Consider the following 288,358-nt stretch of genomic DNA (forward strand, 5'->3'; position numbering starts at 1 on the left):
ATTACAATTAATTAGAATCACTGAAAAGTAGTAATGAATTCACAGTATTAAGAATTAATTTGAGAGCAAAAAAGAAAGTGGGAAGTTTAAAAGAATGTAACTTTATTAGGCAAATGAAAATTCGCTATCAGCAGAAAAAAGATTATTTTATCTACATGTCATTATCTGTAAATCTCACAGTGACTACAAAGCAAAAATTTACAGCAGAGACACGAAACATAAAAAGAGAGATGAGTAAACAAATGAGTTTATCTTTTTTGATTGCTGAGTAATATTCCATGGTGTCTATGTACCACATCTTCTTGATCCAGTCATCTATTTTTGGGCATTTGGGTTGTTTCCATAGCTTAGCTATTGTAAATAGTGATGCAATAAACATAGGGGTGCAGGTGCTCTTTGGAATTGATGTTTCTGTGTCCTTTGGGTAAATACCTAGGAGTGGAATTGCTGCATATGGAAGCTCTACGTTTAGTAGGTCAAGAAATCACACAGCTCTCCATAGGTTGGACCAGTTTGCACTCCCACCAGCAGTGCAGGAGAGTTCCTTTTTCTCCACATCCTCGCCAACATTTGTTGTTACTAGTTATTTTAATATGTGCCATTCTCACTGGTGTAAGATGGTATCTCACTGTAGTTTTGATTTGCATTTTCCCTATGGATGGAGCTAGAAGGGATCATGCTCAGCGAAATAAGTCAGAAAGAAAAAGAAAAATACTGGATGGTCTCACTCATAGTAGGAATTTAGAAAACCTAAATGAGACCAAGAAAAAGACTAATCAATACAAAGTAAAAATAAAAATCAACAAGCAACTATAAACCAGAGACACACTATGGGGGTGGGGGGGGGGGTTGGTGAAAGGAAGGACTAGAGTCAAAATAAGGGGAGAAGGGGGTGCAATTGTATGGGGACTATAATCAAAATGAAAATGCATACATTTTGCAAAGATGAAAAAAGATTTAAGAATTATATAAAATAAAATATTTAAATAAAAAAAGATAGACCAAAAAAAAAAAAAGAATGAGTAAATTCCCATAGAAAACCACCAACTAACAGAGGCAGACAGCAACAGAAAGAAAATGAAGCAATGGAGAAACAAATAACCAGAAGCAAAAGAAAAAATATCAGTAGTAAATCCTTACATATTATTAATGACCCAACACGAAAATGGATTAAACTCATCAATCAAAAGGCACAGAGTAATTTGACAAATTACAAAGAAAAAAAACTAAACTGAACCCCTTTATATTCTGCTTATAGAAGACATGTTTCAGTTCTAAAAACAGAAATTCAAACTGAAATGATGGAACATGATATTCTAAGCCAACAGAAGCCAAAAGAAGATGGAATTAGTCACAGTTTTATCAGATGAAATGGACTGGAAGCCTGAAAAGAGCCAAAGAAAGTAATTATTAACTATAAAGAAGACAATATATCAAGAAGATATAGCAATCATATATGCTCCAAACACCAAACTATATTAAGAAATAATAACAGATCTTACGGGAGAAATAGACAATACACTAACAGTAGAGGACTTTAAAGTTTTACTATCAGCAATACATAGATCATCTAGACAGAAAAATCAACAGGAAACATGAAATTGAACCACATTTTAGAGCAAATGCACTTAACAGATAAACAGAATATTTCATCCAACAGTAGCAAAATATATGCCGTTAAAATGTATATGGAATATTCTCAAGGCTAAATCACAGGATAGTCACAAAACAAATTTTAGCAAATTTAAAATTAAAATCATACCAACTAACTACTCTGATCACAAAGGTATGAAATTAGAAATCAACCAGAGGAAAGTGAATATATCTATAAATATGTGGAAACTAAACAACAAACTTCTCAAGTATCAAAAACAATAAACTTCAGTGTCAAAAAATACAACAGAGGACACATTATCTTGAAACAAATAAAAATGAAAAACTTTAGCAGTCCTAAAATTTGTGTTGCACCCCAAAAGACACCAAGTAACCAAAGCAATTCTGATAAAAGAGACCAAAGCCACGGGTATCATGCTTCCTAATTTCAAACTAAACTACAAGCTATAGTAATAAAAACTGTATGGTACTGGCACAAAATATACACACAGACCAGTGAAATAGATAGAGAGCCCAGAATTAAATACTGGCATAAATGGTTAACTAATATTCGAATAAGGGAACCAAGAAGCACCCAATGGGGAAAGGATAGTTTCTTCAATGAATGGTGCTAGGAAACTGACAAACACATGAAAAACAATGAATCTGGACCCCATTCATTCAATATTCACAAAAATTAATTAAAAATTAATCAAAGAATTAAATACAGGTCCTGATATCACAAAACTCCAGAAGAAAATATGTGGAAGTAGTTCATTAGTATTGAACTTGGCAAAGATTTATTGGACATGATGCCAAATGCAGCAAAAATCAACAATAGACTACATCAAATGCAAAAGTTTCTGCACAAGAAAAGAAAATTAAAAAAATGAAGTGTCAGTCCACAGAGTGGGATAAAATTTTTGCAAATGTCACATGAGTGGTTAATATCTAAAATATATAAATAACTTATATAACTTAATAACTAAATAAACAATCTGATTTAACAATGGGAAGAAATAAACATTTTTTCCAATGACAATATAAAAAAGGTAATAGACACATGAGAAAATGCTCAATATCACCATCACTGGGGACATGCAAATAAAAACTACTATGAGAAAATATAGCCTCACATGTGTTAGAATGGCTATCATCAAAAAGACAAGAGACAGGGCAACAGGTGCTTTCAAGGATGGAGCATAAAGAGAATGCTTCTATCATGGTGGAAATGTAAATTAGTCCAACTACTATGAAAAACAGTTTACAGCTCATCAAAACATTAAAAACAGAACTTCAGTGATATCCTGGACTTGAGTTGGGGAGGGTGCCAGAGTGAGCAGTGGCCTCAAAACCTTTTGTGAAATGCTGCCAGAACCCTCCCAGACCAATGAGACCCCAAACCTATGTCAAGGAGAGTACCAGAGCAGCCAGAGGTCTTGCAATCTTCTGCAAGACAATGCCAGTGTCCGCTTGAACTGGCAGAGGCCTTGTGACTTTCAGCAAGACCCTGCCAGTTCCTGCCCAGACCAGTGAGGCCCCAGACCTGAGGGTGCCAGAGCAAGCAGAGATCTTGCAACCTTTCAAGAGACCCCAGCAGTGCCTGTGCAGATCAGCAGAGCTGTTGGAACTTTCTACAATTCTCCACCAGTGCCCACTCCAGACCCACCTGTACAAGGATGGAAGAGCAGCCAGAGGCCTGTGATCTTCTGCAAGATGCTGCCAGCACCAGCACACCTCTGGCCTCCTGACCTCTGGCGAAATTCTGCCAGTGCCAACCCACACAGGTACAGGGCTTATGACCTTCCCCAGAACCATGCCAGCTCCCGCCCGCCCTAAATAGGCTTAGTGATCTCCAACGAGATGCCCCCAGTACACAAACTGACTGGTGAGACACTGGATACACATCAGGGAGAAAGCCAGAGTTGGCAGAGGCCTTATGAGCTCCCATGAGACCCTGCCAGCTGCTCCCCCAGGTAACTGGGACTGACCTCACTGCATGCCCAGATTTGCATTGGGGTGGGGGTACCCCACCAGAAGTCCTACTCACGGGTCCTAGCCAGGACCACCAATATGCTGTACACCCATCGCACACCAGAAGGAACCCTGCCTGAAGGGCTGATCTCTGATCCCAGCTATCCCAGTCAGGTCTGCTACCATACTGTACAACCCAGATCTGCTCTAAGGAAACACCGAGCTATTGTATCCACCTCCTGGTAAAAGCCCACAACAGAAGGAAAGGAAGACTCATACCCATTAGAAGCTCCATTCACAGCAGAGCAAACCCAAGAACAAACAATGGAGTAAAGAGAAAAAATGGACAAAAATTCTGGGGGCAACAATACTCTACAGAAAGAAAACCTATCTCCATAATCTAATAACACAGACATGGGAGAGTTTTCCTTCAAATCAGATGAAGAGTTCAAATTTGTCATAATCAAGAAAATCAAAGAAAGAAAATTCATTGAAAAAGAACAGAGATAGGGGCCTCCCCTGGTGGCGCAGCGGTTGAGCGCTGGGCTGAGAAGCTGCCCGCAGCCTCTGCAGCGCCAGTTCAATCCCCAGCCACTGGCAAAGGTCCCACATGGCCCACAGACCTCTCCTGCCATGCCCGCTGCTCCCCTCAGCAGCGTACTTCAGTCAGTCTGCCTGTTCTGTTCCCCGCTCTGTCTGTGGTGAGTCCTCTCACCACCCCCTCCCCCTGCATCTCTGGCCTGTACCCTAGCCCCTGTATGCATACATAAATAAACCTTTAAAAAAATTTATTTTAAACTCCCCCCCCCAATGGCGCAGCAGTTGAGCGCTGGGCTGCAAAGCTGCCCTCAGCCTCTGCAGCACCGGTTTGATCCCCGGCCACCGGGCAAGGGTTCCACATGGTGCGCAGACCTCTCCTGTCCTGCCTGCTGCTCCCTTCAGCAGTGTACTTCGTCAGTCTGCCTGTTCTGCTCTCTGCTCTGGCTCTGGTGAATTCTCTCACCCTGCCGTGCTTCTGATTGTACCCAGTGCTTGTATAAATTAAAAAAAAAAAAAAAAGAAAGAAAAAAGAACAGATATAAATGAGAAAATGCAGAAAAGGAAAAGCTATAAGAAACAAAACCAAAGAAAAGAATATCTACATTGAAACTTAAAATACCAGCAGAACAGCAGGATATTGAAAGATCAACAGAATAAAAATTTCTGGCAAAAAGTCATGAAATTAGAATGGACCAAATAGAAGAATGAATCAATCATCTCAAAGATGAAGATATGGAGGGGGAAAAAAAAGATAGAAAATGAGAGATACAAAACAACAAATAAATACTTTGAGAATGATTTGGCACCATGAGGAAAGGAAATATGTGAGTCATGGGAATCCCAGGAGGAGAAGAGAAAGAGAAGGAAGCTGAAAAATTATTTAAGGTAATAATTGAGGAAAACTTCCCAAACTTGAAGAAGGAAATGGACATAAACATACAGGAAGCTAAGAGGACATCCAACTGCATAAATAAAAGGAACTTGACAGCAAGACACATAGTAGTAAAGCTCCCAAGAGTCCGAACAAAGAAAAAAATAATGAAGCTGCCAAGGGGATAGAAACAAATAATCCATAAAGGAACAGTGATTAGGCTAATATCAGTTGTCTCTGAAGAAACACTAAGAGTAAGAAGAGAATGGAGTGACATTCAAATATCTAAGAAAAAAAAAAAAAAAGCCAGCCAAGAATACTTTATCCTGCAACATTCTCCTTCTTATATAAGGGAAAAATAAGGACCTTCTGAGACAAACAAAATCTTTGCAAATTAACAACCATTAAGCCCCCCTCCCAAGGACTATCACAGGCAGCTTCAAGACTTGAAGCAAAGGGAGGAATGAACACAAAGAACTGAACAAGGAATTGAACAGAAACAATAAATGATGACAAATGGCATTAATAGGCTTCCAGATATCAGTGACCACTCTAACACCAATGGACTGAACTCACCAACAAAACGACAAGAGTATCATGTTGGATTAGGAAAGAAAATCCAACTTCTGCTGCCTCCAAGAAATGCACCTAAGTTCTAAATAGAAAACATGGGTTGGAAAACAAATTTACTAGCAAATGGCACCCAAAAGAAGGCAAGAACAGCCATACTTATTTCAGACAAAATAGTCTTACAGCTACAAAAAAGTGACAAGAGAAAGGGAGAAATACCATATAATGATTAAGGGGAAAATATATCAGGAAGACATAACGCTCATCAATATTGAATCACTAAAGGAAGGAGCACCAAAATACATTACTCAATTACTTTTGAATCTGAAAATAATTATTGGAGAAAATACGTACATGGTAGGAGACCTAAACACTCCACTCTCACCAATGGACATATTGAGAAGACAATAAAAAATAACAAACCAAAAACAGGGACATAATAGCCCTAAATAAAGATCTAGACTACATGGGCATAACAGATGTCTACGTGACACTGCACCTTCAAAACCAAAATACACATTTTCTTAAGTGCCTATGGATCATTCTCTAGTATCAACCACAGACTGGATCACAAGACAAACATCAACAAGTACATGAAGAAGGTTGAAATCATACCAAGTATCTTTTCTGACCATAACTGGGAGAGTAGATACCCCAGGCAGAGAATGGGCTGAGGGTTAGCCACTCAAGGCACAATGGGGCATTCTACGGTATTATGAATTTCCCTGAAGGAGCTTTTCCCACATAAGGGCATGTGCCCAGCCTGGGATGAAGGGAACTCCATAAATGGCATGAGCAAGAGAACCCTACCCCAGATGAGTTAAGAGACACAAGACTGAGCCAGGCCAGGATTCATCATAGGTCCACCAGCAGAGAGAATAACTGGGGAGAGAACTCACTGATACCCTGGAAAGAATCAAGCAGAAACCTGCAGCTCTAGTCCTCTGGAAGCAGTGACACAGTGGCAGGGGGAGAGTGGGTGGAAGGCGGTGACAGCCATAGCCAAATAATAGGGCCTACACCCCTCCTGGGTGTCGCCTGCCTTGAGTGTCATGCTGAGGGGGCCTAGCTGTGATCCACAAGTTTCACAGATCATGATACAAGGCAGAAGAAAGCTTTTATACCTCAAAAGAAACCATTGCAAAAACAAAAAGGCAACTACAGAATGGGAAAAAATATTTGTATATCACACATCTGAAAAGGGGCTATGTTTCAAAATATAGAGTACTTACACAATCCAACACAAACAAGAAAAGACATCCAATCAAAAAATGGGCAAAAGACCTAGACAGACACTTTTCTAAAGACATTCCAATAGACAATCAATATATGAAAAATTGATTAACCTCACTTAGTATACGGGAAATGCAAATCAAAACCACGAGATATCACCTCATTCCTGTGATAAAGGCCCACATCAAAAATAATGGAAACAACAAATGTTGGCAAGGATGTGGTGGAAAAGGAACTCTCACCCACTGCTGGTAGGAATGCAAGTTGGTGTTGTCTCTATAGAAAATGGTAAAGAGATTTCTTAAGAGAATAAAAATGGAAATTCTATATGATACCATAATACCTCTATTAGGTATTTATCCTAAAAACATGAAAACTCTAATACAAAAAATTTATGTACACCTATGTTCATAGCGGCACTGTTCCACAACTGCCAAATCATGGCAAAAACTTGTGTCCTTCAAGAGACAAGTGGGTAAAGTATGGAATACCACCAGCTGTTATATGATACTCAGTGTATCTGTATAAAGCTGTATAAAAACATGAAATAATGTCTTCTGAGACAAAACGGATGGACTTCAAGGTGATCATGTTAACTGAAATTAATCAGAAAGTAAATGATAGGTGTCAAAGGATCAGATGGTTTTACTCATCTGTGGAATAGAAATAACCAGATGATAACACCCGCAAAATACAACAGAAATAATCTTAGACTTAGTAAAGAATTTAATGGTTACCAGAGGAAACAGGGAGGCAGGAAGTAAGGGGCAGGGGAAGTAGGAGATGGGGTATGAGTACAGGTGGCTTGGTGGAGGGTGAGTGGAAAATGTACATGTATAGAAGAGCAAAAATAGAACTTTAAAATTAAAAAAAAATACTGAATGGTCAAAAAAAGCACATGGAAAGATGTTTAATATATATCATTCATCAATAAGGAAATGCAAATCAGAACCTCAAAGAGTTACCCCACTATGCTCCCAACAGAATTAGGCTAAAGTTTTAAAAACTAACAATAACAAGTAATGGCAAGATTGTGGAGCAAACTGTATGAAACAAATTTCTGTTGTTAAAGTAAAAAGAAAAAAAAAAAAAGACTGGAGGAACTTTAACTTTCCCAGATTGCTGAAGAAAGTGCAGAATAGTATAATTACTATGCAAAACAGCATGGCAATTCCACTTTTGCTCCTTATCCAAGTGAAACGAAAAGCATGTATACATCAAAGACTTGACAGGAGCTTTCTTTCTAAATGACACAATTAGGAAACTCAAATGTATAACAAAAGAGATTAATGAATAAAAAATTGTGGGATATGCACACAATGGGTATGTTCCCCAATAAAAGGAACTACATATATGAAACAACACAAATAAATCTCAAAAACAATATACTTATTAAAAGAGGCCAGCCATAAAGGAATTTTATTTCATTTGTATGCATTTCTAAACAAGAAAAGATAGCCTATAATGACAGAAAGCAGATCAGTAGTCACCAAGGTCCAGGATGGTGGGAGTGATTAAAAGAGGCACAGAGAAATACTGAAGGGTAATGAAAATGTTCCAAATTTTGACAGGGGTGCCAATTAAATGAGTATCTACAAAATCAAATCAAAATTTGACAAACTATACATTAAAGGTCTCCCCATTTCACTAAAGTAAATCATACCACAAAAAAGTCAATATATAGGTATGTATGCATAGAAAGGATATGTATGTATTCCCTGAGAAGGTTCTCACTGACAACTGACGTTTAAGCAAAGACCTGAAGGAGCTAAGGGAACCAGTTATATGGACACATGTGGGAAAATTTGTCCAGGAAGAAGAAACCTGTAGAACAAAAACCATGAAGTTTGGAGAAGTGACATGATAAGACTTAATATCTTAATAAAGGTCACTCTTACAGAGTGTTTAGAAGACTGCAAATAGGAAAGGGTAGAAACAAGACTATTTGTAAGGTACTCCACAATCCAGAGTGAGATTGTGAAGATAATGAAGATTGGTCTGGGGGAAGCAGGTAGTTTAAATTCTACAGTTTAAATTCTGAGTGTATTTTAAAGCAGAGCTAACAAATGCAGTTGGACTGGATGTAAGGTATGGAAGAAAGAGAGACTCAAGGATGATCAAGGGTTTTGGCATATACAAGAAGAAAGATATCTATTTACTGAGACAGAGATGATCACGGGACAAGCAGGGTGGGAGCGACGGGAGAGAGAGCAGTTGATGATTTTGGACATACTAAGTTAAACAAAATAGAAGACAGAAAATTGGTAGTCATTGGCAAACAGAGGATCACTGAAGTCCCAGAACTGTTGAGCCCCCCAAGAGAATGTGCACATACAGAAAAAAAGAGGTTCAAAGAAGGGGCTATATATAGCTTTTCAGTCTCAGGTCAGCAAGTTCTTAACATAAACTTGAAATAAAGGTCAGTAGTAACCTGAACTTCACTGTGAAATTATTTTTAGAAACTTGGAGGGACTTCAAAAAATAAAATTAAAAAAGCCTTTCCTATTCTTTACTTGAATGAGAACTCTGAAATTTTTTATGATTCTCTAAGATGAAATGGACACCTTCTTTGATTACATTCTAAACTTGGAAATTATAGAGATAACCACATCATTTATCATTATTCTAGACCTGTATTTCTGTAATCTCTTGGGGAAAGCTCACCACCTTTCAGACATTTAAGACTCAAAGCACAGTAGGTTCACACTAACTTCCCACAAACAGCGAAGGCCCGTCTCCCAGGGAGGAACAACTGCATCCTCATGCCAGACTCATCAGTCATTAATGCTGCTCTGAGCCTGTGAGGTGATGAGACACGACAGAGCTCTCTGACGCTCAGGTGTCACTTTGGAAGCTAATGATAAACTACAGGTCTCACAACTCACTTTCCATTATAAGGTATTTCTTGAACTTCTTTTGGTTGTGACAGGCAACCAAAATGATTAAATCGAGTCGTGGTATTTGACACGATAGCCAGGAGACTTCTATTTGTTGATTGCTATTGATTTTTTTTGATACTTCATTTAAAAATCAATAGTTGGAAAGAAAAATAGGCTTGGTTTACACATATTTAAACATACTATTGTATGCTGAAGGAGGCACAAGTTTGGCAGGGCTTTAGCATCCAATTATAAGAAGAGCTCTTAACAGGTGAAAGCAAGGGCTTTAGATCGATATGTCGTTTTCATCTCAATCAAAGAAAGTGGCTATAAATTAGGCTCATCAGTGTTATTTTCAAGGCTTTCTTGATGCAACAGCTTTAAACTTTGGTTGGGGATCTTCCTTGGATTTACATTAAAGATGGATACATCACTAAGAGTTTCTGTTTTGTTTTAAAGTATATTTGTTGTACCTGGAATTCATCCGGGCTTTTATCTTTTTGACTTTTTTTTTACTTTTTTGCCGCTCTTCTCCATCTTTCATAGGTTCTTGTGATGCTGCACTTTCAACGACAATGTCAATGATATACTTCTTTAAGGAAAGATGCTCCTGAAAGATAAATAAATGAAATAATAATGATGATATTTGAAAAATAACACAGTATTGCCACAGACTATAGTGAGTATAAAAGATTACACTGATCAAACTAAAAGTCATCTCTTGGAAGTACTGGTTTCCACAACTGCCTTGGAAAACATTGAAGAAATGGTTTTATTTTCATTGACTCGTCAAATCTTTGCTGCATATCAATATAGCAAATGCTAAGGAGATAATAACATAACCCCTCTTCCTTGCAGGCATGGTATAGGAGAGTTAAAATATACGCACAAATATTTAATACCAAACAGTAAGTGCTAATTACAGAGTTAGACTGCTATATAAGCTCTATAAAAGAGGGAACTAGACACAGAGCAATGCGGGTGGGAGGAGGAAAGATTTCAAGAGGGAAGCACTATGTCTGCATGGCCTGAGGGATGGATTGCATTTGAACACGTGGACATCGGGTATATATGTATTTGTTTGGACTGGCAGTGGGAAAAGGTGAAAGGAAGAAGAAAGGAAAAGAACATTTCAGAAAACACAGGCAGAGAGGAGAGAGTAGTATTGTTACTGACAACTGAGAATTAGTTTGGCCGGATCACAAATGAGAGTCTGGTCCCATTTCCTTATGGCTCATCACCGTACTCACCCCTTGCCCTCTCTCTTCACACCTCCAAGACAAAACCCCAACCTTAAGTCAAACTCCCTCACTACTTTGTGTCCATACCTAAGTTTATTTGTAACTACAAATCTCACTTTTAATGTATGACATTTCACCTCAAAAGGGATCTAGTATTGCCAGGCAGTCAAGCAACCTCAGACTAAACTATTTTGGACTCTCCTCTCAAATGTCCTGCATCCTTAAGCCATTGCTCATTTTCTCTCCCTAACATTCTTTCCTCATATTCCACACCTTGTTCACTTTGCTTCACCCACAGCAGACTGAGGAGTTGTGTCCCTCATAGCATGTAGCAGGGATGCTGCTGAATCAAGCTTATATGAGCTGTTCCTTTAGCCAAGAAAATCTGAAAGGGACATTCAGTTATCTGCCGTCTCCTAGACTGCCTACTTCGTGGGGCTTGCCTAACATTATCTGTTAGTATCAAATATCCATTTTCAGTCCTATAACAGAATAAAAATTGTATAAGAGCAAAAAATTTGTCTGTTTTGCTCACTGATGTTTCTGTGTCTGGTACTATGCCTGGCATGTGGCAGGTATTTGATAAGTATGTATAAAATGGATAAGTGGAGGGTAAAGTAATGCAAGCTAATATTAGTATTGATAGTAAAATGGTAAAAGTCATCAAAATTTCCAGTTGTAAGATAAATAAATTCTGTGGATATAAGGTCTACCATGTACAGTCAACATTTGAACAGCATTTGAACATCTGAAAGTTGCTAAAAGAGTAGATCTTAAAAGTTCTCATCACAAGAAATAAGTCTGTAATGTATGATGATGGATGTTAACTAAACTTATTTTGGCAATTAATTCATAATACATTATGATATACATGTAAAACTTACACAATGGTATATGTCAACATACCTTAATAAAAAGGGCAAAAAGTAGTATTTATTAGGGTTTCCTGCATAACATAAATTGATCTAAGTACTCTACATTTTATCACTCATTAAGTCTTTCAAACTATACTAACAAGACACTTACGAGATAGTTTTTATTGTTCCCATTTTAACTGTGAAAAAACAGACAGTTATAGAACCTTCCCAAAATCAGAAGGTTAAAGTCATTATTGAACAACATTGCAGGAGAGAGCCCAAATTTAAACACAAATAGTATGATTAGGGAGTCCACACTCTGATTTCTTTCTTTAAAAAAAAAAAAATGTTTACTGAAGTAATATTGACTTAAACCATACAGTTTCCAGAGGAACAATATTATAATTTGACATCTGAATATACACTAAGATTGTCACCAAAAGCCTAGGTTCCATCCACCACTGTACAACTGATGCCCCTGACCCGATTCATCCATCATTCCCTGTTCTTCCTTCCCCTCTTGTAACCATCATTTTATCCTTAAAATGTGAGAGTTTGCTTTTGCTTTGTTTATTTGCTTTGTTTCTTCATCTTCCACATGAATAAAATCATGCAAGACTTGTCTTTCTCTGACTTACTTAGCATAATACCTTCTAGGTCAATCTATGTTGTTCAAATGGTAAAGTTTCATCATTATTTAGCTGAGAAGTAGTGTACTGTGTGTATAACACATCTCATTATGCGTTCATCTACTGACATGTACTTCAGGTTATTTTCACATTTTGACTACTGAACTTACTGGCATGAACATAGGAGTGCATATATCTTTTCCAATTAGTGGTTTTCTACTCAATTAGTGTTGTTCTACCTAGAAGTGGAAGAAGTGGAAGTGGATATATTGCTATCCTTGACATCTTGTGGGCTCTCAATCCTCTCTGACATGACAGTGTCAGTTTACATTCCTATCAGAAGCGCGTGAGTGTTATGTCTTCTTCATATCCTCATCAACACCTGTTTCTTGTCTTTTGTTATATAAACCATTCTTACAGGTGTGAGGCATCTCATTGTGATTTTTGCTTTGCTTTTCCCAAATGATAAGGAATGATAAACATAGTTCCACATTCATGTTCCTGTGGCCATCTTTTTTTGAGAGGTGACTACTCAGATATTCTTGACTATTCTTAAAAAATGATTATTTTTATTATTGTACGGTATGGGTTGTGAGTTTTTACGTATTTTGCATATTAATCCCTGTCAGATGTATGATTGCAAACATCTTCTCCCATTGTGTTGCTTTTTCATTTTGGCGATGGTTTATTTCACCTGGCAGAAGCTATTCATTCTGATATGGCCCTGTTTATTTTTACTTTTGTTTCCTGTTCCACTGGAGTTGGATCCTCAAAAAATTTCCAAGGTATGGGGAACATTGCCAAATGAAAATGCATACACTGTGCAAAAATGAAAAATGATGTAAGAATTTTATAAAATAAAATATTAAAAAAATTTCTAAGGTTCAATTATAAGTTTATCATCTAGCTTTCTGCCCATGCATACAGCCAAGTAAGCACTGTAAAAGTCTCTGCTTCCATTCGCATCATGTCTAAATCAGACTTTTCCAAGGAGCCGGAAGAGCTGTGGAAGATCTTCACTGCAGTTTTAAGATTTGAAACAATTGATGAGAGTCTGAGAAGTCATTTTGATCAGTGGGTAATGGTCATATTGTGTGATGATGAGAGATCCAAACACCAAGCAATCCAGAGGCTTTGGGTTTGTCATTTAGGCCACAGTGGGAGAGGTGGATGGAGCATGAATGCAAGGCATACAAAGTGGATGGAAGAGTTGTGGAACTTAAGAGAGTTGTGTCAAGAGAATATTCTCAAAAACCTCCTGCCTTCTTAAGTGTAAAAAAGAAGCCTGGTGGTGGAATTAAAGCAGACACTGAAGAAAATCACCTAACAGATGATTTTGAGTAGTACAGGAAAACTGAAGTGATTGAAATAATGTCTGAATGAGGCAGTGGCAAGAAGACTTTGCCTTTATAACCTCTGATGACTGTGATTCATAGACAAGATTCTTATTCAGAAATGTCATTGTTGTGAATGGCTACAACTGTGAAGTAAGGAAAGCCCTATCTGAGTAAGAGATGGCCAGTGTTTCATCCAGAAAAAGGTTGAAGTAATTTTGGAAATTTTGGTGGTGGTCATTGATGTGGTTTTGGCAGGAATGACAAGTTTTGTCAAGGAGGAAGCTTCAGTGGTTGAGGTACCTTTGATGGCAGCCAAAGTGATGGCAGATATGGTGGCAGCTGGGTTGCTATAATGGATTTGATAATGATGTAGGCAATTATGGAGGTGGTGGAAGCTATAATAATTTTGGCAATTACAACAAACAATCTTCAAATTTTCATCCATGGGAGACCACACAAATGCCGACCTAGATCTGTGAGACCCCAGAGAAGGAGCCAGAGCAGTCAGAGGGCTTGTTACCTCTTGTGAGACCCAGCCACTGACCACCATGACTAGATGAGGCCTCCAAGCCTCCCATGAGACCATGCCAGGGCCTGTGGACACAAGTTACAGGCCTGGTGAGACACCTGACTCACATCAGGGAAAGCTCAGAAAGGCCTGAGACTTCCTGACCTCTCAAGAGACATCCTACTGGGGCCTCCCCGGTGGCGCAGCGGTTGAGCGCTGGGTTGCGAAGCTGCCCGCGGCCTCTGCGGCACCAGTTCGATCCCCGGCTGCTCCCCGGCCACCGGAGGAGGGTCCCACATGGCGCGCAGACCTCTCCTGCAGCCCGCTGCTCCCCTCAGCAGTGTACTTCGTCATTCTGCCTGCTCTGCTCCCCGCTCTGGCTCTGGTGAATTCTCTCACCCTCCCGTGCTTCTGACTGTACCCAGTGCATGTATAAAGAAAACAAGCAAACAAACAAACAAATAAATAAATAAAACATGCCTCTATTTAAAAAAAAAAAAAAAAGAGACATCCTACTGACTGGGGAATATTTGCACACCCTACATCTGACTGATATCAGGGATCGACGAAGAGCTCATACAACTCAGCACAAAGGAAACAGCCCAATCAAAAATGGACAGAATAGCTAAGTAGGCACTTCCCCAAAGACGACACACAGATGACCAAAGGTATGTGAAAAAAAATGTTCATCATCATTATCATGGAAATGCAAATGAGGATCACAATAAGATATCACCTCACACCTGTGAGAATGGCCCATATGTCAAAAACCTACTAACAAGTGCTGGCAAAGGTGTGAAGAAAAAGGAACTTTCTTACCCTATTGGTGGGAATGTAGACTGATCTGCCCCCTGAGGGAAGAAGTGTGGGGGTTCCTTAAAAGACTAAAAACAGGTTTACCTTATGACCCAGCAGTTTCACTCCCAGGGATCTATCTAAAGCACACACAAAATTAATTCAAAAGGAAATCTGTACTCCTATGCTTATTAGCAGCACTATTACAATAGCCAAGATACAGAAACAACCTAAATGCCCCAGAACAGATGAGTGGATCAAGACGATGTTGTATATAGATACACACAATGAACTCAATGATCAAAAAAGATAAACTCATGCCATTTCTTGCAACATTGGTGGAACTGGAAGGGATTATTCTAAGACTCGTGAGCTAGACGGAGAGAGAAATATTTGATGATTTCACTTATAGGTGGAATCTATAGAAACCAAACAAAGGATCAGATGGAAGACAGACCACTGAAAGCAGAAAACAGACTTGAGACGTTCAGTGGGAAGTGGGAAACAAAACAGTGGGGAAGGAGAGCACAGTGGATTAGGCAGCAGAGGATAAAGGGCTCCACTCCGGTGGTGGGAAAACTTTGGTGACTGCACCTGAGGGGAGAAATTCCATATTGTGAAGAAATAAACAAATGTGTTTAGAAAAATAAAAACTCAATAAAATAAACTCATGCCATTTGCAGGAACATGAATGGAGCTAGAAGGGATTATGTGAAGTAAAAAAGGTCTGAAGGAGAAAGATAAATACTGGACTGTGTCACTAATATGTGGAATATAAAGCAACCAACCTAAGAGTCAGATGAAGAGAACTTCAACACTAGCACTTGACAGTTGACTACAGAACTGAAACACCCAGGTTGGGGAGAAGCAGAGAGAGGGAAGGAAGTACCATGGACTGTGGTGGTGGATCTATGGGTAACTTGGTGGTGGGAGCACTACAGTTGAAGTACTTGAAGGAGACCCAAATATTATCTCAATTAAAAATCAATGAATTTTTTTAAAAGATTTTTTTAAAAACAAAAGAAAAAAATTTTGGTCCTGCAAAAGGAGTGCATTTTGGAAGCAGAAGTTCTGGCCACTATGGTGATGGAAGTCAATACTTGACCAAACCACAAAACCAGAGTGGTTATCACGGTTTCAGTAGCAGCATTGCCATGGCAGTGGCAGAATGTTTTAACAACTGCTAAGGAAGAAAGCTTAGCAGAGAGGTGAGCCAGAGAAGTGACAGGGAAGCACAGGTTACAACAGATTTGTAAAGTCAGCAAAAGAGTGGTGGCAGGGCCCGGCTGCTACAAAGAAGACATGTTTTAGACAATACTCACGTGTATGGGCAAAAACTAAAGGACTGTATTTGTGACTAACTGTATAACAGGTTATTTTAGTTTTTGTTATGTGGAAGTGTAAAACATCCCAACAATGAGGTTTTAATGTAGATTTTTTTTTATATTCATGTTGTTGATTGCTAAATGTAATGGTCTGATCATGAAACTGAATGTTTCTTTTAAAAAAACAAATCAGAGTTTATTAGCTCTATTTTTTTTGTATATATATTTCATGGGTTCAGGTCTCACAGCCAAGTCTTTAATTCAATTTGAATTACATTTGTCTATGGTGTAAGACAGTGGTTTTGTTTTAATGTTTTGCATACGGCTGTCAGGTTTCCCTAGAGGTAATGAGTGGAAAATGAGTTTGAGCTGTACAACTGTGCTCATTATAAAACTTTTGAAATCATAAACCAAGCAAATATACCCCAAAGCCAAAAGGAGAAAATATTTTCTCACAAGTAGAAGCAATTACTTTCTTTGGTAAATTTGACTGTTGGAGAGCAGGTCACCTTTATGCTTCGATATTCATCAAAAGCAAGATTTCAGTGAAAAGTTTAAATATATATGAATGCAACTTAAAAAATTAACCCAAGTCTCAAATCAAATAAAAGTACACAAGCAAAGAAAGAAAACCCTCTTTCCATATCCATTAAGATACTTGGTACAGGGCCTCCCTGGTGGCGCAAGGGGTTAAGACGCAACCTGTGAAGCTATCCGCAGCTTCTGCAGCACAAGTTTGATCCCCAGCCAGGGAGAAACCCACATGGCGTGGCAGATCTCTCCTGTCTCGTCCGCTGCTCCCCTCAGCAGTGTATTTCAGTCAGTCTGCCTGTTCTTGTTCCCCACTCTGTCTCTGGTGAATCCTCTCACTCCCCCACACCTCTGGCTTGTACCCCAGCAATTAGATACATAAATATATAAATCTTAAAAAAAAATACTTGGTACAAAGTAAATAATGTGAATTTACAATTCAGGTTACCATTTCTTGAATATCTCCTACTGATCATCAAAGGGCTTAAATCATTGCATACATTATTTTCTATAATCTTCATGACCCTATAGAATACATGGCAATATTTTTACATTTTGTAGATGGTAAACAAAGGATCAAAGGGTCACAAAGTTCAAGGTCAAAAGCACAACTGGATATTATATAATATCAAATTTTTCAGTACTCCTCACTTATTCCCACACTTTCACTAACACTGCTCAAAGAGGCTGAGTCTCTGGCACATAATTTCTGTCACTGGACTAAGAAAAAAAAGTATTCTAAATGACATCTTCAATTTTGTGAATGGCCCAATTATACTATTTCAACTAGTATGCAAATGTCATTTACATATTTAATAAAATCCATTAAGGATCTTTATACACAAATTTCCATACTCTATACTGAAAATTCTGATTCTACCTAAAACTATCAAGAATCTTATCTCCTTAAAATATATTTACATTTATAAACACCCCAATATACATAATCATGCAGTAAACATTAATGTTAACTTTTTATAACTCTCAAAACTAAAAATAAATTATCGCATATTTTTATTTTTGTTTGACTTATTTGTAGCTCTTTTCTTAATATAAAAGAAAAATTAATGTGAATAGAAAACAAAAATAAAATAGAAAACAAAAATAAAAAAAATAAGTCTACTATAGTTCTAATACCTAAAACTAATTGAATAAATCCTTCCAGGCATCTTCTGCATGTTTTATGAAAATGTGACATACCATAAACAATATTTTAAAATCTGATCTCTCATTTAATTTTGCAAATAAATTCATATTTACTAAGTAATATTCTACTACATAATCTACTACAAATAATAATAGCAACAAATAATCTAAGAGTTAAATATTTAAAGACTCCATCTATTATTCCTGGAGATCATGTCAAGGAATTGAAGTTACTGGGTCACAGATTACATGTTTTTTAGGCTTTCCAGAAGTATCCCCAAATTGAACAATCAAAATGGGAATTAAATTATATCCCTACCAGTTACTTACCAGTACCTAATATTTGTGTTTGGTTTGCTAATCTGCCAACTGGTTAGCTGAGAAACGAGCAATGATGGTGGCTAGGGAGAAAGGGAGGGCACCAGAGCTAGACCAGGGACCTGCGTGTACACACAGCCTGCGCTGCATATAAACACTGTGTGATTAATAACCTGTTTCCTTTGAAATGAAACTCAAGTTTTGAACTAAGAATGCTCCCCTTTGATACCTGAAATGTCAGACATCGACACCATCAAGAGAACAAAGGTGTTTTCCCAGGACCAGGAAAACAGGGTCTACCTGGATCAAGATGACCAAGGAGGTGAAAAAGTGTGGGGACAACATGATGAAACCAGGGCACCAACCATGATGGGCTGCTGTGGTGGCAGATTTGCTTATGACTAACTGTCTTTGTTCAGCTCACTAGAAAAAGGCCAGCTTGAGACGAGATGTTAGAATGGGTCTTTAGGGTTCTCTCAGATTGCTGGCTTTCTCCAGACATTGAAGTTTACGTTATAGACTCAATTCCCGTCTGTTTATTGGCTTCTGGCAGAGACAGGTAACCTGACCCTGGCATTTTCCAGTTACATTTCTGATGAGTCCACAGGGTCAACAGCGGGACTCTCTGGCTGAATTACTGCCGCTAGCCTGGGGGGCTCACTAGTGCTGCCTGGGCCAGGGGACCCCCAGGCCCCAGGTAAAAAGAAAACTCTCAAGAGCACTACCAAGTGATTTCACCTGGGGACTTTTCTTGGCCTTGTTCCCAGCACCCTCTGTCATAATAGCTTAAAAAACCAAATTGTCCCTCTCCCTGGTTTCTCTAGTTTTTCTGGTCCTGTATCCCAGGTTATGTGGGCAGTTTGGTCTCAGGTCTGAAGGTACCTTCCTGTTCTGTTGTCTGAACTGCAAGAGCTCTTGTCTGTTAGAATGAGTGGCAGGTTACACAGCTGCTGGTCTGTGTGAATACCTTCTCAGGCTGGGGTCAAACATTCTGCACCCAAACTGAGAAAGGCACAGAAATAGTGAAAAATTAGCTAAAACATCGCATCTCTTGTTAAGGAATTGCATGAGAGTACAAAGAGTGACAATGGACAATGCCTTTGCCTCTGAAGTGACAGGGGGGCAAGCAAACAACTAGGATTGAGTAAAGACTGCATACAGTCTGGAGATCTGGTCAGCAGGTAAAATGAAAAAGAAACGAAAAAAGAAAGGATTATGATTTGGTTATGTCAGATTGGAATTCCATCCTTAGGAAAACTAAAACTGCAATATTTTTTTGTACTGAATCCTGATAAATTATTCTTTCAGTACACTTCAGTAGCTTTCCAAATCTATTGAAAAGTGGGGTTTTAATAATGGAGTTACAATCATCTTAAAATCTAGAAAATAAAGAGGTAGGGTGTATTCTGTTATATAATTACCAGTCAATTATGGTTATTCTGAAATACCCTATAACACAAAATCAAACAAACAGCCTTGTGAATTGCTTGGCAATCAGATTTGAATTGTGGTTATTTTTAAGTTTTTTGCTACTCAGAGAACTTACCAAACTTTGTATTCAAGAATTTTAGAGATGAGAAACGGATAGTACTCTGAATATACAGGTTTGTCACGGAACTGAGGAAAATTAAAAAGCCATGAAAACTGGACTCATGAAAACTGCGTTCTTTTATGAGCAATCTGGAATATCTGTTCTTCTGTCTCTCACCCCAATATGTAAAAGTCTCACTAACTATTCTAATTCCACATGTCAAATGCCTCCTTCCATAAATCCAGTAAAATTCTTTTTTTCCTCTTTAATAGACAATCGGAAATACGGGCGTTTGGAATGCTATGTTTTCAAAAATCACACTGATCTCAGAATCAACAAGAAAACAAATAGCCTAGCACCTGTTTAAGGGGTATAGCCAGTCCTTCATGAGGATAAACAAGGTAATCCCTTGACAAGCCCAGGAACCCCAGGATGTCTTGGGAATCTTGAAAGGTGAGGAATTTACCCAAAAATTGGCAGGCAAAGTATGATGGTAAGAACTTAGTATCATCCCAAGCCCCAACAGACTGGCTGTTGAAGAGCTCTCAATTTGAGATTTTTTTTTTAGTATGTTTTTCTCTCTTTTTTATTTCTATATTCCCCATACAATACAATTGCACCCCCTTATTTTGGCCCCAATCCCTCCTTTCCCCACCCCCTCCCCATAGTTTGTCTCTGGTTTATAGTTGTTTGTTGATTTTGATTTTTTCTTTCTTATAGTTATTCTTTTTCCTGGTCCCTTATTTAGGTTTTCTAGATTCCTGCTATGAGTGAGACCATCCGGTATTTTTCTTTTTCTTTCCGGCTTATTTTGCTGAGCATGATCCCTTCCTGCTCCATCCATGTTGCTGCAAATTACATACAGGAATACATATAGGCAAGGATAGTGATAGTCAAACTATCACTATTCGCGGACGATATAATATACAGAGAACCCCAAAACCTCCACAGAAAAACTAATTAAACTCATCAATCAGTTCAGTAAAGTGGCAGGATACAAAATCAACACACAAAAATCAGTAGCCTTCCTATACACAAACAATAAATCTGAAGAAGAAGAAATCAAGAAAACCATCCCTTTTCTTATTGAAACAAAAAAATCAAATACGGGCCTTCTGGGTGGTGCAGCGGTTGAGCTCTGGGTTGCAAAGCTGCCTGCAGCCTCTGCAACAGCGGTTTGATCCCTGGCTGCTCCCCGGCCACGGAGGAGGGTCCCACATGGCGCGCAGACCTCTCCTGCCGCCCGCTGCTCCCCTCAGCAGTGTACTTCGGTCCTTCTGCCTGCTCTGCTCCCCACTCTGGCTCTGGTGAATTCTCTCACCCTCCCGCGCTTCTGACTGTACCCAGTGCTTGTATAAATAAATAAATAAATCTTTAAAAAAAAAATCAAATACTTGGAAATAAACCTAACAAAAGAAGTAAATGACCTATACAAAGAAAACTATAAAACACTGTTAAAAGAAATAAAAGAAGACACAAAGAAATGGAAAGACATCCCCTGCTCATGGATCAGAAGAATTAACATCAAAATTTGAGACTTCTTATAAGGAGTTCCAACCAAGCAAATTAAAAAGTCTGTAAAGTACTTTCTGTTCCGGCTGAATTTATGCAAGTTCGTTGAAATTAGACTTCATTTACAAATAAATTACTATAATTATTTGATAAAATTCAAATAATTTGATAAAATTGGTGTAAAGGTGGAAAATAAATTGTTTCAGTACTGTTTCGTTTTGTGGAATCAAGTTCTTGTCCTCTGGAATGTTTTGAAGATCTTTTATTTTGCTTGTTGTGTGTTTGTTTTAACCTGTAACCTAGACTATATCCCAAATTTCTGTATGACTCTGAAAACTCAGAATTTTACATTTAGCCTGGTGGGGGTAAAATAATATCTTCTTTCTGGGCAATCTTATATTGCACCTCTTATTTCTGTCACATGACCACAATAGCCTTAAAAAATCCCATCAACAGCTGTGGTGCCAACAGGTACAGGCCTTCCATGACAAGAAAACCCCCAATGACGACCTGATTCAACTGAAAGTAGTCAGATGACAACGCTTAATCTCCCCACAGAAATGAACGGCTCAACCTGATGGTGGGGAAAATCACAGAGCACTCTCTCTTGCTTTGGAGAAAGACACTCTCTTCCCCCCTCCAAGTTTCTTCAATCTTAAACAAACCTTGTAGATATAAGGGTCATAACTAACAGCGGGGAATGGCAGGGACTAGGGCGGAATATACCACAGCTAGTATAGGAATCTGCACATGCACACAGCAGAGCCTAAGTGCAAACACTGTGTGATTAATAATTTGTTTTCTTTGAACTAAAATTGTATTGAATTGAGGTGTCCTGCCCCAGTGACACCTCCGAAATGTCAGACATTGACACCTTCAGAAAAACGGGATGTTTGCCCAGGCCAGGAAAATAGGATGTACCTGGATCAATGTCCGGAGCCGCCTGGAGCATGCGCCGTGTTGCGCAACACACGTGCCATTAATTAAGTTTTGCTTTACCGTTTTGCCTGCTGAGAAACCACAGGTGTTTCCTATTAATCAAATGAGACTGGGAGGTACGATGGGAGGAGCTACCAGGATATAAGAAGAGAACCACGAGAAGGTCGAGAGGTTATTGCGAGAGAGGTTATTGCGAGAGGAGCAGAGAGAAGGTCAGGGAAGGTAGAAAGACAGGGAAAAGTAAAAGAAAGGAAAAGGAAAAATAAAGAAGTAAACGCTAGCGTCAAGTTGTCTCAAGCCCCTCATTTCAATCCTCAGCCCTTCTCTTTTCGTGCCTACGAATCCCGCGGGTCGGGACAGATCAAGATGACCAAGGAGGTGAAAACAATGTGGGGACAAGATGAAGACCCGGGCACCAACCATGATGGGCTGGTGTGGTGGGAGGTTTGCTTATGATTAACTATCTTTGTTTAACTCACCAGAAAAAAGCCCAGTTTCAGATGAGATGTATCAGTGTAATCCCCATAGAAAGAGAAGACTACTCCAGGTTCCCTGTATCACCCAACGAAGAGTAGAGCTGAGAAGGTAGAAAAGACCAGAAGGCTATGGGAGAGGAAGGAAGACGACTTGAAGGAGGTGCACGGAACAGAGAGACAAGTGAAGAAGAAGCTATACTTGCTTCTCAGCCTTGGACTTGTACCAGGGACTTGGGGAACATGGAAGGAGACACTTGAAACGGATGTGGGTGAGACACCCATAGGGAGGCTGACAATAGCAGCCTTTATCTTGACTTAGATTTTGATTGTGTTCTTTTCCTTCCAGATTTGCTTGGCTCCTTCTGCCCCTTTCCTATGGGTGCCCGCCAAAAGGCACCTGTGTGGTCCTGCTTTAGGACAAACCTGTTTGGCTGGGTATTTACCCATACCCTGGGTAATTCTGGGTGTGTAATTGGAAAATATTTTAACTATATTCTTTCTCTTCTCTGTATTGCACACTAATTCTATTAAAGTTCTTTTCTATTGAAAGTCTCATGCACTGAGTATGTTTTGTCTTTATGCAGCAGATGGCAGAATCCTTTAGAACAGGCAGGTTTAGGGGTGTTAGGGTGCTCCTCATTCTGCATGCTAACAATGTCAGAACAGGATTTTGATAAAATACCCCCGTTTTCTCTGATTGCTGAATTTCTGACAATAAAGTGCTCATTATAAATTCAATTCCTGTTTCTGTTCCATTGATTTCTGGCAGCAATAGGCAGCCCAACCCCAGCATTTTCCAGTTACAGTATTAGTACACTTGACCAGTTGTTAGCATTTTTTTCCTGTGACTTAAAATGTGTCTATTGTCTCAGTTTTTTTTTATAAATACATTTCAAGTTTTCATACATTTGCTTCTACAGTTTACACTGTTTTTCCTTTTTATAAGAAAACGATCACATTTTGGTGATTAAAAAGACACAGTGTTAGATGTGACACAGTATAATTAAAATTGGGGTACAATTTAATACGGTTAATAAAAGGCCCTCACTCCTGGCCTAGTAAATGGGTTTGGGAGGCTGGAATAGATAAGGGAATTGATAAGTATGCCTTAGGGACAAGGCCATAAGAATGACTACCATGACCAGAAAAAAACATCCCAGCTCCAGGAATGCAGAAGCAGAGGCCAGGACATGTTTCTATGTCAAAGGCCAGCACTGGGGAATAGACATTTCAGCAGATAAACTGTGCAGCTGGTACCCCAAGTTACAAAGCCCATGAAAACAGAGTATAAAAAGAGAGCCTCCAATTCTCCTTCATGTGCAGACCTCTCCTGTCTTGCCCACTGCTTCTCTTAGCAGTGTATTTCAATAAACTCGCCTTTTCTGTTCTCCACTCTGTCTCTGGTAAATCCTCTCATTCCAATGCCACTGGCCTCAACCTGGTATTTCTCCCCACTACAGAACCTAACACCTCTCCAAAACAACATCAGTATCAGTGATGAAAAGACTTATATTATGGAGAGTCTGAGAAGATGAAGGTAGTGGCAGCTAAGTTCTGTTCTTTCTGAATCATCACGTAAAACATAAAGAACAATTAGTAAGCCAAAGCAAAACCCATAGAAAACATTTACAACAAAACAAACTGACAACATATTTTCATAACCCTCCAAAAGAAGTATGTGAGGACAAACCACCAAGAGATCAGCTGGGTTTCAGTGTCTTTGAAGGAGAAATAAGAAAGTTAACAGCAAAATGAGTAATTAATTTGAGAACAGTAAAAAGGAACCATTTTTTCACTGGAAGGTTCCATAAGCAACTCTGAGAAAACCATTTAAAACTGAGAAGGGTTTGTCTACCTTAATGGCAGGTGCCTGCATTAAGGTGTGAACAGCCTGGTGACAGACAGCCCCTATGAACTTGAAACTGAGCCACAGGGACAACAAATTGATAACAGAGATAAAGGGAAAAAATGCCTAGATCAAAGCAGGAGACAGAACCAGAAAGTTTCAGAGTAAACAAATCTCCAATAATTTCACTTACAGGTGGAATAAAAGAAACAGATGAAACTCAAACCAAACAAACCACTGAATTCTGACTGAAGGACTGAGGTTCCCAGAGGAGAAAATGGGTGAAAAAAGGGGTGAAGGGAGCCCAATGAGCTGTGGGTGGAGGATTATTAGTGTTTTGGTGGTAGGCATGGCATGATAACATACATTTGAAGAGGTATGAACCTGTACTCCTAAAATACATACTGTGTTGGAAACCAATGTTACCTCAATTTAAAAAAAAAAGATAAACAGAACTATATTTAAACCTATTTCAAAAAACAGACAAAAGAAAAGTATCAAGGTCAAATACTAAATTACAAATTGAAAAAGAAAATAAATCTAATAGCCCCACTAAGAAAAATGCACACCAAAAAACCCTAGACAGAATAAATCAAAATGTCACTAACCGTTTTTTACATTAAACTAAGCTCAAACAAATACAGAAAATAGTGCAATACATGAGAAAATAACATGAACCACCATCTTAAAAACTCAGAATTTAGAGTCTCCCCTGTTAGCGCAGCAGTTGAGCGCTGGGCTGTGAAGCTGCCCATAGCCTCAGTGGCACCGGCTCGATCCCTGGCCACTGGCCGGGGTCCCACGTGGCTTGCAGACCTCTCCTGCTGCGCCCACTGCTCCCCTCAGCAGTGTACTTCATCAGTCTGCCTGTTCTGCTCCCCACTCTGGCTCTGGTGAATTTTCTCACCCTCCCGCGCTGCTGACCATACCCAGTGCTTATATAAATAAATAAATAAATCTTTAAAAAAAAAACAAAAAAACTCAGAATATAGGTTATAAAACTCAAATAAGATTGAAAATGAAAAAAAGCATTCAAAAATGAGATAAAGTAGAACATAAGTGTGAATAAAGACAATAAATAATGCCTCAGACAAAAGGTGGAAAGAAAAAAATTTAAATAAAAATAATTTGAGAATAAGTGAAATATGAGGATAGTAAGGGTGCTTTTGAAAAAAGACTAAAGCAAAGGAAAAGATCAAATATTAAAAGCTCTAATATAGGAAAAGCTTCCTGAAAATAGCATAATTAAATAATGAAAGAGTACATCACATGCCTGAAAATACTAATGTGGCTAGTACCAATATATCCTAATAAATCTCTGGTATTTAAAGAAAAAAGCAAATGAAAAAATTTAGATAGTATCAGTCATTAGAAAATGAATTAATGTATTTAGAACTTTCAAAGAAAAAAATATACTTATATCTAGTATAACCTTCAAGTATAAAGAACACAGACAAGCTATCAACATTTAGATACTCAAAGGATATTATTCTCTTTAGTCCTTCCTGAGGAATCTACTGAAAAACAAACCTTACAAAGACAAGCTGTAAACATTTAGACACTTAGAGGACATTATTCTAATTAGCCCTTCCTGAGGAATCTACTAAAAAAACAAACCTTAGAAACACAAAATGACTCAAGAGAAATAGATATAAAGACTACTGGTGATTATTACACGTGCACTTAGAAAGACTAAAATGGTGGTTAAAAGCTAGGAATGTAGTATGTAAGGCTGTTATGTCAGATTATTCATAATATTACCATAAAAGTTGATGAGTTGAATGGGGAAAATATGAAATAAAACTATTCTCAGTAATTACATCAATGGTGGAAGTACTAGCCATGTTTTTCTGAGTACTGTAGTGTGTACTTTGTGATCAAGTAAAAGAGATTTGTGGACATTATAATTCTATCATTCCCGGTGTCCTTGAGAAGAATGCTTGGTATGGAGAAACAAGAGATACAGTACACAAAAGGTGAAGTAATATCCCCATAGTGTTGAATCTGAAGTGTAAAAATTCATGAACACTTTATCTATAAATAATGCATACAAAATATATATATGTAAGTATGTACACACACTCACACGTATCACGTACATTTAAGATCTTTTTTCCTAAATCCCTTCACAATGACCAACCCAGTACCAATGAATATTCTTGGCTGTGCTCTTGAAATACCATTTCTCAGAAGAACCAGGATTCTCTTAGCAAAATAGTGGCTCAAAAGTCTAAATATCATGCCATGCCAAGTAGGAGGTAACTACCAATTCAATGAGACAAATATCCAAAGAACTTGAGAGCAAATTTTAAGAGGTTTTCACTGAGTAAAGATGACATAATTTGGGCTACAAAAAGGAAAATTTCAAATGACTGAAACCCAGCAAAAGTGTTTAAAGCATGCTGGTCCGCGGCATAATATAAATCATGAGTTTATACACAAAAGTGTATAAATCAAACAGCATAAATATATAATATATGCTATATACATTATATATATTTGAAACTATTTGTATTTTATATATATATATATATATAAAATTTAAAACCAAATTGAACAGCTTTGGAGTTTTAGAGGAGAATACAGAATCAATTTCATTATCCTGGAAATGGTAAATAATAAAAAATTTATCCTGTCACTCAGAAACCAGCTAAGGGACAGGCTCTCTTTACAATATATTCCAAATAATAAATAAAGGTGAAAAGCAGAATTGGAATATCCTGATATCCATAAATTAATGAATGTAGGGATCCATTAATCCAGAGCTAATAACATCAATAGCTAATAACATCAACACAGAAAGACAATCATACATTATGCTCATCCTGATGAAAGAGTTCAATACCAATTTCAATTTTTCCAAAAGGGTTAAACCTTAGTCTGATCAAGTCTTTAGATCCACCAGCCAACAGGCAGGAGATGGGACAGAGAACACTACTACACTGCAGCAGACTGTACATTAACAGAGCTATAGCAAGTCGCATAATTCCCTTGCTAGAGACTGAATCTCTCAACCCCTCTTAGAATTAGAGGGAGCCAGGTAACTGAACTCTTTTCAACAGAATATAAATATAAGTTCTGTTTGAGGGTTTATTCACTTTCTTCCCATCTTTTGCACAGTGGAACACAAAAGAGGTTGTAACACAGCTTTAATCTCCAAGGGAAGGAAATATCTTAGGGGATGACAGAGAACAGAGATGAGTCCCTAAAAAATCCACATGGGATAAAGCCATCTTGAGAACTTGACATACATCAGGACTACACTACAAGAAATAAAGTTCTATATTTTTAAAATCACTGTGTTTTTAGCATCTTTTTTAAAAGATTTATTTATTTATGCATACAAGAACTGGGGTATAGGCCAGAGGTGTGGGGGGTGAGAGGATTCACCAGAGACAGAGTGGGGAACAGAACAGGCAGACTGACTGAAATACATTGCTGAGGGGAGCAGCAGGCGAGTTAGAAGAGGTCTGCTGCACCATGTGGGTAGCTCCATGGTCGGGGATCAAACTTGTGCTGCAGAGGCTGCTGACAGCTTCATAGGTTGCGCTTAACCACTTGCGCCACCAGGGAAGCCCTGTTTTTAGTGTATTTACTATAATGATTAGTCTTTTCCTTATCTAATTAGGCAAAAAGTTAAATATATAATTACTATATACATATATATGTTTGCCTACTTATATGTGTACAATGCCTATGCAGAAATTGGCTATATGAAAATAAAGGCAAGAATTGAGGCTACCTGAGGAGAAAAATGGGGATGAGCAAAGAAGGGAGGCCCAATAGTCCAGGATAAAGGGATGTGGATCCTCTGGTGGTGGGTAGAGTAAGGGCGGGGTGTGTATCTGTGGAGGTGTGAACTGACTCCCTGGACCATACACTGTGTTTAAACCAATGTTACCTCGTGTTAAAAAATTTTTTTAAGAAAATAAAGACAAAACAGTACAATATTTCACAAGATGACTGTGACAGATTTTAATTTCCTCTTTTATAATACGAATGTATAACAAGCACAAAAAAAATCTTTTTACATAGCTATCTTTAAATGGGATGTAGAACTGACTTCGAAATAGTATTTGAGGGAGTGGATAGAGCAACAAGGCAGGATTCACCATGAATTTACCTAACAAATGTTCCAATAGTGAGTACATCGACTTTCATCATTCTATTCTGCCTACTATCTGTTTTACATTTTCCTACTAATAAGAAAACAGTCATCTTGGATATAAGGAAAAATAATTTGTACGCATGAATCTTAACATTTAAGTGTGGTTCCAAGCTAAAATAAGTACATGATATCACAATATTTGCTGTACCTTTCAAACATCTAAGAGCCCTGTTTGAAACTGCATTAATACATTTAAGCAATTTTCAAGAACTGAGTTAGTATTTCAGGTTTAATAGGGGCAAACCCCTGCATAAAAGCAGACAATGAGTAGCTTTACTGAAACTAATGATTTTATTGATCCAATATGGGACAGGACAAACATTCACTCATAGTTATGGAATGATGAGTAACCTGAGTCCCAAGAAACAGTGCTGACTAAAAAGAACCAGAATCTGCTTTCTGAAGCCAGTGAAGAGAAGGCAGTTCTCACGCTTTTCACCTAATACTCCAGTCAAATCTGTGATGACAGGATAGGAAGTACACTAGCAGGATTGGTCCACCAGCTAGCAGGAATCTCGCTGTTCAGTATGCTCAGGCAATCCTTGCACATCTGTGTACAGAGCATGCAGCAACTTGTCTGACCTAATCTATTCTCAGCAATAGTCCATTCCTTAAAAAAAAAGTTTCTTTTTTCTCCCTATCCATTGTGTTCTAGATTCTTGCTATGATATGAATCCTGCCTTGAATTCCAGAACTCAATGTATAGTCTCTGATCTTTGATGCCATTCCTTCTTAAAATCCTTTGATGGCATTCCTTCTTAATATATCAAAACTTATTGATAGCATTCACATCCCAATACGGAGCTTTTCAGATACTGGTATCCCTGCTTCTGTTATATAAAAACAAAAACTAATCTCACAACTCAGTCTACTTGCTATGTGAAAAAATACTTGGTTAAAAAAAATAGAGAGACTTTAAAAGAATTTGCTCACTGGCATGGAGTGAAATGAGGATGTTGGTAGCTGCACGGAAACTCTGCATTAATTTAAGAATCCATGGAAAACACTGAGCACCCAGTGGATTAAAAATCCATTAAAATTCAGAAATAAAAATCTTTATTTCAATGAAATCTGGACTATCCTTGGGCAATAGTTAACAAAATGGATTATCCTGACGTGGTTTTATGTATAACAATTAAGTGCTTTCTTTCAGACAGTACTGGGATGGCACATAAATCTGGCACAGTTGTAGGTACAACAGTCACGAAGTTGAAATATGAAGTCAGGAACAAAAACAATCTTACACGTGAATAAAGTGTAGAATTGATGCATATTTCTAAAGATCATAGTTCTGCGTACTTCTAACCCATGGTGAGGAAGAAAGAATTTTTGGAACAACTGGACTTATTGACCTGAAAAATTAGTAAGTTTCATCAGAGGGGATTACTGTAGAAGTCTACAGGCAAAACCAAACTTTTCAGCATTTGGGCCTAGTGAGGTACAAAAGTGGACGCTGGTATTGAGACCAAAAGGGGTGCTGAAGCTGCAAGACTTGTCACAGAGCAGCGACAGAGGCAGACCTCTTGAATGTGCATGAAACAGCAACTGGTTACAGTTTCTGCAAAACTCAAAGGAAGGACACTGGTCCATCCAGTCACTTTGCGCTATGATAAAACTGCATACTCACGAACTTGAACTCAGGGACATTCTTGCCTGGTTTAACCAAAAGGTAGCAATGAAATTTGGGTCCTTTTCCTTTGACTCTAGTTTTCATGCAAAAGAAGCAGAGTTATTGTGCCCATGCTCACAAAAGAAATGTATTTTTGTAACTAAAGAAATGGACGACCTTTTTTTTTTAAAATTGTATGCAAAGTGAGGAAATGGTATAACTGATACTGTATTTAAATCTAAATTGACCACCGTCACTTTTCATAACAACAGAACTACTATGAAGCTACCTCAAACTCAAACTCGTGTAGGATGAGTACCTCTCTCCCAAGGCTGCCCGCCTGTGATGATGCAGGCATATCTTTTAAGAAACCTGTACCTCTAAGGGACAGCTCTTTCTGCTCGCTTGTGTCTGTGCAAGTATCTTCTCCTTTCTTTCTTCTAATAAACTTGTCATGTTTAAAATTAAAAAAAAATCCAGTAGTTGAATTTAATGAGGAATAAAAAAAACTGGATAATGGTACAGACATTATAAGAGGAAACGACTGTAAGTTAATAGATTTCATAATTAGCAGTTTCAGTGATATTATACCATGAATTTTAAATCATAATGAAAAAGGTAAATAACACAGTAATCATTTTAATGATATTGATACTGATAGAGCATTTAAGAGCATGCATTTTACTTTTTGAAAAACTGTAGTCATGATGATGTGGATATAGTCCTGATGATCCTGGAACTTGGGGATCCAGGTATGTGATTAAAGGTTTAAAGGTCTTGATTTTAGAAATTATATCTGCCGATCAGTTAAATGTGTTTTTAGGTCATCTCCCTGAGCTTGTGGTTTTGTGATGTTTGATATTGAAAAAGAAAAAAATTACTTATTTGAGAGAACATGTGAGCAAACTAAGTTGACTGTTTTCAGGCTAAATGCAACATTAATAGAAGGCTGGTTTTAAAAACAATTAAGGTGCTGAAAGGCCAGCAAAGGAAACTGCGTTTGTCCTTGTGCCAATTTGTTATGTGTCATATATCAGCAAAATGTTTGAAGATGCAGTAAGGTTAAAAACATCAAACTGCTGGTCAAACTGAGAGCTAGAAGAATTGAAATTCTAAAAAACAACTTAGATAGACCAAAACAGTGAGGTGTAAGGAAGAAATTATGGCTTAATTAGTTGGATACTACATAATTTGAAAATGGCTTGAACCAAAGGAGACTCAGCATAGCCCATTGTGATGAAGGCCAAGTCATAAACAACAGCCTCTGAAAAAGGACTGCTAGCTAGTGTCTGCTAGTGTCTGCTAGAGGCTGCCCCAAGGCAAGAACCTCCAAGAAAATGAAACAAATCAGAGCCTTCAGAAGTGGAATTGTTCTGAAGATGGTGGGAGTCACAACAGAAACCACAGTACACTGTAGTAAAATTACTGAGACTGATATTTTCTGTTGAAGTTCACAATCAAAGGGAAATGATCCAGGTATAATTACATACTCTTCTCTGTAATAAAAGGACCTTGATACACAGGATTTCAGAAATCATGGAATCCTCCCCTGCTTTGGAGCACAGAGAAGCAGCAGGCCAGAAAGGAAGGGAGCAGGCCAGCAGTAAAGGAGGCTCAGCTCTTAGGTGTTCGGTTGTCACAGAGAGCACCCTTGTAGCTCACTGGTTCACATGCTGAGGTCTCAAATATAGTAACTCATATTTATAAATGACAGTGATTTTTTTTATTAGATTGTTAATTTTCATTAATAAATGAAGCAGATGGTATTTTAACACATGTTCCTATGTGACGATTTTGTAAAAATGAGTTACAAGTTTTAGATTTCCAATACTAAATAGAAAATTACCAATAAATAAACAAATTTGCTTCTATATAATTACAATAAGGAAATAAGGGGGTACAAAGAGATATCTCTATAATCACTGCAGTGAGATTTACAACAAAATTTAGGAGAAGGGAACTGATTAAATGAATTATGACAACATACTGAGATGATACTATATAAATTTGATTAATTTTAAACAATAGTAATGATTAAAAACATACATTGTACAATGATAAACAAAAATGTGGATTCACGTGTATATAACAGAGTTTACATCTATGTAGCAGAGTAAATAAGTGCATGAGATTGAGATATTCATATATAAAGAACAGAAAATAGTAAATCAAAATGATTACAGAAGGCCTTTACTTTTCTCAAATTTTCCACAGTGCATATTAATGTTTTAATAATTATAAAACAAATGCTAACAAAGAAAAGTGGATTGAATTGTATAAGATCATAGCTGCCGCAGTTTACTAATTCTGTAGAAGAATGAATATAACTGTAAAAATATACTCAGATTTTTTATCTACTCACAATTTTAACTATTATACTCCAGGCACAAGGAAAAGCAAATTATCATCTCTGATGATATAATTAATTTAATTATTTTTTTCAAAATATTAATAAGAACCAAAAATTGTCCCAAATGTTCCTGGATCTACTTCCTACATAACATAATTTTAAAAATGCAGGCCCTAGTCTCACAGAATCCTGTTCATTGTAAATCCTAATATCCTACTAAGAACTGACAGTTTCCTCACTACTTAATACATTAAAGGATCAGACAACAAATTCTAAAGACCCTTTTCTTTAACATTCTAAAAATCAATGTGACAAATCCCAAAACTAACCAGTTTTGGATAATCCCATAGAAACACACACACACACAAAATTCAGTCTAGTATGTATGCCACAATTGTGAATTCTCATTGTTATAACATGAAATCCTAATCGAATATACAAGTAAACTAATACTTCTACAGACATGATCTCATCAACATTTATATGCTTCTTATTCTTTTAATAACCTTTTATGGCATATAGACCAAAGCTCTGGACTTTCTAACAGAATTTACTACAGTAAATGAAATAATTCACACTGAGGTTTCTGACTTTGATATTGTATCCAACTCTTCCTAAGGGTTCTCATAGTTTCTTAGTTTTTAAAAGAGACAAGAAAAAATTAAGATCTGGGTAGATTCATGTTCTTTGGGAATGAATGTAAAAGTACTAACAATTGGATAAGCAAGAAAATATAAGTGACACAATATAGGGTTTTATTAGACTGATATTTTTAGAGCTGTCAAGTGTGGTCTCAGAATAAACATATTTCATAAATAGCTATAAATCAAAGAAAATAACCTGCTTCCTATTATTTAAAAATATTCTAAAACAGAACTGAGAATATAAAGACATAATTCTTCATAAATCCAAAGGATCTAAAGGGGAGAGAGAGAAGATGGAGGATAGACAGGTCCTTGAATCGGTACTCCCCTCGGAATACTGAGAACAAGCACCACGAGCGCGTGGTCACATCTGGAATGGGGCTGGGAAAGTAAGATCAGCATGCAAGCAAGGAGGAGAGCCAGAAATCTGTAGCAAGGGAAGGAGAGACTCAGAATCAGTTAAGTCAGGAATGGTGCCAGCACACAGAAAGGGCTATCAGCCTTCCACCAAGAGACCTCCTGGGCTCTCCTACTGACCTAGGAAGGAAAGAACAGTGAAAGACTAGGTTGTCCCACAGTTCACTGAAGGACGCCCAGGTGAGCAGTGACTGGGTTCAGCAGTGGAGAGAGCCACATGGTTCTCTCTGGCATGGCTTCTGGGCTCCCGAGAGTATCTGTGACCAAAGTAAATGTTTTGAAAAACAATTCTATAAGGAAATGGTAACCTCAAAAGGGCAGGGGTAGTCATATTAATCCAGCTAATAAACTAACAAGGGACAGGGGTGGGCATTACATAGCAACAAATGATTAACCCATCACAAGTAAATAATACTCATTAATATATATGAAAACCAAATTAAGGAGCATCAAGATGTATAAACAATTAACAGACCTAGAGAAAGAAATGAACACAAAGTAATAGGGGGCTTCAACATCTCTCTTAAAAATTGACAAAAGTAGGCAGAAAATAAATTAGGGTAGGGCAAACAAAAAACTTCTTGAGGTGATGAGTGTGTTCACTAACTTCATCATGTTGAATGGTTTCATGGGCAATTACTGAATTATAAATATGAAAATAAATGTACTTTAGTGAAGCTTATACCAGTTTTATATAAGATATGCGGTTATACCTCAAAGCATTTTAATAACAACAAATTTTGAATTTGGATGAATCTACGCACTGTGATATTGAGTGGAAAAGAGTTAAATCCAAAATAAATTACATATAGCATGGTACTGTTTTATAGAGCAGAAAACAACTAAAATAAATGTGTACTTTTTTTAGAAACAGACCTAGATACATAAATAAAAAGTATGAATAAGAGAGGAGGGATTGGGGTGGGAGGAAGAAATTATGAAAGAATATGTAAGACAACACTAACCAAAGCTAGGTTTGCAATATTAATGCCATACAGAAATAATATTCAAGGAAGGAGGCATTAAATAGCAATGATGCAGGTTTCATATTGTTAAAAGTTAAAATTTATCAGTAAGATAAAAGGCATGTAAAGTTATGACCATGATGGTAAAACTATAATATATATGGCAAAAACTGTTTTTAAAAATACAAGCGGATACAAATTGCATAGTGGGAGTACATACATTTTTTTAGAGAGAAGTGTATTTAATGATCCAAAGTGTAAGAAGATTTACATCAAAAATTTGATCTAATTATACAAATATAAAACAAAGAGATTACTTACTCTTCTTAAAATAATAAGGGTTAAGCTATAAAGAAAATCAATAAACTCCCCTAAGTAAAACCTACAGAAGTCATAACCTCTGACCATAATGCATTCCAACTGGAAACTAGAAAACAAAGGCTAGTGCTCATATTGACAGCACATACTCCAAAACTGAGCAACATTCAGAAGACAAACCTGGCTGCCACGCAAAGATGGCAGTTCAATTTATGAACCACTGTACACTTATAAACACACACACTCATGATTATTAAATAAAACAAAGTCAGCAAACCACCCTCTAATCCATAGCCTTGGGAATACTTCCTTGTCTAAAGGGAAATAAAAACTGAAATTCAAAATACTTTTAAAAACCATAAATTATTGGGCCTCCCCTGGTGGCACAGTGGTTGAGCGCTGGGCTGTGAAGTTGTCCATAGCCTCTGCAGTGCCAGTTCGATTCCCAGCCGCCCCGCGAGGTAACCACATGGTGCAACAGACCTCTCTTGCCATGCCTGCTGCTCCACTCAGCAGTGTATTTCATCAGTCTGCCTGTTCTGTTCCCCGCTCTGGTGAATTCTCTCACCCTCGCGTGCTTCTGACTGTACCCAGTGCTTGTATAAATAAATAAATAAATATTTAAAAAAAACATAAATTATTTAAAAATAACTAAGCCTATAAGAACGTATAAGACTTAGGGCCTCCCCTGGTGGCGCAGCGGTTGAGCACTGGGCCGCAAAGCTGCCTGCAGCCTCTGCAGCGCCGGTTCGATCCCCGGCCGCCGGCGAGGGTCCCACATGGCATGACAGACCTCTCCTGCCATGCCCGCTGCTCCCCTCAGCAGTGTACTTCATCAGTCTGCCTGTGGTGAATTCCCTCACCCTCCCGCTCTTCTGACTGTACCCAGTGCTTGTATAAATAAATGAACAAAATCTAAAAAAAAAAAAAAAAAGTTAAAAAACAGAATGTATAAGACTTAAATGAAGAAAACTATACACTTTCTCAAATGACTCACACAAAAATACAGAACATGAGTCGGAAAACTAATGGATGCGAAGAAGAGATGAGGAAACAAAGAAAGAGGGAGGGAAGGGAGAAGAAAGGGAAATCGTTTAAGAAACACCGGTGTGGTTGCTCCCCAGTTTCCACACGATCCTGAGCAGAATTCAAACAGGATTAATTCATCTTAAATAAACCGTACAGGTTATATAGAAATGGAGAGGCAAAGGGGTAGCCTCAATGGTTCTGAAAAGGAAAACAGGAATAAACCTGCCTCAAGACACTAACCTGCAAGGAAACTGCTATTCCCACGTCACAGCCTCGCAATCATCACAGCCTCAGAGTGGAAATGATGCAAGTGTCCCAGAAAAGGTGAGTGAGTCAAGAAGATATGGCATGTGTACGTACACACACACACGCATGCGCACATGCAGGAATACTACTCAGCAATCAAAAAAGACAAACTCACTCCATTTGCACAGCACAGGTAGAACTGGAAAGGATTATCTGAAGTGAAGTGAGCCAGAAGGAGAAAAAGAAATACTGAATAATTTCACTTGCAGGTGGAATACAGGAAACCAAACAATGGACCAGAGAAAGACAAACTTTACAATCAACCTTGGAAAGCTGACCACGGACCTCAGGTGTTCATGAAGATGGAGGCATCGAGGGATGGGTGGAGGGAGGACAGGAGAACGCAATGGAATGGTTATGGTAGGTGAGAAGACATTTCTTCCTGAGGGAAGAATCCTATATTGGGGGGGGGGGGGAGAGACCAATGATAGCGCATTAGTAAAAATTTTAAGAGTAATAAACTTATTCTATCAGTAATGGGAACAAGAAGATAGCAAATATCTACAAATCTGTAAAGCTACAAATCTACACCTAGTGAAAATATCCCTCACAAACAAAACAAAACCAGAAATTCCCATCAGGATTCTCACTGAGTAGCAGGTATGCAGATATTCATTTTATATTGTTTTACAAATAGCATATATACATCTTATGGATGCATCAATACATATAACAAATTTCGCCAAAACATTTAAAAAGTAGGAAAAGATACACCATGCAAACAATAAATGAAACCTAATATGACTATATTACCACCAACCAAAACAGACTTTAAGGAAAATTTTCAGAATTAGAAAAATAGCCTCATATGTTTTGTGAATCTACTAGAACATTGATGTTAAAACTAGAAAATGGTAATAGAAAAATGGAGAACGATTCACCTACAGCATTATTTATGCTAAAAAGTTGTTTCACATAAGTAAAAAGGTTCAATGTTTTTGTTTTTATCAAAGGCACCCATGTACATAATTGAAGCAACTAACTTATTATCTTAAACAGTCCAGGGTTCAAAGAAAATACTGATAACTTCTTTCCAGAATCCAGAGGTAAAGATTTTACCTGACATTTTTCAATATATTCCTTAATGTATATTTGTATGGCTAGGATTCAGGTTTAGGATTGTCTACTGACTTCTCACCACAGAACACAAAGATTTCACTCTAATCCTCAAACCTGGTCCCACTACCCACCTTTTATATCCCTCTATCCTTCCACTATGGAGGTAGGAGAAAAGGTTATCACCATCTAGTTACTTAGGTGGCAGGAATGTAGGGCTTACTATATTTACTTGTGAGGCTGAAATACTTGGTAATCTTAAAAAAAAAAAAAAAAAGCAAGACCAAATTATTGGATTTCAAAAATTTTGTTTTTTAGCTTTGTGATAAGCCTACTCTGCAAATAGTAAGAGGAACAAAATTGACAAAACTATTACTTAAACTTAGTAACTCTTATCAGAAATGGACATTCCATGCTCCTCAAAATGTCTATTTTGGAACTAAAAAACATACCACTAAATTTTCAGATAAAGAACCTAATAAAGTCTTAATGAAAATAAAGGCATTTACAATCAATAACTTATTGAGAATTATCTGAATAGGGCAAAACAAGAGTGTCTCCACTAGTAAATTCCTATGCAAAAAAAAAAAAAAAAATGTTTCCTTTATTCCTTCCACATGAAACTGCCTTACTGTGAATTCCAAGATAATGCATACATAAAATTTCTACATAAAAGAAGTATACATATTACAAAACTTTGAGAGCACAGTTAAACATAGGAGTTTCAGGTATAAATATGTATCACCAAAACCCTGTTTCTGATGGTCCATGATCCAACTGAAACACAGCAGCTGTGAAATAATCATCACAATTGCTCCAGTCTGTTTATACCACCAAAGGCCACCACTGTGTAACACCTAACAGCTGACAGAAAAGAGACAGATGAGAAAGTACTCTGGGAGTATAAAGGTAGCCACAGTTCTAGTCATCCCAAGCTACCATTATCTGGAGTTTAAGGGTTTCTATCTTTTATAAAGCAATAGTTTAAGATATGTAAGTAATAGAGGCATTTATTTATTTATGTTTATATGCACTGGGTACAGTCAGAAGCTGAGAGAATTCAAGAGCCAGAGGAGCAGAGCAGGCAGAAGGACCGAAGTACACTGCTGAAGCAGCAGGAGAGGTTGCGCGCCATGTACCTCCTAGCAGCCGGGGATCGAACCGGCGCTGCAGAACAGCTTCGCAACCCAGCGCTCAACTAACCCTGTAAGTAACTTCTTAAAAGCAGTATGTACCAGTTACAAATAACATCCAAGCCATATAACAATTAACACTTAAAATATCAACTAGAAACACTTCATTCTAATCCCCAAATAAACAGATGCCAAGAGAAAAAAAAGTGGCCTTAATTATTACAACTGTAAAATTGGGGAATCATCGTAATGCACACAAAAATTAACATCTGTTACAATATATAGGCTTTAAGGACTCATGCAGAAACATGGCTTAAATGGATTTTATATTTTTATTAGCTTAAACAGCATTATGAGAGAAGTCTAGGAGTTACAGGATAAAGTATTATCAAAACCCAAATAGCTTAAGTTTCTAAAGTGCAGGTATTTGCTACCTTTTTATAATAGTATTTTACAATAAAGCAACTGTTCAAAAGAAAAGATTCATGGAGAATTTTATATAGGTTTAATATATTGTTCCAAAGACATTAAAGTCTACAAAGACCCTAAAAAAATTGTAGTTCTTTAAGTTCTTGCCCTGAATCATTGACTAATGATAAATATCTCCAAAACAGTATTCAGTAAATGAAAGCCAATATAAAAGAGAATGTAATTATTAGTACTGAAAGTGGAATAGACATGTAACATCAGAAATACAAGAATGAAAAAGAGGAATATCAGGAGTAATATTTCAAAATTATTAATGTGATTATCTATTTTACCTTTCTTAATATATAGCCTCAATCCAGCTAGTCAGGCAACTAGAATTTGTTCTAAAGTAAATGTAAGAAAAAACACTCTAAAATAATGAAGTTTAGATATATGTTCCAAAACAACAGGAAGCCATAGGCCATTAATATTTCAAGCCAATAGGTTACTAATATGGCCAAGCTATGTCGTCAGTAAAAAGCTTGTTATTTACTTCTCCCCAAAGAACCTTCTTATGAATTTTATGTGACTCCTCTGGTAAATACAGTGGGCCAAACAGGGGTCAGAATGGAGATGATGGCAAAGACTCCAAGATATTTAGGCAAAGAAGACTGAGGTGTGGTGTACTCAAGAAGAGATAAATGGCTGGAGCTGTAGTGGAGAACAGAATTAAGGGTTCACTAGCCATTCTTCAGTAATGGCAGCTCAGAGAACACTAAGGAAACAGGTAAAGAAGGGATCACATTGGAAATCAGAGAACCCATAAGACATTCTGAAAAGAGATTCAACTTTTCCTTCTAACAGGGAGCCGTGTTAGTTATACACACTCTTCTTCCAACACACACAGATGCCATCTTCAGGAGATAAGCAAGTGTATGGGGACCAAAGGCTGTCAATTAAAAGAGATTGGGTTCTAACCAGATAAACTAAATCCAATAATTTAACATTGGATCAAACTCAGGTTCAAAACAAACTAGTTACCTAGTTTAAATTTAATCCTTGAATCAGTTATAGATAGATATTCCCTGTACATCCTAGTTAGAATGTAAGTGAAATTTACTACCATAAGAACTCCAAACGTTAGAAGAAAGAAATTACCATTCAGCTTGTGTGTGCTACAATACACTGAATACACACACATTCTCTCTCACTAAAATTTCCTATTGAAGGCATTGGAAGCTATGTCCTATAATATAGGGCAAGATTATTTCTCTAAACATACTCCATGGCGGGGTATGGGGAGATTTATACTAAGTGAGTTCTAGTTTGTTCATGTGGCTTCATTTTCTGCTGAAAGACAAACAACATGTTTTCCTAACATGAATATAAAAGACAGTAAATACTTCTGCTTATAAAAACAAAGATGAGCAAGATAAAGAAACAAATATACATGTTAGAAATTATCTATTATTTTCTGGACTGTCATCAATTTGGGGAGATAGCTACCTCTTCTTCTACCTCAATGACAGGCAGACTCTGACCAAAGAGAGTGGCTTATATTTTGATAAGTATTTTGATGTATTTACATTTTTACTAATTTAAAATCTTATTTTTCTTCAATCACCTAATTAGCATAATTTTTCCAAGTTGAAACACTAATTTGAGAAGTGAAATATCACACTTGGTTGTAAACATCCAAGAAACTGTAGTTAATTTAAGTTCCTCCATGAATATTTTTTTCATACTTTCATGTATCAAATGAAAAGAAATGATTATTTCCTATATATTTTCTATTCAGGTTACAAATAGTTTCTATAATTCACATGACTTGAAAGCCAAAGAGTCTCGCAAACACATAAATACATGGATTCAAATTAAAAAATAAACACACTTTTTAACTTCATACTCTACACAGGATTAAATATACTTCATGCAGCTTCCACAAAAATCACTATCAGCTCCTTTTGATAGTGTGAAAACAGGACCAGAAAAAGATCAAAGTTTTAATTAAAACTATTTTATTATTTCTCTAGCAATGCTTAAAAAATAAAAATTTGGAATGCATTTAAACTATCACTTTTTTCTACTTTCAAAACTATAATTTTTATCATCTGGATTCTAAGAAGATAAAAGAGAAGAATATAACAATATAAACATAAAGCATTGAACCTTTTTTGCTGGGTGGCTACTTATTATGTTTAACAGGCTTAACACAAAATGAGTCAAAGATCAAGAGTAAGTTATCTGATATGTCAAGTACATAAGGTCAAAGGTACAATTTTACTAGGTCAGAGGTGATATAAATAAAATCTTATATGTCAAAGAAGAAGGGTCGCCGACTAGGTGTATATAATACAAGACATCACAAATGACAAGTAATAAGTTTAAGTAGAACAAGTATGTTTACTATAGCTACTGTCACTGATTAAAAATGAAACTTCCTTATGAGTAAATACAAAATTGTCTTTCTATATCACATAACTCACATGCTACATTGCACACTTGTTATCAGGAAGAAGGGGCTATAATCAAGGACAACTACGTGTATTAAGTGAGAACTTAAAGAAGATTTAATTTTTTAAAACAGATAAAGTATTTAAAATGAACATACCAATCAAAACTCAAACCACAACATCAGACTATGCTATAATATCTACAAAAACTAGCACTGCACATTTTCTTTCCAAAGAGCATGAATTATATATCCTTTCGCGTCAACTTCTCATTGAAATAAAAACACAAAATAATTAGATTTTAGTTTACATACTAGCAGTGCTGCAGAAAAAATTAATGTTTTATTGTAAATTAAGTAATATACTTAAGTTTTTTATTCAAAATTTAACTATAAATTTTTATAAATGGAAGAATTTCCTTCATAACGGAGATAAATTCTAACTAATGAAGCAATTCAGAATATTTTTCAAAGTTGAATACACACACGTGACTCTAGATCTGAACAAGAAGTTTAAGTAAAGGGTGAAGGTAATTATATAAAGGATTCAAATCTTAAAAATTCCGTAATATTTTCTGTTAAAATACCTGCATGATTTGTGTAAAAAAGCAAAATCTACGTGAGGTTAACTAAACAGATTTTTATTAATAGTACCTAAAGCCATTCTGTATAACCTTTCAGTTCATTTCAGTTCAATTCAATAAGCTTTTCTAAATGCTTTACTATGTGTCAAGCATTATGTCAAAAAAATAAATATACAGGAGTTAAACATAAAGAGACTTCAAATTCCAATCACAGTGAAGTGGTGTGTTGTAATAATCTTCCAACTCCAAAGTATGTGCAAAATATACAAAATATCTATTTAAATACATTATTAAAGAACAGTCAACAGAGTTAGGGCTTCAAAGACAATGATCTCTAAGAGACAGAAGCACTTGTGTTATGTTCTATCCTCATTCTAGATTTTTCCTTAAGGATGTAAGTCTATTTTTGGCATGGAAGATTAGTAGTACAAGCTGAAAGTCGCAGTCACACTTTGCTAAGGAGACAGAATTTGGTTCAGGGCATTCAAAGTGGTATAACTTAAGGGGCAAAAATTCTCAAAAGGAAGAAACCACTAAAAGTGAGTCAAAATGACAGTGCTGGGCCTCCCCTGGTGGCGCAGCAGTTGAGCGCTGTGCTGCGAAGTTGCCCGCAGCCTCTGCAGCACCGGTAATATCCAGAAACTCCGGAGAAAACAACAGCTTTGTTCCTTCTACCTAGGTTAATATTAAGAACCAGCCACAGCTTCTTTCTGACAGCATCCGGTCCAGAGCAAAGTCCCATTTCCTGGATCACCCTCTCCCTTCCAAACCACCCAGCTCAAATCCAAATCCTTGAGACCACCTTTATGTGAAGCTGCTTTCTTTTAGCAAATCAGTAACTCCAGTTTTATCCAGATATGTTTCCTGATAGTCTGCCTGGAAAGCACTGACAGAAAGTTAAGAAAAATAGGGAACTATAGCTTCATATAAACATGGCTATAAATCTCAGATTTCAGGATGAGTAAAAGAAGTCAGACACAAATGTACATATACTGTATGATACCATCTGTATGAAGCTCAAAAACAAGCAAGACTAACTGATGGTATTAGTAGCTAACTTTGGGAGGGATGACTGGGACTGAGCATGAGGAGCCTTAGAAAGTGCCAGAAATGATCTCCATCTTGATCTGAGTGGTATATATGCAGAATTCATTAAGGCATATACTTGAGATTCGTGTTCTCTACCAAAATGTCGTACTTGTTGAACACATACAAGCACCTACACACAAGTTGAGCACCTCTAAGAGATGCTGACACACATGAACTTCTCATCCTTTAAAAATCTGTACTTGCAAACAGAACCAACAAACACATAGATTAAAAAAAAGTGATGCCTTCCATGTTTCAATAACATTTGAATGAGACATATATATAAAATACTGATACAAATCTAAACTGCATGTAAATAATAATTATGAGTAAATTAACAATTCATTTCCAAAATTTTCTACATATTTTTAAAGATACAAAATCAGCAATTTATATTGTTTACCATTTTCAAGACATGCAGCCATCATTAATATATTATTGAAAATCAAAATACCATAGCCTTTTTACCAAAATTGTATAAATAAAAATATTAAATTCCTGTTTCTATATCTCTTGCTAAACTATAATAATTATTTGCTGTTTAGTATTATATAAATACTGAATTACATCCTATACTAAAAATACTAAAGCATACTAAAATAATGACAATTGTATACAATATATTGTAATAGCTATTAAAAGCTAATATTTTTTTTTAAAGATTTATTTATTTATATATACAAGAACCAGGGTACAGGTCAGATTCGCGGAAGGATGAGAGGATTCACCAGAGACAGAATGGGGAACAGAACAGGCAGACTGATGAAATACACTGCTGAGGGGAGCAGCGGGTGAGACAGGAGACGTCTGCTGCGCTGTGTGGGACCCTCACCAGCCAGCCGGGATCAAACCCATGCTGCAGAGGCTGCGGACAGCTTCACAGTGCTGAGCTCAACCGCCTGCGCCACCAGGGGAGGCCCAAAAGCTCGTATAATTTTAAATAGTGACAGAGAACATAGGAATTGGAATTCTTTATAATAAAACAGCCGATTCTAGTTGTTCAAAGAACATGTGTAAATGAATGAAAGTAAAACTTACCACTTCTTCATCTGATAGCTCACGTCCTTGAATGCTGGTATTCTCTCTCACAGCTTGCTGGTGTTTTTTCCCTTTAATGTGGCTAAAAAGATATACCTCTGAAGAAATCTAAAAACATAAAATGAAAGCAATATGATCAACATGTAATTATATCTAATTTTAAATATTATACATTCTACACAATATTACATGTTCTACACAATATTACACTATATGTAAGTTGAGATCACTTTAGCACTGGGATTAAAAATATTTTCTTTAAAACAAAATTCTGATACTCTTATAAAATGGTCAAAAAAGGCCTGTCATTGTAACCTACCATAACAGTAATCATTTTCTCTAACTATCACAGTTAATGTTTCAGTATTGGGCATGTGCCTTTACTTTTTTGGTCCCAATACCCAAAATTATAGACTTTGACTATCATTAAGCACTCAGCAATTCCATGCTTTGGCAGTTTGCACTGCTACTCCAAAACGCTGATGCTACTTTTGTATTATTTACTTGGCACTAAAAACCATGAAAGAAATCCACAATGTGCAGCAGGTGCTTTAGGATGAGTTTTTAAAAATTGGGAGAAGATATTTTCATAGTTTAATAAACTTAATAAATTCTAATATATCACCATAATACTGATAATGAGAACCTACTAGGACATTGCAAAGAGAACACTGTTTCTTTCTTTCATACGGGGTCAGTTTGGGGGCATAATCAGTATTTGCATGTCGTCCACTGCTTAACTCAGCCGCTTTTTCCTTTCGTTGTTCAATCTGTTCCATGTGTCTTCGAATACTTTCATCATGCTGTAGGATGAAGTCAAAGTACAAGTACATTAAAAATATATATATTTAAGTTATAACGAGAAGTTGAAAAGTCAACATTTATATTAAACCTTCTAAAATAAGAGAATGTCTTAATTCAACAGTAACATGAACAATGAATATCATAATTTATATAAAGTCCTTTAATATCCCCCACATGCACTGTACTGTTTCAAGTGTGACCCATGGAACAATACCGTGGGATATTAATAAGTGTTTTGTGGAAAAGATTTATGGTCAAATAAATTTAGAAAACAGTAAGTTAAAGCTAACCAGGTTTTTGACATGGGAACTTTACAAAGCATCCAGTATGCCACCATTAACTATGATTCAGTAAACCCAGCCTGTACTAAGTGACATGTAAAATTTTCTATTCTTTCATACAACACACTTTTGGGAAACACTTCCTGGAATAGACTAAAGGACACGCTAACCCATATTCCAAGTTTAACCTCATTGAAGACCACACCAACTTAATTTCCAGTTGTTTTACACCTCCAGTGGTCTTCCCAGGAAACAACACACAAACAAACCAAAATTATTATTTCAGACTACTCACTCTGTGCCCATACTATTTCATGAGGCTGGAATGTCATTCCATCCACCTATCCGTTCTATCCCTGAACTTATCTTTCTTTCAAGATTCATCTCATGAATTATTTTCTAATGGTATTTCCCAGAAATCTGTGACCATTCATGGTAAACTAAATGAATTCTTCCACACTTCCACAGTGCTCCTGTGTGGAAATTATCTGCTTAGTATTTGAATGTCACATTTGATTACAAATTTCATAAAAGTTAGAATTATGCCTTACTCATGTCTGTATTCCCCACTACTATCACAAGACTCAATATATACATGTGGCATTAAATTCAAATGGGTGATAAAGTTCTAGAACTATGCATAGAGTAAAATATGGTCTCCACCTTATGGAATTTACTATGTGAAGAGCCAGTATGTAAATAATTGATATGCAATTTGAAATACTCCTAAATGCTAGAAACTGTAGTATCTACCATTGGTAAAGGTTTTTTAGCAAATATCAATTTATAATAATCTCTTAAGCTACAACTGTACAATTAATAAGCACTGTAATTAAATAAACAAATTGGAATGACATTTTAATTTATTTCTAAATAGTTAAAAGACTGAATATCAGAAGCTAAAGCTATTAATAAATTGCTTGGTAAAAACAAGAAAGGCTAAGATTCCTTTAATCCTTTGCTTTTATTGCTCTGTTATGAAAATGTTTTCACATATTGAGTTTCAAATTATTGTAGCCATATCATTCAAGTATTAATATCCAAAAATTAAGAATGTAAGTTCAAGTTTTCTACAAATAATTCAACAGCTAAAATTTTAATCTCAAGTACCATTTAAAGCCCTAACATTTCTAATTAAAAATATATATAGTATCTCTACCTTCAGCTGAATTTTTTTCTGTAGCTCTTCCATAGCTTCCTGTTGAGCAGCTGTCAGTGCCGCCAAACGTTCCTCCCTGTCTCTATAAAAAAAAAACAACAAAAAAAAAACAGTAAAAACTACATATTTAATAGTTTATATTTTCTAAAAAGTTATTCTTTGTTAAAACTTTTTTTCTGAGTGCCAATTAAGTACCAGATTTATTGTTCAATAAATGTTTGGGAAGCAACAGAGGTTATTAGTTGTGAAAACAGATTTCTGGACCAAGTGTGGGCTTAAATTATAGTCCTGGGACTGTCACTTTAATATGGTATGCTTTAAACATACATTCATCTCCATTCCCTTCAAAAAAGTGATTATAACCACAAGAAAGAGTAGAAAAGACATAAACTGTAAAAACAGGGAATGGGAAAGTAACAGTCACAAAGAAATTTTGATACAAAAGTAGTGTAACCAGGCTTAGGAAAAATGCAGCCATTGAAACTATGTCTGAATGAAAACATAAGTTGTGTGTAATAGACAAAGACTACAAAACAGATATTATAAAATTACTCAAATAATTAAAAGTACAACAAAATAAAGAAAAATATGAAAATGACTGCACAAATAGGAACTCTCAAAAATAAAAACAAATAGTTAAAGAAAATATTTCCAATAAAGGAATTAGGATTCCGAACACAAATGGCTGATACTAGGGGTGAAGCAAGAAAAACACAGGATAGGTCTGGAGCATCTTGCAGTGCTAGAAAGTAAGAAAGTGCTCCAAAAATAAAAAGATGTCAAAGGGCTCAGGGGCCAAATAAATGAGCTCTCAATGTCCAAGTTGGAAGAATTTGAGCCACAAAATAAATAAAATAACATAGGTTTATAAACCAAAGTATAAAATAAATATACATGAATATACACTAAACTATAGGAATTTAATAAATGGGAGAGAAGAGACAAATGTTGTATACAGAATAACTTAAAGTAATTTATGCAGTAATTCTCTTAAGTTGGTGGCCCCAACTCTTTAGAGTGATCTATACTTAATGGCTAGATTTGAAGGAGAACAGCATGAAGAAATTTGACCAACGCTATCTCAGCCCAGTGATCAAAGTTAACAAAATCAGGAATAAGCCAAGTTGATAGCATGAACTTTTGACATGCTAACAATAGTAGTTGACATTTACTTTTGTATCTTCCTCCCCAAAACTCAAAACATCTGTCTAGTCATACGAAAAAAAAAAATCCGACAAATCCCAATTGAGGAACACTCTAGAAAAAAACCTGAGGACAAATCAAAACTGTCTAGGTCATCAAAATCATGAAAAAATATTAGAAAATATTACAAATCAGAAGTGCATGAAAAGAACAGACAAATATCCGAAGAAACAAAGGTCAAAAACACTCCCCAAATATGAAAAACTTTAAATAGTATCAATACAATCATGAAGAGAACCAACCTAGACAAATCACAGCCAAACTGATGAAAGATAAAGTCATACAGAAAAGCTTAAAACAATTCACCATACAAAGAAAAGCAGTACGACTAAAGGCACATTTTTATCAGAAACAACAGAATCAGAAGATTAAAAATAATGAAAAAGGAAAAATCAAAAACTCTGAATCCAGCAAAATTATCACTCAGAATGAAGATAAACTAAAAATGGTAGCTGATATATAAAGATCAAGACAAATCATTAAAAGTAAAAATCCCTTACAAGAAATATTGAAGGAAGTCTACCTGATGAAAAAGAAATGATGCCAAAGAATAATTCAAATCCAGCATTGGAGGAGGTAGGGGTAGGGAGATAAGTAGACCCAAAATGGTAAATATATGGGTAAATATAAAGAAATGTAGAAATATATTTCTTCTTCTATTGTCCTGATTACTTTGAGAAATATAGGCTTACATAAGAAAATAATTATAACACTGTTACTGGGTCTATGACAGGTAGATAGACCATATGCCAAAAAAAAAAAAATTGAAGGAAAGGATTCAGAGTTACATTAGAACAAAGTTGCTCTATTTTACTACAATAAGTTAGTTTTAACCTTAAGTAGCTTGTGACTTTAATAAAGATGAACATTATAATAAAGAACAACCAAAATATATTAAAATCAAGAGAAAAATTCAATGATACACCAAAAAGTATTGGTTTAACAAAAAAGGTGTCAATAGTAAAAAGACATATAGTAAACAAACATCAAAATGGCAGACGTAAATCCAATCATATCAATGATTGTATTAAATGGGAAAGGACTACACACTTCAATCAAGCAGCTTAAACAGGCAGACTGTATAAACATAGAAATCTCATCTCTATGTATAGCCTATAAAAATATACTTTGAATTAAAAGACCCAAAAGAATAAAAGGGAAGGATAGAAAAAGACATGGCTCAGGCCTCCCTGGCGGTGCAGGGGCTAAAGTCTCAGTGCTATCAAGCTATCACCAGGTACTGCAACATGAATTCAATCCCCAGGCAGGGAGCTAAACCCCATGGCGCAGCAAACCTCCCCTGCCTCGCCTGCTGCTCCCCTCAGCAGTGTATTTCAGTAGATGTGCCTGTTCTGTTCCTCACTCTTGTCTCTGGTGAATCCTCTCACTCCCCCACACCCACACACACTTCTGGCTTACACCTCAGTTCCTGTATGCATAAACAGATAAAATAAATCTTAAAAAAAAGAAAAAGAAAAAGATATGGCTCTATTTTAAGCAGAAAAATATTAAAGCATGAAATATTTTTTAATTTTTTTTATTTATACAAGAACCGGGGTACAGGCCAGAAGCGCAGGAGGATAAGAGTATTCACCAGAGACAGAGCGGGGAACAGAACAGGCAGACTGATGAAATACACTGCTGAGGGGAGCGTAGGCGAGACAGGAGAGGTCTGCTAGCCATGTGGGTTGCTCTGAGGCCAGCGGGGTTCAAACCGGCACAGCAGAGGTGGCAGACAGCTTCACAGTGCTGCGCTCAACCACCTGCGCCACCAGGGAGGCCCCGAAATATCTTTTAAAGACTAAAGAGGGTCATTTCATAAAGATGCAGGGGTCAATAACCCAGAAATACATTATAATCATGCTCCTAATACTGAGGCAACAACATATATAAAGCAAAAACTGTTGAAACTAAAGAAGAGAAATAGACAATTAGCAATTAGTTTTCAAAGAGTACAATAATCCTTTCTCAAGAATACAACTAAATAGAAAATCAGTTAAGTTTATCAGAAGACTAGATTACACTATCAATTTTTCCTCTCTCATTTAAAGAACACTCCATCCAACAGCTGAATACACACACTTCCCAAGAGCACAGAACATTCTCTAATACAATCTACATACAAGGGGATAAATTTGAATACATTCAAAAGGCTTGAGAACATACAAAGTATCTTCTTCAATCCAAAGCTTAGAATTTAACAACAGAATATTTGGAAACTAAACACATCTAAATACTCATAGATCAAATAAAACATTACAGTAAGTATTAGGAAATATTACAAGAACTAATACAAATCCTACAAAAAAGTTTCTATAAACAGAACAGGAAAAAAATAATAAATTCTAGGAGGTTTTTACTGCCTTGACATATGATCACATCCATAAGAAAATTAAACAACGTTAAAAATGATTACAGGGCCTCCCCTGGTGGCACAGCGGTTGAGCGCTGGGCTGCAAGGCTGCCCACAGCCTGTGTAGCGCAGGTTCGTTTCCCAGCCGCCGGCGAGGGTCCCACAAAAAAAAAAAAAAAAAGACTACAGACCATCTACAGTAGACATAACCAAGAACACACAATAACCAGGAAAGCAAGGTTGGTTTCATACCAAATATGAATGAATGTAAAATACCTCATTAATAAATAAAACCACACGATCATCTCAATAAACGACAAAAAGCAGCAGTTCACCAAATTCAAAGCCCACTCACAACTAGAAAGTCTCAACAAACTGATACTTGCTACAACATGGATAATCTTGAAGACAATATGATAAGTGAAACAAGCCAATCACAAAACACAAATACCTATAAGCAGCTAGAGAAGTCAAATTCAAAAATAGATTATAGAATGAACTTTGATAAGGGCTGGGTACTGAGAAGAGTGAATGTGGAATTACCACTTCATGGCTATAAAGTTACAGTTTTGCAAGGTGAAGAGAGTTTTGGAGATGGATGATGGTGATGGGAGCATAGCAATGTGAATACTTAATACTTAATGCTGATGAACTGCAAATTTAAATGACTGAAATTGGTAAATTTTATGTTAGGCATATTTTACCACATTAAAAAAAGTACAAAATGTTTTTACAAAACAGTTATAAACCTTACAAAAACACATCTTAAGCACCTAAAGAGTAGAAAAGTAATTTAGAAGTATGTTCACAAATTCTAAGATTCATTATCAAAAATAATAATCTCTGTATTAACTTACAGATTCAATTCCATACCAAACTTTTGACATTTTTTTTAATATAGAACTGAGCAAGCTGATTCTAAAACTAACATAAAAATGCTAAAGAGCCAAGACAATCCTGATAAAAAAAATAAAAGGAGCAACAGTAATAGACACTAAGAGTTACTATAAAGCTCTGATAATTGAATAGGTAGAAAAAGTCACCACTGAAGCCAAAAGATAGAACCTACAAACAGATCCATACGTAGAAATTTGACTTATGTTCGAAAGCTTTGTCAATCAGCAGGAGGAAAATGGTTTTAACAATAGAGTATCCTACCTCAAACCATACAATAAAATCAATTTTAGGTAAAGACTTCACTTATAATGCAAAACTACATTTTGAAGAGTATCATATGACTTAGGACAGAAAAGGATTTCATAAACAAGATTCACACAGCACAAATCACAGTCTGTTTAGTTCTACTACACTGCTATCAAGAATTGTGTTAATCAAAAGAAATCAGAATGACAGCCTTTGCAGCATGAATTCGATTCCCTGCCAGCCAGGGAGCAACCTACATGGTGAAGCAGACCTCTCCTGACTCGCCCACTGCTCCCCTCAGCAATGTACTTCAGTCAGTCTGCCTGTTCTATTCCCCACTCTGTCTCTGATGAATCCTCTCACCACCCCCTCCCCCCGCGTCTCTGGCCTGTACCCCAGTTCTTGTATGCATAAATAAATAAATCTTTTAAAAAAATAAAAATAGTCAGGCAGTGGATAAAAAAAAAAAAAAAAAAAGAAATCAAAATGAAAAGGCAAACCACACCTACAAAAATATTTGCAGGGGGCCTCCCTGGTGGTATATGGAGTTAAGCACAGCATTGTGAAGCTATCAGCAACCTCTACAGCATGAGTTCTACCCCATGCCCAGCCAGGGCGCTACCTACATGGTACCGCAGACCTCTCTTGTCTTGCCCGCTGCTCCCCTCAGCAGTGCATTTCAGTCAGTCTGTCTGTTCTGCTCCCCACTCTGTCTCTGGTGAATCCTTTCACCCCCCACACCTCTGGCCTTTCCTCCAGTTCTTGTATGCATAAATAAATAAATCTTTTAAAAACATATTTGTAATATATGCACCTGGCAAAGAATTAATATCTACTAAAAATAATCCCTAAATATCAAGAAAACAGGATCCCAAAAGAGAAATGGACCAAAAACTAGAATTAGCACTTTATAAGAAAAAAAACCTGAAAGTTCAAAGGATTTCCATTTTGAGTTCAAGTTATAATTTCTGTATAATTTCTGTATTTGTGACTGTTTCTAAAAAAATCTATAAAACTTGACTTGAATATTCCAACACTACAAAAAGTTCATTAGGATCAAAATCAAAAGAGGCAGCACCTTGCTCTTTCCCGGGCTGCATCCTCACGGGCTTTTTCCTTTTCTTGCCTCTGCTGCTCAATTCGGGCTTCTTGCTCTTTCCTCTTCATTAATAATTCTTCTACACGGGCCTGCCGTTCTGCTTCTAAGGCTCTTTTGCGTTCCTAATGTCAGAAATGTTTGAAAAGATAATTTAGTTGATGTGCAAAATTAAAACAATTAAAGGTGACATGTCTTTAACATAGACATATACAAGTTAAATAGATCTCTGGCTAGGTGTACTTCCCAAATTTTAAATAAAAATTATGTATCTGATTTTCATGTCATTTACCAGTGCTGCACATAATTATAAGAAAAAGTACTATTTTACACAAATAGTATGTAATACATATTCTGTGGGAAACTAGTATGTGAGAAACTAATATGTATTTTATGATTAATCACTTCTAAAGGTTTATGTTTAAAAATAGTTCTAGAAATACCAGAGAGTGGTGAAGAAATCATAATTAACAGATTTTCTTTAAGAACTAAGCTTTCATAAAGGAATTAAATGAAGAAACTCTCTGGCAAAGAGAATTGGGGCAATATAACATGGTGGGTTTAAGAAGCAGCACTGGGTCAGATTCTGATGGTGTCTCCTCACTTCATGATTCACTGGCTAGGTAACTCTGGTCTGGTTATAATTGTGCCTTAATTTTGCAGAAAACAAAAACAGTAGTTCTTTCTGAGGACAGTTTGAAGAGCAGACAAGATAATACATGGAAAGCACTAACCACAAATACCTGGCATACAGCACATCCTCAATAATTATCATTATCATCAAGGCAGAAGATACGTCATCAAAACAGGGTAACCTTCTATGTGAAATAATGTGTCCCATGTTATTTTTGCCTAATAAGATTACTTTTCACCAGTAATTTCCACCAAATTATTAGCTGAATGGACACCTTTCTTTCAATTCAATCCCAGTCCCTGGGCAGTTAACAAAACTTCTCCCCAGACCTTGCTTTTTTTCATATTAGTAGATATGCTGACTGAGGACCCAGTAACCACATATATAGCTCTGGGTGAGTCATCTCACTTTAAAAAGTCACAGTTTGTTGTGAGATATAGGTAATTAATAAAGGAAAACACTCAACAAAGTTTTTAGCACAGAGTAAATATTCAGCAAATGAAAATGACAGCAAAAATAGAAATAAAGGCACTTTTAGAGAACACTGAGGAGGGATGCAAATATTTCTAGTAATTAAGCTTACATGGTAACTAACTACCTACAAAACCAATCTACTCCCGAGGGGAATAAACATTTTAAATTAGTAGGCCAAAAGAAAACACTGTACCCTACAAAGGCATCTTGCAAAAGGAAGGAGTTCCACAAAAATCTGTTAAATAAATGAAGCCTGAGTAAATGTTGTAATGCATTATGACATGCATTATAAATCTATAAACCTATAAATAAAAAACATAAGCCTACAGAAAGAAATTAGAAAAATATCTAGCTCTTAAGCCATCGCAAGAATCTCTCAGGCTCTTAAATGCTTTATAGTCAGGGATGTGTTTATGGCAGCTTAAAAAGGTATTTTACTAGGAATCTCTCCAACCACTCAACCCTCCCCCCACCGCAACCCTGACAATTATTCAAATAATTAGGACCAGAGGCCAAAGCAGAAAATCTAAGAAAACTGAACTTAAAACCAATCAAAAGTATAGAAAACAATAATGGCACCTTGCTCAGAGCTTTGGATTGGCATATGCTCAATAAACGCTTATCAAACAGAACTCTACCTGAACAGCTTCATCACGTGCTTGCTTTTCTTCCTGTCTGCGCTGACGTTCTTCCTGTAACTCATTAAGCCTCTGCTCATATTCCTTCAATTTTGATAAAACGTCATGGCGTTTATTCTGGGCTTCAAGGGTATTAATAAAAGCAATTTCGTTTACCTTCAATAAGAAACAAAGAAAGTGAGTTTCAAATCAAATTAATTCTAGGGCATAAATAAGAAATAACTGTGTGTAATAACAGGCTAGGGATAAGGCAGAGAAGAAAAAATTCAATGACTTACACAGGTCTTTTCTTGCAATATTTACCTCAAAACTGAATAATAATACAGTGTGCATAATAAAGCCTTAGAAACAACTGATTTCGAGTAAATAATAGTCTGATGTTGATAAGAAAAAAATTAAGATTCTTTCAGAGATCATTTTATACCGTTCCATTTAATATCATTGTAATTTGCAACTATACAAATTATATTAAGATTTAAATAGGTATATATTTATTCTAATGAGTCTGAGATAACAAAATTTAAACAAGAAGTCATTTTTCTTCAGTATATATTTAAATTGTGACAGGTATAACATGTAGAAAATGTACACTACATCCTCAATTTCCTATATATATTGCATTTTAACAGCCAAGTTTTGCTAGAGAGTGCAGTTTTTGAGTAAAGTGTAGCTAATGATGAACTGGAGAAAGTTAGTTTTGGTTCAGTTTCTCATTCTGAAGCTGGATTTTAGATTAAATATTGTCAGTACACACCCAAATGGTAACTAAGTAGAAGTGATACATAATTAGCAGCAATGTAGTCATTGTCCCACCATATAGATATATATCAAAACATCAAATAGTATACCTTAATATATATCACTTTGATGTCAACAATATCTCAATAAAAAATAAATAAGAATAAATATATAAGGAACTAAATGACAATTCTGGAAGAAACAGCAGAATATTCCTAAGGCAAATTCTTTAATACAGTCATGTTTTGCATAACAATATTTCAGACAGCAATGGAAACTTGTATCATAGAGAAAATTAATTAAATAAAATTCTCTATATAAATGTGAGCCCATTTATATATAAAAAGAAAACTGAGGAATTTGTAATTATAGAGCAAAATGTAAATGTAATAAACCAATAAACTATGAAAACTTGGGGGAGATTGGGAAAATGAAAAGAAATAAGTGCTAATTTCCTCTTTTTTTTTTTTTTTAGCAAGAACTGTGTCAAAATTGTCAGAAATTAAAATGGAGTTTATTTATTTATTTTTTTTAAAAGATTTTATTTATTCATTTATACAAGCACTGGGTACAATCAGAAGCATGGGAGGGTGAGAGAATTCACCAGAGCCAGAGCGGGGAACAGAGCAGGCAGACTGATGAAATACACTGCTAAGGGGAGCAGCAGGTTGCAGGAGAGGTCTGCGCCCCATGTGGGACCCTCGCCAGGGGCTGGGAATCGAACCGGTGCTGCAAAGTCTGAGGGCAGCTTCGCAGCCCAGCGCTCAACCGCTGCGCCACCAGGGAAGGCCCTTAAAATGGAGTTTAATAGATATATAATAACTTAAAACTCTTGCTATTTTTATAATCATAGAAGAAATTTATGCAAAGTAATGTCTTTTATGATACAGTAACATTTATTACAAATTCAATAATTACCTCAATTTTACTAAAATTTTACTTCCCTCTCTTAAAATGAAACTAAAAGAAAGATTAAAACTCATTAAGAAGTATCTAGTATAATTCTGCTTCATGAAATTTTTTATTGTGTAGGCTAAACATTATTTTGAAGAGATGTCTGAGAGTAACCTAAATGGCAGCTATACTTGAGGGTGAAATTTTGAGTTTTGTCTGGTGTATTGTTTAATTCTTTCCAATGAGAATGAGAAAATTTAATTATAATAATTAATTATAATACAATTTAATTATAATATTTAAACTGTAAAATAATATTAAAGAAAACTAGAGCAATGAAGACAATGGAAAGTCCCTGAAACTTTTAAGCTGAATAAACACACAAATGGTAACTAAGTAGAAGTGATATATAATAAGCAACAATGTAGTCATTGTCCCACAATGTAGATATATATCAAAACATCAAATAGTATACCTTCATAAATACTATTTTTTAACATATAAACCATACTTATATATACCAACTTATAAACACCAACTTTAACAACTTTTATTTAAAAAAATAAACTGGTGACAACTGCAACTGAAAGGTAAACACACAGAAAAACAGTATCACAGAATCTGTTTTATATGAATAGATGCATGGAAATCAATTTGGGAAACTGGCAGGGTATAAAATCAAAACACAAAAATCAGTTTCCTTCCTATATGTAAACAATGGGATAGAAGAGGAAGACATTTAAAAAGCAATCCCCGTTATATTTTCAACAAAAAATTAAAACCTAAAAGTGAACTTAACAGAAAATATGAAAGATCTAAACAAAGAAAATGGTAAATCACTGAAAGAAACAGAAGACACAAGAAAAGGAAAAATATTTCCTGCTTGTGGAATAGAATTAACACTGTAGAAATTACCATCATACCCAATGTAATAGACAAATTCAATATAATCCTAATAAAAAATATCAATGGCAAGTTTCAAAGAACTGGATCAAACTCTGTATGAAATTCATATGGACTCACAAAACACCCCCAGTGTCTAAGGATATAATGTACACATGGGCATGTATTAAATAACTGTGTTATTGAACTGAAATTTGCTTAGAGAGTAAAACTCAACAACACCCTATACACCAAAATGATAAATATGAGAGATTACAGATGTGTAAACTTTTTCAGGCAGAAATTCTTCCACAATGTATAAACTATCAAACCATCCTGTTGTACACTTTACATAACTTAAAATTTATGTCAGTATACCTCAATTAAGATGAAAAAACTCAGTAAGACAAACAATCCCACTTTAAAAATTTACACAATATTTTAACAAACATTTCACCAAATAAGACATACAGAAAGGAAATAAGCCCATGAAAAACTGCTCAAAAAAATAATTAAAACCACGAAACACTATACACACATATTAAAATAGAATGGCTAAAATTACAACATCTAACCATATCAAACTGCTGAGAATGTGGCTAACTAGAACTCTCATCCACTGCTGTAAGAATGTGTAATAGTTTAACAACACAGGAAAACTGTTTCCGTAAAAATTAAACAAGAAACCTATCATAAGACTCTGACAAAGACTCCTTGGTATTTACCCAACAAAATGAAAGCACACATCTGCACAAAGACTTGTACATGAATTTTCAAGACAGTTACATTAGTAATAGCCAAAAAATAGAAGGAAAACAAATGTCCATCAACAAGTGACTGGATTAACAAATTACGGTATTTGTATCCAATGGTATAATACTCAGCAATGAAAAGGAACTGATATACATATCAGCACAGAAGAAATTAAAAATAACTATGCTGAGTGAAACCAGAGTTAGGGACCCATACTGTATGATTCTACTCCTACAAAATTTTTAGCAAATGCAAACATCTGTAATGACAAAAAGCAGATCAGCAACACATAACAGAGTAGGAGAAATGTTACAAAGAGGCATGAAGAAAATTTTGAGGGTAATAGAACTGTTTATTATCTTCATGGTATGTATAGTTTCAGAAAGACAATAATTTGTCAAACTGATGCCTACATATGTGTTGCTCACTATGAATTGTATGTCAATAAAGCCACAAAAGTTTTATCTACCTAGGTAGATGCAAAGATAGGTAGGTAGGTAGATAGATGATTGACAACATAGGATTACTGTAAGGATAAGATATTGCACCAAGTAATTTTAAAATAACCTTTTAAAATTGATCTGTCAATTCTGGCACAGAATAAAAACTTGATAAACATTAGCTTCCATTACTATTCTGTAACAACTGAAAAGTAGCTGGACAATAAATTCAGTGTTCAAAGAATCTAAGATATACCTTAGCTTCTTCCTCTTGTGCTTTTTTCACAATTGCTTGTAACTGTACCTCCCGTTTAAATTCGGCATGAAGTAATTTCTCTTCCATCATCCTTCGCCGCTGATCTAGTAGTTCTTCCTTCCACTTTCGAACATCCTTCTCCTATATACAGTGAATTATCACAACATTAATTTTAGCACACACAATCATTAAAGAAGCACAATTAGGGAAACAACTTATGAAGTAAATAAAATCTAGAATGAGGGGCCCCAGGTGGCACAGTGGGTTGAGCAGAGCACTGTGAAGCTGTCCGCAGCTTCTGCAGCATGGGATCAATTCCCAGCCAGCCAGGGAGAAACCCACATGGCGCGGCAGACCTCTCCTGTCTTGCCCGCTGCTCCCCTCAGCAGTATTTTCTTTGGACCATCATACTGTTCTGCTCCCCGCTCTGTCTCTGGTGAATTTTCTCTCTCTCCCATGCCTCTGACCTGTACCCCAATTCTTGTACAAATAAATAAATCTTTAAAACTAAAATCTAGAATCAGGAAAGACCTAAAAAGTGTGAATAATGATTAAGAATCAGATTGCAGCCAGACTGCTTGAGTTCTTAAACTACCTTTGTCATTTGCTGGCTGTGTAAAATGGGCAACTTTTTAGCCTATGTTTCAAATTCCTAATCTATCAAAAGACAATAATAATACTATGAACAACCTAACACTGGGTTGTTTCAAGACTGGGTTAATAAATGTAAAATTCTTACAATAATGTACTAAACACGCCTCAATAAAATTATCAATATTTGCTGTTTTTATTATACAGCACTATAGAGTACACTTAAAATATAAAGCATGTAATATTAATCCTCATAAATCTCAACATCTCCATAACCCAAATTCATGAAAAATGAATAATTTTATCACAGAAGTTGAAAAGTGATGAGAAGCCTGAAAAATCACATTTATCTACATAAGAAAAATACTAAGGTATATTATAAGGTATATTATAAGGTCAGCTGATGAACATGGCAGTGAAAAAATGCTACAAGTAAGTTCTCCCACAAAAACAATTAATAGGAGAAAAAGCAGCAGGTCCCTGTGAGAACCGGGACATGGAAGATAAACTGGAGAAGCTGCCAAACTGCCCAAACAGGAATTCTGCAGTAACAGAGGACAAAAAGGAAACCATCATAACACTGCTACCCTCCCACACCCACAAGGCCTGCACACTTTGACTAACAGAAAGGTGGGGAAAAAAAGAACAAACTAGAGATCAAGCAGGATAATGAGCAAAAAGGCAGGCACCATGCCCCATCACCAGGAACTGGGAACCCTGTGGGAACCTCCACAGAGGTGAGCCAAAGGCACCAGGTAATCACAAACTCAGCACCATTAGAGGAAGACAGAGACTCCACGGAGAGACCTGCAAATAGCCAAAGGCCAACTAGTAAACTGGCATGGAAAAGTGCACGCACTCGAAAAGCATACATGAATCACCACTACCCAGGTTCCCAGCCCACGACCTAGGACTGTGGGGACATGCATGGGAGCCATCATTAAGGTGAATGACCCTCACTGGGTAATCAAAAACCAGGCACCCAGGCATGGGGTCAGGGTGTAAAAGGCACCATATCTGTGGGCACTGAACTGGGCTACTGCCAATGGTCCAGATCTGAGAGCTTTAGAACTGAGAACTGGGGTACAACATTTGGGGTGTGGGATCCCCACAACAGCAGGGCACTGGGCAGGCACAACCCCATTCAGTTGAGGCAATCCCCTCCATCCCCCACTCTGTTCCCCAGAGACCAAGGGGGGTGTGTGTGGGGGGGAAGCATAGTTCTGGAAGGATACTAGGAAAGGTCTCTGGTGCCACCTAGTGATCAGAACAAAATCATCAAATACCTGACAGTTGGAGGCCAGGAATTCCAAAGACACCCTCAGGCTCTGAGAGGTAGTGGGCCATGCAAACGGGGGTAAGAAGGGAAAAGAGGTGTTAAGCAAGACTATTGAAGACCCCATGCAATAGCCCACATTCTGGAACTGGAACTGAGAGTCAGGCATGGGATCCAGGGTGTAGGACACGCCATACACAGTGGGCACCACACAGGGTGACAGGCAGCATTTTGGATATGAGAGCCCTAGAACTAAGAGCTAGAGTGCAGAATCCAGGGCGTGGGAGCTGTACAACTGCAGGCACAGTACCAGGTGAACACGGGGCAGACACAGCACCCAGCATGAGCAACAGACCCTGAATTAAGTTACTCTTTTCCCACACTCCATTTTCCAGAGAACTACTGGGAAAAAGCACAGGTTGGAAGTACAGGTCTCTGGCGCCAATTAGTGACCAGAAAAAAATCACCAATTTGCTGATAGTTGGAAGGCAGGGACTCCAAGACTCCCTTCTGGAAGTGAGTAAACACAGATGGAGGGAACCAAAAGGGACAGTGGCCAGCAACACAGCCACAGCATCAATACCCTGGAGGAGTTTTGGCCTAACAGTACTGAACTTGGTCTTGGAAACAGTTTCCCACACCACCGAAGGAGCACCACAAAGAGAGGCCCACCAACGCCAGTGGCACAATGTCCCAACACATAGAACTAATTAGAAAGCAAACAGCAGGGAGAAGGAAAAATATAAATAACCAAGCAATCCCACATGGGAAGGACACACGACAAAAAGGAAATCAGTCAACAGAACTCAACAACAACAACATGGAAGAATTCTGTGCCTGTCAAATAGAGAATTCAGAATCATCATGATTAAAAAGCATAAAGAAAATGAAAAGGAAAAAAATGATATGAGGCAAATAATCAATGAACTGAAGAACAAAAATGAGACATTAAGAAAGGAAATAGAAGAAATGCAGGAAATTAAAAGATTACTGGAGGAGATAAAGAACTCTCGGAAAAGCAATGAAAACAAAATCGATGAAATGGAAGAACGGATCAGTACTCTAGAAGATACAGAAATAAAAAGAAAAAGAAAAAAGGAGAAGTACAAAGGAAAAAGAATTAGGAAACTCTTCAACAATTACTAGACTCCATGAAGAAAGGATATATAAGAGTTATAGGCATTCCAGAAGGTGAGGAGAGAGACAAAGGAACTGAGAAAATATTTAAGATTATTGAAGAGAACTTCCTAAGCATGAAAAAGAAGATGAATATAGACATACAAGAAGTGAGAACACCCAATTACCACATTGAAAAGAAAACTACAGCAAGACATATAAAAGTAAAGCTTGCAAGAGTCCAAGACAAGGGGGGAAAAAATGAAACTTGCAAAGGGGGAGAAACAGATAACTTAAGGGAAAACCAATCAGGCGGACATCAGACCTCTCCAAAGAAACATCACAGGGAAGAAGAAAATGGAGTAACATATTCAACAAACTTCAAGACAGCAAATGCCAACCAAGAATACTTTACCCTGAAAAGCTCTCCTTCCTCTATGAAGAAAAAATAAGGACCTTCTCAGACAAACAGAAACTTCTGAAATTCATTACAACTAAACCCTCACTCCAAAAATTCTACAGAAGTCCTAAAGCCAAAACCAACAGAGGAATGAATAAGAAGAACAGAATAAAGCAAGGAATAAAAGCACAAAAAGAAAAACAAAATGGCAAATACAGATACCAATGTATCGATATTAACTCTACATGTAAAAGGACTAAACTCATCAATAAAAAGACACAGAGTAGCAGACTGGATTAAAAAACAAAATCCAACCTTCTGCTGTCTCCACTTAACTACAAAAGGTAAACACAGACTGAAAGTAAAAGGTTAGAAAATGATCCTACAAGCAAACAGACCCAAAAAGAAAGCAAGAACAGCTATACTTGTATCAGATGAAATAGACTTCAAAATAAAAAAGGTAAAAAGAGACATAGACAGGGCCTCCCAGGTGGTGCAGCAGGCTGAGCAGAGCGTTGTGAAGCTGTCCACAGCCTCTGTATTGAGGGTTCGATCCCAGTCTCCCGGTTGGCAGAAGAGAATCCCACATGGTGCAGTAGACCTCTCCTGTCCCACCCGCTGCTCCCCTCAGCAGTGTATTTCGGTCTTCTGCCTGTCTGCTCCCCACTCTGTCTCTGGTGAATCCTCTAACCCTCCCGCGCCTCTGGCCTGTACCCCAGCTCTTGTATAAAAATAAATAAATCTTTAAAAAAAAAAGAGAGAGATAGACAGGAACACTACATTATGATAAAGGGGACAACACATCAGGAAGATATAACACTCATCAACATATACTCACCAAATGAAGGAGCACCAAAATACATTAGAAAATTACTATCAGCCCTGAAAAAAGATATTCAAGAAAATGCATATACAGTGGGTGACTTCAATACCCAACTCTCACAAATCAACGAGACAAAAAATAAACAGACAGTAGAGGCCTAAATAAAGACATAGAATTCATGGGCTTCATGGACATTTATAGGACACTGCACCCAAAAATATCCAAGTACACATTTTTCTCAAGCAGGCACAGTTCATTCTCTAGAATTGATCACATACTGGCCCACAAGATACATTAACAGATATATTAAGATTAAAATTATCCCAAATATCTTCTCTGATCATAAAGGCATAATATTAGAAAGAAATCATTCAAAGAAAATAAAGAATATTTCCACTTCATGGAGATTGAAATTCACACTAGTGGAAGACCACTGGACTAAAGAGGAGATCAAAGAAGAACTTAAAAAATATTTAGAGTCAGCAAACATTGTTTAAAAATGAACAACGATGTAAATACTATATATAAATAAAAAGGAGAAAAATACTTTGAGTTTGAATGACAATGAGCACACCAATTTCCAGAATGTATGGGATGCAGCAAAAGTAGTAATAATAGGAAAATACATAGCAATACAGGCTCACAACAAGAAACAAGAAAGAAATCAAAGAAACAAACTAATCTCACATCTCAAAGAACTAGGGGGAGAAAAACAACAACAAAAAACCCTAAAACTAGTAGAAGGAAATAATAAAAAGTCAAAGGAGAAATAAAAGAAATAGAAATTTAAAAAACAATCCAAAAGATCAATGAAACCAAAAGTTGATTCTTAAAAAAAATAAATAAATAATAGACAAACCCATAGCCAGGCTCACAAAGAAAAACTGGGAAAAAACACATGTAAATAGGATCATAAACGAAAAGAGGAGAAATCACAACAGACTCCGTTAAAATCAAAGGAATAATCAGAAATTACTATGAACACTTATATACAAACAAATTCAACAATCTAGAAGAGATGGACAAATTCTTAGAACGATATAATCATTCAAAGGTAGATAAAGAAGGGTCTCCCCAGTGATGCAGTGGTTGAGCACTGGGTGGGAAGCTGCCCACAGCCTCTGCAGCGCCGGTTTGATCCATAGCCGCTGGGCGAGTATCCCACATGGCATGTAGATCTCTCCTGCCGCCGGCTGCTCCCCTCAGCAGTGTATTTCGTCAGTTTGCCTGTTCTGTTCTCCGCTTTGGCTCTGGAGAATTCTCTCACCCTCCCATGCTTCTGACTGTACCCAGTGCTTGTATAAATAAATAATCTTAAAAAAATCTAGATAAAGAAGAAACAGAATAACTAAACAGACCAATTACAAACAGTGGGATTGAAGCAGTAATCAAAACCCTCCCCAAAAACATAAACAAAAAGTTTCACAAATAAATTCTACCAAATGTTTAGAAATGAATTAGAGCCTATCCTATACAAACTCTTTCAAAAATTAAAAAAGAGATACCACCAAATATATTCTACGAAGCCAACATTACACTAATACCAAAACCAAACAAAGACAACACAAAAAAAGAAAATTTCAGGCCAATCTCGCTAATGAACACCAATGCAAAAATCCTCAACAAAATCCCTGCCAACAATGCGTAAAAGGGAATCAAATGGATTTTATCCCAGGACTGCAAGGATGGTTCCACATATGAAAATTGATGCGTGTAATGCAACACATCAACAAAAAGGGGATAAAAACCTACGATCATATCAATAGATACTAAGAAAGCATTTGACAAAGTTCAACATCCATTTTATGATGAAGGCCCTTGAAATTCTCGGAATAGAAGGAACATACCTTAACATGATAAAAGCCATATATGACACACCCACAGCCAATATTATTCTCAATGGCAAAAAGCTGAAGGCCTTTCCTTTAAGATCAGGAAAAAGACAAGGATGTCCCCTCTCACCACTGCTCTTCAATGTAATACTGGAGGTCCTAGCTAGAGTAATAAGACAAGACAAAGACATACAAGGAATACAAATAGGGAAAGAAGTAGCAAAACTATCATTATTTTCAGATGATATGATAATATACATAGAGAACCCTAAAACTCCACAGAAAAACTACTCAAAATAATCAACCAGTTTAGTGAAGTGGCAGGATACAAAATCAACACTCAAAAATCAGTGCCTTCCTATACACAATCAAACTGAAGAAGAAATCAAGAAAACCATCCCTTTTACAAAAATTAAATACTTGGGAATAAACCTAACAAAAGAGGTGAAGGAGGGCCTCCCCGGTGGCACAGCAGTTGAGCGAAGCTGCCCGCAGCTTCTGCAGTGCCAGTTCGATCCCCGGCTGCTCCCCGCCACCGGAGGAGGGTCCCATATGGCACGCAGACCTCTCCTGCCGCCCACTGCTCTCCTCAGCAGTGTACTTTGGTCCTAATGCCTGCTCTGCTCCCCGCTCTGGCTCTGGTGAATTCTCTCATCCTCCCGTGCTTCTGACTGTACCCAGTGCTTGTATAAATTAATAAATAAACCTTTAAAAAAAAATCTAACGATTAGAGAAATTAAAAAAAAAAGAGGTGAAGGACCTATGTAAGGAAAATTATAAAATACTGTTAAAAGAATAGAAGAAGACAAAAAGAAACGGAAAGACATCCCCTGCTCATGGACTGGAAGAATTAACATTATTAAAATGGTTGTCCTAACAAAAGCAATTTACAGAGGCAATGCTAGTCCAATAAAAATCTTAATGACATTTCTACAAAGAAATAGAACAAATAAGATGAAATTCATGTGATGAAATTCATATCGAACCACAGAAAACCACAAATAGCCAAAGCCCTACTGACAAAAACAGAGACTGGCAGTATCACACTTCCAAACTTCAAACTATACTACCAAACCATAATAATTAAAACAGTATGGTAGTGGAACAAAAACAGACACACAGACCAATGGAACCAAATAGAAAGCCCAGAAATAAAGCCCCACATATATGGACAACAAATTTTTGACAAATGAGCAAAAATATGCAATGGAACAAGGACAGTTATTCAATAAATGGTGCTAGGAAACCTGGACCACCACATTCAAAAAAATGAAACTAGACCACTACCTTTCATCGTGCACAAAAAATCAACTCAAAATGGATAAAAGATCTGGACATAAGACTTGAAACCATAAAATATATAGAAGAAAATATAGGTAAAACACTACAAGACAAACATCTCAGTAACATCTTTAAAGACTCATCACCCAAAGCAAAGAAAGTCAAGGAAAAGATAAAACACCTGGGATTACATCAAACTGAAAAGCTTCTGTACAGCAGAAGAGACATTACCCAAAACAAAGAGACACCCTAGAGATTGGGAAAAAATCTTTGCACTCCATCTAACCGATAAGGGACTGATCACAAGGCTAATCAAAGAACTCACATGACTCAATAAGAACAAAGTAAACAATCCAGTCAAGCAATGGGCAGAAGAACTTAAGACACCTCTCCAAAGCGGAAATGCAAATGGTCAACAAGCATATGAAAAAATGCTCAACATCACTTATAATCAGGGAATTGCAAATCAAAACCACACTGAGATACCACCTTACACCAGTAAGAATGGCACATAGCAAAAAAACTAGCAACAACAAATGTTGGTGAGGATGAGGTGAAAAAGGAACTCTCCTACATTGCTGGTGGGAGTGCAAACTGGTCCAACCACTACCTACTAAAGTTTCTCAATCTACTGAAAATGGTGTTACCATATGACCCAGCAATTCCATTCCTAGGAATCTACCCAAAGGACACAAAAACACTGATTCAAAAGAACACCTGTACTGCTATGTTTACTGCAGTAGTATTTGCAACAAGTGAAACCTGGAAACAACCTAAATGCCCAAAAATAGATAACTGCATCAAGAAGATGTGGTATATACACACAGTGGAATACTATTCAGCAATCAAAAAAATAAAATCATGCCATTCACAGAAATGTGGATGGAGCTAGAAGGAATCATGCTCAGTGAAATAAGTCTGAAGGAAAAAGAAAAATATCAGATGGTTTCACTTATAGGAGGAATATAGGGGAATCAAGTAAGACATCAGTGAAAAAATAATAACAATACAAAACACAACACAACACAACAAAAACAAACAGACAATTACAAATCAGACACATCCTGGAGGGGAAGAGGAGGGAGAGGGATCCGAGAAAGGGAGGGAGGAACACAGGGGACTGTGGTGATGGTGCGCAGGTGCACTGGTGAAGGAAATTTTGTGAGAACTACCTCTGGGGGCAGGGGTAGCAAACATTGTTTAAAAATAAATGATGACATAAAATATATATAAATAAAAATTAACCACAGTAAATAAAATGAAATAATCAAATAATCATGCCATTAAAAAAGAAATATTCTATGAAGACACATGACTTTTGCATGCAGTAGATATAAAATAAATATAATAACCACCTTTATTCCTTAAAGCAATAATAAATAAAATAAGTGACAGACTTTTCTGTGCTCCTGCTGGAGCACATCAGATCCAGCACCAATAAGAATGAAGTAGAGAAAACCATATGCTGGCTCATCATGAGTGGGAAAAAAACTGACATTTTACAGTTGAATTTTAGCTACATGTTTATGTGTTTAACCATCTAATAGGGCATGATGTAGAAGCAGCATTGACTTATGAGATAAAGAACAGATCCATAAAGCCCAAGCTCTGAAAATTATCATTCATGTGATCCAGAAAGAGAACCCAACATTTCTTATAGTTATCACGTGTAAAATGGGGTTCAGTATCTGTTTGTGTATCTCATAGAATTATTGTGGTTATCAGATAAAACCATACTGTAGAACAGTGTTGAAATAATAATCCATTATACAAAGAGAAGGTGGGATTTGTCATTAAAATTCATTGAAGAGAGACTTACATTAACAGGAATATCAAACCAGAAAACTGCTGTTTTGCAAAATTTCAAGAATTTATGATTTTGTTTGCATGAATACTAAGGTATTATTATACAATGAAAAAATGTAATTTTATTTGTATGATGAGACACAAGAGGAGAAATTGTGGTTCTGTTAGACCACTACTATAAAGATGAAAATTAAGTTATATCTTTACTGTTGCAGAAACCCATAACATGGACACTGCTTTTCATATTTCATCTTTTCATTCTAAATAATTAAGATAAAACAACAAATCTTGAGATTCAGATCAAGAGAAATATCACAGATTATCTCCCTTTCCAATTTTACTACTGCACTAGAGACTCTTATGCTACTTCAATTTTATGAGTATTCAAATTATTTGGCTCAATTTATCTCCCAATTTTAAAATATACAGTGTAAGTAATGCAAATAATGTTTAGCCTATGCATTATAGTACTCCTTTCAATACCAAAAGGTTACAAAGGAGTTCACCTGTGATTTTGTCATACAGCCAAATGACCAAGCTACCTGGTATTACTACAGTCTACTTATCCATTCTCCCTCAGTCTTTTCCTCCCATCCTCTCTACCTTTCATGGATTACCTTGTGTGTCAAAGCCAGTTACTGTATCGTAAGAACACCTGACCGACCTATGCCCATGAGCCAAAAAAGGGAGGTCTACAGCCAACTGCCCAAGAGGAACTGAGAACTGACAATAACCGCATGAGTAAACCTGAAAGTAGATCCTCCTGCTCCAAATGACTGTCTGCCCCAGCTGACAATTTGACTGCAAATTCAGACGACTGAACAAGGTTCACAAGTCAAGTCACAACACTAGTTCCCATGGTCACAGAAATTGTACCTGAATAAATGTCTTTCATATTTAGCTGGTAAGTTGTGAGGTCATCTGTTACATAGCATACATAACAATAATACAATACTTACCTGTATCAGCCATGTTTTACAATAAGGATATACACTAGGCAAAAGCCATTCTAGTACTATGCTATTGTTCTATATACTTGCCACATATAACAGTCATAAGAGGTTAATAACTGTGATATGTCATTTTACAAAAAACCAAACAGAATTGCACTATTATTAATTTGTCCAGGGAATATGTTATATGATTAAAACAAGGATCTGGCCAAGTTGGCCATCTCCAGAGACCATATATATTCCTTTCATTGTATCACAATAATCAGAAACTACAATCCTCTGAACACTCTAAGAATCTCCTCTACAACTTAACTTAACAGTTATACTACCAAATCACTGCACAAGATTCTCCAGGAAATTCCTCAATTAAAACAGCTAAAGCAAAGTGCAGTTTCAGTAACACATTTCAGAAGAAACCCTGCAAGCAAGAAGAGGATGTAATGATGTATAACCTATACTCAAAAATGACAACTTGCAAGGTTTTTTCAGAAAGAGAGTGAAATATACACCATCCAGAAAATCAAGCTGAAGGAGTTTGCCAAAATTAGACCTCCCCAAGAAATAAGTATTAAAAGGTGTGCTCCTATTGAACTCAAGGAGAAAAAAGTATACAAAATAATGTATAAGTAAATAGTCATTAAAATAAAGACAGACTGGCAGTAGCAAATCCCCATGTATTAATAATAAGCCTAAATAAAAATGTACTAAACTCACCAATCAAAAGGCAGAGTAGTTGTTTAGATAAATATAGGCTCAAAGTAAATGGCTGGAAAATAATCACGCAAGCTAATAGGCAGAGAAACCATATTTACATAAGACAAAATACACTGCTAATTAAAACAGGTAACAACATTAACATTATATGAAAGAAAATATATTATTCATCAATGTATATGCACCAAAATGAGCATCAAAACATAAAAGGGAACTATTAACAAATTTAAAAGCAAATACTGGCAGTAACGCAATAGTAGTAGGGGAAATCAACACCCCACTTATATCAATGATCAGATCAACTAAGCAGAAAAACAACAAGACGACAATAGCCTTAAATGAGGAACTAGACCATTTGAGTTTAATGGCTATTTATAGGACACTGCACCCAATAAAAGATGACTACACATTTTTTAAAGCGCAGATGGAATATTATCCAGGATAGAATACATGTTGGGTCACAAAACAACTGTCAATAAATTTATGTAGACTGAAATAATATCAAGTGTCTTATCTGATCACAATATCATTTAGAAATAAACCACAGACCTGGTCCCTCCTAGTGACGTGCAGTCCTTACTCTCTGACCATCTTTGAGACCTGAAGGTTTCCTCTATTCTGTACTGAAAACACAGTGAGCAGCCTGGTTTCCAAAGCAAGATGGATTTTTAACAGTGGATTTGTAGATGTCACATCCTCCTCCCCACTAACTTTCAGGTGGTCCCTTGGAAAGACCAAAGAAACCTGAGCATCCTCGGCTTAAGGACAGAGGGATCAAAGTGCCCGGCAGACATGCCATATTTAGATAGGGAATTCTGTGTCCAGACCTCACCAAAGCTGTTGTGTGGAACTGAGAAAGGGCTGTCCCCACAGTCAGAGGTGTGCTGAAGGCACCCACAAGCCAGGCCCTGCCTAGCAGCGAGTCAGAGCCCAGAGAGGGACCCAGTCACCACCTGCGTAGACCCAGGGCACAGAGAAGCGCCCAGCAGATAAGCCATATTTAAGACAGGGAATTCTGAGTGCCTCTGGAGCTCTCCAAAGCTGTTGTGTGGAACTGAGAAAGTCCCAACAGTCAGGAGGTGAGCTGAAGGCCCCACAAACCAGGTCCCGCCTGGCAACGAGTCAGAGCCCAGAGATTTAGAGCATAGTGGGTGATCCAACCACCCCACCTCCAGGGCAGTCTGTGGGACCTCAAGAGACACCTCTGGAATTAAACAAATACAGAAAGAGGAGATTTTCAGGGACAGCAACCATTAACATATCACAATACCACTGCCTTATTGGACTTCTGGCATAACAGTGTTGGACTCCATTGGACCACCAGTTCCCAACATCCCAGAAAGAGCACACCAAAGAGATGCTGGCCAGTACCAGTGACAGTGTCCCAATGCATAGGACAAATTAGAAACAAGCAGCAGGGAGAAGAAAAATAACAAGCAGCCAAGCACGTCCACAGGGAAAAGAATATCACAATAAGACAATCAAACACCAGACTGCAACACCAGTGACGTGGAAGAACTTATGAGTCTTCCCAATAGAGAATTTAAAATTACCATGTTTAAAAAACTGAAAGAAGTCAAAAATGATATGGAAAAAATAAGCAACGATCAGAAGAATGAAACTGAGTCCCTAAAGAGGGAAGTGAAAGAAATCAGGAGATCAAAGGATTAATGGAGGAGCTAAAGAACTCTGGAAAAACAGTGAAAGCAAAATAGATGAAATGGAAGAACGAATAAGTACTCTCAAAGACACAGAAATAAAAAGAACCAAAACAGAAAAGAAAAGAGAAGTACAAAGGAAAAAGAATGAAGAAAGACTTCAGAAACTGACTCCATGAGGAAAGGAAATATCAGAGTTATAAGAATACCAGCAGGAAAGGAGAGAGATGTAGGAACAGAGAAAATATTCCAGGAAATAATTGAAGAGAACGTCCCAAGCATGAAGAAGGAGCTGAAAATAGACATACAAGAAGCAAGATGAACACCAAACTTCCATGATGAAAGGAAAAATATAGCAAGACACATAACAGTAAAGCTCCCAAGAATCCAAGACAAGGAAAAAATAATGAAGCTGACAAGAGGGAAGAAATAGAAAGCATACAAAGGAAAACCAATCAGGCTGACATCAGACTTCTCAAGAAACACTACGGGCAAGGAAAGAGTGGAGGGACATAGTCAATAAACTCCAAGACAACAAATGCCAACCAAGAATACTCTATCCCTCAAAGCTTTCCTTCCTCTAGGAAGAAAGAATAAGGACCTTCCCAGACAAACAGAAACTCCAGAATTTCATTACAACTAAACCCCCACTCCAAAAATACTACAAGGAGTCCTAAAGCCAGAACCAACAGAGGGATGAAGAAGAACGCAAAAAGACAAAAAAAAAATTTTTTTTAAATAAATAGATAAAAGCAGAGGAAAAAAAATGGCCAATACAGACGCTAACATATCAATATTAACTCTAAATGTAAACGGACTAAATTCTTCAATAAAAAGACAGAGTCGCAGGCTGGATTAAGAAACAAAACCCAACCTTTAGCTGTCTCCAGGAAACACATTTAACTACAAAAGATAAAAATAGACTGAAAGTAAAAGGATGGTAAACAATCCTACAAGCAAATGGACAAAAAAAGAAGGCAGGAACAGCTATACTTAGATAAAACAGATTTCAAACTCAAAAAGGTAAAAAATGACCCAGACGGTCACTATATTATGATAAAGGGGACAATACTTCAAGAAGAAATAACACTCATTAACATATACTCACCAAATGAAGACACACCAAAATATATCAGACAACTATTATGATCTCTGAAAACAGACATCAGAGAAAACACATATGTAAGTAGGAGACTTCAACATAGCACTATCAACAATGGATAGATCAACTAGACAAAAAATAAGTAAGGACACTAAAGCTCTAAATAAGGATCTAGAACTCATGGGCATAACACCTATCTACAGAACACTAAATCCAAAAAAATCTTTCTCAAGCACATTTTTCTCAAGCACACACGGATCATTCTCCAGGATCGATCACATACTGGGACCCAAGACAAACATCAACGGATACACCAAGATTGAAATCATACCAACCATCTTCTCTGACCATGAAGGCATCTAACTAGAAATAAACCATTAAAAAAAGGCAAGGAACCCTCCTATCTCATGGAGATTGAAACCCACACTACTGGAAGACCACCAGACTAATGAGATCAAAGAAGAAATTAAAAAAATACTTTGAGCTGAATGACAAGGAGGACACCAATTTCCTAAATGTATGGGATGCAGCAAAAGCAGTAATAAGAGGAAAATATATAGCAATAGAGGCTCACATCAAGAAATAAGAAAGAACTTAAAGAAACAACCTAATCTCACAGCTCAAAGAACTAGAAAAAGAACAACCAAAAAAACCCTAAAACCAGCAGAAGAAAAGAAATAATAAAAATCAAAGCATAAATGAATGAAATCAAAACTAAAAAAGAAATCCAAAAGATCAATGAAACCAAAAGTTGGTTTTTCGAAAAAATAAATAAAATACACAAACCCCTAGTCAGGCTCACAAAGGAAAAACGGGAGATAGCACAAATAAATAGGATCACAAATGAAAGAGGAGAAATCACAAAAGACATAGCAGAAATCAAAAGAATAATCAGAAACTACTTTGAACTGTTATATGCAAACAAGTTCAACAATCTAGAAGAGATGGACAAATTCCTACAACTTTACAATCACCCAAAGCTAGATAAAGAAGAAGTAAAGGGCCTCCCAGGTGGTGCAGTGGGTTGAGCGCAGCGCTGTGAAGCTTTCTGCAGCCTCTGCAGCCCAGATTCAGTCCCCGCCTGGCCAGGGATATTCCCACAAGGTGTGACAGACCTCTCCTGCCTCGCCCGCTGCTCCCCTCAGCAGTGCTTTTGGTCCATCTGCCTGTTCTGCTCCCCGCTCTTTGGTGAATCCTCTCACCCTCCCATGCCTCTGACCTATACCCCGGCTCTTATTGCATAAACAAATAAATCTTAAAAAAAAAAAAAAAAAGTAAAAAAAAAGAAATGGGGCAGAAGAGCTAAACAGAAACTTCTCCAGGGAGGAAATGTGAATGGCCAATAGGCATATGAAAAAATGTTCAGCATCACTTGTAATCAGGGAAATGCAAATCAAAACTACAATGAGATACCATCTTACACTAGTGGGAATGGGACATATTAAAAAAACCAGCAACAAGAAATGTTGGCAAAGATGTGGAGAAAAAGGAACTCTCCTGCACTGCTGGTGGGAGTGCAAGCTGGTCCAGGCACTGTGGAGAGCTGTGTGGAGATTCCTCAACCTGCTAAAGATGGAGCTTCCATATGATCCAGCAATTCCACTCCTAGGTATTTACCCAAAGGACACAGAAACATTAATGCCAAAGAGCACCTGCAGCCCTATGTTTATAGCAGCACTATTTACAATAGCTAAGCTATGGAAGCAACCCAAACGCCCAAAAATAGATGACTGGATCAAGAAGATGTGGTATATACACACAATGGAATATTACTCAGCAATCAAAAAAGAAAAACTCATGCCATTTGCAGCAACATGAATGGAGCTGGAAGGGATCATGCTCAGCAAAATAAGCCAGAAAGAAAAAGGAAAATACCAGATGGTCTCACTCATAGCAGGAATTTAGAAAACCTAAATAAGGGACCTGGAAAAAACCTAATTAAAGTAAAAATCAAAATCAACAAGCAACTATAAACTGGAGACATACTAGGGGGGGTGGAGGAAGTAGGATCAAAACAAGGGGGTTGGAATTGTATGGCGACTATAACCAAGATGAAAATGCATACATTGTGCAAAAATGAAAAATGAGGTAAAAAAATGTATAAAAGAAAAAATAAATAAACCAAAAAAAAAAGTGAATCTCAAGATTGAATGGCACACTACTGAATGCTATTGGGTTAACAGAGAATTTTTTAAGACCTGGAGACTAAGACATAACCTACCAGAACCTACACAACACAGCAAGTACTCAGAGCAAAGGATCATCAAGAAACAGAAGTTCTCAATAACTTTACATCTAAAAAATGAGAACATTAACAAAACCAAAACCCAGTCAAAGGAAGGAAATAATAAAAATAAGGGCAGAAATAAATGAAACAATTTAAAAGAAAATTCAAAAGATCAATAAAACCAAACACTGGTTCTTTAAAAAAATGAACAAAAAGAAAAATAAGGGGAAACTCTAATAAACAGAATCAGAAATGAAAGAGGAGCATTAACAATAGCTATCTCAGAAAAAAAAGGTTCATAGGAGATTACTATAACCTAGAAGAAATGGACAACCTCTTGGAGGTATACAACCTTCCAAAACTAACTCAGGAAGAAGCGAAAAACCAGAACAGACCAATTACAAGCATGGAAACTGAAGCAGTAATCAAGAGTCCACAAAAGTCCAGGAGCAGAAGGTTTCATTAGTGAGTTACACAAAATCATCAAAGACTTACCCTACATTACTCAAACTCTTCCAAAATCTTCAAGAAGAAATGCTTCCAAACAGACTCATTGAGATAAACATTTCTTTGATAACAAAAGCAGATAAAGACATGACCCAAAAAAGAAAATTAAAGACCAACAGTTTAAATATAATTCATTACAGTAAGAAAATTTTTTTTAAATTATTATAATTTCGATGGAAAAATCTTCGATAAAAATCTTAGCAAACCAAATTCAACAATGCATTTAAAGTATCATACATCATAACCAAATGGTATTCCAGGAATGCAAGGATGGCTGAATTTATGCAAATTAATATAATTCACCACATCAACAGAAGATAAAAATCATATGGTCATTAACAACAGATGCAGAGAAAGCATTATTTAAAAATACATCTCAATATAATAAAGGGCTTATATTACACACCCACAGTTAACATACTGATACTCAATGGTGAGGAACTGAAAGTTCTTCCTTTAATATCAGATACAAGTCAAGGCTGTCCACTCTCACCGCAATTATTCAACATAATATTAGTAGTCCTAGCTAAAATAATTAGGTATGAGAAATATAAAAGAAATCCATGGAAAAGAAGTAAAACAATCACTATTTGTAGAAGACATAATGATATACGTAGAAAATCCCAAACACTCCACTAAGTAACTATTAAAAACAAATCAGAACAGTAAAGTGGCAGACTATACAATCAATATAAATAAATCGGTTGTATTCCTGTACAGAAACAACTGGAAGAGAAAGACATTTACACTTATACCATTTATGATTGCATTTAAAAAGGTAGCTAGCACAAGGGACTATGGCGATGTTTCACGGGTGAATTGGTAGTAGGAATTTTATGGGGACTATACCTGAGAGGAGAAATCAAACACTATACAAAATTGAACAATGATGTAAAATAAATATATAAATATTAAAAAAATAGAACAAGTACTACTGATATTTATACGGAAGCAAAAAGACCCTGAATAGCCAAAGCAATCTTGACAAAAAAAGAGATATTATGCTCCCAGATTTCAAACTATATTACAAATTTATTGTAATCAAAATACGGCATTGGGAGGGGAAGGGAGACACACACAGACGAATGAAATAGAATTGAGAGCCCACAAATAAATCACAGTTGTATAGTCAGTTAACATGACAAAGTAGCCAAAGTTGTACAATTAAGTAAAAGAAATTCTCTTTAACAAATCGTATTGGGAAACTGGACAGTCACAAACAAAAGAAAGAAACTAGACCAAACATCACAGAATGCACAAAGATTAACTAAAAATGGATTAAAGACTTGCATGTAACACCTAATATCTTCAAATACATCGAAGAAAACATAGACAAAACATTATAAGTCACTGGTGGTCAGGGATGCCTCTAGGTCAAAAGCAGGAAAAACAGCAAAATAAATAGTACTGTATATAACTAAAAAGCTTTTGTTCAGGAAAAAAAAAAAACACAAAAACTATCATAAAAAAAAAAAAACATACAGGTAATGGGAAAAAATATTTGTACATCATGCATCTGACAAGGGACTAATATCCAAGATCTACAAAGAACTCATGCTCAACAGAAAAATGAGCAGAAGAGCCAAAAGGGAATGATTTGGAGAAAAAGAAACCTTTTTCTCCAGGGTTGGTGGGAATGGATACAGGTTGGCCCAGATGGGAAACAGTATGTAGGTTTCTCAAATTATTTTATAAAAAGATCTACAATAAGATCCTGCAATTCTACTACTAGCTATTCACATGAAGATGACAAGATTACAGAAATACTAATTTCAAAAGGATATATGCAATCCTATGTTCATGAAGCACTATTTACAATAGCCAGGTGATGGAAACAACCTAAGTATCTTTCCAGTAACCTGGATGGAACTGGAGAGGATTATGTTAAGCAAAATAAATTAGGAGAAAGACAAATACCAGATCATTTCCCTCTTGTGTGGAATATTAAAAAACAAAACAAACGAATAAACAACAGCAAACCCTTGAAATCACACTGAACTGTGGCTACCAGGAAAGGGAGGTGGAGGACAACAGCAAAGGGAGATGGGGGACTCAATGGACAATGTTGGAAGATTATTGGTGTGTGTGGTTTGGTAACACAGTTACAGAGGTGTGAGCCTAACCTCTAAAACATATAGTATCACAAATCATGTTAAGTGAATAACTAAACATAGCTTAAAAAGAAAAAAGAAAAAGAAGTCTATTAATTTACAGTTATCATAATATCCTATCAATTAAAAACTCACCCGTTCTAACAATTTTTGAAGCTTTAATGCTTTTTCTTCCCGTAACTTTTCCCTCAGCTGCTGTGCTTTCATTTGCTTTTCCTCAAGTTTCTTCTTAGATTCTGCGATTGTTCTATTAATACAAACAAATGGACAGGAGGCACAAATGTTTACATAATAAAGTCAAAAATATTCTCCTTAGTCGCCAAAGTTTATAAAATAAATATACAATATATACAAAACTAATTTGGGGCTAACATTTCAGGAAAACATCATCACTTTTCAATGGTTCTGGAACTGTCCTAAAGTAAAGTGTCTTAAAATGTTATGCAGCAGCGCTACATGTTGAGAAAGTAGCTGGCTTCCTTTCTGTGAATATTCCAAATCGATTCCAAACGTCAGACCTTTTACGAGATGGTGAGGAGAGTTTCTCATGCATGTGAATTCCATGTCCTGGAGGTCTGGCAGGTTCCTCCTCTACAATATCTCCCCAGGATGTATTTTGACGCCAGGATTCACGGGCTGTTCAGAAAAAACAAAACCACTGTTACTGTTTAATAACAGAGTTCTATAAAAATATGTTTTGCAAACAGATTTTTAAAAGGCATCAGCAGTTCCTCTCCCTATTATTTTTATTTTTGCAAAGAAACTACACATAATAAAATAATCTATTTTTTTACAAACATACACACAATACCTTCATAGTCTGCAAGGACATCATTCCAGTCCATAGACATACCACAGAAAGATACACTCCCACTGCCCACGCTGGCCTAAAAGGTAATAAGGAAAATTGAAAAACAAATACTTGGATACAATCATAACCTTAAAAATTAAACTACATATGGCATTCTCAAATCTTTGCTCATACATTTCACTTAATAAGATGATTCAAAATCATAAAACAGCCATATGCCTGTTATAGTCACAATAATCACCAAGATAAAAATACACCATAGCCTATGTATTTTAAGAGGAAGACAAGACTACTTGCCATTAACAGCAGATACAAATGAAATAATTTTAAGACATGTATATGCCTATTAATATCACTACATAAACTGGCATATTCAGAGCACATATCAAAAGAGCAAGATTACTTGTTAGGCATTACAATTTAATGGAAAAATATCTGAAACTCAAGTTATTTTTATTCCTTAAGAAATCCCTCTTATCAAGATATATATTCTCATTGTATAGTGACAGCAAGGCAGTGTGTTTGCTTATTGTTAGAGTAAAATAAGGAAAATTTCTTGAATTCTTTTTCAGTCTCTACAATTATAATCTGAGTAATGTTGAGTTCTAATTTTCCTTAATTTCAAGTTATTGATTTGTAAAATGAAAATAACTTTTAACTTGTCAACTGAAGTATATATATAAAACACAAAGTAAAGATAAAATGCTAAAAAAAAAAATGATGTGCTATTGATTATTGTACAAATCTCAATTACACTCAAAATAATAATGATTTTTTTAATGATTTAAAATAGAACTAGATGAATGCTAAGTCCTTTTGGCCTAAAAATTTTATTTATGAATATAACTTTTGAACAATTATGTTAAAATATCTAAAAGCTCACAGAAAAATCACTGTCGTTGTCAGTTTCAATGTTAATATCATTGTTTTCTTCAGCTTCAATTTCTCTAGTTAACTGTTCCTCTTCAGCAATAGCACTAGCAATGGCTTCTTCATTGGCCTTTTCTAGACGATCAGCTAACTCTTCTTTTTTAGCAAGAACTTCTGCCATGGACTACAAAGTTAAAAACAAACAACAAAGAAAAATCATCACTTGACCCAAAATTTAAGTAATCATCTCGTTTTTTATGTTCAAATGATATTCAAGAGGATGCCTAAAATAGCAGGGATCTAGAATTACAAAACCTGGGGTAGTATAGATTCAACCACCGCCTCGCTATGTGATGTAGAAGTTTCCTAAAACTAGTATCTATTTTATATTCCATAAAATGTTACAATAACCATGACTTACCTTCTTAGACTGCTGTGTATGAGAAACTGTGAAGTTATATAAATAACAGGTATTATTATTAATTAAAAATGTAAATTTCATTTAAGTGCAGAAATTCAAACAATTATTGATCAAATATCTTAAAATGGGAACAAAAAGGAATAAATGCTATAATCATGATGATACTTTCTGAACATATACACTTTATTTTAAAACATTAGAAATAACACAAACAATATCATTAATAAATGTGACATCATTAATTAATAAACACCTACAATAAACTAAATATGTATACTATATCCTTTAAGGGAACACTAGAAAAAAAAGAATTATGGCTAATAAGCTAACACAGGATACAAATTGGAAATATGAAAGAGGAGAGGAAATAAAAGGTGTAACAAAAAAAGGGGGTACCAAAAACCAATAATGAAATTCCATGGAAATAATCTAAACACCTTAATAGATATTGTTACATTGGATAAAAAAAGAAAACACAACAATAAGCTCCCCATAAGAAAACTGCATAAAATATGAGAATACAGATTATAAATAAGAGTTACCTCACTAACACTAATCAAAAGAAACTAGTGGCTGAGTTTATAGCCAAAATAATGATTTCATTACTCATATACAACTTTACTATTTTCAAAATGAAAAATCAAGTATCTCCATATGTCATTATTTCTTAATTTAGAATTTTGTATTACAAGTTAAAATTTCAGTATAAACTTTAATGGAAAAAAGAAAAAACAGATCAACAGATCCACAGTAGGTAGGCTTCATATTAGCACATTTTTACAATATTGTCAGAAGTTGACCATAAACAGAAAGGTTTTCAGCCGCTTTTTGCTAAATTTCTGTTAAATAAGAAGAATATAAGTTTTGGTTTTTTTTTTAACTTTACCCAGCTATTTGTTTTTTTTTTTTTTTTACTTTACCCAGTGACAATACTGTATTATGGGAAAACAACAACAAATAACCATTCTCTCTCCACTGCAGCAATTCTCCATGAGCCCTCACTGAGAATCCAAAACAAAGAGTGGTTTCTGTAGAGTGACCCATAGAAGGACCTCTGATGTACAAACCAAATTAAGAAATTGTTTTTAAGCCATGATTTAATTAAAATTCTCTAAGACCTTTAAGGACATATTAATGTTCGCCTTAAAAGCAAAACTTTTTTTCAAGTACATAAATGTGACCCGCAAAATAACCAATGGTTATAATACACAGAAGCTTATTTCCACATGTGATCAAAATTTAAATGTTTAAGGAAGAATTTTTAAAGTATTTTTATGGGATTTTTTTTTTTTAAGTATGGGATCTTTTTCCTATTTTGATATTTGATTCCTACAGGATCAATTTGCAAAATAAGTTTAATATGGTAGAGCTATGACAACAAAAAATATAAATGTAACTAATTTCTATCCCATACTAAACACACTACTTATAAGACCATAATTATATTTCACCACTTAAAGCTTACCTCACTTAAAGGCCTACATTAAAAAAACAAATTGCTTGTAACTCCTTATTAAAGGAATCTAAGTATTTGTCTTTCTTTTTTTAAATGTTTATTTATACATATATAATTTTTACATTATTGTCTTTCTTATTAATGTAAAGCTTATTTTTCCCTTAAACCAGAAGTTATTTCTCTCTATAGAATGTATAATCTGGTCTAATACCATCTGCTGATAGCATCTTTCAGCATAACAAGGCATTAAGTTTTCAAAAAAAAAATGGGTTACAGAGATCATTTACAAAATAAAATTTGAATAGTTTTTTTCAAAAACTTTTTATATGGTATTATTTCTTCTTAAAGTTACTAAGTAACTTCAACATTCCTCCACAAAACAAAAAGTTTAAAGTTACTAAGTAACTTTAAAAAGAAATAATTCCAGGGCCTCCCCTGGTGGCGCAGCAGTTGAGTGCTGGTTCGATCCCTGACCAAAGGCGAGGGTCCCACATGGCACGCAGACCTCTACTGCCGCCTGCTGCTCCCCTCAGCAGTGTATTTCGTCAGTCTGCCTGTTCTGTTCCCTGCTCTGGCTCTGGTGAATTCTCTCACCCTCCTGCACTTCTGTACCCAGTGCTTGTATAAATAAATAAATAAATCTTAAAAAAAAAAAAATCCATATAAAAAGTTTTCAAAAAAAAAAAAAACTATTCAAATTTTATTTTGTAAATGGTCTCTATAATCCATATTTTTTTCAAAACTTAATGCCTTGTTATGCTGAAAGATGGTATCAGCAGATGGTATTAGACCAGATTATACATTCATAAAGTTACTTTTAAACAAAACTAGACTGACCTATTCTAGATTATCTTTAGGTTAAATATTTTAATAATAAAGCAGGAAATAGGAAGAGATAAGCATAAATGAGTAGTCATCCCAAACCATAAACCAATACATTCTAAACCAATGCACATAAATTCTGCAATAGGGATGGTAAATGAATCTTATCCTAAAGATCAACTCCAGGCAAATGGTAGTAGCTATCTAAAGAAAATTATCTAAAGATAATTTTCAAAGGCACCTTCTCCCAACCTCAGAGTGCTAGAGGTTACAGACAACTTTATTTATTTATTTATTTTACTTATTTATGCATACAAGAACAGGGGTGTAGGCCAGAGGTACGGGGAGTGAGAGGATTCACCAGACATACAATGGGGAGCAGAACAGGGAGATCTACTGAAATACACTGCTGAGGGGATCAGCGGGTGAGACAGGAGAGGTCTGCTGTGCCATGTGGGTTAGCTCCCTGGCCGGGGATCAAACTCATGTCATCCTGGCAATAGCTTGATAGCACTGAGACTTTAACCCTTGCGTCACCAGTCAGGTCCCGACAACTTTATTTTTGTTGGTTTAGTTTCTTAATCCTAAAGAACATCTGATCAAATCGCATACAAGCTCAATGATTTTGAACAAGTTACTTAAATCACAGTCTTATTTTCTTCCTCCATAAAACAAGAATCTTAGCTATATCAAAAAACTACCTTAAGAATAAAATATTACTACGGAATCACATATATAAAATGCATTGTTTAAAAAAGGGCTTTTACTATTATCGAGGTTTATATCTCTTTAGTATATTTACTCAGAATTCTGATAAGTTGTTCTTACCAGGTTAGCAGCACTCACATTTGAAATATCTGAAGGGTCCATTTCACTTTCTATCGGTGCTTTCTCTGCTGAAAGTTTATCCTCAGTGATTTGCAAAGATGTGTCCACTTGCTGAGTAACTGAAACATACTCTGAATCAATGTGAACAGCAGGTATTTCCGAAGTTCGCATAGAATTGTCTTGTAAGAAACTACTGCCAGTGGTCTTGATATCATCCAATGTACTCACTGTGAACTAACAAAATATATTTGAAGAATGAATGAAAGATAATAAAAACTCTAGAAAGTTGATTATATTTACAAAAGGTATTTAACATGGCTTTTACAAAGACTGTCTATATCAAAAGAAGGCATTTTTCATCAAAATATATATTTTAAGGGTGCTTTACTAAAAAAAGAAACTTTCTCTTTAGATAATCTTAACATAGTATGTAAAAGTATCAACTGAAGACATAACACCAACCTCAGCTCTAAAAGAGAAATACACCATACAGAAGTACAGATTATCTGATCATGCAGTCTCATGCAATTCATAGTATTTAGGTTTCAACATCCTGCACACCTCCCTTTAGGAATATTTAACACAAACCAACAGAAATGTGAAAACAATCTAAAATAAATACAACATTGGCACTGGCCAAATACCTATCCATTTCTGCAAAATTTTCTGGTGTAGTTACTAGGAACAGGCCTTTAATTTCAGTTTCTACCAGATTACAGAAAGGTAGGTGTGATATTTTTCAACTATACTCAAAATAATGAGCTCCAAGTACAAGAAATAAAATGTATATTGGTGAATTTAAAAGTCACTCACATCACTACTTAAATAAATATTATATAAACACTGCAGTAGCCATAAAACCCCCAATTTGATTATTTATATAAATATTAAACGTGGCCAAATGGTATAAACTACTTTAAAAATACTATTATTACTCAGAACTTAAAGTGTCCCAAAGTGTTGATTTTAGCAAAAACATTATTTAAATTGTATCACATTGTTTATGTTGTCATCAACATTATATATACATCAGTCACCATGGTTTATAATCTCCTTGGCAATATTTATATTAGCATTACTGAAGTTTACAATATAGTCAACCCTGTTTGTTAAAAAATCAATACCATTTATATAACAATATCAAAGCTAAACTGTAGAGTTGAGAAAAGATATAAATATACTAATTCCATTTTTAGAGTAACAGTGGAGAAAACAAGTATTATTAGTTTGGCCACCATAACAAGTGAACTTTTATACTGAAATATTTTAGCAATAGTTTAATTTCTCAAAAAGTTCTATGCATGCATTGCTCCTGCAAAACATGTAAGTTTATTCATTACATAAAACAGCATAACTTTAATACTGTTCATTTAATACAGCTAAAACACACTTTGTAAAACTACCAGATGTTAAATGATTTTTCAGTGATTTTCCTACATTAGAAAGTTTTTTAAAGTTTACACTAAAACAAAATGTACTGATATCAAGGACTCTGCTCCATATTATGGGAAATTAAAAGGCAACACAAGATATTGCTCACAAGGAGCCTCCAATCTCATGTAGGCATAAAACACACATACATTAAAGAATTAGGGAACATGAGGCATAATGTAGGATTAAGAGCCATCATCATTACTAAGGAAAACATGGAAGTGGAGTTACAGTTTCTAATAAAAATAAATATCCTAGAGTTAGAGAATTTTTAAAAACAGATTTTATTCTACACTATTAAATATTACAACTATTTTATGATTTAGTTACTTAAACTATGTAGCAAATCAAAAAATATATTAGTCATTTACATAAAATCATACTAGTTGAACATGAATCTTTACATGAACAAATATCTTTAAAATGTATTCCTTCATCAACTAAGTAACGAAAATCTCAGAGACTAAAAAAAGTAACAGGATATTAACTTTAAGAATTGCATTAAATATTAGCAAATTATATCTGAATAGCAACAAGTAAAAGCAGAACAAGTACAAAATGATCCTTATTTTCACCATTTTAAATAAACTAAATGAAGAACACCAGTTCAGTTAAGTAATCAAAGGTAACAAATTTGATTGAGTTGATAATCATGATACCACATGTGACACTAAAGACAAAACACTTATTCCATCAAAAATACATAAGGTAAATTGAATAATGAACAAAAAACTGAAGGACATCCCACCAAAAAAATCCTGAAACATAGTCTTCAAAATATTAATATGAAAGACAAAGATATGCTGAATAACTGTTCCTGGTGAGCAATATTAAATAAACAAAACAACAAACCACATGTGACTCTAGATTGGATCTTGGAATAGAGGTTTAAAAGTTCTATGAAGAAATTATTGGGACAATTGGAAAATTCTGAATATGGATGATAAATCAGATATATTAGTTAATGTAAATTTATCTAAATTTATCATTACAGTGTAGTTATGTAAGAATTCCTTTATTTTATGAGATACATGCTATAGTATTTGAAGGTGAATGGTGATGCTTATCCATGTATAGGACACAATATATGTATTTGACTCATAAATAGAGAAAGAAAAGGCAAAAATAAGACATGTGTATCTAGGTAAGGAGTGCAGGAGAGTTCACTGTTCTATTGTTGCAACTCTTCTGTAGATCTGAAATTTTTCACAATAAAAAGTTTAAAATGATGTAGAATAATGAGACATTCCAGCATAAAAAGGCATTAAAGAATTTTCAGATTGTACTACCTGGGTTCTTTCAGCAAGAGGATGGTCACAAGAGTGTAATGAGTCTTTGGGCCGAGATTCTATGGTATTAGAAGGTTCATCTCCAACAAATTCATCTTTTTGTGTGCTTTCATCAGGTAAAAGATGTACATTTTCTTTATCACTGTCATCCTTTGACCTTAATGCATCTCTTGCTAAGGAAACTTTTGGCATCATTACTGTTGATCGTGAACGAACAGGCCTTCCTCTCTGAACAGTCTCCCATCCTTCAGCATCCTTCCGTTCTATGCAATTCAGGGAAGAATATTAATCAAGATTTTTTTTATGATAAAAATTTCCAAATAACTAGAAAATAGAAACATTTAGAACCTAATTCCCATTAAATCTAATTAATAAACATAACACAAATTATTGTGCAATGTGTGTTTTGTGTAGGGTATGTGTGTATAATCACTAATCCCTACAACTAAACTATAGGGTAGTTATAATTATCCCTATTATTCAAAAGATAATACTGAAGTTCAGATTAAGATTGGCTCAAAGCTACACAGTCAGATAGAAATAATAAACATTTATATAGTATATACTATGTGACAGCACTTTCTAAGTGCTTTACATACAATAACATATAATCTTCATGAAAACCCATAAGATGAATACTATCATCTCCATTTTATCAGAGGAAACAGAGAGGTTAAATTTTTTCCCAAGGTCACACACCTAGTAAAGGTAAAGCCAAGATGCAAGTCCAGTGAAATTGGTTCTGGGGTCCATGCCCCCACTGGTTATGAATCCCCCTCTTTCAGAATTCAAATATAGGCCAGCTTCAAAGCCTAAATTCCTTCCTCTATCACAATACTATACCAAACCTTAACTTTCAAAAAGGCACTTCAATGATTGTAAGTCTACTGAATGTTAGTTGAAGGAGGCCTGGGGAATCTAATCCAATATTTCAACACTTATACAAGGAAATCAAGGGTCTGTGTCCAAAGTCACATAGTAAAATGGCCTAAATTAAGTAAGACTCTCTCACTAAAACGTCTGAAAACGTCACAGCTTGAGGTGTATCTGTACATAAGCACAATTTAAGTTTTATAGGCTAGCTATAGTCTTTCAAATTTAATACAAAGATTCCAGTTTTGGTCAAGATGGAGTAGCCATACCTGAACAAAACACACATCAGCACTGAAGATTTTGAGAAATAGGAAAAAGTAGGTACACTTCTGTGATACCTTACAATTTGAAAAGCAGCACAACAGTGAGTTCTGAGTTTCCTTATTGTTTTCAAATATATTCCAAGCAACACTACAAAAGCCTACAACTCAGAAGCACCACCAGAAATACACAAAATAGGTATCAGCAAAACCTGTCAATAATCTCTAAAACTGTCAATACACTGAACTCACTAATAAAAAGACACAGAGTATCTAGCTGCATTAGACTACTGCCAGAATGTCCCTAAATACACCTAAGTAACAAGGATAAACATAGACTGAAAGTAAAAGAATGGAAAACAATTCTGCACGCAAATGGCACCCAAAGGAAGGCAGGAACAGTCATACTTGTACTAGGACAAAACAGACTTCTAGCTTTAAAAAGTAACAAGAAGCAGAGATAAAAGGAAGGTGGAAACAGCCATACTTGTAATTCAGACAAAATAAATTTCTAGCTTAAAAAAGTAACAGAGACAGGGATAAACACTACATAATGATCAAGAGAACAACACATAAAGAAAATGTAACACACATCAATATATACTCACCAAACAATGTGGCACCAAATTACATCAAACCACTACTATCAAATCTAAAATCAGACACTGGAAAAAATACATAGGTGGTTGAACACTTCAACAGCCCACTCTCACCAATGGACACCAATGAAACAAAATATATAAGGTTGTAATTGCTCGAAAGAAAGAACATAACATTTGGATCTAGTTGACTAGACTCAAATAAAGCCAAATAAATATTTCTGTCAATTGCACATAAATCTTTGACCTGGACTGACACATACTGCATCACAAGACTATATCAAAAAAGTTTGTAAGACAGAAAACATACCAAGTATATTCTATGGCCATAAAGGTACTGAACTACAAGTCAACTACTAAAAGAAAACCAAGAAAATACTTTCATACATGAAGACTGAACAATACACTACTAAATGAGTGCTGGGTTAATGAGAAAAACAAGGCGAGATTAAAAAATAAATAAATAAACCAAACCTCAGGACAAATGATAAGGACACAACCTTTCCAAATGGATGAGACACAGCAAATGCAGCAGTAAGAGGGAAGCAGTAATAAGAGGGAAGTAAATAGCAATGTAGGACCACATTAAAAAACCAGAGAGACCCCAAACAACCAACCTTGTTGTTCATCTCAGGGAACTGGAAAAAGAACAACAAAAAAATCCAGAAGTCAGCAGAATGAAGTAATAAAAATTAGAAAAGAAATAAATGGAATAGAAATCAAAAGACAATGCAAAAGATCAATGAAATAAAAATCTGGTTCTTTGAAAAAAATAAACAAAATAGACAAATCTCTAGCTAGGTTCATTATGAAAAATTGGGAGAAAACTCAAGTAAATAGGATCAAAAATTTAAGAGACATTACAACAAACACTGCAGAAATTCAGAGAATGATAAGACATTACTATAAACATTTATATGAAAACAAATTCAACAAACTAGATGAAATAGACAGATTCATAGAATTAATACAATCATCCAAGCCTGAACATGGAAGAAATAGAAAACCTAAACAAAACAATCACAAGCAAGGAAATTGAAAGAGTATTCAAATCTCTCCCAAAAAACAAAAGTCCAGGACTGCACGGCTTCAAAAATGTGTTGTACCAAACCTTCAGAGATGCTAATACCTATCATGCTCAAGCTCAAAAAAGAGAGAAAGAATTATTCCAAATACATTTTTAAGAGGGCAACAATACACAACTATCAAAACCAAACAAAGAACACAAAAAAGGAAAACTACATAACTATCTAATGAGCACAGATGCAAAAATACTCAATATAATTGTAGCAAACTGAATCCAACGATGCATTAAAAAGATAATACATCATTACCAAGTGGGATTTACACCAGGGACACAAAAGTCAATGTAATTCACCACATCAACAAAACAAAAAGCACATAATCATATCAACAGATGCTGAGAAAGGATAAGGATATGGTTAAGATTCAGCATTCATTTATAATGAAAACCCTAGAAAAATGGGATAAATGGAAACTATCTTAACATAATAAAAGCTAGATATGACAAATCCACAGCTAGTATCATTCTCAATGGAGTAAAACTGAAAACTTTCTCACTAAGATCTGGAACAGACAAGTATGTACACTCTTACTACTACTATTCCACACAGTATTTAGAAGTCCTAGCTAGGGCAATTAAGCAAGAGAATGCACTGAAAGGAATTTAAATTGGAAAAGAAGTAAAGCTATAATTATTTGTAGATGATATGGTAATATACAGACAACCCCCAAAATTCTATGAAAAACCTAACTGAAACAATAAACAAGCTCAGAAATGTGGCAGGATACAAAGTCAGCACATAAAAATCAGTTGCCTTCTTAAGAAAACTATCCCATTTATAATTTCAGAAAAAAAAAAAAAAAAAAAATATCCTGGACACACACCTAACAAGGGAGGTAAAGGACCTATACAAGAAAAACTATAAAACATTGTTAAAAGAAATAGAAGAAGATACAAAGAATTGTAAAGTTATTCCCTGCTCATGGACAGGGAGAATCAATATTGTCAAAATGATACTATATTCCATATTATCTCTGTGAATAATGGAATCAGATAAGAAATGAGTAACAGAAAGAAAACATGAAAATTTCAAAACACTTAAAAATTAAACACATTTCTAAATAATTTATGGGTCAAAGATGAATTATCAAAAAACTTTTAAAATACACAGGTATGAATGAAGCTCAATCAAGATGAATAGTCTTACATTTTTAAAAACACTATTTTTAATTTTTTTAAAGGATTAACACCATTTTACACAAACTATTTAAGAAAACAGAAGAGGAAGGAATACTTCCAAGTTATACAGCAATTATTAACCTAGTACAGAAATACACAAAGACCACACATAGAAACTACATACCAGTACTTCCCATAAATTCAGATGCAAAAATCTTCAACAAGGTATCAGTGCATCATATGCAGCAACGCATAAAATGAATAAACCATCAACAAGCAGAATTAATTTCAAGTATGCAAACATGGTTCAACATTCAAAAATCAATCACTAAAATCTACCTCTGTCAATAGGCTAAATCAGAAAAGTCATAAAGCCCTATCAATTGCTACAAAAAAAGTATTTCACAAAATCCACAATCAATTCATTAAAAAAACTCTTGTTAAACTTTAATAATTGAAGGAACTAACTCAACTGAATGGAAAGTCTCTACAAAAAAAGCCCTACAACTAATACATAGTAAATAATTTACAACCAGTGCATTATTTCCCCCAAGATCTAGAACAAAGAAATGATGTCTCTTTGTTGAACCAAGCTCCTTCAACACAGCATGGAAAGGAAGAGATTATTAAAAAGACAGAAAAATTTCAGTGGCATTTTCAAAGGAATAGAACCAAGGTTATTGAAATTCATATGGAACCACAGAAAATGCCAAAATAGCTAAAGCTCTCCTGAAAAATGAAGGTATTGTACTTCTGGACTTCAACTATACTTAAAAACCATAATAATTAAAACAACATGGTACTAGAACAAAAATATACAAACCAATAGAATTGTCAGCCCAGAAATAAAATCACACATTTATGGAAAACTAATATATAACAAAGGAAAGTGGAACAAGAAAAGCTTCAATGCTAAGAGAATCTGACAGCCACATGCAAAAGAATGAAACTAGACCATTATCTCATGCCATACACAAAAGTCAACTCAAAATGGATGTAGACCTGGATGTAAAACCTGAAACTATAAAATACATAGGCTAAAACACAGGCAGAACATTCCATAGCATAAACTTCTGGAACATCTTTGCACATTCATCTCCAGCAGCAAGGAAAATAAAGGAGAAAATAAACAACTGAAACTGTATCAAACAAAATGCTTCTGTATGTGAAAGAGACATCCTACTAAATGTGAGAGTATTTACACACCACATTTGATGTCATTGAGGCCAAGCAGAGAACTAAGATTCCACCCACCCTAAAACAACAAGACAATTTGAGTCAGTTTTCCCTTCACTTTGCCCCTCCTTTGTGTCATTAGTGCCTAGTAGCAGCATCTATTCTGATGGTCAAAGTGATGCCCCGATGTTGCCGGATAGGTGTCACAAGGCTCAATTAACAGGAAACTGTATCAGAGTCCCAGAAAAGGAGAGAGGGTATAAGACTGAATAAGTATCTGAAAGAACAGCTGAAAACACCCCAAATTTACCAAAAGACATGAAACTCAAGAAACAAGCAATAAATACAAAAGATATTTGTGCTAAAACACAAATACAAAGATGTATGTGCTAAAACACATCATAAAAAAAACACTGAAAAGTGGAAACAGAGAAATTCTGAAAGCAGCCATACAGAAAAAATACATTATCAATAGAGAAACATCAATTCAAATGACAGCAGATTTCTCATCTGAAGTATCTGAGGTGACGAGGAGTAGCACATTTTTCAGGACTGAAAAAAATCAATCACAAATTCCATATACAGGAAATTATACTTTACGAATGAATTGTAAATAAAGGCATTCTCAGATGAAGGGAAAACTAAGACAATGTATCTCTAGCAAACTTGCCCTTAAAGAATGACTAAACAAAGTCCCAAAGGAAAATGAATGTATTAACATAAGAACATTTAAAAGGTCAAAAAGAAAAGAACAATGGGATGCTACAAATAAGTTGGATATAAGAAATTATTCCAATTTTCATGAGTTGTTTTTTTTTTTTTTAAAGATTTATTTATTTATTTATTATTATTTATACATACAAGCACTGGGTACAGTCAGAAGCACGGGAAGGTGAGAGAATTCACCAGAGCCAGAGCAGGGAGCAGAACAGGCAGACTGACCAAGTACACTGCTGAGGGAGCAGCAAGTGGCAGGAGAGGTCTGCGCGCCATGTGGGCCCCGCACAGGTGGCTGGGGATCGAACCAGCGCTGCAAAAGCTGCGGGCAGTTTCGCAGCCCAGCGCTCAACCGCTGCGCCACTGGGGGAGGCCCTTCATGAGTTTTTTTAACTATACTTGACAGAGAAAAAAATATTACAACACTCTCTGATGTACTCATTATAATTAAGAAAATTTTAGCAGTGAAGACAATAAAAGAACCAATTACAAGGTTTCTATATTTCACTCGGTGTTGTAATACCAAAAACAGTAGGAAATAACTTGCGTATGTTAATGTAATACCTCAGACAACAACTACAAAAACTACACAAGCCAACACACTCCAAAACGCTATAAAATAAATCAAAGTGGAATTAGAAAAAAATGTTCATTACCCACAAGAAGGCAACAAAACAGAAACAATGGAAAGACAAACAGCGAAAAAGTAAATCAAATGTCAGACTTAGGCCCTAACTATGAAAATCCATCATACAAACTAATGGTCTAATATATCAATTAAAGGTACATTATATTCATATATGGAAAGATTCAGCAAAATAAAGATGTAAATTCTTCATAAGCTGATGAACTGTAATGTTATTTCTATCAAAATCTCAGCAACATTTTTTAGACCTAGGGAAGCTTATTCTAAAATTTACATAGAAAGACAACAGGACCTAAAACAGCTAAAAACAATTTCTTTTTTTTTTTTTTTAAGATTTATTTATTTATTTATATAAGCATTGGGTACAGTTAGAAGCACGGGAGGGTCAGAGGATTCACCAGAGCCAGAGCAGGGAACAGAACAGGCAGACTGACCAACTACACTGTTGAGGGGAGCAGCAGGTGGCAGGAGAGGTCTGCGCGCCATGTGGGACCCTCGCTGGCAGCCGGGGATCGAACGGGCGCTGCAGAGGCTGCGGCCTGCTTCGCAGTCCGGGGCTCAACTGCCGCGCCACCAGGGGAGGCCCTAAAAACAATTTCTAAAAAGAGAAGGTGGAAGTAATCTTTCTACATGATGCTGATGCTTACCACAAGGGTAAAGTAATCGAGAACATGTAGTATGTGCAATAGACACGGAAAAAAAAGATGAAGCACAAACCCACCCACAAAGAGACCTACACAAATATAGTCAACTGATTTTTAACAAAATTTCAAAACAGAATTTCCAACAAAAGGTGGTAAAACAATTGAATGTCCATAAGCAAAAAAGTGAATCTCCATCTCTAAAACTCAGAGAAAAATCATCTGAATCAATAGCTAGTCACTGAGTTCTTTGACACCAAAATCATACTCCATAAAGAAAAGACCTCATGGACCTCACCAAATTGAAAATTTTGCTCTGCAAAAAGACTTTTGGAGATAATGGGAAGAAACAACACTCTGGCAGGAAAAATTCAGCAAAGAACCAATGTTGAGTACATATAATGACCTCTCATAACTCAGTAGCAATAATACAAAAAAAAAAAATTCTAAGTAGAAAATGAGCAGAAGACATGAACAAACATACTAAAGAGTATATACAAAGGGAAAATAAATGCATAAAAGGTATTCAACTTTATTAGTCACTAGAGAAATGAAAATTAAAATCACAATTGAGATGACACTATATACTTAACAGAATGGCTAAGATTAGACTACTACTGCTAATAGAGAATGAATTTGGAGTTAGAGGAATGCTAAATAAAGGTATGAGATTTCTTCTTTAAGTTTTATTGAGATATAATTGGCATCTAACACTATTAGTTTAAGGTGTACAACATAATTTTTGATAGAGAAATTATTGCTATAACAAGCTTAGTTAATACTATCACTCACCATTTATTTTTTTGTAGTAAGGACTTTTAAGATCTAACTCTTAAATTATTATATAAGATACAATATATTGATAGTATTGTTAACAATAAGCACCATGCTGTATATTACATCCTCATTATTTATAACTCAATGTTTATACCTATTAACCACCTTCACCACCCCCCTCCACCACTGGCAATCATCTATCTTCTCTGTTTTGATGAGTGTGGATTTTTTAGATTCCACACGTAAATAAGATCATACAATATTTGTTTTTCTGTCTGAATTATTTTACTTAGAAACTAACATCCCCTCTTTGGCACCCTACTGAATGGGAAAAAATTTTTGCACACAATACTAATGATAAGGTACTGATAACAAAGATCTACAAAGAGCTCACACAACTCAACAAAAACAAAGTAAACAATCCAGTTGAGAAAATGGGCAGAAGAGCTAAAAAGACACGTATCCAAAGAGAAAATGCAAATGGCCAAGAGATATATGAAAAAATGTTCAACATCACTTGTAATTAGGAAAATGCAAATGAAAACCACAATGAGATACCACCTTACACCAGCGAGAATGGCACATATATATTAAAAAAAAAAAAAAAAAAACACAGGAAACAACAAATGTTGGTATGGATGTGGAGAAAAAGGAACTCTGCTACACTGCTGGTGGGAGTGTAAACTGGTCCAACCACTATGGAAAGCTGTGTAGAGATTCCACAAGCTACCAAAAATGGAGCTTCCATATGACCCAGCAATTTCACTCCTTGGAATCTACCCAAAGGACACAAATATATTAATTCAAAAAATTACCTGTAATCCCATGTTTACTGCAGCACTATTTACAATAGGTAAGATAGGGAAACAACCCAAATGCTCAAAAATAGATGACTGGATCAAGAAGATGTGGTATATATACTCAACGGAATACTATTTAGCAATCAAAAAAAGATAAATTCATGCCATTTGCAACAGCATGGATAGAGCTGGAAGGGATTATGCTCAGTGAAATAACCCAGAAGGAATAAGAAAAATATCGGATGGTTTCACTTATAGGAGGAATGTAGGGGAACCAAATAAGGGACCTGGAAAAAAAATATTATTATAATAAGTAAAAAACAAAATTAACAGGCAACTCTTAATTAGAGATACTCTGGGGGGGGGAAGGGATCAAAACAGGAGGGAATGTGTCCTTACACAAGGGACTATGATGTTAGTAAAAGGTTAACTAGTGGTAGAAATTTTGTGGAGACTATACCTGAGAGGAGAAAGCATGCATTGTACAAAAAGGAGGCATTATTTAAAATACATATAACATAAAATAAAAACAAAAAAAGCATCTCTTCTTTGAAAGTTTCCTGATAGAATAAAATACTGTTTAAAACTTGGATCTAACCATAAACCAGTAAATGGCCAAAAGTATCAGTAAAAATTTTTAAATTTTGTCCCACTGAAGCAAGTCAAGAGGAATATATCAGAATTAAAACAATAACACAGGTCTCTTGAACATTTTAGTATTAGTGATGGAAAAATTAAATTTTTAATGAAACTTCAGGAAAAATTACATTAAAAATCTATTCCCATATTGAAGAATGTTTGCTGAAAACAGAAAATCATGAAATTTAACTATCCAAAAGCTTCTAAATACTTACAATAATCTTAGGATAGAAGTACACAAAATTCAAAATTATGTGTTATAATTTTTATACTCTAGAGTTGTATGATTTTTAATATTTTACAATATTATTTATAAATGTCTTTAATATAAAGAGGCATTAAATTCAAGTTAGTACAACCAACAACTGAAAAATTAAAATAATCCCAACCTGATCATGATTTGCTATCATTTTTATTGTACTTAATTCATTAATATTCTGTTTAGGGCCCTTACATCAGTATTCAAGAAAAAAATGAGATATTCTAATGAGGTTTTGATATTAAGGTTATGCTGGTATCATAAAATAAGCTCTACTTTTTTATTTTTTAGAGAATTTCTGTAAGATTGGTATTTTTACCTTAAACGTATGTAGAATTCACAGTCAAAGCGATCTTGATTTAAATTTTCTTCGTGGAAAATTTTTGTGGACTCATTTTTTTAATACATGTTTTTAAGTTTTTCTAATTCTTGCTATGCAAATTTTATGATTTTGTATTTTGGGGGAATTTGTTAATTTTATCTAAGTTTCTAAATCTAGTATATAATATTATTCCTAATATCCTCCCACTGCCATTTTAACATCTGTGGGATGTCTACCCACATCTCTATTTCATCCCCCCTACTGCACTTCGCCACTTCTCTTTCTTCATCAGTGTTACTAGATATCTGTACCTTTGGCTTTGTTGATTTTCTCTGTTCTCAACTATGTATTTTTTTCCTTCTATGGTCCTAGGGTTTACTTTGTTCTTTTCTAACTTCTTGAAGTAGACAAAAAGTGTGGGTTTTAGGTTTTCTACATGCAATTAAGCTTAATAGAAATTTTCCCCAAAGCATAGCTTTACCTTAAAAGTTCATTTTCACTCAATTCACATTTTCTACTATTCATTGTGATTTGTTCTCTGACTCATGGTTACTGTAGGGTAAATGATTTTCAGGCTTTTCCGCCATCACCATTAGGATTTGCCTGATGGGGGGTGGGGGGGACCTGCATTTTGTTACATTGTTATATTCAGTTGCATTATTTACTTCTGTGGGCCAAGGTTGCAGTATTGATATATTCACCCAGAGAAGCAGAGGCAGAGAGAGAGAGAACATGAAAAAGGGAGAAAGAAGCCAGAGAAGCCCAGAGTGAAGATTTTCCAGGGACCTGGGGGCCTCCCGGCCTCCTGGCCCCCGGGCACCCCTGCCTGCTGTGTACCTGGTTGTTACACTACATGTAAAAGCTCAATAAACACCTGAGAAAGGCACCAATGGCTCTAGGACTCTCCTTTACTGCGTCTGCTCCAATCATAGAAAACCTGCTCTGTGCCCTTCCTGGCGCTACAGTTACTCAGATATATATTCCAAAATTCCAAAAATATGGGAAATTTATAACTTTTTTTTTGATTGATTTCTAATTTAATTTTACTGTATTCAAAGAGATAGCATGTTACCAACCTGAAACTTGTTTAATGGTTGTGCATGTGTCAATTTTAGTAAATGTTCCACATGTGCTTAAATATGTATTGGAACTTAGCGGCATGACAATGTATCCTGTATCAAAACTAATCCTCTTCCTGCCAAACACAACTATAAAAGTTTGACAAAAATATATAAACTGTTAAGCCATTAAAAAACATCCAGTATAGGCAAGATTTGAGGGACTACAACTCTTGAGAAAAAAGGATACACATTCACCCTAGAATTTTCTATAAAGACATTTGGAATCCACTGTTCCAAGGAAGTGAGTTCTAGCAGAAACCAGAAGTCCCTTCTGACTAAAAAAAAAAAAAAAAGATATTGGAGTTCAAAGAATCCAAAGTAAAAACTGGACACGGGGAAATTGCAAGCATGATATTCAAAAAAAATCTGCATTCAATCTTTCCTTAAGAAGTTTGACAACTGTTAAGCTTTGCATATACAGGGCAAAACTCCAAGACACCCAGCAGAAAGCAGCAGCTGGGATGCTAATGAGCTAAGCAGATATTGTAGCAACTATACAGTACTCAGGAAACAAAAGCTGAAATTCAGGAATGTAGTGGCCTTGGCAAACACCTGAAGTCTTCAGTTGAGACCCCCAAAGGAATGAAGATATAACTAAAATACATCAACTTTAATAAAACCTCAAACCAAATGTTGAAAGAATTAAGGTGATCTGCTTGTTCTTTATCTACTTTCCAGAGGAAAAGTAATCCTTTTAGAAGGAATCCCTTCAATTTTTAATAAACTATGTTAAACGTACAATTAAATATTATGAGGCATGCTAAAAAGCACAAAACAACAACAGGATCAAAAAACTAAGAACTCCCCGAAGTATTAAGTATTAAGAAGTCACAAGTAGTTCAGATAGTTACACTTTACATAGACTTTAAAAATAAAATAGGCATTATTATGGATTAAAAACAAGAGAACAGAAGATTATAGACTAGAAGACATAACAGTAAGAAGTTTCTGGACTGAAGCATAAAAAAAAATCTCATAGACAAATCCATTATGCCACATTCATTCAGGTATTTTATGTCTTTATTGACTCTTTGTCTACATAGACTCTCAGTTGTTGAGACAGTTACTTTAAAATATAGTATGACTACAGATTTTTCAATTATTTCAAATTATTGCTTTATTGTGTTTTAAAGATATGTACATATAAATTTAGAATTACTTTATCTGTTAAAAATAACCCTTCAATAAATAAAAAGTATCTAGTATTAAACACTTTCTTTTCAATATTGTACTTCCCACCTTCCAATGTACATGTTTCTCTCAGGTTTGATACCATCTTTTTTTTTACTTTTTCCAGAGAATATACCTCCAATATTCTGCTGAGTGAGAGAGACAGAGTTATCATACTGTTAAGAGTTGCAGAGAAGAAAAAGAACCTAAGATGTTTCTTAACATACAAATACTACCTTGACCTTCACCTCAAGATACCTGCTCCTACCAATTTCCAACTCCCAAAAGTTCCATGGGGCAAACTGGATTGGTTTAAAGTTTTATCCATTCTGAGGTAGGTTTCAGCTCAGGTTACTCAAATGTCACCTGGGTCTTTCTATTTTCTACTACCCAAAATATGTTCATATTATCTTTCTTCTGCAATTTTTCCTTTAAGTCCTATTTCTAAATCCTTTAATATCATTTTCATAAAATTCAGAGAAAGAGTAGTAAATGTATATCTTCAATCTGTCATCTTTAACAAAAATAATTTTTATAGTCTATCACAAATGTCAATATAGAGCTACTGCTTTATAAATGGCTTAATACACCAAAATTAACCTGCATAACAGTGCACTAAAGCCTCAAAACTGAAGAACAAAGTGGTCAAAAACAAAACCTCCTGATATACTAACAAGGGTATTTTTAAACCTACTTGTAATCAAGATGTTTCATCTCAATTAAATGGGTCATAATCATGAATAATAATCTGAGGGTACTGCTTTAAATAAAACCATATGTGCTAGTACCACGACATCTTTAAGATTCAAAATTTTGATTTTTAACACATTTCTTTTAGGCTCTCAACATATAGAAAGGAAAAAGGAAACTGTAGAAAGAGAAAGAACTCATGCCTTCATTCTCAATTTTCTACACCTCTATATAAAAAAATCAAGAGGTACAGAAAGTAGATTAAATAAGAAATATTATATGAAATAAGTCAACAGAACTTACTATGACCAAAATGGACAAAAATCTACTTATAATGTAAAAGCGGAAATACCTGTTATGTTCAAAAAAAAATTCTGAATCTAAAAGCCCCCAAATGATTTTTCATTGAAGGAAAAAGCAGTATTCTCATGCTGCTCCTACAAATTCACTATTACTATTATTCTAGAGTTCAAAGTATCTATAGATGTAAATATATAAAATTCTCTCTAGATTTCTATATAAAAAGATTTTATGAAGGAAATTCTCATGGAACAAGTCCAAGATAGACTCTCAGAATAACAGCCCTTCTATTTACTTATGCACCTTAGTAATTCTGGTGATATCGAACACAGATGTGTAAGCAAAGACATACAAAGACATTATATTATGGTACCAAAATAATCCTCAAATACTAATGAAATGAAGTAATGACTTCATGGCTTCCTAGAGGATAGTCTAACTTACCATAAGTCAAAAAGAGCTACAAAAGACATACTAAATGAACTGACAAAAGACGGGCCTCTCCTGGTGGCACAGAGGTGGAGCACTGGACTGTGAAGCTGCCCGCAGCCTCTGCAGCGCCAGTTCGATCCCCAGCTACCTGTGAGGGGCCCACATGGCGTGCAGACCTTTCCTGCCATGCCCGCTGCTCCCCTCAGCAGTATATTTCATCAGTCTGCCTGATCTGTTCCCCGCTCTGGCTCTGGTGAATTCTCTCACCCTCCCGTGCTTCTGACTGTACCCAGTGCTTGTATAAATAAACTAATTAATTAAAAATAAATAAATAACTGAACTGACAAAAGAAATCACTCTCTTAAAATTTATACAGTACAAACCTGAGACAAGCATGATTCCCATAAAGTTTTATAGAGTGCTGAAAAGTAGTTATCTTCACTTTTTAAGATTACTTTATCAATTTTAACTAAGGCAAATTAATATCACACAGATGATCCAAATAATAAAATACATAATGCTATTATCAACCATTTCAAGTAAAATAAGTATTTGCTTACATATCCACCTGTCTGCTACATAAAAAGATTGATTCAAAATCACTTGCCATTTTTGCGAGAAGACTTCTGCACTGTTAATGGTGGGCAAGACTGAGGTGTTACATCTGAAGGTGCAATTGAGCCTGTATGATGAGCCTTTACCTTGTCAGCCCAACTGACACCTGTGGGAGCCAATCGGGGAGCAGCCACTGTGCCAGGTGAACCCCTACAGAGAAAATGACTACATTAATAAGAAGCCAAATATAAAAGTCAAAATTTAAATATAGTATCTACTACATTTTAAAACTAAATAAATTATGTGTTTATTTACAGACCAACATACTAAAATGCAATTTAAGGCAAGTATATTCATAAATTTATCATGGTCTAATATTTCACTGAATTAATATATATTGCTGGGAACAAGGATAATACAGAAGCTCTCATTCATATGCTTTAAAGGAAAATTAAATAGGGAATCTTAGAAAATATGCATATATACCTTAGACTTTCTATTTTCATTTAAAACTGTGTATTAATTACATATTAAAGTGTGCATTAAGTTGCCAATCTAGTAATAGAGGTACTATTAAAACAAGTTTATTCTTTGTATACATTTGCTACATAAACTGCAACATAATGCCTCACAGACAATGTCTAATTTTGGTTTCTTTAAAATGGACTGCGAATTGGGCCTCCCCTGGTGGCGCAGTGGTTGAGCGCTGGGCTGCGAGGCTGCCCACAGCCTCTGCAGCGCCAGTTTGTTCCCCAGCCACCGGCAAGGATTAGGGTCCCACAAAAAAAAAATAATAAAAAAGTAAAATGGACTGAGAATTTAGAGACACCTATTAAACAATACAAGTATGTAATCCTACTCAATTAGTAATACTTTCCCCAATCTTTCATAGTTTTCATAACCACTCCTCATTCAACAACTTTAAAAGTTCACCATCAAAGCTTTCCAAATGCTTATCTTTATCAATTGCCTAGAAACTTGTTCAAAACAGAATCAATAAATTCTTTTTGTACTCATAATTCATAGTTTAAGATTTAAATTATGAGTTAAAATAATGGAGATGACTTCAATAAAAAAAATTGGTAACTAAATATCTTGAGTAAGGATATAACAAATAAAAACAAAAATGAATAGACATACTAAAGGTAGCCTATGAGCTATAGTCTCAGCAGACTAAAAGAAAGAGTATGTTTTATCTTCACAATATTGTCAATTAATCATAGTGACATGATAATATGCAGATCAGTAAATGCTTCCAAAATAAAAATAAACCATGCACTGTACCATACTCAAATCCTCAGACCGAAGGAACATACTATAAGGGAACTTCCCTTAAAATGGTGCTTGAATATACAAACACTTAGCTTTGTTTTCTTATATATACTTCCCCCTCCTATAGCGTTCAATTATTATAAGGATCCAAAGTCAATCAACCTTCCCCAAAGTAGGGCACTTTATTGTGGGAACAATACATCAAGACGGGAACAATCAGGGAACAATACATCAAGAAAGGAACAATCAGGAAACAATACATCAAGAAGACATAGCACTCATGAACATATACCTGGCTAGCAAATACTATCAGAATACAGAAGGCAATTGCTATCATATCTAAAAACAGACATTGGGGAAAACATATTCACCAATGGACAGGTCAGCCAGACAGAAAATAAATAAGGACATAATAGCATTAAAGAAAGCATTAGATGACATCAGCTTAATATTTTTATAGGGCACTGTACCCAAAAAGTGCTGAACATATGCTTCTCAAGTGCACATGGGAGATCCATGAGGATCAATTACACACTGTGTCACAAGACAAGTATTAACCAATTCATGAAGATCTTCTCTGATCATAATGATATCAAACAAGATATTAACCACAAAAAGGAATCAGGAAAAACCTCTAATACGTGAAGTCTGAACAACACAATACTTAAAAACCACTGGGTTAATAAGGAAATCAAAGAGATCAAAAAATACCTGGAGACAAATGACAGTAAAGACACAACTTTACAGAATTTATAGGATACAGCAATAGCGATACTAAGAAGGAGGGTCACAGCAATACAGGTCCACATCAAAAAAACAAGAGTACATATAATCTTATCTCTCACCTCAGGAACGAGAAAAAGAACAAACAAAACCAAAATCCAGCAGTAGAAAGGAAATACTAAAAATCAGAACAGAAATAAATTTTTTAAATTAAAAAGATCAATAAACCAAAAGTTAGTTCTTAGAAAAACATTAACAAAATAAACAAATCTTTAGGTAGGCTCATCGAAAGAAAAGGGAGAAACAAATAAATAGAATTAGAAATGAAAAATGAGAAATTATAATGGAAATTGCAGAACCTGAGAGGATAAGAGATTACTTTGAACATCTGTATGCTAATAAGAGAAGAGGAGCAAATCCTTGGAATGATAAAACCATCTGAGACTGAATAAGGAAGAAATACAAAACTTGAAGAAAGCACTCACAAGCAACAAAACTGTGAAACAGTGATAAAAACTCCACCAAAAAACAAAAGCCCAGGACCAGCTGGCATCACAAAAGAAATTAAGAAAACAATCACATTCTACCAAACTTTTTTTCTTAAAGATTTACTTATTTATGCATACAAAAACTGGGGTACAGAACAGAGGTGCGGGAGGGTGAGAGGATTCACCAGAGACAGAGTGGGGAACTGAAATGCATTGCTGAGGGGAGCAGCAGGTGAGTCAGGAGAAGTCTGCTGTGCCATGTGGGTAGCTCCCTGGCCAGCTAGGGATCAAACTCAATGGCTGGCAATAGCTTGACAGCGCTGTGTCTTTAACTCCTGAGCCACTGGGGAGCCTGCATTCTACCAAACTTTCAAAGAGGAGTTAAAACCTATCCTGCTCAATCTCTTTCAAACAATGGAGAATGAGGGGACATGCCTAGACATATTTTATCAGGCCAATATAATGCTAATACTGAAAGATAATCAACACAACACAGAAAAAAGAAAACTACAGAACAACTTGTCTCATAAACACAGGTGAGAAATTCCTCAAAAAATCCTAGCAAATTGAATCCAACAATGCAATAAAAGGTTAATACATTATGACCAAGTGGGATTCATACCAGGAGCACAAGGATGGTTCAGTATCCGAAAAATCAATGTAATTCACCACATCTATGATGGAAAACCTAAAAACCATATGATCACATCAACAGGTGCTGAGAAAGAAGTTGGCAAGCTTTAACATTCATTTATGAAGAAAAAAAAAAACCTGTGGGTAATAGAACATTTCTCAACTTAATAAGGGTCATATGTGGCAAACCCAGCAAAAATCATTCTCACTGGTGAAAAACTTGAGTTTTTCCACTAAGACAAATATGTCCACTTCCACCACCATCACCTAGCTAGAGAAACTAGGGGGGAAAAAAGAAAGATACAAATCAGTAATCCAAATAGGAAAAAGAAGTAAAACTATCAATATTTTCAGAAGACGCAGTAATCCTAAAGATGCCACTGAAAAACTAATTGAAACAAAAAATCAATTCACAAAAGTGGCAATTTACAAAATTGACACACAAAAATCACATTTCTTCCAACATGTAAACAATGCACTAGAAGAGAAAAAAATTAAGAAATCACATTTACAATTACACCAAAATAAACACCTAGGGGGAAAAAAAGAAACTACAGAAAAAATAATTACGAGATATTGTTTAAAGAAATGAAGGACACAAATGGATAGATATCCTCTGCTCATGGATTGGAAGAGCCAATACTGGTAAAATGACCACCCTATCCAAATTCAATCCAATACCATTTTGGCATTCTTCCAAAAAATGGAATAAACAATACTGAAATTCACATGGTGGCAGAGGCAGTTGAGTGCCGCACTGTGAAGCTGTCCACAGCCTCTGCAGCATGGATTCAATCCCAGCGAGAATTCCACATGGCAAAGCAGAACTCTCTTGTCTCACCCGCTGCTCCCCTCAGCAGTGTATTTCATCAGTCTGCCTGTTCTGTTCCCTGTTCTGTCTCCGGTGAATCCTCTCACCCTCCCACACATCTGCTCTGTACCCTGGTTCTTGTGTAAAAATAAATAAATCTTAAAAAAAAAAAGACCCCAAATAGCCAAAATAATCCTGACCAAAAAAAAGAGGAAGAATGGCACACTTCCAGACTTCACACTCTACTACAAAGCTATAATAATCAAAAGAGAATGGTACTGGAAGAAAAGCAGAAGCACAAACCAATGAAATAGAATTGAGAACCCAGAAATAAACCCACACTTATGATAGTTAATCTACAGCAAAGCAGCCAAGAATGTATACTAGAGCAAAGAAAGCCTCTTCAATGAGTGGTGTTGGGAAAACTGGACAGCGGAATGCACAGGAATGAAACAAGATGACTATTTTATAGCACACACAAAAATCAATTTAAAATAGATTAAAGATTTGGATGTAAGACTGCAAACCATTAAATACATAGGAAAAAAGCATAGGCAAAACACTCCATGATATAAGTTTCAGAGGTATCTTTGTGGATTCACCTCTAATAACAAAGAAAACAAAAGAGAATATAAATAATTTGGACTGCATCTAACTAAAAAGTTTCTGCACAATGAATGAAACTATCCCTAAAATAAAGATGCCCTACTCAATGGGAGAAAGTACTTTGCACACCATACACCTGAAAAGGGGCTGATAGCAAAGATCTACAAATAACTCAATACAACTTAACAAAAAGAAAACAAATAACCCAATCAAAAATGGCCAGAAGAACTACATAGGCACTGCTCCAAAGAAAACATATGGATAGCCAAATGGAGTATGAAAAAAAAGTTCAACATCACTTATTGTCAGGGAAATGCAAAATAAAACCACAATGAGGCACCACCTTGGCTATGAGAATGGTTCATATGAAAAAGGCCAGAAACAACAATATGTTGGGGAAGATGTGTAGAACTGGTGTACACTTTTGGTAGGAAAGATGGCTGAGTCAGCCCCTGTGGAAAACAGTATGGAGATTTCTCAGTATATTAAAAATAGTTCTGGGGGCCTCCCCAGTAGCGCAGCAGTTGAGCTCTGGGTTGCGAAGCTGCCCGCAGCCTCTGCAGCGCCAGTTCAATCCCCGGCCCCCGGGAGAGGGTCTCACACGGCGCGCAGACCTCTCCTGCCGCCCGCTGCTCCCCTCCGCAGTGTACTTCGTCAGTCTGCCTGTTCTGCTCTCCGCTCTGACTCTGGTGAATTCTCTCACTCCCCCCCACCCCCCGCGCTTCTGACTGTACCCAGTGCATGTATAAATAAATAAATAAATCTTTAAAAAAAAAAATAGTTCTGCTATAATCCAGCAATTTCACTCAAAAGAATACAAACATACTAATTTGAAGGGAAATATCCACTCTCACATTCACTGCAGCACTATTTATAATAGCCAGGATATGAAAAAACCTAAGCATTCAAATAATGAGTGGATCAAGAAGACTTGGTGTACGCACACAATGAAATACTTCTTAGCAATCAAAAAACATAAACTCACACCATATGCAGCAACATGGATGGAACTGAAAGGGAGTGCACTAAACAAAATAAGCCAGAGGAGAGAAACACTGGATGGTGCAGCTTATATGTGGAATACAGAAAGACTAAACAAAGGGTCAGATAAAGCTGCACTTAGAACTACCCCTAGAAACCTACAAAACTGAGAATCCCAGAGAAGGAAGGAGAGGGGCAAAAGCATGAGGGGGAGGGAGCACCATGGACCATGGTGGTGGACTCTGTGTGTCTTGGGAGTGTGTACAGCGTGGTGAGGGAGAGGAGGGAGGGGAGGATCCTATATTTCTAATACAAGAACAAACATGGGGGAAAAAAGATACTGCAAGTCTTATAAACTATTAACTGAAAAAATAAATGAAGTAATTCTTCACCACTAAACTGGCTCACCAAAAATTCTAAAGGGACTCAAATACACAATAATCTGTTGCATTCCTATATGTAACCCTAGTAACAGCCACATCAAGAAGAATATTTTGGAATGCATTTACAAAGGAGTGAATGATCTATGCAATAAAAATAAGTCACTATTTCAAAATATAGAACAAGACATAAAGATATGGAAAGATATCCCAAGTTCACAGTGGAGGAGAATAAATATCATCCAAATGACCATCCTACCAAAAGATTCAAAGCACTCACTATCAAAATTACAGTGATATTTGGCTCTAGCAGGTTAAGCTGTGAACGGAAGGCTTTAGAGTCTGGACTCTTTCTCTACAGCACACTGCCTCCCTGTGAATCTAACAACAAGTTAGGAAGAAGTGTCTGAGAAAATATTCCCCTCTCTCCTTGGCTAAGGAGGGAGCTGAAGCACAAGAGAAAACAAAATAGTGACTGAAAACTGAAACAAGAGACAAGTGTAGGTCTTTTAACTTAACTTACAAGGTGTCATGCTTATCTATGACTTCTTTTTGCACAGGTGTTTAGTTAGTTTCTTGACACATACAAAATACTGACTGGTTTTACTACCACTGGGCAGTTACTCTATGACCTATTGTTTAATGCTGGAACACAGGAATGCTGCCTATCCTGTATTAATAGTCAGGATATAAATAAATATGACTTCTTTAATCACAAAAGAGAAATGATAGTCATTTTTAGACTCGGAATCTGTACCTCAAAAAAATAAAGTACAACGTTTGCCTTTTTTTACAACGTCAAAAAAAAAGAAAAAAGAAAAAAATTCTAATGACATTTTTCAAGAAATAGAACCAAAAAAGCCTAAAATTTATATGGAATCACAAAAGACCCTGAATAGGTAAAATAATCTTGAAAGAGGGAAGAAAAAGATGCATCATATTATCCAATTTTAAAATATAAAGTAACAACAATTAAGACAGTAATAGTATTGGAATAAAAATAGACATAACGATCAATGAAACAGACTGGAGTCCAAAAATAAATCCATACTTTTAAATTCACATTTAATTTATGATTAAGAAAGCAGGAGCATACAAATGAGAACAGATTCTTCACAAATGATATTGGGAAAACTGAACAGTCACATGTAAAATAATGAAACTGGATCACTTTCTACCTCCATACAGAAAAATAAATTCAAAAGGGATTAAAGACTTAGATGCAAGCCATGAAAACATAAAACACATAGTTAATATGTTCTGTGGCATCAGTGATAGAGACTGTCTCTGAGGACTCAACCCTGATTGGAAAGGAAATAAAACAAACAATTGGGACTACACAAAATTAAAAAGTTTCAGCACAGCAAAAGAAAATATCAGAAGATTAAAAAGAGCTTACTGAATGGGAAAGGATAAATGATTAATATTCAATAAGGGCTTAATATCAAAGGTTTATAAAGAACACGTCTAATTGACCAACAAAATAATAAACAGCCCAATAAAGAAATGGGCAGAAGATCTAGCAGAAAATTTTCAAAAGAGGATATATAGATGCCCAACAAAGATAGGGGAAAATGTTCATGATTATTTCTAATTTAAACAAATGCAAATCAAAACCACAATGATACCTCATCTCACACTTCTGTGAATGACTTATATCAAAAAGACTGCAAACAACAAGTTCTAGCAAGGATGTGGATAAAGAGGAACCATTACAAACTGTTAGTGGGAAAGTAAATTGGTGGGGACAATTTGGAAAGCTGTGTGAATTGTTATCAAAAAGTTGAAAATAAAACTATCACTTCCAGTTATCTATGCAAAGAATATGAAATTATCAACTCAAAGAGTTATATGCATCACAGTGTTTGCTGCAGCATTATTTACAATAACCTACAATATTGTAGGTTACAATAATTTAACTGCCCACTGACAAACAGCTGGATAAAATTTGGTCACACACACAATAGATTGTTATTCAACTCTAAGATATTTTGCCATTTACAGAAAAATGTGAGAGGATTATGCAAAGCAAATACAGAGAAAGCTTTGATAATTTCACCAATTTGTGTAAGACAAGAAAAGTAAGCAGATAAACAGACAAATACAACAAAAATAAACTAGTGGACACTGAAAACTATGAGTCTACCAGAGGTGAAAAAGGGTGGAAGCTAAAGTGAAAGGGGGTAATGGATGATGGATGCTTTGTTTTGTTTGCTTGTTCTTTAAAAAATAAAAATTTTAAACTTTAAAAATAAAATGTTTATGGGTTGAAAAATTTTCAAATAAAAATATGAAAACACTATTTCAACAAATACAGACTGTTGATAAAGAGAAAGTAAATGCAGAAAAGGACTACAAAGATGAAAAAGTTTCAAACACCTATGGAACATTATTGTGAACACCAGCATAGGTACAGTTAAATTTCCTAGAAAAGAACAGAGAAAGGGACCAAAAGAATATCTGCAGAAATAATGGATAAGAAATTCCCAAATTTGATGAAAAGAGCTGATTTGTCACCAAAAAACATTGAAGTGAGGAGCTAGAATGAGGACATATTCAAAATGCTCAAATAAAAAGATTTTTAAACAAGAATTCTTTTGCACAAGAAAACTGTCCTTCAAAAACGAATATTCTCAGGTAAATAAAAACTAAGAAAAAATATCACTAATAGACCTTACCAACAAAACATACTAAAGTGAGCCCTTTAGACCAAAATGATAGAACATCGGACTGTGACCTGAATCTATGAGGAAATAACAGAACCAGGTAAATAAATACAACATAAATGTATATTATTCTTTATAACACATTTCTTCTGATTTAAAAGACAACTGCATAAGGGCCTCCCTGGTGGCACAAGGGGTTAAAACGCAACCTATAAAGCTATCCGCAGCCACTGCAGCACCCAGTTCTACCCCTGGCCAGGGAGCAACCTACATGGCTCAGCAGACCTCTCCTGTCTCACCCACTGCTCCCCTCAGCAGAGTATTTCAGCCAGTCTGCCTGTTCTGTTCCCCATTCTGTCTCTGGTGAATCCTCTCACCCCCTGCACCTCTGGCCTGTACCCCAGTTCTTGTATGTATAAATAAATATCTTAAAAAGAATTTTTTTAAAAAGACAACTGCATAAAACATTATAAAACAATATTGATAGGATCATAATGTAAAAGGGTATAATTTACATGACAATTTCGTTTATTGTGTGTGTACATACATTTAGATCTTTTGTTGTAAAAGAAATTGCCAGTTCACATTATGATTTAGTAAGCAACAGGTTTATGGGCTTTATTCTCTGGAACACTAATTATATGTAATACATTCCACTGCCCAAACTTTACTCTTCTGGATTTTTTTCCTTACTTTTTGTTCAAACAATTTCAAATATATACACAACATATACATGGATTTTTTAAAATGAAACATCAGTTTGAAAATACTATAGAATATTACTTAGTAGTGATTTCATCTCACCCAAAATTTAAGCTTCTTCGAGCATTTGATGACACACTTATTCTGTCTGTGGATGGACTTGGAATCACATGACGTCCTGGAGACATCTTCTTTACTTCCCATGCCAATGACGTTGGTCTGCCAATTCAAGACATAAAGTAAATTAAAATTGAAATGGAGTATGGGAAAACTTAATCATTTCTCCAAGTTATTGGTAGATAAAAACGTAATAATCAGGGCCTCCCCTGGTGGCGCAGCGGTTGAGCGCTGGGCTGAGAAGCTGCCCACAGCCTCTGAAGCACTGATTAGATCCCCGGCCGCTGGCGAGGGTCCCACATGGCGCGCAGACCTCTCCTGCAACCCGCTGCTCCCCTCAGCAGTGTACTTCACTGGTCTGCCTGTTTTGTTCCCCGCTCTGGCTCTGGTGAATTCTCTCACCCTCCTGACTGTACCCAGTGCTTGTATAAATAAATAAATAAATCTTTAAAAAAACAAAAACAAAAATGTAATGATCAGGTCACAATTTTTCCCTAGATATTAAGAAGAAATACTGTATCTTTCCTGCATTACTGTCACATTCCACATGCTCTGCACTTCCATGGATGTCTTAATTTACTCCCTTCATCTAAAAGGCAAACCTTACTAGCTAAAATCCATTACATTCATACATTTTGTATCCTCCATGAAATACTTCCTGATGTAACACCCAAAAGAGATAAGAACCTATCCTTCTCTCAACATCTATAATAGTTTTTTTTGTAGTATAAAATTTGACTTTATCCTACCCTTAGACTAAAACTTCTTGAGTAGTGAAGTGTCATATTTAGAAAAAAAATTTTAATAGCAGAAAAAAATGCCCAATACTGAACAGCAAGTATTTGCTATTAATAGCAAGTATTTGTAAATCTAAAGTAGCAAATTTTAGATTTTTACAAAAATTCAAGTTAAACTAAGATAAAGTTCATGGCTGGTTTCAATGACTACTTTTTAAACAGCTGGCTGCTGTAAATATAAAGACAAGAGTTTATTACCTGCTTTGAGCATCTGTCTTCTCTAGCTTTTCCTGAAGTTGAATCCAGTCAATCAGTGCTTTGAAATCTCTTACATAGTTATCCAGCATCATTAGCACCTCCTAATTCAAAACAAACCACAAACATTAAATTCTAATTCTAAGACTAAAAAGTTTCAGGGGTGAAGTTGAGCTTGAAGAGTATAGAAATTAATTTTTACATTATACCCCCCTCATGCGGGAAGCAGCAAAACCTACTACTTTTTTATTCTCACTGTTTGGCAAGATAAAAAGAAAGTAGTGAAGCTGAGAAAAAAAGACCAAAAAATGGTATTGGTATTCCCTCCCAAATTATCCCCAAATGCCCTTGATTTTAACCTTTTTTATTGTGAAGTTTAACACAACACAGCATAAAACAAGAATGTACAGAAAACTTATTACAGACACTTTTCAGTTTGATGGAGTACCAGCTGTTTATATTTTCCTTCACTTTCTTTGATTCTGGAGATAAGTCCTCAAAGATGTTTCTGAGATGCTTGTCATAGAGTGTTCTGCCTGTATTTAATTCTATATATTTTATGGTTCAGGTCTTATTACAATTCTTTTATCCATTTTGGTTGTTTTTTGTGCATGGTGTGAGGTAGTAGCCTAATTTCATTCCTTTGCATGTAGCAGTCCAGTTTTCCCAGCATCATTTATTGAAGACACTATCCTAGTTCAATGCATATTCTTTCTTCCTTTGTCATAGATTAGTTGACCATATATGTGTGGCTTTATTTCTGGGTTTTCAATTCAATTCCCTTGGTCTGTGTGTCTCCTTTTGTTCTAATACCATGCTGTTTTTATTATTATGGCATTGTGGTATAGCTTGAAGTCTGGAAGTGTAATATTTCATTCTTCCTTTTTTAAGTTAGGAGAGTTTTGGCTATTCAAAGTTTTTGTGACTCCAAATGAGTTTCAGCAATATTTGGTCCATTTCTTTCAAGAATCCCATTGAGCCAGAGACACTCTATGGGGGGTGGGAGGTGGGGAGGGGAGGGATTGGGGTCAAAATAAGGGGGTTGCAATTGCATGGGGAATATAAAAATAAAAAATAAATAAAAGTGCTAATTCTAAAAAAAAAAAATTAGAAAAAAATAAAACTCTGTTCACAGCAAAAAAAATAAATAAATAAATAAAAAGAATCCCGTTGAGATTTTTCTTGAAATTGCATTCGATCCATAGATTGCTTTTGTTAGAATGGCCATTTTGATAATGTTAATTCTTCCAATCCATGAGCATGGATGTCTTTCCATTTCTTGTATCACTTCTATTTCTTTAACTATATTTTATAATTTTCTTTTTGTAGATCTTTCACCTCCTTTGTTAGGTTTATTCCTAGGTATTTAATTTTACTTGGTGCAGCTGTAAATGGAAGAGTTTTCTTGATTTTTTCTTTTTCAGACTGATTGTATATAAGAAGGCTACCGATTTTTGCATGTTGATTTTGTAACCTGCCACTTTACTAAATTGGTTTATTGTTTTAATAAGTTTTTCTGTGGAGTTATTAGGGTTCTCTCTATCTATGTTACTATATTATCTGCAAATAGTGAGTTTTACTTCTTCTTTCCCTATTTGGATTCCTTGTATGTCTTTCTCTTGTCTAACTGCTCTAGCAAGGAATTTCAGTACTATAGTTAAGAGCAGTGGTGAGAGTGGACATCCTTGACTTGAGCTAGATCTTAAAGGGAAGGCTTTCAGATTTTTAGCATTAGAAATATTACCTGTGGGTTTGTTGTATATGGTTTTTATTATGTTATGGTATGTTCCTTCTCTCCCAAGAATTTTGAGGGCCTTCATCATAAATGGATGCTGAAATTTATCAAATGCTTTCTCATCATCTATTGATATGATCATATGGTTTTCATTTTTCTTTTTGTTGATGTGGTGAATTACATTTATTGTTTTTCAGATGTTGAACCATCCTTCTGCCTCTGGAATAAATCCTATTGGTCATGGTGTATTAACCTTTTGATGCATTGTTAGATTCAGTTTTTAGGATTATGTTGAGGATTTTTGCATCTGTGTTCATTAGGGAGAATGGTCTGTAGTTTACATTTTTTGTGTTGTCTTTGTTTGGTTATGGTATTAGTGTAATGTTGGATTTGTAAAATGTATTTGGTATTATTCCTTCTTCCTCAGTTTTTTTGAAAGAGCTTTTGTAGGATATTGTCTGTGTTTTTCTTTTAAGTATTTTATGATTTCAAGTTTTAAGTCTTTATCCATCTTGAACTAATTTTTGTGGATTTAAGTAAGGATGTTCATTATCTTATTATTGTTGTTGCTGCTGCAGTTCCTGTTTCCCAGTGCCACTTACTGGAGAGGTATTCACTCCTCCATTATATGATCATGGCTTCTTTGTGAAGATTAACTGTCATTATTTATGTAGGTTTAGTTGTGGGATCTCTATATTCTATTTCATTGGTTTGTGTTTCTGTTTTAGTTCCAGTACTATTCATTTCCAATTACTACTGTTTTATAGTATAGTCTGCAGTCATGAAATGTGATTCCTCCATTTTCCTTCTTTTCTCTCTGGATTCAGGGCCATGTGTCAAGCCATATAAATTTTATAATTATCTTTTTTCTTTGAAATGAGCCATGGGGATTTTGATAGGTATTGCATTGCATCTGAAAATTGTTTTAGGTAACGGCCAACAAGCTTATTAAAAAATGTTCAACATCCCTTATAATCAGGGAACTGCAAATCAAAACCACAGTGAGATACCACTTTACACCACTGAGAATGGCACATACCAAAAAAAAACAAGCAACAACAAATGTTGGCAAGGATGAGGTGAAAAAGGAACTTTCCTACATTGCTGGTGGGGGTGCAAACTGGTCCAACCACTTTGGAAAACTGTGTGGAGGTTCCTCAATCTACTAAAAATGGCGGTACCATATGACCCGGCAATTCCACTACTCAGAATCTACCCAAAGGACACAAGAACACTGATTCAAAAGAACATTTGTACACCTATGTTTATTGCAGCACTATTTACAATATATAAAACCTGGAAACAACCCAAATGTCCAAAAAGAGGTGACTGGATCAAGAAGATATGGTATATATACATAATGGAATACTATTCAGCAATCAAAAAAGATAAACTCATGCCATTCGCTGCAACATGGAGGGAGCTAGAAGGAGTGATGCTCAGTGAAATTAAGTCAGAAGGAAAAAGAAAAATATCGGAATGTTTCACTTATATCAGGAATATAGGGGAGCCAAACAAGACATCAGTGTAAAAAAAATAGTAACAGTACAAAACACAACAAAGCCAAAAACAGACAATTATAAATCAGACATACTTCAGGGGAGGAGGAGGGAGAGGAATCAGGGTGATGGAGGGAGGAGTACAAGGGACTGAGGCGATGGTGCACGGGTGCATTGGTGAGGGAAACTCTATGGGGACTACACCTGAGGGCGTGGGAGGAAGTAAATATTGTTTAAAAATGAACAATGATGTAAAAAATAAAAATAATTAATTATAAATAAATAAATAAAAGTGTCACAATTTTCAATGTATAGTTCCATTACCTCCTTTGTTAAGTTTACTCCCAGGTATACAATATTTTCTGGTATAATTGCAAATGTTTTTTTTTTTTTTTATAATTTCACTTTCTTTAATTCACTTTTTGCATACAGAAATGCAATTGAGTTTTATGTATTGATTTTTATATCCTGCCACTTTATTCACTTATTATTTCTTTGCAAATAGTGATAGTTTCATGCCTTCTTTTCCAATTTGGGTTCCTTTCAAGTGTTCTTCTTATAGAACTACTCCAAGTTGGACTTCTGATACCATGTTGAATAGTAGTGGTATCTTGTTCTTGATTAGAAGAAATGCTTTCAGATTTTCACCATTGAATATGATGTTGGCTGTGGGTTTAGCATATATATGTTTAGATAAGTTCCATTATTCCCATGTTATGAAGAGTTCTTATAAATGGGTGTTGAATTAAGTGGAATACTTTTTTCAGCATCTATTGAAAAGATTGTGTAGTTCTGCCTTTCTTTTTGTTGATTAGTGATTGACACTGATTGATTTGTATGTACTGAACCAAACATATATATCATATGAAAATTACCTGATCATGAAGAATGATTCTCTTATCTTAATATATGCTGGATTCAATTTGCTAAGATTTTGTTGAGGATTTGGTCATATATATTCATCAGAGTGATTTTCTTTTTTTGCTCTGTCCTTGGTTGGTCTTGGGGTCAATGTAATGCTGGACTCATAAATATACTAGGGAACTTTCCAAACACTTCAATTTTTTTTTTTTGAAGAGTTTGAGTAGAGCCAATTAAGCACTATTTGAGGGTTTGATAGAATACGCTAGAGAAACCATCTAGTCTTGGACTTCAGTATTTAGGGAGGTTTTTGACTACTCTTTTAACTTCTCTGTGATGTCTGTTTAAGTTCTCTGTATCAACCTGGTTCAGTTTTGGAAACCTGTACAATTCTATAAATTAGTTCCTTTCTTCTAGATTGTCCAGTTGGACTCATGAAGTAGAGATGTTCATAGTAAGTTCTTATAATATGTTGTATTTCTCTTGTAATTTTGCCTCTTTCATTTCTGATTCTTTTATTCGGGTTTTCTCTCTTCTTTGCATAGTGAGCCTTGCTAAGAGTCTGTCAATTTTTTGTTTAAATCTTTTTTTTTTTAATAATAAATTTTATTTTTATATTCCCCATACAATTGCAACCCCCCCATTCTGACCCCAATCCCTCCCCTCCCGCCCCTCACCCCCAAAAAGTGTCTCTGGTTCATAGTTTTTTGTTGATTTTGATTTTCACTTTCTTATAGTTATTCATTTTCCTGGTCCCTTATTTAAGTTTTCTAGATTCCTGCTATGAGTGAGACCATCCGGTATTTTTTTTTTCTTTTTGGCTTATTTCGCTGAGCATGATCCCTTCCAGCGCCATCCATGTTGCTGCAAATTGCATGTGTTTATCTTTTTTGAATGCTGAGTAATATTCCATGGTATATATGTACCACATCTTCTTGATCCAGTCATCTATTTTTGGGCATTTGGGCTGTTTCCAAAGCTTAGCTATTGTAAACAGTGCTGCTATAAACATAGGGGTGCAGGTGCTCTTTGGAATTGATGTTTCTGTGTCCTTTGGGTAAATACCTAGGAGTGGAATTGCTGGATCATATGGAAGCTCTATGTTTAGTAGGTCCAGAAATCTCCACACAGCTCTCCACAGTGGTTGGACCAGTTTGCACTCCCACCAACAGTGCAGAAGAGTTCCTTTTTCTCCACACCCTCGTCAACACTTGTTGTTGCTAGTTTTTTTAATATGTGCCATTCTCACTGGTGTAAGACGGTATCTCATGGTAGTTTTGATTTGCATTTCCCTGATTACAAGTGATGTTGAACATTTTTTCATATGCCTGTTGGCCATTTGCATTTCCTCTTCAGAGAAGTTTCTTTTTAGCTCTTCTGACCATTTTTTGACGGGATTATTTTCTTTGTTGTTGTTGAGTCTCATCAGCTCTTTGCAGATTTTTGTGATCAGTCCTTTATCATTAGTGTTGTGTACAAAAATGTTCTCCCAGTGGGTGGGGTTTCTCTTTGTTTTTGTTATTGTCTCTTTTGCTGTACAGAAGCTCTTTAATTTGATGTAGTCCCAGCTGTTTATCTTTGCCTTCACTATCACTGCTTTGGGTGATGTGTCTGTAAAGATGTCTTTGATGTGCAAATCACGTAGTGTTTCGCCTATATTTCCTTCTATATATTTTATGGTTTCAGGTCTTATGTCTAGTTCTTTAATCCATTTTGAGTTGATTTTTGTGTATGGTGTGAGGTAGTGGTCAAGCTTCATTCTTTTGCATGTAGCGACCCAATTTTCCCAGCACCATTTATTGAACAAACTTTCTTTGCTCCAATGCATAGTCTTTGCTCCTTTGTCAAAGAGTAGTTGACCATAGATCTGTGGGTTTAATTCTGGATTTTCTATTCCATTCCATTGGTCTGTGTGTCTGTTCTTGTTCCAATACCATGCAGTTTTGATGATTATGGCTTTGTAGTAGAGTTTGAAGTCTGGGAGTGTGATGCCTCCATTCCCTTCTTTTTTTTTTCAGGAGAGCTTTGGCTATTCGGGGTTTTTTGTGATTCCATATGAATTTCATCAATAATTGTTCTATTTCTTTGAAGAATGACATTGAAATTTTGATTGGAATAGCATTGAATCTGTAGAACCAGCTCTTGGTTTCCCTATGTTTTGTTTTCAATAGCATTTATTTCTACTCTAATTTTTATTGTTTCCTTCCTTATCTTGATATTTGGGCCAACTGTTCTTTTTCTAGTTTTGTCAGTTGTAAACTTGAGAATTTTCTTGTTAATTGATGTGGTTCTAAAGTACTAAATACTTCCCTCATATTACCTCTTTTAAAACACTCCATAGGCTCTACTAGTTTGTCTCTCCATTTTTGTTACTCTCCAGATAGTTTTTAGTTTCTTGTTTGATTTCTTCTCTGACCCAGAAGTTACTCAGAAGCATTCTGTTTACCATCCATATTTTTTTGTTTGTTCCAGGATTCTTTTTGTGGTTAATTTCTATCTTATATCATTGTGATCAGAGAATATGTTGGTATAATTTCTATTTTTTTTTTTTTGAGACATGTTTGGTGTCCCAGCATGTGATCTATCCTTGAGAATGTCTCATGTGCATTTGAGAAAAATGTGTATTCACTTGTTCTAGGACAAAAGGCTCTGCAAATATCTATTAAGCCCATTTGTTTCAGTACTTCATTTGAGGTTTACTTGATTATGATGAATTGTCAAATTTTCGACTTGGTTTAGAATTTGTATATCTAATCCTTAAGTGATTTATGTTTTTACCTTCTTGTGAAAGTTTTGTTATTAAAATCATGGTGGAGCATTCTCTCCTTATGTTCTCAAAGTTTGTCTAATACTTGCTTTTTCTGCAATTTTTTAAATTAAGATAAAATTCATACACTATAAAATTCACTATCTTAAATTACACAATTCAGCCATTCTTAGCATACGTATAAAGTTTGTGTAATTATCTAATTCCATCACCTTTTCACCGCCCCCAAAATAAAACCCCAGTACACGTTAGCACTCAATTCTTACTCTTTCTCTTCCACAGCCCTTGTAAACTCTTAATCTTTCAGTCACCATAGACTGGCCTATTGCTGACAATGCATTTAATGGTCATGTGGATATTTTCTTTTACTTAGCATAGTCCCCTCAAGGTCCATCCATGTTTTTATAAATGACAAGATTTCATCATTTTTATGGCTGAGTAGTATTCCACGGTGTGTATATTCTATGTGTTCTTTACCCAATCATCCACAGTCAGGTACATTTGTTGTTTTCATATCTTCACTTTTGTGAATACTGCTGCAAAGTTGTCAAGGTTCATCTACCTTATAGTATGTATTAGTACTTCATTGATTTTTATGAATAAATAATTATTTGAAAAAACACATTCTGTTAATTCATATATCTACTGATGGATATTGGGTTGTTTTTCAATTTGGGGGTTTGTAAACTTTTGGTGTACAAGTTTCCTGTGATTATTTCTAATTCTCCTGTATGTACACCTAACAAGGAAATTCACTGGGTGATATGGAGACTTTAAATTTAACATTTAAGGGCCTCCCGGTGGTGCAGCGTTTGAGTGCTGGGTTAGGAAGCTGCCCGCAGCCTCTGCAGCGCCGGTTCGATTCCCGGCTGCTCCCCGGCCACCTGAGGAGGGTCCCACATGGTGCGCAGACCTCTCCTGCCACCCACTGCTCCCCTCAGCATTGTACTTCGGTCCTTCTGCCTGCTCTGCTCCCTGCTCTGACTGTGGTGAATTCTCTCACCCTCCCGTGCTTCTGACTGTACCCAGTGTGTGTACAAATAAATAAATAAATAAATAAATAAATTTTTTTTAAAAGTCTTTAAAAAATAAATAAATAAATTTAACATTTAATACTAACTACCAAACTTTTCTCACAGCAGCTGCATCATTTTATTATATTCCTATCAGCAATATGATAGATTCCATACCTTCATATTCTCACCAACACTCGCTATTTTCTGTCTTCTTGATTCTAGTCATCCTAATAAATGTTAAATGGTACTTTTTTTTTTTGCTATTTATCACTTTTTGAAAATTGGGATAACAGTCTATAATTGTATAGGTTGGAGGCACATGGTTTCTCACCTCAGCAAGAGTACATATCACACCATCCTTGCCATCAAATGTCTAGTCAACATCTACCACCAACCAATCAACTACTCTACTTATTCCCCACATACCTTTTCGCCTCTGGTAATTCACCATATTTTGATGTCAGAGTTAGAATTTCTGTTTTGTCTGTTTGCCTTTTTCTTTATAGTCCATAAATGAGTGAAATCACATGGCAAATATTTGTCTTTCTCCTGCTGACTTATTTCACTTAGCATAGTCCCATCCAGGTCCATCCTTGTTTTCATAAATTACAAGATTTCGTCATTTTTAAGGCTGAGTAGTATTCCACTCTGTATATATTCTATGCGTTCTTTATTCAGTCATCCACTGTAGGGTATATTTATGGTTTCCTTATCTTCACTATTCTGAATACTGCTGCAGTGAACATAAGGGTGTACGTATCTTTTTGAATGAGCAGTGAAGTGATTTTATTATTGTGGTTTCTACTTGCATTTCCCTGAAAACTAAAAATAGGAACACATGTGCATGTTTTCATGTGCTGATATATCTTCAAAGAAGATATACAAATCCTTTGTCCATGGTTTAATTGGATTATCTGTACTCTTTATTTTTGAGATGTTATTTACATATTCTGGATATTAGACTATTATTAGATATATGGTATGAAAATATTTTCTCTCATTCTTAATTGTCTCTTCACTTGATAGTCTCCTAATATAGTCTCCAATATATATAATAAAACACAGCTTTCTTATTTTAAGGAAGTTCAATTTATCTATTTTTTCCCTTTGATTATCAGGACTTTGGGTATCATATGTAAGAAACCTGATTTATTAGTTCAAGGTCACAAAGATTTACATCTCTGTTTTCTTGGAAGGGTTTTATAGTTTTGTTCTTACATTTAGGTATTTGATCCATTTTCAGCATTTTTATATATGTGAGGTAGGGAACCACATTCTTTCTTTGTGGATATGTAATTGCTAAAGTACCATTTGTTGAAAAATGCTCTTAGCATCATGTCACAGATGTATGATTTATATTATAGTTCAATGACTGTAACTTTATCCTTTTTCCAGTACCAGTAGCTTTACAGTAAGTTTTGAATTCAGGGAGTGGGGGTCTACCAACTTTGTTCTTTTTTTGAGATTATCTTGGTTATTCTGTCCTGTGCATTTCCACATGAATTTTAAGCTTAGCTTGTCCATTTCTCAAAAAATTAGCTAAGTATTTTAATAGAAAGTGTAATGAATCTGTCATACCACACTGGGGTATACTACCATCTTAAAAGTGCCCTCCAATCCATGAGTTTGTGTTTCCTTTTATATAGGGCTTTAATTTACCTTGTACTTTTTTAAAAGTGTGCATGTCTTGCACTTCTTTGGTAAACTTACTTCTAAATACTTTATTATTTTTTAATGCCTTTATAATGGCACCATTATCTTAATTTTATTTTGGAACAGCTCATTGAAAATGTATAGAAATACTGATTTTTTTATTGCTCTTAGATCCTCCAATCTTGCTGAATTTGTTATTTCCCCTAATCAATTTGAATTTATATGCATAGATTTTTTTGGATTCTCTACAGAAAGAACTGTGTCATCTGCAAATAAAGTTTTACTTCCTCCTTTCCATTCCTATTTCTTTTTCTTTTTTTTTTGTTTCTCACTTTGATACTTTGATATTTATTTTTTAATAAATTTTATTTTTATATTCCCCATACAACTGCAATCCCCTTATTTTGACCCAAATCCCTCCCCTCCCCGCACCCCACCCCCCACAGAGTGTCTCTGGTTCATCGTTTTTTGTTGATTTTGATTTTCACTTTCTTATAGTTATTCATTTTCCTGGTCCCTTATTTAAGTTTTCTAGATTCCTGCTATGAGTGAGACCATCTGGTATTTTTCTTTTTCTTTCTGGCTTATTTTGCTGAGCATGATCCCTTCCAACTCCATCCATGTTGCTGCAAATTGCATGTGTTTATCTTTTTTGAATGCTGAGTAATATTCCATGGTGTATATGTACCACATCTTCTTGATCCAGTCATCTATTTTTGGACATTTGGGTTGTTTCCAAAGCTTAGCTATTGTAAATAGTGCTGCTATAAACATAGGGGTGCAGGTACTCTTTGGAATTGATGTTTCTGTGTCCTTTGGGTAAATACCTAGGAGTGGAATTGCTGGGTCACATGGAAGCTCTATGTTTAGTAGGTCCGGAAATCTCCACACAGCTCTCCATAGTGGTTGGACCAGTTTGCACTCCCACCAACAGTGCAGGAGAGTTCCTTTTTCTCCACATCCTCACCAACATTTATTTTTGCTAGTTTTTTTAATATGTGCCATCAGTTAGAACCATCAGTACAATACTGAACAAAAGTGAAAGCAGACATTGCTGATTTGTTCCTTATTTAGAAGTAGGATTGGGATGAAGGGGTGGGAGCTTTCATTTTTCACCATTAAGTCTGATGTTACCAGTGGATTTTTCATAGGTTCCCCTTTATCAAACTGAAGAAGTTTCAGCAACAGGAAAAATAACTCCCTATACCCATCAGTCACATTCCTCAATAGTTAATATTTTAACACATTTTCCTTGTCATTCTCTTAATACATATTTTTTTCTGAACTATATGACATTAAGTTGCAGACATGACGCCAAACATTACTCCTAAACATATAGATCATATGTATTTAGCCCACCACAAGTCACTGTAACCACAAAATACCATCAAAACCACAGAGTAACATAGACATATTATCAATTAATCCATAGACTCCACTCCAATTTCACCCACTGTTCCACTGTTATTCTTTAGAGAAAAAAGACTCTAACACAGGATCCAATCCAGAATCCTACATATTTAATATTTATATTTATATTTAATCATCACATATTCTTCATTCAGATCAGAAATTTTTAAAGAGTACAGGACAGTAATTGTGTAATATTTAAATCAATTTAAGTTTGAATGAAAATTTAAGTTTGAGCTAAATTATTAAGTTTTGGGTATGGCTGAAATACCATATAAGTGATACTATATTCTTATTGGTTAATTATATATGAAGTAGCTGATAGCTATATGTCTTATGGAGTTGTTAAGTTTGATCATTTGGTTGAGGTGGTATCAACCTTAAACACCCCACTTAAAGTTCCTGTTTCTCCTTTGTCATTGGGTGGCGCAGCAGTTGAGCGCTGGGATGCAAAGCTGCCCGCAGCCTCTGCAGCGCCAGTTCAATCCCTGGCCGCCGGAGAGGGTCCCACATGGTGCACAGATCTCTCCTGCCACGCCTGCTGATCCCCTCAGCAGTGTACTTCGTCAGTCTGCCTGTTCTGCTCCCCACTCTGGCTCTGGTGAATTCTCTCACCTTGCTGTGCTTCTGACTGTACCCCATGCTTGTATAAATAAATTAATTAATTAAAAATAAATAAATAAAAAGAACAAATTTTTTGTAGGGCAATAATTTTTAACTATGTAAATACTCTGTTCATCAAAACTTCACCCACTAACTTAATGAATGATTCTTGTCTGACTCAAGTATTATTATATATTACTTATATCAATATGGATTCATCTATTCCTATATTATTGAATGATCCATTTAACATGTGTACATGCATACACACAGAGACACATAAATAGACACACACACAAATACCATTCATGCTTCCAAACTCTATTCAATCATCTGGAGTTCATTCAAACTGCCCTCTTCCATATTTTTAAATCCTTTCTCTGAAAATGAGAAATCTTGCTCCCTTTATCTTCAACGTATTAACTTATTTTCAACTCAGGTGGAGTAAATGTTTGCTGAGCAGTCTCACATTGCAACAAGTATAACAACATGTATGAAAAGTCTGGAGAGTTGATCAGGACAGGGTAAAATGAGACCACTTCCTCTGAGGGTATTTCATTTGCATTAAACATATTTTTCTAATTCTTTAAAATTGTTAACCAGCATATCTGGAAGACTGAATCCTTGTACAGATGTACTACCTGGCAGTAAAGTATAGAAATATGATTGGGATTTAACCAATGAGACTCACTGCCTGAGACTCTTCTCAAGCAAGTAAGCCTAAGGCAAAGTGTCAATGATGCTACTTAAAGAAACAAATACACCATAGCCAGATTTCCGTTGTCCTTAGTTTTAAACTAAAATGTCCTTAGTTTTTATTTAATTTCTAACTCTGATTTATTGGCCTTATTGCCAATTCTGTGAACTATCTAATATCCCTCTGATTAATTATTGATTCTACTTAAGCCAGTCAATCTATTTCTGTTGCTACCTACCAAAATCCTGACTGACAAGCCATTTTGAGTACTATAAGGAGACTAGATAAATAAAAAACAATAAATAAATAGAACACAATAGAATAAGTAAAATAGAATACAATAAAAGCCTGACCATAAAGGAGACCTTAAAATCATATCATAATAGAAACTATAGTAAAAACTGTATGGGTCGATTTGCAAAGACTAAACAGATGGCATGATTGCCACTTTTACATATAAAGGGCTTATCATAAAGGGATCATACTGTATCTTTATAAAAAATAACCTATAGAAAAAGAATGCTGGATAGAAATGGTAGGTTTTCACCTGGTAAAGCTGTATCAAGAGAGAATTAGTTACCGAAGGAAAAATGGTGATAGGTAATTATGTAAGGGATGGTGGATTAGACAACATTACTTATAGTTCTGAGATTCTATGGTTTACTTACCAAAATGCTTGTTAGGATCTCACTATGTGCCAAAATGTTAAATATACTAAAACTAAAACCGGTGCCATGACATGAGGGCACAACGTCAGCAAATGATGCTCTTTTACCCAAGCGAATTAAGCAGAAAATTCTTCTCTTAAATGCCCAATGTAACACTTATCAGTAGTCCTTTCTGGCCTAATAAATTATCATTTACAATCCCTCATAAAGAAAATTTCTATACTCTCTAGTCTGATTTAGAAAATTCATTCTGAAGAATGGGCTATGTAAATAAAACTATGAGCTCAAAAGAGAGCTTCAAATATCAGGATATTATTTAATGAGCAATTGAGTCACACTGTCAGAGCCAACTGCTCTGTCTGCAGAGTCATACATACAAGAATTCTTAAACCAGCAGTAAGAAAAATAAAAGATATTAGCCAATCCACTATCAAAGTTACTGTTTCCTCAACATTTTTTTTCATTTTAAACATTTACTTTCAAACTGAAAGTATCTAGAAGTATCTAAAAGCCACTGAGCTCTACTCCTTTGCTCAGAAAGGGAAGCTGATCTCAAACATAACTATAAATACAGATATGGGTTAATTCATTAAAGTTTCCATTTAAATATATAAAACAAAGAACTCTAAATTACATTCACTTTACCAATTGCATGCCATTCTCACCTTTCTATAAACACATAGTCTCATTTTACTACAAAAGTTAACTTTTAAATACTCCCAGAAAATGACAATCATCATATGCTATCTAGCTATAAAAATTATCATGTTTTATAATTACATCAGTTTCCTATAACTAAATCTTAGATTGACTTTCAGATATCAGTGGCATTCAGAGATCTCAAAAACAATTTTCACTTATGTTTTAAAAGATGTAGAGATACTCTGAAATTGTTCAGAAACTAAATACACTACACCATCCTAACTTCAGCTATAAAAGTTACATTCTACTTTAAAAAGTCCTCCTAAACAAAGAAGTATTGTTGATTTTCTTTCAAAATTAATCCCTGGTGCCAAATGACTGGTAATAAAAGTCTTCTACAATCAGGAAAAGGAAAAACTTAAAAAATTAGTTGGCTTCCTTTTCTCAATTCTACTAATATAATTCAAATTCTTTAATTAAATTCATTCAACTTAAGCCACCTACATTAGAGCACAGAAAGATTTAATTCAAGACAATTTATTTCAGAAGTTTTCTACTGATTTCCTTTCTTTGTTAAAATAGAAAAAACCCTCTAAAGGGCAAGACTATGAGCAGCTATATTTCTGATACTAGCTGGCACAGAGAAAGTACATTTGGTGGCTTAACCTATTTTAAGGAATGTTTAGTTCAACTTATCAGAAATGATCAGAGTGGTCCCATGCAGCTGTAATCTGAGTCATGTTTTATGAACAAGGGAATACAAACAAGACAAGCAGCTGGAGCAGCCTCACAGTCACTGATGCACATCTTTCTCCCTACAGCTATGAAGGCCATTTTGTCAAGCAGAATGAAACAGAACAAAAGTGGCTCTGAAGGTAATGTTATAGGCATTCAGATAACTACATATAGATGTACAGCTAAAATTACCAATTAGTTTACCAATTGGCTGCAACGGATTCGATTGGTTTGTAATTAATTCTAGTTACTGGCGCACAGAGCAGGATGGTTGGCGCCATCCCTTTGTCCTCCTGACACACAATACTAGTGCACAGGCCCAGGGGCCCAGGACATTAATACATCCTCCAATTCAGCTACAGGAAGGAGCACAGTGCTGTACCCCTGTGGTATGAAGTGGTAGAAACATGCATCATATAAGAAGGCAGTAATAAAAATGAACTTTAAGAAAGTCCTTTCCCAAGATTAAAATAAGTTTTACAAGCATTATTTTTTAAGAAGATCTTATTCCTTTTTTTGATTCAAGCTAACTAGTGGAATAAAAAGTTCAAAAGAAAAAACACCTGAAAGCAAAATGGCAAGTAAACCACTTTCAAAATTATCTACTATCATTCATGGTCATCCTTACTCCTCAGTCACTCATTGTTTTCAAATATCTCCCCCCTAAATTTTAATATCAGAAACTAGAAAAAAACAACAAGGACAATCAGGGCAGTCACTCTTGTGCTCTGTCCAGGTGGCATAGGGGCGCAGAGGACACCGCTCCATGATATATAGTCCTTTTGCACAATTTTGGAGAGAAAGCCAGGTTTTGAGTCTGTCCCTGTATATTCCCACAGCTTCTCAGAGTCTTGCAGACAATGACTGAGGAGACAAACTATGCAGAAAATAACTTCAACACTATTTAGATCTAGGTTGAGGCCAAATGAAATTTTGATTTAATAAGTTTTTTATTGCTTGGTTAAGCCCTTAACCTACCATGCTAAAAAAATGAACTAGAAAAAGAATACATAAAATATTCACCAAATAAAAGCCTATAAAAAAATCTGCCAATGAAACAATTCTCCTATAGTTTAACCTTACCAGAGTCTTTGCGGATAAAATTTGTAATTGTCTGAGTAGTGATAAAAATATATCACTCCACTGGCCAATTTTTATCTCAACTCATTTGGAAATTGGCTTAATTAGATGTTTTTCTCTATGGGTATTTCCCACTAAGATAACTCAGAGGCTGAGTTTCTTATGGCTAAGAATAAGTAAATGATGATGCTAAAATTTTTAAAAGGATTCAAAATCAACATACTCAAATTCAAATTCCCCATTGATAGCTATATGGTAACCTCCAGACACTTGCCTAAGACATTTATTTGCCTGAAATACTATTTGAGTAAGTGTTTCATACTCTCCTAACTTGTAGAGGCACATCTGAGAAATCTGATGACAGTCTGAAAAGATGACCTTTACATGTTATATGCTCTCTCTCTTAGAAATTACAAATAACAATTCCTTCTTTAATAACAGTAAATTCTAACAAGAAGAGTTTTTTCAGGAAACTGAAGTGGCAGTTTCCTCAAATGCACAGTTAGCTAAGCCCAAAATAGAGAAAATCTGATTGACAAAATTTCCCACACACTTCTGGCATTCATAGAGAATTCATTTAAAAACAAAATAGGTAGAAATACAAACCCATAGAGGCCCCTAAGTACAATATGTGCAAAAATGAGCACAACACAAAGAAATTAGATGACAGTGAATTTCACCATCCAGGAACTATGTGCCAAACTGATTTAAACAACATCCCCCAAATTCACATCCATCTTCCCACCTTCATCTAAAATCTATAAATGGTGACAACAGAGATAGGAAAAAATTGATTTCTATTCAAAATCTCAGGGACTAGGTTATTTCATTCTATTACATTATCTCAGTTTTTAAATGAGAAACACTTAATTGTTTACTTAATAAACAACCTTCAGTTAGAACATCAAACCCTCCCAGATTCTAAGGCAATGCTAGAATCTGGATTGGATCTGAGGATTCTGCTTTCCTAAATGCCTCTGTAATTCTAAGCCCTTAATATAACAGCACATATAGGCAACTTAGCACTAACTATAAGAAGCCTGGAAATGTCATTAAGACTTCATAGTAAGAGGTTTTAAAAACCAAGATAAGTCTATTTTGGACTCAGAAGGGTATGGCGATAGTAGGCCTCCACAGATATTGGCACAGACCTCAGTGAGCTCTGGGACAGGTCCTGGAAGCAGATGTCAAAGTTAAGCCTCCACACACATTGGCACAGACAGCAGTGCCTTCAGGGTAGGTCATGGAAGCAGCCCCACAGATAGAAACCAGCAGCCATCTTCAGCCAGTCCTAGGATGGGATTTGGAAGCACCAAAGCATGCCACCACAGATCTCAGCAAACATCTCCATATGCTCCAGGGCAGCTTCTGGAAGCAGTCTCACCAGCAGCATTCCTTCGCAGACCTCAGAGCATACAGGAAAGGACCTAGAAGTAGACCTGCCAACACAGACCCCCATGAAAATCCCAGCAAACACCAGAAAGGAGCCCAGAAACAGACCTACCATAGAAGACCTCAGTAAGACCAGATCTCAGTAAAACCAGGGACAGGTCCTAGAATCATCAACACTGATGGCAGGTGCCCCCACAGAAATCAGAGAGCTCGAGGAGTATTCTGCTAGCTGTCTTCACCACAGAAGGCTACAGCAGATCTCAGTGAGCCCTGACAAGGGTCCTAGAAGCAACCCAAAGTTGGTATCTCTTGGAAAACAATTGAGCAATCCCTACAATTGAGAACAGATGTTGCAGGCCTTGGCAGAGGAAACTAGAGGGTCTGGTTCCCATGAATTGCAGCTCATGCAGCAGTGAACCACAGGGACAATGGTTCGACACATAGTCTCTCAGAAAGGAGTAGGATTTATTATCCCTTATGCAATATAGACTATAAATAAATATATCAATAAGAGAAAAGGGAGGAAACTCTAATAAGTAGAATCAGAAATGATTGAGAAGTTACTGCAGACAGTTCTGAAATACAAAGAAGCTTACAAAATTCCCCAAATGAATAAGAAACAGTAAACTTCCATAGACAAATCACAACTAGGAAAGCAGAAATAGTAATACACATTCTCACAAAAAGCAAATGCCCAGGACCAGATGGTTTTACTAGTAAGTTCTATCAAACCTTCAAAGATGCACTAACACCTATTCTTCTCATGCACTTCAAAAAAAAAACAAAAAAAAAAAAAAACAAAACAGAAAGAGCTAATACTCCCAAATACATTTTATGAGACAACATTACTCTGATATCAAAAGCAGACAAGGACATCACAAAAAAAGAAAACTACAGACCAATAACATTGATGAACACAAAGGCAAATATCCTCAGCAAATATTAGCAAATCCAATTCAACAATACAATAATAAGTTTCAGAGAGAGTTACTCCAGGGAGGCAAGGATGGATTAACATAAAAAAATCAATCAATGTAATTTGCCATATCTACAAAAGACAAAAATCATATGATCACATCAAGACATGCAAAGAAGCCATTGGACAAGATTCAGCATGCATTTATGACAAAAACTTTAATAAATAGGGGTAAAGGGGCGTATCTCAACATAATGTTGGCAAGGATGTGGAGAAAAAGGAACCCTTTAGCAGTTGTTGGAAATATACACTAGCCCGACCCCTACTGTGGGCATGACAGTACCTCCAAATATAAAAAACAGATCTATCATATAATCCAGCAATTCTACTCATAGTTATCTGCTGAAAAATACAATAATATATAACTCAAAGGGTTATATGTACCCCTATGTGCATGCTCCACTGTTTACAATAGCCAAGTTACTGAAACAACCTAAATGCCTACAACAAAGCAGTGGATTATGAAGATGTCATCAGTCATCTAGGCCATCCCAGGCTTAGAGTCACCACTGTGGGGTGGGGTGAGGACCTAGTGACCTGCCCCTCAACCCAGCACCCTCCCAGCAGACCAGGCCACTGGACCCAAGCCTGGAACCACTGCTTCAGGGTGGAGTGGGGTGGGGTCCCAGCAACACATCTTTCAATTTAGCACCCCTTCCCATACATCCTGACCACTGGAACTAAGCCTGGAAATGCTTTGTGAGAAGGCATTGCACCACCTCAGATTCCACAAAGCCCCAACCACTATGCACACCACCCAGTAAACATAAAGAACATCAAAAAGGACTCATGAAGAACAAAAACCCCAACAACGGCTGAACAAACTAAAAGAAAATATAGAGAGAAGGAAAAATACAAATGGACAAGTTCTCAAGGGAGCCATACACCAAGAGAGAAAAAACAAATCTTAAACCCAACCACAAAGATACTGAAGACCTTTTATTCTTATTGGATACGGAACTAAAAATGTCCATAATCAAGAAAATCAAAGAAGATGATCAATACAAAGTAAACTCAGAAAAAGTTCAGATATATGCAAGAAAATGCAAATGCAAATGAATGCTATGAGAAATCAAGGAACAGAAAATTGTAACTGAAGTTATAAATAAAAGAAAGTAGTGGAATTATAGGATGTAGAAAGATCAGTGGAGATAAAAAGTTCTGGAGAAAGTCAAGGAACCAGAATAACCCCAATGGAATATTGAATCAGTGAGCCCAAAGAATCATATGTGGAAAGAATTAAAGTAGAAAATAAAAGAAGGAAAAAAGGAAAAAAAGAAGAAACAAGGCCTCCCTGGTGGCACAGGAGGTTGAGCGCCTCACTGTGAAGCTGTCCGCAGCCTCTGCAGCACCACCTCGACCCCGGCCAGCCGGCAAGAATCCCAAATGGCGCGCAGACACCGCCGCACCAACTGCTCCCCTCAGCAGTGTGTTTTGTCCGTCTGCCTGTTCTGTTCCCCACTCTGTCTCTGGTGAATCCTCTCACCCTCCTGCGCATCTGGCCTGTACCCCGGGTCTTGTATAAAAAATAAATAAATAAATCTTTTAAAAAAAGAAGAAGAAGAATCACTTCAACAATTATCTGACACTGTGAGGATAGAAAATATAAGAATCACAGGCATCTCTGAAAGAGAAAAGAGAGAAAGGAACTAAAAGACTATTTAAAGTAGTAATACATTGTGCAAAGATGAAAAATGATGTAAGAATTATATAAAATAAATAATCCATGAAATCTCAAAATGTTTTACGAAATATCGCCAACTCTAGCTGAAACTCATATAATGTTATAATGCAATGTTACCTCAATTAAAAAATTTTTTAAAAAGGTAGTAATAGAAGAAAACCTCCAAAACTTGGAAGGAATCAAACATGCAAATGCAGAAGTTAAAAGAATATCTAGGTGCATAAACAAAAGGAAATCTACAGCAAGACATGTAGTAGTAGTAACCTTCCATAAATCCAAGACAAAGGAAAAATAATGAAGGTAATGAGGAGGGGGGAAATGGAGAGCCTATAAATGGACCCCGATTAGGCTAACATCAGATATCCCTGAAGAAACATTACCTATCTCCAGAAACACCACATATCTTCAGGACAAAAATACCAAACAAGAATATTCTATCCTGGGCCTCCCCTGGTGGAACAGGTGGTTGAGCGCTGCCCTGTGAAGCTGTCAAGCAGCCTCTGCAGCGCCAGTTCAATCCCGGCCGGCCGGCGCTGAGGGTCCCACATGGCGTGGCAGACCTCTCCTGTCTTGCCTGCTGCTCCCCTCAGCAGTGTATTTCTCAGTCTGCCTGTTCTGTTCACCGTTCTGTCTCTGGTGAATCCTCTCACCCTCCCACACATCTGGCCTGTACCCCGGTTCTCGTATAAAATAAATATATCTTTTTTAAAAAAGTGTTTATTTAGAAAAAAATATTCTATCCTGAAAAAACACTTCTTCAGAAGAATCAACATTGTCAAAATGGCCATTCCACCCAAAGCAATGTACAGATTCAATGCAATCCCAGTAAAAATCTCAATGTCATGCTTCAAAGAAATATCAGTGAAATTCACATGGAACCACAAAAGACTCTGAGTAGCCAAATCACTCCCGACTAAAAGGGGGAAAATGGTTTTATTATACTTCTAGACTTCAAACTGTAGTAAGAAATCCATGCTAATTTAAAAAGCATAGTTCTGACAACCTAATCTCGAAGCTCAAAGATCTAGAAAAACAACAACAAAAAAAACCCCAAAACCAGTAGAAGAAAAGAAATAATAAAAACCAAAGCAGAAATAAATGAAATTGAAACTAAAAAAAACAATCCAAAAGATTAAGGAAACCAAGAGCTGGTTCTTCGAAAAAAATCAATAAAATAGACAAACCCCTATCCAGGCTCACAAAGGAAAAAAGGGAGAAAGCACAAATAAACAGGATCACAAATGAAAGAGGAGAAATCACAACGGACACAGCAGAAATCAAAAGAATAATCAGTAACTACTATGAAGAGTTATATGGAAACAAGTTCAACAATCTAGAGGAGATGGACAAATTCCTACAACTCTACAATCACCCAAAGCTAGATAAAGAAGAAATAGAACACCTAAACAGACCAATTACAAGCAGCGAAATTGAAATGGTAATCAAAAACCTCCCCCCAAAAAAAAGCCCAGGACCTGATGGATTTACAAATGAATTCTACCAAACATTCAGAGATGAATTAGTGCCTATCCTTCACAAACTCTTCCAAAAAATTGAGAAGGAAGGGACAATACCAAACAGGTTCTATGAAGCCAACATTACACTAATACCAAAACCGAACAAGGACAACACAAAAAAAGAAAACTACAGGCCAATCTCCCTAATGAACACTGATGCAAAAATCCTCAACAAAATTTTAGTTATCAGAATCCAACAATGTATCCATAAGATAATTCACCACGACCAAGTAGGATTCATTCCAGGGACACAAGGATGGTTTAACATCCGAAAATCAATTAACGTTATCCAACACATCAACAAAAAGAAATATAAAAACCATATGATAATATCAAGATGCTGAGAAAGCTTTCGACAAAGTGCAACACCCATTCATGATAAAAGCCCTTGAAATTCTTGGGATACAAGGAACATACCTCAACATCATAAAGGCCATCTATGACAAGCCAACAGCCAGTATCATTCTCAATGGTGAAAAGCTGAAAGCAATTCCATTAAGATCTGGAACAAGACAAGGATGTCCACTCTCACCACTGCTTTTCAATGTAATACTGGAAGTCCTAGCCAGAGCAATAAGACAAGAGAAAGACATACAAGAAATCCAAATAGGAAAAGAAGAAGTCAAACTATCACTATTTGCAGATGATATGATAATATACATAGGGAACGCCAAAAACTCCACAGATAAACTAATTCAACTCATCAATCACTTCAGTAAAGTGGCAGGATACAAAATCAACACGCAAAAGTCAGTAGCCTTCCTATACACAACAATAAATCTGAAGAAGAAGAAATCAAAAAAACCATCCCTTTTATTATTGAAACAAAAAAAATCAAATATTTGGGCATAAATCTAACAAAAGCCGTAAAGGACCTATACAAAGAAAACTATAAAACACTGTTAAAAGAAATAGAAGAAGACACAAAGAAATGGAAAGACATCCCCTGCTCATGGATTGGAAGAATAAACATTATTAATATGGCCATCCTACCAAAAGCAATACACAGATTCAATGCTATTCCAATCAAAATTTCAATGTCATTCTTCAAAGAAATAGAACAATTATTGATGAAATTCATATGGAATCACAAAAAACCCCGAATAGCCAAAGCTCTCCTGAAACAAAAAGAAGGAAATGGAGGCATCACATCCCAGACTTCAAACTATACTACAAAGCCATAATCATCAAAACTGCATGGTATTGGAACAAGAACAGACACACAGACCAATGGAATCGAATAGAAAATCCAGAAATAAACCCACAGATTTATGATCAACTACTCTTTGACAAAGGAGCAAAGACTATGCATTGGAGCAAAGAAAGTTTGTTCAATAAATGGCGCTGGGAAAACTGGGTCGTTACATGCAAAAGAATGAAGCTTGACCACTACCTCACACCATACACAAAAGTCAACTCAAAATGGATTAAAGAACTAGACTTAAGACCTGAAACCATAAAATACATAGAAGGAAATATAGGCGAAACACTACATGATTTGCACATCAAAGATATCTTTACAGACACATCACCCAAAGCAGTGATAGTGAAGGCAAAGATAAACAGCTGGGACTACATCAAATTAAAGAGCTTCTGCACAGCAAAAGAGACAATAACAAAAACAAAGAGAAACCCCACCAACTGGGAGAACATTTTTGTACACAACACTAATGATAAACGACTGATCACAAAAATCTGCAAAGAGCTGATGAGACTCAACAACAACAAAGGAAATAATCCAGTCAAAAAATGGGCAGAAGAGCTAAAAAGAAACTTCTCTGAAGAGGAAATGCAAATGGCCAACAGGCATATGAAAAAATGTTCAACATCATTTGTAATCAGGGAAATGCAAATCAAAACTACCATGAGATACCATCTTACACCAGTGAGAATGGCACATATTAAAAAAACTAGCAACAACAAATGCTGGCGAGGGCGTGGAGAAAAAGGAACTCTTCTGCACTGTTGGTGGGAGTGCAAACTGGTCCAACCACTATGGAGAGCTGTGTGGAGATTTCTGGACCTACTAAACATAGAGCTTCCATATGATCCAGCAATTCCACTCCTAGGTATTTACCCAAAGGACACAGAAACATCAATTCCAAAGAGCACCTGCACCCCTATGTTTATAGCAGCACTATTTACAATAGCTAAGCTTTGGAAACAGCCCAGATGCCCAAAAATAGATGACTGGATCAAGAAGATGTGGTACATATACACCATGGAATATTACTCAGCATTTAAAAAAGATAAACACATGCAATTTGCAGCAACATGGATGGCGCTGGAAGGGATCATGCTCAGCGAAATAAGCCAGAAAGAAAAAGAAAAATACCGGATGGTCTCACTCATAGCAGAAATCTAGAAAACTTAAATAAGGGACCAGGAAAATGAATAACTGTAAGAAAGTGAAAATCAAAATCAACAAAAAACTATGAACCAGAGACACTTTTTGGGGGTGGGGGCAGGAGGGGAGGGACTGGGGTCAAAATGGGGGGGTTGAAATTGTATGGGGAATATAAAAATAAAATTTATTATTAAAAAAATAAAAAGCATAGTTCTGGAACAACAACAGACACACACAGAATTGATTCCAGAAATAAAACCATACATATATGGACAACTAACCTATACAACTAACCTACAACAAAGGAATGAAGAATATACACTCAAACAAGGAAAGTCTCTTCAATAAATGATGGGAAAATTGGACTGTCACCTGCAAAAGAATGAAACTAGACCACTACCTCACACCATACACAAAAATAAACTCAAAATGGACAAAGACATGGATATAAAACCTGAAATCATAAAATACATAGAAGAAAACAGAGGCAAAACACTCTATGAAATATACTTCACAAATATCTTTGTAAAATTACACCAGCATCAAGAAAAACGAAGTGGTATAAAATGCAGGTAGATCAACTCACTCAAGATTTAAAGTTTAGACTAAAGGTTTTCAGCTTAGCACAAAGAGGAACTTGAAGATCTGTAATCAAAGCAATGAGGAACCTAATTCGTGGCTTTTAAGTATCATTATGCCTATATATGGAGAATAGATTGGCAACCTGTTACAAAGTTTCAATTGCAGTTTAGGTTTTTAAAATTGCAGGTTAGATGGAAACAATGTAAATACAGATGTGTGCGGGCGCACATGAGCGCGCACACGCGCACACGCGCGTGCACACACACACACACACACACACACAGGAATACTGCTCAGTGATGAAAAAAGATAAAATTGTAACATTTGTGGCAATACTGATGGAGCTGGAAGGGATTATGCTTGACAAAGCAAGCCAAAGGAGAAAGACTAAAACTGAACGTCACTTATATCTGAAATATAGGGAAATCAAACTTGAAAACCAACCCCTGAAAGCTGATCATAGATCTGAGGCATCCAAGAGGGCAGGGGAGAGAGGGGAAGGGGCTGGGTGGATAGGCAGAGGAAAAGCACAACAGGCTATGGTGAGGACTGTGGGTATTTTGGTGGTAGGACAGCTACAGTGACCAGACCTGAGGGGCAAAATCCTATACTGTCAAAATATTAACAAGTATGTAAAACAATGGTACTTCATTAATTAAAAAAATGAATAAAAACAAAAACTGCAGCTTGGACTAAAATGATAGTGGATGACAAAACGAAAAGATCAGGAGGTAATTCTGAAAGGGGCTGATTCACTGAGTTTAGTTGAAGGACGGTGGAGGAAGTATCTGCCTATTCAGGAAAGAGGATATATCTCAGGGTCTGGTGTAAAGAGAAACAGAAATAGAGGAGCATATACAGAAATTTCTTACAAGAAACTTAGCTAAGAAAGAGGAGAAAATGAGGGGTAGGAGAGCAGATGAAAAGAGAAAGAGCGGGAAGATTTCCTTCCCTTTGCCTTTCTTGTTTAGGGTGAAAGACAGATGTCAAATACTGATGGGAGAGGACACCAGTGAGGAAAATTGAAAATACAGAAAAGGGAAGAATTTCCAGCCTCAACTGTGAGTTTCAAGGCTGCTGGACAACACTGTGGTTTTTCTAAATCAGCCCTCCCATTTTCTATGATAGCTATTTCAGATATTTCCTACTCTCCACCCACCCAACCCTACACACCACATACTTTTTAAAAATATAAAGGGCAAAGAATCCATCAGGGGAATTTAAAGTTCTTACCACAAATTTCCACCCTGATCTGAATGCCAACTTGAAAAAGTTTTCTCTCAATTATAATCATTCTTGACCCCTCAGCACTCCTCTCCTTGCATGGCTTTTGAGATAATACTATTATTCTCCTACCTTTTTTCTATATTATTATTCATTCTGTCCCAGACCCTTTATACATCCTGAGCAATCTTCTCCTTTCAACCAGTAATAAAGTTTATTTTCTTTTTAGTGCATTTCACAGCCTTTGAAGCATTTTCTCACATCTCATTTTGATCCTTACTTAAAAAGTCTCCACTCACTGAGACAAAAACATAAAAGAGGCCGTGTTCACGTTCACTGTGACTCCCTCTGCCCAAGCAGCATCTGCCCAACTCCATCAGACTCTTACATATCCTCTCCTAACCAAGAGTCCCCATAAAAGGCCACTAAGACATCTTCATGTATATCTTCACTAATGTCCACATGTCTTCCCTCACATAAATCATGAGATTCATTGTCATCCTCTTTACTCAATCACTTAATAACGCCCATCCTGTCTCCTTCTTAAGTAAAATAACCTCTAGTCCCATCAAGCACAGCTGACAAGAACTGCTCTAGCAAGCCTAGTATGCTATGAAATCTGCAAGACAAACAGGCACTAGAGCTACATCCAAGGGTAGCCCCAGTATTAGAGTCTCACCTTCAATTCCCCCAAGGCAGAAATGGGAAACATGGAAAAAGTACATTGTATCCCTACACGTTTCCTCCCTAAATTCCCTCAACACATTCCAGAGGCAATGAAGTCAGCAAGCACAGCAAAGGTCTAGGCTCCCCTTCCCGCAGCCACATGCAAAAACCTTATAGACAACTCAAGTCCCATCTCAAACTTCTGTAAGAAAAAGTTAAAAGCTGCCATTTCATTAACTGCACACTCAAAAAGGTACTCTCCCTAGTGCACCCTCTAACTCATGTTATAAAGGAAATATAGTGATGAAGTTAGCAAAATTTTGCTGGAACTTCAGTTCTTAGTCATGCAGTTAAGTAGCTGATGACATAATATGATGGCATATTTTCAAACTTCAAAAAAATGAATAATTTAACCTTTTTTGATTATAGAGGAGGACTTGGTTAGCTAAAGGAAAGGATATTCTAACTCAAATAGGAAATATACTTTTCACTATAATTATATACTTATGTGAATAAGATATTATAGGTGTTATTAACTATTTTACAGGTGAGACAGAGTGAACAGCAGTTAACTAAAACTGAAACACAAAAATCACAAATAGGGATAAATCTTGAATCCACCTGGAAAACGAAAAAAGAAAACAAACTCTAAGTATATATCTCACAAATGGAGTAATCAAATGTAATAACGGAAGTACTTTTATAATGAGAATAGAGGGGAAAAAAAAACATAAGAGGATATATACTCCCAAAATACTTAAGCCAAATGATAAACTATCTTTTTTTAATTTTATTTTATATATTTTACATCATTTTTCATTTTTGCACAATGTATGCTTTTTCATCTTGGTTATATTCCCCATACAATTCCCACCCCCCTTATTTTGACCCTAATCCCTCCTCCCCCCCACCCCCCATTGTTTATCTCTGGCTTATAGTTGCTTCTTGATTTTGACTTTTCTTTATTATATATTAGTCTTTCTCCTGATCCCTTATTTAGGTTTTCTAAATTCCTGCTATGAGTGAGAACATCCAGTAGTTTTCTTTTTTCTTTCTGGCTTATTTTGCTGAGCATGATCCCTTCTAGCTCCATCCATGTTGCTGCAAATTGCATGAGTTTTATCTTTTTTGACTGCTGAGTAATATTCCACTGTATATATGTACCACATCTTCTTGATCCAGTCATCTATTTTGGGGCATTTGGGTTGTTTCCATAGCTTAGCTATGGTAAATAGTGCTGCTATAAACATAGGGATGCAGGTGCCCTTTCGTTTATCTTTCCTTTCACTATCGCTGCTTTGGGTAATGAGTCTTTAAAGATGTTACTGAGGTGCATGCCATGTAGTGTTTCGCCTATATTTCCTTTTATATATTTCATGGTTTCAAGTCTTATGTCTAGTTCTTTAATCCATTTTGAGTTGGTTTTTTTGCATGGCGCGAGGTAGTAGTCAAGCTTCATTCTTTTGCATGTAGCGACCCAGTTTTCCCAGCACCATTTATTGAACAAACTTTCTTTTCCATTGCATAGACTTTGCTCCTTTGTCAAAAAAGATTAGTTGACTGTAAATCTGTGGGTTTATTTCTGGGTTTTCTATTTGGTTCCATTGACTGGTATGCCTGGTCTTGTTCCAATACCATGCAGTTTTGATTATTAGGGCTTTGTAGTATGGTTTGAAGTCTGGGAGTGTGATACCTCCAATCCCTTTTTTTTTTTTTTTTTTTCAGGAGAGCTTTGGCTATTTGGGGGTTTTGGTGGCTCCATATGAATTTCATCAATATTTGTTCTATTTCTTTGAAGAATGTCATTGAAATTTTTATTGGAATAGCACTGAATCTGTAAATTGCTTTTAGTAGGATGGCCATTTTGATAATGTTAATTCTTCCAACCTACGAGCAGGGGATGTCTTTCCATTTCTTTGTGTCTACTTCTATTTCTTTTAACAGTGTTTTATAGTTTTCTTTGTATAGATCCTTTACCTCTTTTGTTAGGTTTATTCCCAAGTATTTGATTTTTTTTGTTTCAATAATAAAAGGAATGTTTTTATTGATTTCTTCTTCTTCAGTTGATTGTTTGTGTCTAGGAAGGCTACTGATTTTTGTGTGTTGATTTTGCATCCTGCTACTTTACAAAACTGACTGATTAGTTTGATTAGTTTTCTTGTGGAGTTTTTGGGGTTCTCTATGTATATTATCATATCATCTGCAAATAGTGATAGTTTGACTTCTTCCTTGCCTATCTGGATTCCTTGTATATCTTTCTCTTGTCTTATTGCTCTGGCTAAGACTTCCAGTATTATATTGAAAAGCAGTGGCGAGAGTGGACATCCTTGTCTTGTTCCAGATCTTAATGGAAATGCTTTCAACTTTTCACCATTAAGAATGATATTGGCTATGGGCTTGTCATATATGGCCTTTACATGCTGAGGTATGATCCTTGTATCCAGAGAATTTCAAGGGCCTTTTTCATAAATGGGCACTGTACTTTATCAAAAGCTTTCTCAGCATCTACTGATATCATCATATGGTTTTTATATTTCTTTTTGTTGATGTGTTGGATTATATTGATTGTCTCTGGAATAAATTCTACTTGGTCATGGTGAATTATGGATACATTGTTGGATTCTGATAGCTAAAATTTTATTGAGTATTTTTGCATCAGTGTTCATAAGAGAGATTGGCCTGTATAAACTGTATCTTTTTACATCACCATTTTTAAGTATTAGATGAGGAGCTTAATGGAGTTGGGTATGAATATAAATTTTAAGCTCACAGATTTCATTTTTTCAGCATAAGTTTTTTACCACCTTGATGCAGTACAAACAATGTAGAACACATCCCAATTCTCATCAAAATCTACTCCATTCTTACAATCTACAACTTATGCAACAAATTTCTACTACTGTTCAACTTTCACAAAACTGTGTGTGGATGAGTAGCAGAGCCAGAAATTAAAAACTGTCTTATGGCCAAGTCTAGTTTCTGAAATAGTATCAGAGACAGAGGCAAGAGTTTCTGCATTACACAGAGATATGATTGCAATAAGTCAAACTCATTTCTATAAAGAAGTACACAAATTTTTAAAATTTTATTTCTTCAATCTTTTACTTTTAATCAAAACTAAAGACTTTGCTGAGCTGACTGTTTTCTCAGGTAAACTGAGAGATTACCTAGACCCCATACTCATTTTATAGAAGAAATAACCCAAAATTAAGTCCAACAGTGTATTTTCCCACAACATGCTGATTCATTATACTCCAAGCATGATTTGCTTGAAACAGAAAAACTTTCACATGCTGATAGTATAGTATTAATTATGACAAGCAAACTGTAAGAATAGATGATTTCAGTATATGTTGCTATTCAATATAGATTCATTCTGAAACCACTTTTGATGAGTAATATTCTTAAGCTATTTGGCTATTTCAAGTTTTAGAGGAAATACAGCTGCTGTCTCAATGTGTAACTTTGACATTTCATCTATTTCAAAAGGTAAATAATGAATTCTAGGGTTTACAGCCATGTTCATGGTAGAAACAGAGGCTATGCCTGTAATATTTCTATGAGATATATCTCTCTAGTTTTCTCAAAATAATTTTATTTACTATAAAATAATATAGTATATAGTTTGTATTTACTAATAGGCCAAGCTTTTTATTAAACTTTTAGAGACTAATTAATTTGCATGTCTATTTAATATCCTATTATAAATACAGGTTATCTAACATTAGAAAACACACCGTGCAATGATAACCCAGTCTCAACCATGATTGTTTATGGTTAGCCAGCAACCTCACTTTTCTCAGACCAGAGTGAAATAGGAGACTGATAAGTATCTCAGTGGAAAGGAGCAATGTCCCATTAAAGACATCAAACATGAAACAAAAGTAAAAAACTCACTAGTGCCACCTACGGTATCAGTAGAGAACGCAGATAAAATTATGTGTGTTTTATCATTAACTAAAGCTTTGTTTCTTGCCCTGGATTATATATCAACACCATTTTCAATTAACTCTTGCACAGAATATGAAAGTACATTGTCAGGTAGCACTAAAGGGAAAAAAGAAAAACCAACCAACAAGAGAACTCCCGGGAAAACCAAGGAAAACCTGAAGACTCCCGCATCCAAAGAGCAGAGAGCAGTGGCTCCCGGGGTGGGGGAGACAGGAATATTGGTCAAAGGGCACACAATTTCACTTAGGAGATGAATATGTTCTGGAAATCTAACGTGAGCCATGGATAGTTAGTATAGTGTTGTATACTTGAAATTTGCTCAAAAAGCCCATCTTGGGCCTCCCCTGGTGGCACAGGTGGTTGAACGCAGCACTGTGAAGCTGTCCGCAGCCTCTGCAGTGCCAGTTCAATCCCAGCCAGCCAGCAAGGATCCCACATGGCGCAGCAGACCTCTCCTGTCTCGCCCACTGCTCCCCTCAGCCGTGTATTTCGTCAGTCGGCCTGTTCTGTTCCCCTCTCTGTCTCTGGTGAATCCTGTCACCCTCCCGCACATCTGGCCTTTACCCCAGCTCTTGTATAAATAAATAAATAAATCTTTAAAAAAAAAAAGTCCATCTTAATTGTTCTCATTACACACAAAAACAATGGTGACTGTGTGAATGGTGTATGTGATCATTAGTTTGATTGTGCCAATCATTTTACAATGTAAATGTATAATAAATATCACATTTATACCTTAAACATAATTTTTGTCAATTATATCTCAATAAAGCTGGTAAAAATCTGAGGCAAAAATGCTAAATTTTAGTATGGGGAGCTAAAGAACAATTTCTCACATGAGGTAATAAAAAAGTATACAGAATTTAGCAACACCAGAATAAAGTCATGTTTAGCAAAAATCGGAAAATCTGATTTCAAATATATTAGAAAGCCTGAAAGTAAACCTTACCTTACATTCCACCACACTCTGATCTGATTCACAGGTTACATAGATTTCATCTACTGCCCTGCGAAGATTGTCAAAAAGAAATGCCCAGTATCGAGCTCTCAAATCAATTTTCCGAGGGTGCCTTGTTTTAGTGGGACTCTTATCAAAGTGTTTCTCTCTAGTTGTAGATGGTGTAATTTTACAGTCTACTGCAGCATTCTGTGAAATAAAATAAAACATAAAAAATGTAAGTAAAATTTCCTCCAGGGATTGGACTTATATATAAGGCACATTTTTCAATATAAATACTTAAAAGCAAGACAGTCTTTTTTCAGTTTTTTAATCACATAACACTTATTAATTCATCTAAATAAAGCTTCTCATCTGAAAAAAATAAATTAATTGACCACTGGTTCCTGTGGTCAATTTTTATTTGTACATATCTGATTGAAGATTAGGATGATTTCAATATTAAACACTGCCTTAGTCAAACAGAAAGTAATAAAGTGACTCCTTATATACTGAACACATGTATGACACATTTACATATTTAACAAAAAATAAATAGCATCATACATTCATTTAGAAGTGAACATTCATTTAGAAGTGGCTGTATTTACTGTCACTTAATTTATCTTAAACCATTTTTTCACTAAAAGTAAAAATTAAAATATAAATGCAGTTTACTAGAAAAGAATGATAAATTAATAAAATCAAGCACCAGCAACAGAGCACTCACAACCTCAGCTGCATAGGCAGACATTGAAAATACAAGTTTATATTCTATAGCTTTAGACTAGTTTACAAAATCATTCCACCAAAAACATAATTATGTACTTACTGGCATGCAAACCTAAATTAAAATGCATACCTGAAGCTTATCACTAGAAGTACAAAGGAGTTGCATATCTCTCGGTGGCTACTTAACCTGAAAATTACTAACCTATTACTAAGTTATAACAACAAAAAATTAGTTATAGCAACCAGTTTTCTTTAGGTTGTTTTATGTGTCATTGTTGTTGCTTGTTTAACATTTCATTTTCAAATAAGAACCCCAGAGAGGACAATATCCAAAATAGCAGTCAACAGTGTCCTGTTTTGTTTCAAAGATTTGGCCTACAACATAACAGCGATTCCCGTACTTCATAAATCTTTTATACCCAATCTGATGTAAATATAGAATCTCCACCACCAAAAAGCAAGCAAAACACACACACACACAAAGAGGGAAGGGGAGAGGGAGACTGAAGAGTTTAAAATGGAGCCACCCTTCCTTCTAGTTCCCCATCCAGAGTAGGGTTGCCAGATTTAGCAAACGAAAATTAGCAATTGTATCTCACAGTCCTTAGTCCAGATACAAATTCTTAACATTCAAAAGATAAAATTTAAAGTAATCAACAACAACCAATAAAACCTTGGCCTACATTGCTCTCCAAGATCTTTCTAGCTTTAGTAGTAAATGATTTGAGTGTTATAGCAAATATCTCCTCCTTGAACTAAACCAAACTCAAAATCCCATTCAACTAGCACCCATCCCAGAGCAAAGTTTATTCTATTCATTGCTTTACTGATAACTGTAATTTATAGACTTACAGATCCTAAGCCTCATGTAATCTTCTAAACCCTTTCACACAATTTTTAATGTATTATTAAGCTCTACTTCACAGCTCAGAAAAAGAAGGTTCAAAGGCTGGTTTGTCCAAGGTCATCTATCCACAGGAGACCATCTCCAGTCAGAGCTCTGCATTTCACTGCTGACTTCACATTACCCTGCTGCCCAAGGTTCTGGGCAAGCCCTTTACTAGTATTCCAGAACACCTCATTTATCTTCCTATACACAATCCCAAGTTAAAATTAACTCCTTCACAGGACGTTTCCTCCTTCACAAAGTTTTTCAACAGTGGTGAGCAAAGGACTAGTGGCTTCAAGTGAACTGAGACTCTGTTATGGAATTCTCAAAAGTAATTACATTCCTCTTTACCCTTTTATATATTTACCATGTCAGATATCTTGTGTGTATGTAAGTTAAATACTACACTACTCTTTCTTATATTATCAAATATGCAATAGAGTTTTCAGGTTAAAATGCTTTCCTTTGTGATTCTGTTATATTAGAGTTCTGAGAAAAAAGGTACAAATTACACCTAGGTAACACCATCTGAAAGGCAAGGTACCACACAAATCTGATATTTAACTCTGACAAAAATAGCTATACTTTATATTAGCATGCTTATTTGTATTTTATCAAGGGTTTGTGAAGATATATCATTAAGTCACAACAAACTGGAGGAAAAAACAGGAAAAATATTATTCCTATTTTATAGATACTAAAACTGCAGTTTAGAAAGATTTAATTTGTTGACAAAGCCAAAAGACTGTAACAGAGAGGGGGCCAGAACCTAGTCTTCCAACTTTTGCTCCAATGTCCATAAAGCATTTCATATTGCATCAAGCACTCAAAAAGTACCCAAGTGTTAGATATGACCAATATAAAAGAGAGGAAATACGTTCACAGAAAAAAATGTAAATAAACTAGATAAAATATAGTATTTGTGAAGAAAGTACAAGAGCTACATCAAATTGCAGAGACCTATAAATCAGTATAGAGTTTCAGAGTATAGGCTGTTACCTACCCTGGTGAAATAGAAGCATCCACATGGCATGTTCACTCTGTGCCAGGCTAAGTGCTTTCCACACATTACATATGCATCACTTAGTCTTTAAAGTGATTCTATGTCATAGGTACCATTATTATAATTTTTACAATGTTATAGGTACTATTACTACAGAGGAGAAAACTGTTTTAGCAAAATTAAATGATGAACCTAATGCATCACAAGAAGTGACCGAGTCAAGATTGAATATGACGTAAGCAGATCATTGCCATGGCTTACTGTGCATACCTACTTTCCAAGACAATCAACAGAAGACAAAGTAATCTAAACTCTTAGGGTAAGTTAGAAGATACAACTGAAATCCATGAAGTTATATTGTTTTAATCAATGATTTCTGAGAGAAAGTCTCTAGTGCTAACCACTTCTTTTCTGATGTGGATTCCCTGTAGATTCCGTTTTTGTCTGTTAGGTCTGGACAAAAACTCTAACATTAAGATAAACAGAAGTGATGATAATAAACATCCTTGTCTTGTTCCTAATCTTAAAGGGAAATGTTTCAGTCTTTCACCATTCAGTATCATATTAGAGGTGGGTTTATGTTAATGGTCTTTATTATATTGAGGTAGGTTCCTTCTATTATAATCTCGTTTACAGTTCTAAATCAATGAGTGTTGAATCTTATCAAATACTTTCTCTGCATCTATTGATATTATATGATTTTTACTTTTGTCGGTGTATTACATTGTGATTTACATATATTAAACCACATCCTTGCATCCTTGGGGTAAATCCTATTTGATCATGATATATAAGTCTTAAAACATATTGAACTCAACTTGCTAGCATTTTGTTAAATATTTTTTGCATTATTTTCATGAAATGTATTGCTCTATAATTTTCTTGTACTGTCTTTGGCTTCGGTATTAGGGCAATACTGGCATAATATATTAGAAAACATTCCTTCTTTTATTTTTAAAAACTGGCACAAGATAGGCGTTAGTTCTTTAAAGTGTTAATAAAAATTCATTTGTAAAGTATGTAGTCATGGGCTATTGTTGGAAAAATTTTTATTATGGTTTCAATTTCAATTATTATTAATCAATTTGTTCAATTCATCTGCTTCTTCCTGGGTTAGTCTTGGTAGAACATATTGACCTCAAATTTGTCATCTCTTCAATGTTATCATATTTATTGCCATGTAGTTGTTCACAGTAATCTCTTATGACCCATTGTATTTCTGTGCTATCATTCTGTGGTCATTTCTCCTCTTTCATTTGTGATCTCTTTATTAATTATTTCTTCTCTCTCTCTCTCTCTCTCTCTCTCTCTTTTTGTTTTTGCTAGCCTAGCCAGAGGCTTGTCTATTTTATTTATCTTCATGAAGAATCAACTGTTTCACTGATTTTTTATACCTTCTTTTAGATGGCTATTTCATTTATGTCACTCTAATTTTTACTATTTCCTTCCTTCTACTGACTTTGGGTCTTGTTTCTCTCTTTCAACTTCCTTTAGGTGTAATATCAGATTGATTGTTTGGGATTTTTCTTAATATGGGCCTGTATTGAAATTATCTTCCCCCTTAAGACTGTTTTTATTGCATGTCGCAGATTCTCACTCTTGTTTCATGGTATTTTTCAATTTCTACTTTGATTTTCTTTTTTATATAGCAGCTATTAAGCAGCATGTTGTTTAGTCTCCATGTATTCACACTTTTTCCTCTATTTTTTTCCCTTATATCTGATTTCTAACTTCACAGCATCATAGTCAGAGAAAATATGACGTATAATTTCATTCTCTGTAGTTATGACAAATGATTTGCATATATTCTTAAAAATATCCCATGTACACTTTAAAAAATGTGCACATAGAGGTTTTTGTGTGGAGTATCCTACAGATGTCTGTTAGACCTGTTTGGTCTAGCTCCTTATTTAAGGTTGTTTATTTATTCTTTTTCTTGTTGATCTGTCCATTGTAAGTGGGGTACTAATGTACTCTACTATTACTGCATTGTTATTAACATATCTCTTAAGAACTGTAAATTGTCTTATTTATCTCCCCAGGCATGCATCCAAGAACAGAATGAACTGGGAGTTTCTGGTTTACACTGTTTAAAGGCAACTGAACTGTCTCAGCTCTAAACATAGGAGAATGAGGAGTGTGCTTCTCAAAGTTTTTATGTCCCTTCTACAACTTCACTCGATAACTGTAGCATGGAGACAAAGCTATGGTCAGGACAGAGTTGAGGGGGAATGCCTCCTATATTTCAAGTACAGAACCTTGCCCTGGGGGCTCACACCAGTTGCCAAGGCCCAGGTGCACTGAACTCTGGTTAACTGCAGTATTTACCACTCCAGTTATCTCGGTTTTGTCCTGGGGTTAGGGTGAGGCAGGTGTTTTCCACAATACCATCACCAGCTGCAGAGAAGACCCTCGTTTATATAGAGGCACAGGTGATCCAAACTAGCTTTCTCCACCATTTTGGGTTCCAGCTACTCACATGTAGGTGCCCTAGCATCAAGATAGCAAATATCACCTTATATAGACTTCATGTTAGCAGTGGCTAAGACTGTCTATGGTCTCAAGCTCCCCCAATTAGAGAAATAGGGTATTACTCACTGTATGCCTACTTGCTATCCAGCAGTATATCATCTGATTTTGCAGACATCAATCTACTACTCTGGCATTCTGTCATGTTTCTCTGCTTCCCTACTTCTGTAGGGACACAAGACATACATCAACAAATTCATGAATATTATAGCCATACCAAGTAACTTCTCATACCATAAAGGTGTCAAACTAGAAATCCACTACAGAAGGAAAGCAGGATAATCTCTAACACATGGAGACTGTACAATACACTACTGAAAGACCACGTGGCCAATGAATAAATCAAAAACGTTATCAAAAAACACCTCAGGACAAATGACAATGAGAAGTGTAGGGTAAGGAAAAATGTCAGGCTTTTCTGCCCTCCCGCCATCAGGATAGATGATGGAACCCTGCGGTCCTGAATGCATGCCTGATGGCGGGCACCTGGAGTAGGGTGTGGGCATAGGTAGATGGGATTCACCTGGGCCGAGACTGTGCTTTTTTTTTAAGGGCGGAGTCACGGGGACGCCAGCAGAAGCCGAAAGAGAAGCCAAGAGAGAAGCAGAGCCATGAAAAGAAGAGCAGAGAGAATGTGAGAGAAGGTCAGAGAGCCCAGAGTGAAGATTTGCCCCTGCCTGCCGTGTACCTGGTAATCTAAATAAAAAACCTGCAAAAGCCACTGAGGACTCTGACTCCTCCTTTACCCAGTCTGTTGGATCAGAAAACCTGCACCGTGTCCATTCCTGCCACTACAGGACACAACCTTCAACAACATAAGGAAATAAAAAAGAAGTACTAAGAAGGAAGTACATATGGGCCCAATCAAGAACCATGAAAGCGCTAAAATAAACTTATCTCTCATCTCAAAGACATTAAGCAAAAAAGTCAAAAGCTAGTAGATGGAAGGAAATAATAAAAATTAAAGCAGAAATAAATGAAATGGAAATAAAAATGATAGTACAACATATCAATGAAACCAAAAGCTGGTTCTTTGAATAAGAAAAATAGACAAACATCTAGCTTTGAGAGAATCACTAAGAAAAGTAAGTCACTGAGAAAAATAAGGAGAAAACTCAAATAAATACAATTAAAAATGAAAGAGTAAAAATTACAACACACACTGCAGAAATTCAAAGAATAAGAGATTACTATGAATACATGCAAACAAGTTTTTCAACCTAGATGAGAGGGAAAAATTCTTAGAATTACACAATCATCCAAGACTAAATAGGAAAGAAATAGAAAACCTTAAAAAAAAAAAAAAAAAAAAGCCAGGAAATTGAAACAATGACCAAAACTCTTCCCCTCTCCCCTCACCCTGCCCCCTACCCCAAAGTAAGTCCTGGATCAAATGGCTTCACAAACAAGTTTAACCAAACTTTAAAGGATGAAATAATACCTAAACCTGCTGAAACTCTTTCTAAAGATTAAGAAGAAATATTTCCAAACATACTTTATGAGACCAACATTTCACTAATACCAAAATTAAACAAAGACAACACATACCAAAAAAAAACTAAAGGATTTTCTCAGGAACTTGCCAGACCCTGACCGGACCAGCAGAAGTCTCACAACTTTGCAAGAATCTGCCAGTGCCCATGTGGACCAGAGAGGCCCTAGACCCATATTGGAGAGGGTGGCAGAGCAGTCACCGCCCCTAGGCAGACAAGCAGAGGCCATCAGAACAACCAAAGGACAGAGCCAGTGTCTGCCCAGATGTGCAGAAGCCTCACACCTTTTATGCTACTCCACAAAAGGAGTAGACCCAGACCCCCAAAAGGAGTGGGGCAGAGTGTTCAGGGGCCTCACAACCTCTTAGGAGACATTGGAAAAAACACATCTGTGGTAGGAGACTTCAATACCCCACTCTCACCAATGGACAGATCATTAGACAGAAAATAAACAAGGATAGAGAACTAGAACTCTTGGACCTCATAGACATATACAGGGCACTGAACCCCAAAAAGACAAAATACATGTTTTTCTCAAGCACACATGGGACATTCTCCAGAACACACTACATTCTGAGTCACAAAACAAGTATCAGTAATTTCACGAAGACTGAAATCATATGCAGTATCTTCTCAGACCATAAAGACATCAAACTACAAATCAACTATGGAAAAAAAGCAGGGAAATGTCTTAATACATAAACAACACACTACTGAAAGACCACTGGGTCAATGAGAAAATCAAAGAAGAAATTTAAAAACACCTCAAGACAAATAAAAACAAGCACACAACCACACAAAACTAATGGGATGTACCAAAAGCAGTAATAAGAGGGGATACACAGCAATATAGACTGATATCAAGAAGCAAGAAAGAACTCAAATAAACAACCTTCTCTCTCAACTTGAGGAATTAGAAAAACAAGAAAAAACAAACCCAAAACAAGTAGAACAGATAATGTAGTCAATGCAGAAGTAAGTGAAACAGAAATTTAAAGGACAGCCCAAAAGATCACTGAAACCAAAAACTCATCCTCTAAAAACATAAACAAAATAGATAAACTTCTAGCAAGGCTCATCAAGGAAAGAAGGGAGAAAACTCAAATAAATGGAATAAAAAATGAAAGCAGAGAAATCACAACAGATGCTGCAGGAACTCAGAGGATGAGGATAGAGACTATATGAAGAGCCATATGCCAACAAAATCAACAACCTACAAGAGATGGACAAATTCTTAGAATTACAGTCATGAGACTGAATAGGGAAGAAATAAAAACCCTGAACAAACCAATCAAAACCAAAGAAATTGAAACAATAAATCGAACCTCTCCCAAAAAACAGGAGTCCAAAAGCGATGGTTTCCAAGTGAATTCTACCAAAACATCAAAGAGGAACTAATGCCTATCTTGCTCAAACTCTTCCAAAAAATTGAAAATGAATGAATACTTTCAAACAACATTTATGAGGCCAAATTGCTCTAATATCAAAACCAAACAAAGACAACACAAAAAAAGAGAATTACAGACCAGTCTCCTTAATGAACACAGATGCAAAAATCCTCAATAACCATGACCAAGAGAGATTCATACCAGGAACAGAGATTGTTCAACAACATATGAAAATCAGTCAATGTAATTCACCACACCAACAAAAAAAATTTTTTTTAAATATGATCATATCAATAGATGCTGAGAAAGCATTTGCTAAGACTCAACATCCATTTATGTTAAATCTTAAAAAAACTGGGGATAAATGGAACATACCTTAATATAACAAGAGCTACCTACAACAAAGTCATAACTGTATTTTCAATGGTGAAAAACTGAAAGTTTTCCCACTAAGATCTGGTACAAGACAAAGATGTCCATTCTCACCATAGCCACTCAAAACAGTACAAAAAGGAAAGATATAAAAGGAATGCAAATTGGGAAAGAAAAAGTTACCATTATTTGCAGATGACATGACAGAACCCTCAAGAATCCATGTAAAAACTAACAATTAAACAGCTTAGCAAAGTGGCAGGGTATAAAATCAATATACATAAATCAGTTGCCTTCCTATATGCAAACAATAACATATAAGAGGAAGAAATTAAGAAAGCAATCCCATTTAAAGTTACACCCCCAAAAATTAAATACCCAGGGATGTATCTAACAAAGAAGTTGGAAGATCTATATAATGAAAACTACAAGGCATTATTTAAATGGAAGACACAAAGACATCAAAAAATATTGCCTGCTCATGGACTGGAAGAATTAACACTGTCAAAATGGCCATTGTACCCAAACCAATATTTAGATTCAATATATTCCCAATAAAAAATATCAATGGTATTTTTCAAAGAACTGAACAGATGCGACCGAAATTCATACAGAATGAAAATGACCCTGAATAGCAAAAGCAATACTGACAAAAAAGAAAGAACATGGAGGAATCACATTTCCAGAGCTCAAGCTATATTATAAAGCCACAATAATTAAAACAGCTTGGTACTTAACAAAACAGACACAAAGACCAATGGACTAGAATTGGGAGCCCAGAAATAAACCTACATACATATGGACAATTATTTTTTAACAAAGGAGCCATAACATACCTTTGAATAAAGATAGCCTCTTCCCTAAACGGTGTTGGGAAAACTCGATAGCTGATTGCAAAAGAATGAAACTAAACCATGATCCCACACCACATAGCAAAATCAACTCAAAATGGATCAAAGAGTTGGATGAAAAACCTGAAACCATAAAATACACAGAAGAAAGCACTGGCAAAATATTTCACTACCTAATTTTCAGTGATTCTTTTCAGGATTCATCCCCAACAGTAAGGAAAACAAAAAAGAATATAAAAAGCTAGGTCTATATGAAACTAAATAGTTCCTGAAGAGCCAAAGAAACCATAACTAAAACAAAAAGATACCTGACTAAACAGGAGAAAACATTTGCATACCATACACTGAAAAAGGATTGATATTAAAGATATACAAAGGACTCATAAAACTCTACAAAAACAAAACAACCCAATCAAACAAGGGGGGAAAGAAAGAAAAAAGACACCACTCTAAGAGACATTAATATGAGCAGCAGGCAAATGAAAAAATGATCACAATGACTTATCATTAGAGAAATGCAAATGAAATACCATCTCACACCTGTGAGAATGGCCCATATCAAAAAAATGAGAAACAACACGTGCTGGAGAGGATGTAGAGAAAATGTACTGGGAAGGTAAACTGGTCCAGCTCTTACGGAAAGTAATATGGAGGTGTTTGAAAACATTAAGCATGGATCTACCATTCAATCCAACAATTCTACTCCTATGCCTCTATGGCAAAAATTCAAAAACACTAATTCAAAAGGAAACTTGCACTCCCAAGTTTACTGCAGCAGTAATTACTATAGCTAAAATATGGAAACAACCTATGTGCCCCAGAACAGATGAGTGGATCAAGAAGACATGGTGTATATACACTATGAAGTATTACACAGCAATCCAAAAAGATAAACTCATGCCATTTGTGACAAGTGAAGTCAGTCAGAAGAACGATAAATTTCAGATGGTGTCACTAATATTTAGAATAAAAAGCAACTAAATTAATAGTCAGATAAAGGTAAACTTAAAAAATAACTCTTGAATGCTGACGACAGACAGGAAACACCACAGGGGAAAAGGGGCAGGGAGAGGAAAGTCAGAAAGGGAGGGAAGGACAGTGGTCACTAGCGGCAGAATATGGGTGAGATGGTGATGGGCACACTATGGTTGGAAACCTAATGGGGATACCCCGGTATTACCTATTAAAAATAAATAAATTTTTAATGTATTTTTAAAAATGTGAAAAAAATTATTTTCCTAAAAAAAAAAAACTACAGACCTAATGACGGCATAGGGCACAGGCAGCAACCCTCACTAAAATCTTAGCAAGCCAAATTCAACAATAATACACTGAATGGATTACACATCATCACCAACTGGGGTTCATACCAGGAACACAATGATTCAACATCTGAAAATCAACCAAAGTAATTCACCACAACAACAGAAAAGGAAATAAAAACATAAGATCATAGCAATGGATGCTGAGAAGGCATCTGGTAAGATTCAGGATGTAAGAATTATGAAAACCCTTGAAAAACTGGGGTTAAATAGAACACATCTCAACATAATAAAAACCATATATGATAAAATCACAGCAAGTGTCATTCTCAGTAGCAAAAAATTGAAAGTCTTTCCACTAAAATCCAGTATAAAACAAGGATGTTCACTGTCGCAAGAAAAAGTCATAAATGGAAAGCAAACTAGGAAAGAAGTAAAGCTATCACTATTTGCATGTTATATAAGACATAGAGACTCCTGGGCCTCCCCGGTGGCGCAGCGGTTGAGCGCTGGGTTACAAAGCTGCCCGCGGCCTCTGCGGTGCCGGTTCGATCCTCGGCTGCTCCCCGGCCACCGGAGGAGGGTCCCACATGGCGCGCAGACCTCTCCTGCCGCCCGCTGCTCCCCTCAGCAGTGTACTTCGGTCCTTCTGCCTGCTCTGCTCCCCGCTCTGGCTCTGGTGAATTCTCTCACCCTCCTGCGCTTCTGACTGTACCCAGTGCATGTGTAAACAGAACAAACAAACAAAACAAATAAATAAAGAAATAAACATGCCTCTGTAAAATAAATAAATAAATAAAAATAAAAAATCTTGAAAAAAAAAAAAAAAGACATAGAGACTCCCAAAGACTCCATGGAAAAACTAATTAAAATAATAAACTAGTTTAACTAAGTGTCAGACTATAAATGTCGCAAACACAAAAATCAGTTGCTGCCTTATCTGCAAACAGTGATCTATAAAAGAAGAAATTAAGAAAGCCATCCCATTTCATATCTCACCCCCACCCCAAAAAAAGTTAAACCACCTGGGAATAAATGTAACAAAGGGGGTGAAAAGTTGAAAAACACTTGAAAAAGACAGAAGATGACCCAAAGAAATGGAAAGCTATTCCCTGCTCAAGGACTGGAAGAATCAAATTGTCAAATATGCCATCCTATCCAAAGCAATTTACAGATTCAATGGAATCCCAATAAAAATCTCATTGACATTCTTCAAAGAAATGGAACAAATGTTACTGAAACATTTGTTAGTGATATGTTAATATCATGCTATTAAAATAGCATGATATGTAAACAAAAACAGACACAAAGTTCCATGGAATAGAATTGAGAGGCCCAATGACAAACTGTTGACAACTAATCTATGACAAACAAGTGAAGAATATATACCAGAACAAAGATAGCCTTTAAATGGTGCTGGGTAACTGGACTGCCAATGCAAAAGAATGAAACTAGGCTACTCTGCCACACCATACATGAAAATCAACTCAAAATGGATAAAAGATTTCGATGTGAGACATAAAACCACAAAATACATAGAAGAAAGCATAGGCAAACACTCCAAGACATACACTTTAGAAATATCTTAGCAGATTTGTTCCTAGCAGCAAGGAAAACAAAGGAAAATGTAAATATTTGGAATAAATTGAATTAAAAAGCTTCTGTACAGCATAACAGACAGTAACCAAAACAAAGATACCTCACTAAATGAGAGAAAATATTTGCACAACATACATCTGACAAGGAACTGATACATAGAGCTCATACAACTCAACAAAAGGACAAAGGAAAACTTACCATGCAATCAAAAAATTGGCAAAAGAGCTAAACAGACAGTTCTGCAAAGAAAACATGCCAATGGTCAACAGACACATGAAAAAAATCTTTATCATCACTCATCAGGGAAATGCAAACCAAAACCACATGAGATACCACCTCACACCAGTGAGAATAGCCCATATTAAAAAAAAAAAAAAAAAAAAGACAGAAACAAGAGCTAGCAAAGGTGTGGACAAAAATGAAAAGCCAGGCCTCCCCCATGGCACAGAGGGTTGAGCACAGTGCTGTGAAGCTGTCTGCAGCCTTTGCAGCACCAGTTCGATACCCAACAGGCCAGGGAGATACCCAGACGGTGCAGTGGACCTCTCCTGTCTCGCCCACTGCTCCCCTCCGCAGTGTATTTCGGTCAGTCTGCCTGTTCTGCTCCCCACTCTGTCTCTGGTGGATCCTCTCACCCCCCACACCTCTGGCCTGTACCCCAGCCTGCAGCTCTCGTATAAATAAATAAAATCTTTAAAAAAAAAAAAAAGGAAAGAAAGGAAAAGCCTCTTACACTGTTGCTGGGAATGTAGACCAGTCTAGCCTCTATGGAAAGCAGTGTGGAGGTTCCTCAAAGACTAAAAATGGATCTGCCATATGACACAATAATTCCATTCCTACATAATCTACCCAGCACTCCTATATTTATTGCAGCACTCCTATGTTTACTGCAACACTATTTACAATAGCCAAGATATGGAAGGAACCTAAAATGCCCAAAATCAGATCAATGGATAATGGATAAACAAGCTATTATACACACACAGAGAGAGAGAGAGAGAGAGAAATACTCAGCGATCAAAAAAAATAAATTTATGCCATTCACAGCAACATGGATGGAGCTAGACGTGATTGTACTCAATGAAATATGCCAAAGGAAAAAGAAATATACTGCATGGTGTCACTTACATGGGGAATATAGAGAAACCAAACGAAGGGTCAGACAAAGACAAACTTTTAAACCAACACTTAAAAGCTGATCATGGTTCTGAGGCATTGGGGGTGGAGGAGAGAAGTTCAGAGGGGATAGTGTGGAGAGCACAATGGACTATGGTGGAAGAATACGGGTGCCTTTGTGGTAGGAGAGCTACAGTGACCACACATGAAGGAGAAAACCTACACTGCCAAAATATTAATAAGGATGTAAAACAAGAGAAAGAAAGGAGGGAAGGGGGGGGAGAGTGGGAGAGCAGGCAAAAAATAAATGCTATGTTGCCTTCTAATTTTGAAAATATGGCTCTATTGTTTTTTTAGTTCACAAGGTTATTAATCTGAAATTCATGTCTGGTTTTGTTTACTTCCTGGTATTTTTCCTTAACATTCTGAAATTCTCTAAAATGTATCCTGGTATTAATCTATTTTTATTTATCCTTATGAGTTCCACAGTTATACACTGATACTCTTTAATTTTTTTTTTTGATGGGAAAAGAAATGCAGGTTTAACATGGCATAATACAAATAAAAAACACCTATAAATTATGACTACGAGTAACTATATTATTTTGTTATCTATTAATAGTGGACTAAATCTTACAACTTTGTTCTTCAAGATTGTTTTGGATATCTATAGATCTTCATATCCCCTTATAAATTTTGGCTTTTCAATTTCCACAAAGAAAAAAAACCTGCTAGGATTTTGCCTGAATATACAGGAAAGTTGGCTGGGAAAAGAACTCACATCTTATAAACCTATATAATATTTATGTTTTCACTCCATGAACACAGTACAATTCCATTTATTTAAGTCTTCTCTAATTTATTTTAATGATCTTTTATTGTTTTCTGCCTAATAGTGTCAATCATCTCATATACCTAAATACCTAGATATAACTCTAGGTATACATTCTAGGAAAAAGACTAATCAGTACAAAGTAAAAATCAAAATCAATAAGCAACTATAAACCAGAGACACACTACGGGGGGGGGGGCGGGAAGAGGAGGGGGTCGGATCAAAACAAGAGGTGTGGGAATTGTATGGGTACTATAAAACCAAGATGAAAATGCATAGTTGTGCAAAAATGAAAAATGATGTAAAAATATAAAAAATAAAAAAATTTAAAGTGGGGAAATTTTAAGAGGAACAATGAGGAGCAACATGCCAGTCAGTGGGTGGTGCTCATAGCCAACTCAATAGTTGGGGCGGGTGGGACAGGGAAAGGAAGGACTAGAGTCAAAATAAGGGGGGGAGTGCAATTGTGTGGGGAATATAACCAAAGCGAAAATGCATACATTGTGCAAAGATGAAAAAAGATGTAAGAATTATATAAAATAAAATATTTAAATAAAAAAAATACACTAGGGCTCTTTAAAACTCAGAAAGTGGGTCTCCCTGACAGTGCAAAGGGTTAAAATGCAACTTATGAAGCTATCAGCAGCCACTGAGGCATGGGAACGAGCCCCAGCCAGGGAGCTGCCCACATGGCACAGCAGACCTCTCCTGCCGCGCCTGCTGCTCCTCAGCAGTGTATTTCAGTCAGTCTACCTGTTCTGTTCCCCGCTGTCTCTGATGAGTCCTCTCACCCCTCCACACCTCTGGCCTGTACCCCAGTTGATTGCATAAATAAATATATCTTTAAAAAATAAATAAATCTCAGAAAGTAAGGAAATTTTTCAAAATTATTTCTTTAAATATTTATGCCAACTATTCTCTACTTTTAGAAGTCCAAGAAGGCTTGTATTAGAATTTATCAATCTTAAAATTCTTCCATTTTTTCCTACTTTTTAGTTCTCTGAGCTATGTTCTAAATTCCCTCAGTAGTATTTTAAATTTTAAATTTCTAGCATTTCTCAATAGTTTATTTTTATCTATGAATGTTTAAAAGTGATATCCATTTACATTTGATTTTATAATTTCTCTTTTTGCTTTATAGTCTGTCCTTTGAGGAATTAAGCTCATTTATTTGAAAGTCCTCCCTCTTTAGAAAAATGCCTTTTATTTCATTACCTCAGGAATAAATGCCCTCATTTGCCTCATTTGTGGAACAGGTTGTTTATATTTTATGACACTGTTTCTTTGTGTGCTCTGATACTTCAAGGGTTTATTTTGAGTCTGATTTTCTTCTATTTTTTTCACTTTACTAACCCTCACCCCATATGTACTAGTTTAGGGTTACCATCATCTGGCCCCCTTACAGTCCCACTTCCAAAGGTCTTTTATTGTGGCTTTAAAACTCCCACCCTACAATCCTAAATCAGAGGGTCATTCCCTTTTACTGCAGGATACAACCCCAGACTGACTGTTGCTATTTTTGTCTCCTAGGGCAGAATCCTGCACAAGCCTAAAGTTTTATAATTGATCTATTTTCTCAACACAATCAGGTCATTTTAGCCTCCCCTCCACAGAACTTGACATTTAAAAAATGTGTGTCCTCAAATCCACTTAGCTGTCAATGTATGTGTTTGTTTTATTTCTGTTCCACAGAGATGTTCAACTTATTACTGAAAATTCTCTGTCATTTTTAATTACAACAAAGATATCATTGATGGTTCTGTGTATGAGGAGTTAAAGAGTATTTTTTTGAGAACTCACAATGACATCTTGATTATAACCCATGTTTTGCCTTCTGTGTTTGGGGTTATATATAATCATTTGGTATATTTAATAACATCAAATTATAATAATATAAATTAAAAAAACTCAGAGAAAGTAATTATGGATTAAATCCCTGACTATAACTAGACAAAAAAAATTTTTTTAAATAAGGTACATTTGTGTTCTCTAAAATGTTAGTAGGGCAATTTGAAAATGTATAGAGTCAATGTATCTTTACTATAGTACACCTAAAGGCATCATGAAACAAAGGAAGTCACAGAAGAACTCACAAATATGGGATGTGCCGCAGAGGAGTTAAGAGCATAAACTGGAAATTGATGGTCTGTGTTCAAATCTCACCTGTGTTAACTTACTAGCAAGTTATCATTCGACTATTTTCTCATTTGTAAACAAAGATAATAATGCCTACATCAAAGGACACTATAAGAATTAAATAAGTTAAAGGGGGCGGAGCAAAATGGCGGCGAGGAGATGCTGTGAGTAAGATCTCCCATTAAAAAAAGAAGTTAATAGGGAGGAAAAGCGGCAGGTCCCAGTGAGAACTGGGACACGGAAGATAAAAGGACAACTCCAGCAAACTACCCAAAAAAGAAAGTTGCCATAAGAGAGGACTAGAAGTTGCCATAAGGGAGGAAAGCGCAGAACCCTGCAACCCTCCCCCACCCACAAAGTCGGCACTCTCTGACCAACAGAAAGGAGGAAAAAAACAAACTAAAACGACCAACAAGAACAAACTATGCATCAAGCGGGACTGTGAGTGGAAAGGAACTATTTCAGCCACCACAACCCATGAACTGGGCTGTGGAGAACCCTGCAGGATTCGCCGCGGAGGTGAGCAAACGGCTCCGGGCGCCATTAGAGAACAACAGAGACGCCCGGAGACTACACAGCCCCGGGCCAGCCGGTAAGCTTGCGCGGAAAAGCTGCACACTTGAAAAGCAAATGCGGATCGCGGCTGCCCAGGTACCCACGACTGCGACCTAGGCTTGCGGGGAGACTCGCAGGGGCCCTCACTGAGGTGAAAGTCCCTCACTGAGTAATCAGAAACCAGGCACCCGGACACGGGAGCGGGGTGCAAAAGGCGCCATTCCTGCGGCCAATAAACTGGGCTACAGCCCGCGTCCTGGACCTGGGGCTTTGGAACTGAGACCCTGGGCACGAAATTCGGGGCGAGGGTCCTCCACGTTGGTGGGGCACAAGGCAGACACAGCACCCCAAAGCCGTTGAGGTTTTCCCTACCATTCCCACTCTGTTCCCTGTCCACGGGGTGAAAAAAAACAGCTCGCAAGAACAATAGGAGAGATCTCTGGCGCCACCTAGCGACCAGAAAAAAAGTCACTAACACCCCATAGAACAGGGACCTTTCTTCAGAAAAGACTGCTTGACACCGGCAGAAGGCTCCTGGAGGAGCCTGTGGTCAGCTGGGAAGTTAGCTCACCCCAGGCACCTTCAGACCAGCAGTCTGAGCCCACAGCGGGAGCGGGCACCCGCGGCCCGGGCAGACCATGCGCGCAGAAGAGTGTGCCTGAGACTGAACGCGCAGGGAGTGTGTCCCGCATCGCCATTTTAGAACAGGGACATTTCTTCAGTAAAGACTGCCTGCAGAAGACTCCCTCAGGAGCCAGAGGTGAGCGGGGAAACTCGCCCACGCCAGGCTCCTTCTGGCCTGCAGTCCAAACTCAGAAGGGGAGCGGGAACCCAACGCCGGGGCAGACCAAGCGCACAGGGGAGTGTGTCCCCACATCGGCATTTTAGAACAGGGACCTTTCTTCAGTAAAGACTGCTTGAAACAGACAGAGGGGAGCGGAGAAGCTCACCCAAGATGCCGGCCAGTCCCAGCAACACAGTGTCCCAATGCATACGACAAATTAGAAAACAGACAGTAGGGAGTAGAAGAACCACACGCAACCTAACAACTCCTCAGGAAAAAAGCACACCACAAAAAGAAAACCACTGCCCAGATTGCAACGACAGTAACTTGGAAGAACTTCTGAGCCTTCCAGAAAGAGAATTTAAAATTGCCATGATTAAAAAAATGACAGACTCATAGAGGAAAACAATAATCAGAAGAAGGAAATTGAGTCCCTAAAGAGGGAAAACAATGGTCAGAAGAATGAAATTGAATCCCTAAAGAGAGAAGCAAAAGAAACGCAGGAGATCAAGGAATTAATGGAGGAACTAAAGACCTCTGGGAAAAGCAATGAAAGCAGAAAAGATGAAACGGAAGAACGAATAAGTACTCTTGAAGACACAGAAATAAAAAGAACCAAAACAGAAAAGGAAAGAGAAGTACGAAGGAAAAAGAACGAAGAAAGACTTCGGGAACTATCTGACTCCATGAGGAAAGGAAATATAAGAGTTATAGGAATACCAGAAGGAGAGGAAAGAGATGTAGGAACAGAGAAAATATTCAAAGAGATAATTGAAGAGAACTTCCCAAATGTGAAGAAGGAGCTGAAAATTGATATACAAGAAGCAAGAAGAACACCAAACTTCCACGACGAAAGGAAAAATACAGCAAGACACATAATAGTAAAGCTCCCAAGAATCCAGGACAAGGAAAAAATAATGAAGCTGACAAGAGGGAGGAAACAGATAATATTCAAAGGAAAACCAATCAGGCTGACATCAGACTTCTCTGAAGAAACACTACGGGCAAGGAGAGAGTGGAGAGACATAGTCAACAGACTCCAAGAAAACAGATGCCAACCAAGAATGCTCTATCCCGCAAAGCTCTCCTTCCTCTATGAAGAAAGAATAAGAACCTTCCCAGACAAACAGAAACTCTGGAATTTCATTACAACTAAACCCCCACTCCAAAAAATACTACAAGGAATCCTAAAGCCAGAACCTCAGAGGGACGAATAACAACGAAAGAAGGCCAAAAAAAAAAAAAAGTTATTAAAAGAATAAATAAATAAAATCAAAGGAAAGACAAACACAATGGCAAATACAGATGCTAACATATGAATATTAACTCTAAATGTAAATGGACTAAACTCTTCAATAAAAAGACACAGAGTTGCAGCCTGGATTAAGAAACAAAACCCAACCTTTTGCTGTCTCCAGGAAACACATTTAGCTACAAAAGATAAAAACAGACTCAAAGTTAGAGGATAGAAAACAATCCTACAAGCAAATGGACCAAAAAAGAAAGCAGGAACAGCTATACTTATATCAGATAAAACAGATTTCAAACTCAAAAAAATAAAAAGAGACCCCAACGGTCACTACATTTTGATCATGTAGGGGACAATACTTCAAGAAGAAATAACACACATTAACATATACTCACCAAACGAAGGAGCACCAAAATATATCAGACAATTGTTGTCATCTCTGAAAACAGACATCAGAGAAAACACATACGTAGTGGGAGACTTCAACACACCACTATCAACAATGGATAGATCAACAAGACAAAAAATAAGTAAAGAAACTAAAGCTCTAAATAAGGACCTAGAGCATTTGGGCTTAACAGACATCTATAGAACACTAAACCCCCAAAAAACGGAGGACACATTTTTCTCAAGCGCACACGGATCATTCTCCAGGATCGATCGCATACTGGGACACAAGACAAACATCAACAGATACACCAAGATTGAAATCATACCAACCATCTTTTCTGACCATGAAGGCATCAAACTAGAAATAAACCATAAAAAGAAGGCAAGGAACTGTCCTACCTCATGGAGATTAAAAACCACACTACTGGAAGACCACTGGACTAATGAGGAGATCAAAGAAGAAATTAAAAAATTTTTTGAATTGAACGACAAGGAGGACACCAATATCCTAAATGTATGGGATGCAGCAAAAGCAGTAATAAGAGGAAAATATATAGCAATAGAAGCTCACATCAAGAAACAAGAAAGAACTCAAAGAAACAACCTAATCTCGAAGCTGAAAGATCTAGAAAAACAACAACAAAAAAACCCCAAAACCAGTAGAAGAAAAGAAATAATAAAAACCAAAGCAGAAATAAATGAAATTGAAACTAAAAAAAAAAACAATCCAAAAGATCAATGAAACAAAGAGCTGGTTCTTTGAAAAAATAAATGAAGTAGACAAACCCCTAGCCAGGCTCACAAAGGAAAAAAGGGAGAAAGCACAAACAAACAGGATCATAAATGAAAGAGGAGAAATCACAACGGACACAGCAGAAATCAAAAAACTAATCAGTAACTACTATGAAGAGTTATATGGAAACAAGTTTAACAATCTAGAGGAGATGGACAAATTCCTACAACTCTACAATCACCCAAAGCTAGATAAAGAAGAAATAGAACACCTAAACAGACCAATGACAAGCAGCGAAATTGAAATGGTAATCAAAAACCTCCCCAAAAACAAAAGCCCAGGACCTGATGGATTTACAAATGAATTCTACCAAACATTCAGAGACGAATTAGTGCCTATCCTTCACAAACTCTTCCAAAAAATTGAGAAGGAAGGGACAATACCAAACACGTTCTATGAAGCCAACATTACACTAATACCAAAACCGAACAAGGACAACACAAAAAAGGAAAACTACAGGCCAATCTCCCTAATGAACACGGATGCAAAAATCCTCAATAAAATTTTAGCTATCAGAATCCAACAATGTATCAATAAGATAATTCACCACGACCAAGTAGGATTTATTCCAGGGACACAAGGATGGTTTAACATCCGAAAATCAATCAACGTTATCCAACACATCAACAAAAAGAAATATAAAAACCAAATGATAATATCAATAGATGCTGAGAAAGCTTTTGACAAAGTGCAACACCCATTCATGATAAAAGCCCTTGAAATTCTTGGGATACAAGGAACATACCTCAACATCATAAAGGCCATCTATGACAAGCCAACAGCCAGTATCATTCTCAATGGTGAAAAGCCTGAAAGCAATTCCATTAAGATCTGGAACAAGACAAGGATGTCCACTCTCACCACTGCTTTTCAATATAATACTGGAAGTCCTAGCAAGAGCAATAAGACAAGAGAAAGACATACAAGGAATCCAAATAGGAAAAGAAGAAGTCAAACTATCACTATTTGCAGATGATAGATAATATACATAGAGAACCCCAAAAACTCCACAGAAAAACTAATTCAACTCATCAATCACTTCAGTAAAGTGGCAGTATACAAAATCAACACGCAAAAGTCAGTAGCCTTCCTATACACAAACAATAAATCTGAAGAAGAAGAAATAAAAAAAAATAATAATCCCTTTTATTATCAAAACAAAAAAAATCAAATATTTGGGAATAAAGCTAACAAAAGACGTAAAGGACCTATACAAAGAAAACTATAAAACACTGTTAAAAGAAATAGAAGAAGACACAAAGAAATGGAAAGACATCCCCTGCTCATGGATTGGAAGAATAGACACTATTAAAATGGCCATCCTACCAAAAGCAATATACAGATTCAATGCTATTCCAATCAAAATTTCAATGTCATTCTTCAAAGAAATAGAACAATTATTGATGAAATTCATATGGAATGACAAAAAACCCTGAATAGCCAAAGCTCTCCTGAAAAAAAAAGAAGGGAATGGAGGCATCACACTCCCAGACTTCAAACTCTACTACAAAGCCATAATCATCAAAACTGCATGGTTTTGGAACAAGAATAGACATACAGACCAATGGAATCAAATAGAAAATCCAGAAATAAACCCACAGATTTATGGCCAACTAATCTTTGACAAAGGAGCAAAAACTATGCATTGGAGCAAAGAAAGTTTGTTCAATAAATGGTGCTGGGAAAACTGGGTCGCTACATGCAAAAGAATGAAGCTTGACCACTACCTCACACCATACACAAAAATCAACTCAAAATGGATTAAAGAACTAGACATAAGACCTGAAACCATAAAATACATAGAAGGAAATACAGGCGAAACACTACGTGATATGCACATCAAAGACATCTTTACAGACACATCACCCAAAGCAGTGATAGTGAAGGCAAATATAAACAGCTGGGACTACATCAAATTAAAGAGCTTCTGCACAGCAAAAGAGACAATAACAAAAACAAAGAGAAACCCCACTGACTGGGAGAACATTTTTGCACCCAACACTAATGATAAAGGACTGATCACAAAAATCTGCAAAGAGCTGATGAGACTCAACAACAACAAAGAAAATAATCCAGTCAAAAAATGGGCAGAAGAGCTAAAAAAGTAACTTCTCTGAAGAGGAAATGCAAATGGCCAACAGGCATATGAAAAAATGTTCAACATCACTTGTCATCAGGGAAATGCAAATCAAAACTACCATGAGATACCATCTTACACCAGTGAGAATGGCACATATTAAAAAAACTAGCAACAACAAATGTTGGCGAGGGCGTGGAGAAAAAGGAACTCTTCTGCACTGTTGGTGGGAGTGCAAACTGGTCCAACCACTATGGAGAGCTGTGTGGAGATTTCTGGACCTACTAAACATAGAGCTTCCATATGATCCAGCAATTCCACTCCTAGGTATTTACCCAAAGGACACAGAAACATCAATTCCAAAGAACACCTGCACCCCTATGTTTATAGCAGCACTATTTACAATAGCTAAGCTTTGGAAACAACCCAAATGTCCAAAAATAGATGACTGGATCAAGAAGATGTGGTACATATATACCATGGAATATTACTCAGCATTCAAAAAAGATAAACACATGCAATTTGCAGCAACATGGATGGCGCTGGAAGGGATCATGCTCAGCGAAATAAGCCAAAAAGAAAAAGAAAAATACCAGATGGTCTCACTCATAGCAGGAATCTAGAAAACTTAAATAAGGGACCAGGAAAATGAATAACTATAAGAAAGTGAAAATCAAAATCAACAAAAAACTATGAACCAGAGACACGTTTTGGGGGGTGGGGGATGGGAGGGGAGGGATTGGGGTCAGAATGGGGGGGGGGTTTGCAATTGTATGGGGAATATAAAAATAAAATTTATTATTTAAAAAAAAATTAAAAAAATAAACATAAAAAAAAGAATTAAATAAGTTAATATTTGTAAATTTACTTAGTACCAGCTAAACATATAACAGTAAATATACATTTGTTAAAGAATTAAATTTTTACATGAAGATATAACACACAAACTTCAAAAACTGGAAAAGCAGATTTACAGCTGAAAAGTCAGTAAGTAAAAATTTGTATATGCCATACCTGTTTAGTACTTTTATGAGTGCCTTGTATCGTCCTCTTAGATTTTCCACCAGTTTGACATTTAGGTTTTCCTTCAATGTAAGAATAAATAGATAAATACATAGAACAACAAATAGATCAAATGGAACTATACAAATCATTCAGGCCTACTAATACATAATCTTCTGGAGAATAAAGAATAGTACATGGTCAATATGAACTACAGAACCAAAAACAAAATCAAATTTCCAAAATCCCAGACATATTTTATTGAACAGGAATAAATCAACTTCTTTAAAAAAGCAGATATTCTGACAATTTAAAAACAAGATCAAGTTAATGATACTCCTCAACACAGATCTGGAAAATTCTTTTTTGAAAGCAAATTTTATTTCAACAATAAAATTAAAAATATATTTTTTACCATACAAAACCTCAATGTTTTGTTCCATCTGACTGATGGAATACACAGTTTCATTTTGAAAAGGGAGATTTTTAATGCTTTGTATTTTTGCACTCAAATACATCTTTCACATTTTTGAAAAAAGAAATACTAATTAGTATTTTGCAATTATTACATTCTTGAGAACAACTCAAAACAGGAATAAAATTTTCCTTTCTGCAAAACATTAGGGACCAGGTTCCCAGAGCAGTAAATAGCAACAGTACAAATGAGTGATAGCACACAGGTAACGAATAACACACATAGTAGGCCTCCGTCACTGTTCTATCTAAGGTGAAGGCAGAAAACTCTACACTCACCTATAGCTCTTTGTTCATCTTTTCAGTATAGAGAACAAAGGACCAGCAGGTTTTGTAGAATAGCCAGCTTAGAACAAGTACCAGAGGAAACAAAACAAAGAACAGACCAAATCCAAAAGACGCATATATATTTTCTTTCAGAGAAATAACAAGCTTCTGAGGAAAATTTTAGCAGGAAGGAGCCAAATTTAAATTCTATGTCAATTATATCTCAATTTAAAATAAATAATAAATTTAATTTTCCCCTCTAACAGTTTTAGTAATTGAAAATAACTGCTCTCCAAAAATATCCAGGAATACTGACAAAGAAAAGCTACAAAGGGAGAACTGATCCAAACAGATATTTTGAAAATATTTTGTACACTATAACTAGTGTACAAAATATAATTAAATCAGTGTGGTTTCACACAAGCTAGAGAAACAGGCTAATTAAATAGAATACAAGTACATACGGAAATTCAATCCATATGTACTAGATTAACTGGAGTAAAGACAAATTTTATAATAAGTGATGCTGGTGTAACTTGACACCCATATGGAAAAAGATAAAATTAGATCCATACCTCATACTATAGGTAAGGGTAAATGAAAAACAATTCCAAGATCTAAATGTAAAAATATAAAATATGAGACTGATAATGCTACCTCCTACACTATCAAGGTACCCATGATTACTAGATAGGAAACGAGAAAGTAAGTGGGTAAATAGAGTAAAAGGGGCCAACTAGATAGTGAAATATACAACTGAACTCTAAGTAGCAAATCAATGTTGTATATACAATTTTCAGCATATTTTCAATGACACACACCTGAAACTTATACAATGTTCTAATGCAATGTTATTTCAGTTTTTTTTTTCCCCTAAAGATTTATTTATTTATTTATTTATACAAGTATTGGGTACAGTCAGAAGTGCAGGAGGGTGAGAGAATTCACCAGAGCCAGAGCAGGGAGCACAGCAGGCAGAAAGACCAAAGTACACTGCTGAGGGGAGCAGCGGGCGGCAGGAGAGGTTTGCGTGCCCTGTGGGACCCTCCTCCGGTGGCCGGGGAGCAGCTGGGGATTGAACTGGCACTACAGAGGCTGCAGGCAGCTTGGCAACCCAGTGCTCAACTGCTGCGCCACCAGGGAGGCCCTGTTATTTCAGTTTTTTAAAAATTTGAGAAGGGCCTCCCTGGTTGTGCAGGCAGTTGAGCACTGCACTGTGAAGCTGCCCACAGCCTCTACAGCATGGGTTTGATCCCAGCCTGCCTCGGAGCAACCCACACGGCGCAGCAGACCTCTCCTCTCATGTGCCTCTTATTATGCCCACTGCTCCCCTCAGCAGTGTATTTCATCAGTCTGCCTGTTCTGTTCCCCACTCTCTCTCTCTGGTGAATCCGCTCCCTGTCCCACACATCTAGCCTATACCCTGGCCCAGTTCTTGTATAAATAAATTTTTTTAAAATCTTAAAAAAATTTTTTTTGAGAAAATAAAAATAAAATTTTAAATAAAATAATAATGTAAAAAAAAGTATGAAATAAAGTCAAAGAAATAAAATAAGAGATGGGTAAACTCTGGCACAATATGAAACACACTCTGTATAAGGTATTCTAAAAGAATAAGAATGGTTTAGAAGGGATAACTAGAATAATAGTCTCAAATTATTTAAGCATCAAAGTAGTGATAGACTATAATTCATTAAATAAAAAATCATGAGTACATTCAATTTTAATACATACATACTTCAATCATCTCAAATGACTTTGAGAATACAACTTTTAGAAGAGGCAAATTATCTACCATGTAATTTGACTCTATGTATCTAGTTGATGTTTCTATTATTTTGGAAAATAATACTATGAAAATAATTTTATTTGAAAGTGTGATTATTCCATGAATATAGGTCTGAAGAAGCACTCAGTTCCACATTGATTATTTTAAAATAAAAAAATTTAATACATACATACATGCATACATACAAAGGGGGGGGGAGAGGGAGCTCTTCCTTACAGCATAATGTCAATTAACAAACATAGAAGGATCAATGTGGTGAGGAAACCACCATTTTGCAACCACTAAAGTAATGTCTTATTCAGCTAAGACTTATCAATGGAAACTAAAAGTAGTGGGTGGACTGTTTCAAGAGAAACAGGATTATTTACAATCTTAAACTGTCTTACCAAAAGTTACTTATTAATTACAAAGGAAAAAAAATTACTTAGCCAAGTGACTAAGGTTGACATCACTAATAACAAGACTATCTACCTCATGTGCCTCATATTATGCACTGAAAAGGACACAAAATAAATTCTACAGAAATCCCTCCAAAGCCCCTCCCCTGGTGGCGCAGGCAGTTGAGTGATGCACTGTGAAGTTGTCCGCAGCCCCTGCAGCGCCAGTTCCATCCTGGCTGGCTGGCGAGGGTCCCGCATGGACCGGCAGATCTCTCCTGTCTCACCCGCTGCTCCCCTCAGCAGTGTATTTCAGTCAGTCTGCCTGTTCTGTTCCCCGCTCTGTCTCTGGTGAATCCTCTCATCCTCCCGTGAATCTGGCCTGTACCCCGGTTCTTGTATGTATGGATAAATAAATAAATCTTTAAAAAAAAAAAGAAAAGAAATCCTCCAAAAATACATTACTGACTATAGGCAGCCACTGCAGCACAAGTTCAATCCCAGCCAGGGAGCTACCCACATGGCACAGACCTCTCTTGTCTGGCCCACTGCTCCCCTCAGCAGTATATTTCAGTCAGTCCACCTGTTCTGTTCCCCACTCTGTTTCTGGTGAATCCTATCACCACCCTGCACCTCTGACATACACCCCAGCACGTGTATGCATAAATAAATCTTTTTTAAAAAATACATAATTGAATGTAAGCACAAAAAGACACCATGCACATCTAGTGTAAAGAATATACTATAATCTTCATCTCTGGAAATTGTCAAAGTGAGCGCTCTTTGGCACAAGAGCCCTATTGAGTCTCTTGTTTCTGTATCCCTTTCCAACCTTCTAAGATCGCCAGGATCCAAGTAGGGCTCACACTGCTCTTAGCCATTAAGGTGAAGGGACTGAGGAAAAAAAGATCATTTTTCCAGTTCAAATAATAAAAATGAAAACTAAAGAAATACATTTACCTTTCATTTTAAAAATCAATAAAGTCTATCTTACGGTAAATAATTTTTATAACATTTTTATGAGAATAATTCAATAAAAGAAAAATTCTAAATCTTCTATAACTTAAAAGAAAACTAATCAGTAAAAACAATCCCAATTTCATTCCTATGTGAAAGAATAAAACTAGCAATAACACTTTCATAAAAACATACACATATTAGAAAAGACAAAAAAGCAATAAAAATATTTCTTAATACACACTAATTTGCACATGAGTTCTATTTGCACATAATTTTCAGTTTATCTACTGTTCAGGACTAATATGCTCTTGTAATTTAGAAAAAAGAAACTAATTTTTTTATACACACCATCATCGTCTTTGCTTTCTAGTGGAACACTCCAGGCTATAAGGTTTCTTGCTGTTCGACCTTCCTCTGCAACTATTCTCCTTACTTTGTCATGACTATTGGATCTCTGGAATGAAGCCTATGTACAGAAAAGAGAGTATTTATTACATTATAGATTAGTCAATATATGGACTATATTTTGGCAGATAAATTCAGTATTTGTCACATTTTCTCAGATAGGAAACAAACTAATTTGGAGTCAGAACACTGGCTAAGCAGAGAGAGCATAACACACACATCTTAAGTTCGATAAAAACTAAATTTTGTTACTTAAACTATTTCCAGAATAAATGCAATATAAGGTTCTTATATGTCCTAAAGAGCGCACACCTTGCTGTTTACCCATTTCACATATCAATAGGCCAAAGATCAAAGTGTGGAAGAGCCCAGTTTTTATAAACATGCTACATATTTCCCCTGAAAGTTCACTACTACATAAAATATTTTAGAGAATTTTTCTGCCAAAGGTAATGCTAAAGTAAATTTCCACTGCATATTTTTATTTCTAAGTTACTGGGATCTAAGCAATTTCTGCAACTGACATATTTAGATGGCAAATTTTAACACTCAAACTATTGCACATTAGTTTCAATTCAAATGGGTGAATCAAACATATAAGAGCAAAATATGAGTTACGAATATGAAAGCAAGTCTCCAAAGTCGTCCCCGTTCCCCTTATAAATCTCAACTGCTGGTGTTCATGACTTTGGTGGTCATCTTCCTTTGTATCTGGCTCTTTAACTTGCTTTTTAACCAGTTGGATGAGGTGGAAGCGACAATGTACAACTTCTAAGACTAGGTCACAAGAAGTTTTGGATTCTCTTCTGGATCCTCACTCTTGAAACCCAGTTGTCATGCCATTAGATGCCCAAGCAACCAGTAGACTAGGTGAAGGAAACACTCTGGTTGGTAATATACTGGCAAACACCCAGTTGACAGATAGCATCCACTGTGCCATCATGGATGTCCCAGCCCATCAAGTGCTTAGATAACTGGGGCCACCCCAAACCTCAGTCAGAAAAGAAACACACAGTAACAGACCAAAGATACGTGAGAGATAATGGGAACCATATGGACACATCACAGTTTATGTCTGTGTCTCTCTGTACAGAGATACTCAAAACTATGAGTTTATACTGACATCTCTGATTTCAGTCCTATACCTCAAATTCATTTTAACCTCCCTCCTTTCTTTATAATTGTTTTTTCCAAAAGTAAAAAACTCACGTCATTATCTAAACTACATTTACCTATATGCTTGATTCTAACATACAGAATGTTTTCAGAATTGCTATCACGTCTCTGTGAGAAACACATTAACAATATTACAGCATTTCTGTACAATTCTTGTCTTGCCTTACAGTATCCAGTCAAGTATCAGATTCTGTTTTCCAAGATTAGGTAGTTACCCCTTTTAGTGTGGTGACATTATTCACAAGTAAATTATTACTTTTTCTATGCCATTATGGGTTCTCCTCACCTATTTGTTGATTTTAATTGCTGTTTATTTGGGAAGTATGTGACAGAAAAGTAACATTATTCTCAAACAAAAGGCATTTATTAATAAATCGTATGAAGAAAAAAATCACTAGACTCTAGGCCAGGGGTAAGAAAACTTCTGCAAATGGCCAAATAATATATTTTTTTTTATTTTAGGCATGGCAGGTCATATGATCTTTGTGGCATCTATTCCAATGTGCCATTTTGTGTAAAAGCAGACAAGCAATACATTAACAAATGCGAATGATTGTGTGGTGAAAAAAACAATGAAATAGACATACTTTTCATTTTAAAATAAATTAAAATCACACAAAAACTTACAAATTAGCACAAAGAATCCCCAAAATACCCTCACATATTTTTTCTAAAACATTTGAGAATAAACTGCAGTGATGATACTCCTTGCCCATAAATACCCTAGGATCCTCTCCTATATAACTATACTACAATTATCAAAGTCAGGCATTATCAATGATACAAATTATCTAAATTACAGAGGAATTAAATTTCACCAACATCCCCCTAATCTCTTTGACATTACAAAATAACAAAAAGGGGTTAAAGCACCACAATACCAAGCAACCCGCAGCCTCTGCAGCATGAGTTCCATCCCTGGCCAGGGAGGTGACCCACATGGCGCAGCAGACCTCTCCTGACTCCCAACTACTCCCCTCAGCAGTGTATCTCAGTCCATCCACCTGTTCTGTTCCCCACTCTGTCTCTGGTGAATCCTCTCACCCCCCACGTCTCTGGCCTGTGCCCCAGTTCTTGTATGCATAAATAAATCTTTAAAAAAAAAAATAATAACAAATAAGCTCAATTCCTCCAGAAGCGCCACAAATTCCAAATAGGATGGATAAATGCAAAGAAAACTACATCTAAGCACAGAAAACTTATAACCTGATAGAAAAAATCTTAAAAGTACAGAGGAAGAAAAAAACTCACTTTAAAGAAGCAATAATAAGACTGATATTTTTGTACTGTCTGAGAAGTAAACATTTACAATATATTAACGAATCATTTGCCATAATAGTTGGTCAAAATCCTGACCAAATCTCTTGAGTTCAAGAGAATGGCGAATAGGAAAATGGAGATATTGAATACAAAAATTATTTTCTGAATTTTGAGATAAAGGAGACTATAGAAAGGAAAAAGTGGAAAGAGTACATTTTTAAGATGGGTGCAACTATTAACTTTTACACTGATGGGAATGATCCAGCAGAAAGAAAAACTGCATTATGAAGAGAAAGAGGAAATAACCACAGGAGTTAAATGTTGGGTTTTAGTATATACAAATGACTGTACTGCCCAAACTATTAGAAAAATAGACTGTTCTCGCCTACCCTAATAATCTGTGCTATAAGGTTAACGCAAATTTTCCTCTCCAGAACTTAACTTTTTACATCTTCCAAATAAATACCTCATTCCCTGACTTAACTGTGGCTATCCAAATAGATCTATTTACCTGACTCTCATGTTTTTACCGGCCCTCACTAGTTCATGACCACTGTCCCAGTTCCATCCTGTGAAAAATTCTTGAATCATCTCTCTTCTATTCCTGTAATTTTCAGTCAATGAAATACCATCAAATCTCCTCTGGCTTAAACACACCTTCCAATGATTACTAGCTCTATATAAATTACACTGGCATTTGTCATTAGCTTACCTAAGCATCATTTGCTTATTTGTTTTGACTTCTTGGGCTCTACCCTTAAGACACTCTACTCAATCAGAGGTAGTTGCAGGTGTTATAGTTAACATTTTAATTCATTTTGGATTTTTCCCCATGGAATTGAGAGATCCAACTTCATTCTTTTACCTGTGATCATCCATTTTTCCCAGCATCATTTGTTAGAAAGACTTTCCTTTCTCCACTGAATGGCCGTGGCTCTATCATCATAAGTAAGCATTGATAAATGCATTAATTTATATGTGAGCATCTGTTCCATTGAAAGGTGTGTCTATTTTTATGTCAATACCATATTATGTTAATTGCTATTGGTTTCCAATATAAAGTCAAAGAATATGATGACTCATTCTTCTCCAGGCTGCTTTAACTATTTGGTTGTGGTCTGTTATGGTTCCATATCAATTTTTCTATTATTCTATTTCCTGGAAGAATCTTACTGGACTTTTAATAGGGATTGTGTGAAACATATACCCAATATATCACTTTTGTTAGAAAAGTCATTTTGACTATATTGATTCTTCCCATCCATGAGCATGGAATGTCTTTCCATTTCTTTATGTCTTGTTCTATATCCTTTAGTACAGTTTTGTTATTTTATAAATACTTCACCTTCTTAGGTTAACTCCCAGGTACTTCATTGTGTTTAATGTGACAGTGAATCAAATTTTAACTTATTTTTCTTCTCACTCATTATTTATATATTAAAAAGCAACAGAGTTTTGTATGTTGAATTTTGTAACCTGTCATTTTGCTGTATTAGTATATCTGACAGCTTTTTAGTTAAAATCTTTAGAGACATATATATATATATATATATATATATATTTGTACCATATCGTCTACAAATAATGAGTTTCACATCTTCTTTTACAATCTGATTTTTTTTATTTGTTGCCTGATTGCTATAGCTAAAGCCTCTAATACAAACTTAATAAAACTGGTGATACTGAACATCTATGTCTCATTCCTAATCTTAAAAGTTTTCCATTTTCCACCATAAGTATTATAATTGACTATGGCACTTATTGTATTGAGATAGGTTCCTTTTATTCCCATCTCATTAAGTTTTTATCATAAAGGGCTGCTATATATTGTCAAATGCTTTCTCTGTGCCTACTGACATCATATGATTATCCTTATGTTGTTGTAATTTACTACAATGATTGACATCTTAAACCATCCTTGCATCCCCAGGATAAATCTCACTAAGTCATGATACATTATTTTGGTAATAATCATCTAATCCAATTTGCTAGTATTTTGTGTAACGTTTTCTCATCAATAGTCATAAGGGATACTGGTCTATAAGTTTTCAAGTGCTATCTTTTTCAGACTTAGTATTAAGGTAAGGTTGGTATCACAGGTATACTGGAGAACAATATACTTGGATTTTTATGAATAATTTTAGTGAGATGGCATAAACTCTTCTTCAAAGGTCTGATAAAATTCACTTGTAAAGCTCTCTAACCCAGGGCTTTTGATTTTGGGGAGATTTTGATTACTGCTCTGATTTCCATGATTGTGACTGGTTTATTCAACTTTTCTATTTCTTCCCAGTTTAGTCTCAGTAAATTGTGTTGTTCTAAAAATCTATTCCTTCAAGATTGTGAAATTTATTATCATATAGTTATTCCGGGCAATCTCATGATTTTTTTAAATTTAATTTTATTTATTTTTACATCATTTTTCATTTTTGCACAATGTATGCATTTTCATCTTAGTTATAAGCCCTACAGTATTTTTCCTCTTTCATTCTAATTTCATTTTTAATGGCTTTCTCTTATTTTGTTAGCCTAGCTAAGGGTTTATTGATTTTTATCTTCTCAAAGAAGCAATTCTTAGTCTCACTGATCTTTTGTATGGTCTCTTTTATTTCTCTTGCATTTATTACTGCTCTAATTTTTATTATTTCCTTCCTTCTCTATTTAACTTTGGGTCTTGTGTGTTACTCTATTTTAAGTTGGCTTACATATACCATTAAGTTGTTTATTTGGGATTTATCTTGCTTCCTAATGTGGACCTGTATTGCAATTATCTCCCCTCATAAAACTGGTTTTCTGTACTTAAAAAATTCTGATAACTTGTGCCCTTATTTTCATCAGCCTGAAGATATCTTTTACTTCTGCTTTTATTTCCTCTATTTCAGTAACTATTAAGCAGTATATGGTTTATTCTCCGTGTATTTAACAGCTGATTTCTAGTTTTATGGCATTATAGTCAGAAATAGTACTGAGCATGATTTTAATCTTTGTAATTATTAACAACTTACTTGTGTCCTCACATTGGGTCTATTCTTGAGAATATTCCATATGTACTTAAAAAAATGTGTATGTTGTGATCTGGGGTGGAATGTTCTAGAAATGCCTGTTCAGCCTATTTCGTCTAGCATCTTATTTAAACAACTGTTTGCTTATTCCCTGTCTTGTTGCTATGCATATGGTTGTAAATGGAGTGATAAAATCCCCAAGTATTGCTGTGCTGGTGTCAATATCTCTTTATTTCTATTTATAAGTACTTTATATATTTTGGAGCTCCATCATTTGGTGTAATTCCATTTATAAATGGAATTTCTTTTTTATGTATTATGACATTAATCATAAAGTTCACCTCTGTCACTACCTTTTATCATTGGAAATCTGTTTTATCTGATAAAAGTATAACTGTTCCTACTTTTTTATTACCATTTGCCTGTAGGATTATCTTCTAGCCTTTAACTCAACTTGTGCTTGTCTTTGGTGACAGGATGAGTTCTAAAAACAATGCAAGGTTAGACTTTATTTTGAAATTCTTTCAGTCACTCTATACCTTTCAATTGTTTAATTCGAGCTATTTATGTTTAAGGTGATGACTGGGACGTAAGTGTTTATTGACATTTTGTTACCTGGTAGTTTCTTAGCTTGTCTTTTCATTTTTTTGACATCATCCTTTTATGTTTGGTTTAGGTTCCATATCCATTATCTTATGTGTAATGTCTATTAATTCTTGTTTGAGGGTTATACTGAGGTTTGTAAATGACAGTCTATATTTTTGCCCCATTCAATAGTTTGATCTCAAACTCGCTCTACTGAAATATTTTTTCTCTCCTCCTCCTCCTCCTCTATTTTGTGAAATTTAGGTCACTTACCTCTAGATTAGTTTTGGTTCTGCTTTATAACAGCCCTTCTAGTACTTCTTTAAAGTCGAGCTTGGTGTTCATATATTCTTTTCATTTGTTTTTCTGTGAAGTTCTTTACCCTTCCTTCTATTATACATTGAATGACAGTCTGGCAGGATAATGTATTCTAGGCTGAAAATATTTTTTAATATGTATATTTATACTTAACTAAGGTAATATGGGATACCCCTATCAGATACTACTACATCAGGCACCCACCACCACAGACCATTGTGCTTCCTTCCCTCTTTGTTCTTTTCTCTCCCCTGCTCCCGCCTCTCCTTGGTGCTTCAGTTCTGTAGTTAGCGATCAAGGGCTGGTTTTTCAGTTCATCTTTATCTGACTATTAATTTAGTACTCTATGTTCCACATATTAGTGACATGATCTAGTATTTATTTTTCTCCTTCTGACTTATTTTACTTAGCATTATCCTTTCAAGCACTATCCATGTTGCTGCAAATGGCATGAGTTTATCTTTTTATTTGAGTATACGTAAAATATTTCCTATCATTCCCTATTGTTTGCAAGGTTCCCACTGAGAAGTCCACAGATAACTTAATAGTTGCTTCCTTATGTATTACTCTTCTTTCTCACAATATTTTTAGTGTTCTTTTCTTAACAATAGCTTTTAACAGTTTAATTACAACATGCCTTGGAGTATCTGATTGATATTATTTTCTTTGGGATTCTTTGGGTCTCTTGGATCAGAAGATGTTATTCCTTCCCAGATTAAGGTGATCCTCAGCTATTATTTCTTTTTTTTTTTAATAATAAATTTTATTGTTATATTCCCCATACAATTGCAGCCCCCCCCATTCTGACCCTAATCCCTCCCCTCCCGCCCCCGCCCCCCTAAAAGTGTCTCTGGTTCATAGTTTTTTGTTGATTTTGATTTTCACTTTCTTAAAGTTATTCATTTTCCTGGTCCCTTATTTAAGTTTTCTAGATTCCTGTTATGAGTGAGACCATCCGGTATTTTTCTTTTTCTTTTTGGCTTATTTCGCTGAGCATGATCCCTTCCAGCACCATCCATGTTGCTGCAAATTGCATGTGTTTATCTTTTTTGAATGCTGAGTAATATTCCATGGTGTATATGTACCACATCTTCTTGATCCAGTCATCTATTTTTGGGCATTTGGGTTGTTTCCAAAGCTTAGCTATTGTAAACAGTGCTGCTGTAAACATAGGGGTGCAGGTGCTCTTTGGAATTGATGTTTCTGTGTCTTTTGGGTAAATACCTAGGAGTGGAATTACTGGATCATATGGAAGTTCTATGTTTAGTAGGTCCAGAAATCTCCACACAGCTCTCCATAGTGGTTGGACCAGTTTGCACTCCAACCAACAGTGCAGAAGAGTTCCTTTTTCTCCACACCGTCGCCAACATTTGTTGTTGCTAGTTTTTTTAATATGTGCCATTCTCACTGGTGTAAGATGGTATCTCATGGTAGTTTTGATTTGCATTTCCCTGATGACAAGTGATGTTGAACATTTTTTCATATGCCTGTTGGCCATTTGCATTTCCTCTTCAGAGAAGTTTCTTTTTAGCTCTTCTGCCCATTTTTTGACTGGATTATTTTCTTTGTTGTTGTTGAGTCTCCTCAGCTCTTTGCAGATTTTTGTGATCAGTTCTTTATCATTAGTGTTGGGTGCAAAAATGTTCTCCCAGTTGGTGGGGTTTCTCTTTGTTTTTGTTATTGTCTCTTTTGCTGTGCAGAAGCTCTTTAATTTGATGTAGTCCCAGCTGTTTATCTTTGCCTTCACTATCACTGCTTTGGGTGATGTGTCTGTAAAGATGTCTTTGATGTGCAAATCACGTAGTGTTTCGCCTATATTTCCTTCTATATATTTTATGGTTTCAGGTCTTATGTCTAGTTCTTTAATCCATTTTGAGTTGATTTTTGTGTATGGTGTGAGGTAGTGGTCAAGCTTCATTCTTTTGCATGTAGCGACCCAGTTTTCCCAGCACCATTTATTGAACAAACTTTCTTTGCTCCAATGCATAGTCTTTGCTCCTTTGTCAAAGATTAGTTGACCATAAATCTGTGGGTTTATTTCTGGATTTTCTATTCGATTCCATTGGTCTGTATGTCTGTTCTTGTTCCAATACCATGCAGTTTTGATGATTATGGCTTTGTAGTAGAGTTTGAAGTCTGGGAGTGTGATGCCTCCATTCCCTTCTTTTTTTTTCAGGAGAGCTTTGGCTATTCGGGGTTTTTTGTGATTCCATATGAATTTCATCAATAATTGTTCTATTTCTTTGAAGAATGACATTGAAATTTTGATTGGAATAGCACTGAATCTGTAGATTGCTTTTGGAAGGATGGCCATTTTAATAATGTTTATTCTTCCAATCCATGAGCAGGGGATTTCTTTCCATTTCTTTGTGTCTTCTTCTATTTCTTTTAACAGTGTTTTATAGTTTTCTTTGTATAGGTCCTTTACCTCTTTTGTTAGATTTATTCCCAAATATTTGATTTTTTTTGTTTCAATAAAAAAAGGGATAGTTTTTTTGATTTCTTCTTCTTCAGATTTATTGTTTGTGTATAGGAAGGCTACTGACTTTTGCGTGTTGATTTTGTATCCTGCCACTTTACTGAACTGACTGATGAGTTGAATTAGTTTTTCTGTGGAGTTTTTGGGGTTCTCTATGTATAATATCATATCATCTGCAAATAGTGATAGTTTGACTTCTTCTTTTCCTATTTGGATTCCTTGGATGTCTTTCTCTTGTCTTATTGCTCTGGCTAGGACTTCCAGTATTATATTGAAAAGCAGTGGTGAGAGTGGGCATCCTTGTCTTGTTCCAGATCTTAATGGAATTGCTCTCAGCTTTTCACCATTGAGAATGATACTGGCTGTTGGCTTGTCATAGATGGCCTTTATGATGTTGAGGTTTGTTCCTTGTATCCCAAGAATTTCAAGGGCTTTTATCATGAATGGGTGTTGCACTCTGTCGAAAGCTTTCTCAGCATCTATTGATATTATCATACGGTTTTTATATTTCTTTTTGTTGATGTGTTGGATAACGTTGATTGATTTTCGGATGTTAAACCATCCTTGTGTCCCTGGAATGAATCCTACTTGGTCGTGGTGAATTATCTTATGGATACATTGTTGGATTCTGATAGCTAAAATTTTATTGAGGATTTTTGCATCAGTGTTCATTAGGGAGATTGGCCTGTAGTTTTCCTTTTTTTGTTGTCCTTGTTCGGTTTTGGTATTAGTGTAATGTTGGCTTCATAGAACGTGTTTGGTATTGTCCCTTCCTTCTCAATTTTTTGGAAGAGTTTGTGAAGGATAGGCACTAATTCGTCTCTGAATGTTTGGTAGAATTCATTTGTAAATCCATCAGGTCCTGGGCTTTTGTTTTTGGGGAGGTTTTTGATTACCATTTCAATTTCGCTGCTTGTCATTGGTCTGTTTAGGTGTTCTATTTCTTCTTTATCTAGCTTTGGGTGATTGTAGAGTTGTAGGAATTTGTCCATCTCCTCTAGATTGTTAAACTTGTTTCCATATAACTGTTCATAGTAGTTACTGATTATTCTTTTGATTTCTGCTGTGTCCGTTGTGATTTCTCCTCTTTCATTTGTGATCCTGTTTATTTGTGCTTTCTCCCTTTTTTCCTTTGTGAGCCTGGCTAGGGGTTTGTCTATTTTATTGATTTTTTCAAAGAACCTGCTCTTGGTTTCACTGATCTTTTGGATTGTTTTTTTAGTTTCAATTTCATTTATTTCTGCTTTGGTTTTTATTATTTCTTTTCTTCTACTGGTTTTGGGGTTTTTTTGTTGTTGTTTTTCTAGATCTTTCAGCTTCGAGATTAGGTTGTTTCTTTGAGTTCTTTCTTGTTTCTTGATGTGAGCTTCTATTGCTATATATTTTCCTCTTATTACTGCTTTTGCTGCATCCCATACATTTAGGATATTGGTGTCCTCCTTGTCGTTCAATTCAAAAAATTTTTTAATTTCTTCTTTGATCTCCTCATTAGTCCAGTGGTCTTCCAGTAGTGTGGTTTTTAATCTCCATGAGGTAGGAAAGTTCCTTGCCTTCTTTTTATGGTTTATTTCTAGTTTGATGCCTTCATGGTCAGAAAAGATGGTTGATATGATTTCAATCTTGGTGTATCTGTTGATGTTTGTCTTGTGCCCCAGTATGTGATCGATCCTGGAGAATGATCCGTGTGCGCTTGAGAAATATGTGTACTCCGTTTTTTGGGGGGTTAGTGTTCTATAGATGTCTGTTAAGCCCAATTGCTCTAGGTCCTTATTTAGAGCTTTGGTTTCTTTACTTATTTTTTGTCTTGTTGATCTATCCATTGTTGATAGTGGTGTGTTGAAGTCTCCCACTACATATGTGTTTTCTCTGATGTCTGTTTTCAGAGAGGACAACAGTTGTCTGATATATTTTGGTGCTCCTTCGTTTGGTGAGTATATGTTAATGAGTGTTATTTCTTCTTGAAGTATTGTCCCCTTGATCATAATGTAGTGACCATTGGGGTCTCTTTTTATCTTTTTGAGTTTGAAATCTGTTTTATCTGATATAAGTATAGCTGTTCCTGCTTTCTTTTTTGGTCCATTTGCTTGTAGGATTGTTTCCATCCATCTTTAACTTTGAGCCTATTTTTATCTTTTGTAGCTAAATGTGTTTCCTGGAGACAGCAAAAGGTTGGGTTTTGTTTCTTAATCCAGGCTGCAACTCTGTGTCTTTTTATTGAAGAGTTTAGTCCATTTACATTTAGAGTTAATATTGATATGTTAGCATCTGTATTTGCCATTGTGTTTGTCTTTCCTTTGATTTTATTTATTTATTCTTTTAATAACCTTTTTTTTTTTTTTTTGGCCTTCTTTCATTGTTATTCATCCCTCTGAGGTTCTGGCTTTAGGACTCCTTGTAGTATTTTTTGGAGTGGGGGTTTAGTTGTAATGAAATTCCGGAGTTTCTGTTTGTCTGAGAAGGTCCATATTCTTTCTTCAAAGAGGAAGGAGAGCTTTGCGGGATAGAGTATTCTTGGTTGGCATCTGTTTTCTTGGAGTCTGTTGACTATGTCCCTCCACTCTCTCCTTGCCCGTAGTGTTTCTTCGGAGAAGTCTGATGTCAGCCTGATTGGCTTTCCTTTGAATGTTACCTGTTTCTTCCCTCTTGCCAGCTTCATTATTTTTTCCTTGTCCTGGATTCTTGGGAACTTTACTATTATGTGTCTTGCTGTATTTTTCCTTTCGTCGTGGAAGTTTGGTGTTCTTCTTGCTTCTTGTATATCAATTTTCAGCTCCTTCACATTTGAGAAGTTCTCTTCAATTATCTCTTTGAATATTTTCTCTGTTCCTACTTCTCTCTCTCTCTCCTTCTTCTGGTTCCTATAACTCTTATATTTCCTTTCCTCATGGAGTCAGATAGTTCCCAAAGTCTTTCTTCGTTCTTTATCCTTCGTACTTCTCTTTCCTTTTCTGTTTTGGTTCTTTTTATTTCTGTGTCTTCAAGAGAACTTATTCGTTCTTCCATTTCATCTATTCTGCTTTCATTGCTTTTCCCAGAATTCTTTAGTTCTTCCATTAATTCTTTGATCTCCTGCATTTCCTTTACTTCCCTCTTTAGGGACTCAATTTCATTCTTCTGATCGTTGATTATTTTTCCCTTATCATTGTTTTCCTTTATGACTTCTGTCAGTTTTTTAATCACAGCAATTTTAAATTCTCTTTCTGGAAGGCTCAGAAGTTCTTCCAAGTTACTGTCGTTGCAATCTGGGGGCTGGTTTTCTTTTTGTGGTGTGCTTTTTCCCTGGGGAGTTGCTAGGTTGCGTGTGGTTCTTCTCCTCCCTACTGTCTGTTTTCTAATTTGCCGTATGCGTTGGGACACTGTGTAGTTGGGACTGGCCGGCATCTTGGGTGAGCTTCTCTGCTCCCCTCTGGTTCCTCCAGGAGTCATCTGTCAGTTTCAAGCAGTTTTTACTGGAGAAAGGTCCCTGTTCTAAAATGCCGATGTGGGGACACACTCCCCTGTGCGCCTGGTCTGCCCCGGCGGAGGGTTCCTGCTCCACCTCTGGGCTTAGACTGCAGGCCAGAGGGGGTCTGGCGTGGGCGAACTTCCCCCGCTCACCTCTGGCTCCTGAGGAAGCCTTCTGTAGGTAGTCTTTAATGAAAAAATGTCCCTGTTCTAAAATGGTGATGTGGGACACACTCCCTGCGCGTCCAGTCTCAGGCACACTCTTCTGCGCGCCTGGTCTGCCCCGGCTGTGGGTGCTCGCTCCCCCTGTGGGCTCAGACTACTGGTCGGAAGGGACCCAGCGTGGGCTAACTCCCCAGCTGGCCACTAGCTCCTTCAGGAGCCTCTGCTGGTTTCAAGTCCCTAGGTGGTGCCAGAGATCTCTCCTAGAGCCCTTGGGGAGCTGATTATCCACCCCGTAGGACAGGGAACAGAGCGGGGATGGTAGGGTACACCTCAACGGCTTTGGGGTGCTGTGTCTGCCTTGTGCCCCACCGTCGTGGGGAACCCACGCCCCTAATTTCGTGCCCTGAGTCTCAGTTCCAAAGCCCTCAGTTCCAGGACGCTGGCTGTAGCCCAGTTCAGTGGCGCGGGAATGGCGCCTTTTGAATCCCGCTCCCGTGCCTGGGCGCCTGGTTCCTGCTCACTCAGTGAGGGCCTCCGCGCGTCTCCCCGCAAGCCTAGGTCGCAGGCGCGGGGACCTGGGCAGTTGCGATCCGATCCGGATCCGCGTTTGCTTTTCAACCGCACTGCTTTTTCAACCGCTCTGCTTTTCCGTGTGATCCAGTTTCCGCTCCGCGCGCCTTTCCGCGCAATCCGGATCCCGATCCACGTCTGCTTTTCCAGCGCGCCAAAGCGCAAGCTTACCGGGCGGCCGGGGCTGTGTGCTGGTCCTGGTCTCCTCCCCGGGGGCGGGGTCTCTCTTCAATGGCGCCTGGAGCTCACCTCCGTGGCGAATCCTGCAGAATTCTCCTCAGCTCCCGTTCACGGGGTGTGGTGGCTGCAATAGTTACTTTCCACTCCCAGTCCCGCTTGCTGCGTAGTTTGTTCTTGTTGGCCGTTTTGGTTTGTTGTTTTCCTCCTCTCTGCGGTCGGAGAGTGCAGACTCTGTGGGCGGGGGAGGGGAGCAGGGTTCTGCGCTTTCCTCCCTTCTGGTCCTCTTTTATGGCAACTTTCTTCTTCCTCAGCTATTATTTCTTTAAATAAATTTTCTTTGCCTTCTTTTTTTAATTTTCTTGGATTTCCATGATATTTCTCTTTAAATTACCCCAAAGAGGTCTTACATTGTTTTTATTCTTTTTTCTCTTTGTTATTCTGTGTGTTCTCCCCAACTATAAATTCAAATTCACTGATTCTATCCATTACTTGCATTTGTCTACTACTAAGACTATAGTATTTTTTAATTTAGTCACAATATTTTCAATCCATTAATTCTATGCTACAAAATTTATTTGTAGCAAGCTCACTTGTCTGCTATCTTTACTGTATTCCTAATTTTGATCAGCCCTTTCTATTCTTAATTTGAGAAGCATGTTCTAACTGTTATCTTAAACTCCTCAATGGGCAGATTTCAGTTCTGCTGGACTCAGACTTTTCTCTGAATCTAATTGCTCCAGCATTTATGGTATATTTTTCTATTTATTCTTATTTTTTATGGGTGATAATAAGGAGTGCCCCTTTTTTGTTGTGCTAAGAGTTAGGCTTCATATCCTGCTTACAAGTAGCTGGGTATAATCTCAAGTTTTTTACCCAGGATCTTTAGGCATATTACAGGCCAAGGCATCTGTACCAGTTCTGATGACTGGGGCACTAGTGTCACTGGGGGAAGTAGTTAGGAACTGGGGCAGTAAAGCACCAAAAAGTCACCTCCACTGAGCACTAAGAGTTCAAGCTTCCTAAAGTGATGCAGGTACTGGAATTAGATGGTAGGGATCCACAGTGATCCCTTCCTCTAGGTCAACTCCTCATCCAGTATGCCTCAAATAATCTCATACCAGCCTCAACCTCTAAGGTATGGTTTAGCAAAAGATAGAGCACCTGGACAGGATTATAGTTAAGATAGGATCATAAAGCAGAATATGTTTCCTGCCTTGCAGTGGGGACATCTGTTGTTAAGAAATTGTATGGGGAATATAACCAAAATGAAAACGCATACATTGTGCAAAAATGATGTAAGAATTATATAAAATAAATTATTAAAAACAACAGAAAGATTTAGGTGCTCTGAACTCTAGTTAATGACAGTATACCAGGGTTTTGGCCCTGGCTGGTGGTAAGGCAGGTGTTTTGCATAACAGAGCCACAGGCTACAAGTATAGCTCCTTCAGTAAGATGACACAGGTGATCCCATCTAGTCCTCCCCACCAGTTCTGGTTCTAAGCATGCTCAATGAGGAGTCACAGGCTCAAGTTGACAATCACCATTCTGCATCCTTTTTCCTATAGGTCTCTAGTGGGATACCCTCCATCCTGTATACCTTCTTTGCACTCTCTTCTCCAGCATAGTTCCTAGCTTTAAAGTCTCCAATGTGAGTGAGTCCTTCAGTTAACAAGAGCAGAGAATCTACAAAGAGCAGCCACCGTGCCCTCTCATGGATTGTACGGCTCCCATATCATTCCAAATACAGTTTAACTACAGTTAAACTATCCCCCTGTACTGTGCCATCACTACTGATGCATACAGTAGTCATCCATTCATCATTTAGAGGTCATTTTGTTTAGGTGAAATTTGATTGTAAACACATGGAGGAATCGAGCACAGGACCTTCATTCAGCCAGTACTGTGCCAGACTATGAATTGTTTTAACCAAGAAGTATCACTATTCCTTTCAGGTTAGATGAAAAAATTTAAATAAGTAGCCAACTTTTCAGTTCTTTTTTCAGATAATTCCTCTTATGAAATCTTAGCAAAATTTATAGGGAGACATATCAATATAGAGATATATAAAAAGATATTAGAGCATAAAATTAATTATTCTATACATGATATTTTAACTTGAAATTCTTCATAAAGTAATGAGTTTCCAGAGCAAAATATAGCAATATTGTAGTAATGCTATACTAGAAAACCTTAAATCTAATAGTCCTTTCTTCTATATACATTTCAGTTCTACCATAAATTTTGCCATATTATTTCTTTCAAACTTAGCATTCAAAGAAAAGGTAAGCAGCTCATTACTTGGTTCTCACTCTTAACACAAATACTTCATATGAAAATGAAAAAACTGTATACCCATCTTACTACAATATCTCACCAAAAACATCTTTCAATTAAAAGCACAGATGTTTTCTGTGATATAAGATAAATGGACACTTCAATAACAACTGAAATTTAATTGTTTGTTTTTCTTAGAAAATGTCAGTGGCATCTTAAGTACACTAGTTTTAAACATTACAATCTAAGTTTTAGGGCTTAAAATTCAATAACATACTTTAACATACTTTAACTGTTATAGGTGCTATGTATATGTTCAAGATAATGTTTTATTTCAATGAGTTTTTCACCCAGGTTTTTTCCTTCCAGGAGACAAAAATGTACACATTTTCATCTAAAGGCAGAGAGTGCCACCTAGTGCCACAAAGAGATTTTACAGAGGTCTATTCAAATAGTAAATGATTCAGGCCTCCCTGGTGGCGCAAGGGGTTGAGCACCTCACTATGAAGCAATCCGCGGCCTCTGCACCACAAGTTCAATCCCTAACCAGCCAGGGAGAAACCACATAGTGAGGCAGACCTCTCCTGTCTCGCCCGCTGCTCCCCTCAGCAGTGTATTACAGTAGATCTGCCTGTTCTGCTCCCCTCTCTGACTCTGGTGAATCCACTCACCACCCGACACCTCCTGCCTATACCCTAGCTCTTGTATGCAAAAATAAATAAATCTTAACCAAAAAAAAAAAAAAAAAAATAGTAAATGATTCAATAAAAAGCGTAAGAAAGTTTTTATGCTCAACTTGTACACGATATAATCTAATAAAGCAAGTGTTTAGACAGTTCACCAAAGAGCACACGCATTTCTGAGACTAACTCCCAGATTAGGAAAAGAAATTTTAACTTATCTCGCTCCTGGATTCTAAAAAAGAAATCTATATAATTCTTCTTTTAGCAACTTTGCCCATAAACTTGAAATAGTGCCAAACACTTAAGTGTTTAGGCATGAAGGAATATGATCATTTCAAATATTCTCATAGCTCAGGGAGAAAGTAATATGCACATACTTATATGTGTATGCATGTATATATGTGTGTATATATATGTGTATTTATTTTTAATATGGTCTATTTTATATACAAATAGAAAACAAGAAAGACATATGATAAAGGAAAAGAAACAAAATTAGCGATTGGTAAATCTTGTGAAAGATTATGAGAATTCCTTATACTCCCAATGCAATCTTTCTTAAATATGAAATTAGAGAAAATAAAAATTACTAAAAACAATGTTAGTAAAGGAGAATACTGTCATGATCTTTGAATTCTTAATCATGACACAAAAAGTAGTAATCTTAATGAAAAACTGATAAGCTGAAGTTCACTAAAAGAACAAATTCTATTAAAAATAAACACAATTAAAAGATTGAAAAAAGCAAGTAACACAGAAGATACATGCATAAAAGTGACAAAGGCCTTGTACCTAAAGAACTCCTTAAATCAATTTAAAAAAGAACAACCCAATGAAACTTGAGTAGACACTTCACAAAAGATAAAATAATTGACCAATAGCCATAGGAAAAGATACTCAAAGGTAGTCATCAGAAAGAATAAAATTTTAAAAATAAATAACTACTGCATCTTGGTGAAGAACAAGACTATGCCACGTAACGGTGAAGATCTGGGGCACCTCTCCTCACACGCCACTGCGAGATGACTGAACCTGGACAAGCACTGTGGCAATCTGGCTTCATCTACCATGTACAGTCCAGCCCCGTGACCTCTCTAACCGCATGTTCATCATTCCTCCTGTTGCCATGCTCCACCTTCTGACTTTCATTCAGTTCTCCATGGGCACCAAGCTCCGTTCTAATCCAGGGCAGCTATACAGAATTTTCTCAATCTAGAATGTTCTATTTCATAATTCACATCTTTTGGTTTCCTCATTAGCATTCATTCCCTACATATTCCTTTCCTATAGTTCAATTTTTATTGGCATTCCTTGTGGTTCTAAAGAAGTATATTTCATCCAGTGTACGACCTTGCCTGTTCCACTCCCCTGCTATAATAAGTATTCACGGGTGATCAGTACAGAACAGACTTCAGATCTTTTCCTGAAATGTTCAAGAAAAGACTCGTTTTCCTACTGGCCATCTGTAAGTGAATATATGTGGGTTTCCAGCACCCCCTTGTTCTCGGGATATAGTCTTGGTGCCCAGAGGTGCTGCTGGTCAAACTAAAATGTAGAGTCAGGCAGAGAGCCTCTCACCAGGACATAAGTCTTTATATGAGGATATCTGCTGTAAACAGCAGGCAGACATTATGGACAGATTATTATAACCAGCTAGACCATCTTGACAGGAAGTTTAGTGTAAACAGGGAGGAGAGATAGGATGTTTTGATCAGCAGCAACAATGGAGCCCCCCAGACAACAGCCCCTATTCATGCTTCCCTAGCTTGTGCCAGTCATTTCTCCATCCCTAATACACATCTCTACCACACACATTCCTCCACGGACTTGCCCACCTTTTCTGAATCTCATACCCAATAAATGTGAGACTGGCCAGGGGAAATGGACCGCATCTCCACAGTGTAAGCCCCTCTAGGTCTCTCCCTCTCACTAGCTGGGACTTAGAATTGTCTTTCCTCTGTCCCATGCCGCTCCCAACGCTGCCGCCCTGCAAGGCAACAAATATACAGCTCCTAAATCTACTGCTAAACAATCAGGAACCATAAACAGAACAAGCCTTAAGAGAATGGCAACAGGACAGAAGACAGAGTCATAGGAAGAAAAGCAATGTAATCCTTGGTGACAGCACTGAGCCACTAGGTCAAGTTTTGGCTGAAGCCGACTATACTTGCTACTGAAAGCATCTCAACTAAGACAGTGTTCTTCTTAGCTCAACCAGAGTCTAATGGCCTTCCAGACTCTCCCCATGTCATTAGTGGACTTCCAGTTCAATCCCTCTCCCTCTGGAAAGTGAAGTACCAACTTAAAAGTTTCAATCTCAGAATAGTGTCCTCAAACCCCATATTTGGACGGGAACCCTTTGAAACCCTCTAACCAATTTATACTCCTTGGTAGCACATATCACAATTGTATTTAAATTGCATTATTACATATTTACTGTCTGTACTCCCACTAGACTGTAAGTTTCTGGAGGAATGAGTTTTACTCGTCACTCTATTGCCACTGCCTAGTAGAGTGCGCTGGACATAAACAAATAGATCGTGGAATGTAAAAACCTGGTGTGAGAAAGAAATCAAGAACAAATAATTGACATGATAAGTATATCATGAATAAAGGAACACCACCATTGGAAAATGAGATATTCAACATAAATTTTGCCCCATGAAGCATAAATTCTTTTTGGTTTTACAATTTTGGATGAAATCTTTAAATCATACTTCCCTGACTTCTAAAACAGTCTACTAAAGGAACTTCCTCCTATACTTCTGGTAATGACTCTGGGAGCCAACTTTATATAAAAATCATAACATGCCTTCAGGAATGAAAGAAGCTCAGGGGATAGCTGTAGTAAAATAAATGGAGCCAGACCAAAGTGTTTTACAGTTTTGGAGCTCTTTACAGCCTCATGATTAGGTAGACCACAAAATCTTAATTCTTCTTTATTTTCTCTTTTTACCTGTCAAGCTATCAGCTGTCAATTCTTATTTACTAGAATGGAGCAAAATGTACTATTGTTTTCTGAACAAGGAACTCAAGAATTCTAAGAGTACAGTGACACACTTTCAGTGTATGGATTATCTGTAATGGGTGATCACAGGTACATTTTACTTTCAGATTTTTGGTCACATTCCTTAGCATAACAAGTGGCAGATAAGTGGCACTTCACTATATACCTTGTCCATTACAGCTGTTTAAAAACAACAGAGTGGGATGTGGGTGGGAGAGGGGTGATCGGGCAGATGCCAGTGGAGCTAAGCAAGTACAATGAGCTGTGGTGGAGGACTGTGGGTGATTTGGTGATGGATGTACTACAGTGCACCCATCACTAAAATAAAACAACACAGAAAAGCAGGAAATGTGGTGCAAGTGTAAAAAAAAAAAAAAAAAACAGAAAAAACAAGTCTAAGACTTTGTGAAAAAATACTGGTTAGCAGAGGGAAGGGGGAGCAGTTGGGGAAAGACTGGCAAAGGCATTAGTATGGTGGTTTGGTAGAGAATGAATGCAGCATATGCACACATGGAGGAATAAAAATGCAAGCCCAGAGTTATATAGATAAGTAAACTATTGGCAGATTAAAATTATTACAAAATGAAGCTCTCCAATGATCTAGGATATATTACTAAATAGGGGGAAAAAACCAAGGTTTTGTGATAACACAATTTATAATCACAAATATATATGTGGTCTTCATTCCCATTTCTGGCACAGAGCTCCGAAAACCTTGGAATTGCCTATGTGATAAGAAGGATAAAGGTATCTTTTGTATTGTACAAGGTGACTTCTGGAAGCGACTCATGATCGGGCTAGTGCCAGTGGAGCTAATCATGTCATTAGTAGACTTTCAGTCCAATCCCCCACCCTCTGGAAAGTGAAGTGCTAGAGACTGCATCAATCACTAATGGTCAATGAGTTAATCAATCAGGCCCATGGAATGAGCCCTCCATGAAAACCCACAGGGGACTGAGAGAGCTTCCAGGTTGGTGAGCATGTGAAATGCTGGGGAGAGGGATATGTTGGGGAGAGGGGTGTTCTGGGGAGAGCAGTGTGCTGGGGAGAGTCTGGAAGCTCCATGCCCATTCTCCATACCTTGTCCAATGCATCTCTTCTATCTGGATGTTCATCTATGTCCTTCATTATCTCTCTTTAATAATAAACTATGAATCTAATAAGTAAAATGTTTCTGACTTCTGTGAACTGCTCTAGCAAATTAATCAAAACTGAGGAAGAGGTCATGGGAACCTCTGATATTATAGCCAGTCAATCAGAAGTAGCAACCAGGACTTGGGACTGGCATATGAAGTTCAAGGTGAGGTGAAGGAACCTCCAATCTATAGCTAGTCTGCCAGAAGCACAGGTAACAAACAGCCCAGGCTTGCAAAGGGTATCTGAAGTTAGGTGGGCAGGCTTGTAGGACTGAGCCCTTTATCTATGGAACCTGATGCTCTCTCTGGGTAGACAGTGTCAGAATTGAGGTGAATTGCTGGTGGGCCTCCCCTAGTGGCACGGCCAGTTGAACACTGCACTGTGAAGCGTCAAGCAGCCTCTGCAATGCCGGTTCAATCCCGGCCAGCCAGCAAGGGTCCCACATGGAGAGACAGACCACTCCTGCCTTGCCCGATGCTCTCCTCAGCAGTGTATTTCTTCAGTCTGCCTGTTCTGTTGCCTTCTCTGTCTCTGGTGAATCCTCTCACCCTCCCACGCATCTGGCCTGTTTCCCAGTTCTTATATGCATAAATAAATAAATCTTTAAAAAAAGAAAAAAAGAGAATTGTTTGCTGGTGTGTGAGGAATGTGAGGAACCCCCCGACCCTGCACTCTCCGCCCCAATAAACATCAAAATTTCATGGTCAGGACAGCAAAAAAAGAGTATTAGAAAACAGTATCTCTGGATGACTACTATAAAATAACAAAACAAGTATGGTGTGGATGTAAACCAGGTAGAGCCCTCTGCACTGTTGGGAAGAATGTAAAATGGTGCAGCTGCTATGGAAAACAGTATGAGGATTCCTCAAAAATTTGTAAAGAGAATTATCAGATAATCCAGCAATTCTATTTTGAGGGATATATCCTCAAAAATATTGAAAGCAGGGTCTCAAAGAGATATTTGGGGTAGAGGAGGGACCAGATGTTATGAAAGGAGAGTCCCTGTTTCACTCCCAGGAGGGTAATCTGAAAGTTAAACAGACTGGCACTGTCACCAAATGGTGCCATGACTTGGGGTGAAACTGGAGCATCTTTAGGACATTGGAGACAGCACAGACTGCACAGGAGACAGTGAAGAGATTCATGCTTCACTAAACAGAAAGCAAGAGAAGACAAGGACTGGATCCCGAGAAACAAGTCCTCAAACATTTTTTAAGCCCTCAGCTTCTCTGGTCTGTGTTGGTATGAGTGCAGATGAGACTCCAGTGAGAGCACTGTAAAATCATTTTAAATCATACCTATAGCCTTAATCTTCTTTCTCACCTGACTTCCACAGGAGCCTCAACTCTTGCTTCTCTGTAATCCAGCCTCCACATTGCAGCCAGAGTAGTATTTCCAAAGCAGAGACATGACTGCACCATTTCCTATCCCTGCTAGTAAGATCCCTCTACTGCATCTCTTTGCTCTTAAAATAGAGGAAGATTTTTCAGAAGAACTCCCTGCATACCACATAGGTTAACCTCTGATTCTCCAGCGTATTTTATATCATGTACCCCCCACAATACCACACCCTTGTACACCCACTATATCCTCCACTGCAGGCTTCTGGAAACACTGCCCACCATCCGGGAGGACTTATGCCATTTGTCTTTCCCTAGCTTTTACCCTTTCTTTAGGTCTCAGTTTTACTGCCACTTCCACAAGGTGTCTTCCAAGAACACCCAGGTATCACCATAGGAGTCCATGCCTTTCCTACATGGCTCTTACCATTATCGTAATTGTGCATGTGTCTATGTAGCCTATAATTTTTCAGTACCTCTGAGTTTGGGATAAAGATTTACTTTGGTTTTCACCAATACTTAGGATCATACCTGGCACACAGTAGGCACTCAACAAATATTTAACATGGGAAAAAAACAGATATTTGCACGCCCATATTTGTAACGGCATTATTCACAAAGCTAAAACATGGTAGCAACCCTGTCCATCAAGAATGGATAAGCACTTTCTTATATTCATTTTCCTGGTCCCTTATTTAAGTTTTCTAGATTCCTGCTATGGGCGGGAGGGGAAGGATTGGGGTCAGAATGGGGCGTCTGCAATTGTATGGGGGAATATAAAATAAAATTTATTATTTAAAAAAAGAATGGATAAGCAGGGCCTCCCTGGTGGCACAAGGGGTTAAGACGCAACTTATGAAGCTGTCTGCAGCCACTGCAACACGAGTTGGATCCCCAGCCAGGGAGCTACCCACATGGCGCAGCAGACCTCTCCTGACTCACCCACTGCTCCCCTCAGCAGTGTATTCTGGTCAATCTGCCTGTTCTGTTCCCCACTCTGTCTCTGGTAAATCCTCTCATCCCCCACACCTCTGGCCTGTACCCCAGTTCTTGAATGCATAAATAAATAAATCTTTAAAAAAAAACTGGATAAGCAAAATGTGGCATATACATACAGTGCAGTATTATTCAGTCATGAGTACATTATGGTAAGTAAAATAAGCCAATCATTAAATAAGACAAATGCCATTTGATTGCACTTATATGAGGTTCCTAAAGTAGTCAAAATCAGAGACAAAAATAAAACAGTGGTTGCCAGGAGCTGGGGTAAAGGAGAAAAGGAGTTATTGTTTAATAGGTACAAAATTTTAGTTATGCAAGATGAAAAGGGTTCTGAAGATGAAGGTGTTAATGGCAGCACAAGAATGTGAATAAAATACTTAATACCACTAAGTACTTCAAAATAGTTATGATGGCAAATTTTATGTGTATATTTCCACAATTTTTTACAAAAACTGGAAAAGAAAGGATTACTCACAGGTAAGAAATGGAAAGAGATGCAACTTAATACTTCTCTAAACGAATATTTTATAGTTTGACTTTTACCATGTGAATGATGTACATAATATTAAAGCAAAGTTAAATTAAAAAGAACACTGAAATTCAAAAAGCTGAGGAAAGTGGAATCATTTTCTTCTAGATATTAAGAGAAACGTCTATCAAACAAGACTTAACAAGACTCAGATCATTTAAATTAAAACAAGAAAAAAAGATCGTCAGGCAAATAAGGACGTCTAAAAGGTGCTTACTACAGGAAATTCTGAGAATATAAAAAGCAAAAGGAAAATGACCCCAAGTAATAGATACGGAATATAAAAAATTAGAAAAATTTTAATGTCTTTAAGACCAAAGAATCGGGAGTGTGGCAGTGTGGGTGGGGAGGGATGGAACAGGAAGGGAGAACACAGGTGGGGGCACTCCTGCCAGTCCTCCCAGAACCTCCACTTGCCCTGGGCCTTCCACTGTAGAAGACACCGCTTATCAAAACCCTTAAGGCCCAGAAATAACCAGTAACTGATGCAATGAACAGAGACAGAGAGGGGGGATTCGCCAACTAAACTGAGTCCAGGCCAGACAATGAGGGGATGAGAAGGAAAGAAGCCACAGTCAAAAAAAATCTGGCTTTTCTTTTTTAAGAATGACCACCCCAAACCTCCCAAAGAAGGTGTCCAGGCATACTGGGTTCCCCCATGTGTCTGCATTCCCTCTTTCTCCTGAATCTGCTGAAGAAGGTACATAGAACGCCCTGAAAATCTTGTTAGAAAAGTAAAGCATGGGGCCTCCCCTGGTGGTGCAGCAGTTGAGTGCTGGGCTGCAATGCTGCCCGCAGCCTCTGCAGCGCCAGTTCGATCCCCGGCCGCCAGCGAGGGTCCCACATGGCGCGCAGACCTCTCCTGCCGCCCGCTGCTCCCCTCAGCAGTGTATTTCATCAGTCTGCCTGCTCTGTTCCCTGCTCTGTCTCTGGTGAATTCTCTCACCCTCCTGCGCTTCTGACTGTACCCAGTGTTTGTATAAATAAATAAATAAATCTTAAAAAAAAAAAAAGCAAAGCAAAGCAAAGCAAAGCATGGGGAGGGGACCTCTCTGCTCTGGCTTTCCAGACTTTCTCCGCGTCAGTCTCCTCCCAGATTCAGAGGCTTCCCCGCCCAGTGTTCACCCTGCCTGCCAGAGTGTGGCTTCATAAGAGTCGGCTGGGCCCTGGGTAGGAAAGCAGGTCGAGCTATTGGCATGGATGATTTTTAACTTTCAAGACTAAGACTTAGAGAAGCTGGCTTCCATGTGTATTCTCATCTAGGTCCCGCAAAGGTTAGCAGCAAGTCTAGGTGGACGGAAATGGTTCCCGGGCTAGTACGTAAAGCAGTGCACTCACAGTTGTTCACTTTATCGCTGTTCTTTTTTTTTTTTTTTTTAAATCGCTGTTCTTTACAACTAAGGTGCTCTAAGAGCATCTTATATGTGATAAATATTACATCCAAAAGATAACAGATGAAAGTGAGCAAGAGGGAGGCCAAAAAAAATGAGTGTTGAAAGTAGCTGAATCACTTACCATCATTCTTTAATTTCCTTCTGTGCCAAGAAGCTCATTTACCACATAAATCCATGGGGTGTGACTCCTACAATAAACACATATACGTACCATTAGTCACAAAATTGTCAGAAAATTTTATTGATACATAAAAAGATACAAATCTCATCCCCACAATTTTCTCATTACACTAAAAATTAATACAAACCACTCTTTTATACTGTCTGCTTGGATATAAGGTAGCACGTTTTAAATACTCTATGCTGAATAATACCTCAATGCTCTAGACAAAAATAAAATGGAATAAAAACATGGTTGATTACATGACTAATTCAGGATATCACAAGACTTCAAACTTTTTTTTACTACAGTTTTATAAGTACACACTCACTGTATCTTGACTTAGTTCCAAATGTTTAACTGAAACAAAAGTTACATTGTCATATTTATCCCTATTGTATAAGATACACTATTGAAATTTCTTTCTCTATTCTATTTCATTTGTAAATGCTGTTTCATTATGACCCACTAATGAATCCTAACCTAGTATAAAAGACATTATGTAACCTTTCCTTCAGAACTTCAAGAATCTTCATAAAGGGCCTCCCTGGTGGCTCAAGGGGTTAAGCACTACACTATAATGCAATACGCAGTCTCTGCAGCACGAGTTCAATCCCCAGCCAGCCAGGGAGCAATCCACATGGCGCAGCAGACCTCTCCTGACTCGCCCCTTGCTCCCCTCAGCAGTGTGCTTCTGTCAATCTGCCTATTCTGTTCCCCACTCTGTCTCTGGTGAATCCTCTCACCCCCCGCATCTCTGGCCTGTACCTCAGCTCTTGTATGCATAAATAAATCTTTAAAAAAAAAAAAAAAGAATCTTCTAAAATGAAATTTTATCAACCGTCGTTATCAATTACATAAGGCACTACATTAAAACAGACCCTACTTCTCAGAGAACCTATTTATTGTAGCCAAACTTTTACTCAAGGAAATCTAAAGCAGAGAAATTATTCAACAGATAAAACAAAAAGGGGTAAGGAAGTCACTATAAAAAATGATCTGACCATGTAAGAACAAGCACCAACTAAACCAAACCTTCTTCTGGGATAAAAATGTATGTCATCTATCCTTTGTTAAGTGAATGAGGTTCTTGTAAAATGTAGCAACTCAAAATGTGAGCACACAAAACTTGTATACAAGTATTTGTAGCAGCACTATTCATAATAGTCAGAAAGTATGAACAACCCAAGCGTCCATCAATTAATGGATAAATAAAGCGTGGCATTCATACAAAGGCACTAAGTACTGATACATACTGGACCTTGAAAAATGATGCTAAGTGAAAGAAACCTATCTACAAAAGACTACATATTGCATGATTCCATTTATAAGTAATGTCCAGAATCGGTAGATCTGTACTCAAAAAATCAGTAGTAACCTAACATTAGTGGGTTGGAGAAAAAGAGAAATGCCTGCTCATGAGTACCGGGTTTCTTCTGGAGATTATGAAACTGTTATAAAATTCACTATGGTGATGCTTATACAACCCTATGAATATACTAAAAACCATTTTCTAAATGGGTGAGTTGTATTACGTATGACTTTTATCTCCATAAAGCTGTTACAATCTTAAATGCAGAGCGCCTCTGCTGGCAGCTCTCTAATGCCTCTCCATCTAACTCACAGTAAAAGCCAAAGTCCTCACATTTGCCTACCACAACCTCCACCTTCTAACGCCCTGTGCCTTTCTGAACCACAACATGTCCACCTTTCCTCCCTGGTGTTCCTCCCACTCCAGTCACAGTGACCGCTTAGTGTTCCCTGTGTGCCAGTCACACTCCCGCCTCAGGGCTTTCCACTTGTTGGGTCCCCCACCCCAAACACTACAAATTTACCCATCTTTGCTCACATGTCATTTCCTCAGTGAAGCCTTCCCAAGCACTCTATTTAAATTTATCATGCCACCCATCACTCATCACTGGTATCCCCACCCACCCTGCTTCTCCTCCCCAGCACTTACTACCTCATATTACTCACTCACTTGGCTGTACATCTTTCCCCACAAGAACATAACCCCAAGATGTTCTTTGGTTGTGGTACTGCTATAGCCCCAGAATACAGGTCAGTGCCTGGCACTCAGTAGACATTAACCAAACACCTATTTACTAATATGAATACTAATAAAGAAATCCTACATAATAAATAAAGCCTATACCAAACAATTTTTGCTCACCATGTTCCTTTGCACTCAACCTCTACCTACTCAAAGCCTAGCAATTCTTGAAGGTAAGCTCAAAAGTTATCTTCATGGGGGTCTCCCTGGTGGCACAGCGATTGAGCGCTGGGTTGTGAAGCTGCCCACAGCCTCTGCAGCGCCGGTTCAATCCCCGGCTGCTCTCGGCCACCAGAGGAGGGTCCCACATGGTGCGCAGACCTCCCCTGCCCCAGGCAGCTGCTCCCCTCAGCAGTGTACTTCGGTCTTTCATCCTGCTCTGCTCCCCGCTCTAGCTCTGGTGAATTCTCTCGCCCTCCCGCGCTTCTGACTGTACCCAGTGCTTGTATAAATAAATAAATAAATCTTTTAAAAAAAATTTAACTTCTCAAAAAGTGGGAAAAAGTATAACATAATGGAAAGAGTACATAAAGGCTATGGAATCTTGAGAGGTAATTTAAACTCATTAAGTATCAGTATTCTCATCCATAAAAATGAATGCTAGGTATTTCTCCACAGGAAATAAAACCATATTATCTACACAAAGACCTATACATGTGTTCACAGCATCTTTATCCATAATATCCCCAAACTGGAAACAACCCAAATATCCACCAACAGAAGATATAATCAAATTGTGGTATATCCATATAATAGAATACAAAGGTGCAAATCACTGAAAGACACAACAAAATGGATATCACAGACGGTAAAAGAAGCTGGATCAAAAAAAGATTATGTGTTAATAAGTCCACTCATATGAAGTTTTAGAATGTGCAAAACTAATCTTAGGTGAGAAATACCAAGAGGACTGCTTTGCCTGGAGGGGAAGGACCAAGCATGGGCACAAAGGAATTTTCTGGGAAGATGGAAATGTTCTATATCTGGATCTCAGTAGCACTTCACAAGAACATATAAATTTATCAATACCTTTTAAAATGTCCTCTTAAATAAGTCAGTGTACTTTTAAACCTCTATAAAATTGATATAAAGGAAAGAATATATACCTTGGGGGTGGCAGGAGGTATGTGAAATGAAGGCCATCCAATCATTGGAGTTAGATGTGCAATATATCCACCAAAATCAGTAAGGCACAGTGGAAAAGCACACAACTCAATCCCATTCTGCCAATGATCAGTTACTAGTTCTATAACCTTGAACACATCATTTAATGCCTCAGAACTTCAGTTTTCTAGGCACTATATAGAGTTAAATGGTAGCATGCTAGAGCCAGTTAAAATATCTGATACAGATACCAAAATAAATTTTAATAATTCATAAAATCCAGCACATAGTAGATGTTCAGTGTTACCTGCTTTCCCCTCATTTCTATTAAATATGTCTCATATTTCAAGATCTTTCCCCAACTTAACATGCTGTCTTGCAAATGGTAGGTAAAAAATACAAGATTTTGAAGGTAGGCAAGCAGCTGGTTGGGTTGTTCATAAAGAAAAATTACACTTGCCTCTCTTTGGTCATTCCAGATCAAATATTAAAGCTATATACTCTACTGAACTGATTTCAATAAAACCTGTTCTGGTCTAGATCCCAAAAATTCGAAAGAGCGTAACTGAAGTCAGACCTGACTTCATACTCCAAGACTACCACTTAAAAATCTATGTTATCTTTGTGCAAGTCACTTAACATTGAACCTCAGGGTGCACAACTGAAAATAGGGCTAAAAATAGCTACCTTGTAGGATTTATTTTCAAAATCAAAGAAATTAAATGTGAAGCACCAAACGGCATACACCCAGCACTCAATAATTGGTATCTGAACACCTCTAGAATTCTGGACAATCTTTTCTTTGCATTTTCCAGATTTTCTGTTACATAATTGCACTGCAATTTCAGCTTGAAAAGATTCCTGTGATTTAAATTTACTTCCAAATTACAGATTAAACTCAACTTTGACTCTACAATATTCAAGTCAGAGATCATTACCTCCCAGGGCTTTTCCTCCCCGAGGAGGAAAAAAAGACTCAACGGCTGGACTGCTAACTCTTAAATCCTACCAAATACAGATTTACTCCAAATACTTACATCACTACATGGCTTGTGCACTCATACCAATTGGGAACATGACCAATCATTGGTGCTATCTCTGAACCAAAAGTCAGTGGTACTTAGGATACATGAATTTTAAGTTAAATTCAAGATAGTTCCAGGGACACTTGGGCAAACAAGTATTATAGTGACTACAACATGTATGTAGATTGTAACTAGGGGATGTATTGTCACAGTAGAGTATTAAGCATGAAAAAGCACTTCTGGAGTGCAATACACGTAAGAGTGACAGCAACATCTATGCTTCCATTACATCAGGTCAAAATCATTTCATCTGACCACGACATGCAAAAGAATAAAACTAGACCACTACCTCTTAGCATGCACAAAAAACAACTCAAAATGGATAAAAAGAACTGGACATAAGACCTGAAACCATAAAATATATAGAAGAAAATATAGGTAAAACACTACAAGACATACATCTCAGTAATATCTTTAAAGACTCATCAACTGAAGCAAAGAAAGTCAAGGAAAAGATAAACACCTGGGATTACATCAAACTGAAAAGATTCTGTACAGCAAAAGAGACATTAACCAAACAAAGAGACACCTCACTGGCTGGGAAAAAAATTTTGCAATCCATACAACTGATAAGGGACTGATCACAAAGATATACTAAGACTCACAGAACTCAACAAAAAAAAAGTAAACAATCCGTCAAAAAATGGGTAGAAGAACTTAAAGGACATTTATCCAAAGAGGAAATGCAAATGGCCAACAGGCATATGAAAAAATGTTCAACATCACTGATAATCAGGCAAATGCAAATCAAAACCACACTGAGATATCACCTTACACCAATAAGAATGGCACATATCAAAAAAACTAGCAACAACAAATGTTGGCGAGGATGCTCAGTCTACTAAAAATGGAGCTACCATATGATCCGGTAATTCCACTCCTAGGGATCTACCCTAAGGACACAAAAACAGTGATTCAAAAGAACACCTGTCCCCCTATGTTTACTGCAGCACTATTTACAGTAGGTAAAACCTGGAAACAACCCAAATGCCCCCAAATAAATGATTAGACCAAGAAGATGTGGTATATATACACAATGGAATACTATTCAGCAATCAAAAAAGATAAACTCATTCCATTCACGGCAACATGGATGGAGCCAGAAGGAATTATGCTCAGTGAAATAAGTTAGCAGGAAAAAGATAAATATCGGATGGTTTCACTTATAACAGGAATATAGGGGAACCAAATAAGACATCGGTGTAAAAAAATAATACAAAACAAAAACAGACAATTATAAATCAGAGACATCCTGCAGGGGAGGAGGAGGGAGAGGGATCAGAGGGAGGGAGAGAGGGAGGAGCATGGGAACTAGGTGATGGTGCACAGGTGCATTGGTGAAGGAAATTCTATGGGGATTACACCTGAGGGGGAAAGGAAATATTGGTTAAAAATGATGTAAAAAATAAATTTTAAAATAACCATTTCATCCTCATTTTAAAAATATGTATACAAATGCATGAAAAGATGTTGAACATCTTTAGTCACTGGAGAAATACAACTGACAACCATAACAAGATAAACTTCACATCCACTAGATGACTATAATCCAAAAGATGATAAAAATGTTGACAAGAGTGTAGGAAAACTGGAAACCTCATACACTACAGGTGGAAATATAAAATGGTAGAGTTGGTTTTATAAACAGTCTGGCTGCTCCTCAAAAAGTCAAACATAAAGTTACCACACAACCCAACAATTCCACTCCTAGCCATATACCCAAGAGAAATGAAAACATGTCCACACAAAAACACATACACAAATGTTCTTAACAGCATCATTCATCACAGCCAAAAAGTAAAACAATTCAAATGTCTACCAACTGATGAATGGATAAAACATAATAAAGCCACCAATGGAATACTACTCAGTCAAAAGAGAAATGAAATTTCTAAAGAAGTCCAAACTACCTAAACAGGAAAAGGAAAAAGAGGGAAAAGGGAATGAATATTAGAACACAGGGGATTTTTAGGCAGTGAAAGTACTCTGTATGATATACATTTGTCCAAACCCATAAAATGACATGAGCAGGAGTAATCCCTAATATAAATAGGCTGGGTGAGAATGAAGTGTCAATTAAGGATTATCAATTATAATATATGTACCACTCTGGTGGAGGATGTTGATAATGGGAGAGATTGTGCATGAGTTGGGGCAGCAAGTATGTGAGAAGTCTCGACATCTTCCTCTCAATAAAAAACTAAAGTCTATTAATCCCCTGCTCATGGATTGGAAGAAATAACATTAAAATGGCCATCCTACCAAAAGCAATTTACAGATTCGAAACTAGTCCAATAAAAATCTCAATGACATTCTTCAAAAAATAGAATAGTGATGAAATTCATATGGAGTCACAAAAAAAAAACCTCAAATAGCCTAAGCTCTCCTGACTAAATCAAAGGAGAATGGTGGCATCACACACCCAGACTTCAAACTACACTACAAAATCATAATAATTAAAACAGTGTGGTACTAGGAAAAAAAAAAAAAACAGACACACAGACCAGTGGAACCAAACAGAAAGCCCAGAAATAAAGCCACACCTACATGGACAACTAACTTTCCACAGAGGAGCAAAGAATTTGCAATGGAACAAGGAAAGTGTGTTCAATAAATGGTGGTGGGAAAACTGGAAACCACCATGAACAAAAGAATGAAACTAGACCACCACCTCTCACCATGCACAAAAATCAACTCAAAATGGATAAAAGAACTGGACATAAGACCTGAAACCATAAAATATGTAGAAGAAAATACAGGTAAAACACTACAAGACATACATCTCAGTAACATCTTTAAAGAGACATCCCCCAAAGCAAAGAAAGTCAAGGAAAAAATAAACAACTGGGACTACATCAAATTATAAAGGTTCTGTACAGCAAAAGAGACATTAAGTAAAACAAAGAGACACCCTACTGATTGGGAAAAAAATTTGCACTCCATATGACTGATAAGAGCCTGATCACAGGGCCTCCCCTGGTGGCACAGCGGTTGAGCGCTGGGCTGCGAAGCTGCCCGCAGCCTCTGCAGTGCCGGTTAGATACCCGGCCACGGGCCAGGGTCCCACATGGTGCGCAGACCTCTCCTGCCGCACCCGCTGCTCCCCTCAGCAGTGTTTTCAGTCCTTCTGCCTGTTCTGTTCCCCACTCTGGCTCTGGTGAATTCTCTCACCCTCCCATGCTTCTGACTGTACCCAGTGCTTGTATAAATAGATAAATAAATCTTTTTAAAAAAAAAAAAAGAGCCTGATCATGAAGATACACAAAGAACTCACAGGACTCAACAAAAACAAAGTAATCAAGACAGTCAAAAAAATAGTCAAAAGCACTTAAAAGACATTTCTTCAAAGAGAAAATACATATGGTCAACAGGTATATGAAAAAATGCTCAACATTCCTCATAACCAGGGAAATACAAATTAAAACAATGAGATACCACTTTACACCAGTAAGAATGGTATCATTAAAAAAACAAGCAACAACAAAAATTGGTGAGGATGTGGTGAAAAAGGAATTCTCCTGCACTGCTGGTGGGAGTGCAAACTGGTCCAACCACTGTGGAGAGCTGTGTGGAGGTTCTTCAGTCTACTAAAAATGGAGTTACCATATGACTCAGCAATTCCATTCTTAGGGATCTACCCAAAGAACACAAAAACAAGAGCATAAGGGACTATGGTGATGGTACATGGGTGAACTGGTGGTGGGAATTCCATGAGGACTAGACCCAAGATGATAAAGCATACATTGTATAAAATGAAGAATGATATAAAAAATATATAAAATACTAAAAATAAATCAAAGGACACAGAAACAATAATTCAAAAGAATACCTGCACCCCTATGCTTACTGCAGCACTATTTATAATAGGTAAGACTTGGAACCAATCCAAATGCCCAAAAATAGACAAGAAGATCAAGAAGATGTAGTATATATACACAATGGAGTACTATACAACAATCAAAAAAGATAAACTCATGCCATTTGCAGCAACATGGATGGAGCTAGAAGGGATCATGCTCAGTGAAATAAGCCAGAAGGAAAAAGAAAATTACTGGATGATTTCACTTACAGGAGGAATACAGGGGACCCAAATAAGGGTTCAGGGAAAAAAATAAAAATAAAAAACAGACAATTATAAATCAGAGACATACTGCAGAGCAGGGGTAGAGAGAGGGATCAAAATGAGGGTGGGAAGAGCACAAGGGACTATGGTGATGGTGCACAGGTGAATTGGTGGTGAAATTCTATGGGGACTATGCCTGAGAAAAGAAAGCAAACATTGTAAAAAAATAAATAAATAAAAAGAACAATGACGTAAAATATATTTTTTAAAAATTAAGTCTATTAAAAAAGAAAGAGATGAAGTGCTGACACATGCTACAACATGGAGGAACCTTGAAAGCATTACACTACATGTAAAAAACAAAAACAAAGACCCACATTGCATGATTCCATTAATGTGAAATGTCCAGAGTAGGCAAATCCATAGAGAAAGTGGATTGGAGGTTATCGGGATCTCAAACAGAAGGCAATGTGAGGAAGAAGAAAGGGCTGCCAGGCACAGAGTAACTGCTAATGGTTATAGGATTTCATACTGGAATACTGAAAATAATCTAAAACTGACTGTGATGAAGGCTGCACAATTCTGTAATGTATTAAAAACCACTGAAGAGTACACTTTAATAGTTAAATTTAATGTATATGAAATATATCTCATAAAAACTATAGGGGAAAAGAACACCTAATTCCTGATCCAGAATTTCCAAAATTTAGTTACAACTTTAATACCTGCCATAACTACCGCCTATACTGTTACTTATTTTCTTTAAATAGACCTACAGGCGTGCATTGCTTAATGATGGAGACATGGTCTGACAACACATCATTAGGTAATTTCATAGTTGTGTGAACGTCATAAAGTATATTTACACAAACCTAGATGACAGCACCTCCTACATACCAAGGTAATATGATACACAGCCTATGGTTTCTAGGTTAGAAATACATACAGCATGTAAATGTAGTATCTTGTATCTAGACATAAAAAAAAGATAGAGTAAAAGTACAGTGAAACAATAAAATGATACACCTGTACACTTACCAAGGAATAGAGCTTGCAGTACAGAAAGTTGCTCTGGGTGAGTCAGAAAGTGAATGGCAAGTGAATGTGAAGGCCTAGAACATTAGTGCATACTACCCCAGACTTTAAAAACATCGTATACATAGGCTACACTACGTTCATCAAAAATATTTTTCTTTCTGCAATAATAATCTTAGCTTACTATAACTTCATACTTAGTTTTTTCAACTTTTTATAACCTTTTAATTTTTTGTAATAACATTAGCTTAGACTAATCACACCGTACAGTTGTAGAAAATATTTTCTTTCTTTATATCCTTATTCTATAAGCCATTTTCTACTTATTTTTTTTTGTTTTGTTTTTACTATTTAAACATTCTTTTGTTAGGCCTCTCTGGTGACGCAAGGGGTTAAGATGCAACCTATGAAGCTATCTCAGCCACTGCAGCACTGAGTTGATCCCTACCCACGTGGCGCAGCAGACCTCTCCTGCCGCGCCCGCTGCTCCCTTCAGCAGTGTATTTCGTCAGTCTGCCTGTTCTGTTCCCCACTCTGTCTCTGGTGAATCCTCTCACTCCCCTACACCGCTGGCCTGTGCCCCAGTTCTTGTATGCATAAATAAATCTTAAAAAAAAAATTTGAAAACCAATCTTTTAAGACATAACCACACATTAGCCTAGAGATACACAGGGTGAGATCAGTGGTATCACTGTCCTCCACCTCCACACCATGTCACACTGGAAGGTGCTCAGGGGTAATAACTGGCATGGCTCTGTTCATCTCCTATGACAACATTTATGATAAATATCCTAAAGGATATCTGGCCTGAGGTTGTTCTTGAAGAGGGGTCACTCCTCCTTTGAAAATTATTTCCGGTGGTCTGCTTGTTTTCTTTCTTTCTTCCTTTTTTTTTTTTGGCACATATTTGCTTGTAAGCAGATGAAGCACCATAAATATTCCTCTCTATTCATGAAAACCTTTTACTATTGGGGGGGGCCTCCCCTGGTGGCGCAGTGGTTGAGCGCTGGGCTGCGAAGCTGCCCGCAGCCTCTGCACTGCCGGTTCAATCCCCGGCTGCCAGGTGAGGGTCCCACATGGCGCGCAGACCTCTCCTGCCACGCCTCAGCAGTGTATTTCGTCAGTCTGCCTGTTCTGTTCCCGGCTCTGGCTCTGGTGAATTCTCTCACCCTCCCACGCTTCTGACTATACCCAGTGCTTGTACAAATAAATCTTTTTAAAAAATAAAATAAAAGGTATATTCTCCAAACAGTACTGTTTGGCTCACACAGCAACTCAGGAGGGCATCTTAAAAAATGACCTGGCTCACTGATGACTTATTATTCCTGTAACACATAGGCATTGAATGCTTACTGATATGTTTGAAGGCCTTGACTCCCTCCACGCCAGATCAAAAAGGCTTTTAATTAGTAACCTGCAACAATGCTCCCAAGCAAGACTGTTATCCTGTCCTTAAAAGTCTTGATTTCTGGCATAATTTGGCCTCCTTTTGGATAAAAGTCCTTTCAGGCATCTGTTTCCAGATAAGGAAGTTTCATTCACATGGAATATGTGCTCTGGCAAGTAATTTTCCTCCACAGTCAACTTACCTAGAGTTTCTAACTATGTTTCAGTTGCCTTTACCTCAGCACTCACTTTCACATTATGTAGTGAGTAACGATTCTTGAACCACCTGCAACACCCCAAGCCAGCAGTAAAGTCAACACCACGTGTGTTCAGCCTTCATTCAATAACCAAACAAACCATCTGCTTTGTTTGTGATCATTATGGTGCTGAGAGTGTTATGCTGCTGTGTCTGGCCTTCCACGGAGGTGACTAGGAGTTTCTCCATATCTGATATTTCATTCAATAACCAAACAAACCATCTGCTTTGCTTGTGATCATTATGGTGCTGAGAGTGTTATGCTGCTGTGTCTGGCCTTCCACGGAGGTGACTAGGAGTTTCTCCATATCTGATATAAGCCCGTCTCAAATTCATGCTAATCTCGTCGCTTTCAATGAAGCAGATCCTTGAAGGGCTTCCATCACTTTGTTCTGGTTCCTCAAGATCGTAGCTATGATGAGATGGGACATGCCTGACTGGCAAGCAATAACATCACTGATTTTCCATTCTCACAGTCCTTAATCACTTTTAATTTCATTTCCAGGTCAATCACTCAGCATGGCCTCTCACTGGCAACAACAGTTGATTTTGTATGCCTAAAGCCATTATGAACAAGATCACATAAGATTAAATCCAAGCACAAGGGAAAATGACACTATCAAGAGACATGGTTAGCATGAGATGTCTGAGACTATGTCAGTATAAAACACTACAACATTCCAACATCACCCAACGATAGGAGTTTTAGGGTCACCGTTGTATATGTGGTATGTCATTAGCAAAAATGCCATTATGCAAAGCATGGCTATATTTTTTCTCAAATGTTAAAAGATTTATAATGCTATCATAAATGAAAATCAATTAATACAAAAAATGGATATGGCAAAATATTGGCAGTACTACTCAAATACATTAAATCTGAGAAACTCTGGGCTATAGTAAAAAAATTAAAAAAAAAAAAGTCACAGAAAATGGACCACAAAACAAGTGGGTAAACCGGGAATGAACACTAGGATTAACTGAGTCCAACATTTCTCAACATGCTGCTGCCTGTGATGAACTAAAGTCTACCTGTCTTATCCCACTATGCCATCCCAGAATGTCTGTGGAGATAGTTTATAGTTCTAGAAATGGAAATGTGAAGACTGGCTCAAGTGCCAGGACAGGCCTGCCTCTCTTTTCTTTACCTAAATTTGAGTTCACAGATTCTGAAAAAGAAAGTAGGGCAGACCCAAAATAGTAAGAAGCCTGCCTGTCGCAGCACTGTAAAAAACAGAGCCCCAACTAGCAGAAGGCAGCCCAATACATCCATGCATTGTTCTCGTACTTACAAGCAGAAAATTGGGGTTTGCAATCACAACTCAAAAATTCACCTGTGTTTTTGCCTTTTCTGAAATGTAAGAAAATCTGAGTACTTGCCTTTCTGAATCTGGTCATTAAACAAAGCTGTTATGAGAATACTCAAAAAACTATTAGTACTGGGGCCTCCCCTGGTGGCGCAGCGGTTGAGCACTGGGCTGCGAAGCTGCCCCCAGCCTCTGCAGCGCCGGTTCAATCCCCAGCCTCTGCAGCGCCAGTTCAATCCCCGGCTGCCATCCGGCCATTGGAGGAGGGTCCGGAGGAGCGCAAACCTCTCCTGCCAGCCGCTGCTCCCCTCAGCAATGTACCTCGGTCCTTCTGCCTGCTCTGCTCCCTGCTCTGGCTCTGGTGAATTCTCTCACCCTCCCGTGCTTCTGACTGTACCCAGTGCTTGTATAAATAAATAAATAAATCTTTAAAAAAAAAAAAAAAAAACTACCAGTACTTTTTTCACATCTTTGCTAAGTGGAAACTAAAGTGAATTGCGGTAAAATATGAGTTTTGTGTTTTTTTTTTTCAGCATACAGACATTTTATAACTCCAAGTTGTTTAATGAGGTTTTCAATTCTGATCACACCTAAATATACTGTCATGAATACATCAACCAAGAGGCATTTATTTTCTCATGAATTAGACATGCTCATTGAAAATACCAAACTACTTCTCTCTTTTCCAATACTATATGAAAAGTAGGTCTTATACATACTGAAATCTTTACATATGAAATAGGATGTCTGAAATTTGCTTCAAAACAATGGGGGCAGGAGAATATTATAGGACGAGATTGTCCATGCATAGATAATTGCTGAAACAGAGACTGGTTCAAAGCAAATTCATTTTATTATTCTATTTCGCATATGATTTCAAAATCACCTGTAATGAACTTACCACTTTAAGAAGTTATTAAAAAGTATTAACTATTTTAGCAATTTCATGACTCTTTAGTATGTCATGTCACAAAATAAAAAGGTATTTCCGTAAGTCACTTCCTTCTTATCTTTCAGATTGGCTCCACCAGTAGACTGTAGATCTTTCAGCTGTTTATGTTCTATAAGACCTGCTGCAAAAGCCCAACACATTTCTAAAAAGGTTACCATTCCAGCAAAAAACTAGAAACAGATTTTAATTAGAGATTTTAATTTCTGTTATACAAATCACTTGTAGTTTCCACTCCTACAATTTCAGAAATTCCAACTTCACAAGGTATCAGACTATACCAACAGAAGTCTGCTTATGTATGAACACCATCATCACTGGCTAAGTGTGATTCCCAAAGAAGTTTTGTTCCTCTTTTAAAACTAGGCTGTGGTTGGGTATGAAGGTGAAAGACAGAATCTTAACCCCTTCATCTTATTTATCTTTAAAACATTCCTGTAAAATGATTGAATGAAAGTCCTAATAGAATCAGTATGAAATCAACCTTAATACCCATGAAGCCTTTGGAACCCAGAATCCAGATTATTTATAAATACATGTATATTTATAATGTATGCCTCCATGCATAATTTGCCAGGTCGATCAACGTATACCATCAGGTGGCTAAACTACCGAGCATTTTTTAAATGCAACTCAAGGGAGTGGCAGAAAAAAGGGAGTAAGCCATTTGTTGAGAGCCTACTATAAGCCAGGAGCAGTTCTCAATGATTTACAGAGATCTCTTTGATAACGCTATCAGCAAGTTCCTGAGTGGATAACAACATCTGTAGTTCACAAATGTGGAAATCCAGACTCAGAAAAATTAATATGCCAAAGGACAAGGGGCAGTGTTGGGATTCAAATCAGATCAGTCTGCCTCCAAAGACGTGCTCTCACACTTCCTCACACTGATAACTTTCAAATCATATTAAAAACAGAACCTTTGATTAAAACATTAATTCCTGAGAAGACATTATTCAGGTCATTTCTATTCATCAACCTGCACCCAACTCATTTTGAGGAAAAGCCAGTCATGGGGTTTTGAAAAATACCAGGGCCAGAGCACCCACAGAAACCCGAGTGGAAGGGGCCCAGACTGTCCCCCTGAACTCTGAGGGCTGTTCCGGGTGGGCCCCGCTCGCGGGTGGCCTTGGGCGTGCGGTCGCCCCTTTGCGCCTCCATGTCCCGGTTCACAAAAGGGCTTCACGCCTGGTCCATCTTTCTGCTCCGACGCGTTCCGAGCACTGGGCCGCGGCTGTCGCGAGGGCGTGGGAGAAGCGTCCGCGGGTGAGGCACCCTCGAGGGGTTCCCCCCCACCCCCGGCCGGGGGACGGCCGCAGGGGGCCGCCGCTTCCCCGGGAAACAGCCAGGCACGGGTTGGGGGGCGCAGTCCCCAGCAGCCCCCGAGGCCACTCCTGGGGGCCCCTCAGCAGCGGCCCCGACGGCGGCAGGTGCGGGCGAGGCCCGCGCCCCGCGGCTCCCCGTCCGGCCCCCGCGGTTGGGGCGGGGTGGGCCGGGCCGGGCCGCGCGGCCGCTCAGGTGTGGGCCCGGGCCGGACCCTGCCCGAGGCCGCGGCCGGCGTCCCAGGGGGCAGTGGGGGGCTCGGGGCGCGGCGGGCTCAGGGGGCGCGGCACCTGTCGGGCAGGCCGGGGCGCCTCTCCCGCGCCCCGCGCGCCGGGACGTTCCAGAAGCGCGACGCGCGCCGGCCCGGCCCGGCCAGGGGGTGCCGGGGTCCCACCGCCCGGGCACCCAGCTCCGCCCGGCCCCGGGACCCTCCCCGCCGCGCCCCGGCCTCGGTCCGCCCGCCGGGCCGCGCAGCGGCTCCCCCGCCGCCATCTTGCCCGGCCCCGCCACGCCTCCGCCCGGGCCGGGGGCCGCGGACGCGCCGCGCGACACTCACCGGCTCCGGCGCGGCCGGGCGGCTCCGGCGTCCCCGGGAAGGGGCGGGCGGGCCACGTGACCCGGGCGCTCGGCGCCGCGTCCGCCGCGCAGGCGCAGCCCGTCGGGGGGGGCGGTGTCGGTGGGAAGCCGGGCGGTGGCGGGGGCGGAGTCGGGGGGGCAGGGGCCGCGGGGGGCGGGGTCGGGGGCGGGGTGAAGGCGGGGAAGCCGGGGAAAGCCGGGGGGAAGCCGGGCGGGGGGGGAGGGAAGCCGGGGGGGGGTGGGGAGGAAGCCGGGGGGAAGCCGGGGGGCGGCGGGGGGCCCAGTGCTCCCCCTCCGTCCGGGGGCAACGTCCGGGAGCCCAGCGCCTCCAAGGCCTCAGGGCTCGCTGCCCCCCGGGGTCCGGCGCCTGCTTGGGGGGCCCCATCACCGCCGCCAGGCCGCAGATTGAGGTCCACCCCCCAAATCTGAACCCCGTCAGCTCTGCGAGGAAGCGCGCAGGGCTCGGCCGGGCAGCTCGCCCTCCGACCGAAAGCCTCTGCGCCCCGCTTCTGGGCCGCCCTTTGAGGGCGCCAAATGCCAACACTTGACAACGGCGTTTTCTCTGCTTCAAATACTCAGGAGTTCAGGGGAGTGTCCAGCGCGGCTCCGAGGGAAGTGACTCAGCGCGGGCCACAATCACCGGGTGACTGCCCCCCACTCCTCTCCGCCCAGCTCGGAAACTCAGTGGTACCCCCAAAAAGCGGGAGGCGTGGTCTCCAGTGCCCTTTTCCTCGCTGCTGGACTCCAAGCTCTGTGAGGCCAGGATTTATTGGCTGTATCCTGGCTCGTTCCCCATCTTACCTGTTTTGAAAACCTTTTCACTCAATAATTTTATTGAGCACCCACCATCGTCAGATGCTCTTCCAGATGTTTCAAATTTATAACAAATTAGATTTTTTTTTTTAATCCCAGCATTCCTGGAGCAGTGTGAGAGACAAAGCAACAAGTAAATAAAATAAGTTACACGGTAATAAAGAGGCGGTAAACACCAGAGTAAACAACAGGGTAAAGCCCATGGAACTGAACTGCAATCTCATGGCAGGTGCTCAGGGCTCGTTCCTCTAGGGGTTGGCCCAGCTTTCCTGTCCCCCTCATTCCCACACACATTTACACACTCCAGTCTCGCCCGTGAAATCCACCAAACTCCATTTCAACGCCCATGTTCCTTCTCCTCTCTTCAGACCTCCCCTTCACAGCTACATTGCTCCAATTACAGAGACAAGGATGTTCCTAGTTCCTCAGCTAAGACTGAGGTCTGGATTTACTGCGCTCAGGCTTCTGTCTCACCAGCCCATGGAAGCCATTCTTCCCACAGTTACTAGGGCTCTCCCTGCTGCCTGTGCTGTGGACACTATCACCATGACCTAACTTAATTTCTCTGTATCAGTCGACACGCTTTCCTCCTGCACATCCAGGATGTTTCCTTGTCTTTCTACTCTGTTGATCTCACCTCCCTGTCTAACAAAGCTGTCCATCTCTTTTGAAGTCTTACGTTATTTCTCCCATCCCTTAAGTGTTGATACCCTGAGGGGTAAAGCACACACCCTTCTTTTACACAGGACACGCTCCCTTTTGTTGATTGCTTCATTTTCTGTAATTTTAGTTGGCACCTTTGTGCTGTAGATTTCCTAGTGTATATCTCCAGCCAAGAGTTCTACTCCTGAGCTCTAGATCCAGCGGTTAATTGTCCCTTCACCTCCACTTGAACGTCTCAAAATCAACAGGACAAAAATAAAAACCACTCATTATCTTTCTTATATACATATAAAACAGCTTTATTGATACAAATCACCCATTTTAAGTATATAGTTCGATGGTTTTTAGTACACGTACAAGAGTGCAACTATCCTACCGATATTTACATCACCCCAAAAGAAGACTGCACTCATTTACAGTCACCATTTCTTCTCCGTTCCTTCAGTCAAACCACTAATCTACTCTCTTTCTATAGATTGTCTATTCTGGACATTTCATGAAAAGGGAACCATACAGTTCTACAGATTGTAAGAGGAGCATTGAAGAGCAATATCTGAACCAGAGGGTGGTGCTCATAGCTACCTGGATGGTAGAGGTGGCGCTTTTCAGACTCCACCCACTAAGCAGAGGTTGATAGGGGAAGGGGTCAGAGTTGGGGCTTTTGGCAATTAAGCCACTGGGGGTTGGCAGTTAGAATGACTGGCGCTTTAGCAATTGTACTTTTGGACTTCAGCACTTATTTGCTGGTGAGGAGGAGAGCTGGGAAGAAGCCACCAATTTGGCACATGTGGCTTCTACTTGCACCTTGGTCGCGGCTCAGTGGACACTCTCTGGGGTAGGACAGATAGCATCTGTTTGATGCCAGTCTATATACCTATACATTCTCCACTCCCTTTTCTCACTCCCTGTGTAAATAAATCCCGTTATTATTATGTGTCTTCTTGTGTCTTCTTTGGGGTCCTGTCCCACATTCTCAAATGGGCAGGTAAGGACTCACCAACTGGATCAACCTCATTACCCCCGCTTCGTCCTGTTTCAACTTGGCACCTGACACGGGGCCAGATACCCATGGTTAGCCAGCCCATACTTGCATTGGTCACCATAAGCCATTACAATTACTGGATGTGATGTAGATTTTTCTGTTCTAATGTAGTAGTTGGTTTTCAGTAAAGTTTTTTCATATGTGTGTTTTGAGTTCAGTGAGTGTCTTTAGTTCTGGCAGCACCCGCTCTGCTCGCCTCCTCTCCGTGTTGTTCCCTTTCCTCCCCCTCCTTCCACTCTACTTCTTCTTGTCTAAGTTTTGGTTTGAGAACTCTGATAAGGTCTGGTGTACGGAAGGTAGTTTTTGTTTTATAAGAGATTCTGTGGGCACATTGTGTGGCTCGTTTTCAGCCTCTGACATAAAACTTGTACCTCCGGAAGTCCACTTTGATAAGCACTTTACACAATATCATTTTTGGTTCAAGAGGCATTGAGCCTTCTACTGCAGTCAAAAAGTGAACTTGGACAAGTTCTGGTGGACTGAGAAAGCTCAGTTGGAGGAATTTCATACTTTCATGTCCCTCTATAAATTATGTTTAGAAAAGGCAGGGGCCTTGGGCCTCCCTGGTGGCACAGGTGGTTGAGTGCAGCGCTGTGAAGCTATCCACAGCCTCTGCAGCACCAGTTTGATCCTGGCCAGCAAGGGAGATACCCACATGGTGCAGCAGACCTCTCCTGACTCGCCCGCTGCTCCCCTCAGCAGTGTATTTTGTCAGTCTGCCTGTTCTGTTCCCCACTCTATCTCTGGAGAATCCTCTCACCCTCCCGCACATCTGGCCTATACCCCAGTTCTTGTATAAATAAATAAATCTTTAAAAAAAAGAAAAAAAGACAGGGGCCTATTTGATGGCACAAAGAAGCAGGTAGCAGCCTTCCCCTCACCCTGACAGCTATACGAAGGAGGGGCAGGAAGAGGAGAGCCATCACTTACTGGCAATGTTGAACCATCAATAGAGAATCCTTTCAAGAGGCAATGCCCCTCCTGCAGATGCTGCAGATACTCCACAGGCCTCAAACCCCACCCCTAGGACAGGATGAAGATCACTCCTCCTCATACCAAATGTGGCAACCAGCTTGGCCAAAGGAGCTGCCCCAGGGTAGGGCAGTTTTCTCTTCACCAACTCCCAATGGGTGGATTGAATGAACTGGAGCTACTTGCTAAATACTATTGGTCACACACCCACTTTTCCACCAGGAACCCCCTGAAGTGGAGAAATTCTGTCCTACCATCCTGGCAAGATCATAAAAGGATGGTTAATTTGTTTGCCTCTATTTCACTCTTCCAATGTCCTATGTGGTAAACATACAAACTATGTTACACACGCAATTAATGTCAGGTGAGTGGCACATGGGTCTAAGGAAAGCTAGTGGAGAGGCCCATCATCTCCACCAGGAGAATCTAGAAAACCTACCACCAGAGAAGCTGTTGCAATGGTATACCCTCACTGGGATCCCAGTGATAAGGGAATGGACAGACTAGGACACTGAAAGGTGTGCCTACTAGTAGGACTGAAGCAGAGAATGCCTAAGCAAAAGAGTTTTGCTAAGATACTGGAAATTCGGCAAAAGGCTAATAAGGAGCCGTCTGAGTTTCTTGAAAGGACTGCCTAAACGTATAGTACTTACAAAGGCCTAAATCCAGGTGCTACAGAAAATGCTCAGATAATTAACATAGAGAACCCCAAAAGCTCCACAGAAAAACTAATTAAACTAATCAATCAGTTTAGTGAAGTGGCAGGATACAAAATCAACACACAAAAATCAGTAGCCTACCTATACACAATAAATCTGAAGAAGATATCAAGAAAACCATTCCTTTTATTATTAAAACAAAAAAAATCAAATACTTGGGAATAAACCTAACAAAAGAAGTAAAGGACCTATACAAAGAAAACTATAAAACACTGTCAAAAGAAATAGAAGTAGACACAAAGAAATGGAAAGACATCCCCCTCCTCATGGATTGGAAGAATTAACATTATCAAAATGGCCATCCTACCAAAAGCAATCTACAGATTCAATGCTATTCCAATTAAAATTTCAATGTCATTCTTCAAAGAAATAGAAAAAATATTGATGAAAATCATAGGAGCCACCAAAAACCCCAAATAGCCAAAACCCTCCTGAAAAAAAAAAGAAGGGAATGGAGGCATCACTCTCCCAGATTTCAAACTATACTACAAAGCCATAGTAATCAAAACTGCATGGTATTGGAACAAGAATACACACAAGGACCAATGGGACCAAACAGAAAACCCAGAAATAAACCCATAGATTTATGGTCAACTAATCTTTGACAAAAGAGCAAAGAATATGCACTGGAGCAAAGAAAGTTTGTTCAATAAATGGTGCTGAGAAAACTGGGTCGCTACATGCAAAAGAATGAAGTTTGAATACTACCTCACACCATGCACAAAAACCAACTCAAAATGGATTAAAGAACTAGACATAAGACCTGAAACCATAAAATATATAGAAGGAAATATAGGTAAAACACTACATGACATGGACCTCAAAGACATCGTTATAGACGCATCACCCAAAGCAGTGATAGTGAAGGCAAAGATAAACAGCTGAGACTACATCAAATTAAAGAGCTTCTGCACAGCAAAAGAGACAATAACCAAAACATAGAGATACCCCACCAACTGGGAGAACATTTTTGCACACAACACTAATGATAAAGGACTAATCACAAAAATCCACAAAGAGTTGATGAGACTCAACAAAAACAAAGAAAATAATCCAGTCAAAAAATGGGCAGAAGAGCTAAAAAAAAAACTTCTCCAAAGAGGAAATGCAAATAGCCAACAGGCATATGAAAAAATGTTCAACATCACTTGCAATCAGGGAAATGCAAATTTAAACTACAATGAGATACCATCTAACACCAGTAAGAATGGCACATATTAAAAACACTAGCAACAACAAATGTTGGCGACAATGTGGAGAAAAAGGAACTCTCCTGCACTGCTGGTGGGAGTACAAACTGGTCCAACCACTATGGAGAGCTGTGTGGAGATTCCTCAACCTACTAAACATAGAGCTTCCATATGATCCAGCAATTCCACTCCTAGGTATTTACCCAAAGGACACAGAAACATTAATTTCAAAGAGTACCTGCACCCCTATGTTTATAGCAGCACTATTTACAATAGCTAAGCTATGAAAACAACCCAAATGACCAAAAATAGATGACTGGATCAAGAAGATGTGGTACATATTCACAATGGAATATTACTCAGCAATCAAAAAAGATAAACAAATGCCATTTGCAGCAACATGGATGGAGCTGGAATGGATCATGCTCAGGGAAATAAGCCAGAAAGAAAAAGAAAAATACCAGATGGTCTCACTCATAACAGTATGTGATCAATTCTGGAAAATGATCCATGCGAACTTGAGAAAAAAGTGTACTAGGATTTTTTGGGGTGCAGTGTCCTATAGATGTCTGTTAAGTCCATGAATTCTATGTCTTTATTTAGGGCTCTAGTGTCTTTTTTTATTTTTTGTCTCGTTGATCTGTCCATTGGTGAGAGTGGGGTGTTGAAGTCTCCCACTGTATATGTATTTTCTTTAATATCTGCTTTCAGAGCTGATAGTAATTTTCTAATACATTTTGGTGCCCCTTCATTTGGTGAGTATATGTTGATGCATGTTATATCTGCCTGATGTATTGTCCCCTTGATCATAGTGTCCTTCTATGTCTCTTTTTACTTTTTTTAATTTGAAGTCTATTTCATCTGATATAAGTATGCCTGTTCCTGCCTTCTTTTTTTTTTTTTTTTTGGTTCATTTTCTTATAGGATTGTTTTCCAACCTTTTACTTTCAGTCTATGTTTATCTTTTGTGGTTAAATGTGTTTCCTGGAGACAGCAGAAGGTTGGATTTTGTTTTATAATCCAGCCTGCTACTCTGTGTCTTTTCATTGATGAGTTTAATCCATTTACATTTAGAGTTTATATTGATATGTTGGCATCTGTGTTTGCCATTTTGTTTGTCTTTTTTGTGATTTTATTCCTTGCTTTATTCTGTTCTTCTTGTTCATTTCCTGTTGGTTTTGGCTTTAGGACTTCTTGTAGAATCTTTTGGAGTGGGGATTTAGTTGTAATGAATTTCTGGAGTTTCTGTTTGTCTGAGAAGGTCCAAATTTTTTTTTTTTTTCATAGAGGAAAGAGAGCTTTGCAGGGTAAAGTATTCTTGGTTGGCATTTGCTGTGCTGAAGTTTGCTGAATATGTTACTCCATTCTCGTAATGTTGCCCGTAATGTTTCTTTGGAGAAGTCTGAAGTTAACCTGATTGGTTTTCCCTTATAAGTTATCTGTTTCTTCCCCCTTGCCAGTTTCATTATTTTTTCCTTGTCTTGGACTCTTGCAAGCTTTACTATTAGGTGTCTTGCCATAGCTTTCTTTTCATTGTGGTAATTGGGAGTTCTCGCTTCCTATATGTCTATATTCATCTCCTTTTTCATGCTTGGGAAGTTTTCTTCAATTATCTCCTTGAATAATTTCTCAGTTCCTTTTTCTCTCCTCACCTCCTGGAATGCCTATAACTCTTACATTTCCTCTCTTCATGGAGTCTGATAATTGTCTAAGAGTCTCCTCATACTGCTTCATTTGCATTTCTCTCTCCTTTTCTCTTTTGGCTCTTTTTATTTCTGTATCTTCAATAGTACTGATACGTTCTTCCATTTCATCAATTCTGTTTTCATTGCTTTTCCCAGAGTTCTTTATCTCCTCTAGTAATCTTTTTATCTCCTGTGTTTCTTTTCTTTCCTTTCTTAAGGTCTCAATTTCATTCTTCAGTTCAGTAATTATTTGTCTCAAATCATTTTTTTCCTTTTCATTTTCTTTCTGCTTTTTAATTAGGATGAAAATTAATTCTCTATCTAATAGGCCAAGAAGTTCTTCCATGTCATTGTTGAGCTCTGGTGACTGTATTTCTTTTTGTGGTATGTCCTCCTGCTGGCTTGCTTGTTTATTTATATTTTTTCTTCTCCCTGTTGTTTGCTTTCTAATTAGTTCTATGCATTGGGACGTTGTGCCACTGGTGTTGGCGGGAATCTCTTTGGAGTGCTCCTTTAGGGGTGTCGTAAACTGTTTACCAGACTGAGACCAGCACTGGTAGGCCAAAACTCCACCAGGGTGTTGATGCTTTGTTGCTGGGCTCTGTCCCTTACAGTTCCCTCTGTCTGTATTTACTCAGTTCCAACAGGGAATCAGTTAGTTGGTGATTCAGTTCTGGTCACGAGGTGGCACCAGAGACACGTACTTGCTGACCTATGCTTTTTCCCAGTGGTTCTCCAGAGGGGAGCACCTCAACACAGGGGCTCTTATTGAAGCTGGGTGCTGTGTCTGCCCCGTGTTCACCAGGTGTTGTGCCCGCAGCTGTATGGATCCCACGCCCTGAAGTCTGCACTCTAGGTCTCAGTTCCAGGGCTATCAGATCCAAAACACTGGCTGTCACCCTGTGCAGTGCCCGATGCTATGGTGCATCCCACACCCTGGATCCTGTGCCTAGCTCTCAGTTCCAGGATGGGGTCTTGCTCCATGCCTTATTTCCCTTCCTACCCCCGTTTGCGTGGCCCACCCTCTCTTAGTGCTGAGCGTGTTTTTGGGATCCCTGGTTTCCAGTTATAGGGTGTTGGTAATTTTTTTCTGGTCACTAGGTAGCACCAGAGATCCTTCCAAGTGTCCTTTGGGAACTGTTTTTTCACCCTGTGGGTCGGGGGGAAAGGGTGGGAATGGCATGGAGCGCCTCAACGGTGTGGGGGTGCTGTGTCTGCCTTGTGCCCCACCGTCGTGGAGAACCCATGCCCCTAATTTTGTGCCCCGGGTCTCAGTTCCAAAGCCCTCAGGTCAGGATGTGGGTTGTAGCCCAGTTCAGTGTCCGCAGAAATGGCACCTTTTGCACCCCGCTCCCAAGTCCAGGCGCCTGGTTTCTGATTACTCAGTGAGGGCCATTCACCTCAATGAAGGCTCCCGCACGTCTCCCTGCAAGCCTAGGTAGCAGGCGCGGGGACCTGGGCAGCCCGGATCCACGTATGCTTTTCAAGTGCACCGCTTTTCCGCACAAGCTTACCTGCTGGCCTTGGGCTATTTGTAGGTCTCCTCAGAGTCCGAAAATATTCCTTCTTTTTCAATTTTTGGGAAGAGTTTGAGAAAGTTAAGCATTAGTTCATCTTTGAAGGTTTGGTAGCATTCACTTGTGAACCCACCTGATTTTGGATTCTTGTTTCTTGGGATTACTCTTTCTATTTCCTTGCTTGTGATTTGTTTGTTCAGGGTTTCTATTTCTTTACTATTAAGTTTCAGATGATTGCATAATTCTAATAATTTGTCCATCTTTTCTAGGTTATTGAATTTGTTAATGTATAGATGGTCATAATAGTCTGTAATTGTCCTCTTAATTTCTGCAGCATTGGATGTGATTTATCCTCTTTCAGTTTTTATCCTATTTATTTTAGATTTCTCCCTTATATTCTCAGTGAGTCTTGCTAGAAACTTGTATACTTTGTTTACTTTTTCAATGAACCAGCTTTTGGTTTTGATGATGCTTTGGACTGCTTTTTAATTTTTACTTCCTTTACTTCTGCTTTGATTTTTACTATTCCTTTCGGATTTTGTTTCTCCTTCTTTTTCTGATTCCTCAATTTGAGAGATAAAGTTTTTTGCACTTGTTCTTGTTTCTTGATGTGGGCCTGTATTGTCATATATTTTCCTCTTAGTACAATTTTTACTGTATTCCATATGTTTTGAATGTTTGTGTGCTCATTCTCATAGTCTCAAAGTATTTTGTAATTTCTTGATTTACTTATTAAGCCAGTGGTCTTTTAATAGTGTGTTGTTCAGTCACTACATATTAAAAGATTTCCTTGCTTTTTTTGAAAGTTGATTTCTAAGTTTAATATCTTTATGGTCTGAGAAGACATTAGGTATAATTTCAATCTTTGTGAATTTGCTGATATTTTGTGTCCCATTATATGTTCTATTCTGAAGAATGTCCCATGTGCACTTGAGAAAAATGTATATTTTCAGATTTGAGGGTGTAATTCACTATAAATGTCTATAAGGTCCATAAGTTCCAATTCTCGATTTAAGGCTGTATCCCTGTTTATTTTCTGTCTGGATGATCTGTTGTTTGGTGAGAGCGGGGTGTTGAAGTCTTCTACCACAAATGTGTCTTTTCCAATATTTGTTTTCAGGATTGAAAGTAGCTGTCTAATGTATTTTGTGCTCCTTCATTTGCTGAGTAAACATTGATGAGTATTATGCATTTTTGGTATATTGTTCCCTTAAACATTGAATACTGTCCTTCCCTGTCTCTTGTTACCTTTTTAAACAATTTTTTCTAATATTAATGTGACTGCACCTGCCTCCTTTGAGTCCCATTTTGATTGTAGGTTTGTTTTCTAAGCCTTTACTTTGATCCTGTGTTTGTCTTTGGAGTTTAGGTGTGTCTCCTGGAGACAATAGATGGTTGGATTCTGTTTCCTTATCCTACTATATATTTTGTGTTTTTCAGTTGGTGAGTTCAGTACACTTACATTTAAGGTTTTTTTAATCTCTTTTATTTTTTTAATTTTTATGTTTTTGAAGATTTATTTATTTAAGGGGCGGAGCAACATGGCGGCGAGGAGACGCTGCGAGTAAGATCTCCCATTAAAAAAAGTTAATAGGGAGGAAAAGCGGCAGGTCCCAGTGAGAACTGGGACACGGAAGATAAACGGGTGACTCCAGCAAACTACCTGAAGAAGAAAGTGGCCATAAAAGAGGACTAGAAGGGAGGAAAGCGCAGAACCCTGCTCCCCTCCCCCACCCACAGAGTAGGCACTCTCCGACCGGCAGAGAGGAGGAAAACAACAAACTAAAATGACCAACAAGAACAAACTACGCAGCAAGCGGGACTGTGAGTGGAAAGGAACTATTGCAGCCACCACACTCCGTGAACGGGAGCTGTGGAGAACCCTGCAGGATTCGCCTCAGCGGTGAGCGAACGGCTCCGGCGCCATTAGAGAACAACAGACTCAAGACCCGCACACAGCCCCGGGCCGGCTGGTAAGCTTGCGCGGAAAAGCAGCGCGCTTGGTGCGCTTGAAAAGCAAACGCGGATCGGGATCGCGGCTGCCCAGGTCCCCGCACCTGCGACCTAGGCTTGCGGGGAGACGCGCAGAGGCCCTCACGGAGGTGAAAGTCCCTCACTGAGTAAGCAGGAACCAGGCGCCCAGTCATGGGAGCGGGTGCAAAAGGCGCCATTCCCGCGCCACTGAACTGGGCTACAGCCCGCGTCCTGGACCTGAGGGCTTTGGAACTGAGACCCAGGGCACGAAATTCGGGGCGTGGGTTCTCCACGACGGTGGGGCACAAGGCAGACACAGCACCCCAAAGCCGTTGAGGTTTACCCTACCATTCCCGCTCTGTTCCCTGTCCCATGGGGTGGGGGGAGGCGAAAAACAGCCCCCCCAAGGACAATAGGAGAGATCTCTGGCGCCACCTACCGACCAGGAAAAAAAAGTCACTAACACCCCATAGAACAGGAAATTTTGTAAGACTGCTTGAAAAGGGCAGAAGGCTCCCGGAGCAGACAGTGGCCAGCTGGGAAGTTAGCCCACGCCAGGCCCCTTCCGACCAGCAGTCTGAGCCCACAGAGGGAACAGGCACCCACGGCCGGGGCAGACCGGGCACGCAGAAGAGTGTGCCTGAGACCGGAAGCGCAGGGACTGAGTCCTGTGTCGCCATTTTAGAACAGGGACATTTCTTCAGTAAAGACTGCCTGAAACCAGCAGAAAGCTCCCTCAGAAGCCAGAGATGGCTCCTGGAGGAGCCAGAGGGGAGCAGAGAAGTTCACCAAAGATGCCGGCCAGTCCGAGCAACACAGTGTCCCAATGCATACGACAAAGTAGAAAACAGACAGTAGGGAGTAGAAGAACCACACGCAACCTAACAACTCCTCAGGAAAAAAGCACACCACAAAAAGAAAACCACCCTCCAGATTACAACGACAGTAACTTGGAAGAACTTCTGAGACTTCCAGAAAGAGAATTTAAAATTGCTGTGATTAAAAAACTGACAGAAGTCATAAAGGAAAACAATGATATGAGAAAAATAATCAACGATCAGATGAATGAAATTGAGTCTGTAAAGAGGGAAGCAAAAGAAACACAGGAGATCAAAGAATTAATGGAGGAAATAAAGAACTCTGGGAAAAGCAATGAAAGCAGAATAGATTAAATGGAAGAACGAATAAGTACTCTTGAAGACACAGAAATAAAAAGAACCAAAACAGAAAAGGAAAGAGAAGTACAAAGGAAAAAGAACGAAGAAAGACTTCGGGAACTATCTGACTCCATGAGGAAAGGAAATATAAGAGTTATAGGAATACCAGAAGGAGAGGAGAGAGATGTAGGAACAGAGAAAATATTCCAGGAGATAATTGGAGAGAACTTCCCAAATGTGAACAAGGAGCTGAAAATTGATATACAAGAAGCAAGAAGAACACCAAACTTCCACGACGAAAGGAAAAATACAGCAAGACACATAATAGTAAAGCTCCCAAGAATCCAGGACAAGGAAAAATAATGAAGCTGGCAAGAGGGAAGAAACAGATAACAGTCAAAGGAAAACCAATCAGGCTGACATCGGACTTCTCTGAAGAAACACTACGGGCAAGGAGAGAGTGGAGGGACATAGTCAACAGACTCCAAGAAAACAGATGCCAACCAAGAATAATCTATCCCGCAAAGCTCTCCTTCCTCTATGAAGAAAGAATAAGGACCTTCCCAGACAAACAGAAACTCTGGAATTTCATTACGACTAAACCCCCACTCCAAAAAATACTACAAGGAATCCTAAAGCCAGAACCTCAGAGGGACGAATAACAACGAAAGAAGGCCAAAAAAAAAAAAAGTTATTAAAAGAATAAATAAATAAAATCAAAGGAAAGACAAACACAATGGCAAATACAGATGCTAACATATCAATATTAACTCTAAATGTAAATGGACTAAACTCTTCAATAAAAGACACAGAGTTGCAGCCTGGATTAAGAAACAAAACCCAACCTTTTGCTGTCTCCAGGAAACACATTTAGCTACAAAAGATAAAAATAGGCTCAAAGTTAAAGGATGGAAGACAATCCTACAAGCAAATGGACCAAAAAAGAAAGCAGGAACAGCTATACTTATATCAGATAAAACAGACTTCAAACAAAAAAAAATAAAAAGAGACCCCAATGGTCATTACATTATGATCAAGGGGACAATATTTCAAGAAGAAATAACACTCATTTACATATACTCACCAAATGAAGGAGCACCAAAATATATCAGACAACTGTGGTCCTCTCTGAAAACAGACATCAGAGAAAACACATACCTAGTGGGAGACTTCAACACACCACTATCAACAATGGATAGATCAACAAGACAAAAAATAAGTAAAGAAACTAAAGCTCTAAATAAGGACCTAGAGCAATTGGGCTTAACAGACATCTATAGAACACTAAACCCCCAAAAAACGGAGTACACATTTTTCTCAAGTGCACATGGATCATTCTCCAGGATCGATCACATACTGGGGCACAAGACAAACATCAACAGATACACAAAGATTGAAATCATACCAACCATCTTTTCTGACCATGAAGGCATCAAACTAGAAATAAACCATAAAAGGAGGCAAGGAACTTTCCTACCTCATGGAGATTAAAAACCACACTACTGGAAGACCACTGGACTAATGAGGAGATCAAAGAAGAAATTAAAATATTCTTTGAATTGAATGACAAGGAGGACACCAATATCCTAAATGTATGGGATGCAGCAAAAGCAGTAATAAGAGGAAAATATATAGCAATAGAAGCTCACATCAAGAAACAAGAAAGAACTCAAAGAAACAACCTAATCTCGAAGCTCAAAGATCTAGAAAAACAACAACAAAAAAACCCCAAAACCAGTAGAAGAAAAGAAATAATAAAAACCAAAGCAGAAATAAATGAAATTGAAACTAAAAATACAATCCAAAAGATCAATGAAACCAAGAGCTGGTTCTTTGAAAAAATCAATAAAATAGACAAACCCCTAGCCAGGCTCACAAAGGAAAAAAGGGAGAAAGCACAAATAAACAGGATCACAAATGAAAGAGGAGAAATCACAACGGAAACAGCAGAAATCAAAAGAATAATCAGTAACTACTATGAAGAGTTATATGGAAACAAGTTCAACAATCTAGAGGAGATGGACAAATTCCTACAACTCTACAATCACCCAAAGCTAGATAAAGAAGAAATAGAATACCTAAACAGACCAATGACAAGCAGCGAAATTGAAATGGTAATCAAAAACCTCCCCAAAAACAAAAGCCCAGGACCTGATGGATTTACAAATGAATTCTACCAAACATTCAGAGACGAATTAGTGCCTATCCTTCACAAACTCTTCCAAAAAATTGAGAAGGAAGGGACAATACCAAACACGTTCTATGAAGCCAACATTACACTAATACCAAAACCGAACAAGGACAACACAAAAAAGGAAAACTACAGGCCAATCTCCCTAATGAACACTGATGCAAAAATCCTCAATAAAATTTTAGCTATCAGAATCCAACAATGTATCCATAAGATAATTCACCACAACCAAGTAGGATTCATTCCAGGGACACAAGGATGGTTTAACATCCGAAAATCAATCAACGTTATCCAACACATCAACAAAAAGAAATATAAAAACCAAATGATAATATCAATAGATGCTGAGAAAGCTTTTGACAAAGTGCAACACCCATTCATGATAAAAGCCCTTGAAATTCTTGGGATACAAGGAACATACCTCAACATCATAAAGGCCATCTATGACAAGCCAACAGCCAGTATCATTCTCAATGGTGAAAAGCTGAAAACAATTCCATTAAGATCTGGAACAAGACAAGGATGTCCACTCTCACCACTGCTTTTCAATATACTACTGGAAGTCCTAGCCAGAGCAATAAGACAAGAGAAAGACATCCAAGGAATCCAAATAGGAAAAGAAGAAGTCAAACTATCACTATTTGCAGATGATATGATAATATACATAGAGAAACCCAAAAACTCCACAGAAAAACTAATTCAGCTCATCAATCACTTCAGTAAAGTGGCAGGTTACAAAATCAACATGCAAAAGTCAGTAGCCTTCCTATACACAAACAATAAATCTGAAGAAGAAGAAATCAAAAAAACCATCCCTTTTATTATCGAAACAAAAAAAATCAAATATTTGGGAATAAATCTAACAAAAGAGGTAAAGGACCTATCCAAAGAAAACTATAAAACACTGTTAAAAGAAATAGAAGAAGACACAAAGAAATGGAAAGACATCCCCTGCTCATGGATTGGAAGAATAAACATTATTAATATGGCCATCCTACCAAAAGCAATATACAGATTCAATGCTATTCCAATAAAAATTTCAATGTCATTCTTCAAAGAAATAGAACAATTATTGATGAAATTCATATGGAATCACAACAAACCCCGAATAGCCAAAGCTCTCCTGAAAAAAAAAGAAGGGAATGGAGGCATCACACTCCCAGACTTCAAACCATACTACAAAGCCATAATAATCAAAACTGCATGGTATTGGAACAAGAACAGACATACAGACCAATGGAATCGAATAGAAAATCCAGAAATAAACCCACAGATCTATGGTCAACTAATCTTTGGCAAAGGAGCAAAGACTATGCATTGGAGCAAAGAAAGTTTGTTCAATAAATGGTGCTGGGAAAACTGGGTCGCTACATGCAAAAGAATTAAGCTTGACCACTACCTCACACCATACACAAAAATCAACTCAAAATGGATTAAAGAACTAGACATAAGACCTGAAACCATAAAATATATAGAAGGAAATATAGGCGAAACACTACGTGATTTGCACATCAAAGACATCTTTACAGACACATCACCCAAAGCAGTGATAGTGAAGGCAAAGATCAACAGCTGGGACTACATCAAATTAAAGAGCTTCTGCACAGCAAAAGAGACAATAACAAAATCAAAGAGAAACCCCATCAACTGGGAGAACATTTTTGCACCCAACACTAATGATAAAGGACTGATGACAAAAATCTGCAAAGAGCTGACGAGACTCAACAACAACAAAGAAAATAATCCAGTCAAAAAATGGGCAGAAGAGCTAAAAAGAAACTTCTCTGAAGAGGAAATGCAAATGGCCAACAGGCATATGAAAAAATGTTCAACATCACTTGTCATCAGGGAAATGCAAATCAAAACTACCATGAGATACCATCTTACACCAGTGAGAATGGCACATATTAAAAAAAAAAAAAAACTAGCAACAACAAATGTTGGCGAGGGTGTGGAGAAAAAGGAACTCTTCTGCACTGTTGGTGGGAGTGCAAACTGGTCCAACCACTATGGAGAGCTGTGTGGAGATTTCTGGACCTACTAAACATAGAGCTTCCATATGATCCAGCAATTCCACTCCTAGGTATCTACCCAAAGGACACAGAAACATCAATTCCAAAGAACACCTGCACCCCTATGTTTATAGCAGCACTGTTTACAATAGCTAAGCTTTGGAAACAACCCAAATGCCCAAAAATAGATGACTGGATCAAGAAGATGTGGTACATATACACCATGGACTATTACTCAGCATTCAAAAAAGATAAGCACATGCAATTTGCAGCAACATGGATGGCGCTGGAAGGGATCATGCTCAGCGAAATAAGCCAAAAAGTAAAAGAAAAATACCAGATGGTCTTACTCATAGCAGGAATCTAGAAAACTTAAATAAGGGACCAGGAAAATGAATAACTATAAGAAAGTGAAAATCAGAATCAACAAAAAACTATGAAACAGAGACACTTTTGGGGGGTGGGGGGGCGGGAGGGGAGGGATTGGGATCAGAAAGGGGGGTTGCAACTGTATGGGGAATATAAAAATTAAATTTATTATTAAAAAAAAGAAATAAAAAAATAAATAAAGTAATTAGTGCTTAAAAAAAAAGATTTATTTATTTATTTATATAAGCACTGGATACAATCAGAAGCATGGGAGGGTGAGAAAATTCACCAGAGCCATAGCAGGGAACAGAACAGGCAGACTGATGAAATACACTGCTGAGGGGAGCAGCGGGCATGGCAGGAGAAGTCTGCATGCCATGTGGGACCCTCGCTTGTGGCCGGGGATTGAACAGGTGCTGCAGAGGCTGCACACAGCTTTGCAGCCCAGCGCTCAACTGCTGTGCCACCCGGGGAGGCCCCACTTACATTTAAAGTTTAAAGTGTTGTTGCTATTTTATCCTTAATTTTTTGAGTCAGTCTGTTTACTTATTCAGTTCTTTGGGTATGTTCCTCTCTTCAGTATTGATATGTAAGCTCATTTCAGTATTTGCTGGAGGGTGGTTTAGTTTTTGCAAAATCCGTGAGTTTATGTTTGAAAGGTCCTTTTTCCCTCATCATATCTGAAGGAGAGTCCTGTAAGATAGCATATTCTCAGCTGGCAGTTTTTCTCTGTGTATTTGGAAGACATTATTCCATTCTTTACTTGCTTATAGTGTTTCTTCAGAGAAGTGTGATGTGGAACTGGGTTATCTGCTTCTTCCTTCTTGCCAGCTTCAATATTCTTTTTTTGTCCTGAACTCTTGGAACTTTCACTATTATTTATCTTTATGTCAATTCCACTGTGTATAGGTAGCCAAAGTTCTGAGTTTGTACATTGTACATTGTACATTTCCCCCTTCTTTAGATTTGGAAAGTTTTCCTCCATTGTTTCTTAAAATACATTCTCTATTCCTTTCTCTCTCTATTCCCCTTCTAGCATTCCCATTATTATGTTACTCTATTATGTTTCTCTTTCCTTCTCTGCCTGAATTATTTGCACATATGCATCTTCAATTAATTTCACTGACTCAATATTCCATTTGTTCTATTCTACTTCCGTGGATTTTCCTGAAATTTTCCTGTATTTCTCTTTTTTAAATCCTAAAACTCCATTTTTATCTTATTTAGAACTTCATCTTCTGCATCTTCATCTTCTGTCTTCAATTCACTGTCTTTATTTCTAAGGACTCTCATTTTGTCCTAAGTTTTCTTCCATTTCTTTGAAGTTCTTTTCCATTGCAATTCTAAACTCAGTCTGTGCTAGGGATAACTTGTCTCCATGTTTATGAAGTGGGGTTTTGGAGATTCGTACTCTCTTTGCTATACTATTTCCTTGAGAACTTACATTGCCTTTTGTTAGGTTCTTCTCTTCAGTATTAGCTTGGTACCCAGCTGCTAGATTTAGAACTTTCTCTGAGCATGGTTTCTCTCTCCTCATTGGCCAGGGGTCACATCTATCTGTGTGAGCAGCTGCTTTGGTCTCACTGGACGTTGCAAAGCCTCTGGCCAGTCTGTGCAAGTGCTTGTGGGGACTTTTGGGAAGTGATGAGGACTCTGGCCACTGTGGCTGCTTCCCTGGTGCAGATCCAGAGTTTCACTGGTCTCAATAGGTGATGGTGGGATCTTGCATGTGGTTGTAAGGACTCTGGTCATTCTGGCACCTTCTTTGGCATGGGGATGGTTCATACCAGTCTGTATGGGCATTGACAGGGTCTCATGGGAGGTTATAATGTGTCTGCCAGTCTGTGCTGATGGGTCTTGCAGATGGTTGCAACTCCTCTAGCTACTCTGGTATCTTCCCCAATGTAGGTCCAAGGTCTCATAGGTCTAGGTGGGCTGTGGCAAGGTCCCACAGAAATCTGGAAAGGCAGGGTCTCATGGAAGATTGCAAGTCCTCTGCCAATCTTGCCAGGCTATGGCAGTGTCTTGCAGGAGGTCACAAGACTGACTGCTCTATTACTTTTTTATTTTGAATGTCAGGATGCTGAGTCCAAAGCACTCTGCAAAATTTCTGGACTGTACTTTCCATAGGGGTTTAAGAATTCCCCAACTATTTGGGGGAAAATACTGACAAGCGATCTCAGAAAAGCCCAATTTAAATAGTGCATCCTCCTACAGTCTGTGCATGATTTACTACTTGTCAGCCCTGACTCTGAATCTTGTCTGGAGAATACCACATTAATTTTAAAACATTTGGCAGAATGTGGGTACAAGGTGTGTCATCAGAAGGCTCAAATAAACAAGCAAAATGTGGTATAGTTGGGATTTGAGATTAATAAAGACAAATTAAGCCTCATCACTTAGAGAAAACAGGTGATTTCAGCTCTTAAAGTGCCCAGCAATTGAAGGCAATTGTGTGGGTTTTTTCAGTTATGGCTGGGTTTTGTAGAATTTGGATCCCCAAAATTCAGCTATTAGCAAAAACTCTATATAAAGTCTTCAAAGGCCCGGGCTATAAATCTTTGTTTTGAACTCTCGGATGTCAACAAGACTTTGATAAAATAAAAGCATGTTAATCTTAGCAATAGCCTTATAGCTGCCAGCCAGTTAAGAAGACTTTCCCACTCCATGTGCACAAGAGACAGGGAATTGTCCTAGGAGTGTTGGTCCAATTATTAGGACAAAAAATGCAGCCCATTACATACCTGTCCCAAGAACTGGGTAACACCACTAAAGGAAGTTCTCTGTGTCTGCAGGCTATAGCTGCCACTTGTAACCTTCTGCATGGAACAAAGAAATTTACCTTAGGTCATTTCTTCACTGTGTATGTGCCACAGCAGGTTTTAACATTGCTAGAATAGAGAAGTGGACTTTGGTTGACTTTTGGGCACATGAGAATTATAAAGTAGTTCTATTAGATAATCCTACTATGCAGCTGCAAGTCATTAGCTCTTTAAATGCAGCTCTCTTGCTCCCAGTGCATGCAAAGAACCTTGAGTATGACAGCTTAACCCATAACTGTCTAGAAACTTCTGAAACAGTGTATGCTAGCTGACCAGATTTTTCTGATCAGCCCCTGCCAGATACTGAATGGGAACTATTTTAAAAACAGAAGCAGTTTTATGGAACAGGGCAACTGATATGCAGGACATGCAGTGGAGATTCTTCAGGGCCCCACAGAAGGAACTCTAGGCACTCCCAGAAAAGGCATTTGTGAAGAGGGGTCAACTGTTAGCCTGGACCAGAGCTCTGGAACTCTCTCAAGGCAACAGGGTGAACATATACATTGGATTTAAGTATTATATCATGATTTTACATGCACATGGTACCATATAGAACAAAAGAGTCCTCTTTATCCCCAGCAAAAAAGATATTTAATACCAACTAGAGATCTTGGTTTTACTGAAAACAGTTAGCTTTGCCATCAACCATAGGGGTTATGCATTGTCCCTGCCACCAGGGAGATAGTTTCGAAATTATACAAGGCAGCAGAGAAGAGCACTGTGGACTAAGGCAACATGATTATTTTGCTCTCTGTAAGTATTCATCCCCTCAAAGATTTGTTTCAATTTGTTCCGAAATCTACTGAAGAAGCTGAGGAAAGGGCACATGAATGGAGACTTACTAACTTTGACCCTACCTCCACTTGGAAAATGAGCTGACATAATACTCCTCTCAGATACCCACATATACCCTTGGTGTTGAAACATCTACATGTTGGATCTCACTATGGGACAGATGCTTTGCCAGAGACCATGTATCCATATTTAAGGACCATGAATCCATATTTGAGGGGCTCTTATTTGCAAAGAGTGGCTCAGTGGACACAATGTTGCCATTCATGCACCATGCATAACTCCAAGACTACTGACACCCTAAAACTACTAGGATTCCATATCAGGACATATGCCTTTTTGAATATTAGCAAATTGATTTTATCCAAATGCCCAGTGCTAACTATCTGTATCTATAAGTCATTGTGGATACCTTCTTGGGATGGGTGGAAACATTTCACACCAGGAAACCTTCAGAGGTTGCCAAACAACTTTTCACTTTGAATTGCCCAACTCTACTCAGAATGACAGTGAACCTGTGTTTGTTTCAGCAGTTATTCAGAAAGTAGACAACGCCTTACGGATTACTTGGAAACTACACAGTACCTAGACACTGTGATCTACAAGAGAAGCTGAGGAAAGGAATCATTACCTAATGAAGACCATGGTGAAACTATGCCAAACAACACACTTGTGTTGGCACAGTTATTGTTTATCACCCTCCGTTTGAAAACAGCAGCTCCTAAAAGTGGGCTACGTTTAAGCCCCTTTGAAATTGTCTTTGGAAGCCCATTCCAAACTTACAATTTTGAATACTCCATCAGACACTGAACAAGAAAGTAGATCAAACTATATGTAGAATATACCCAGGAAGTTTTAGCTGTAACTCATAACTTTCCACTCACTGGGATCTCTCTGCCTCCAGAAGTACCACTGCATCTTATCAGATCTGGTGAATGAGCCTTTCTCAATATCTGGCAGAGTGGGGATACGCTTGCCCAGCTGTCAGAATAGCTGTATGTTCCTTTTCATGTTTTGCTAACCACTTGAAGATTTTGCTAACCCTTCTTTAAAAAAAAAAAAAAAAAAAAAACTTGCTGGTATAAATCCCTGGGAGCATCATTCCAAAATAAGAAAACTCTGAAAGTTGATGACGTGGAGACCAAAACCCAGTGAACCTGTCGAATTCCTGAGATACTTATTTAAGAAAAATACAAAAATTTAAATTTTTTTTTCATCTTCTATTGGAAGAGACCACAGGATTAACTTTTTAGTGAACACTGGAAACCCTAAGATGATGAGCCCTAAGGCCATGAGCCTTGGTAATTGCTCCTTAACTTTTCACCTTCTGAAGTCTAAGGTATGAAAATGGGATCTGAAACCATCTGACCTCTGCTGAGAACACTCTGCTTTGGGAATTTGATTTTGATTACATGGTGAAAAAATCTGGTTTTCATTTTAGCTTTTAATTTTTGACTTGCAAAATTTTTATTTTTGTGAAGTTTTTTTTAATATGGTCTTTTTGTTTGATTTTTTTCCCTTTGTATATATGTGGTTCAGGTAAACAGTCTGTCTGCTTCAATGTGAGTATGCAGGCAGTGGTGAAAAGAATGTAGCCTCAGAAAACTAAGGTTTGGGGCCTGCCTGGTGGCGCAATGGGTTAAGACACAACCTATGAAGCTACCTGCAGCCTCTGCAGCATGAGTTCGATCCCCGGCTGACCAGGGAGCTACCCACATGGCACAGCAGACCTCTCCTGTCTCACCGGCTGGCCCCTCAGCAGTGTATTTCAGTAAATCTTCCTGTTCTGTTCCCCAATCTGTCTCTTGTGAATCCTCTCACCCCCACACCTCTGGCCTGTACCCCAGTTCTTGTATGCATAAATAAATAAATCTTTAAAAAAAAAAAAGAAAACTAAGGTTTGTCCTCACAAGTAAGCAGAGAGAAAGCTCTATATCTTTGCAGACATGAGTAAAACTTCATTTACATAAAATAGTTCATGCGGGTTAAATAAAAAATACTAAGGGTGTTCCTGTGTCTATATGTTGTATGTCTGTATCTATCTAATTGTTTTGGGCCTCCAGAAATTGGTACAGGCAGTGCCCATAGAAATTATAAGCTTGAAAATATAATGGTATCTGGTATCCGTGCTTCTGGGGAAGTGAGGCCTGGGATAATCTGCGCTTAATGAAAACTAATTTGTAATTTAATGGTTAGGTTTTGAACATATATATATATATATATATATATATTTGAAGGTGCTATGAAATGTATTTTTTTTCCTTTTTACCTATGTTACTTGTGTTGGGCATGTGCTGTAGAGAAGAGGCAGTTTGAGGTGAACTGCTTAAGTCTTTAGACATCAGATAAAATGGGAGCTGGGAAATTGAAGGTTTTTTGAAGTTTAAGAATTTCAGTCGTGGAATTCTAATAAGTTAATGTTTGGTAGAGGAAAATGTTTACTTCTGTAATGAGATATAAGGAGATGTGAAGGGTCTAATCCTGTTAGCTTTGTGCTAGTAGTCTAGTCAGAGCTTTGATTTCTTAAAATGTCACTGTTGAATAATTAAATGTTTTCTCTAACATGTATGAGGAACCTTGCCAAAAAATCTAAATAAAAAAATGCAATCTTTGACTTGAGCAGAGAAAGTTTTGTGAAACCTCAGCAGAGTGCCTGACACACTCCATAATATTTTTCCCTTTCTTTATGGGGAAAATAGTGACAAGGTTGACCTATTTAATATTTATCTGGTAAATTGGAACTCAATTGGAAGCACTGTTGTTAGACAAACATTTCACCTTATCATATACATGCTATTAATATTGGTGTTCTAAAAATTATTATGCGAAACTTCCTAAATATCTGATATGTTCTGATATAATATTGCCAGTCAATTCTGGTTGTTCTCAAACGTTGTAAGTTATAATATGAACAAATTTCCTTGTCAACCATGCTATTATCAGATTTTTAATGTCAGTTATTTCAGATTTTAACATATATGGAAACTGTTTCTGAAGAAATTAATAGGAGGAAGACCTCAGTAATATTTTAAGACGGAACTCAAGACTGAGCATTTTCTACATAGGACTGAATGAACTTAATAAGATTTTGTTAGAAATATTATTTGTTTTATTTAATTCAAGGAAAATCCCTTTTAAAAAAGTATTGGCAATATGATCACATCATTCAGATTTTGATTGGAAAGTGGAGACATTCTGGAAGTCGACAATGAGCTGAGGAAAAAAAGAGTCTGCTACCTTGCTGCAGGGTTTTAGAGACCTCGGAGGAGAGTCAGAAAGCTTACTTCCATTGGCAAGTCTGGAGATCCTAGACAGAAAGGCCTTGGGAACCCTGAGAAAAGGAAACCTACTGAAAGGTACAAATGTTGCACGTGGAGTCAGAAATGTTGCATGGCTCCTGAGCCCTGGATGTAAAGTTCCAACAAAGTAACAGAAATTTTACTTGTTTATTCTGTCCTATGCCAAAATAGATCAAATAGATAGAAATTAGATTAGTTTACTAATGTATTTTGCCATTCTATTTGATATATTGGGATGAAAAGAAAGAGAAAATTATTTTACTAAAAGCATTTCTTAATATTTTTGAGATTTTTTTCTTTCTTGGCTTCCATTATTTCAGAAATGGAGGACTTTGTCACACTGGCTATGCATGTATAATGCCTCATAATTGATTGCTATTTATTTTGAATACACTGCAACCCTGGTGAAAGCTACCTTCCTGAGACCACACCCAGGCATCCATATTTCATCAAGATAGAAAGAGTCTCAAAAATTGAAAGTGAGATTTACAATAGGTAAGCTATGGAAACAACCCAAATGCCCAAAAATAGATGACTGGATCAAGAAGATGTGGTACATATACACAATGGAATATTACTCAGCAAAATCAAAAAAGATAAACTCATGAAATTTGCAGCAACGTGGATGGAGCTGGAAGGGATCATGCTCAGCAAAATAAGCCAAAAAGATAAAGAAAAATACCAGATGGTCTCACTCATAACAGGAATTTAGAAAACCTAAATAAGGGACTAGGAAAATACTAATTATAATAAAGTAAAAATGAAAATCAACAAGCAACTATAAATCAGAGACACACTATGGTGGGGGGAAGGTAGTAGGATCAAAACAAGGGGGATGGGGGCCCTTCCTGGTGGTGCAGGCAGTTGAGCTCAGTGCTGTGAAGGTGTCTGCAGCCTCTGCAGTGCCGGTTCGATCCCTGCCAGCCTTGGAGGAACCCACATGTTGAGCAGACCTCTCCTGTCTCGCCCGCTGCTCCCCTCAGCAGTGTATTTCATCAATCTGCCTGTTCTGCTCCCCACTCTGTCTCTGGTGAATCCTCTCACCCTCCCATGCCTCTGGCCTATACCCCGGTTCTTGTATAAATAAAATAAATCTTAAAAAAAAAACAAAACAAGGGGGGTGGGAATTGTATGGGGACTATAACCAAGACGAAAATGCATACATTGTGCAAAAAGGAAAAATGATGTAAAAATATATAAAATAAAAAATAAAAAAAATTGAAAGTGGGGAAATTTTAAGAGGAACAATGAGGAACAACATGCCAGTCAGTGGGTGGTGCTCATAGCCAACTCAATAGTAAGTCAAACTTTCCAGATTCCATCTCTTGAGTGGAGTCTAATGGGAAAAAGGGCCAGAATTGGGGCATCTGGCAGCTAAGTTGCTAGACCTTTTGACAATTAAGCCACAGGGACTTTAGCAGTTAAGATGGCTGTTTGGCAGTTGCACATCTGGGGCTTCAACAGCACTGCTAGTGGAGATGTGTCTGTGGAGAAGCTACCAGTTTGTCATGTATAAATTTTCTATCTTTCTCTCTTATTCTCTCTTTCTCTTTCTCTCTCTCTGTCTCTCTCTCTCTCTCCACTCCCTTTCCTCACTCCCTGTGTAAAGACATCATGTTATTGCTTCTCACCATGTCTCTGTTTTGGGTTTTTTTTTTCCTGCATTCTTTAATTTGCAGATGAGGACCCACCAACAAGGTCAACCCCCATGACCCAGGTTTGTCCTATTTCAGTAATGTTTTACTGACTACTTTCACCTTGCATAGTGTTTTGAAGGTAAAACCATGGTGTAATTTGTACATCAATACTTCAGTCCCTTTATGATTGAATAATAGTTCATTGTATACATACCACATCAGTTGAAAGAAATTTAAGTTATCTCCACTTTTTGGCAATTATAACCAATGCTATGAACATTCATGTGTAAGTTTTTATAGTATATGATTTGTATTTCTCTCATATGTATCTAAATATATAGAGATATATAGGTGTATATATCTAAGAGTGGAATTGCTGCATTATATGGTAACACTATGTGTAATTTTTTGAGCTACTGCCAGGATTTACAAAACCAATGGCACCATTTTACATTTTTCTAGAAGTGAATGAGGATTTCAATTTTTCCATACCTTGTCAACACTTGTTATTATCTGCTTATTTTATTACATCTAACCTACTAGGTGTTAAATGTTATTTTATTGTGGTTGCGATTGGTATCTTCTAATGACTGATTATAATCAACATCTTTTCATATGCATTTTTATCTTTTCTGTATGTCTTTGGAGAAATGTCTATTTACATCTTTACCCATTTTTTTTTATTGAGTTACCATTTATCATCTGTTACAAAATCTCTTCCCATTATTGTTCTACCAAATAATCTGGAGGACTTTCACAAAATGTCCTTTCACTTCTCACAGTGATGGCAACCTCCATGATATTGCAACAGGGTGGTCTCCAGGAAAGGGGGAGGTTCCCTGCCCCACCCAAGGGAGGGTGGAGCTGAGCAGGAAGAGGAGAAGCTGCAGGAAGAGACTGAGGAAGGAAGCAGGATGGAGCCAGGAGACCTGGAGGACGCACATGGAGCGTAGAGACACGTGAAGAAACTGCGCTTGTCTTTTGGTCGTGGACTAGGTGACACAGATGTGGGTGAGACCCGTGGGGAGGTGACAATGGCAGCTTTTATCTTGATGTTGATTTTGCTCTTTTCCTTCCGGGCTTGTCCAGTTGTTTGTGACCCTTTTCTGTGGGTCCCCACTGGAGGATGCTTTGGACTTGTGGCAGGCCTTGGGGCCTTGCTCTGGGCCAATCCCATTTGGATGGACTTTTACCCACGAGGGGATGGGTAACTTTGGGTGCTTGATCTAGAAACTAGACTCTTTGCCTTACCTGTATTGTTTCCTAGTTTTATTAAAGTTCCTTCCCATTAAAGTCTTAAATGTTTTGTGTTGATGCGGCGGATGGCAGAACCCATTTAGAATAGGCAGGTTTGCGGGGTTTGGGCTGCCCCTCTCCCTGTCCTATAACAATATGACTTTCTCTGGCCAATAAAATGTGAGCAGAAATATCAGGCATAAGCAGAAGCCAGATAGATTCACCATGTCTATTTTTCTGTATACCATGAGCAATTTGTTTCAGATATAAGTTGTTCCATCAGCCTGTGTTTCAAAATAGAGATGACATGAAAGACAACTAAAGTTGATCACCAGCAGATATGTAGCATTTGTTTTCATGCATCACTTAGATGCTTGGCGACATTTGTTAAAAAAGCATAAACTTACATGCTAAAGGATACACTTGGCCTATGTGCTATGTGACCGGCTCCATTATCCCTCTAAGGTCCTTGATTGGCATTCAAGACCTTGAAAACCAGCCTTATTGATCTCTTAGCCTTATTTCTAGGTTATTCCCTCAATCACTCTATACTCTAAACAAAACAATATATATTGAGAACCTGGAATTCATCTCTCTCTCTCTCTCTCTCTCTCTCTCTCTCTCTCTCTCTCTGTGTCTCTCTCTCTCTTCCCCTGCCTCTCGCAATTCCTGCCTTTTCCTCTCCTTCTCTCTCTTCATCCTAAGCCCTGGCTCTGTCCAAGTTGTTCCTTATTACTAGACTAATAATAACAGCTATATTTGCCTATCATTTTCTATATGTAAAATGCATATGTGGTCACATTTCCTTTCACTCTACCCTGAGAATTGGGTCATGTATCTCATTTCACATATCAACATGTGCTTTAGATTTACTCTTCCTGGAGCACCCAGATGAGGGTAGAATAAAGCCCTTCTTTGAGTCATTATGCTATAATAATAACTATAGGTAGCTTTTACTGAACATTTACTAAATGGCAGACATTATGATGAAGCACTGTGAATGAGTTATGCTTAATCTATGTAGAGAAATTACATGCAAGAGTGATGCCAGCATTATGATGGCATAAGGCACTTCCCTACTTCCTTTGTTTCTAGTATTTAAAATCCAACTGATGGATCAACTATGGATTAGTGACAGTTCCACTGTTCACCATGCCAGGATACCAGAAATATTCATGCATTTGTGCATGTGAAGGTGGGTAAATCAGGTATTGTGGAGATAATTCAGTCAAGGAAAGCAGAGACTGCTGAATGACCAGCTTGATCTAAGGCTCTGGAGAGTGGATTACAGAGGCTCACAGAGACCCCACACTCTCTGAACAAGTGAATGTCAGAGCACCTGAGGAGAAACAGTGCACAGACCAGAAACCCAATGAAGAGGGAACACAAGAATTCCCTCTCCCACCCTGCAGTATCAGAGTCAGTATCCCACAACCAGCTGACAGCAAGACTAGATCTATTCTCTCCTCACCCCCAATTTCCACTGATGTAGTAGTAGAATCATAGCATGGTGGTTACCCTTATCATCTCCTGGTTGCAAGTGGTGATGCACAGCAATAGCCATAATAGCCTCAGCAATAAGCAGAGACCAAAAATTAAAGTCAGAGCTCCACCTACTGTGGAAAATAAGCAAGACATCTAACTATAAAGCTGCTGAAATTATCAATAAATCAAGTAAAACCAGATTTAAAACAAACAGGGGTGGGGCAAGATGGCAGTGCAGGGAAGATGCTGGGCTTATCTCCTCCATATACTGCCAATAAGATTGCAGCACCAGAACAAGGTCAGTAAGTCCTGAAGGAAAAATAGATTATTATAACATACTCTAAGAGTAATGTCCAGAGGAGGGGACCCGAGTGGACAGTGGAACAGGCCAAGCAGGCAGCCCACCTGGGGAAGCAGGTGAGGCTCAGTGGCCTGGCAGGCCTCCATGGCCTGGCAGGCCCTGCAAGCAGGCTCAGTGGCCTGCAGGCCTCCATGGCCTGGCAGGCCCTGCAAGCAGACCAGCAACACTGGCAACCCCCTTTCTTGTTAATCCTCAGCAGACCTCAGTGAGCCCCCTTCAAGCCCCAGGGTAGGTCCCAGACCTGCAATAGCAGGCCCCCACAGACACCTGTGAAGACCTTTGAGAACTCCAAGGAGGGTCCAAGAAGCAGCCTGTTGTAGTAGCACTCAGATAATTCAGCAAGCTTTAGGAGAGTACCTGGAAGCAGATCTGCCAAGTGAACCCCCTCTACTCTCAACAAGCTCTGGGGAAGGCACTAGAATCCAGTCCACAATAGAAGGACTTCCTTCCCAAATCTGAGAAAACCCAGGATCTGTTCTGGTACCACCACCAACCACATTGGTCATAAGCCCCTCACAGAATGCAGCAACTACCAGGAGGGTCTTGGATGCAGCCTTCACCACAGTAAATCCTAGCATATGTAAGGAAGTTCTTGGACAGGACTGGGAAGCAAATGTACTATCATAGGCTGCCATGGACCCCAGAAGGCTCCAAGTGGGGGGAGAGGTTCTAAAAGCAGCTCAGAGCCATAGGTCCTGCAAGCAGTGGAGCAGCTCTACAAAGGGGAGCTGACATACTAGGTCTTGATAGAGATAACTGCACGGTCCGGTCTCCACATGCTGTGGCCCTTGGAGCAGTGAATCAAAGGGACACCATTCAGACACATAGTCTCTTGAGTAGGGATAGGATTGATTATCCCTTAGTAAGCAAAGACCAGTACAGATTTCAACAAGGTTGACACTGCAAATATTCATACTGCATTGATAGCAGATAGGTGGAGAGAAGAACGTATGAAAATTTATCTCAAGTAGGGTGGCAGGGAAGTCAGGTCAGCCAAAGGCCCTGCAGAGAGAAGGGCAGATATTATGTGGAGCATATTCCCTTGAAAGAAAGGGAAACTTCATGGTGGAGGGCCACACAGACTAGGTCCCCACTAAAGATAAAAGCAGAGCAGACATTATGATCTCTACTTCCTCTTCCCACCCTCTAGGACTGGTATTTAATTTCTGAGGTGCACTGAGAGCACAGAGACTGCCAAATCTCTCATCCCAAACTCAAGAGAGAAGAATTAATGGGGGTGCCACAAACAAGAGCCAGTCCCAGCCAATTTTTCCATAACAGCATTAATATCCCTCCAAGTCCCTCCCAACCCTTTGCACTCAGCAACTACAAAAGAGAACTGAGTACTCAAAGAAGTCAGCAAAGACCAAAAAAACTACATTAATTAAAATGCTAAAGAATTAAAAACAGTAATACAATAGGGAGACCTCAAGTAGCTTACCTCCTCCATATACTGCCAACAAGTTTGCAACAGAACAAGATCAATACATCCCGAAGGACAAACAAATGATTATAACACACTCTAAGAGTAACGTCCGGAGGAGGGGACACCAGGAAAGAGTGAAACAGGATGAGCAGGTAGTTCTTGTAATTTATGCCAAAGTGATTAGACTCATTTCCAACCCCCCACCCCATCCATTTTGGGAGGGGTAAGGGTTAGGGGCAATGGAGGTCTGGGCAAAGAGGTAGCAGCCTGACTGGAAGGCACATAAAATTAGGCAGTCATGAATATGCTCACAGCAACATTGAATGAGTCCTGTGGAAGCCTGCTATTGCAGGTCTGCTTCTGGGACACACCCTAGGGCTTGAAAAATACTTGCTGAATTCTGCTGAGTGTTAACAAGATATTTTCCTATCAGACAAAGAGTTCAGAAGTGCTATAATAAAGAAACTCAAACAGAAAAAAATTCAGGGAGGTAAGTAATAGAAATACAAAAGAACTCAGAAAAGAGAGTCAAACAGATTTTAAAACTTAAAAAAACACAAATTAATGAAGCTGAAAACAAAATTATTGACAAAAAGCCGGAAATTGAAGCTTAAATAAGAAAAAACAAAAATTCAGGAAGTAAAGTATTGAATAAATAAGATCAAGAACTCTAAAGAAAGGTATGGAAGTAGGATAGGTCTAATGGGCCAAATTTGTTGGTCACTCAAATCAGTGACCTCTAAGATAGTAATGCATTAAAGATTCAGGTAGAGGATGGGAAAGAAATGAAATGTTAAAAAAAATGAAGAGGAAATTCAAGAAATATCTGACATCATTAAGAAAGCAAACATAAGAATAATGGATATTCCAGAAGGGAATAAGAGAGGGAGGAGAATACAGAGGCTATTCAAGGAAATAATAGAAGACAACTTCCCACACCTGTGGAGGAATTAAATATACAAGTCAACAAGCCTAAAGAACACTTTGCAACCTACATGAGAAGAGACCTAAACCAAAGCACATAATAGTGAAACTAAGAAGAGATCAAGACAAAGAAAGAGTGTTGAAGGCAGTTAGGGGGAATGTATAATGGTAGTTTCATCAGGCTAAATCAGACTTCTCAGCAGAAACTCTACTGGCAAAGAGAATAGAATGGCAAGATATGTCCAAAATACTTGCAGATCAAAACTGTCATCCAGGAATACTATATTCTAAAAGTCTCTTTCAGATATGAGGGAGAAATAAAGGCTTTCCTTCCGGGGACCAGCCTCCGGCAAAATGTCGTGTCGGGTTCCTGAAAGGATGAGACGGCCTCGGCAAATACGAATGATCTGAAACTTAGGGACTGAGGGGAAGGGAATGAGAAGACACCGACACTTGGTGAGGTGCTAGTATCTTCTCCCGAAAGGCTCAGCAGGTTCTTTATTTATACATTTTTTGCAAGCATTGAGATTACATTATCAAGTGCATAGAAACAAAGCAGAAACAATTAGTGCATCTCTTTTTCGTGCTCTCAGCAAGAAGGCAACCTTCAAGGTTAATAAAAAACTAAGTCTTACACTAAAATTCATTGTTTCAGCTAAACAATAACCTAAGACAATTGATAGCCATCGGAACATCCCCATCAGCTAAAGCCTAAGCAAAGAAAGAACTTTTCTTATTCTCTTGGCCTTCACACCAGGGGCCGGCTGCTACTCAGCTATCAGAACTTCCTCTACCTAGAAACTCCTTAACGCAAATAGCTTCATTTAAAAACTTTCCCAAGAAACTTCAAGGGAAGGCAAAAGAAGGACCCACTATAATTATTGTATGGTAATGCTTGTCAGGCATGTTCAGCAAACCATCTCCCATTGTCAAGCGGGCCAAACTGCCCAACAACTAATTTCTAAACAAACAATTTTTCGTGCTATTTACTTACAGTATGCTGATACATATAATTTATTGCCTAATATATTTTCTGATAAATTTTTCTCTATGACGAAGAACAAAAAGCAAAGGATGCCAGATCTTCAGCCCCACGGTGTGAGGCCTTTTCTCTTAGCTGCTTGTCAGTATCCTATCTGGCTGGAGCAACAAGGCCTCCTGCAGCACTTTCCAAACAAACAAAAGTGGAGGGAGTTTGTAAACACTGGACTCCAGCCCCACACAAAAAAATCTGAAAGGAGCATTCTTATCTAATTCAAAGTGAAGAAAATCCACCAAAACAAACAAATAAATAAATAAGAAGTTAGAACAAAAAAAAGTCATGATGGTAATAGTAAATACCCATATGTCAATAATCACTCTAAATGTAAATGGACTAAACTCACCAATCTAAAAGAACAGAGTGGGTTGTTGGATCTGGAAAAAAAATGGCAACTTTCTGTTTTCTAAAGGAGACATATCAGAGTTCCAGAGGTAAACATAAAGGGGTGGGAAATAATCATACAAGCAAATGGGAACCAAAAAAGGAGAGAACACTATAATTGTATCAGAAAAAAATAAACTTCCAGTTAAAAAGGTATTAAGACACAGGGAAAGACATTAATAGTGATTAAAAGATGAATACATCAGGAAGGTATAACACTCAAAAGAATAATCACCAACATATGTGTCAACTATTAACAAACCTAAAAACAATCATTGACTACAGCACAATAGTGGTAGTGATCTTCAACACCCTACTTATATCAATGGCCAGATCAACCAGACAGAAAAAGAAACTGGGAACAATAACTTTAAATAAGGAGTTAAAATAGATGGATCTACCTGACATTTATAAAGCAATACAGCCCCAAAATTCTGAGTATACATTCTTCTTAAATGTACATGGAGTTTTTTCCAAGGTAGACCATATGCTGGGTCACAAAACTAGTGTAAAAAACTCATGAATATTAAAAGAACATCAAATATCTTCTCTGATCACAATGGTATAAAACTTAACTTACTACTACAAAATCAGAGAAATAATTAAAAAATACCTGAAAACAATAAAAATGAAGACACGACCTACAGAAACTATGGTACATGCAAAAGCAATACTAAGAGGGATGTAATAGCAATACAGAAGAATTTGTACTGAGCTCATGAAGTGCATGACAGCATGTACACTACAGAGGCACAGGTCTGAAACACCAGCGAGAAAGGATAGTAATGATTCCGAAAACATGAATCAAGCAGTCACCCTCCAGTGCATTTGCACCAGTGATTGGATACCTCCAGGATCCTCCCATACCATTTGTCTAAGCAGATACAAGGTCAGATCTCGGGACCTACAGAATCTTGGAAAGGCAAAAATATAAAATCACAGTGTCCCTTGCTAGAAAAGTAGAAATATACTTCAAATCTCTAAGTTACTGCTACAGGTACATTTTTTAAAAGTGGAGAAATCTAAAGCAGTAAATGGTCAGGCAAAATAATACATCATATGGCAACTTAACCTCAAGGGAATGCAGTATCACAAGGAGAGAACAACTCTCCAGGATCCACCACAAAGACATGGAAATTTTTATCCTCCTATGAGACACAGACTTTAAAATCTTAGTAGAGATGATCAGAGATGGAGGAAAACACAGAAAACCAAATCAAAGAGATACAAGAAAACTCCAAAAAGCTATTCAAAGACTACAGCAAAATTCGGAAGAACAAGTGAATGGTATAAGAAATAAAATTAAAATGCAAAATAGAATGGAGGTCTTAAATAAGAAAATAGTAGATATTCAGGTGTTAAAAAAAACTCAATATATGATATTAAAAATTCTGGAGAAAGATATGTAAGCAGACTAGAACAAATGGAGGAGTATCAAAACAGTGACCTTGAAGATAATGCACAATGGATCCTGGTGGAAGAAGAAAAAATATGGAAAAAAAAAAACCACGTCAAGATCAATCTCACTGCATTTGGAAAGGCAACATAAAAATAATGGGTATCCCAGATGGGGATGAGAGATAATGCGAAACAGAGGTCTTATTCCAAGAAATAATAGAGGAAAACTTCCCGAACCTGGGGGAGGGATTTAACATACAAGTCCATGAAGTCCAAGAAACTGCTTATTTAAATATAATGAGATGTATTCCATGACACAAAGTAATGAGCCTAGCAAAAATTTAAGAGAGAGAAAGACTATTGTAGGTGACTGGGAGAATAAAAAGAGGTAATCTATAAAGGTATTCCCATTAGGGCTACATCAGACTTCTCCGAAGAAACCATACACGCAAGGGAGGAATGGAAAGACATTTTCAAAATTTTCAAAGATAAAAACTACCAGCCAAGTGGGAATGCAAACTGGTCCAACCCTTATGGAAAGCTGTATGGAGTTTCCTCAAAACACTAAAAATCGATCTACCATATGACCCAGTGATTCCATTCCTAGTAATCTACCCAAAAGGATACAAAAACATTAGCTTGAAAGGAAGCTGGCATTCCCATGTTTATTGCAGCATTATTTACAATAGCTAAGATATGTGAATATTTCGAATGCCCCCAAATCAGATGAATGGATCAAGAAGTTGCAGTATATATACATAATGGAATATTACTCAGCAGTCAAAAAAGATAAGCTCATGCCATTTGTGGCAACATGGATGGAGCCGAAAGGGATTATGCTAAGTGAAATGTCAGGAAAAAAAAAAGATAAATAACAGATGGTTTCATTTATGTGCAGGCTATAGAGAAACCAAACAAAGTGTCATGGAAACAAAAGACAAAACTTGCAAGCTGACCATAAACCTGTGGCATACAGCAGGAGAGGAGAAGGGAGAGAGATCAAAAAAGGGGAGAAGAACACACAAGGCATTTTGGCAATGGATCACGGATGCTATAGTGGTGGGAAAATTACAGGGACCACACTGGAGGGGAGAAGTCAAATACTATCCAAAAATTAACAAAGATACAGTAAAATAAATATATAAAGCTCTTTAAAAATTTTTATTATTGAAACTATTACCAAAAAAAAAGATAAAAACTACCAGCCTAGGATATTATAGCCTGCAAGACTATCTTTTAGATATTTCAGACAAATAAAGACCTTGCCAGACAAACAGAAGCTGAAGGAATTTGCCGACACTAGACTTTCCCCACAAGAAATATTGAAAAGGAGTTTTTCTATTTGATTTGAAGAGAAAACAATTCACAAAAAATTGAAGATGAAAATAGAACTAGAAAACCAAACTAAGATGACAGTAACAAATCTTCAGTGTCAATATATCACCTAAATGTAAATGGACTGAACTAACCAATTAAATGACAGTATGCTCTAATCACAGTGTAGTCTCCAGGAAATTTGATAATCTGGACATCCTATAGAACATCACTCTGATCCACTACATTGGTAACGCCTTGCTGACTAATTTGGTGCACACAAAGCATTAAGTATTCAAGATACTTTTGTAAGATATGTGAATACCAGAGGCAAAAAAAAGGACAGTTAGGATGTCCCCATATAGCATTAATTTTTAACCACAGGCAATTTTGTCCCTTAAGATACATTTAGCAGCCAATGTCTGGAGATATTTTCTGTTGTCACAATAGGAGGTAAGAGAGTTGGTGGCTGCTGGCATCTAGTGGTAGTGGTGAAGATGTTGCTAAATGGTGCTACAATGCACAGGACACTTTCCCACAGCCAAGAATTATCAAGTCCAAAATGTCAAGACTGACGCTGAGGATCCCTGCCTTAAAGTGAATTACATATCTGTGTCTTAAACAACCTAATGCTGATAAAGAGGCACATTTTTGGTGGGCCTCTTTGAAATTAGGGGGCAACATATACCACACTTGGGTACATTTATCTGAACTATGTACTGAGAAACTGTGTGTTCCTGGAAAACAAACAGACCTGCAGCAAGATCAGGCTACTATGAAAACCACCTTGCTTTTCAAGCCCTATAATCCAGAAGATCCAATGTGTCTGTGGCAAATGGTGGTGCTGTATGAACCCTATGGCAAACCCCAATAGGACATCCGAAGCACAGAACCCCAGGGTTTTGACAAAATGTCATGCTCTCCTCTGCTGAAAGAGCACTGGATTCTGGTAGATACAAGATCTTGATAACATTGAGATTAATGTGATCTAAACTGCCCATTGTGAAGTGTCTGTCTAAGATTGGGTAAGCAACAAACCACCATCACTGAAAAGTAGTATAAAAAAGATTAGGTTTGTGCAGATTAGTAGGACACATATCAGCTATAGGAGCAGGTGTCTCAGACCCTACAGCCTCATGAGGAGTTCTCTGTAACCAGCTGTTGTGAGGCAGGGGAAACTTGGATCTAATGTAGAGATGGGTGTCCACATGATGTTGGCTTCAGCTGGAGTGGACTACTAGAGTATTACCATTCCACTTAGTAGTGGCTCTGAAAGAAAATGGAGAAAGGTAATACTGTCACTGGCAAGAACTGGGTAGGTTCATTGTTAGTTCTCACATATGAAAAGATAATTTTGGAATCTTTGGTTTTGGTAGATTTTTACAGGCCTTTAATGCTAAATCTCTGGCTGTCTCCTCCCTGTCTCAGAGTCATGGCACCTATAGCCCCTCACCCCTCGGCACATGTGTGCACATTTACACATGCACACCTACACATGCACATTGCACACTTGCATTCTTGGGTCCAGGTGTCCACAATCACAGGAGTGCAGACTGCAGGTGCTAGCCATAGAGGCTAATGGCAGGAGAGTGTAAAAAAGCCCAATTTTCAACTCACTTACCCTACAACTCAGTTACCCTACCCAGATGAGTATTTTGCCTGGAAGGAGACATGACCTGATGTACAGACCTCCTTTGGATCATAGATTGTAAATGGTTCTGTCTGTCGGTGAGAGACTTAGAAAGAATAATACTGGAATATTTGTAATAAGGAAATCTAGGGAAGAAATATATGGCTCGATATCTCAAAAACTGGCCAATAGAATGAAGACTTATCTAGTGGTCACAGCAGCAGGAATGAAGGTATCCATATGCTATTAAAATTCCTTAAAAGTGGGCCTCCCCGGTGGCGCAGCGGTTGAGCGCTGGGTTGCGAAGCTGCCCGCGGCTTCTGCGGCGCCGGCTCCATCCCCGGCTGCTCCCCGGCCACCAGAGGAGGGTCCCACATGGCGCGCAGACCTCTCCTGCCGCCCGCTGCTCCCCTCAGCAGTGTACTTCGGTCCTTCTGCCTGCTCTGCTCCCCGCTCTGGCTCTGGTGAATTCTCTCACCCTCCCGCGCTTCTGACTGTACCCAGTGCATGTATAAACAAAACAAACAAACAAACAAATAAATAAATAAAAAAACAAAAAGTATAATATATAGTTATGGATACCAAGATATGCTGCAATGCAGTAGAATTTATAATAGTTGAATTATAGGATTTGCTAACAATAACTTAGGGTCCATTGGATGAACGACTCCTTTTTTACTTTGGAAAAGGAATTGGGGGCAGGTAGTTTATTTGGGAGAAGTTGTAAGGCTCCCTAGAAACAACCTGGGGTGAATATTCTCTCGTATGTGATTTATTGAGCATGCACTCAGAAGAGACAGATAAGGGAGGATGGGGAGCAGTATAAGAAAGGAGCTGTGCAAGAATGGGGTTTTATTTTATTTTATTTTTATACTTTTTTTCTATTTTTATATTCCCCATACAATTGCAACCCCGATTTTGATCCCAATCTCTCCTTCTCCCCTCCAAAGAGTGTCTCTGGTTTACAGTTGTTTGTTGATTTTGATTTTTTTTTCTTTCTTATAGTTATTCTTTTTCCTGGTCCAGATTTAGGTTTTCTAGATTCCTGCTATGAATGCGACCATCCGGTATTTTTCTTTTTCTTTCTGCCTTATATCACTGAGCATGATCCCTTCCAGCTCCATCCATGTTGCTGCAAAATGCATGTTTTTATATTTTTTGAATGATGAGTAATATTCCATTGTGTATATGGACCACATCTTTTTTTTTTTAAAAAAAAAAAAAAAAGATTTATTTATTTATTTATTTATTTATACATACAAGCACTGGGTACAGCCAGAAGCGCGGGAGGATGAGAGAATTCACCAGAGCCAGAGCTGGGAGCAGAACAGGCAGAAGGACCGAAGTACACTGCTGAGGGGAGCAGTGGGCAGCAGGAGAGGTCTGCGCGCCATGTGGTACCCTCCAGGGCTGGGGAGCAGCTGGGGATCGAACCCGCGCCTGAGAGGCCGCGGGCAGCTTCGCAACCCAGCGCTCAACCGCTGCGCCACCAGGGGAGGCCCTGGACCACATCTTCTTGATCCAGTCATCTATTTTTGGGCATTTGGGTTGTTTCCAAAGCTTAGCTATTATAAATAGTGCTGCTATAAACATAGGGGTGCAGGTGCTCTTTGGAATTGATGTTTCTGTGTCCTTTGGGTAAACACCTAGGAGTGGAATTGCTGGATCATATGGAAGCTCTATCTTTAGTAGGTTGAGGAATCTCCACACAGCTCTCCATAGTGGTTGGACCAGTTTGCACTCCCACCAGCAGTGCAGGAGAGTTCCTTTCTCTCTACATCCTCACCAACATTTGTTGTTGCTAGTTTTTTTAATATGTGCCATTCTCACTGGTGTGAGATGGTGTCTCATGGTAGTTTTGATTTGCATTTCCCTGATGACAAGTGACGTTGAACATTTTTTCATATGCCTGTTGGCCATTTGTATTTCCTCTTCGGAGAAGTTTCTTTTTAGCTCTTCTGCCCATTTTTTGACTGGATTATTTTCTTTGTTGTTGTTGAGTCTCCTCAGCTCTTTGTAGATTTGTGTCATCAGTTCTTTGTCATTAGTGTTGTGTGCAAAAATGTTCTCCCAGTCGGTGGGGTGTCTCTTTGTTTTGGTTATTGTCTCTTTTGCTGTGCAGCAGCTCTTAAATTTGATGTAGTCCCAGCTGTTTATCTTTGCCTTCACTATCACTGCTTTGGGTGATGTGTCTGTAAAGATGTCTTTGAGGTGCATGACATGTAGTGTTTCACCTATATTTCCTTGTATATATTCTATGGTTTCAGGTCTTATGTTGGTTTTTGTATATGGTGTGAGGTAGAGGTAAAGCTTCATTCTTTTGCATGTAGTGACCCGGTTTTCCCAGCACCATTTATTGAACAAACTTTCTTTGCTCCAATGCATATTCTTTGCTCCTTTGTCAAAGATTAGTTGACCATAGATCTGTGGGTTTATTTCTGGGTTTTCTATTCAGTTCCATTGGTCCATGTGTCTGTTCTGGTTCCAATACCATGCAATTTTGATTATTATGGCTTTGTAGTATAGTTTGAAATCCATTCCCTTCTTTTTTTTTCATGAGGGTTTTGGCTATTTGGGGTTTTTGGTGGTTCCATATGAATTTCATCAATATTTTTTATAATTCTTTGAAGAATGACATTGAAATTTTAATTGGAATAGCATTGAATCTGTAGATTGCTTTTGGTAGGATGGCCATTTTCAGAATGTTGATTCTTCCGATCCATGAGCAGGGGATGTCTTTCCATTTCTTTGTGTCTACTTCTATTTCTTTTAACAGTGTTTTATAGTTTTCTTTGTATAGGTCCTTTACTTCTTTTGTTAGGTTTATTCCCAAGTATTTGATTTTTTTTTGTTTCAATAATAAAAGGAATGATTTTCTTGATATCTTCTTCTTCAGATTTATTGTTTGTGTAGAGGAAGGCTACTGATTTTTGTGTGTTGATTTTATATCCTGCCACTTCACTAAACTGATTGATTAGTTTGATTAGTTTTTCTGTGGAGTTTTTGGGGTTCTCTACATATATTATCATATCATCTGTGAATAGCGATAGTTTGACTTCTTCTTTTCCTATTTGGAATCATTTTATGTTGTTCTCTTGTCTTATTGCTCTGGATAGGACTTCCAGTATTATATTGAAAAGCGGTGGTGCGAGTGGACATCCTTGTCTTGTTCCAGATCTTAATGGAAATGTTTTCAGCTTTTCACCATTGGGAATGATACTGGCTATGGGCTTGTCATATATGGTCTTTATGATGTTGAGGTATGTTCCTTGTATCCCGAGAATTTCAAGGGTCTTTATCATAAATAGGTGCTGTACTTTGTCGAAAGCTTTCTCAGCATCTGTGGATATTATCATATGGTTTTTATTTTTCTTTTTGTTGATGTGTTGAATTACATTGATTTTCAGGTGTTGAACCATCCTTGTGTCCCTGGAATAAATCCTACTTGGTCGTGGTGAATTATCTTATGGATACATTGTTGGATTCTGATAGCTAAAATTTTATCAAGGATTTTTGCATCAGTGTTCATTAGAGAGATTGGCCTGTGGTTTTCTTTTTTTTGTGTGTGTTGTCTTTGTTCGGTTTTGGTATTAGTGTAATGTTGGCTTCATAGACTGTGTTTGGTATTATCCCTTCCTTCTCAATTTTTTGAAAGAGTTTGTGAAGGATAGGCACAAATTCGTTTCTGAACATTTGGTAGAATTCGTTTGTAAATCCTCTGGTCCTGGGCTTTTGTTTTGGGGGAGGTTTTTGATTACCATTTCGATTTTGCTGCTTGTAATTGGTCTGTTTAGGTGTTCTATTTCTTCTTCATCTAGCTTTGGGTGATTGTAGAGTTGTAGGAATTTGTCCATCTCTTCTAGATTGTTTTGCTTGTTTGCATATAACTGTTCATAGTAATTTCTGATTATTTTTTTGATTTCTGCTGTGTCTGTTGTGATTTCTTCTCTTTCATTTGTGATCCTATTTATTTGTGATTGATATTCAACTTCTTCTTCTTGTTTTTCACTTTTCGCTTATTTCTTCTCTTCTTTCTTCTTCTTCTTCTTCTTCTTCTTTCTTCTCTTCTTCTTCTCTTCTTCTTCTTTTCTTTCTTCTTCTTCTTCCTCTTCTTCTTCTCTTCTTCTTCTTCTTCCTGTTCTTCTTCTTCCTCCTCTTCTTCTTCTTCTTCTTCTTCTTCTTCTTCTTCTTCTCTTCTTCTTCTTCTTCTTCTTCTTCTTCTTCCTCTTCCTCTTCCTCTTCCTCTTCTCTTCTCCTTCTGCTTCTCCTTCTCCTTCTTCTTCTTCTTCTTCTTCTCCTTCTTCCGTTTTTTTCTTTGTGAGCCTGGCTAGGGGTTTGTCTATTTTATTTATTTTTTCAAAGAACCAACTTTTGGTTTTATTGATCTTTTGGATTGTTTCAATTCCATTTCTTTCTTTCTTTTTTTTTTTTAAATGCTCGCCATCTCTCTTTTTTTCTTTAATATTTATTTATTTATTTATACAAGCACTGGGTACAGTCAGAAGCGCGGCAGGGTGAGAGAATTCGCCAGAGCCAGAGCGGGGAGCAGAGCAGGCAGAATGACCGAAGTACACTGCTGAGGGGAGCAGTGGGAGGCAGGAGAGGTCTGCGTGCCATGTGGGACCCTTCTCCGGTGGCCGGGGAGCAGCCGGGGATCGAACTGGCGCTGCAGAGGCTGCGGGCAGCTTCGGAACCCAGCGCTCAACCGCTGCACCACCGGGGAGGCCCACAATTCCATTTATTTCTGCTTTGATTTTTATTATTTCTTTTCTTCTACTGGTTTTGGGGGTTTTTGTTGTTCTTTTTCTAGTTCTTTGAGCTTTGAGATTAGGTTGTTTCTTTGAGTTCTATCTTGTTTCTTTTTTTTTTTTTTTAAGATTTATTTATTTGTTTGTTTATACAAGCACTGGATACAGTCAGAAGCATGGGAGGGTGAGAGAATTCACCAGAGCCAGAGCAGGGACCAGAACAGGCAGACCAACAAAATACACTGCTGAAGCGGGCAGCAGGTGTGGCAGGAGAGGTCTGTGTGCCATGTGGGATCCTCGCCAGTGGGCAGGGATGGAACCAGTGCTGCAGAGGCTGTGGGCAGCTTCGCAGCCCAGCTCTCAACTGCTGCACCACCAGGGGAGGCCCTCTTTCTTGTTTCTTGGTGTGAGCCTGTATTGATATATATTTTCCTCTTATTACTGCTTTTGTTGCATGCCATACATTTAGGAAATTGGTGTCCTCCTTGTTATTCAACTCAAAGTATTATTTAATTTCTTCTTTGATCTCCTCATTAGTCCAGTGGTCTTCCAGTAGTGTGGGTTTCAATCTCCATGAGGTAGAAGGGGTCCTTGCCTTCTTTTTATGGTTTATTTCTAGTTTGATGCCTTTATGGTCAGAGAAGATGGTTGGTATGCTTTCAATCTTGGGGTATCTGTTGATGTTTGTCTTGTGTCCCAGTATGTGATCAATCCTGGAGAATGATTCATGTGCACTTGAGAAAAATGTGTACTAAGATATTTTGGGGTTTAGTGTTCTATAGATGTCTGTTTTGCCTATGAGCTCTAGGTCCTTATTTTGAACTTTACTGTCCTTACTTATTTTTTGTCTCTTTGATCTATCCACTGTTGATAGTGGTGTGTTGAAGTCTCCCACTACGTATGTGTTTTTTGTGATGTCTGTTTTCAGAGAGGACAACAGTTGTCTGATATATTTTGGTGCTCCTTCGTTTGGTGAGTATATGTTAATGAGTGTTATTTCTCCTTGAAGTATTGTCCCCTTGATCATAATGTAGTGACCACCGTGTTCTCTTTTTACCTTTTTGAGTTTGAAGTCTGTTTTATCTGATATAAGTATAGCTGTTCCTGCTTTCTTTTTTGGTCCATTTGCTTGTAGTATTGTTTTCCATCCTTTCACTTTGAGTCTATTTTTATCTTTTGTAGTTAAATGTGTTTCCTGGAGACAGCAAAAGGTTGGGTTTTGTTTCTTAATCCAGCCTGCGACTCTGTCTTTTTATTGAAGAGTTTAGTCCATTTACATTTAGAGTTAATATTGATATGTTAGCATCTGTATTTGCCATTTTATTTGTCTTTTCTCTGCTTTTATCTATTTATTTAAATTTTTTTTGTCTTGTTTTGCTCTTATTCATCTCTCTGTTGGTTCTGGCTTTAGGACTCCATGTAGTATTTTTTGGAGTGGGGGTTAAGTTGTAATGAAATTCTGGAGTTTCTGTTTGTGTGGGAAGGTCCTTATTCTTTCTTCATAGAGGAAGGAAAGCTTTGCAGGGTAGAGTATTCTTGGTTGGCATATATTTTCTTGGAGTCTGTTGACTATGTCCCTCCACTCTCTCCTTGCCCTTAGTGTTTCCTTGGAGAAGTCTGATGTCAGCCTGATTGGTTTTCCTTTGTATGCTATCTGTTTCTTCCCTCTTGTCAGCTTCATTATTTGTCTTGGATTCTTGGGAGCTTTACTATTATGCGTCTTGCTGTATTTTTCCTTTCATCATGAAAGTTTGGTGTTCGTCTTGCTTCTTGTATGCCTATTTTCAGCTCCTTCTTCCCAAACAAATTCATGTTTGGGAAGTTCTCTTCAATTATTTCCTTGAATATTTTCTCAGTTCCTATGTCTCTCTCCTCTCCTTCTGGGATTCCTATAATTCTTATGTTTCCTTTCCTCATGGAGTCAGATAGTTTCCAAAGTTTTTCTTCATTCCTTTTTTTTTCACACTTCACTTTCCTTTTCTGTTTTGGTTCTTTTTGTTTCTGCACCTTTGAGAGTACTTATTTGTTCTTCCATTTCATCTACTCTGCTTTCACTGCTTTTCCCAGAGTTCTTTAGGGCCTCCATTAATCCTTTGATCTCTTGAATTTCCCTCACGTCCCTCTTTAGAGACTCAATTTCATTCTTCTGATTGTTGATTATCTTTCCCATATTATTTTTGACTTCTTTCAATTTTTTAATCATGGCAATTTTAAATTCTCTTTCTGGAAGACTTGTAAGTTCTTCCAAATCACTGTTGTTGCAATCTGGTGGGTGATTTTCTTTTTGTTGTGTGTCTTTTCCCTGAGGACTTGGTTGATTGCTTGCAGTTTTTCTTCTCTTTGCTGCTTGTTTTCTAATTTGTCCTATAAGTTGGGATACTGTGTTGCTGGTACTCGCCAGCATCTTTTTGGTGTGCTCTTTCTGGGATGTCAGAAACTAGTGGTCTAATCGAGTCAAAATCTGTTATGGTCCAATCTGTTATGTCTGAATTCTGGTAGTGCAGTGGCACTATGAATATGTTAGTGGTCGCTGTCACAAAGAATCTCCTCCTTCTGTATTTGTTTAATTCCAAGATGGGTCTTGTGGTTCCACAGACTACCCTGCAGTGGCAGGATTGCCTGCTGGGCTCCAAATCACTGGACCCCCCTCTGGGCTCAGACTGGTATCCAGATGGAGCCAGGCTTGTGGGGGTTTTTCAGCTCACCTCTGGCTGTGGGGGCAGCCCTATCCCAGCTCCACGCAGTCTAGGTGTGTTGCAGGCCTGTCAAGGTCCCTGATCTAAAATGGGGAGTTAGGAAGGCACTTCTGTGCACCAGTGGTGGTCTGCCCCAGTGGTGACTGGATCCCCCTCTGGGCTCTGGTGGCCAGATAGGGTCTGGCTTGTGGGGGCTTTTCAGCTCATCTCTGGCTGTGGGGGCAGCCCTTTCCCAGCTCCACACAGTCTAGGTGTGTTGTAGACATGCAAAAACTCCCTGATCTATGTTGGTCTTTTTAAATCCAGCCTTTGGTCAGTCAACTCTAGTGCCACTCTAGTGTTTCCTGCTTCTCCCCTCCTCCACAGACTTCCTGAAATCCTGCAGTTCAGTCCCATGTCTTGGACTGAATTTCACAAAGCTGCTTAGGATGTTAAACACCTCAAGATCAAGGCCAAGAGCTGAGAGACACTGTTCATCTACAGTTGCTACTAACAGACAACTATGGGTGACATGAACTCCTTGGGATGTTGGACTTCAAGCACAAGAACAAGTGGGATGCCTAGAATGAGCCAAAAGGGACTTCCCAGGACAAGGTCTTGGAAGCTTATGTTGACAAGGTAGAAAACTGGAAGGAAAAATATGGATGATAAGAGATTAAATTGGATTGCCAGTCACACATTTCATCTAAACTTTTATAATTTCTTGTTTTTCTAATACTGTGGGTTATGTGAAATAATGAAAATAGCCAGTTAAACCATCTCCTCAGGACTGTCCAGAATATGGCTCTAACAGATTAGGGACTGAAATTGTCACTGGTCTTCACTAATTAATTTTTGTCTGTGGATCAATTAAGAGTTCATTTGTTACTTAGAAATGTGTATAAAAAGTAAAATAAAATCCAACCATTGTGGGTCCTCCCCGGTGGCGCAGTGGTTGAGCGCTGGGCTGCAAAGATGCCCGCAGCCTCTGCAGCACAGATTTGATCCCCGGCTACCAGGCAAGGGTCCCACATGGCACACAGACCTCTCCTGCTTCACTCACTCTCCCCCCAGCAGTGTACTTCGTCAGTCTGCCTGTTCTGCTCCCCACTCTGGCTCTGGTGAATCCTCTTACCCTCCGCACTTCTGACTATACCCAGTGCTTGTAGAAATAAATAAATAAATCTTTAAAAAAAATTAAAATCCAGCCATTGTGGTGAATGTGTGCAATGGTATCTCATTGTGCTTTTAATTTGGATTTTCCTTTTGAGGAAAGGAAGCAACTTCTGTTTATTGCACTTGTGAGTATCCTTTTCTGATGGGTATTGTTTCTCTCTTCTTAATGAGTTGTAGAGGTTTAATAGGTATCCTGACTGACTCTCTTTGTCAGTCATATGAACTACAAGTACCCCAGTCCTTGGCTGTCTTTTCAGATTTTTGATGGTGTGTTTTAATACAAATAGTTTTAATACAAATAGTCCTTCTAATTTCTAGAAGTTTTGTTGTCCTAATTGTAACATTTGGAATTACAACTCACATGGAATTTGTTTTTGTAAAATAAGGGTCAAGTTATTTTTAGCCCTACTTGGTTATCTAATCAACCCAGCAATATATATTGGAAAGAAAGTCTTTGTCTCCTACTCTGGAATGCCAATTTTGTGATAATTCAAGTAGGCTTATATGTGTGAGGTTGTGTCTAAATATCTGTTTTGTGTCATTACAGCACTATTTTATTTTTTCCCCACCATATCCCTTATATCCCTTTCCTTCCCCCTCACTCTTAACCTCAGAGCCCTCAGGATGTTAATTGGTATCCACTGGTTTTTATTAGTGTTTCACATTGTTGAATTACCTGCTGTGTAAATATCCAGTATTTGTTTTTATCATTCTAACTTATTTTAAAGCACTATTTCAATAACTGTAGCTTTAAGTCCTAACTTCCTATAGGGTAAATCTTCTCACATTGTTTTCCTTCTTCAAGAATGAGTTGACTCTTTTGGGCACATTTCATTTTCATGTGAAATTTAGAGTCAGTAGTCAATTCCACAAAACAAAACTGCTGGAACTTTGATAGGAATTACATTGAATGTATAGACTAATTTAGGGGAGAATTCTCATCTCTACATAACCGAATCTTCTAATTCTTGAACAAGGTATATTCTTTGTGTTTTTATATCTTTTTAATTCCCTTTTTAAATTTAGGAGAATATCTCATAGCCTCGTAGGCAAAATTTCTTAAACACAAAAACATTAGCTCTCAAATTAGTTGAAAATTTTCTGTTCATAGAACTTGTACATCTTTCCTTAGACTTCAAGGTAGATATTGATTTTTTTTAGAATTATTTCAAATAACATTGCTTTTATACTTATTTTTTAAAAGAGTTATTTTTATTTATGCATACAAGAGTTGGGGTATAGGCCGGGGGTGGGCAGAGGGCTGAAGAGGATTCACCAGAGTCAGAATGAGGAGCAGAACAGGAGGATCTACTGAAATACACAACTGAGGGGAGCAGTGGGAGAGAGAGGAAAGGTCTACTGTGCCATGTGGGTCAGCTCCCTGGCCAGAAACCGAACTCATGCTGCAGTGGCTGTCCATAGCTTCATAATACTGAGACTTTAACCCCTTGCCTCACCAGAAAGCCCAGCATTCCTTTTAAATCTCACTTTCTAATTGATGGTTATAGCTTCTAGAAATTAAATTCCTTCATCTTACATGTGGTAATATTAAAAGATTTATTTATTACTTACAATAAATTATATGTAGATTCCTTTTAATATTTTTGTACGCCTAGCAATGCCACTTGCAAATATTGACAGTTGTATTTCTTCCTTCCCCTCATTATTTTTTGTTTCACTAGCTAGGACTTTCAGTACAATATTGACTAGAAATGAAAATATTGGGCATCCTTATCTTTTTACTAGTTCTAGTTAAAAAAAAATCTAGTAATTAATAACTTTAGAAAAAATGTATTTGAAGAGATTTATCCTCAGGTTAATAAAACACTGAAGGTGAGCCTCACTGGTGGCCTAGGGGTTAAGTTGCAGCGCTATTGCTGCTGTGGCCTGAGTTCCATCCCTGGCCAGAGAGCTAACCCACAAATGGCACAGCAGGTCTCTCCAGTCTTGCCTACCACTCCCCTTACCAGTGCATTTCAGTAGATTTGCTTGTTCTGCACCCAACTCTGTCTCTGGTGAATCCTTTCACCGCTCCACACCTCTGGTCTACACCCCATTTCTTTTATGCATAAATAAATAAAATAAATAAGTCTTTAAAAAAAACTGAAAGAAAATTAGTGCCAACTTAAAATTTGATAACCAGTGAAACTGTCCTTCAAAATGAATAAAAGACATTTTAGACAAACAAAAATGGAGAAAATTAATCTGTAGAACCATCTTACTTTATTTTATTGTTGCTAAAACATCAGTGAAGGATGTTTAAGTCACTTTGAAGAGCATGCAAAAGACAGCCAAGGGGTAGGAAAGGTACTTGCAATCCATATAATTGACAGTGTAGTCAGTTGGAATATAATTGAACTTTTTCATCACTATATAAACAGTGCTCTTGAAATAGAGACCCCCTTTATTTTTTAATTTTTTAATAATATAATTTATTTATTATGTATAGTTTACATCATTGTTCATTTTTGTACAATGTTTGCTTTCTCCTCTCAGGTATAATCCCCACAGAATTCTTACCACCAATTCACCCCCATGCACCATCACCATAGTCCCTTGTGCTCTTCCTTCCCCTGTTTTGATCCCTCTCCCTCCCCTTTCCCTACAGAATGTCTCTGATTTATAGTTGCCTGTTAATTTTTTTATTGTTATTCTTTTTTTCCCTGATTCCTTATTTGGTTCCCCAATAAGTTCCCCTATATTCCTCCTATAAGTGAAACCATTTGATATTTTTCTTTTTCTTTCTGACTTATTTCACTGAGCATATTTCCTTCTAGCTCCAGCCATGTTGGTGTGAATGGCCTGAGTTTATCTTTTCTGACTGCTGAATAGTATTCCATTGTGTATATATACCACATCTTCTTGATCCAGCCATCTATTCTGGGGCATTTGTGTTGTTTCCATATCTTACCTATTGTAAATAGTGCTGCAACAAACACAGGGGTGCGAGTATCCTTTTGAATTAATGTTTTTGTGTTCTTTGGGTACATCCTTAGGAGTGGAATTGCTGGGCCATATGGTAGCTCCATTTTTAGTAGTTTGAGGAACCTCCAGACAGCTTTCCATAGTGGTTGGACCAGTTTGTACTCCCACTAGCAATGTAGGAGAGTTCCTTTTTCTCCACATCCTCGCCAACATTTGTTGTTGCTAGTTTTTTAATCTGTGCCATTCTCACTGGTGTAAGGTGATATCTTATTGTGGTTTTGATTTGCATTTCCCTGATTATAAAGGATATTTAACATTTTTTCATATGCTTGTTGGCCCTTTGCATTTCCTCTTTGGAGAAGTGTCTTTTTAAGTCTTCTGCTCATTTTTTGACCAGATTGTTTGCTTTTTTTTTGTTGAGTCTTTTGAATACTTTTGTGATCAATCCCTTATCAGCTTTATGGAGTGCAAAAATCTTTTCCCAATCAGTAGGGTGTCTCTTTGTTTTGGTTAATGTCCCTTTTGCTGTACAGAAGCTTTTTAGTTTGATGTAATACCAGCTGTTTATCTTTTCCTTGACTTTCTTTGCTTTAAGTGATGAGTCTTTAAAGATGTTACTGAGATGTATATCATGTAGTGTTTTATCCATATTTTCTTCTATATATTTTATGGTTTCCGGTTTTATGTTCAATTCTTTTATCCATTTTGCATTGATTTTTGTGCATGGTGTGAGGTGGTAGTCTAGTTTCATTCTTTTGGATATGGTGGTCCAGTTTTCCCACCATCATTTATTGAACAGACTGGAAAGATATAACCACTTTAAAGGAAATACTAAATAGAGTACTTTAGGCAGAGGAAAAAGATTTCAAATGAAAGCACAGAAATGGAGGGAGAAATGAAGAGCACAGGAAAATGTAAATAATGGGTAATTTTAATAAATATTGTTTGGAATATTTATTTAGAATTTTGGAATTATTTGAGATAATATCATGTGGAGTTCAGTATATAGAAATAATTATAATACATAATAACAAGAGCAGCAAAGTATATGGTGTAATTAAAAGGTTCTAAGTTCCTGGCATTGCTCCAGAGGTGTTAATATTCCTAATTTATATTAGAAGAATTTTGATTAATCAAGGATGCATGTCATTATCTCTTTGATAATACTAAAAGAACAATAAAGGAATGTATAACTAGCAAGATAACAGAAGATAAAGTAAAATAATAAAAAGAAAAGTAATTTTTAAGAGACAAGAGAGAGAAAAGGAATATAGACTGTATTAGATGGGTAGAAAAGAAATAGTAAGATGATGGGTTTAAATCCAGATCTTTCCATCACTATATAAAATATAAATGGAATAGGGCCTCCCTGGTGGCACAAGGGGTTAAGATGAAATCTTTGAAGCTGTCTGCAGCCTCTGCAGCATGAGTTTGATCCCCGGTTGGCCAAGGAGCAACCCACATAGCGCAGAAGACCTCTCCTGATTTGCCCTCTGCTCCCCTCAGCAGTGTACTTCAGTCAATCTGACTGTTCTGTTCCCCCCTCTGTCTCTGGTGAATCCTCTCACCCCCCCCCCACACTGCTGGCCTAAACCCCAGCTCTTATACGCATAAATAAATAAATCTTTAAAAAATAAAATAAAATATAAATGGAGTAACTACTCCAAGTAGAAGGCAAAGATTTAAGATTGAATATAAACCTTTGACTATATGGTGCTTCCATGAAAAACAACTTAAATAGAAAAATACAATGAGGTTGAAAATAAATGACTAGGAAAATGTATACCTTCAAATAATAATTAAAACCTAAGTGTGACAGGAAGACATAAAAATTATAAATTTATATGTCCTTAATAACATTCCCTGAAAATATATACCAAAATTTGAGAAAACCTAAGGTAAAGAAGTATTCAGCAATAGCAGGATTATGAAACATCTCTCTAATTGATAAAATATTAGTATAGCTATAAAAGATCCACACTACATAGCAAATGAACGTTACCTAATTGACATATATAGAAAATTATAATCAACTTCAGAAAACAGATTTTTTTTCCCCAGTACACATGGGTGGGAACTCTTGAGAAGGAGATATGGCATCAGGATTCCGAGATGTGACCATTTTATAGAATAAATAACCGATACAATCATGTCTTTCTTTTCCCCTGTACATTTGTATTGCAGTTCCACTTTTCCATTAGGTGAGTGCCAGGCAGGAGTCTGTTAAAGCCAGAGTATGAGAGATACCTCTCCTTCACATTAGGAATAAAAAATGAGAGTAGGGACCAGGAATCATATTTTGGAGGTGATGCAAAGATCTTTTGTTATACTCAATTTCAAGCTAGATTACGTATTCCAAAAGGTGAGATGGATCCAGGTGAAGCAGCATTTGTGGTGGGAAGTGAAAACATGAAACCAGAAATGTAGTATAGAAAATAAGGAAAAAGCATATCAGGCAGAAATGGATTGATATAGAGAAACTTCTGAGATTATGTAGAGTCCACATATGTTAATTCCATATACAGAATTTGTTGAGGATTTTTAGGGGATCCCCAAACCTTGCAGTTCATTCTGGGCTATCTCAGCCTTTTTGAACTATTTCTTTAATAGCTTCCTTTGCATCCTACTTTTGTATGAGGCATAGTGGCGAGAGTAAATATAATGCATACAGAATAACTCTGCAATGCAGGTGTTAATAAGAATGGGATTTGTGATCACTTTTTTCTTTTTGCTCATTTGTATATGCCATTTTTTCCTAAAATAAAAAAGTATGCATTGCTTGTGTATGCCTCTGTTTCCACACTACATTATGGTACAAACCTCATTTAAAACAGAAAGCAACCTCAAAACCCACAGACCTGATTTTGACTCTGAATCCAAAACAAAGCCCAAATCACCCACAAGTCCCTGAAGAGCATCTGTGCAATCACAGTGACTGGGTTTTGTCTTTGTGAGTCAGATCTTGAACACGTGGTATGATGAGAAAGCAATGCCAGGTTTCCTCCTACAAACATGCAAAACCTACATGCTCAGGAAGGACTGTCTTGTGATGAAATTACTCTGCTTCTATTAGTTTTGGATTTACTACCATAAAATTTTCTTCAGAACTGACTTAGTAGCACCAAATGTAAATCAATTTCATTGTATTTTGTAGAATACTCTTACTTAGTTCGGTCTTATTCCTCTTTAGCTAAATTTCTTCCTTCCTTCTTTGTATTTTTTTTTACTTTAATCTTTAATGTATTTGACTAAGATTTCAAGAACCTATTACTGAGGACCAGGCGAAGAGTGTGGGAAAAGGTGCTGAGACTTCATAAGCCCTGGGACTTCGGAGGCAGGGGTGGGAGGGAATTGGAAAGTGTGAGTGTGAAGCCCAATGGCAGAGTGACATAATTTAACACTCCATTCTGGGGTGCTTTTGAATGTGAAAGGGGAGATGATTAATTATGATGCCAGGTCAACCAGGACATACGGTCATCCTATGGGTATAAGGAACAAGTCAAACAAGGTATTCTGACTAATATCTCTCCATTTGGGCTTCCTAGGGCCATAAATATGAATTATCAGATGTAGAGGATGAACTGCTTCTGTTTGAGGATGGCACAATCTTTACCTTTGATGTTTGGAACAGATCTAGATTTAATTTAGGAAAATGGTATTTCATAAGAAAGTTATATTGATTTTCTTGTAATTACTTCTAATGGGTTAAGGTTGCGTGATAATTTACAAGCTTTTGTAGACTCCTTAGAAATAGAAATATTTTATGGATTTTATAATCAACCTTTATATTTTCGGTCATCTTCCAAGACTTCATGATAATACTGAAATTTTCACATTTCCTTCTCTCTTCAAAAGACCAATAAAAAATTAAGCAGCCAACAAAACCCCTTTAATTATGTGATCAGTTTGTCTAAGTTGTCCCTTCCTTTACTGTCCTGTGGTCTATTCTTTATTTTGTGTTTTCCAACTTTGGAAAAAGCTGCAAGTTCATTGAGTTTGTTGGCTTTGCCATTTAAGTTGTTTACTGTGATAAATCACATTCATTCCCATGGAGACAGAATGAATACAAATGTTCACACCATATATGTTAAGCATTATGTTGTTTTTGCATTACAAACACTAAGCTAAAAATAAGAAATCTACAAAAGCCTTCTTTTAAGTTTCAATGCCAACTCCATTATCTTGAGTACATCTTAAAGATCACTAAGTAGCTGAATTCACACATTTCACACTAATGTATTGAGTTCCTCTTATTAGTAGGGAAACAATGAAATACAGGCAAAATCACATAGTTCTAGAACTCATGGCTCCCCATTTTTTGTGGTAATGTCAACAAATAGTCATAGTAGATTGTGCTAAATGCTGTAGCAAAAGTTCGTACAAATCACAGTGAGGGAAAAATAGACTAAATGATGAACAATTGATTCTTCTTAGAGAAGAACTCCTTTAAGAAACACTTGTGTTGAGCCTGGAAGGTTGAGTAGAAATTTTCCAGGAGGAAAGAAAGAAAAATAAAACTTTTAAAACCTTTTCTGTAGGTTATTTCTATCACAAAACTTATCAGGCAGGTCTTTAGTATTCCATTTTTTACAGTTAAAAAAATGAAGTCATTTGTTCAAGATTCCATAGTAAGTGAACCAAGGAGACTGAAGCCATAAACTCTTGATGTGTTTGATTCCAAAGCTGTTTGTATTCTTCTTATAACTCCACACTGCTTCCCATCAGGCCAGAGTGCAGGTGACTAGCAGTTCTAAATGCTGCATAATGCCCTTTATACAAAGTTTGAGAACAGACAGAATTTATCTCTGAAAAGTGGTCAGAACAGTAACATTTGGCAGAGGTGATGTCTGAGGAGCAGGAGGGAGCTCTTCGGATGTTAGGCAGTTTTCACAAATAAAAACTCATTGAGTTGTATACTTAAGACTGTGAACTTTATGTAATTTATACCTCAAAAAAAAAAATGTAAGTAAAGGGCCTCCTTGGTGGTGCAGGAGTTAAAGTCTCAGTGCTATCAAGCTATTGCCGGTCACTGCAGCATGAGTTTGATCCCCAGCCAGGGAACTAACCCCCATGGCACAGCAGACCTCTCCTGTCTCACCTGCTGCTCCCCTCAGCAGTGTATTTCAGTAAATCAGCCTGTTCTGCTCCCCATTCTGTCTCTGGTGAATCCTCTCACCATTCACACCTCTGACCTATACCCCAGTTCTTGTATACATAAATAAAATAAATCTTTTTTAAAAATGTAAGTAAAGACAAATTTGCTGTTTGTATGACTTTCACAGGTCAGGAAAGTTGATTTCTGTGTTATTTTACTGCTTTTTTTATTGAAAGGCTACTTATTTTGACACTTAAATTTTCTATGAATAAAATGGATGAATTGTATGAAATGACAGTGGATCAAGCTTGCCTCTCCTTGCTAAGGTCTTCACTGTAACCTGCTTCCTAGAAATCCTAATTTTTGGGATCGTCAAATGTGGACTTTAAGAGATGAACTGATGACTAGAGACTTTTTCAGGAGCTGACACATAATCTTGTTGAGACTCTGATGAAAGTAAAACTATAAACTTCCTTCCCAAAATACACATGCATATAAAATTTGGCTTGGGATTTTGAGTTTATCACACACTTAGAACATACTTAGTGGCACAAAGATCTCAAATTCAGAATATATGCTGAATAAATGTTCAGTTAAACAGCACTGATGTATGAGAAAGGGGAGTACTCAATTAAAAATATATTTTTTTTAAGATTTATTTATCCATTCATACAAGAACGGGGCACAGGCCAGATGCATGGGAGGGTGAGGAGATTCACTAGAGACAGAGCAGGTGGGCAACAGAATGGGCAGACTGACTGAAACACACTGCTGAGGGGAGCAGCAGGCGAGACAGGAGAGGTCTGCCGAGCCATGTGGGACCCTCGCCGGCCGGTCAGGATCGAACCGGCACTGCAGAGGCTGCGGACAGCTTCACAGTGCGGCGCTCAACCGCCTGCACCACCAGGGGAGGCCCTGAAAATATTTAATCTTAAAAAAAAAAAAAAAAATCCTCTGAGTGAATCTACTCCTTTTCATAGGGAAGAAAAAACTAGGCCCGAGGAGGTAAAGCAGCCTGTTTAGGACCTGACACTGATGTCATTTGGGCCTTTGACTCTTTGGACATCACAAGATTCCTTTGGCCTAAAAAAATCTCCATTTGTGGAGCCCTAGCATTCAGAAGAACTTCCAAATGCCTTGTATCTGTGGCCTGAGGAAAATCCCTCTGCTAGTTAGAGATGTCTCTACTCTAGGAAAGTGCTGAGCCAGCAGCTGTAGACTTGAAGTCAGCAAAAGGACAAGAGCTTTGCTATGAAGATGCCGTTCCCTCACATTATACATCAAGATGCTGGAGGACTGAACCAGTGATAAGCTGTATGGACCAGCCTCAGGTCTGCGGAAGCACACTCCAGCATAAAAAGAAATCTTTTCTTTTCTTTTTTTTTTTAAATTAAATTTGTTTTCTTACCTCATTGTTCATTTTTGCGCAGTCTATCATTTCTCTCCTCAGGTGTAGTCCCCATAATTCCACCATCACAGCACCTGTGATCCATCACCACAGTCCCTTGTGCTCTTGTCCTCCCCTGTTTTGACCCCTCGCCCTGACCTCCTGCTGTAGCTGCAGATCTGTGGTCAGCTTGAAGTTTCATATTTTTCCTGACCCTTTGTTCTGTTAGAAAGAAATCTTTATAAGCCTCAGTTCTTGTGCTTTTCATACAAACAGAAAATGTCTGACTCTGCAGGTGACTAGTTTTGATATTATATATAGCATTTGTCCTTTTTTATTAACCAGAATGTAGCCTTTATCTCTGCTGTATAAAGAATTAAGTATCTCCTTCTGTGATACCTGCAAAACTGTATATAATTGAGGCATCTGAAGGGTGGACCAACACTCAGAAATCTGATACTGCCTCTACAGCTTTGAATCCTCTGAATGTATCTCTTGTTAACCTGGGGAGTACATGAGGGTGGGAGGTGGGCACCATCCCTGGTCTTCCCTGGCTGAGCTGCCTGTGCACTGAGGGGAACCTGAACCGTGCTGCAATGCCCTCTGTGCCAGTGTGGAAATATTACAGAAGGTGGTGTCTTTTAGCTTCAGGCTGATTGGGCTCCCCTCAGACTTGCAGAAGCTGACATGCTATCTCAGGACCACAGACCTGTCCAAAGCTGAGAGTTAGCACCTACAGCCTACTATTCTGGGAAGTTCACTCTGCCAAAGACCTTTGCCTTGAACAACAAACTATCTTTGCAGTTGAGTTATGTAGTTTGAAAAAACTAGAGACTTAAACAACAATGATTTAAGAGCAATACCTTTGAGGAACTTTCTGCGGGCAAGACCCCGAGCCTCTCTGACCAACCCAATATTGTAGACTATTAGAAGTAGTGGATCTCTCCAGAAACCAGACTTGGAGTATAAATGACATAGTGGTGGACCTGACAGGTCATGCAACTCAACCCCAAGATATCTCACATCTTAGTAAAGATATTTGTCTTTACCTTGAAGTTCTTCACTTGGAAGAGAACTGTCTTGAGCTCAGCTTGCACAAGGTATTCTCAATTATTCCTAGATCTGTCTGTGGAAGGTAAAAGAAACTCCAAGAACTGGAAGGCTTTGATAAGTAGGAGAGGTTCATGGCCACCAAGAAGCTTGCGTGATGTTTTCTAGAAGCACAGTTACAGGACACAGATTTGCAGTCTGACTGAATCAAAGGTCCCTGTAATTGTCAAGGGTATTTGCACTGGGAGACGACACCCACATTATATTTCACTCTGATCTTTTTTTTCTATCCAGGGCTCTCTCAAATAAGCTAAGAGGAATCAAAGGGTAGGAGGAGTCTTCCACTTTGAGTGATGGATAAGTTATAGGACAATGTTGATCAGGGTAAAGGACCAATGTTGATCTTCAAAACTGTCAGCTAACCAGGAGCTGGTTGCTACTTGTGCAGTGAAGGAATGCTGCGGAAACAGCACTCCACCCGGTTATTTGAAATTCCACCTTTAGTTTCAGTGTGTGAGCTTTCATAAGGTCAGTTGCCATTCTATCTCTGTGATAACAGTTCATATTTTTATGAAATTCATATAATTGGTGAGAGATTTCTATGGTTAATTGAAGCCTTTATTATTTTATCCCAGTCCATCAGTTTGATTGTAGTGTTTTGACTTGGAATTTAGGATGTACATAAATGTGACTGGTTTATATATATACATATATATTTATTTTACATCATTTTTCATTTTTGCACAATGTATCATTTTAATCTTGGTTATAGTCCCCATACAATTCCCACTCCCCTTATTTTGATCCTAATCCCTCCTCCCCCGCCTGGAGTGTGTCTCTGGTTTATAGTTGTTTGTTGATTTTAATTTTTACTTTATTATAATTAGTCTTTTTCCTGGTCCCTTATTTAGGTTTTCTAAATTCCTGCTATGAGTGAGACCATCCAGTATTTTTCTTTTTCTTTCTGGCTTATTTCGCTGAGCATGATCCCTTCCAGCTCCATTCATATTGCTGCAAATTGCGTGAGTTTATCTTTTTTGATTGCTGAGTAATATTCCATGGTGTATACATATCACATCTTCTTGATCCAATTATCTGTTTTTGGGCATTTGGGTTGTTTCCAAAGCTTAGCTATTGTAAATAGTGCTGCTATAAACAAAGGGGTGCAGGTGCCTTTTGGAATTAATGTTTCTGTATCATTTGGGTAAATACCTAGGAGAGCAGTAGCAAATTCTTAACTACTGGTTAAGAATTATTGGTAGAGGGCTACGAAGAGTTAAAACCATAAACTCAAAGATTGTAAGTGACAAAGTTTTTTTATAATGAAGATTTCCATGAAACTTTGTTAGAATGCGTCTTATTTCTGGTAATCCTGTCCCCTTTTTGTATATGTAACTGTACTAATTACCTATCAAAAAAACCCTCGTGTTTACCAAGTTTATTCTGAGTGGGAGAATATCCTAAATAAAGAATTTTTAAAAAAAGATTTATTTATTTATACAAGCACTGGGTACAGTCAGAAGCGCAGGAGGGTGAGAGAATTCACCAGAGCCAGAGCGGGGAACAGAACAAGCAGACTGATGAAATACACTGCTGAGGGGAGCAGCGGGCGCGGCAGGAGAGGTCTGCATGCCATGTGGGACCCTCGTAGGTGGCCAGGGATCGAACCGGCGCAGCAGAGGCTGCGGGCAGCTTTGCAACCCAGCGCTCAACCGCTGCACCACCAGGGGAGGCCCCAAAATAAAATTTTTAAGGACAAGTAAATATCGGGCCTCCCTGGCGGTGCAGGTGGTTGAGCGCAGCACTGAGAAGCTGTCTGCAGCCTCTGCAGTGTGGGCTCGATTCCCGGCTGACCAGGGAGCTACCCACGTGGCGCAGCAGACCTCTCCTGTCCCGCCCTCTGCTCCCCTCAGCAGTGTATTTCAGTCAATCTGCCTGTTCTGCTCCCCACTCTGTCTCTGGTGAATCCTCTTGCCCTCCTGAGCCTCTATGAATTGTTTCAAGGGTGATTTTTCCAGTGAACATGCTCTATGCTTTCTACCTGGGATCCCATCAGAGCTGGCCATAGCTCCCGCACTTGCTTCATGGAGACCAAGAGGTGCAGGCTGAATTCAGGTCATTTACCTTTTTCTCACAAATTGCCTCAAAACCCAAAGCTGAAGTTAAAATGCAATGACCTAGTGATGAAGAATTTTTCTTTTCTCTTTGTTTTCCTGAAATCCACCCTGAAATGTTGCCACGTTTGGCGACCGAAGCAACGCGTTGCTCCGCCTTCACCTCTGCAACCCTGGAAGTCGTACCTGCTCCCGGCTCTGCACACCTGTCAGGGGCCCTGGTCAGCAAGGGCAACAGCCCCGCGCGATCCGGGACACGTGTGCGATGGGCGCCCCCCACTTCTTCATCTGGGAGGGAGTTCCTGGCCACGTGCAGCGGGGCTGGGGGGGGCGAGGATCCGCGCCCTTGCTGGGGCGGGACACCGGCCCCCCGGCCTCGAGCCGCCGCCCGCAGCCTCCGCAGCAGCGTCCCGGGGCGGCGCGGGGCCCACGGGGTCCACGGGGAGGGGCGGCCGAGGCGCGCGGTTCCGTCCCGGGGACCGTCCCGGGGGCTCCCGCGGCGGTCGGCTCGCGCTCCGCGGCGGGGCGGGGTGGGGGGCGCTGGACCCCGGCCGCTGGCCCCGCCCCCGAGCGGTCCCCTGGTCCCCGCGCCGCGCCCGTCTGGAAACGCGCGGCAGGTCCCAGCCCAGGATCTCCCGGCCCCGCCTGCGCGCCGCGGGCACCGGCCGGGTGGGGGGGCCGCGGGGAAGGCGGGGGTGGGGGGTGGGCGGTGTCTCGTCTGCTGCAGGCAGCGTCGGCCCGGACGCACCGTCTCCCCGACGTCACCTGCTTTTCTGGGTGAATTTCGGGCCAGAGCGAGGACGCCGGGCAGGCCGGGCGGGGACGGGCCCGGGGCGCGGAGGGCGCGGGGGGCTCGGGCTGCAGAGTCCGGGCTCGCGCGCCCCGCCCCGCCCCGGCGCCAGCCCCGCCCCCGCCCCGCCCCGCGCCGTCCCGGCCAATCAGCGCGCGGGCCAGAGCCCCGCCCCCGCCGGGGCCTTAAACGCGCGGGCCGCGAGCCGCGCCCCGCAGTTGCCCCCGGGCCTCCCGCGCGGCCCCGGAGAAGCGGGCGGTGCCCCCGGCGTCCCGCGCCCCCCGCCCCCCGCGCCCGCCCGCCTCCCTCCCGCGCCCCCGAGCCCGCCGCGCCCGCCCCCGCGCGCTCCCGGCTCCCGTCCCCGCGGCCGGCGCGATGCGGCTGGGCCCGAGGCCCGCGGCGCTGGGGCTGCTGCTGCTGTGCGCCGCGGCGGCCGGCGCGGGGGACGCCGAGGACCCGCCGCGCCCGCAGGGCCAGCACCGCGCCGACTACGACCGCGAGGCGCTGCTCGGCGGCCAGGTGAGGCCGCGCCCGGGCCGCCGCCGCGGGCTTTGTCCCGGACAAAGAGGCCGGGCCGGGCCTGGGCGGCCTGACGGAGGGCCGGGCGGGGCTCCGCTCCCTCGCGGGGGACCCCGGCCCCCCCGACCCCCGGCCGAGGGGAGCGCGCGGCCCGGGACCCCCGGCCGAGGGGAGCGCGCGGCCCGGGACCCCCGGCTGAGGGGAGCGCGCGGCCCGGGAGCCCCGACCCCCGGCTGAGGGGAGAGCGCGGCCCGGGAGCCCCGACCCCCGGCCGAGGGGAGCGCGCGGCCCGGGACCCCCGGCCGAGGGGAGCGCGCGGCCCGGGACCCCCGGCCGAGGGGAGCGCGCGGCCCGGGACCCCCGGCTGAGGGGAGCGCGCGGCCCGGGAGCCCCGACCCCGGCTGAGGGGAGAGCGCGGCCCGGGAGCCCCGACCCCCGGCTGAGGGGAGAGCGCGGCCGACGCGCGCCCGGGCGGGAGGGGTGGAGAGGGTAGGGGTCCTGGGGAGCAGGTGTGGGTTACCCCGAAATCCTCCTGCAAGGGCGGGGTCTGGCAGCCCCGTTTCTCCCCGCGCGTTGCCCGCGGCGGCGGGGCCCGACCCTGCGCTTTGCTCGCCCCTGAAGGAAGAAGCGGACGAGTACGTCAAGCTCGCCCCCGAGGAGCAGCAGAGGCGGCTCAAGGCCATCGTCAGGAGGATCGACCTGGACGCCGACGGCCTCCTCGCCGAAGGTAGGCCCCGCGCCCGACCCGCGCCCGAGCCCGCTGTGGCCCGCGGAGCAGACACGTCGCAGCCGCGGCGCCGAGACCAGTCACTGTGGGAGGGAGACCCCGGAGAGGGGGTGGTTAAGCTTGGGAACCTTTAAGGGCATCGAGTAAAACTGGCTGCCCCAGTAACAACAGCACCATCCACCCCCACACTCATGCACAGGCCGCACCTTGGACAAAAACACCTGTTCCTCACCTGCTTTTAATCAAGGTCAGCATCTGATTCTTTCAGAGAAGTGTGCCAAATTCAGTCTTCAGGCATTAAATGATTTATTGCTCTTTTGATATATCCCTCATTGGAATTTTAAGAATTTGCTTCCTTTAAAGTAAGGAGAAAAAAGCCTGTTGCTTGTGAATTATGTTTACCACAAAACATCACATATAGTAGGGCCTTAGATTCATCTTGTCCAATTCTCTTCATCCAGCAGTGAGTGCCTTTCTCAAATGAGTGGTAAGGCCTGGACTAAAATCCCAATCTTTTACTTATAATTCAGTTTTTAATATTCTTCACTTAAAAAAAATTTGAATGCTCTTAGGTAGGTTCTCTAGTTAGAAATGACATGCACAGATTATTTTTTTAAATATTCTAGATAAATTGCTGTGTACCAGCTTCTCCTCATTGCTTAATTCAAGTAATGAACCCTATCCACTTTGCAGGTGATCCTCAAAAAAAAAATTCTCTTTTGCTATAATTCATATTGAAAGGCTCAGCATCTAAAGAATGAAGTTACTTGAGAAAGAATTGCAAGCTGGTAAATTTAAGATGTGTTGTCAAATTATTCACGTTGGTATCTCATGAGCACTAAAGTTTTGATTCCTGCCACTTCAACAACAACAAAACGTTTGGACTAATTTTCCAATAAGAAGTAGTCCCTCATTGATTGTACTAGAAACACACACAGAACAAGTTGATGTGGAATTTTATTGTGGTACCTGTCTGTAAGGTCCCAGGTGTGTTCTAGTATTTGATAATGAACTTTAAAAAAAATAATAAAGTTAAAGGAATTCAGTCCATATCTTCATATAGATGACAAACAGACAAACAAAAAAACCTTGAGGTAAACTCCAAAATCACAGAGCTGAAATGTGAACCCCCATTTCTGGTCCCTGTTCTACTTTGGCTCCCATTATGTTATGCTGGGTCTCTTTAAATAAACTACAAGAAATTGGGCCTCCCCTGTTGGCGCAGCGGTTGAGCACTGGGCTACGAAGCTGCCAGCAGCCTCCACAGCATCAGTTCAGTTCGATCCCCAGCTGCCAGCGATCCCAGGCTGCCAGCGAGGGTCCCAAATGGCATGCAGACCTCTCCTGCTGTGCCCGCTGCTCCCCTCAGCAGTGTATTTCGTCAGTCTGCCTGTTTTGCTCCCCACTCTGGTTCTGGTGGATTCTTTCACCCTCCCATGCTTCTGACTGTACCCAGTGCTTGTATAAATAAATAAATAAATCTTTAAAAAAAAACTACAAGAAACCCCTGTTTTACTTGAGGACTATTTAGGGAATTTTACTAATTTGTACTTTAAGGGTCAGGACTGGGTCAGGTTATTCTTAGTGGAAGGACTTTGGGTTTCAAATATAAGCTTGAATCTAGACTCTCCTATTTACAAAGTGCGAGTCCTCAATTCCATACCTCAATTCTCTGAACTTTAAAAAAGTAAAATATAATTGTTTTTTATTGAAGATTAGAGACAGCACGTGTAGAGGACCTGATGTATAGAAATTGTTCAGTACACAGTTGTCATCATAATTATTCTGTCTTGAGTTAGTGTCTTTACTTTTTAATTTATCTGACTCCCCCAAACCAATACAGTACCATTCTGAAAATTAATCAGAATAGTAACTTGAAACCAGATGGTATTCTGCTGCTGTCCTTGCAAAATATTCATGTTCTTCTCCCCCCTTCCCCACTTTTTCTTATAATGCAGTATAGTGAAAATCGTCATGAATAGATTTTTAAAAGATAACACAAAAGTGGACATTTGAGATTTTGAGACTTTCCCCCGATATCTTAAGGTACCCAGTTAAGAGAAATATTTGTGCTTCCTGAAAAATCTAATAGTTAGCAAAGGTTAGTTGCAGTTTTTTGGATGATATTTTTTAAAAGTCAGATGCTATGTTGGCCAGTTGGTAATTCATGTAACAATTCTTTCTTTTTTTTTTTTTTTTTTTAAGATTTATTTATTTATTTATACAAGCACTGGGTGCAGTCAGAAACGCGGGAGGGTAAGAGAATTCACCAGAGCCAGAGCGGGGAGCAGAACAGGCAGACTGACGAAGTACACTGTTGAGGGGAGCAGCGGAGGCAGCAGAAGAGGTCTGCACACCATGTGGGATCCTCACCCAGGGGCCGGAGCCTCCAGGGAGGCCCACAATGTAACAATTATTTCTTAAGCCAGGCTCTTTCTAGGCATTTGGAGTACCTCAGTGAACAAAACATACCACAAATTCTCTGTACTTGAGGAGCTTCCATAGTATTTAGATCCCGTATTAGAATATTCTTAGACTCCAAACAGCTCTCCCTTCCTCCTACTCCTAGTTCTGTGAATACAACTAGGAAAATTATCTTTGCAAGCAAGGAAGATGTTTTTCTTCTTTTAAAGAAAGTTTAGAAATCCTCTCTTCAAGTATCAGGATTGCTGTCACATTTTGTTGTGTTCTGGGAAATTCTCATAGGTGAACTCAGCTTATGGATTCAGATGTCTTTCAAGCATTATGCTATGCAAGAAGCAAAACAACAGTTTGTTGAATATGATAAAAACAATGATGGTAGCGTGTCATGGGATGAATACAACATTCAGATGTACGATCGTGTGATCGACTTTGACGAGGACACTGCTCTGGCTGATGCAGAAGAGGAGTCTTTTAGGCAGGTGAGTGGATGTGCAACTGCTCTTCCTTCTGACCATCTCAGTGCCTTTACCTTTCCGCATGAATGAGCGCAGGGGCTCTGAACTTGTAGACTGTATTGCCTCTTTCTCTAGGCAATTGCCTGCTCCATTTCAGTGATCATTTTATGGTTTCCTGTTTAACAAGATTTAGGGCTCTTATTCTGGACAGCCTAAAGTATCCTTCCTTCTGGTGTTCTCAGCTTCATCATTTGCCTTAATTTTCAGAATTGCTTTTTTAATGTATATTGAATATGTATCTCAATTTTTAAATGTTTTTACTGAACACTCTTATTTAAGAATGCTATAGAGGCCCATTCCTGGTTTTAAACATAGTTTAATAAAATAACTAAATCAGAGTTTTTTTAATTGTAGTAAAATGCGTATAACATAAAATTTATCATTTAACCATTTTGAAGGGTGGAGTTCAGTAGTATTAGCTATTAGGTACAAACGTATTATGCCACCCATCTCCAGAACTCTCCTAATCTTGCAAAGAATTCTTCATCTAAGCCCCTTAAACAGCTCTCAATCCCTGTCCTCCAACCCTTGAAAACCATCATTCTACTTTCTGGCTCTGAATTTGACTACTCTGGGAATATCAGTGAATTCATGCAGATTTTTTGGTGACTAGGTTATTTCACTTAATGTAATGTCCTAAAAGTTTGTCCATGTTGTAGCCAGTGTCAGAGTTTCCTTTTTTAAAAACTGACTACTGTGTGTGTGTGTGTGTGTGTGTGTGTGTGTGTGTGTGTGTGTGTGAGTGAGAGAGAGAGAGAGAGAGAGAGAGAGATCCACATCGGTGTCATCTGTTGCTGGGCACTTAAGTTGCTTCAACTTTCTAGCTATTGTGAATAGTGCTTCTAAGAATATGAGTGTGCAAATACCTCTGAGACCTTGCTCTTGATTCTTTTGGGTATATACCCCAAATGGAACTGCTGAATTATATAATTCTATTTTAAATTTTTTGAGGAACTGTCTTCCACAGAAGCTGCACCATTTAAAATAACTCATTTTTTAAGACTTAGTATCACTGACCTTTTGTGTATCATGGTTTAGTTTGTTGAATATAAATACTTAAGCAGAACCAAGGAAACTAATTTCTATTTAGGGATTTATTAAATAAAGACTTAACTTAGTAATTGTGAGAGAAACTTTTCAAGACAGATAACTTGAGAAGCTTGAAAAGCTGCTATTTCAAACACTTGTATTTCAAAGGTAATTTTTAAGATTTTTTTAAAAATATATTTTAAACACCTTTTTTACAAAATACAGCAGGTCTTCAAATAATGTTATTTTGTTGTAACTTAATGACAGAAAAGATCGTTTCCTGGCTGAGGCCATAATCTAAGTAGAATTTTGCAGTTTTTCCCATGTCTTTGTTTGTTTTCTCCAGGTACCCTAGTTTCCTCCCATAGCCCAGAGATGTGTGCATGCAACTCACTGGTGTGTCTCCAGTGTTCTAAGTGTGGGTGTCTGTGAATGTGCCCTGTGAGGGAAGGGCATCCCATCCAGGGTTAGGTCCCACCTTTTGCTTTGAGCTTCTCCGGGTAAGGTTTTGCCACCTGAGGCCCTGAACTAGAATAAGTGGGCTGGAAAATGAATGAACGAATGAATGAATTAATACAATTTATTATTTAATGTTTAAAGTGTTTTGGTCTTTATTTAGAAGTTTGGTGATATTTTGGTGACCAAAAATACATGAAAATTAACTCTTGTTTATATCAGGTTTTAGCCTATGGTAAAACTGGTTTTGTAAAACTGGTCTTGTTTTGTTGCATTTCATTTCACTGAAAATTCCAGAGAACCCATCTGTGAGGTTAAGTGAGGACTTCAGGGGTGCTTATGATATGTGATACACTTGAGTTTCTTTTCTTTCTTTCTTTTATTTTTTTTTAAGATTTTTTATTTACGCATATAAGAACTGGGGTATAGGCCAGAGGTGCAGGGGGGTGAGAAGTTTCACCAGAGTCAGAGTGGGGAGAAGAACAGGCAGATCTACTGAAATACACTGCTGAGGGGAGCAGCGGGAGAGACAGGAGAGGTCTGCTGCACCAAGTGGGTTAGCTCCCTGGCTGGGGATCGAACTCATGCTGCAGTGGCTGGTAATAGCTTGTTAATGCTGAGACTTTAACCACTCTGCCACCAGAGAGACCCCACTTGAGTTTCTTACATTCCTTAACTTATCCCATGATTAATATCTGCCTTTTAGTTTTTATTTTACCCATATTTTTTCATTGTACCTGCTGTTTGTTTTGGAATCACATTGACAGCTTGCGTTCTCTAGGCCATGACTGGCTCAGAGTTGGTTGTTTCTCTGTAACTATGGTGCATGTGCCACCAGTGTGAGATTAAGAGCTCCAGCCTGGAGCCACACTGTGTGGCCTTACATGCAGCTATACCACTTAACAGTTGTGCAGATTTGGGTACATTGTTAAGCCTCCTTATGCCTCAGTTTCCTCATGTCTAAAACTGGAGATAAGAATAGTATGGTGAAACAGTATTAAGTAGTGGCAGTTAGACAGGTCAACTGTTCTATGACGAGTTAAAAGAACATTGTTAAAGAAAGCATGTGTGATTCACATTAACTACATAGTTAATATTAAGTAATTGAATCAGCTTTTAGAAATTGTTTAGGCATTTGTTAATATCAGGTTTTGATGTTAGGATTTTTCCTTTTTTCTCCTTGTTAGGGTCTGCCTTCACTTAAAGCAAACTGAAGAGAGAATGAATCAGTCTTCACTACTTAGTGCTAAAAAGAAAGCAAATGATGATAATGAAGTTTGACATTTATCTATCTACATACGAGGTGTCCCCCTTTTAGTATAGGAATGAAGTTATCTTAAAAGCTTCATTTGAGTTCTGACACATATAAAATCCAATCAAAGTAAGATATTATGACTTCCCTGCCAGGAAACAACACTAGATTTCAGTTGTGCCCCCTCCCCACTTTTTTTTTTTTTTGTCAAAGAAAAGATTTAATTACTATCCCACAAAAAAATAAGAAGTGTTTGTGTGGTTTTTTAAATATGTGGCAGGGAAGGTGATATAATAGGCGGTGGTGTTAAGAAAATCTTCACTTTGAAGTGATACATGACTCATTAATATAAACTGTCTATGGACAATTTTTCTTTTAAAAGATCTGGTTCTAATGCTTTGTTTCCAATCTGGGTACAGAGTATGTGTTGATGATAAGACTCTACTTTTTTTAAGAATAAATAATCTGTATTTCATAGGCTAAAGGAATAAATGGTTCCCTAAAATGAACACTCCTCAGTGGGAGTCCTGTTGGTCATTCTTTGACAACCTAGGGATATGTCTCTACATGATGTTCTAGAAGTATTTTATTAGAATTTGTTATATATAACCCCCCTGAAGTGGACTTGATGTAGAGAAACTGTACATTATTCTTTAAAATAAAAAATTGGAAGAAGAATGACTGTCTTAATAAAAATTAAAAGCTAAATATTAGACCATAAATAAAATTATTATAAAAAATAATTGGACACCTAAATAAAATTAAAATTTCTTATATGTACCCCTATTTAAAAACAAAATGAGTTTAATGCCTGAATTTATCTTATTTTTTTAATACGTTTCCATATACAGAATAGAGATAAGCTGACCTTCTCAGGCAATGAAGTGCCTGAAAAAGCATTTCTTTATGACATGAACAATTGTAGTCAGCACTTTTAAGCAGGATAATTAAAGTTTGGGGACCTACCTGGCAAGAGTTCAGTTGCTCTGACTTTTAAGTCAGCTGCTGAATGTGCAAGTAGAAGCAGTATTAATTTATGTAAGATGTAATCTTGCATGTGGCTAATCAGAATTTTAAAACCTAGACTTTATTCTGATATCACAGGTTATGTTATTTCCTCATGTAAAATCATTTGTCTACCAAAAGATGGCAGTTTTGTTCTTTGCAAGTTTCTGTTACTATATAAAAATGGTTATGATAATTTCTGTCTTCATAAAACCTTCACTAGAATATAAGGTTTTTATACAGGAGAAAAACTGTTGAGGTTTTGTGCAACTGACAATTCTTTTGTTGTTATCTTTTAGAAATTAAAAAGAAAAACTGTATTATCTTCTTTATGTTAATGAGTTGCTCTTGAACTGTATTCTTCAAATAACCATGGATAAACTGCTTTTTTAAATCATGTTATTTCACTTTATTTTAAAAATTTGAAAAATGTGAACCAGTAAACTGTTTTCCTTCTTTTTTAAAAAAAGAAACCTCAGCCTGTTGAAAGGGACCCTTTCTTTCCATAGGCAAACTTGGCCAAATTCAGCTCCCTCTGCTGAAACATGGACCTTTCTGCTCCAAATTGAAGGGTTCTTTCATAAGGAAATCTAAGCACTTAGTCTTTTGAATAGTGGTTTATTCAAAAAGAACTTGATTGACTCAACAAAGTACCTCAAGTTCTTGTTTGTCTACTTTCCCCCATGTTAAACCTGACCATAAAATGCAAATTATTTTGGTCAAATTTAAAATTATGAAACATTAACTTGAAAGCAGTTATTTGAAAGCAAGTCCCTCCCCCATCCCATCCCCACTCCCATCATAATAGGGTGAGTATAACTAGCTAGAGGAATGTGAATGTTTAAAAGATGAATTCTTTGGGGGAGAGATGAGCCTTTCCACTCTCATTCATTGTAAAAGAAACTAGTGTTTTAGTAAGTGACTTCTACCTGACCTCTAGTCTAAAAATCTGAAAAGAGCCTTTTAAACAATGAAACACATAAATTAAAAGCTTTTAAAAGTTGTGCTTTTAAAAAATGTGCGGTTTAATACTTACGTTTGTAAGGTTATTCCCAGAAATTCTCAAAACAGAATTTATTCACATGAGCATTCTGCCACTTTAGGCTTCTAAGGCTCTTGATTACAAAATTACCTTTTTGAGAAACTCATTAAAAGCAGTGTTGTCCCTAAAAGCTGTTACTAATTGTGCATATTTGGGGGTGGGGGAAGGAAAATGTGATAAAGTAGAGAAGGGTATATTTTTTTCCTCCTGCTTAGAATCTTTTTTTCCCCTACCACCATCCCTAATATCCCCTTGTCCTTTTCTCCCTCCCTCTCCTTTTTAACCTCAGAGCCCTCATGGTATTTATTAATGTTTTATAGTTTTTTTAAGTATTTTACTTTATCAAATCCTCGTTGCCTAAATGTCCATTAGTTATTTTTGTCATTGTGACTTGCTTCACTCTGCATAATTCCTACAAATTCCCTTCATTTTGGTCAAGATGACTACATTCCATAGTGTGGGTCACATCTTCTTGACCCAGTCCTCTTATTGCTGGGTATTTAGACTGCTTCCACATCCTCGCTATTATGAATAATGCTGCAGTAAACATTGTAGAGCATATATTTTTGTGTTGATTGTTTCATATTCTTTGGCTAGATGCTAAAAGGTGGGATTGCTGGGTTGTACAAATTACTTCCCATAATTGCTATACTAGTTTGCATTCCCACCAACAGTGTAATAGGGTTCCTCTCCTCCCCCACCATCTCTAGCACTTGTTCTAAGGGGTCTTTTTAATATGTGCCATGCATCTCATTGTGGTTTTTAACCTCCATCTCTTTATCAAAAGTAATGGTGAACATTTTTTCATAGAAAAGAGTATATTTGTTGAACCTCAGGATGGGTCCATTTTGGACTTTTGATGTGTTTATATCTGAACATCCAGAATTATTACAAAATGCTTACTAAGAATAGACTTCCAAATATCATATACATGTATCAAAAGTGTTTTCACAAGACAATTATTTTTCTGAAATCTGTTAAACCTATTTTTGAAAAGTAATTTCCAAAACCAGAAACAGTTGGAGAAATGGTATACTAAGAATTTACATGTAGTCTAAAGAAGTATAGAGATGGTTAAAGAAGATGCTGTGTGATACTGTAGACAGAACAGGGAGAATGCAAGATCAAGTGCTTTCATGACATCTTGTAATCTCAGCTTTTTATTGTCAACAATAGTAATATGTAACATTTAGTATTTAATACTTAAGGTTTACTAATTGCTCTTAGGGAATCTCATCCCAATTGCTTAATAGAGTTTTTGGTCCCAATTTTATAATTGGAGAAACCAAAAAAGATGAAGCAATTGGCCCTCGGTAGCACAGATGGAAAGTAGCAATGCTGGAAGCCAGGCCTGAGTCTGACCCTGGAGCCCGTGTCACTGCTTCACCACATCTAATACATGTTTGTTATTTGCCCTCTTGAGCTTCATAGAGGTGATGTGACGATAATGTAAGATTATGTATGGGAATGTACTTTACACTTCACAGTTTGTGTTTTTCAAAGTATTTTTAATGATGTTATAGATGAGACCTTTAAACATGTCAATATTTAATTTTCAAAGCTTCATTTAAAGGACAAGAAGCGATTTGAAAAAGCTAACCAGGATGCCAGTCCTGGTTTGAATCTTGAAGAATTTGTTGCTTTTGAACATCCTGAAGAAATTGATTACATGACGGTAAGGAAGATAAAAAACTAGGAAAATTAGTGACCAAAACTTTAAAACCTGTTTTTACTAAGTCATTAAAATGAATTCTGTAGCGATTTTAAGAGACCGGAAGATGTAAAGCCGACAGGCCCCCTTAACGTTCGAAGTGAGCAGGGAGGTTTCTGGTGGGGAGGGCCAGCACAGTGCTTATTAAAGGGCTGAGGGCTTTCCAGATCACTGATCTTATGAGCAGCCATCTTCTCCTGGCTGTTTTCTCTCTCACAGCCACATCACCTTCAGCACGTTCCTTGTCTTTATGTAGCTTGCAGATTTTTCTGTTTCTTCACTAGAGTGAGTACTTATTTTAAGACATCACTTGTAAAAGCTTTCGGACTGAAAAACCTCTCACTTTTGGAATGCTTTTCATGGTGAGGCACAGCTGCTAATGCTGATAACATTTCAGCGATTTCTCTTATCCATTTAGTACTTAGAGGAAGATGTAGCTCTTTAAAAATTGTGTTGAACTCTAGGTTTAAGTCGGCAAACATTGATTGAGTCCGTACTATGACTTTATAAGCTTCTTGAGAGCACAAAGTGTCATATTTGGAGGATAAAGATTAATATAACAAATGGAATTTCAAAATAGACTAAACATTTATGTTGAAGTCCATTGCCTGGCATCAGCCCCCACTGTGTGGCTTGAATCCCTGATATTTCAGGGAGAAAAGATGGAGCTTATTATTTAATGGATCATGGTGGGAGCTGTTGGCCATGAGTAATAAAGAACGGGTGCATTGTTCTCCAATGCAAGACACTGCCACTAGTGCCACTTCTCTTGCCATTGTGAGGCTTCTGATTTATCACTTGGCACAAAACATATGACCTAGTTTAAGAGCAGTGCTGGCCACATTTTGTTGAAGTGCCAAAGTTTAGTTGAGCCCTAGAATGGCAGGCAGAGGGTGCTGGCTCTTGATTCTCTGGGGAATAAGGAGCGATGGAAGACAGGAAGGGAATCACAACTGAAGGCAGTGAAATAATTTAGGCATTATGTGAGATGGCACTGGAGTATGATTTGGCAATGGAATAACAGAGACTTGAGCAACATTTTAAAGAAAGTGTGAGCAGGAATGTTGACTCACAAGTAAGTTGGGCAGGGAAGAGCCAGACATGAATGAGAATTTGAGCTTGTGTAACAATGATACAAAGGTAGTGCCGCTGACAGGATGTAATATGTCTAGAGAGAGAAGAATGCTCTTGCATTGAGTTAGAGGTGATGGCAGCACATAAGATACGTAGCCATAAAATGGTGTCTCATTCAGAGTTGCTTCATTAATCCCTGTTTATCTCAGTGGGTTTTTGTGTAGTTTTCCCCCTTTTAAGAGTGTATTTGAGGGCCTCCCCGGTGGCGCAGCGGTTGAGCGCTGGGTTGCGAAGCTGCCCGCGGCCTCTGTGGTGCCGGTTCAATCCCCGGCTGCTCCCCGGCCACCGGAGGAGGGTCCCACATGGCACGCAGACCTCTCCTGCCGCCCGCTGCTCCCCTCAGCAGTGTACTTCGGTCTTTCTGCCTACTCTGCTCCCCGTTCTGTCTCTGGTGAATTCTCTCACCCTCCCGCGCTTCTGACTGTACCCAGTGCATGTATAAACAAAAACAAACAAACAAACAAATAAAACGCCTCTATTTAAAAAAAAAAGAAAGAGTGTATTTGATAGCGGGTGCAAGATCCAACTAAGTCATTCTACTTTGGATTGAAAGTCAGAATTTAAGTGTTTTAACCATACAGTATTGTTGAAATAAGTTTGTTGTTTCCCGAGAGGTATAGCTTTCCTGGAAAGATCACATTTGCTCATACAAAATATTGAATTATAATTTCAGAAGATTCTCAGATCTTCCCTTTAAAATAATCTTTTGATCTCCAGGTTAAGATTCTCTGATTTCTGTATATAAAATCTGTAACATTTGATTTCAGGGGAAAAAAACAATAACTTGTATCTAAATCCAGTTTCATACAGATCTAGATAAAGCACATGAATTTGGCTAGAATTAGAGACTTTTGAGAATATATCTTCATTCAAGTAGTAATGCTAGAATCCAGATTGAAAGGATTTAGGGAGGCCACAGATGGTGAGGAAATGAGAGCAGCAGGTATAACTTGTGAGAGGCTTGCAAGGAAGAAAAGAAACTGTTAAGGAGTGCAGCAAAGTTGTGGGCACTTGAGTATGTTTTTTTTTTTTTTTTCTTTAAAGATTGATTTATTTATTTATACAAGCACTGAGTACAGTCAGAAGCGTGGGAGGGTGAGAGAATTCACCAGAGCCAGAGCAGGGAACAGAACAGGTAGACTGATGAAATACACTGCTGAGGGGAGCAGCGGGTGCGGCAGGAGAGGTCTGTGCGCCATGTGGGATCCTCACCGACTGCCGGGGATCAAACTGGAGGGGCAGCTTCACAGCCCAGTGCTCAACTGCTGCGCCACAAGGGGAGGCTCCACTTGAGTTATGTTTAGAGACTGAGAAGGAGTTGATGGAAATGAGATCGGAGCCTTGGGCGGGGCCAGAAAGGGTGAAAGCAATCAGCAAGTGAGAATGTGGGAGCTAGAAAGGCTGCTGATGACTTTGCCCTAGAGAGGGAGTACTAGCTTTTACTCTTAAGATCAAAGAGAAGAATAGCCAAAAAATAAAGGTCATTAAATGAGAGGATGCAGTGTTGGCTAACAAGGAAGCATTTCAGGAAATTGTTTCAAATTTGGAAAAATGGAGAGTCTTTGCCAAGAGAGTGTTGGAGAAGACTGAAGTAAGACTCAAAGACATTTCAAAAAACAAATGTAGAGTGTGTATGTTGGGGAAACTGAGGCAGAAATGGACTTCCAAGCTGTTGTGAGAGCCCACTGAAATGTCAGGAATTAATTTATAAGGGCTAGGTTTATATTACGTCTTTTTCTTTTAGAGTTTGTGATTCTGAAATAAAAGAAGGTGACATGAGTCTGATGTACAGGGTGGGGGTTGGCATAGTAAGAACAGAACACTAGAAGATGCCAGGAGATACTAAGGGAGGTACCACCCACTGGCTGTGAAACAGGTCGTGCAGGGCCAAGTGTAAATAGAGAGAGGGGTAGTGTTTGGGTTAAAATATTTGGTTGGTAAGAAGTTTAGATAAGAGTGAAAGTCAGATTTAGGGTGGCACATGGAGGTAGATTGGTGGAAGAGGAAGCAAGGAGGTGGAGGTTTTAGGGGTTCAGATCAGGAGATTAAACAGTTACAACTGCAAAGATATCTTAAGGGTTCTTTTGGGGTTGTTACTAGATTGGAGGGAAAATAGGGTTAAAGAAGACAGGATAGTTCAGAGATATCATTCTTGAGGAAAAGAATGTGCAGAAAATAGGAGTGTGAGTTCAATGCCAGGATTGTAAGAGAGGGTGAAAGTGGAGTTCTCAATACCAAAGCTTAAGGATGTTAAGTTAAAAGCCATTAACATTTAGAATTTTAGTCTTGCTTCTTATTCCAGTGTTTAGGAAGGTTGTCTTGCAAGCGTGAATCACCAAGAGGATTATTCCTAAGGGAGTTCTATGGTAGGGTTGATTTGCATGGGATTGAAAGTTTTGTGACTGTTTTTTTTATGACCATGCAATAGGAGTTTGTCATTCAAGAGGCTTTAGACGAACATGACAAAAATGGTGATGGATTTGTTAGTTTGGAAGAATTTCTTGGTGACTACAGGCGGGATCCAAGTAAGTAGTAGTCTGGGCAAGTGTGGCGGTTGGGGAGGGGGAGGTGGGAACAGAATTTAGGAAGAAAATTGAAACAGCCTTGATCATTTAGAGTTCTGTTTAACAGAGGAAACAGAAACAAAAAAACCTATGCCTGATTTCACTTGTTCTGCTGACTTAAATACAATATAGTACAAGTGAAATGATTTATCGCTTATCTGAGAATGCTGGTGGTTCATTTTAGTTCCATGTCCAGATTCAATCATTTTTCTTCCTTTCCAAACAAATATAGTTACCAATTCAAAAGAGTGAGAAAGTGAAAGTTGATAGTTTTTAATAAAATATATACCTTTTGTTAAAAATAAGTGGATCTTAAGAGCTTGCGTATACAGCCCTTTCTATAAGTAGCTCTTTTCAGAATTGTTGTTTAAAAGCATCTTACTGCGAATGTTAATTTTTTTGAGATAAGTGATTCAGAGGCTCAGGATCACACCCACTCAGATGAATGTCCCCACACCACACTCCCCATTGTCCAGTGCTCCCCGTCCCCACCTTGCTCCTCCATCCTCCCCATCTTATAGCTCAAGTGAATGTCACTTTAAAATTATACAGGGGATTATTTTGTAAGAACCCTTAGGAAGCTTTGTATAGTCACATGATGTATATAAATGTTAATCTGCTCAAATTTGGGAAGGCCAGCCAAACAAGTAGCAGCAGTTAACAGAATAGTTATGATTATATGCATCAGTTTAAAAACTCTTGAATTGTTCAGACTTATGAGTTACTTTTGTAATTACTATATAGTTTGTACCTATTTCGTGGCTTTTCTGTTAAGTAGATCTGTTTCATTGGCTTCCTTTATGTAGTAAGCTTTAAATTTACTTCTCTTATTCTAGGGCTACAAGCTTTTTATTGGATATATGTGATGTTCTTAAGTATGTATATTTGTGTTTTTTACATATTAAAGCAGCAAATGAAGATCCAGAGTGGATACTTGTTGAGAAAGATCGATTCCTAAATGATTATGACAAAGATGCCGATGGCAAACTTAATCCCCAAGAGCTGCTGTCTTGGGTGGTACCCAATAATCAGGGCATTGCACAAGAAGAGGTGAGTGTTACTGAGTGACTGTCTCCCCAAATTTGGTGCAACTGGTACAAGAGGAAGTTTAGAATTTTAAGCCAAAGAAAGAAGTAAGAAATTACTTATTTAAAAAAATAAATAAATAAAATCAGTGCATTGCTGTTTATTTTTTTCTCTTTTTTATGGTGGTCATACTACTTTACAGCACTGTATAGGGTTCAGGTGTATAGTTTCTTACTTCAGCAACTGTAGGTATCATTCCGTCCCCACTGCCAAGTATCCAGTCACCATCCACCACCAACTAGCACCTATTCCCGCCACACCTTCCCTCTGGTAATCACCGTCCTACTGTCAAGCCTCTTAGTGTCTATTGTGCTTTGTTCGCTTATTGCTTTTTTCTACAAGTAAGTGAAATTAAACAATACCTGTCTTTCTCCTCTGACTTAATTCACTAAGCACGATCCCCTCAAAGTCAATGGCAGGGTTCCTTTTTTTTTTTAAATAACTGAGTAGTGTTCTATTGTGTGTATATATCTCTTCTTCTTTATCCAGTCATCTGTTGATGTGTATTTCAGTTGTTTCCAAATCTTGGCCCTTGTAAATAGTGCTGCAGTGAACATAGGGGTGCATATGTCTTTTCAAATTAGTGTTTTCTTATAATTTGGGGAGGTACCCACAAGTGAGATTATTAGATCATGTAGTTTATATTTTTAATTTTTGAATAATCTCTATTCCGTTTTCCATAGAGGCTGCAGTCATTTACATTCCTCCCAGTTCTGCACAAGGATTCCTTACCCGCACTTATAAATGTCCATTTATATCCTCTGCCCATTTTTCTATTTTTTTAAATTGAGGTAGCATTGGTTTACAACACTGCATATGATTTAGGGGAACAGGTTCACACCTCCTCTAAGGTATGTCACTGCACCACCACCCCCACAGTCCTTTACAATCCCTCTCTAGTCTCTACCCATTTTTTAATTAAGTTGTATGTTTTGCTATTTCTTGATTTAAATCTATGAATATTTAGGTTGTAAGAGTGACAAACGAGTTAAGACTGCATCATATATTAATTTGATAGTTAACAAATAATAGATAATAAAATTTTGTATGTACCTAATGCCTCTAGGTGGGTTATATTAATTTTGCTTAACTTTGAGATATTTGAAAGAAAATTGAATGAGTGAGAGGCAGGACCCAACAGAAATTAAGGAGATAATGAGAAAAGCCATAGACTTTTATAATATGTAATACTTATACATATTATAATATGTATATTATAATATGTATATGTATTATAATATGTATACAGTTATAATATGTAATACTTTGGGATATTTAGACATTAATAAGTATTTGACACACCCGAATGGTTTTGACAAATCAAATCACATTTAAATGTGAAACATCTTACTGAAATAATCTTTTGGTTTGGTTTTGTTTTAAAGGCTCTTCATCTAATTGATGAGATGGATTTGAATAGTGACAGAAAACTCTCTGAAGCAGAGATTCTGGAAAACCAGGACTTGTTTCTTACGAGTGAAGCCACAGATTATGGCAGACAGCTTCATGATGAATATTTTTATCACGATGAGCTCTAATTCATGGGTATATCTGAGTAGAGTACTGGCTTCTTTTATAATTTGTTACCAGCTTTACTTTTGTGATACAACTTTGTGTTATATTTTACACTCTTAAGTCTTATCACAGTCAAAATTATCTTAAGGTAGAATATAATTTTGGCCTTTTAGGAAAAACAAAAACCAAAAAACTGATAATTTATTTCAAAACATCAAAGAGATAAAACAGTTCTGTGCCATATGACAACAGTCTTTCTTAAATATTCATTCTATTTAGTACTGTATTGTGGAATATATGAGTTCTATTTCCATACTTGAAAAAATGGAGGATTTTAGACATGCCTGAACAATATTATTTAAGTAGTATGTGACTGCGCTATTAATTTTTGTTTAGTTTTAAGTAGACTTAATTTGGGAACTGACAGAAAGGAAATTGTTTTTAGATTTAGCATTTTGTTTTAAAACCTTAAAAAAGGAACCTTTAGAAGAACTTATATCTCACATATTAATGTTGAGAAGTTCTGCTTAATTTTAAAGTGGTTTCTATAAAAGGTTTTATTGTATGAAATAGAACTTTATATTTTTGCATATGTATAGATAGTAATTATATTTAATGTGTAACTATAGCATTATGGTGTGTGGAATTTGACATTGTCCAGAAGTCTTTTCATTTTTGACTGATTAAAAATGAAATGTCCTATCTTTTTATATGTTTGTTTTTTCTTTTTTAATCTTCCAGATAAACCATGAATTTCACATAGGTTTTGTTGTGTTATCCATTCCTGGTTTCACATATAGGAGAAACATAGGGAGACAATACAAGGGATCAAAAAAGGAAAACAACTATAAATTGGAGGGAGAGGGATCAAAATGGAAGGGAAGAGCATAAAAGTCTATGAGGTGGTTCACAGGTATCTTCGAGGTGGTAATTTTATGGGATTACACCTGAGAGGAGAAATCAAACATTGTACAAAAATGAACAACGATGTACAAATATATAAATAAAAATTTTAAAAGTTAGCATTCTACATTCAGTGTGATATCATGAGATACAAAAATTTTTATGACATTATTAGTGTTCACCAATAGCTGTGTGGCTTAAGTTCCTGGCATAAAGAAAATTTACTCACTCCCCAACTTCCTCGCAGGTAAGCAATGGCTAGTGGTGACCAGTTGAATGTGAGTGGAAGTGGTGTGTGTCACTCCCGGACTTGGCCAGTGACAAACCCACTTCTTTTGTTAATGGCATCGCAGGGGAAGCCTAAGTTTAGAATGGGAAAATCAAAGTGACCTTGATTTCTCAGGGACTACAAAAAGTTCAGCTAGACTCTCAGTTGATTTTATATGATTGAAAAGTAAACTTCTGGGGCCTCCCTGGTGGCGCAAGGGGTTAAGCTGCAGCACTATGAAGCACCCTACAACCACTGCAGCACGAGTTCTATCCCTGCCAGGGAGGTGAGCCACATGGTGCAGTAAACCTCTCCTGACTCGCCCGCTGCTCCCCTCAGCAGTGTATTTCGGTCGATCCGCCTGTTCTGCTCCCCACTCTGTCTCTGGTGAATCGTCTCACCCCTGGTACTTCTGGCCTGTACCCCAGTTCTTGTTTGCATGAATAAATAAATCTTTAAAAAAAGAAAAAGGAACTTCTATATGTTAAGCCACATATTTTGGTGTGTTTTGTCTAAACCACAGCAGAACTTACCCTACTGAGTGAAGATTTATAAGCTTACAGAGAAAATCATCTATATTCTATATATTCCACCAATTCAAAATAGAAGTGCTTTATCTTAAGGTTTTTATTTGGGCTTACTTTTAAATAAGCTTCTTTAAAAATCAAAGCTTTTATTTTGATCCTAACAGAATTAGGATAATTTGATTTTTTTCCTTATAGCATGAGAATAAAAACAGAATGAGGTTTCTGAATTTTCTCATTCTGACTGAAGGATTTCATCACTTACATTGTTTGACTTAAGGTGCCACTTAAGATAGAAAAGCTAATGGGATTTGCACAAATCAGTTTATATGTGATTCTGATTGAGGAAATTCACAGGACAGAATGACTGTCAAGTTAGTGATAGGAACTTAATGGAAGCCAGGACTGAAACTGCCGTGACTTGTTTGCCTTAGTTCCCTTTGGAGTTACATAGTTTTAAAAATAGACTTTAAAAAGCAGGGTAAGCTCACAGCAAAACTGCAAAAAGTACAGTGATTTCCCAATACATGCTGCTCCCCATATATGTACAGCCACCCACTATCAGAATCCTGGACCAGAGTGGTGTATTCACTACAAAAGATGGACTTCCTTCACGCGTTACCACCCCAGGACCATTGTTTACATGAGAATTCAAGCTTGGGGTGTATATGTCCTGTGGATTTGTACAAATGTGCCATGACATGATCCGCTGATACAGTATCAAACAGCAGTTCCACTGCCTTAAAATGCTCTGTTCACCTCTTTGACCCTACTCCATCCCCAATCCATGGCAAACCCTGAACTTACAGGCACCCTAGTTTTGCCTTTTCAAGAATGTCATCATGTGACTTTTCCAGATTTCCCTGCAGTTTTAAATATAAGAATAAATTGATAGGGGCCTCCCTATAAATTATAAATTATAGGGAGACTATAATTTATTGTCTCAGCGCTATCACCACCAAGATGGCTTGAGTTCAATCCCCAGCCAGGGAGCTAACCCGCATATGGCATAGCAGACCTCTCCCGTCTCACCCTCTGCTCCCCTCAGCAGCGTATTTCAGTGGATCTGCCTGTTCTGCTCCCCACCCTATCTCTGGTGAATCCTTTCACCCACCTCATCCCCTCCCCCACACCTCTAGCCTACACCCCAGTTCTTGTATACTTAATAAATCTTTACCAAAAAAAATTTTAAAAGAATAAATTTATATTAATGGTTATGATTTTTGTGTTAAAATATTTCCTTGTGAGAAAATCCTACTTAAACTTTCAATGATATCTTTTCATTTGGAAAATTAAAACTTAGGAAAGCCAGTTAAGTCAAAAGTTTTAAACAGTGTAATAACTAATGTGCTTCATTTCAACTTTGAGTTTTTGTGGACTATTTTGTCAGATTTCCTGGCTGATACAAAATTTTTTACAACTGATAATGTGAGTGGCTCAATTATCTAAGGGTTCTAGAGTAGCTACTAAAGCATCTCCATTTTATTTAGGGAAAAATGAATCTAAATACAAAGAAAAACAAGTACAAAGAAATACTTTGAGTTGGCTATAGCTTGACTTCAAATTAATCACACACCGCTGCAAAAAGGAAACCATTTGAATGTATAGAACTAAAGTGGTTAAAGAGATTTTTAAAAATCACACAACCCTTTTTTTTAATTTTTTTTATTTTTATATTCCCCATACAATTGCACCCTCCTTATTTTGACCCCAATTACTCCTTCCCCCCACCATCGTGTCTGATTCATAGTTGTTTGTTGATTTTGATTTTTTCTTTTTTATAGTTATTCCTTTCCCTGGTCCCTTATTTAGGTTTTCTAGATTTCTGCTATGAGTGAGACCATCCGATATTTTTCTTTTTCTTTCTGGCTTATTTCACTGAGCATGATCCCTTCCAGCTCCATCCATGTTGCTGCAAATTGCGTGTTTTTATCTTTTTTGAATGCTGAATAATATTCCATAGTGTATATGTACCACATCTTCTTGATCCAGTCATCTATTTTTGGGCATTTGGGTTGTTTCCATAGCTTGGCTATTGTAAATAGTGCTGCAATAAACATAGGGGTGCAGGTGCCCTTTTGAATTAATGTTTCTGTGTCCTTTGGGTAAATACCTAGGAGTGGAATTGCTGGATCATATGGAAGCTCCATCTTTAGCAGGTTGAGGAATCTCCACACAGCTCTCCGTAGTGGTTGGATCAGTTTGCACTCCCACCAGCAGTGCAGGAGAGTTCCTTTTTCTCCACATCCTTGCCAACATTTGTTGTTGCTAGTTTTTTTAATTTGTGCCATTCTCACTGGTGTAAGATGGTGTCTCATTGTAGTTTTGATTTGCATTTCCCTGATTACAAGTAAAAATCACATAATCTTTAATCTTGGTTTCACAGACCGCAAAAAAGCACTCTTTTTTTGGGGGGGTTTCCAACAGAAGGCATCACTATTTTGCTCTGTTGCACCAATAGCAGTGGTTGGTTAACACAGGTTAAGAGCACATCCCATTGGAAGGATACAGTAAGAGAAAAACAAAGGTCTCTTGTGCCAGCAGCCAGCTGTTTGAATTGCTACTTTGTTGTTATAACTAATGACTTATTATAAGTGAGGGATTTTGTGAGACTAATGAAAGAGGATTGCATTTAATTATTGGTTGCCCCCCTCGTGGTAAGGAATGGGAAGCTAAGCTAAACAGGCTAGTTATGATGACAGTACTGACAGTTCCTTCCATCCTATATAATTAGTCTATTGTCTCTACTTCTTCAGCCCTTCCAATTCATATGCCCCAGTAGCTCGCAAAACTCTCCCAATTGCCAAACAATCCACAAAAGCAAAACAGTAATTACTACATGCTCAGAAGGGGGAAGAGGCAACAATGTCCTGATATTTAATAAAATTTCATATGTGGCAACAAAAAGAATAACCGTTTATCTAGAAGTCAATATTATCCCACAATGTTTGTTGTTTGAATGGAATATAAACTTCTTGAGGGTTGCAGTGCCTGGTATGTGTTTAGCACACAGGAGAGATTTACTAAACAAACTTAGAAATGAAATGGTACAAGATGAGAGAGAGCTAACATAACTGGTTTGTTTCTGTAATTGTATTTTTTCCCCTTATGTCTTCATCTGCTTTTGCCTTGTGGTTACTATATTCTTTATCTCTTCGGATATTTATATACATTTATTTTCAGTTATCTTGTTAATTCTAGTTGTAGCCCCTTTGTTCGTCTACAGACTGCCTCGCTGTGGTTTTGCAGACTTTGAATTTACTAGTGAGAGTTATTATCATGGATGGCTGGTGTGCCCAGGATGGCAGAAGGGTCCCTCGTTAAGTCCTGTGAGTTTTAGTTCTAGACTGGTTTGTGTTTGAATCTATAGACTGAAGTGTTTGGAGTAGCATTTAGTCACCATGATGACCAGAAGCCCTGGTGTTCATTTATTGAAAAAGGTGATTTTATGTGACTAAAAACTAGGAGTGTATAATAAAGCAAAAGCTTTATAAAATGGGGACCTTCCTGGTGGCCTAGGGGTTAAGTCTCAATGCTATCACCTCTATGGCCTGAGTTCGATCCCTGGCCAGGGAGCTGACCCACATATGGCACAGCTGACCTCTCCTGTCTCACCCACCACTCCCCTTAGCAGCATATTTCAGTAGATCTGCCTGTTCTTCTGTTCCTAACTCTATCTCTGGTGAATCCTCTTGCCCCCTGCACCTCTGGCCTGTACCCAGTTCCTCTATGTATAAATAAAATAGAACAAATCTTAAAAAAAAAAAAAACTATGCAAAGTGCATAATACAATCTTATATGCTTTTAAAATAAAAATTCAATGTGCAGATTGTGAGGAAAAGTCCCATTACTGGTTGGATTCATTTGCACTTATTTCTTAGGCTGCCATGAGGACAGAGCAAACCAGAGACCAGTTGTCAACTAAATGGCCTATCTGAAATTCTTAAGATTCCTAGAAGAATAATGATGGGGACATGCCAAAGGACACCAGAGTAGACTTGTAAGGGTTCCCTCTGGTCACATAGAGTGCAAATGAACAATCAAAATAAATCATGAAAATAAATTACAAATGTTTAAAATAAAATAAGAATCTATGAGTCTGTGACATAAAGTAATAAATTCAATTAAGTTAACAGAAAGGGAACACTTCCATACAGCAAGATGCCAACTAGTAAATGTGGAGTGAGCGATGGCATTAGAAAATCATCAGTGGGTGCCAGAACTAGTGGATGAAAGCTTGACGAGGAACACTGTAGTTTCAAAGCATCCCTTCACAAATTGCTTTTTCATTACATAGAGAAAAACAGTAACTTTGAAATCTGGTGGACATCCCCTTAACCCAGTGGTCAAAGCTAATGTCACTAATACTGCGATGGATGGCATGGCATGTTTCCGCAGCCTCCTAAAATGCCTTTTTTTTTTTATTTTATTATTTTTTTTAATAATAAATTTTATTTTTATATTCCCCATACAATTGCAGCCCCCCCATTCTGACCCCAATCTCTCCCCTCCCACCCCCGCCCCCTTAAAAGTGTCTCTGGTTCGTAGTTTTTTGTTGATTTTGATTTTCACTTTCTTATAGTTATTCGTTTTCCTGGTCCATTATTTAAGTTTTCTAGATTCCTGCTATGAGTGAGACCATCCGGTATTTTTCTTTTTCTTTTTCTTTTTGGCTTATTTCGCTGAGCATGATCCCTTCCAGTGCCATCCATGTTGCTGCAAATTGCATGTGTTTATCTTTTTTGATTGCTGAGTAATATTCCATGGTATATATGTACCACATCTTCTTGATCCAGTCATCTATTTTTGGGCATTTGGGTTGTTTCCAAAGCTTAGCTATTGTAAACAGTGCTGCTATAAACATAGGGGTGCAGGTGTTCTTTGGAATTGATGTTTCTGTGTCCTTTGGGTAAATACCTAGGAGTGGAATTGCTGGATCATATGGAAGCTCTATGTTTAGTAGGTCCAGAAATCTCCACACAGCTCTCCACAGTGGTTGGACCAGTTTGCACTCCCACCAA

The 288,358-nt window shown here is 37.7% G+C and overlaps 2 protein-coding genes, 1 non-coding gene and 2 pseudogenes across 6 annotated transcripts; 4 read left to right on the forward strand and 1 right to left on the reverse strand.

The window, feature by feature from the left end:
* Positions 1–10,050: 10,050 nt before the first annotated feature.
* SCAPER (S-phase cyclin A associated protein in the ER) lies at positions 10,051–206,672 on the reverse strand. Of its 3 annotated transcripts, none has more exons than XM_054699971.1 (21): positions 206,633–206,672; positions 191,477–191,543; positions 166,751–166,868; positions 162,548–162,618; positions 139,496–139,693; positions 108,845–108,945; positions 107,835–107,951; positions 98,523–98,680; positions 84,291–84,553; positions 81,571–81,804; positions 78,057–78,227; positions 77,174–77,249; positions 76,881–76,998; positions 76,498–76,609; positions 57,966–58,106; positions 54,003–54,158; positions 52,239–52,381; positions 46,462–46,543; positions 44,868–45,020; positions 44,218–44,325; positions 10,054–10,270 (listed from the first exon to the last, which is right to left on the reverse strand). In XM_054699971.1, exons 2-21 carry the CDS (start codon positions 191,480–191,482, stop codon positions 10,094–10,096), a joined length of 2,703 nt encoding a protein of 900 aa, XP_054555946.1. In that variant the 5' UTR covers positions 191,483–191,543; positions 206,633–206,672; the 3' UTR covers positions 10,054–10,093. The 3 variants fall into 3 exon arrangements, with proteins under 3 accessions (XP_054555949.1, XP_054555946.1, XP_054555947.1); XM_054699972.1 differs by having other exon boundaries at positions 10,055–10,270; positions 81,589–81,804; XM_054699974.1 differs by lacking the exons at positions 166,751–166,868; positions 191,477–191,543; positions 206,633–206,672 and adding an exon at positions 144,706–144,801 and having other exon boundaries at positions 10,051–10,270; positions 162,548–162,586.
* On the forward strand, positions 29,884–30,592 carry LOC119239495 (caspase-3-like; annotated as a pseudogene).
* LOC119239601 (small nucleolar RNA SNORA73 family) lies at positions 123,821–124,021 on the forward strand. The gene has a single exon (XR_005123883.1). It is a non-coding gene; the product is annotated as a small nucleolar RNA SNORA73 family (small nucleolar RNA).
* Positions 206,673–250,541: 43,869 nt separating the features above from the next.
* On the forward strand, positions 250,542–250,795 carry LOC119237879 (acyl-CoA-binding protein-like; annotated as a pseudogene).
* A 14,243-nt stretch (positions 250,796–265,038) lies between these two features.
* RCN2 (reticulocalbin 2) lies at positions 265,039–282,658 on the forward strand. 2 transcript variants are annotated; one of them, XM_037502052.2, is made up of 7 exons: positions 265,039–265,182; positions 265,804–265,909; positions 268,616–268,812; positions 275,194–275,307; positions 278,906–279,002; positions 279,949–280,091; positions 281,513–282,658. In XM_037502052.2, exons 1-7 carry the CDS (start codon positions 265,039–265,041, stop codon positions 281,663–281,665), a joined length of 954 nt encoding a protein of 317 aa, XP_037357949.1. In that variant the 3' UTR covers positions 281,666–282,658. The 2 variants fall into 2 exon arrangements, with proteins under 2 accessions (XP_037357949.1, XP_037357950.1); XM_037502053.2 differs by having other exon boundaries at positions 279,952–280,091.
* Positions 282,659–288,358: the final 5,700 nt, after the last annotated feature.

The sequence above is a fragment of the Talpa occidentalis genome, unplaced genomic scaffold (genome assembly GCF_014898055.3).
Source record: "Talpa occidentalis isolate TD23 unplaced genomic scaffold, MPIMG_talOcc4v2.1 talOcc4.11, whole genome shotgun sequence".
NCBI lineage: Eukaryota > Metazoa > Chordata > Mammalia > Eulipotyphla > Talpidae > Talpa > Talpa occidentalis.

Coding starts and splice junctions, on each gene's coding strand:
- RCN2 (XM_037502052.2), top strand. CDS start 265,039: ATGCGGCTGGGCCCGAGGCCCGCGGCGCTGGGGCTGCTGCTGCTGTGC. Junction 265,183..265,803: donor AGGCGCTGCTCGGCGGCCAG/GTGAGGCCGCGC, acceptor TCGCCCCTGAAG/GAAGAAGCGGACGAGTACGT. Junction 275,308..278,905: donor AAGAAATTGATTACATGACG/GTAAGGAAGATA, acceptor ACCATGCAATAG/GAGTTTGTCATTCAAGAGGC.
- SCAPER (XM_054699971.1), bottom strand. Junction 98,681..107,834: donor CGAAGAAGCTTAAATTTTGG/GTGAGATGAAAT, acceptor TTTTCTCTGTAG/GGGTTCACCTGGCACAGTGG. Junction 44,326..44,867: donor GTTCTCTTTGCAATGTCCTA/GTAGGTTCTCAT, acceptor TTATGTTTTTAG/ATTTCTTCAGAGGTATATCT.